Source organism: Phacochoerus africanus, chromosome 5, assembly GCF_016906955.1.
Source record: "Phacochoerus africanus isolate WHEZ1 chromosome 5, ROS_Pafr_v1, whole genome shotgun sequence".
Lineage (NCBI taxonomy): Eukaryota > Metazoa > Chordata > Mammalia > Artiodactyla > Suidae > Phacochoerus > Phacochoerus africanus.
Window position 1 is genome coordinate 84089103 of NC_062548.1, and position 242700 is coordinate 84331802.

At 39.8% G+C, this 242700-nt stretch overlaps 2 protein-coding genes and 1 pseudogene across 4 annotated transcripts; 2 read left to right on the forward strand and 1 right to left on the reverse strand.

Annotated features, from left to right (window-relative positions):
* Window positions 1-45489: 45489 nt before the first annotated feature.
* Window positions 45490-46994, forward strand: LOC125128467 (nucleoporin p54-like; annotated as a pseudogene).
* Window positions 46995-62421: 15427 nt separating this feature from the next.
* Window positions 62422-208430, reverse strand: COMMD1 (copper metabolism domain containing 1). Of its 2 annotated transcripts, XM_047781985.1 has the most exons (4): window positions 208217-208430; window positions 153262-153543; window positions 64673-64811; window positions 62422-62772 (listed from the first exon to the last, which is right to left on the reverse strand). In XM_047781985.1, exons 1-3 carry the CDS (start codon window positions 208391-208393, stop codon window positions 64704-64706), a joined length of 567 nt encoding a protein of 188 aa, XP_047637941.1. In that variant the 5' UTR covers window positions 208394-208430; the 3' UTR covers window positions 62422-62772; window positions 64673-64703. The 2 variants fall into 2 exon arrangements, with proteins under 2 accessions (XP_047637941.1, XP_047637940.1); XM_047781984.1 differs by lacking the exon at window positions 62422-62772 and having other exon boundaries at window positions 64597-64811.
* A 10600-nt stretch (window positions 208431-219030) lies between these two features.
* Window positions 219031-235844, forward strand: CCT4 (chaperonin containing TCP1 subunit 4). Of its 2 annotated transcripts, XM_047781986.1 has the most exons (14): window positions 219031-219324; window positions 223458-223510; window positions 224188-224277; window positions 226717-226825; window positions 227407-227549; window positions 228073-228194; window positions 228814-228946; window positions 230907-231046; window positions 232406-232502; window positions 232585-232695; window positions 232777-232907; window positions 233045-233279; window positions 234790-234903; window positions 235663-235844. In XM_047781986.1, the coding sequence occupies exons 1-14, from the start codon at window positions 219198-219200 to the stop codon at window positions 235675-235677; spliced, it is 1620 nt and encodes a 539-aa protein (XP_047637942.1). In that variant the 5' UTR covers window positions 219031-219197; the 3' UTR covers window positions 235678-235844. The 2 variants fall into 2 exon arrangements, with proteins under 2 accessions (XP_047637942.1, XP_047637943.1); XM_047781987.1 differs by lacking the exon at window positions 234790-234903.
* Window positions 235845-242700: the final 6856 nt, after the last annotated feature.

Sequence of the window (242700 nt, forward strand, 5' to 3'; positions counted from 1 at the left end):
TGTTACCCGATCTTTATGAAGCCACCCAGTACATGAGGAGAGGGGAGTCTTAGTTCTCTTTGTGGTGTCTTACAGAGGGTTTTCTTGAGGTTCCTGGCAAGTCTCAGGATGCCAAAAACGCAACATGCCTAGAAACTGGGCCTCGAACCCACACCACGGCCCGGATACCTAGGTGCAGCCTTAATGGCCGAGCTGTGATATACATCCCTCAGGCTGGATGGGGAATTGATGCCTACACCCCCCACACACCCAATGGGACTCTGGGCACCACTGACGCACCCTCCTATCCCAGTACCCCAGCGGTCTCGCCAGAGCACTGCATTTTAAGGTGAACCCAAGATGCGGCTGACACAACTTTGAGGGCCCCAGGTGAGCCCAGCGCAACCGGATGGAGAGGTTGCCCTGGTTTGAAAGGTCTAGCACAATCAGTTCTATCCCCCTTACGTACTGCCTGGAGGTAAGCCTCTGGCCAAGAGGCACACCTGACAGCATCGCCTCTTTTGGTTTTATCTCTCCAGGAAGAAAGCAATCCCCTCTAGATAATCAGACTAAGGAATTAAGAGCACCACACCCTTAATTATTTGCATTTTTCTGGCTTCTGAGGTGGAATTAGCTGAAAGAGAAAGAATTGCTAAAGTAGTAATTTCAGGCACCTTTGAGCTCAGCCTACTCAACCATGTGCCCTTACTCTTAACCAAGCTCAGATTGAAAGAGGGGCAGGTTGTTGCTGGAGGCAAGGAGCCACCTGGGTGTCATCCTCTAGAAACAGGAATTTTATTTATTTATTTATTTTTTTGGGGGGTCTTTTTTGCTATTTCTTGGGCCGCTCCTGCGGCATATGGAGGTTCCCAGGCTAGGGGTTGAATCGGAGTTGTAGCCGCCGGCCTACGCCAGAGCCACAGCAACGCGGGATCCGAGCTGCGTCTGCGACCCACACCACAGCTCACCGCAACGCCAGGTCGTGAACCCACTGAGCAAGGGCAGGGACCGAACCTGCAACCTTATGGTTCCTAGTCGGATTCGTTAACCACTGCGCCACGACGGGAACTCCAGGAATTCTATTTTTTTTTTTTTTTTCTTTTTAGGGCCACACCAGCAGCATATGGAAGTTCCCAGGGCTGGGATCAAATTGGAGTTGCAGCTGCTGGCCCACACCACAGCCACAGCAACACAGGATCCAAGCCGCTGTGGCTATGCCAGATTCTTAACCCCCTGAGCCAGGCCAGAGATAGAACCCGAGTCCTCATGGATACTAGTGGGGCTCATAATCCACTGAGCTAAAGTGGGAACTCCGAAATAGATATTCTGAGTCACTTCTGGGAAAGTTTTGATTTGCAGTCTTAAGTCCTTTTTGCTTTTATGTTGAGCACATGATTCTCCTAAAATTGCAACATAAAGTCAAAGAAACAGTCGGATTTTTGTATCTTCAAAGAAAAACTTCTGGAAGGATACAGACAGGCTGTTAACCACTATTATCCCAGATGTGGGATTGAGGGAGATGAATTTTATACCCTTATTGACTTTGAATTTTTTTTCCAGTTATATTAACTTCCATAATTTAGAAAACAAATAAAACATCTTCAAATAAATAAAAATATTAGAAATTGTTTAAGAACGCTACAGAAAGTATAAGCTAATAAATGAAGCCTATGTCTTTCCATGTCAAAATAATTAATCCTGAACCCCTGTTCCTTGGTTTAAATAAAAATATCTCTAGGCTGCTCTTCTGATCTTTAAACGCTGTGATGGGACAAGACTAACAACTGAAGATTTTTTTTTCCCCGCCATCAGATCAGGAAAAATCTGATTGTTTCTACACATATGTGTCTTCCTTTTAAATGCATTCCTAGTAGCCACAGACATACTTTCAGGGCCTGCCAGCCAACTGGTTTTTAGTAGAGGAGCTGCTACAATGTCAGCTGGCAACCAACAAGGAAATTAAGCTCTATCCTCTGCAGCTGCCAAAAACTGCCCAGGCCCTGAAATTAAAAAATAAAGGCATTCTCTCCATAGTGCCATTAATTAATGCAGCTGGGAGTGTATCTGTAACAGTTACACTGTGTCTTCGGGGGAATTACTCAATGCTAAATTCCACTATTTCACTCAGTTACTCAATGCTAAATGCCCACTCGGCTGTAGTTTTGCTCTTGGGTTGGGGCCTGGGCCCATCATCAGTAGGTAAAGATGTATTATTCATTTATTTAACAAAGATGTGTCGACCACCTCCTAGGTGCATAGCACAGGGCTCAGCACTAGCATGGTGAACACAGCCGACACACTTTTCCCTCTCGGAGCTCACAGTCTAGCTGGAGAGAGAGGAGCTTAACAATTAAATGCACTGTCAATTGTATAATGACAATTGTGATACTGGCCAAAGGGAGTGCAAGGAAGAGGGACCATTTGTCTGGGAGTCCAAGGAGAGGTGACATCTGAGTTGAACTCTGAAGGGTGAGTAGGATTTACTTAGGCAAAGAAGAGAGTGGAACAGAGTTCCTGGCTGGTTCCGGCTGCAAAGGGGGGTGAGGGTGAGGATGGCTTTGAAGAGGAGTTTGGAGAGCTAGGCAGAGACTAGATCATGCAGGGCCTACTATACCATTTTCACACCATCCCTCTGACTGCAATGTGATGAAGGAATAAGGGAGGGGGAGGAGCGGAGTGGAAGGACAGTCAGGAGGCTGTTGCTATAATATAAGTGAAAGGGCTGTTTGTTTAAGCAGTGGAGCAAATGGAAAGATGTAGATACTAACAAGACCTGGGGATTACTTAGCCAAGGAGGAATCAAGGAAAACACCCAGATCTCTGCTTCTTCAAACAGATGGATGGTGGTACCATTTTCTGAGTTGGGGGAACCTCAGGGGAGGGGGATTGAGAAAACCTCCTCAAGGTTCACATTTGGTCAGGGTGGGTTTGAGGTGCCTGTAGGATGTCCACGTGGAGATGTTATGTTGTGTAGGTGGTTGGCTGCAGGGTCTGGTGCTCTGTAGAGAGGCTGGGACTGAAGTAGCTGGTGTAGAGGTGGCAAGAAAGTCATGAGAGTGAGATGGCCTCTGAGGAGAGTATAGAGAAGAGGGACTATGACTGAGCTTTAGGAACCCTTATGTTAAGGCTAGACGGAGGCAAACGGGCAGAGAAGGTGGAGGAACAGCCAAAGAGGCAGGAAAAAAGTAGGAGATTGGGGAAGTGGTGTCTAGAGCCCCGGCAAAGAATGTGTCATAGGAGGCAGTAGCCAACAACACTCAAAGTGGCTGAGAGATGGGGAAATGAGGCCTGAATGCATCCACTGAATTGGGTGACCGTGGTGTCACTGGGAATTTTACAGAGCAGTGACTGTGGAGTGAGAGGGTGGGAGATAAACCGGAGTGGATTGAAAAGTGAGTGAGAGATGAAGAAAGGTACTGACTACCAGCAACTCTTGAAAGGTTTGACTGTGAAGGGTCAGAGAGAGAAATAGCTGGAGAAGAATGTTTTGCCAGTAGAGGGTTTATTTTAGTTTACATTTATTTTAGAGTGGAATAAATTGAATGTGTTTAAATGCAGATAAGGACAACTGTATAGAGAAGAGGAAGATGAAGGTACGGCAGAGAAAGGACAGTGGACAATGAAGGCTCCTGTGATCATGGGAGATAACGGAACCAGAGAGTGGGTGGAAAGCCTGACCTCATGCAGGAGGCCACCTTCTCTATTACAACAGGAGGAAGGAGGTTAGATGTTGATGAACCAGGCAGGTTTGGTATAGAACGTTCAATCCCCCCACCTGATGCCTTCGTCTTGCTCTGGGGAGGGGACTGGGAGAGGAACAAGGACAGATGAGAGTTAAAGAGAGTAGAGAAGATTTGACACAGTCATTGCAGAAGGGGGGAAGGTTGAGATGACCAGAGATATGGCAGGATAGCAAGACAGCATGGCAGCCCTCTTAGGGTTGGTGGCTTGAACTAGTAAGTGGCCCTTTGACCATCCTGTGTGATTGCCTCCAACAGAGCTCAGCTGTCTGCTCTGGTGCAGGCTCAGATGAAGGAATTGCTAGGGCAGAGGAGCAAATCCCTTAAGCAAGGAATTGAGAACCTTGGCAAAAGTGGGATGGACATGATGCAGTAACAGAGAGAAAGGACAGAAATCAGTGGTTGGAAGGGTCAAAGGGGCAGGGCTCAGTCATGCTGGAAGGAGAAGGGATTGAGTCAGAGATTTAGATGCTTAAGTTTGTGGCTCAGGAGGTAGAGAAGGTTAGGACCTTGACAAAGCCAAGATGTGATGGGGGAGTGAAGAGGAGAAAGTCACTGGAGAATATAAGATCAAAGGATTGAGAGGCAGGGTATTGGATGGATCATCTGTGTGGATAACGAAGCCATCTATGAGGATGTGGGCAAGAGTTGTGGTGTGAAGGTCATGGAGCCAGGAGCAAAGTCTTAAGAGATTGAGGAAGAAGGAGTGACCATGAGGTCAGAAGATGGGAACCAGCAGGAAGGAGAGAGCACTGTTGGATGACGGCAGGATAGAGGCACTTGAGGGAATGACAAGGAATACAGAAATGAGTGGCCCATTTGGTTTTGCCCCATTCCTCTCTATGAAGCCTGATCCAGGAACTCTGTGAGCCAGGGCCACATCCCCCTCACTTCCTTCTCCTCCCCAAGGTATCCAGCAGGAAAAAATGCATGTGGAGGCCTCCCTTCCTCCTCCCCCTCTTCTTCCACTGAATGAACCCCAAAGGGGCACTGGCCATACACAGGAATCCCAGGTTTATCTCACCTCTGCTACTCACCTTCTGTCTTCCTCAGACAGGCTGTTGACCTTTTCTGCCCCAGTTTCATTGCCTGTAAAATGGGGATACTAAAACACATGCTGCTCTCCTGGCAATTGTAAGGAATAGAGGAGCTAACTTAAGTAAAAACACTTTCTAAACTGTAAAGCGCTGTAGGAATGTGAGTGATTTCCCTTTTCACAAGCCCCTCACATACACCCACATTTCTCCCAGGAGCCCTCCCCAAAAGATGGTGAGTCCCTGCTCCAGAGGAAGCTGTAATCTTGCCCGGAGGCAGGACAAACACACCCAAGACAATTAGAGAGGAATGCACAGCTATGTCTGATTAAGTGTTAAATTGTAAGGTGCAGACAATAAGAGCTCTGAGCTCAGACAAGAGAACAATTAGCCAGAGTTGGGAAAGTCTGGAAGGCTTCCTGGAGAAGGTGGGGTGGAAGGTGCCCAGATCGCTCACTTATGCTGAATATTTGCAAATATGTCCCATTCTTTTATGGCTGCAAAGACTGTCAATCTGATAGTCTTTTGGTAGATCCATGGATCTACCAAAAGTTTCCAGGCTGAGATTTCTCTCTGGGTGCCCCTGCTTCTATAGTCACTCCTATAGCCCTGCCCCCTCTCACTCATAGGCCTGTGCTCCCCCAGGTACTTGGACAGCCTGAGCTACACAATGAAACCTACATGCTTTGCCCTGGGCCTCTCATGTCTGGGTCTCCCATGTCACCAATTCCTAGTGAAGGAGCAGAAGATGATCCAGCAAGTTTCCTGAGCCCTTTTTGGTGCCAGCATACATCTGGTATTTTGCACAGGCAGATTGCAGGCTTTTGAGCAAAAAGGATGCCCTTCCTTCTGCATCTGCCTCAAAGTACCTGGCCAGCCTAGGGCACCTGCACATCCACAGAATGAAAGCCCTGAGCCAGCTCCCACACCTGCCTCCTTTGCTCTTTACAATCTCTGCCTCATTGTCCAGGAGCACCCAACAACTTGCCATTCAGATACAAGCCCTATAGAGCGGGCTTCAAGAGCCCAAGACCTGCAACCCAGAGCTGGTTTCCACCTCCTTGGTTACATGGAAGCCGGTGCCTGCAGCCCTCTGGACCTTAGTCAGAATGAAGGCCTTCACCTTCCTGCTCAGCAACTAGCCCCTATAGCCTGGCTGGGGCCTCTATTCTGGACCTCCCTCCCTGGTTCACCACCGGCCTCCCCCATACCTCCACCAGCATGCCACAGAGCCAAGCGCACAAGGGTAGCATCAGAAGCAGAAATCCCCAAATCCCATATATACTGTGGATGAGGTTTTCTCCAAAAGGATAGCAGTGATATGCTAGTTTGTTAATCAGTTCCAAGTGGGGCCATGAACAACAGCAGACATCTGTCAATAGCTAAAATATTAATTTCTGATGGAAAGTGTGGAATTTTTAGAATTCTAGTCCAAATCCCTTGGAACCTTGGCCCCAAAAGTAGCTTTCTGGAGGCCAGATACCTGACACTAGAGATAATATCTTGAATGTTAGACAATTAAGTCACATGTTAAAAATTACCAGACTCCTGAAGCAGACCCTGTCTCCCAAGGTTACTTTGACTTTACAACAGCAGAAAAACACAAAACCTTATTATCAGCTGCAGATGCTAGAAACCAAGGTCATGATTCCCTGGGTATTTGTTTCATATCCCACTGAGCTCTCATGGGGGAAAAACTCAGAATTCCCAGGTGAGTAAAGTCCAGCTCATACATAACATTGCAGTGATGTATAAGGTCAGCAGTTTGAAGGGACATGAACAGTCATCTCTATTAGGGTCATCATGTTGTTTGCAGAATGGAACTCTTGTGAGAAATACAAAATCATATTTCCGGTTATTATCAAACTACAAAATTACATTCAAGAGGAGAGGCCCATAATTGCAGCATCAAGCATGAGACAGTGCCATTAATACGATTATCAGGGCGTAAGCCTATTAGAGAACTTAATGCCTCTTTGCTGGCATCATCCTTTGTAAAGCTTCCCCGGGTCTGGAAGCCATCTCAGTTGTAAACACAACTGTTACAAAACAGTGATTTCCAAGGGGCACAACAAAGCTCTGCTGGCCTTTACCAAAGGTCAAAGCTGCCTGGCTAAGAAGAATAGAGAACATTTCTGAAAAATGAAGATTCACCTGCCAACTCTAGTTCACCTGCCAACTCTTCCATAGAGAATGGAAGTACATCTGGCCTTGAGTCCTCTCCAGCCCATCAGCAATCCAGACATGGGTATGCTTGTCACCGGGAGGTATGCATGTGCCAACTTAGATGGACACAGGAGCCTAAGTTTTGGCTGCCGCTGGTGAAAAATCACGGTGTGGAAATCCACAAACCCAGGTTCAAATCCTACTCTCAGATCAAGCCCTGTGTGTCCTCATGAGAATGGTAATACTTACCTCTAAGAGTTCCCAGGAAGGGAAATTGAGGTCACCTATGACAAAGTGCCTGTAGACACCTGGTACTAAATAAATGTTCATGTCTCCCATGGCCTTAGAAGTGGGACCAAGTGCTCATCAGGATGAAGTACATGTGGTGTCTAGGCATAGATGCCTGGGAATTATCAGCCTTTGTCCTTGGAGTCCACAGGAGGAACTGCTACCTCTTCTCATTCCAAAGGGTTCAGACATCATCAATTATTGTCACCATGTAGAAAGGAAAGATCAATTCGTGGTCCCTGAGAGGAGCCACCTACTTGGTCTTCAGGAATCAGTGACAATGAAACTCACGTGGCAGACTGTCTCACAGTAAAACCACCAACAGGAGGGGCAGGGCCTCCTCCTTAAACAGTACAGAGAAATCCAAGGGCAGCAGACCCCATGGATAGTCTTCAAAGGGAAGCAGGATACATGTAACAATGTGGATGAATTCCAACACATGTGGAATGAAACAAATCACACACAAAAGAATACTTGAAGTCCAAGGAGATGTAAAAACTAATCTATGGTGATAGAAATCAAAACACTAGATGTCTTGGGGATAATGAGAGAATTAACTGGAAAGAGGCATGAGGGAACTTTCTGAGATAAAATGTTCCATCTGTGGATTGGAGTGATGATGATGATTACATGAGAGCATACCTTTGCCAAAAACTCGTCACCCTATACACTTTGGATTGGTGCATTTTATTGCTTGTAAGTTAGACCTCAACTAGCAGGAAAAAAAAAAAAAAAGGAAGCAGCAGTGTTTAGGGAGAGGGGAATACAGACAAGTGGGAGAAAGAAAGGGGCTCCCCACCCAGTCCCACTACTGTGCTGGGCAGTTTCTCCAGCAGCCAACTATGGGGCAGCTATGAACTGACTATCAGACCACACTACAGATAGGAGAGGATGCACTTTTCTAAAAATGAATATCCTATTCTGGGCCAAACATTACCCTTGTTCTTCTACAATTTGAAAGGCTTTCCATCACAATTTCCTTCTTTTCTCATCTAAAGCCATCCCAGGATATGGTTCTCTAAAATCAGCCTCCTTTAGAAGTCACTCTCAGAGTTCTAGTTGTGGAGTTCCAGTGGAAATGAATCCGAATAGGAACCATGAAGTTTCTCGAGTTCAATCCCTGGCCTCGCTCAGTGGGTTAAGGATCTGGTGTTGTCGTGAGCTGTGGTGTGGGTCACAGATGTGGCTTGGATCCCACGTGGCTGTGGCTGTGGTATAGGCCGGCAGCTGCAGCTCAATTCAACCCCTAGCCTGGGAATCTCCATGTGCCACAGGCGCAGCCCTAAAAAACAAAACAAAACAGAAAGAAGTCACTCTTCCTCCACCTTCAGCTGTGCATGCCCATTATTACGCATAAACTTTGTGCCCTTAATAACATAAGAAAAGGAATGAGAGTTTAATTGATCAACCAAAGTCAAATTAATGGTCATCATAAAAACAGTTTGGGTCATCAAGAAACTTTCAACAAGGAAGAATTCTTTTTTTTTTTTTTGTCTTTTTGCCTTTTCTAGGGCCGCTCCCTTGGCATATGGAGGTTCCCAGGCTAGGGGTCGAATCAGAGCTGTAGCTGCCAAGCCTACGCCAGAGCCACAGCAACATGGGATCTGAGCCACCTCTGCAACCTACACCACAGCTCACAGCAACGCAGGATCCTTAACCCACTGAGCAAGGCCAGGGATCAAGCCCACAACCTCATGGTTCCTGGTCGGATTCATTAACCACTGAGCCGTGACAGGAACGCCTCAGCAAGAAAGAATTCTGACAAACATTTCAAAAAGTAGAGGCCCCCAAAGGGCAGGAGAATGGAATGCGCGATTAGAACTGGAACAAAAACCAGATTGTAGATCCAACTCTATCATCAAGTATTTGTGTGACAAATCCCTTTGTGCTATCAAAGGGAATTTATCACCGATAACAACAAGATCATGGGCAAGGTTGCCCCTGCTTAGTTTGATTTCTCTGCTATTCTCTTGGCTCCTCCTTCTTCCCATTTTCTTCCTTTCCACAGGCATCTCACTCCAAGCCAACATCCACCAGAAAAGGGACTCTTCTTCCACTTGTCACTTTTGATGGTTCACGAAAACTGTCCTATGAGCTTCCTCTTTCCATTTCATTGGCTGAAATGTAGTCACATGGCCTTTCCTAAACCAATCACTGGCTAAGTGAATGGAACCACCCCAACTAGTTTAGGCAAATTATGGTTTACCCTTGAGTCCGCACACAAAGAAGGTATGGACCCCCAAACACAGTTAGTGCCACCACCCAGGGCAAAGGGGGTATTATAAGTAGAGTTTCCTTGGCCCTGCAAATAGGAAGTTTATCAGGCAGGCAATGCCCGGAAGGAAGTAAAATAAGCAGGAAAGGACAGAAGGAGAAATCAAGCTCTAATTAAATCATAATAAAAACCTTAGCTGATCTTTCAGAAAGCTCCAGTGCTGGGGTGGCTCAGAATTGTCCCAAACTGGGGTAAGAGGGCTGGGCCTTTTCACTCCTGCATCAACCATACATTAGATGTGGGATGCCCTTGGGAAGGGAATATTACTGTGGGCAAGGTGACTCTTTTCAGCAGATGAAAAATCTCAGAGAGGAACTCAGCTGACGATTTGCTGCCACCCCTCCCAGGAGATGGGGAAAGGAGTGCTTCAGTCTTGGAGGGGAGAGATGGATGGCTCAACATGTCATCCACTATAGGAGGGCTGTATGTTGCATGGGAAGTTCCTCAGGTCTCCTAGAAACCAACCAGGAGATCCCAGTCATGTTCAGAGAAAACATTCAGCTCTTACCAGGACCATCTCCAGGACCCAATTATCTCATTACTCTTCCACTTCCTTAGAAGAGGTGACAGAAGAGCTTCCAATGTCAGCTACCATTCTTGATCCCTTGCCCTGGAAATTCTGTATGCCACAGGCACAGCCAGAAAAGAGAAAAAAAAGGGGGAAAAAAGGACTGGGACAGCTGGGGAGATGGCTATGTACACTAAGTTTGGATGGGACCCAAGCCCTCAGACTTAAGGAGCGTGATGCCCACAAGAATGAAAATCCACAGGAATAGTCTTGAACAAGCCGGGAGCCTGCTAAGCCCTGGCATCTGTTGAACGTCCCAAATTACACACACTAAGCTGTTCAGTTCCACATTTCCATAGTGCCCTTCCTGCCAAGCTTCCTAGCATGGTCTACACAATGGGAAAATCAAAACGAGCAGCTAGACCAATTATGGATATGACAGGTCAAACAAATAAGCCTTTATCTAGGACTTGAGCAGACATGGTCAACAAGGGTCTAATCCAAAAATTGAGATTTGCACAAAGAAAGGCTTTATAAAACAAAAAGGAGGGGTGGGGTGGGAGTAGGGATGTTGGCATGAATTTTTTTCTCTCTCACTGAAAATTTTTTTTTTTTTGTCTTATCTAGGGCCACTTCCACGGCACATGGAGATTCCCAGTCTAGGGGTCTAATTGGAGCTGTAGCCACCAGCCTACGCCAAAGCCACAGCAACGCAGGATCCGAGCCATGTCTGCGACCTACACCACAGCTCACGGCAACACTGGATCCTTAACCCACTGAGCGAGGCCAGGATTGAACCTAAAACGTCATGGTTCCTAGTCGGATTTGTTGACCACTGCACCACAACGGGAACTCCTGAAAATATTAACATAACATCTTACCCCATCTCTCCAAGCCACCCTGTCCCCTCACCCTCAACCCCTAGCCTCTTGGACATTCTCTAGGTCTGTTACTAATCTGGCTGTAGGGCCAACCCACAGGAAAGCATTAAGCTAGGGTATGAAAATAGCTGTCATGGAAAAGACCTGGGAAATTTACTTTGTTAATTGTTACATATCTAGTTAAAGGCCCCCAAATTAAATGTTTCTGTACATACTCAGGAAGTATAGAGACTAGGTGTTACAGAAACCCCAAGCATTTCAGATAAGTGAGAAATTCTAGGTAGAGCGAGGGACTTGAATCTGATAATGCCACTATTTTAGTAGGCAGCCAGACATGGTAACTTATTTTATTATTATTACTGTTGATGAGAAAAACCATAAACTTCTGGTCACCCTCATTCCAGCAGGAGAGACCTCAAGTCTTGTGGATATTCATTGTTCTGAGGAAAGGAAAATGCAGAACAGTTTTCTTTATCCTTTTTCCCTTTCTGGATTAACAAAGGCCACCTCTCCTCATTTTGGTCCATATGCTTCCCTAAGATTCTGAAGTCCATAGAACTCTGGAAAATGAAATGTTTTTTCATAGTGGCACTAAAACTAACTTGGCAGCAAAATTCGACTGGAATGTATTGGTGGGGGGAGAGAGGGAGTTACTGTTCACTTATCCCATATTTCCTTATAAATATGTTAATGTGTTTGATCACAGATGCTTCTCCAGGCACATTAATATGTCTGAACAGAGATATATATTGAGGGAATGATCAGCATATAGATGATAACTGAAATCATGGGTATGCTGAAAGGTCCAGGGAATGAAAAGAGACTGAGAAGAGGGCAGAGGACCAAATTTAGTGAATGGGCCTGAGGGAGGATCAGGAAGCCAGGAAGTGAGAGAGGAAGTGTAAGCAGCTCTTTGTCCCCTCTCCTATTTGCTCACGTCTGTTTCCGTCAAACTTTAACAACTTAATTATAGATGTGAGACCACTAGGCAATATTTAACCTAACCCCTGTATTGCGTGCCCCATGCTTCACTAATTGAATAGCTTTTGCAAGTTCCTGATCATACAGTGCCTAACATGTAGATACTTTTCTGAAATAAGAAGTGGAAACGAAGAATAAGCAATTAATGGATGACTAGATCTTTTCTCCAGCTTCCCCTTCAATAATCATGTGAGCAAACTTTGTGAACAAGATAGCAGCTAAAGAAAGATCATGAGGAGTCAGCAAGTCTGCACAGTGAAAGATAACTGACCCTGCTCCCCCACCCCCAAATGATTAACTGTGACTAAGTTTCTCCTTTCCCCTTTAAAAACTTTCATGGCCGAGCAGAGTCTTCAGAGTTTGTTCTGGGACATGAGTCTGCCTTCTCCTCAGGTTGCCAGCCTCCTGAATAAAGCATCTTTCCTTTCGCAACCACTGCTTGTCTCTCAAGTATTGGCTTTCGAGTTACAAAACTAAGTTTGATAGCAGAAGGAAGAAAACAGGGTGTGGAGATGCAGCAGCCCAGGGAAGAGATGTTTCAGTGTAGTGGGTGGTTATCGGTGTTGGCTGCTCCATCAAGGCCAGTGGTGGCCCGAAAGGCAGCAAAGGGATTTGCAGCCTCAGACATCTCTTCTTCCAGGAGGCCAAAGAACACCACTCTTAAACCTATTTTCCTATTTTATCTTTTTAAGATTGCTGAACAATGCTTTGTTCTTTGTAGGTACCCAATAAAGACTTATTAATTAATCGACTGTGTCATTGAAAGCCATAGATCAGAGGGGCAAACCTGCTTTTGTGAGGTCTCATTTGGGATAAAAGGCTGAGAAGGCAGCAGAAAGCACACAGAGAAAGAGCATGAAGATGACTAAGAAGTGAGATGAGCTTGCTCACTGGCATGGAGAGTCGCTCCTTAACTCCCTGGAAGGGCAGTAGGGCTGGGTAACACAAAACAGTAAAATAGGTATATCTTTGAAATGAAAAGCGTAAGAACCATGGTAGAGAAAGTAGATTAATCAAAGAAACATTTATTCTTAAACTATGGGTCAGGAGAATTTATAGAAACTTAGAGATAACCAAATCAACTATTATGTCACAAATGATAAACACTCAGAGAGGCTGAGATATTCTCCTAAAGAAATAGCTAGTTACTGGCAAAGCCTGGACTCAAACTGAGGGCTCAGGCCCCAGTCCAGGCTATTTCTATTTTGGTGTGGTGACCTTTTTACAGATAATAGAGTTATAGCCTCTCTTACTTCTGGTGTCTGCCCCCCTTGTGGCTGAAGTCTGTATGGGGGCTTGCTGTAGGCTTCCTGATGGGAGGGGCTGATGCCTGCCCACTGGTAGGTGGGGCTGATTCCTACCCTTCCGGTGGGCGGGGCTTTGTCTCTGGATAAGATTTGAGGCGGCTGTGTGCCTGGGGGGGTCTTTAGGCAGCCTGTTTACTGATGGGCAGGGCTGTGATCCCACCCATATTGTTTGCCCTGGGGCTTCTCCGCGCTGATTGGTGGGCCCAGATTTTCTCCAATCGGCCACCTCCAGAGAAAGGCACGATGCTGAAAATTCCCGAGAGTTTTGCTTCCAATGCCCTTCCCCCAAAACAAGCCATATTCACCCCTGTTTTCCCAGGAGGTCCTCCAAGAACTGCAGTCAGGTTTGACCCAGATTCCTATGGAGACTCTGCTGGGACCCTGGGACCCAGTGCACCTGAAAGTCTGTGTGCACCTTTTAAGAATGGGGTCTACTTTTCCCCAGTCTGGTGGAGCTCCTGCACACAAGCCCCACTGGCCTTCAATGCCAGATGCTCCGGGGGCTCTTTCTCCCCGTGCCAGATCCCCACACACATGGGAGTTTGATGTGGGGCTCAGAGCTCTCACTCCTGTAGGTGAGTCTTTGTGTCAGAGTTACTTTCCAGTCTGTGGGGCTTCCCACCCGGTAGGTATGGGGTTGCTTATATCGCATAATTGCCCTTCCTACCTCTTGATGTGGCCTCCTCTTTGTCTTCTGGAGTAGGATATCTTTTTGAAAGTTTCCAGTCCATTTGGCTGAAGATTGCTCAGCATTTAGTTGTAAATTTTGTTGTTTTTAGGAGAGAAGTTGAGCTCCAGTCCTTCTATTCCGCCACCTTAAAATCTATCAGCTATCCAGGCTATTTCTAGAATAAATATAAGCTCTCACTACTGGGCCCCTCTCCCTAGTTCCTGCCCATCTCTCCATACTTTTATTAGTAAAATCTGGTTAAAATGAACATTTGGGCAGCTGGGGTCATCTGCGTGAAATCACAGGCACTAGGGCTAAAGCACTGTCAATGGGTGACCGTTTCCATGATGGATTCAAGGGTCAGAGATGGAGGGATTTACTCATCTGCCTCCTCTGGCAAGGAAGATGCAAGCATGGCTTCAGAAATTCACCCTGGGAAATACTTTTTTTTTTTTTTTTTAAATGTTTAGGGTCGGGGGGGGGGGGGGGGCGGGGATGTAGTCTCTCTCTTTCTTTTTTGTTTTCTTTTCCTTTCTTTCTTTCTTTCTTTTTTTTTTTTTTTTTTTTTTCTCTTTTGCTATTTAGGGCCGCACCAATGGCACATGGAAGTTCCCAGGCCAGGGGTTGAATCAGAGCTGCAGCTGCCGGCCTACACCAAAGCCACAGCCTCAGGATCCAGGACCCATCTACAATCTACAACACAGCTCACAGCAATGCCAGATCATTTAACCCACTGAGCAAAGCCAGGTATCTAACCCTCATACTCACAGATAATAGTCAGGCTTGTAACCTGCTGAGCCACAACAGGAACTCCTATTCTCTTTTCCAAATGGTATTAATTATTTTCATGATCAGAAAACATTCATTTAAAAAAATCTTTTTTTTTTTTTTTAATGAGTAAGTGGGCAGTTGGGGAGCAATTTAGGGTGAAATGGGCTTTTTGCCAGGACGAGCAGCAACCTCTTAGAATCAGGTTGTGCCAGATGAAAACCAGGCAGTGCTCAAGGGAAACCGACTCCACTTTCCCTCCCCTATTTTTTTTTTTTTTGTCTTTTTGCTATTTCTTGGGCCGCTCCCTCAGCATATGGAGGTTCCCAGGCTAGGGATCCAGTCGGAGCTGTAGCCACCGGCCTACGCCAGAGCCACAGCAATGCGGGATCCGAGCTGCGTCTGCAACCTACACCACAGCTCATGGCAACGCCGGATCGTTAACCCACTGAGCAAGGGCAGGGACGGAACCCGCAACCTCATGGTTCCTAGTCGGATTCCTTAACCACCGCGCCACGACGAGAACTCCTCCCTTCCCTCTTATTCTCCTTTGGTTTGGTCTGTAGGTGAACTCCTGTGCAAGCCAGCAGCTTGCACAGAGAAGACTGTGAATATATTTTCTTCACTTGATGAGATGGGAGACTGACTAAAGGAGTGAAAGGGAAAGGAAGTGGACACTGGAGAATGGGAGAAACTGTGACTCTGGGGGGAACTGTTTCAGTGAAATATTATGTGACGGTCTGTTATAAGCAAAACCAAGGAGTATGAAATATGATTCTTCCCCCTTAAAATGTGTGACTGTTTGCTGCTCTATCCTCCAACACCCACTATGGGTGCCTAATGGGCAAAAGGGGCTCAATCAACCCTCTCTGAATGAAAGAATCAGATGTCCATTCATGAAAAGATGCAGCACATCCTTTTAGGTGGAAAAAACCCTATACCCTTTTCCTTGACTTTTTTAGATCCATTAGTCCCATCTGGTACCCTCTGCTTCAAGATGTTAGGAAAACAAGCCTCAGGGTACTGAAGGGACAACATTTCCACTCTCTTTGAATTCAGCACTGCCTGGCTGGCCGTTGGTGGCTTTTTTTTCTTCTTGTTTTTTTGTCTTTTTCAGGTTGAACCCTTGGCATATTCCCAGGCTAGGGGTCAAATAGGAACTGTGGCCTCTGGCCTACGCCAGAGCCACAGCAATGCTAGATCCAAGCCACATCTATGACCTACACCAGAGCTCCTGGCAACACCAGATCCTTAACCCACTGAGCGAGGCCAGGAATCAAACCTGCGTCCTGAGGATTACTAGTCAGATTCGTTTCCTCTAAGCCATCACAGGAACTCCTGGCCATTATTTTTTAGCAGCTGCCCCTCAGAGTCCCAGGCATTGGACCCTAGCAGAGTCTGCTCCAAGACTGTCAAGTCCTCATGTCTAAGGTCAAACATGCCATTCTGACACTAAGGAGACCCCAGGCACAGTTTTTCCCATTTTAGTAGCAAGATCCAGGCCTGGCTGAGGTACTACTGTATCAGGGCACAAAAGCTATTCTTATTTTGCTTCCACAACTCACTTTTGGATGCCAGAAAAGGGAAGTTTCAACCTCCACACCTGAAACACAACATTTCAAAACAGCAGGAGAGTCCTTTGGAAACTTCTCAAGTTAAGTTATTAAAAACTTCCTCTGCCCCAAGGGTCAAGTCCTGCTATTCATGGATAACCCTCAAATTGCTGTCCAGCTTAGTGTCTGGATGAGCAATCTCCCAAGGGCTTGAGAATTTGGTCTGGAAAGCTGTGTCCTATAGAAAGTGCCAGCTGTTCCTGCAAAGGAAACAGTTATTCTTTGCCCCAGAGGTCCTAGGCCAAAAGTGTAGGAGAGCCCAAAGACATTGCTCTTAGCAGATTTTACCCCAATTTTTTAGCCAAAGAAATTGTACCCCTCAAATCCACCCAGGAAGAAAACATCTCCATGATACACAGTATTGGATCCCATGCTTCTCATCAGAAAGGCCAGTTTTGCTCCAGGAAGAATTGATGGTGTCAGTCTCTCTGTGCAAGGTCAAAAACTTATATCATTGCAAGGAAATAAAAGTGCCTCGCTAGCTCTCCTGATACTGTGAGAGACTTCTTGGAGCAAGGAACTGAGCCTAGCCCTGGCTTGGCCACACACAGCTGGGAGGCATTTCAGGAAACAGGGAGCCATTGTCCCCAACAGGATGCATGCTTTGCCAGTGTGTCTCTTCATCAGCTCAACACAGGTTGGCTTCTTTGCCTGTGGATCAACAAAGTCCTGCTTGACAAATGTCAAATGTCTTGGTGGGTTAAAAGATCCCCAAGAACGGATGTGGATGAGGGATCTAATTGTAGCTTAGGGTTATTTTGCCTGGTCTAATTCAGTAAATATCAACTGAGTGGCTGACTTAAAAGAAACCATGCCACGTGCTACTGGAAAACCAGTGTAAGACCCAGGTGCCTGAACTCTGACCACTAAAAGTTTATCATCTAGTAGTAGAGGGCCCTGAGCATGTCAGCTCTAGACTCTGCTGAACCCAATGTTTCCTATAGAGAGGGAGCCTTCCCCCACCCAGAGCCCCCTTCTGAGAGGGATTGCACCAAGCTGTTCTATGTCTAGGAATGGCCACTGACTGCTTCAGGACCAGGGGCCTAGCCCAAGGGCCATTTTCAATAGGGAGGCAGTGGCCTCAAGTGCACTGTCATGGAAAGATGGCAAAACCTGTGGGAGCTGGGTGTACGTGGAAGAGGCAGAGGGCATATGGATGGGTAGGAGCTGAGTCCTTAAAGACCACATCCTGGAGGAAAGCTCCTATGACCTGGCTTTACCACTGCTCCTGCCTTTCCTGAGGCCTGTTTTCCTTTTGCAGGGCTCCTCTGTAAATGCATCCTTTCAATATCCATGCCTTGGCATACACACCTACACATACACACCCCCATTACCACTGCTACTTGTGTTACAAGAATCTCTATTTCTGACCAACCAGAGAAGAGGAATAAGAGAAGTCATGTGATTAACATGGTAGGAGTTGGAGGGCTTGCGAGATCTTAAACCTTTCGTTGAGATGTGGTCGGAGGCTTGCCCAGGTCTGACATGGCCACAGGGATTACAAGCTCCGCGAGGAATGCCTCATTTGCTGCTGTATCTCCTAGCTGAGTGCCTGCACAAAGTTAGTGATCAGTAAGTACCAGCTAAATGAATGATTGAATAGATCAGGAGCCAGAGAAATTAACTGAAGTTTAGCATTGGCCGTCTCCCGTGTGTCACAGTCTCTCTCCCTGCTGCTCCATGCCCTGGAGGCTGACCTATAGCTACTACATTGAAAGGCTTCCTTATCCTTTGACTTCCAGTGGGATTCAGCCAAAAGGGGAACCCTAGCCAGAGATCAAAGCAGCAAGTGATACCAGGGTATCCATGCCCTCGTGAAGGCTGCATTCTTGTAAGGCGATTCCCTCCATGCCTCTGCTCTGCCTCCCAATTCTCTTGCCTCTCCAGGCCTTAGACATATGGTGACTCCCAACCCAAAGTTATTGGCCCAAGGGAACACCAATCTTTTATGGTTTTCCCACCAACCTGTGTAAACAACGCTTTAGTCAACACTCCTCAAAGCACACGATTTGAATGTAGCATCTGTTTCCTGCTGAGACCTCAATTGATAAAGTTTTCAAAAATCAAGTCTACGATTTTTGCTATCTGGTTTTCTCTGTGTTCTAGTACATTCTGCTCAGTTCTATCAGCACTCATTGCCTCACAAAGGCAAGCTGGCTGGGAGGATGTTTGCTCAGATTGACCCAGTATGACGTGAGGGTGGTGGGTGGCAGAAGGGAAACAAGAGAGTGTCCTTCCTCATCACTAGGAAATACATAGGGAGGGAGATACCTAACTTGGTACTTACCTTCCCAGCATGAGGTTGGGGTCCAACCTTCCATTCAGCAAGAAAATTTTTCTTCTCTGATAAAATTTGTTCCTTTGGCTAAAAAATGCTTTGTTTTGAGTTATGTTTTATTGTACAGCCACAAAATAATAATTAAAAAGGTTCTTTGGGTAAGAAGGTCATGGCCCTGCTCTAACTACGCATTTAATTTACCCAAATTAATGCAGAAGCAGAGCGGGGGTGGAATCTTCTATGTCACTTATGCCTTTTTATTATTGATAAGTTCTCAAAATCATATCAAGCTGTGCTCCTCTTTCAGCCTTTAGTGTGGGGTTAGGAAGAGTGGGTGGAAGCAGCAGAGATATTTTATTTTTATGACAATTTATCCTCTCTGAACATACTAACAGGAAAAAGTACATTTTTAATTTTCTAAAAAGGAGAGTAAAAGGGTCTCAAGTGATCTGAAGCTTTCTCCCACCTTAAAAAAAAAAAAAAATCCTCCTCACAGCTCTCTGGTGCATATTATTTTGTCTACTTGGGATCTACTTTTAAAGCAGGTTTACCTGCAAGCAGATTCAACAGCAATCTAAGATATAAATGATTGATTTCTTACCTAAGACTCAAATGGAAAAACACAGCATCTAAATTTACTTGTTCTGTTGGCTTTTTTTCCCCTCTCCCACAGCCCATTTAAAAAAGGATATACCAGTTTCTTTAGTTCTCAGTCTTTTGGCAGCAGCCATTTAAAAGAGAGAATCATGTGGTAATCATTAATTTTGCATGGGATCAACTCTAGCCTCAGCTTTCATTTGAGATGCAGTTACAAGAAAAACAGACTGTGTTAATTTCATCCCCGCTGGGGTTGCTTGGCAACAAGGCTTTGTTCCAGATCATCTCTTCTTCTTGGCCCAGAGTGATCTCTTTGGGGCGTCACTCATGCTAAGGCAATCGTCATCCTGTTGCTATCCCTTCTGAATGTGTCCCTGTGGTTCTGACGGCACAGGGGGTTAGTGGCTTTGCTCCAGTCACACTGGCTGGGGTCTGTAAAAGCCCTGAGCTTATCAACACAGAGAGTGAACTATGCTTGGGGAATTTGGGAATTAAACAATAGAGGTTAGAAAAGAAAGAGAGGGAAACATGAGCAATGTCTAAAGTGATGCTGGAGGACAGTGGGGCAGAGATGGCATCAATACTAATGGGATAAACACGGGTCCTTTTTAAATTAAAAAAAAAGCATTACTATGTTCTGATTTGAAAATATTTCTAAGGTGTAGTGTTAAATGGTAAACGTGCGATCCACAACAGTATGCATAGGATGCTAGCCTTTTTGGGGTGAGGAAGAAAAGAGGGGAAGGTATGAAAATGTTTTGTTTCTTTTTGCATAAAGAAAAATATGGGAGTTCCCATCGTGGCACAGTGGAAATGATTCCAATTAGGAACCATCAGGTTGCAGGTTCGATCCCTGGCCTCAATCAGTGGGTTAAGGATCCAGCATTGCCATGAGCTGTGTGTGGTGTAGGTAGCAGACGTGGCTTGGATCTGGCGTGGCTATGGCTGTGGTGTAGGCCAGCATCTCTAACTCCTATTGGACCCCTAGCCTGGGAATCTCCACATGCTGCAGGTGTGGCCCTAAAAAGCAGAGAAACAAGAAAAAGAAAAGAAAAATGTGGATAATTATCTATGAGTGTTTTTGAAAGGTAAGAGTGATGGGGTAGAAGGGCAGAGGTTAAAACAAGATTTTTCCACCTGTACACTTCTTTATATTGTTTTGCTTTATAAACTGAAAGAATGTGTTCCCTAGTCCAAAAATTTTTTAAAAATGAACATTAAAAAGTGTTAGCAACCCAATGCAAGTTGCTAACATTTGGGAAAATTAAGTGAAGGGTATGTAGTTCTTTTTACTATTTTGCAACTTTCTGGTGAGTCTGGAATTATTTCAAAACTAAAGAAACTTTTTAAATGTTTGCAACCCCAAGAAATTTTCTAGCCTTTCCTTCCTATTTAAATACCATTCTTGCTATCCTTTATAAAGGCAGTCAGTCGGCACATTTTGCACATTTTGAGTGACCTGGTAGGAGATGGGAACATCTTCGAGCATTCTGAGCTGCAGAGAAAAATCTCAGTAAGGAACACTAGGCTTGATCAGAGTGTGGTTCCAGCCCCGTCTCAAATGGCTTCAGCTGTGATCCCTCATGATCTGAGGCGAAATAAGTGTGCCTCCTTTGAGACTGGTCTTTCTGAGCATGGAACTCCCATGATGAAGGCATCACTCTTCAATTCATATAAGCCCTCAGTTTTGCCTTCATGATTTTCCCAGACATCCTTCAGGATTTTGTTTCATCTCTGGAGCCTCTTCTCATCTTCCAAGTTTTGGTACCTTTCTCCACTACACTCAGCTCCTTGAGGGCAGGTGCAATGACCGAGTCATCACCATACACAGCTCCCCTGGCATAGCATAAACGCCTACTTTTTTCTTGCATTTTTGTTTAAAATTAAAACTTGGAATAAGTACAGATTCACACGAAGTTGCAAAAGAATATACAAATATGCCAATATTTAAAAAGAAGAAAAATCTTAAGTCAATAACCTAACTTTTCACTTGAAGTAACTAGAAAAAAAAGACCAAACTAGATCCAAAGCAAGAGAAGGAAGGGAGGAAAAAGACTAGAAAGGAAATAAATGAAACAGAGACTAGAAAAACAATAGAGAAAATCAATAAAACGAAAAGTTTGTTCTTTGAAAAGATCAACAAAATTGAGGAACTTTTAGCTAGACAAAGATAAGAGAAGACTCAAGTGACTAAAATCAGGAATGAAAGAGAAAATATTACTACCAACCTTACAAAATTAAAAGGACTACATGGGAGTTCCTGTCATGGCTCAGTGGTTAACGAATCTGACTAGGAACCATGAGGTTGCGGGTTCAATCCCTGGCCTTGCTCAGTGGGTTAAGGATCTGGCGTTGCCGTGAGCTGTGGTGTGGGTTGCAGAGGCAGCTTGGATCTGGCGTTGCTGTGGCTCTGGCATAGGCCAGCAGCTACAGCTCCAATTAGAACCCAAGCCTGGGAACCTCCATATTGCCGCGGGTGCAGCCCTAAAAACACAAAAAGACAAAAAATTTAAAAATTTAAAAAATAAATGGACTATTAAGGGAAAACTATAAACAATTGTATGCCGACAAATCAGATAACATAGATGAAATAGACAAATTCCTGGAAAGACAAAAGCTACTGAAATTGAGTCAATAAGAAGGAGAAAATAAAAACCACAATACCACTTTACATGCACTTGAATGGCTATAATAAAAAAGATGGACAATAATGTGTTAGTGAAGATGTGGAGCAATTGGAACTTTCATACACCGATAATAGAAGTGTAAAATGGCACAGCATCTTTGAAAACTTTTCAGTCTTTCAAAAAGTTAAACACAGTTACCACAGGACCTCAAAATTCCACTTACAAGTATGTTCTCAAGAAAATTGAAAAAATATATTTAAAAAGCTTATATATATTTATAGCAACATTATTCATTGTAGTCAAAAAGTAGAAAAAATCTAGCTATGTGTAAATTCATGAATGAATAACCAAAATGTGGCATATCTATATAATGGAATATTATTCAACTACAGAAAAGAATACAGGCTACAAGATGAATGAATCTTGAAAACATGCTAGACGAAAGGAGCCAGACATAAAAGAACATACATTATATGATTTCACTTACATGAAATATCAAGAATAGGCAAATATACAGATATAGGAAGTAGATTAATAGTTTGTAGAGGATGGGGGAGGGGAGAATGGGGAGCAACTATGGGGTTTCTTTTATTAATTAATTATTGCTTTTTAGGGACACGCCCACAGCATATGGAATTTCCCAGGCTAGGAGTCGAATCAGAGCTAAGCCACAGCCATAGCAACACAGGATCTGAGCCATGTCTGCGGACTTCACCACAGCTCAAGGCAATGCCAGATACTTGACCCACTAAGTGAGGCCAGGGTTTGAACCCGCATCCTCACAGATACTAGTTGGGATCTTAACCCGCTGAGCCACAATAGGAACTCCTGGGGTTTCTTTTAGGGGAATGAAAATGTTCTGGAATTAATGCTGATAGTTGCATTACCATGAATATACTGAAACCCACTGAAAGCCTTAAAAGTGCTTTAAAGGATGAATTGTATGGCATTAAAAATTACATGTCAGTTTTTTTAGAAGAATGAATACAAGCAATAACTAGTGCCTTTTAAAATGATGAGAGGAATTCCCTGGTGGTACAGCTGTGGCTCAGGTCATTGTCTGGCATGGGTTTGATCCCTGGCCCGGAAACTTCCATATGCTGCAGGGTATGGCCAAAAAGAAAAAAAAAATGTAATAAGAGGTTCTACTACATTCCCTTTACTCATTTCCTCTTTACTCATTTACCCTAATGGTAGCATCTTGCATAATTATAGCACTATATCATAACCAGGAAGATGACTTTTGTACAATCCACAAAGTTTATTCCAACTTCACTGGCTTTACATGCACTTGTGTGTATGTATGCATGCATGTGTGCATGCATGTAGCACTATGCAATTTTGTCACATGTATATTTTGTATAACCACCACCACTGGTGGTTAAAACAGAATTGTTTTATCATCACTAGGATCCTTCCTGCTCCCTGTTGATACTCATGCCTTCTCTCTCTCTTCATCCCTAACCCCCCTAACAAACACTATTCTCCATCTCTATAATTTTATTTAAAATTTTTAATATTAATTGCTGTATGTTACATAAAATATTATATAAGTATACTATTTTGAGTTTTCGACTTAACATAATTTGAAATCTATCCAAGTTGTTGTATCAATAGTTCTTTCCTTTTATTTATTTTTAAATTTTTTACTAATGCAATTTTTATTCTGTCCATTAATAGCTAATATTTAAGAACATTTACAATAGTGATAGAACTTAATCTAAGAGAAGTTCAATTTACTTTTTTTTTTTTTTTGCCTTTTTAGGGCTGCACCCACAGCATATGGAGGTTCCCAGGCTAGGGGTCGAAGTGGAGCTGTAGCTGCCAGCTTATACTACACAGCCACAGCAATGCCAGATCTAAGCTCTGTCTATGACCTACACCACAGCTTACAGTAACGCTGGATCTTTAACCCACTGAGCAAGGCCAGGGATTTAACCCACGTCCTCATGGATACTAGTCCGATTCATTTCTGCTGAGCCACGACAGGAACTACTCAATTTACTTTTTTAACATCTCAAATACTGGGTATTAATAAGAGAGAGCGAATATAATTGTGGTCAAAATTATTATTTCAAAAACATAAGTAAATGCTTGGTGTTAGTATGTCTATATATAACTCAGTTTGGGGCACAGAGTTCTTAGGCTGTAAGAAAGAACAATTGGTTTACTTTACCACGAAGAATCTCTCTAAATGCTGGGATGACTTCTCTTGGTATTTCTTCTGTTTTGATTTTTAGTATAGTTATCTGCGACTGTGTGAACTCCAAATAAGAGTACACAGCTTGTTATTGTAACCACTTACCATAGAAATAGGAGATAGACAGATATTGCAATTGCCCAATATTTTGGGAGCCAAAAGTGTAAGTTGGAGGAATCTAGCCAAGATTCAGGAATAAAAGTCCACAGACCTAGAGTGTGAAGCCAAATTGGGATCTTAAGAACAAAGCCATAGATCACTCTTTCTGGCAATGGTGATGGTGAATTTTCTACCATTTTCCTGGTGGCTTTAGACAATCTTAAAACTGAGTCTTCTGCACAAGCACCGCTTGGGAAGTGGGTAGAGAGGAAAAATGGAAGGAAAGGTCAAGGGGCAATGGAGCCCTCAGCTCGAGTGCAGGTGCACTGGAACCCTCTCCATGGCGGCAGAGGAACTGTGCTCATTCCTTTTATTTCAGAATAAATCTTTAAGAATAGTTTTAGATTTACAGAATTATTGTGAAGGTAGTACAGAGTTCACATGTCCTCCACATCCTGTTTCCCCTATCACTAGCATTTCACATTAGTACATTTGTCACAATTAGTGGGACAATCTTGATACATTCTTATTAATTAAAGCTCCTATTTCAGATTTCCTCAGTTTTCCCCTAATGTCCTTTTTCTGCATCAGGCTCCCATCCAGGATACCATATTATATTCGCAGTTATATCTTCTTAGACTCCTCTTGGCTGTGATTGTTTCTTGGGCTTTTCTTGCTTATTGATGACCCTTAAGAGTTTTGAGGGGTCCTGGTCTAATATTTTGTAGAATATCTGCCAGTGGTGATTTTTTTTATAGTGAAACATATAAATTTATTCTCCAATCTATAGATACATGAACAATTTTCTTTGAGAATCAGTTGAATACTGCGTTGTCATTCTTGCATCTTCTATAATTTTCAGTTGCAATATCTTGAAAGTGGAGTGAGAACTTAAACATGATGAAGAAGAGCAGATTTAAGAACTACTTAAGAGGTCAAATTGGCAGACTAATCTGTTGATTAGATATACGAGGTTAAAGAATAAAACATGGAGAGTCCCAGGTTTCTGGTCAAAAGGGTTGACAAATTATGACCCTAGGGCCCAAACTGGGCAACCATCTATGTCAACTATGATTTGTCTCATATTTTCCTCCTGGTTAGACTAGGGTAATGTGTTTTGGGAAGACCACAGAGGTAAAGTGTCGTCCTCATCACATCATATCAGGGAACATACTAATAATATGACTTATCACTGCTGATGTTACTCTTGAGCACCTGGCTGAGATAGCGTTTGTGAGGTTTCTCTACCGTAAAGTTACTCCGTTTTTCTTTTTCCATATTTTGGAAGAAAGTCACCATGTATAACCCACATTTAGGGAGTGGAAAATTGTGTACTACTGTCTTAAGAGCAGAATAGCTACATCAATTATTTGCAATTCTTCTGCATGGGAGATATATCTAATTTCCCCAATTTATTTATTCAACCATTTATTTGTACCATTATGGAATCATGAATATTTTATACTTAGGGTTACAATACAATACTACTTTATTCACTTTGTTGCTCAAAGTGTTACAGCTTTGGCCATTAATAGCTCTATACCGTTGGCTCTGATATCCCTTTGACATATGAGCATTAATATGAGGGGGTTTGATTTTTGTTGAGTTCTTTTTTTTTTAAACTTTATAGAACTACACAATGTTCTAGGCTCAAATTGTAGCCTGTCTACCCTATTTCTACAATCAGCCTCTTCTACAAGGATCCCTGGTTCCTTTTGTTGGTGAATGGTATCATAAACCAAGATCTGGGCTCTAGGTGTGTTCATTGCTACTGGGGTGTCATTTCTTTTGGATCCTCTCAGTTGACTGAACAAATAAAAATAGATGTGTATACTAAGCCATATATGTGTGTGTGTAAATATATTTATGTACACATACACATCTATAAATATTTCTGTTTGTAACCATTTGTACCTATATTAAGCTAAATATGAGTTCATATTGAAATTTCCAACTCTAATCCATGAGGGCATGGATTATTCTATCTTCTTCCATGGCTTATCTATAACTTCCCACTCTAACAAACTTGCTCCCATCACCCATTATTCATTTACTTAATTCTTCAATTCCAGCATACATGTATAGTAGTTTAGAATTGCTAACCCACATCTCCATGGGAAACAGTACTTATACACAATTCCTTTTGTTTTGGTTTGGTTTTTTTGCTTTTTTTTTTTCTTTTTGGGCTGCCTCATGGTATATGGATTTCCTGGGCCAAGAAACACCCTTTTGATTTTAGACATGAAGATACCTCTTATTTCCAAAGTTACTTAGATCAGCATGTTATTTCCATTTTAGTGAGGTTGTTTCATATGTTTGGAATATCTTTGTAGTCTTTGGTCACATCCTGTATTTCATCATGGGATTTCTGACATCCTAAATTTTTTTTTTTAATTTGCTCAATCAAGATTTAATCTTTGTAATGCAAAGTTCTATGGCTTTGAAAAATGCTTAATGTTATATTCACCATTATAGTATCATATGTAACAGATTCACTGCCCTAAAAAAAAGTCTCACCTTTTCAAGCCTCCTCAATCCTGACTCCCTGCAGCCATTGATTTCTTTACCATCTCTATAGTTTTGCCTTTTCCAGTATGTCATATCCTAGCTGTGTCTTTGACCTACACTGCAGCTCATGGCAATGCCAAAACCTTAATCCACTGAGCGAGGCCAGGGATTGAACCTCATGGATACCAGTTGGGTTCATTATAGCTGAGCCACAATGGGAGCTCCTAATTCATCCATGTCTTGAACAGCTTGTTTCTTCTTATTGCTATATAACTTTCCACTGTATAGATGTTCCAGTTTGTTTAGTCATTTGCCTATGGAGAAACGGAGATTATGAATCAAGCTCTTATACACATTCACATGCAGGCTTTTATGTGGCCAGGTTGCGATATCAGTTTTCAAATCAGGAGCATGATTGCTGGATCATATGGTAACACTGTGTTTAGTTTTGTTAGAAACTACTCAGTTGTTTCTAAAGTGGCTCCACCTTTTTGGATTTCCAACAGCAATGAATGAGAGTTCTTGTTGTTTCTTGTCCTCTCAGCAGTTGGTATTTAGTTTGGGATTTTTTGTAAGCCATTCTCATAAGTATGGAGTGGTATCACTTTGTTGTAATTTGCAATTCCCTAATGAAATATGATACCGAGCATGTTTTCATATGCTTATTAACAATTTGTAGATCTTCTCTGGTGAGTTATCTGTTCAAATCTAACATCATGCTCAGCAATGAGAAACTGGTTGCATTCTGCCTATTCTTAGGAACAAGGCAATAATGTCCTCTCTTACTACCCTTATTCAACACTGTACTGGAATTCCTAGCTAGTGCATTAAGGCAAGAGAAGGAAATAAAATGTATATAGATTAGAAAGGAAGAAACACAATTCTATTCACATATGATGTGAAAATCCCAAAGAACTGACAAAAAAAAAAAAACCCAAAAAACCCTCCTGGGGGTTCCTGCTGTGGCACAGTGGGTTGAAAATCCAAATTCAGTGGCTTGGATGACTGCAGAGGCACAGGTTCAACCCCCAGCTGAGCAGGTTAAAGGATCCAGCATTGCCGCAGCTGTGACGTCTGGATTCAATGCCTGGCCTAGGAAATTAAAACAGCATAACAAAAAGCAAAAAAACAAAACAAAACAACCCCCCTACAACCCTCCTGGAACTAAAAAGTGAGTTAATCTCAGGATACAATGTTAATAACAGAAGTCAATTCCTTTCTTTATCTTTTTTCTTTTGCTTTTTAGGGTCGCACCCGTGGCATATGGAGGTTCCCAGGCTAGGGGTCGAATTGGAGCTACAACTGCAGGCCTACACCACAGACACAGCAATGCCAGATCCGAGCTGCGTCTGTGACCTACACCACAGCTCACGGCACTGCCGGATCCTTAACCCACTGAGTGAGGCCAGGGATGGAACCCGAAAGCTCATGGTTCCTACTTGGATTCATTTCTGCTGCACCATGACAGGAACTCCTCAGTTGCTTTCTTTTACAGCAGCAATGAACTATTGGAGTTTGATATTTCAAAATACAATTCCATTTACAATAGCACTCAATAATGAAATATTTAGGAATAAGGCAGGACTATTAGGAAACATTGATTCAAAGAAGATTTGAACAGAAATATTTCATCTTCATGGACTGAAGACTTAATATTGTTAAGATGTCAATTCTTCCCAACTTAATCTGTAGTTATTATAAAAATCAAAATCTCAGCAAGCTATTTTGTAGATAACGGCAAACAAATTCTAACGTTTATATGTAAAGGCAAAGGACCTATGGAGTTCCCTTCGTGGCTCAGTGGTTAACGAACCCAACTAGTAACCATGAGGTTGCAGGTTCGATCCCTGACCTCACTCAGTGGGTTAAGGATCCGGCATTGCCAGGAGGCTGTGGTATAGGTCACAGATGTGGCTCAGATCCTGCATTGCTGTAGATGTGACATAGGCTGGTGGCTACAACTCCGATTAGACTCCCTCCATATACCGTGGTGCGGCCCTAAAAATGACAGAGACAAAAAAAAAAAAAAAAGGGAGTTCCTGTTGTGGCGCAGTGGTTAACGAATCCGACTAGGAACCATGAGGTTGCGGGTTCGGTCCCTGCCCTTGCTCAGTGGGTTAACGATCCGGCGTTGCCGTGAGCTGTGGTGTAGGTTGCAGACGCGGCTCGGATCCCGAGCTGCTGTGGCTCTGGCGTAGGCCGGTGGCTACAGCTCCGATTCGACCCCTGGCCTGGGAACCTCCATATGCCGCGGGTGTGGCCCAAGAAATAGCAACAACAACAACGACAAAAAAAAAAAAAAAAAGGCAAAGGATAGTTAACAAAATACTGAAAAAAAAAGAACAAAGCAGCAAGACTCATACTGCCTAATTTTAAGATGCACTATGGTATGTCTTCAATAATCAAGACAATATAGTATTTAAGAAAGAAATAGAACTGTAGATCAATGAAAGAGAACACAGGATCCAAAAACAGACCCACGCAAATATAACCAACTGATCTTTGGCAAAGAGGCAGAGGTGACTCAATAGAAAAAGATAGTCTCATCAATAAACAGTTATTGAACAAATAGTAATGGAAGTTCACATTCAAAAAAATGAGCATAAACACAGACCTCACATCTTACATAAAAAGTAACTCAGAATGGATCACAGACAGAATTCCCATCATGGCTCAGTGGTTAACGAACCCGACTAGCGACCATGAGGTTGTGGGTTCCATCCCTGGCCTCCCTCATTGGGTAAAGTATCCGGCGTTGCAGAGGCGGCTTGGATCCCATGTTGCTATGGCTGTGGCATAGGCCAGTAGCTACAACTCCAATTCGACCCCTAGCCTGGGAATCTCCATATGCCACAGGTGCGGCCCTAAAAAAAGACAAAAAAAAAATTTTTTTTGAAAATGAACAAAAGATCTGAAGATCTCACCAAAAAGATCTATAAATGATGAATAAGCATAAGAAAAGATGCTCAACATTATTTGTCATTAGGGAATTGCAAGTTGCAACAATGTGATATCACTACATACCTATGAGAATGGCTTATAGAAAATCCAAACTAAATTCCAGCTGCTGGAAAGGACAGAACTTTTGCTGGTGCTCTTTATCAAACTGAGAAAGTTTCCTTTTATTCCCAGTTTGCTAAATTTTTTTTAATCACAAGTGGCTGCTGAAATTTTAAGTGTGGATTCATATGCAGTTGTAAGAAAGAATACAGAGAGATTCACATACTGTTTACTTAGTTTACCCCAATGCTAATAGCTCGCTGAACCATACTACATCCAGAATATTGGCATTAATATAATCCATCAATCTAATTTGGAATTCCTCTTTTATTTTATTTTTTCTTTCTTTTTAGGGCTGCACCCGTGGCATATGGAGGTTCCCAGGCTAGGGGGTTTAATCAGAGCCATAGCCACAGTAACAACAGACCCGAGTCAAATCTGTGACCTACACCACAGCTCACGACAACACCAGATCCTTAACCCACTGAGTGAGGCCAGGGATCGAACCCTCAACCTCATGGTACCTAGTCAGATTCATTTGTGCTACACCATAACAGGAACTCCTAGATTTCTTTAGTGTAATTTGTACTGGTGTATGTATGTGTTTATACAATTTAATCACATGATAAGGTTTGTATATTCACTTCCCCGGTTAAAATACAGAAAAATTACCTCTTGTTGCCTTTTGTAGTCACATCCATCTTCATCCTGCTCCTTCTCCTTATAACACTAATCCCAGGCAAACACTAATCTGTTTTCCATTTCTAAAATTTTGTTATTTTAATAATGTTCTATAGGAGTTCCCTGGTGGTTCAGTGGGTTAAGGATCTGGTGTCACTGCTGTGGCTCTGGTTACTGCTGTGGTGTGGGTTCAATCTCTGGTTCAGGAATTTTTGCGTGCCACAGATGTGGCCGAAAGGAAAAAAAAAAGGAATGTTCTATAAGTGGAATCAGACAGTGTGTATCTTTTTCGATGGGTTTTTATCAATAGTTCATTCCGGAGTTCCTGTCGAGGCTCAGCAGAAATGAATCTGACTAGTATCCATGAGGATGCAGGTTTGATCCCTGGCCTTGCTCAGTGGGTTAAGGATCCGCTGTTGACGTGAGCTGTGGTGTAGGTCGCAGATATGGCTTGGGTCTGGCATTGCTGTGGCTGTAGTGTAGGCCAGTGGCCACAGCTCCAATTAGACCCCTAGCCTGGGAACCTCCATGTGCCACAGGTGCAGCTGTAAAAAGACAAAACAAAACAAACAAACAAACAAATAATTCATTATTTTTTTGCTGTATAGAATTGTATGGGAGTTCCCATTGTGGCGTAGTGGTTAACGAACCCGACTAGGAACCATGAGGTTGTGGGTTCGGTCCCTGCCCTTACTCAGTGGGTTAATGATCCGGCGTTGCCGTGAGCTGTGGTGTATGTTGCAGACGCGGCTCGGATCCCACGTTGCTGTGGCTCTGGTGTAGGCCGGCGGCTACAGCTCCAATTAGACCCCTAGCCTGGGAACCTCCATATGCCGCGGGAGTGGCCCAAAGAAATAGCAAAAAGACAAAAAAAAAAAAGAATTGTATGGTATAGAAGTACCAAAGTTTGTTTGCCCATTCACCTGCTATTGAAGGACATCTGGGTTATTTCTGCTTTTTCGTCTGTTATTAATAAAACTACTATAAACATTCGTGAACAGGTTTTTATGTGAGCATAGGATTCTATTTTTAGTTTTATTTTTTATTTGTATTTTATTTTGCCTTTTAGGGCCACACCTGCAGCATTTGGAAGTTCCAAGGCTAGGGATCAAATCAGAGCTACAGCTTCCAGCCTACACTACAGCCACAGCAATGTGGGATCTGAGCCATGTCTGCTACCTACACCACAGTTCATGGCAACACCAGATCTTTAACCCACCGAGCGAGGCCAAGTATCAAGTCTGCATCCTCATAGATATTAGTTGGGTTCTTAACCTGCTGAGCCACGGTGGGAATTCCAGGATTTTATTACTCTAGGATAAATATCAAGGAAAGCAATTGCTGGGTCATATGGTAAGAGTGTGTGTGTGTGTGTGTGTGTGTGTGTGTGTGTGTAGGTTTGTAAAAAAATGACAAACAGTTTTCCAGGGTGGCTATACCATTTTACTTTCTTACTAGCACTGTATAAGTGATTCAGTTTTTCTGTGTCCCTTGCCAGCATCATGTGTTAGCCATTCTGACAGATGTATACATACTTTCTTTTAGAAAGACATAAACATCTTAAAACAATTGAGCCAGTACTAACCAGCCAATGTTTCCTGTATGCCTGGCTCCAAGTTAGGCTCTTTGAGCAGGGAGGAGACTCAGCTCCTGGGTATGAGGAACTGTAGAGGCAAGACCAGAGCATGAGAGGAAATCAGTTCCTCCAAGTTCATCCCTACGAGCCACCAGTAATGGGCTCACGGCAATTATGTGTGTTAGACGATAAACTCTGAGCCCCTAAAAGGAACCTGTGTCAGAGGAATCTCCATGGCTCTCAGAGAGGGGAAAAACAAACAAACAAACAAGTAAAAACCCCACAACTCTGTGGAAGGGTTAGGAAAAGAAATCACTGGATTCAGCAGAGGCTCAAAGATGGTGGTTCGAAACTCCAGGTAAAAGAAACAGCATTTACTCTCTGGATCTCCAAAAAGGGTTTCAGATTCTGTCTGTGTTTTGCAAAGAAATAGGACAAAGCTAACAAAGTCCCCACCAGTGAGAAAATGGGACTGACTCTCAACCTGAGGGAGCACCCTATCCCTTTCTGTTAAGGAAGATTCCCAGATTATTTATCCAAGTTCCAGTCGCTCATTTTCCTCAACTGCTGTCTGTTGTATCTAGCTTAGGGCATTAAGACAGTTGTGAATATGGATTAAACCATGTTATTGTACAATTATTGGATCTCAGTTATATCCAGAGTAGAGGGCCTTGATGTACCAAAAAACTTTGGCTTTAAAAAAAAATAACTCTTTAGGGAGTTCCCATCATGGCACAGGGGAAACGAATCCAACTAGGAACCACGAGGTTGCAGGTTTGATCTCTGGCCTTGCTCAGTGGGTTAAGGATCCAGCATTGCCATGAGCTGTGGTGTAGGTTGCAGACATGGCTCATATCACACGTTGCTATGGCTCTGGTGTAGGTTGGCAGCAAGAGCTCTGATTAGACCCCTAGCCTGGGAACCTCTGTATGCCACAGGTGCAGCCCTAAAAAAGACAAAAGATAAAAAAAAAAAAGCAAACTCTTTAAACAACAAAAGATCAGAAAGAGAAATTAGGGAAACGATCCCATTTACCATCACATCAAAAGGAATAAAATACTTAGGAATAAACCTACCTAAAGAGACAAAAGACTTGTACTCTGATAACTATAAGACACTAATGAAAGAAAGATGATACAAACAGATGGAAAGACATACCATGCTCTTGGATTGAAAGAATCAATATTATCAAAGTGACTATACTACCCAAGGCAATCTACAGATTCAATGCAATCCCTATCAAAGTACCAAGGACATTTTTCACAGAACTAGAACAAAATATTTTGAAGTTTTTTTGGAAGCACAAAAGACCCAGAATAGCCAAAGACATCCTGAAAAAGAAAAATGGAGCTGGAGGAATCAGGCTTCCCGACTTCAGACTATACTACAAAGCAACAGTCATCAAAACCGCATGGTACTGGCACAAAGACAGAAATATAGATCAGTGGAACAGGATAGAAAGTCCAGAATTAAACCCATGAACCTTCAGTCAACTAATCTATGACAAAGGAAGTAAGAATATACAATGGAGAAAAGACAGCCCCTTTAATAAGTGGTGCTGGGAAAACTGGATACCCCAAGTAAAAGAATGAAATAAGAACACTTCCTAACACCATACACAAAAATAAACTCAAAATGGATGAAAGACCTAAATATAAGACCAGATACTATAAAACTCTTAGGGGAAAACATAGGCCAAACACCCTCTGACATAAAGGACAGCAACATCTTCTCCGATTCACCTCCTAGAATAATGATGATAAAAACAAAAATAAACAAATGGGACTTAATTAAACTTAAAAGTTTCTGTACAGCAAAAGAAACCCTAAACAAAACGAAAAGAAGCCACAGAATGGGAGAAAATATTTGCAAATGAAGTGACTGACAGGGGATTAATCTCCAAAATTTATAAACACCTTCTGCAGCTCAATATCAAAACAAACAAACAACCCCATCAAAAAATAGGCAGAAGATCTAAACAGACAATTCCCCAAAGAAACATACAGATGGCCAAAGAATACATGAAAAGATGTTCAACATCACTAATTAAGAGAAATGCAAATCAAAACCACTATGAGGTATCACCTTACACTAGCCAGAATGGCCATCAACAAAAAGTCTACAAACAATAAATGCTGGAGAGGGTGTGGAGAAAAAGGAACTCTTTTACACTGTTGGTGGCAATGTAAACTGGTGCAACCAAGACATGGAAACAACTTAAATGCCCATCAACAGAGGAGTGGATAATGAAGATGTGGTACATATACACAATGGTATATTACTCGGCCATTAAAAGAAATAATGGCATTTTTAGCAACATGGATGGACCTAGAAATTACGCTAAGGGAAGTCAGTCAGACAGTGAGACACCAACATCAAATGCTAACACTTACATGTGGAATCTAAAAAAAAGGACACAATGAATTTCTTGGCAGAACAGATACTGACTCACAGACTTTGAAAAACTATGGCTTCCAAATGAGACAGTTTGGGAGATGGGGGGATGCACTGGGGGTTTGGGATGGAAATGCTATAAAATTTGGTTGTGGTGATCGTTGTACAACTTAAATGTAATAAAATTCATAGAGTAATAAAAAGTAGAAGAAAAAGAAAAAGAAAAAATAACTCTTTAGACAAAGGTCAGTTTTGTTTAGAATGATATAGAACACTGTGCTCAGGATCTCATGGAGGCATAATTCCATCCGAGGACTTTCTGTCCTTCCCGACATTCCTGTTTCCACTGCTACCCTTCCTGACCTTCACCCCAGGGGACATCTATTGTTCACACTGTGGTCTGATTTTTCAAAAAAGTATTTATTTAGATTCTACCCAATGCCAAAAAAGCTTTGAAGAAATTTTAAAATTAAAAATATTGTCTTATGTAAAACAAGTAACAAAAAAGAAAACAGAACTAAAATCACTTAAAAGGAGCAGAAAGATAGATGTGGACAAATTATTATTACTCATCCACAATGATTATATTTTGCCTTAAAGAATGCTCTTAGTTTGTAACACTCAAATGCAATAGTACTTTTAGAAAGCCATCACTTCATTTTTCCCATATGTCTTCAAAGTCTTAGGTTCACTTTATATGGCTGTATTTTCTATTTCACTATTTCGTTCTTCAATTACTGAGCTTTTAGTGGCTTATCCACTTAAATAAACACCTTAAGAAGGATTTTCCAGGCATCTAAGACTCCAGCTGATGGTTATTAACCCTTCTAGAAAACACAACAGATGGCCCCTCTGTTGCTCTCACAGACAAGCCTTATACTTCTTGAAAACTTTCTTTTTTCCCTTCTTTCTTTCTTTTTCTTTCTTTCCTCCCTCCCTCCCTTCTTTCTTTTTCTTTCTTTCTTTCTTTCCTTCTCTCTCTCTCTTTCTTTTTTCAGCCACAGCAATGCCAGATCCTTAACCCACAGAATGAGGCCAGGGATCAAACCTGCAACCTCGTGGTTCCTAGTCATATTTGTTTCTGCTACGCCACAAGGGGAACTCCTTGAAAACTTTCTAATGATAACTAGCAAAGATGTGATAAAGCCAGTTTCCCAGCAGAGTAAAATCAACTGATGAGTAACATGTATATTGCTGTTAAAATACACTGAGGCCAGAAGTCTAGTCTCTCGTCATACATTGCCTGAGAGAGACACTGTAGAGACTCAAAAATTTACTGAAAATATTGAGCACCCTCTCTGAGCAGGATACTCTTTTTCAGACATTCTGGGAATCTGCAGAAATATAGGATTCAGGGGTCCATGACCAGCACCCTTCCACACACCAACCCAAGGCCTGTCATGGCACACGTATGTATTGGTGGGAGAAAGCTTTGGTGTCCTATGCACAGGATTTTCGGAAGAGCCAAGATTCCCTCTGTGGTTCCCATCTTCTCTGGAGGCCATGGAAACCCTGCACAGGTCCACCATGTGGGAAGGGCATATCCACTGAAAAGCCTTGGTTACTTGAATGTAGACATATCCTAGCATGTACTCAACCCCACAACCTCACAACCTCTGGGAATGGCCACAGTGACACTATTTCATGAGGGAAACACAGTACCAAGAAGTCATGTGTGAAATAACTTCTTGGATCCTTTAAGCTCCATAGTTGTGGTTCATTAGAGCGTCATGACAAAGCTGCCTCAATCTGGGACCAGACCTCTGAAGCCACAGGCTTTACTGTCCCCTGGGTCTCTTAATGCTGCCACCTGACTTCCCAGCCACTGCCCTATCATCTTTTCCAAATACTTAAGTGCCCATTAGTTTATAATGCTGCTCAGATGCTGTAGCACTTTCTGGCTGGCTTCTGCCCTCTTTGGCAACAGGCAAATGTTTAGGGCAAGAGAATCAACTGAAAGACCAACTGATAAACTGTATGAGATACACACATTTCTTGCTCCAGATTTGTAATCTAAGACTAAAATCCCTACTCCATTTAACCAGACCATAATATTTCTCTTTTTGATAAACACATTGAGTACAACAGGTTTCTCAGTCTTTGCACTACTAGCATCTTGGTCCCTCCAGATAAGTTTTTGTTGAGAGTGCTGCCCTGTGCTGTGGGATGTTTAACAGCATCCCTGGCCTCTGTTCACTAGCTGCCAGCAGCAGCTGCCTCCAAGATGTCTCCAAACATTGCCAAATGACCCTGTTGTAAACCACTGGAGTAGAGTAAGCAACACAATCTGATACCCAGGCCTACAAAAAAAAAGCTAAACACATCAGCCCAAAGCCAATGGAATTTGACCTTAAAAATGGGCGAAATGTCAATAATTCGTGAATTTTGTAACTTTTTGTGACTTCCAATTTTTTTCCAAATAAAAAGTTTTTAAAAGTGTGAAAGACAGAAAAGAATTCATGGACTTGGAGAACAGACTTGTGGTTGTGAAGGGGGAAGGGGAAGGAGTGGGATGGACTCTGAGTCTGTGGTTGATAGTTGCAAACTATTGCATTTGGAGTGGATAAGCAATGAGATCCTGCTAGATATAGTCACTTGTGATGGAACATGATAGAGAATAATGTGAGGAAAAGAATATATATATATATATATATATGTATGTATGTATGTATGACTGGGTCACTTCACTGTACAGTAGAAATTGACAGAACACTGTAAACCAGCTATAATGGAAAAAAAAAGTCATTAAAAAAAAGTGTGACAGAGTCTCTTGGGATAGACCATAAAGGAAGATAATATATGAACTGGAATGTATATATATGTATGACAGTGTCACTTGGCTGTACAGTAGAAATTGGCACAACATTGTAAATCAACTATACTTTAATAAAAAATAAAAATTTTGAGAGTGTGAAAGAGATAGCTTGAAGGCAAGCTTTTTTTTTTTAGTTTTATTGAGATGTAATTCACATACCATACTATTTGTCCATTTAAAGGGTAAAAATCAAGGACTTCCCATTGTGGCTCAGTGGGAAATGAACCTGGCTAGTAATCAAGAGGATGCAGTTTCGATCCCTGGCCTCACTCAGTGGGTTAAGTATCTAGCATTGCCGTGAGCTGTGGTGCAGGTCGCAGACACGGCTTGGATCTGGTGTTGCTGTGGCTGTGGCGTAGGCCAGCAGCTACAGCTCTGATTCTACCCCTAGCCTGTGAACCTCCATGTGCTGAGGGTGCAGACTTAAAAAAAAAAAAAAGAAAAGAAAAAGGTAAAAGTCAACATTCTTTGGAGTTCCCTGGTGGCCTAATGGTTAAGGATCCAGTGTTGTCAATGCTGTGGCTTGGGTCACTATTGTGACCAAAAAAAAAAAAAAAGAAAGAAAGAAGTCAGTATTCTTTAGTAAGTTCACAGGTTTGAGAACTCATCACCACAGATTAATTTTAGAAATTTTCTTCTCCCCAAAAGAAATCCTATATTCATTAGCAGTCACGCACGTTGCCCCCAGGCAACCACTGATCTACTTTGTCTCTATAGATGTGCCTATTCTGGACACTTGATATTAATATAAATTACATTATAATTAAATTAAATTAAATTTTAAATCAATTAAGTTATATGTAAAAAGTGTAAATGTGAATGTAATATGTGGTCTTTTGTGATTGACTTCTCTCACTTAAGATGTTTTCAAGGACCATCCATGTTGTAGCATGTATCAGTCCTTCCTTTTTATTGCTGGAAAATAGCTTTTGGTAAATGTATATTTTCACTTCTCCTGGATATATACTTAGATTATAATTACTTGGTCAATGTTAACTCTGTATTTATGATTTTGAAGAAATGCCAAACTGTTTTTAAAGTGATTGCATCATTTTTACTCTCCCACTAGCAGAGTATAAGGGTTTTAATTTCTCTGCATCCTCCCAACGCTTGTTATTGTCTGGCTTTTGCTTAAAATCTATACTATCTCATTGTGGTTTTGATTTGCATTCCTCTAATGACTCATAAGGTTGAATATCTTTTCGTATACTTATTAGCCATCTGTACATCTCCTTTGGACAAATGTCTACTCAAATCTCTTCCAATTTTAAAAAATTAAGCTTATTTTGATGTAATTGTAAATTTATACATATCTATAAGAAATAATATAGAGAGGTCCAAAAAGCCTTTACTCAGTGTTCCCCATGTTGCATCTTGCAAAGCTGTAGAACAATATCACAATCAGGATATTGACATCGATGCAGTCAAGATACAGAATATTTCCATCACCGCTAAGATCCCTTATGTTACCCTTTTATAACTGCACCCAGTTCTCTCCTGCCCCCACCCTCCTTGTCCCTGGCAACCACTAATCTCCTCCTCATTTCTATAATTTTGTCATTTAGAGAATATTATAAAGTAATATGGTAATAACCTTTATGGTAATTTCACTCAGCATAACTCTCTGGAAATTCATCCAGGTTATGTCATGATCAATAGTTTCCTTTTATTGCAGAGGAATATTCCATCATATGGATGTACCAGTTTGTTTAACCATTCACCTGTTGAAGGACATTTGGATTGTTTCCAGTTTTAAGTTATTATAAATAAAGCTGCTATAAACACATGTGTACAGGTTTTGGGCTGAACATATGTCTTCATTTCTTTGGGATAAATGCCCAGGATTGCAACTGCTGGGTTGTATGGCAGTTGTATGTTTAGGTTTTTAAGAAACTGCCAAACTGATTTCCACAGGGGCTGTGCCATCAGCAACGTATGAGTGATCCAGTGCCTATGAGGGAAGGCTCCGTGGGGGAGGGAGACCTTGTCCTCCATGTTGTGCTTGCCTGCGATGGAGCTTTGGCAACTGGGGCTGTGGGACAGGGGTGAAAAAACTAGCAGCCTGTCCCTCCTGGGGTTAAATTGTCATCTCAGACTGGGAGATTCTGGGGAGAAGCCCCTGTCTTCTTGGCCATACTTGTGTGGCACATAATGCCTGGGGTAGAACTTCCAGAACATGAAGAGGGGAGAAGGGGTAAAGGAGCTTATCTATGTTTCAAATACCATAGCCTCTCCCTGGTCTTACTGAGATTTAGTATTTTCTTGAAAAAGTGCTTCTTCATTTGCATTATGCCCTTTGGACAATTCTCAGAGATGAATTTTCACCAAATCGTTGTTTGCTAGAGAGATCTGATGAGCTCCTTACTCTGCCATTCTGGAAGTCCCAACCCCTCAAGCTTGGTCCTTGATTTGTCCCAGAATCTGGTGGAGGGAAAAATCCCCCATCCTTCTCCCAAACTCTAAATTCCTCGAACAATGGATCATCCTAGATCCTCCCTGGCTGATGACACTGGAAATATTGTCTCCCTGCAGTCTCAGATACCTACTAAGCTGGCTGAAATGCACTGCCCAGACAACTTGGGGCTGGCCTACCTTAACAAGAAAAATGGAGCTTTCTTTTTTTTTCTTTTTGCTAAAGCAGACTGGATGTGTCTCCACACATTACATTAATGTAATGTAAAATGGATTCATGCTGGAAGACTGAAGCTAGCATATAAATTTCACACCCCAAATACTGCAAATTTCAGGAGCATAATGTCTTGATGCACTGAGTTGAGTGACTTATTAAGCTGGTCAAGGATAGAGGAATCAGAAGCTCAGGCCAAAGAAGTAAGGCAGGGACAAGGCTGCTTTTTTTTTTTTTTTTTTTTTTTAAGGGATAATATAGTAACATGGTTCACAGAGTGGTGTATAGATAGTAGGAAATGTCTGTCCCATTCCTGTCCCTCTGCCACCCAGTTCTCTTTTTTTCAGGCTGTCCATGAAATTAGTTTCTTATATATCCCTCCAAGGATATTCTATAAAGGCAACTAGAGGCATTTGTTTTATTTTTCTCAGAAGATCTGGGTTTGAAGCCCAGTTTTATCTCTCCAAAACAAGCTATGTAACCATGGATAAGTAACTTTACCTCTTTGAGCCTTGGATTCCTCACCTGAAAAATGGGAGTACTAGTAACTATGTCAAAAGCTTAGGGTAAGCATTAAGATTGGGGTTAATGGTGCTTTCTAAAAAGAAAAGTGCTATATCAACACCAGCTGTTGTTCTAATGGGAGCAACAACCATGTGCCAATAGTGAGGTGGAGACTGGCTGTACTTGGCAAGTGTTCTGAGATTAGGAGTTGGTGGTGCTAGGGAAGTACCTGAAGCTGATTAGGAGAGAGAGAAATGGGCCACAGGGAAATGTAATGTGGCTGAATTGGGCATAAAATAGGGTCTGAGTGGTTTGCAAGGAATGAACTTTGGAAAGTCAGTAACACACAAAATCTACCATATTACCCATATACTGAAGGCGGCCAGCAGGGTTCAAAGTTAGCTGTGGCCCTGATAAAGAGAAGCTATTCCTCCTAGGAAAAAACCCTACTTTTGGACTAGTGAGAATGCTGGGTTTAACCCAAAATAGACTTGGGCAGGTTAGAGTCTTCCAAAGACCAGCTAGAAGGACCTATTCCAAAGATCATCCAGAATATAATTTGTGACAAGGCTAATCCAGAACATCTGACACAGGCTCAGGCCAGGAATCAGAAGTTTAGGACCCAAATTGAGTTAAGCTTCCATTTGTTTTCCACGTTTTCCTTTTTGGCAGAATGAGTGCAGCAGTAGAGAAAGCAAGAAGGTCATGATAAGGAGTCGAAAAAATGTCATGGGTCTTTCTCTATCTGGGTTACCACCTTGGAAACATCCTGCAGGAAGTCTGTCTTAGGTTTTCATTGTCCCTTTAAGCCAGCTTCAAAGGCTCATAGAAGTGGTGGGGTGATGGAAATACCAATAGTCTCTGAGTAGGATATGATGGACGAGTCTCTACCCAGGAGAGATGAGAGAGGTGTGTACATCAGGAAGACAGCTGGGAAGCAGGTAGAGAGGAGGAAGCCAGTTCAGAGACTGGATTCCCATTGCTCATCTTGTTTTTGGAGGACTTCGACGTGCAATAAGATGAACAGTTACCTGCTATGCTGAAGGCTACCTCTCAGGCCACAGACTCTGCAGCTTCAGCAAGCCTCTCATCAGGCCTGACTAAGGCAGGGAGGCCTGGCAACTGCATGAGGTTCAGTAGTGACTTAGGGAGCAACCAAGCCAGACCTCAGTGACCAGTAGAATTGACTATCCCTCTGCTGCTTTTAACAAGAGCTGGGTGTCCATTTCTCAGCCAAAATCAACTCCAGTTGCTGAGGCTGAGGAGTCTACCACACCAGCCTCAGGGGCACTTCCCAGGATAGGTTCAAAACTCCCCATCATGAGCACTGGTATGTTCCAGAAGTACATTTCTCTCTCTTTCAGTCTCATTCTTGCTCTCTCCTGTTCTCTGAGATTGATTAAACAAGGAATTGAGGAAGCAACAGCTTTGAAAGGAACTGCATCTGTGGAGTCCTGAAGGGTGAAAAGAAGCCAGATTACAGAGTTTTTTAAAAAGGATTTTATCTTTTTTTCCCCACTTTAAAAATGTTTATTGAAGTATAGTTGTTTAAAAAGGACTTTATCAGGGAGAGGGAGGAGGCGGGTTGGATTGGGAACTTGGATTGCCTTTGGAATGGATAAGCAATGAGATCCTGCTGTGTAGCACTGGGAACTATGTCTAGTCACTTATGATGGAGCATAATAATGGGAGAAAAAAGAATCTATACATGTATGTGTAACTGGGTCACCATGCTGTACAGTAGAAAACTGACAGAACACTGTAAACCAGGTATAATGAAAAAAAATCATTATATATGTTAAAAAAGGACTTCATCTTTGTTACGGTTTGCCTTTTAATAATCATTTGCTTTTTTTTTTTTTAAAAAAAAGCTGTCTCTGCCTTCATTTTCTCCCACTTTTTATTATGAAATGTTTCATTTCTTCAGCAGCTTCCAAAAAAGAAGAAAAAAACCCAGAAAATTTTCAACCTCACAGAAAAGTTGTAAAACATGTACAATGACAACAAAAGAGCAACCCATAAAAATAAACTGGACTTCATCAAAATGAAAAGACCCTGTTAAGAAAATGAAAAGCCACAGTTTGAGAGAAAATATTTTAAAAACACATATCTGATAAAGGACTCGTATCCAGAATATATGTAAGGGTTTGCACAACAGCAAAAAAAATAACCTAATAAAAATGGGCAAAAGATTTGAACAGATACTTCACCAAAGAAGGTATACAAATGGAAAATAAGCGCATGAAAAGATGCTTATAAGTCATTAGGGAAAATAAAATTAAAGCCATAATGAAGTACCACTACATATGCATCAAAATGGCTGTAATCAAAGAAACTAACAATGTCAAGGGTTGATGAAAATGTGGAGGATTACATTACTGGTTGGACTGGAAAATGGAACCAACCACCATTTTGGAAAAGTTTGGCAAGTTTTTCATACAGTTAATCATAGAATTAACTATCCCACTCCTCAGTGTTTACCCAGGAGAAGTGAGAATTTGTGTTCACACAAAAATCCATATGCAGATGTCTATAGTGGCAGTATTTATTCATAATTACAGTGTTAAAATTAGTGTTATAATCATAATTATAGTGTGGTATAACTATAAATTATACTCATAGCATTTGTTCATAATTGCCTAACACTGTAAACAATCCAAATGTCCTTTGGCTGATAAATAGACAAACTGTGGTATATCCTTTTTTATTCTTATTTATTATTATTTTTTATCTTTTGTGTTTTTAGGGCCGCACCTGCGACATATGGAGGTTCCCAGGCTAGGGGTCGAATCAGGGCTGTTTCTGCCGGCCTACACCACAGCCACAGCAACACCAGATTCAAGCCGCTTCTATGACCTACACCACAGCTCATGGCAACGCTGGATCCTTAACCCATTGAGCAAGGCCAGGGATCAAACCCACAACTTCATAGTTCCTAGTTGGATTCGTTTCTTGCTGTGCCACAATGGGAACTCCAGTATATCCTTTTTTAAATCAGGTTGTTTGTTTTTCTGATATTGAGTTTTATGAGCTGTTATATATTTTGGATATTCATTCCTTGGCAGTAATATCATTTGCAAATATTTTCTCCCATTCAGCAGTTTTTCTTTTTTTTTGTCAATGGTTTCCTTTGCTTTGCAAAAGCTTTTATTTAACTAGGTTCCATTTGTTTACTTTTGCTTTTATTTCTTTTGCCTTAGGAGACAGATCCAAAAAATATTGCTAAGATTTATGTTAAAAACTGTTCAGCCTATGTTCTCTTCTAGGAATTTTATGGTTTCAGATATTATTTTTAGGTCTTTAATCCATTTTAATTTACTTTCGTATATGGTGAGGAAACTTTTTTTTTGCTTTTTAGGGCCACACCTGCGGTATATGGAGGGTCCCAGGCTAGGGGTCGAATTGGAGCTACAGCTGCGGCCTACGCCACAGCCACCGGCCTACACCACAGCCACAGCAACATCAGATCTGAGCCACATCTATGACCTACACCACAGCTCACAGCAATGCCAGATCCTTAACCCAGTGAGCAAGGCCAGGGATCAAACCTAAAACCTCATGGTTCCTAGGTGGATTCATTTCCACTGCGCCACAACAGGAACAACTCTAGGAAATGTTTTATTCTTTTACATGTAGCTGTCCAGTTTTCTAAGCACCACTTATTGAAGAAACCATCTTTTCTCTATTGTGTGTTCTTGCCTCCTCTGTTGTAGATTAATTGACCATAGGTAAATGGGTTTATTTCTGGGCTCTGTATTCTACTCCATCCACTATGTGTCTGTGTTTGTGTCAGTATTGTGCTGTTTTGATTACTGTAGCTTTGTAGTAGACTGAAGTCAGGGCACATGATACCTCCAGCTTTATTCTTTTTCTCAAGGTTGCTTTGGCAATTTGGGGTCTTTTGTGGTTCCATATAAAATTTAAGATTATTTGTTCTAGTACAGTGAAAAATGTCAGGAGCATTTTGATAGGGATGGCATTAAATCTGTAGATTGCTTTTGGTATTATGGATATTTCAACAATATTAATTCTTCTAACACAAGAGCATGGGATATCTTTCCATTTATTTGTATCATCTTCAATTTCCTTCACTGACATTTTATAGTTTTCAGAATATAAGGCTTTCACCAAATACAGAAACAACTCACACAACTCAATATAAAAGAAAAAAACAGGAGTTCCCGTCGTGGTGCAGTGGTTAACGAATCCGACTAGGAACCATGAGGTCGTGGGTTCGGTCCCTGCCCTTGTTCAGTGGGTTAAGGATCCGGCGTTGCCGTGAGCTGTGGTGTAGGTTGCAGACTCGGCTCAGATCCCAAGTTGCTGTGGCTCTGGAGTAGGCCGGTGGCTACAGCTCCGATTCAACCCCTAGCCTGGGAACCTCCATATGCCTCGGGAGTGGCCCAAGAAATAGCTAAAAAGACAAAACAAACAAACAAACAAACAAAACAAAAACAAAAACAAAACAACCAAACCAAAAAACCTGAAACAACCTGATTTAAAAATGGGCAGAAGACCTGAATAGATCTTCTTTTCCTAAGAAGATATACAGATGGCTAGCAGGTATGTGAAAAGATGTTCAACATCACTAATCACTAGAGAAATGCAGATCAAAACCACAATGAGATATCGCCTCACATATGCCAGAATGGCTATCATCAAAAAATATACAGGGAATTCCTGTCATGGCTCAGTGGAAACGAATCTGACTAGTATCCATGAGGACACAGATTTGATCCCTGGCCTTGCTGACTGGGTTAAGGATCCAGCATTGCCATGAGCTGTGGTGTAAGTCACAGACGTGGCTTGGATTGGTGTTGCTGTGGCTGTGGATAGGCCGGCAGTGACAGCTCTGATTTGACCCCTAGCTTGGGAACCTCCATGTGCCATGGATGCGGCTCTAAAAAGACAAAATTAAAAAAAAAATTTAAAGCATGCTTAAAAAAACCCTTACAAATAACAAATGTTGGTGAAGATGTAGAGAAAAGGGAATCCTTGTGTACACTGTTGGTAGGAAAGTAAATGGTGTAGCCACTATGGAAAACAGTATGAAGGTTTCGCCAAAAAAACTAAAAACAGAACTATGATGTGATCCAGCAACTTTACTCCTGGGTATATAATCAGAAAAATATGAAAACATTAATTCAAAAAGATACATGTGCCCCAATGTTCACAGCAGCACTATTTATAATAATCAAGATATAGAAGCAACCCAAGCATCCACCCACAGACGAATGGACAATGATGTGGACACATAATGGCCATATCTGCTTTACCTATACATATATTTTATTTTTGCCGAATCATTTGAAAATAAGTTGCAGAACGCACCTAGTGCCGAGGGAGCAGCACCTTGGTCCCCTGCTCCTGCGACATGGCCTTCAACTTTGGGGCTTCCTCAGGCACCTCAGGTGCCGCTGCAGCCACCACAGCCCTGTGGGTGGGTTTGGAGGATTTGGGACAACATCTTCAACAGCAGGTTCTGCATTCAGTTTTTCAGCTCCAGCTAACACTGGCACTACTGGACTCTTTGGTAGTACTCAGAACAGAGGTTTTGGACTTGGTACTGGTTGTGGCACGACAACTGGAACTGGTACTGGTTTGGGAACTAGACTTGGATTTGGAGGATTTAATACACGGCAGCAGCAGCAACTACAACAAACTACATTAGGTGGTCTCTTCAGTCAGCCTAGACAAGCTTCTACCCAGTCTAATCAACTGATAAATACTGCAAATGCTCTTTCTGCTCCAATACTACTGGGAGATGAGAGGGGTGCTATTTTGGTGAAATGGAATCAACTACAGGCCTTTTGGGGAACAGGAAAAGGATATTTCAACAATAACGTTCCACCAGTGGAATTCATACAAAAAAATCCTTTCTGCCGATTTAAGGCAGTAGGTTACAGTTGTATGCCCAATAATAAAGATGAAGATGGCCTAGTGGTTTTAGTTTTCAACAAAAAAGAAACTGATATTCAAAGCCAGCAACAGCAGTTAGTAGAATCATTGCATAAAATTTGGGGAGGAAACGGGACCCTTACTGTTAAGTGTAGAGGGTATCAAAACGTTACCAGATGATCAGACAGAAGTTGTCATTTATGTTGTTGAGTGTTCTCCAAATGGTACTTCAAGAAGAGTTCCAGCCACAACACTCTATGCTCATTTTGAACAAACCATTGTAAAAACACAATTGCATCATCTTGGTATAACCCTTTCTATGACTAGAAAGAACTTTCTCCTGCACAGATCAAACAGCTTTTACAGAATCCTCCTGCTGGAGTTGATCCTATTATCTGGGGACAAGCCAAGGTGGACAACCCTGGTTCTGAAAAGTTAATTCCTATACCAATGGTGGGTTTCAAAGAATTTCTTCAAAGACCGAAGGTCCAAGATCAGATGACTAACCAGCATCAAACCAGATTAGATATCATATCTGAAGATATTAGTGAATTACAGAAGAATCAAACTACAACTATAGCCAAAATTGTGCAATACAAGAGGAAACTCATGGACCTTTCCCACAGAACCTTCCAGGTCCTAATCGAACAGGAAAATCAGAGGAAGAGTGGATATACCATCCAAGCTGATGAAGAGCAGTTGTGAGTTCAGCTAGATACAATTCAGTGTGAACTAAATGGCCCCACTCAGTTTAAGGGCCAACTCAATGAACTGATGTCCCAAATCACAATGCAGAATCATTTTGGAGCAGTCAGATCTGAAGAAAGATATTACATAGATGCAGATCTGTTGTGAGAAATCAAGGAGCATTTAAAACAACAGGAAGGCCTTAGCTGATTAATTAGCATAATAAAAGATGACCTAGAAGATATCAAGTTGGTAGAACACGGATTGAATGAAACCCATGGTGTCTTCAATTAACAGAAGCAGTGTCTTCAATTAACAGTTCACAAACTTGTGTTTAAGGTTTGTGACATACATCTTCTTGTCATACACCAAGCTTTCCTTAAGAACGAAACTGACCATAAAGAGAGAAAAGGAAAAAAAAAAAATCCTCTCTCCTGGCTTGGTTTTTGAGAAGGCTACTGATAAATTATTATTCATCAAATCTGAAATGAGTCAACTGCTCTTCAGAGATAGCCTTTGAAAGATTTACATCTAAAAGCTGTAATTACTTTAAAAGAGAATATGTAATTACCAAAAATATGTACTTTGTACATTTTTACAATAGCATTGTTCTTCAAAATAATCAGCATTTAATGATTATTCTCCATTGAGCCTGTACTCTGCTTTCCATAGCAAGTAAATATGAAATATCAACTTTGCACATAACAACATAAACTGTATAATTACTTGGCTGTTGGAGATTTGTACTTCAGAATATAAATGTACATCAGTTTTTATATTTGTGAATTCATCTGTGGGAAGAGGAGCAAAGAAAAATCTAAGAGTATTTAGTGATTAATATGGTTTTCTTTTCATTCTATAAAGATTTGAAAATATATTTTTATATTATTTTATCTGGAATTTACAGAACACACCTAAGCAATTAGAATATAACAAAGTTACATTTTATCATTTTCCAACTTTTTAAAACCTTTTTATTTCTAAAAAAGATGAAAACTTATGAACAAATTTTTGATTATAATTACTTTTTATATAAAAAAAGAAAATAAGTTACAGACGTCATGACATTTCACCTTATTTTGTCATACATATAAGAACTTTTTTTTTTTACACATAAGATGTCTAAGAAAAGTAACAGCAACTCCAAGTATCCAACTTCCCCAACTGCAGTTAAAATGTCTTTTGTGGATTTCCCTTCGTGGCTCAGCAGAAGTGTATCTAACATCCATGAGGTTGCAGGTTCAATCCCTGGCCTCCCTCAGTGGGTTAAGGATTGGGTGTTGCTGTGAGCTGCAGTGTAGGTCGCAGACACAGCTCAGATCTGGCCTTGCTGTGGCTGCGGTGTGGGCTGTCAGCTGTAGAGTTCTGATTCGATTCCTAGCCTGCCTGGGAACCTCCATATGCCGCAGGTGGTGCAGCCCTAAAAAGGCAATAAAATAAAATAAGATATCTTTTGCAATTGCCTTTTTTCCAACCAGGATCCAATCAAGGATCATATAATGCATTTGGACATTATACCTATTTAATCTTTTAATCTAGAATAATCTATTCATGACATTTTAAAAAATCTAGACTAGTTGTCTTGCAGAATGTTTTATTTTTATTTTTATTTTTTTTACACCTGCACCTGCAGCATATGGAATTTCTCAGGCTAGTGGCTGAATTAGAGCTGCAGCTGCTGGCCACAGCCACAGCAACCCAGATCCCAGCTACTTCTGCAACCTATACCACAGCTCACGGCAATGCCAGATCTTTAACCCACTGAGCAAGGCAAGGGATCAAACCCTCATCCTCATAGACACTAGTCAGGTTCATAACCTGCTGAGCTACAACAGGAACTTCCAGAAATTTGTGTGTGTGTGTGTGTGTCTTTTTTGTCTTTTTGCCATTTCTTGGGCCGCTCCCATGGCACATGGAGGTTCCCAGGCTAGGGGTTGAATCGGAGCTGAAGCTGCTGGCCTATGCCACAGCCACAGCAAGGCGGGATCCGAGCCACGTCTGCAACCTACTTCACAGCTCATGGAAACACCGGATCCTTAACCCACTGAGCAAGGCCAGGGATCGAACCCGCAACCTCATGGTTCCTAGTTGGATTCGTTAACCACTGCGCCACGACGGGAACTCCCCCAGAATGTTTTAAAATTTCTGGATTCGTTTAATTACTTCCTCATGGTGTTACCAAATATTCTTCTCTTTATTTCTTGTAAAATAAAAGGTCTGAGGCTTGATTTGATTAAGGCTTAACTTTTGCTAAGAATAGTTCACAGGTGACAGAGACCTATTTTTCCATCAAGTTTGCCTCCCTGCAGACCTATTTTCCTACCTTCCTTTCTCATCCCATAGAGGGCTTGTATACTTGTGGCTTGTGGAGGACAAGTTTGTCCTAAATATCAATAAGACAGTTTGTCCTAAAGAAAATAAATGAAACAGCATCCTTTACCAGGCAATAAATATTTAGTAACTGCTACAGGGTGCTGGGTATATATAGCCATAAACAAATGCAAACATAATCCCACCTCCAAGGAGTTTATTGTCAAATACGTGAGACAGACATTCATGAAAAAAAAATCTAAAAATGACTTGTGATTAATGCTATGAAAGAAAAGCACAGGAGAATATGGTTCTGTGTAAAGGGGAAAGCCTCCATGGGGGTAGATCACTTGAGTTGAGAACTGAAGAATGGGCAGGTATCAAGCAGATCAAAGTCAGGGAGAAACAGGGCAGTGGGAGATGGATAATATAAGAGGTTCACCAGTTGGTGCGGCATCCAGGCACACCAGCAGGCAATTACAATCCTCTCCAGTGAAGCCATGAAGGGGGTCCATGTGCTTGACTTGGAGAGTCAGAAGCAGCTTCCCTGAGAGAGTGATGTCTGAGCTAAGGCCTGAAGGGTGAACAAGTCAGTGGAGATATATAGAAGATTGGGAAACAAACAGCTAACTAGTTAGTTGCTAGAATTAAATCTGTGTAGGAATTTAGGTTCAAGAAAACTGGAGTGTTCTTGCCAAAAATTTTAATCTGAGATAATCAAGATTCTAGGCATAACTTTGGTTTACAGGAAGTAAATTTTAAATCACAGGGCAATTTTAAATCACATCGCCTTAAATTAAAAAAATCCTAAACAGAGAAGCTCAGAGTTATAGTCAGACCAAACCGGTTAGTGATCTGTACTGTCTTCCAAAAGAACTGTGGAATCTTGGAAGAAAAGATGGCCCATTAAAGCCTTTTCTTCCATTTCATTTCCTTAAATACTCAGGTTAGGCTAGCACTCAAACCCATTCCCCGCTAGAATAAATAGCCCTGCTATTGTTGCTTCTAATATTAATTATGATAATTATTTTAAAATTACGTCTTCCTTAAGCCGCACAGCTAACAAGGAGCAGAGTCAGAATTCAGTCCAAAATTGCTGGCTCCTAAGTACCCATATTTAACCATCACACAACACTGCCCCTAGTAATGATACAGAAATCTACCAAGGTGAAGGTAAGAGAAAGGAGCTTTTTGTAATAAAAGTGAAAAGAAGGAACAGATACTCTTTTAGCACAATAAGGACACAGCAGCAGTGCCAGCAGGAGGTTAATTGGCTCAGTATGAATGGTCTAGTTATTTTTAGATGTTTGAACAGGAGGCCAGACCACAGTGGCCAGAAATTTCCATCCCCCACCCTCCTTCAGGAACAGAAAATGACTGTGCTTTTAAGAAATAAAAAGCTGTTGGGATCTTTGGGAGCAGGAATAGAGAAAAGGACTATGGGGAAGGGGAATATGAGAGGCAGCAGGAAGGAGAGGTTGGGGTAGGGAGGTCTGCTAATCAGAAGTTGGCCTATAAATGCCATGGCCACTAAGCCCCCTTACTCATGGTTGAACAGTTTATAGCGGCTGCTCAAACCTCTGTCACGCTGTGCACTCTAGGCTGCTTAGAATATGAAGCCTGAATTTAAAAATTCACTCACCACATTCCATGATTCTGTGTTTTCTTTAACAGCCAACTGGAAGATGTTTTGTTAGGAACTGTCTCATGATGGGATTCCATCAAGTTCTACTAAGGGCAGGCACTATGCTAAGGGCTTTAGATACATTCATTGCCTCAAATCCTCTCAACGACCTACCAGAAAGGGTCACGGAGACTTAGTTATACTCACCTAAGATCACAAAACTGCCAAGCCAGAGAATTTAAAAAATTTCCAGTCTATCTCAGCCTGATTATTTTGTAAGATACATAGTTTTGTAAAAATACAAAAGGAAGTTTAAAAAAGATACACAATACAGGCATATCCTGTTTTATTGCATTTTGCAGATACTGCTATTTCTACAGATTGAAGGTTTGTGGAAACCCTATGCTATCAGACAATGGTTAGCATTTTAAAATTAAGGTATGTACCTTGTTTTCTTAGACATAATGCTACTGCACACTTAGACTACAGTACAGTGTAAATATAATAATTTTATATGCTTTGGAAAACAAAAAAATATTGTGTGATTTGCTTTATTTTGGTATTTGTTTTATTGTGGTGATCTGGAGCCAAAGTATGTATCTCCCAGGTATGTCTGTACAAACTCAACCTCATTACAACAGACATTGCCGTAAATGTTTAACACTTACTATGAATGTCTGTACCAGTCTTGTCCCAGACTGGCATTAGGATAGAGTGGTACATCAGAATTATTTCACAATTTTCACCAAGTACGTGTACCTGCCCTCCACCCAGACTCTGATTCCACAGACTTGGCATGTTTAATAGATACGTTCCCCGCCCCCCCCCCGCCCCCGCCCAGGTTCTGATGTCCACCCCTGGTAAAGAACTATTCGATGCTCTAATGTATTACCAAAGCTTCCAGTTTAGTGCAAATTCAGACAATCAGGATCCTCTTTCACTAAAACGAGTACTGGGCAGGGTAGTGGGGATAGGAGGAAGGGCAAGACTTTCAGGGCACCCGGGCATTTCCACCTGGTACCATTTCAATATCTCTTTCTTTTTTTTTTCCTCTTTTTACGGTCGCACCTGTGGCACATGGAGGTTCCCAGGCTAGGGGTCTAATTGGAGCTGTAGCCGCTGGCCTACACCACAGCCACAGCCACAGCAATGTGGGATCCAAGCTGTGTCTTCGACCTACACCATAGTTCACGGCAATGCTGGATCCTTAACCCACCTGAGCAAGGCCAGGAATTGATCCTGCATCCTCATGGATACTAGTCAGATTCAGTTCTGCTGAGTCATGATGGGAACTCCTCAATATCTTTTCAACTGAAAACTTTTGATAGGTGGATCAAGTACGAAATCTCTCTGAGCAGCAAATTAGAAAGTCACAAGTGCCTTTTGCAGATAACCACTCCCATCTCAGATGACATCTATTATGTTGCTGCCAACACAGCCCTGGCCTAGTAAGAACAGGCCATTTCCTACATCCTGCATTTGAGGGATTCAGAGAACAGTCCACCCCAGAGAAAAAGTGTAGTTCTTCATTCATCCCAGAAATCCGCACACTGCTGGGGCAGCCAGGCATTTTCAGGGAGGAAGAACACACTCCAGTTTTTCAGATCAGGGCCATCAGCAAAAAGAAGAGGGATGAGGCCTCACAGAAAGTCTCACAAGAGACTGTAGTGTGACCAGGAAATGCCATGTGCAAGCCTTCTCTCAGGGAAAAAGTCCAGTGACCTAAGTGATCCCAACAGAAGTAAGGATAGGCAAGAATCTTGTGAAAAAAGGAAAAATAGCTTGACTGAGACAAAATATAATTTATCCATTTTTTCACAATGCTTACTTTTTATTAGTATTACTGGTATGCATGTGTGTGTTCAACTGACCCTACCACAATGGAACACAAGTACACACAGAGTTGGAGGTACACCATGGGTACTTTTCTCTCAGTCCCAGTCCTTGATGGATAGGTTCATGTAGCTGGTACTCAATAAAATTTGGAAATATTCCTCCAATTTTATTCTCTAAAATAGATTGAAAGCTCCTTGATGGACAATATAGTTTCACACTATATCAAGGTCTCCTAAAAATTTATAAGAAAAAGACAAATAACTAAAAACAAACAGGCAAAGAATATGGGCCACTTCACAGAAGAGGAAATTAGCAAAGATGTGAAAAGATGCTCAACCTCACTGATAACTGGAAAAATGCAAGGCAAAACGAGATATTGTTTTTGACTCATATTGGCAAAAGAGCATTATTATTAAGATATTTTTCCACACTACTTGTGAAAGTACAAGTTGGTTGGCTACTTCAGAGGCTATTTGCCAATATCTGGCTGCATCCTGAATTTGAGGAATTCAGGGAACTGTGCTGGAGCCAGTTCATACCAGCTTGCCAGAGCCAAATGTGATTATCTCCTCTTAACTCCAAGTTCGGTAATGCCACATTAGTAGTTTGAAATTGGCTATGGTGGGAGAACTCACATGATGGAAATAGAATAAATGCTACAAATCAGTCTCTAACCCCCCTTTTTGGGAGACTAGTTGTTAAACATTTATCATACCCTACAGTCTATTTGTCATTGTCTAGAATCTAAAAAGCAATTCCTGTTTTCAAAAATATATTTGCACATGTATACAGTGAGGCACATGCAAGGATGTTCACTGCAGTATTGTTTGCAATGGGGAAAAACTGGGAATAACCTGAAAACACATTGATAGGGATTTAAAAAAAACACACACACCAGGAGTCCCCGTTGTGGTTCAGCAGAAACGAATCTGACTAGTATCCACCAGGACACAGGTTTGATTCCTGGCCCTGTTCAGTGGGTTAAGGATCTGCAGTTGCTGTGAGCTGTGATGTAGGTCGCAGACTCGGCTCGGACCCTGCGTTGCTATGGCTATGGCTATGGCATAGGCCAGCAGCTACAGCTCCAATCAACCCCTAGACACAAGTGCAGCCCTAAAAAGAAAAGAAAACAAAACAAAACAAAAAACCACCAAACCATTATATCTATGGAATACTATACAGCAGTTGAAATTAATGAGATAAACTTTTGGGAGGAAAAAAACTTCTCTGCTAACTTAGGTCCATCTGAGGGAAGTAGGCTGCACATGAACTGATAATAGACAAATCAATAGGAGAAAAATATATTATGAATGGAGGACCAGCCCAAAGTACTCCCTGTGGTACTCCAGAACAGCTCCCAGAATAGCTAAGGATAAAGGATTATATATATCAGCTTAATGGAGAGGAGGGGCTTGGGGCTACAAAGGATGGTGAGATGTATTTACACAATTTTAGGGGGGATGCCCCAAGGTCAGGCTTCCTGATTTGAGCTATGAGGGTGACGGAGGTAGAGTGCTGGCAGCTGGCTCTAGTAGAGCTCTGTTTTGATCAATAAAGAAGTCCTAATGAGATTTCTTTCAGCATCTTCTGTAGCTTAGACTTTTCCACTTTGAAGCATTCTCTGTATGAGTCTGGTGGATTGTTGGTTTCTGCAGTACTAATTTAGAAAAGTCCCAAGACATGTTGTTGAGGGAAAAAGCAATTTTTAGGATAACACATACAGTGTGATTGCACTTATGTTACAGGAATACATAAAACAATACCATAAATATGGGCATATGTGCAGGTTGGAAAAGATTTTTTTAAAATAACAACAACATGGAAGGAGATCACTCAAAGTAACCACAGAGGTTTCTCGCTGGGGAAGAGAGGAAACCAGGATGGATGGTATTGGTCATAGGGGACTTTTTAGTTTTCGTTTGTCCTTTAAACGCTTTTCAAGGACAATATTTCCATGTATTACTTGTGTAAAGTTAAAACCAAACCAAAACAGCTTCTTGAAGACAGAAATGTCCATACACTTCCAAAAGGCCAAGGTCAGTGTTCTGAGCTCCTAGAATGGAAGGGCACCCTCTTACCGGTGAAATTTAATTCCTTTTCCAGTGGCCTGGGCCTTAGGTAGCACTACACTTCCTCAAAGGGCACTCTGAAAACTTTGTGGGATATCAGGCCTGATTAAGACCCTTAATAGTCCCTGAAAAACACTGAAAAGATTACGTCTCCTCCTTTCTCTGCATTTATGATTCAAATTAAAAGTACTATGAAAACAAAGAAATCTTACCAAGTCCTGATTTTTCCTATGACTATGGCAATACTTCTAACAGTTGAAAAAATATTAATCTCTCAAAAAACTTTGACTTTGCTGGAAGCATGTGCTTAATTCTTACTGATTGGGTGATCTATCACCTGGCAAAATAAGGGTGCGAAATGGAAAAATTCACCAGCAAGCTTCAGTCTTGTGTCAGGAACAGGTTAAGATAAAAGAATAGAAGAATTAAAATAAACAAATAAAAAGTTTTTGGAGTTCCCATCATGGCTGAGTGGTGACAAACCCGACTAGTATTCATGAGGAAGCAGGTTTGATCACTGGCCCCACTCAGTGGATTAAGGACTTGGTGTTGCTGTGATCTGTGCTGTAGGTCACAGATGTGGCTCCGAACCCAAGTTGCTGTGGCTGTGGTGTAGGCCGGCCGCTGTAGCTTTGATTCAACCCCTCACCTGAACTTCCATATCCTTTGAGTGCAGCCCTAAAAAGACCAAAATAAACAAATATTTGTTTAAAGCATGGAAGGAAAGGATAAGAGTTTAATCACTAGTTGTCTCCTCAAGTCTGCTCCTTAAAAAACCATGCACATAGTTAACTGGCTAAGCTTCTAGGTGCAAATCCAGGTGTGGGGTGTGATCTGCAAAGAATGGCCCTGCTGTTATGCGGCAACCACTTCTCTCCTGGGCTCACCCAGGGCAACAGGGACTAGCTAGTTGGGTCTTGCCCCTCTAGCAATGCTTCCCGGCCTGTTTGCCCACAGGGGCTGTGAGTTGATTCTCCCAGGGTCAGGTCCCCAGTGAGGAGGTTTCTCCAGCTCTTCAGGGAACTTCAGAATCAAATTCCCTTAGCTTTTTATTCAACTGTTCCCTATGTGTACAGGGAGAGGTAAGGAGACTGTTAAACTTTCACCTCATCCTTCCCTGTTTATTAAAATTATATACCTAAGCACTGATGAAGAGAAGGATCAGTTTTTTCCACCTGTCTTAGGTAGGGCACTGGATGGTTCTGATAACTTGCCCCCTAGATACTCCTGGACTCAGATTCTCTGGTTATTATTTACTTATTTATTCCGTGTGTGTGTGTGTGTGTGTGTGTGTGTGTGTGTGTGCTTTTTAGAGCCACACCTGTGTCATATGGAAGTTCCCAGGCTAGGGGTCCAATTGGAGCTACAGCTGCCGGCTTACGCCACGTCTGCAACCTACGCCACAGCCACAGCATCGCCGAATCCTTAACTCACTGAAACCAGGAATTGAACCCACATCCTCATGGTTACTAGTCAGGTTCATTACCACTGAGCCACAACAAGAACTCCTACTTATATATTCTTTACCTTCTTCCTGATACTGGGGGAAAAGACTTTTGTCCTAAAGACCAAAAAAAAAAAAAAGGCCATAAATAAATAAATAAATAAATTTCCTAAAGACCATAGCTGAAGTGGTGGTACACTACCCAGCAAATGGTTACATCTATGGTTTAATGGATCATACAGTAAGTGACTTAGGAAGTGATTTGCTTTCTTCCACCTCAGAGGAGATCTGGGGAAAGGCACCTCCTTGGCCTGTGGGGTCTAAAGCCAGGAGGACCTTCAGTGCCCAGAGGACTTGGCCCCTCACCTCTAGCCCCCATTATGGCCAGCCACTCCAAGTGAGGCTGGGACTCCAGGGAAGAGGGAAATGTTACCTGGCCCTCTGTCTTCCTGGGCCATTCTTTGGCTGCTATCAGTTGACAGCAAACACAAACCCTCTGAGCATAGTTCAGTTTCCTCAGAGTAACAACATTCACTCCCTTTAAGTCACAAGTGAACTCTGCTTTGAGGAAAAAAGCAGGCATGGATTTCCCTCTATTTTAATACCCTCATTTCTTCCTGCAAACAGCTTGAGGGGTGTGAACATGAATCTCGTGGGCTAACAAGGCAAAGTTTCATATTTACGTTCTCTCTTTCCCTTCCCTTTCCAGAATCTAGGCCCTGGGGATTCTTTATAGGGGGCAGGTAAGCGACCCTTTAAAGAACAGACTTCACCTCCCTTCCCAGCTGAGCCAGAATGGGCCCACAGCTCTGCCAGGGAAGCAACAAAAACTGCTTCTGGCCTCATCTCCCCAGGGAGGGAGCGCTCCTTGGGGTTTGTTTGGTGGCGCAGTCCCGTGTCTGCTAGCAGTCATAAGTTCTTTGACTCCAGCTATGTTTAGCTTTGTTTGATTGTCTTCCATGGGAACACAACAGCATTAGTCTCCCTTTTCTCAGCTCTCCATTTAGAACAACTCATCACCTAGAACCTGAGCCCCAGATGATGAGCCAGATAAGATCCAGCTCTGTAAACATCCATCAAGAGAAAAAGCAGGAGTTCCTGTCATGGCTCAGTGGTTAAGGAATCCGACTAGTACTCATGGGGACTTGGGTTTGATCCCTGGCCTTGCTCAGTGGGTTAAGGATCCGGTGTTGCCCTGAGCTGTGGTGTAGGTCGCAGCCTCGGCTTGGATCCTGTGTTGCTGTAGCTGTGGCTGTAGCATAGGCTGGCAGCTGTAGCTCCGCTTCGACCCCGAGCCTGGGAACCTCCATAATGCTGCAGGCATAGCCCTGAAAAGACAAAAGACAAAAGACAAAAAAAAAAAAAGAGAGAGAGAGAGAGAGAGAGAAAAAAAGCAGACCCCTTCCATGAAGAGGTGTGGCCTCACCCATTCCTAGTAACATGTTTCCTCTCCACCTCCAGATCCAAAGATAACACCCCTCTACCTTTCACAAGTTGATTTTAAAAGCTTTGGCTTAAAATCTCTCCTGACTCCAGCCTCCTCTGACCTTTCCCTTTGCTGAACTCTCATAGCAATTACATTTGCACCATTCAATTTAGCATTTAATTGGCTACCGACCTGTATTGCTTGTACACTGCTTCATGGTTAACTGGTTGTAGCTTCCCAAGGAGATGATTCCTAACAGTAGTAATAATGATAATAATAAGAGCAGCAGCAAACATTTACATGTGCTGACTTGGTGCAAATATACTCTAGGTACTTTTCACATGTTAAATTTATTTTATTCTCCCAATGCAACTGAAGAAGTATTATTATATTATCATCTCCTTTTAACAAATGAAAAAACTGAGGCCCAGAGATGTCAAATAAGTTGTCCAAGGTCACACAATTAGCAAATAAAAGAGCCCTGGATTTGACCTAGGTCAAAGAGCCCTGAGGTCTCTAAAAGATGTCTTTTAGACTTCTCCTAAATCTTACTTATCTTACAGTATCTAACTCTGTGAATTAGATTTATCATCCCTTTTTCAAAAAAAATCATCCCTATTTTCAGGTGAGAAAACTAAACTTGCCTGAGGTCACACAGCCAGAAACCTGCTCTGAGTCAAACCTAGATCTCTCTGACTTGCATGCTTTCATCTTCTTACCAAATGGAAACTATGGATTTGATTAACACCTAACTCAATCATCATATCTCTGATGCTCACTCATCTCACAGCACGATTGCGGAGACTTTCGCAGGCAGGGGGAGGGGGAAGGACACAAAGAGGATGAGATAAGGTGCCCATCCTTAGCAGTTCACAGCGTGGGGGAGACAGACGAGGAGGTGTACTAAATGCTGCAGGCACTGGGATGGCAGCTGCGACAGTTCAGCAGGCACAAGGGGATGAGGATGGATTACTGAGAGATTCTTGGTTGTCACACAGGGGAGTGAACTCAGACTTTTAATAAGATTTTAAATTCAAAGTTTTGTGACTAAAAAACATTTTGTGATAAACACTCTTGACCAAAATATTCAACCAAGAGCACCCTGAGTATTCTCATTCATTAGGTTTCCGCTATAAATAATAATCCTCTCTAAGACCACTTCAGATTGTTGTTATTTTCTGGTTGCCCCTGGCTCCATAAACCTTAAGGGGTTGGTAGAGGTGGTGAGATTGCCTTCTGGGAATTCGTGAAACTCCTGATACTGAATGAAAAATTCAGCGAATATGGAATATGTGCATGTCTTTTTTTTTTTTTTCCTGGTAAAGAGAGACCAACACTTTCATTGGATTCTTTACAACATAAGTGTCATCCAAAAGTTACAAACCACTAAAAACATGTTTTGAAGGTATACCCAAATGTGTAACTATATAACTATAGGTATGTGTGTGTGTTGTTGTGTATGTCTTACTTGTTTACTTTTATGTGCACAGAAAGTGTCTGGAAAGAAATATGCCAACCTGTTAACAGCAACTACTTCAGGAGAGAGATTTATTTTTTTTCCTAAAGCAGAAGGCAAGGAGGAATCACTTTTTGCTTGATACAATTCTGTACTGTTTTAAAAATTAATTTTTTGGGGGCTGCATCTGCAGCATACAGAAGTTCCTGAGCCAGGGATCGAACCTGGGCCGTAGCAGTCACAACACCAGATCCTTCTTAACCACTAGCCACCAAACAACTCCAATTTTAAATAATTTTTTTTTCTTTCTCATTTTAGGGCCGCACTTGCAGTATATGGAGGTTCCCAGGCTAGGGGTCTAATCAGAGCTACAGCTGCCAGCCTACACTACAGCCACAGCAATGCCAGATCCGAGTCCTGTCTGCAATCTACACCACAGCTCACAGTAATGCCAGATCCTTAACCCACTGAGCGAGGCCAGGGATCGAACCCGCAACCTCATGGTTCCTAGTTGGATTCATTTCTGCTGTGCCATGACAGGAACTCCCAATTTTAAATAATTTTTAATGAGCATATGTTACTTTTATAATTAAAAACGTAAAAAAAAAAATCTTATTTCTGTTCTACTGTACTGTGAGTAGACTATGTTGAGAAAACTCTAATAGTATGGAAGTGGTTGCTACATTGTCATAGTGAACTAATGGCCAAGAGTTATGCTGTATTTAGAAAGCTTGGGTCATGGTTGTACAGCAAGGCTAAGGATAATCTGCTCCCTGCTTGCGTACTGGGGACAGCCAGGGAGCCTCATGTGGCAGCACTCATCTTGACACCGTACTAGAGATGGCTGGCACTAGATGGACAGTGAGGCCAAGGTCATCAGAAAGAGATCAGGCACTACAGAGACAGGTTTCAAGTGACACTGGACCTCAAGGCAGGTTTCAAGTGACACTGGACCTCAAGCCCCCATGGTCATATCTCCACAGAAAAATCATCACCGTAGGAACCATCATCATCCAAACACAATGAGAAAGGGCAGAGTTATATTTTATAAGCACATTTTATTCTTCTGTTGAGTCTGGTAGATAAAACATAGAGATGGAAGACAGTACCTTAAGGTCACTTCCTGTTCATGGCCTTGTACAAGTCCCCTTGCCCTGACTTGCAGATATTTTCCCATTTTGCCAAGATGATAAAACAGCTTCTACCAAAAGCCTCCAAAACAGTCATTCTGCGAGCAGTGCCACATTTTAGCCATGGCTCTAAAAATAGCCAGAATAAGAATTATATAAAATTTCCAAATTTATGTTTATTTACTTAATATAAAAACCGTATAATAGCAGCATTAAGGATTGAAGCTATTTCCCTTTTTCAGGCTAAATTCTTTTACAACTAATAGTTTAATCCCTCATGCCACTTGTGCAATCAAATCCATATTCTCCCTCTTTCCATTTCTTCCCTGCCTGCATCCAGTGAATCAAAAGAACTTGAAACCCTACACCGAAAGGAAACAGAAAGCTAGCCAAGAGCAGGTAAAAGAGAAACATAAGGCCTAATTATAGTCCTTGGGGAATAAAAGATGTAAATATACAAGTATGTACAGCTTTAGTATTTTCTTTTGATACTATATGTCAGTTGGCATCATTTATCTGACAGGAAGCAGCCGATGTAGGTTCCTTTGCAACCAATGCTGCTGAGTTCTGTGTAAAGCTGTGATGCTCTGAGAGATGACTATGGCTGTCCTCAGATAAGGGAGAACTTTCTGCACTTACATAAAAATTGCTACTTTTCAAATTTTGAAATAAAAAACTATATACTTTGCAACTAGAGTTAAGTGCAAACTAATTATGTTCCTTAAGTTTTCCCTTCTGCTGGCTAAATCACTGTCTAAAATATTTGAAAACCTTGGCTGGAATGTTGGGTAGTTAAAAATTATAAGGTGGCAACTGTCCCATTAAAACCCATTCTTTTCAGCATCCTGTGCTTTTAGGAAAATATCCAGTCATCTTTGAGCTGACCCTAGAAGGCTTCCTTCTATATCTCTGACCCTTCACTGGTCTAGATAGTTATTGTGTGCTTCAGAAAACAATATTTTCTAATATCTGTTTAACATTTATTTTCCTTTAATGTCTTTCTTTTTTTTTTTTTTTTGTCTTTTTGCCATTTCTAGGGCTGCTCCCATGGCATATATAGGTTCCCAGGCTAGGGGTTGAATTGGAGCTATAGCTGCCAGCCTACACCACAGCCACAGCAACGCGGGATCTGAGCCGCGTCTGCAACCTACACCACAGCTCACGGCAACGCCAGATCCTTAACCCACTGAGCAAGGCCAGGGATCAAACCCGAAACCTCATGGTTCCTAATCAGATTCGTTAACCACTGAGCCATGATGGGAACTCCATTTTCCTTTAACTTCTGTCATATACTGTTTTCCAAATTTTCACTCAGGTCTAAAAAAAGAACTTCAGTGATTACTAGCTTGACAAAATGTCAGCTATTTAAGATTTCAGATACTCAATGTCATCCTTCGCTTTTCACTGCCTACTTGTGTCTGAGAAAGAATAAGTTAAACTGAATTTTAAAATGCTGTAATTCTTTTCGAATCATGATAAAAATAAGACTGGGGGAAGAGAGGTTACATAAAGTAAAGAGGAGGCTATAACAATGGAATTTAAGCATTCACTGATGCAGCTGATAGGAACCAGAGCTTCCAAGAAAAGGCAGTCCTGAGAATAAGGCCAAATAAATGCTTTTTATCAACATGAAACTATTAAGTCTGGACTTTCTTTCTGACTTTATTTTGAAAGTAGTGTTTGGCTTGTCTGTACTGTTTCTAAACAGACTGAAGTTACACTACTTACTGCTTAAGCAGGGACAATTTCCATAAGGAATTCAGGCTGAGGATTATTTTTATTTTGCCCCATATTTCCTGAACTCAAAATAAAGCGGTTTTTAACCTAGGATTATAGAGGTAGGAAGCTTGGAGATGTCTGCTTGGACCCATATGCCAGTTTTCTCCTTCCCTAGTCTTCTCTCCATGCGTGCACTATTCCCCAAGGACATGTCCTAGTATAAGTAAGTGCCCCTTGCAAAATTTACAAAAACAGGTTAGTCCCAGAAAATACAAAAACCAGATTAATGTCCAATTATGCAAGAAAGCAAGTGATTTATTCTCATACTTTCTTAGAGGTAATTCAAACTGATACTAACTTTTTGGAGAGGAATTTGTAATGTTTATCAGTCTTAAAACCTGTGCGTTATGTATATCAACCATATTTCAAAAAAAAAATCTGTGTGTTCCACTTCTAGGAATTTATTAAGGAAAGTCAACTCTTCTCCCAGTCCTAGCCTCTCTCTTTTATCTCTGTATATTAGGCTGATGGGTCATTTAACTCTTCTTCTTAGTGTGTTCTATATTTTCACAAAAAACTTTAATAAACATACGTTCCCTTGGTAATCAGAAATAAAAAATCACCAGTAAACATAAGACATACACAAACATACCCTGCCTAAAACAGCTTGCATTCACAAGTGTTTAGTGTCAAATGTGGGGACCACCTTCGGCAGCCAGTTTTGTTTTTTATTATTATTATAAGTCAGTATACATTAATAGTTTTCCCAATGACCTAGGATTTGGGGATATAATAAAAAAGCCCATGTCCACTTTCGTGGCTCTTACTTTCATAGGATGACCTAAATAGAGCTTCGAACCACGACAATGACGTCCTCTCAGACTGTTCCTTCAGGCTTCCACAGACTCTCACTGGGAATGTGACACGATACTAACAAGGTGGCTACAGTTCTTCCTTCCAGTGACACCTGGAATCCCATTATCTGGTGAGATATTCTTTTCCTCCATTTTATAGCAGGAGACATTATCTAAATTCTCCTGCATCACGTGACAGTAGCCCTGGGAACAGAAAGCAAGTTTTAATAGTTCTTTCACCAAACCACACACCTTTTCTGAATCTATTTACCATGCTGTTTCAAGATGTTTTCTGAAGGGTCCACAGGGGCTACATTTAAGACCTTCTGATCATTGTTTGGTAATGGATGGAATGGTTTTAATCAGGGAGGAAGCCAATATTTTCAGCTTGGGTTTTAGAAGAACTCCTAAAATGTTTCCAAACTGATTTAGGAGAAAATGCTTAACAGAAGAGGACTTATTCTTGCCCTAGAATAACTCATTAGAACTGACATATTCTATAATCATAGAACCAAGAGAACTACATTTTTGGGACACATTACATCCAAAAGGCAATTGAAGTTTCTAAATGTTATCAGCGTCAGATGACAAAACCTGTTCAACAAGGATCACAGCCTCAATATACGGGTTGACAGTTCCTCCTCTTAGAATATTATTTATTTATTTATTTATTTATTTTTGTCTTTTTGCCATTTCTTGGGCCACTCCTGAGGCATATGGAGGATCCCAGGCTAGGGGTCAAATTGGAGCTGTAGCCGCTGGCCTACACCAGAGCCACAGCAACACGGGATCCAAACCGTGTCTGCAACCTACACCACAGCTCATGGCAACGCCGGATCGTTAACCCACTGAGCGAGGCCAGGGACCCAACCTGCAACCTCATGGTTCCTAGTCAGATTCATTAACCACTGTGCCACAACGGGAACTCCAGGACCTAGTTTTTTGGGTTTTTTTTGTCTTTTGTCTTTTTGTCTGTTGTTGTTGTTGTTGCTGTTGCTATTTCTTGGGCCGCTCCCGCGGCATATGGAGGTTCCCAGGCTAGGGGTTGAATTGGAGCTGTAGCTGCCGGCCTACGCCAGAGCCGCAGCAACGCAGGATCCCAGCCGCGTCTGCAACCTGCACCACAGCTCACGGCAACGCCGGATCCTTAACCCACTGAGCAAGGGCAGGGACGGAACCCGCAACCTCATGGTTCCTAGTCGGATTCGTTAACCACTGCGCCACGACGGGAACTCCTCCAGGACCTAGTTTTTAACGCTAGTTTTATTGAAGAAAAATTTTTTTCTTTTGTCTTTTTAGGGCCACACCCACGGCATATGGAGGTTCCCAGGCTAGAGGATGGATACTAGTCGGATTTGTTAACCACTGAGCCATGATGGGAACTCCTGAAGAAGTTTTCTTGAAGAGATTTTATTTGATGACTCAGGTAAAATTTTCTGAGGTAAAAGACCTCAAATTACTTCAGAAGACATTTTCCCTTCCCATAATCCTAACTTGAGGTAAGTGAAGGGAGTCTCTTTATGGAGAGGCCAATTTAGTTCTAGGTTTCAGAAAACCAAGTTTCTCAGTAGCTCAGGTCAAACCAGACCTCCCAGATTTAGGCAGAACTAATACAAGTGCCTGAATCAGTTCCAGAAGCATCAGCATCTCATGTCTTACTAAGATCAGTAAATCTCATCTAGGTTAGGCAGGCTCCTCTAGGCCTCATCTTGAGGACACATTTGGTCAGCCTTGTATTTGCATGAGTAAAATGTTTTCTCCCCCTTTTCTAATTCTTACATAAATTCCTAAAATCCTACTCAGGAATAAGATATCATAGCAATGGTTTTTTGAAGATGATTCCACCGCAGTCCTACCGAATGTAAGTCTCTGGGGATAGGGTCCTGAAGGCCTTTTTTTTTTTTTTTTTTTTAATGCTTTTACAAGTGCCTCTGAATGCTGAAGTATAAGAACCTCCATAGTAGATCAAGTGTAAGAGTGAATGAAAGCGAGAGAGAAAGAAATCCCAATAAGCAGAGGCAGGCAAGATTTGAATTTGAGGATTTAATACTGTTGGGAGAACAAGATCAAAAAAAAAAAGTTCCCGGGGAGGGATCCTGAACACCTTTGCTTTACTTCAGCAACTCCATCTTCATCTAGGCTGGCTGCATCAGTATGCTGATACTTTCTTCTACCTCTGAGAGCTTCTTCAGAACTTGGTTGACCTTGACCTCATCAAATTCCAAACACAGAAATTCAGATTCCTAGAAAACATAAAAGGGTATTTTAGGAAAGACCCTCAAGAAAGCCAAGGCTCTGGATCTGGTGTGACACATCTACAAAGGCCCAGGGCCCCTATCCAGCAAGCCTGACTCCGGCCTCAATACCTAAATGATATTTTACCCAGAAAAGCAAATCCACACAATGTCTTAAATAAAACTACTTCTATGAGGTGTTTTATAAATGCTAAAGAGGTATACAAATGCCTGGTGTTCTCTTTAAGAGGTACTTCTTGTCTGCCATCACAGTTGATCCCAAAATAATTTTTTTATCTAAAAATTTTTTTATTTATATTTTCTTACACTTTTTTTTTTCTTTTTACAGCTGCACCTGAGGCATATGTAAGTTCCCAGGCTAGGGGTGGAATCAGAACTGCAGCTGCTGGCCTATGCCACAGCCACGGAAACACCAGATTTGAGCTGCAACTGCAACCTACACTGTAGCTTGTGGCAACACAGTATCCTTAACCAACTGAGGCCAGGGATCAAACCCATATATTCATGGAACTTGACAAAGTTATTAACCAGATAAGCCACAATAGGAACTCCATTTAAACTTCTTAAAAACATTTTATTCAAGTATAGTTGATTTACAATGTTATAATTTCTGCCATACAACTAAGTGATTCCGTTTTTTATACACACACACACACACACACACACACATCCATTCTTTTTCCGTTGGCCAGTCACTCCATATACCGCAGTGTGCATATGCCAGTCCCAAAACCCCAGTCCATCTCCCTCACCCTGTCCCCTCTGGTAACCATAAGTTTGTTTTCAAAGTCTGTAGGTCTGTTTCTGTTCTGCAAATAAGTTCATTCGTATCCTCTTTTTAAGAATCCACATATGTGATATATGTTTGTCTTTCACTGACATTTCATTTACTAGGATAATCTATAGGTCTATCCATGTTGCTGCAAATGGCATTGTTTCGTTTTTATGTCTGAGTAATATTCCATTATAAATATGTACCACATAATAATTTTTTAAGGTAAGTACTTAAATATCGCTGTTTTATAGATGCTGACCCTGGGGCACAGGGAGGTTAACCTATGTCACTAAATCAGAAAAAGGCAAAGTCAGATTATGAATTTCCAGCTCTGGCTAACTCCAAAGTCCATGCTATCTCCATGAGCACCCTGTAGTGTAACAATTGAAGGAGGATTTGGATCGGCTGTGTGTGTGTGTGTTTGCATGGGAATTGTGCTACCTTGGATTTAGCATTTACATCAGAAATTGTGACAATATGTAAAGAAGTTGCTTGGGAAATATCAACTAGATAACTGAAAGATAACCAGATCTTGAAACAGCCTTCAACATTTCTGAGGCCTTTCCACTTGCTGCAAGATTTCCCTCAAACACATTCCTTTCAATCACTGTTATACTCAGTCAATCAACCCCAGATTAGGAAGATTTCAAAGAAAAAGGCCTTTGAAATATGGTAACAGAAATTTCATGTATACTGGACAAATTCTAGGTCCACACTGTCTTGAGAGACAAGGGAGAATTATATGATTCTAAGAGCGAGATCAAGATCCTTAGGAACAATGAACATGTAATTCTACAAAAGTATGAATTCTTAGAGATTACAGAAGTGAACTACCTTGTTTTTTAGGTAATGAAATCAAGGCCCCAGGTATATTACATGACATGCCCACTGCCCCTCTGTTTGTTGATGGCAGAGCCACCAGACCAATGTTCTTTTCTCTGTATTTTCCTCTCTGAACACATGGCATTTCTCACCCCAATCCAAAGTGGCAGGTAAAGGAAGACCTTCAGAGGGAGGGAGGCACTCTGTCATCAGCTAGAAGAAACTTCAGGATTTGATTCTATAAAAGTACCTTTGCTGTTGGTGAGCTGCTGTGCTGAGTCTATACTGATGGCGCTGACCATCCTCCAGGAGAAATAAGTACAGAGGAAAGAAGGAGCCTCTCAGATGAGAGTCTTCCAAAGGGAGGAAAGGCAGCTTTCCTGGCATTTTCCTCAAACATGTATTTAAATAGGAAAGGGGTATTGTCTCATATGCAAACTTAAAACTGCCGGTTTTTATTTAGTTGAAAGCAAAAACCAATTTTTGAAAAAAGAAAGAAGCTCTTCGTGTTTCAGCTATAGGAAGGGTTATCTTCTTTCAGAAAGAAGAACAAATGTATGGAAAATTAGGCATTTCACTTGTCTAAATTAAGAATAGGTCTCAACAAATAACAAGTGCAGGAGGGGCTGTGGAGAAAAGAGAACCCTCCTGCACTGTTGGTGGGAATGTAAACTGGTACAGCCACTATGGAGAACAGTTTGGAGATACCTTAGAAATCTATACATAGAACTTCCATATGACCCCGCAATCCCACTCTTGGGCATCTATCCGGACAAAACTCTACTTAAAAGAGACACATGCACCTGCATATTCATTGAAGCACTATTCACAATAGCCAGGACATGGAAACAACCCAAATGTCCATCGACAGATGATTGGATTTGGAAGATGTGGTATATATACACAATGGAATACTACTCAGCCATAAAAAAGAATGACATAATGCCATTTGCAGCAACATGGATGGAACTAGAGAATCTCATACTGAGTGAAATAAGCCAGAAAGACAAAGACAAATACCAGATGATATCACTTATAACTGGAATCTAATATCCAGCACAAATGAACATCTCCTCAGAAAAGAAAATCATGGACTTGGAGAAGAGACTTGAGGCTGCCTGATGGGAGGGGGAGGGAGTGGGAGGGATCGGGAGCTTGGGCTTATCAGACACAACTTAGAATAGATTTACAAGGAGATCCTGCTGAATAGCATTGAGAACTTTGTCTAGATACTCATGTTGCAACAGAACAAAGGGTGGGGAAAAAAAAAGTAATTGTGGAGTTCCCGTCGTGGCGCAGTGGTTAACGAATCCAACTAGGAACCATGAGGTTGCGGGTTCCGTCCCTGCCCTTGCTCAGTGGGTTAACGATCCGGCGTTGCCGTGAGCTGTGGTGTAGGTTGCAGACGGGGCTCGGATCCCGAGTTGCTGTGGCTCTGGCGTAGGCTGGTGGCTGCAGCTCTGATTCGACACTTAGCCTGGGAACCTCCATATGCCGCGGGAGCGGCCCAAGAAATGGCAAAAAGACAAAAAAAAAATGTAATTGTAACGTATACATGTAAGGATAACTTGATCCCCTTGCTGTACAGTGGGAAAATAAGAAAAAAAAAAAAAAAGAATAGGTTTCAGATTTGAAAGTCTCTTGTTCTTCATTCAGTTTTATTGAGATCTTTACCCTCACTTGAAAACATTTAAAAATATTTGGCCTTTGAAACAATGGTCTAGAAACTAATAATTACCAGAGTCTAACATATATATTTAGGAAATTGGCAGAAAAGATGATGTAACCCATGTCTCACCTCCATGAGATAAAGTCATTTACAGTAATAAATCACCTGGTTTTCCAAGTATATGGGAAGAGATTATCAAGGACAATGTTCGTAGAGATACGAATACCTGAGAAAGTTTAATTAGTAGCCAGGATCTTTTCTGACTAAAAGTTATTAATTTGTAATAAGTTTCAGTATTCAAATTATTGTCAATTGAATCTCTAAGTATTAATGAAACAGTTTATTGTTAAGGGAAATCAAATATCAGAGAGAAAAAGCAGGCTAAACAGAGGCCAAAGTTAGACAAATATTTTCAATGCATTCCAACCTTCACCTCTCTCCTGGAAACAACGCACACTAACAGTCTTAAAAAGACACATATAACCACATATGACTCTTGAAGAAACAGTTTACCTGAAACTCTATTATCACAGCCTAGCTTCAAACTAGTTATGCTATCAAAATACTTTATCAGGAATTCAGGAACTTTTTTTGTTGGTCTTTTTGTCTTTTTAGGGCCGCATCCACGGCATATGGAACTTCCCATGCTAGGGGTCCAAACAGAGCTGTAGCTGCCAGCCTACACCACAGCTCACGGCAACGCCAGATCTTTAACCCACTGAGCGAGGCCAGGGATCAAACCTGCATCCTCATAGATGCTAGTCAGATTCATTTCCACTGAGCCATGACGGGAACTCCAGGAATTCAGGAATTTTTAAGCTGGGTCTTAACACCTGGAGCTTTGTTCAAAATTTGCATTTGGCTGGGGTACCCCACAGAAAGTACATCTAATGCACTTGAAAATATCTTTAGAAATGCAGGTGATGCTTTTCAAGGCAGAAGCAGAAAGTACAAGAACATTATGAAACACTTGATTTTTTTTCCTCAAAGTCATCCATCTTGATCTGGGCCTAACTGGTCATAATAGTGAGAGAAGACTAAATTCCTGTAAGTATCTGAGTCAAGAGTTAGAACGTACTTCTTAGTAGAATGTAAACACAGCATGGGGTAGAGCCAGAAAATGGTTACTAGGTAAATAAGCAGGCACATCATTAAAAATATATACTTTCTGGACTTCTTGCTATGGTGCAGTAGGTTAAAGATCTTGTGTTGCTGCTGTGGCACAGTTTGCAGCTGAAGCTCAGATTTGATCCCTTGTCTAAGAATTCCCATATGCTGTGAGTGAGACAGGGAAAAAAAAAAGTATGTACTTTGTGATCACATTGAGTATGGCAGTGTATTAAACTCAGGGGTTTAAGAACTATTCCAAAATAGAAAATAAAGCAAAGGCAAAATATTCAAACATTCTCTCCAAGTGCAAAAGTCAAAAAGTGATAAAATCTTAAGAAATCTTTGAGAGGCCAACTTCTCTGAAGACAACAACAAAAAAAAACCAAGCAAGCTTTTTTTTTTTTTTTTTTTGGTCTTTCTTTGGTCTTTTCAGGGCCGCACCCTCAGCATATGCAGTTTCCCAGGCTAGGGGTCTAATCAGCGCTATAGCCACCTGCCTATGCCAGTGCCACAGCAATGCCATATCCGAGCCATGTCTGCGACCTACACCACAGCTCACGGTAACGCTGGATCATTAACCCACTGAGCAAGGCCAGGGATCGAACCTGAAACCTTATGGTTCCGAGTTGTATTCATTTCTGCTGCTCCATGATGGGAACTCCCAAGCAAGCTTTTAATGACTTCTAGAGAAGGACATCTTACATATTTCTAAGGAACTCCTTTCCCATGTAACTACTCTAACATTCTTCAGGAAACTTACTTACCAAACCAAAATCTTCAATATTTTAGCTTAAATTCATTTCCCAATAGCGTCAGAAGAGTATAACTGTTTATTAGTTTGAAGGCTATTACTAAGCAAGTGTTTGGTTTCTTCATCAACACACTAAGTAACCTCTTTGAGTATAATGTTCATTTTAATGTCATCTTTATCCAGGCCCATAAGCACACCCTGAACAATTCTTTGGCAAAACAATATTATAGTGACAAAATGCCAAAAATAAAAAATAAAAAGGACTATGACTTATTACCTAAGTGGAACCATTTAGAATAATTGTTATATGAGACAAAATATAAATTTTTTGCTTTATTTATTTATTTTGGTTTTTAGGGCTGTACCTGTGGTATATGGAGGTTTCCAGGCTAGGGGTCCAATCGGAGCCACACCAGATCTGAGCCACATCTGTCACCTATACCACAGCTCACAACGCCAGATCCTTAACCCACTGATCAAGGCCAAGGATTTGAACCTGCAATCTCGTGGTTCCTAGTCAGATTTGTTTCCACGGTGCCACGATGGGAACTCCCTTTTTTTGCTTTTTAAGAGCCACACCTGCAACATATGGAAGTTCCCAGGCTAGGGGTTGAATCAGAGCTGCAGCTGCCATCCTACACCACAGCCACAGCTACGCAGGATCCAAACCACATATGCAAACTATACCATAGCTCACAGCAAGGTTGGATCTTTAACCCACTGAGTGAGGCCAGGGATTTGAACCTGCAGTCTCGTGGTTCCTAGTCAGACTCGTTTCCACTGCGCCACGATGGGAAATCCCTTTTTTTGCTTTTTAAGGGCCACAACTTATGGCGGAAGCATATGGAAGTTCCCAGGCTAGGGGTTGAATCAGAGCTGCAGCTGCCATCCTACACCACAGCCACAGCTACGCAGGATCCAAACCACATATGCGACCTACACCGTAGCTCACAGCAGGGTTGGATCCTTAACCCACTGAGCGAGGCCAGGGATTGCAACTGCATCCTCATGGATACTAGTTGGGTTCTTAACCCACTGAAACACAATGGGAACTCCCCAAATAGAAATCTTATAGCCTATCTACTATATTATTTCCCATGCAAAGTTTCCACAAAACTTTACCCCCAATTCACTGGTCATATTTAGCATGGTAGTACAACTTTGGCAAATTCTAACATGTTATGGTCTCTTTAAAAAATGCTAAAGTTGGGGGATGAAGGGTGAAATTGGGAAAGAGTGTCTGAGGATCCTGCTAAGCAATACTGACCTCAGAAGGCCACATATAGGTGGTCAGTTTTCATAATGCTCATTCCTCTAATTTTTCTTTTAGTTTCATTTATTGACACAAAGGGACTCTTGGCTAAACAGAAACTTTTAGCTATGAGGCCTGACCTTCTGTTTGGGCTGTCCTTTTCCTTAACTTAAACTAACCCTCTGAGCTGCAGCTCTGCCACTCTGTCTCTTCTGTGTTTGGCAACTGGAAAGAGAAAGAGAATATACAGCAAAGACCAACATTGTCAATGGCTTCTTCTTTTTTTTAATTTCTTAACTGAAGTATAGTTGATTTACAATGTGTTTGTTTCAGGTGTAGAGAAAAGTGATTCAGTTACACATATACACACAGTCTTTTTCAGATTATTTTCCCTTATAGGTTATTATATTGACTACAGTTCCCTGTGCTATACAGTAGGTCCTTGCTGGTTGTTTTATATATAGTAGTGTGTATATGTTAATCCCAAACTTATTTATTCTTCAGTCCTCAATCCCCTTTGGTAACCATAAGTTTGTTTTCTACATATGTGGGTCTGTTTCTATTTTGCATATAAGTTCATTTGGATCTTTTTTTTTAAAAGATTCCATATGTAAGCTATATCATATGATATTTGTCTCTCACTGTCTGATTTACTTCACTTAATCTGATATTCTCTAGGTCCATCCATGTTGCTGCAAATGGCATTATTTCATTCTTTTTTGGCAGTGGCTTCTTGAAGGTCAATTATATAATAAATAAGGTACCCAAGAGCTTCGAACACTGCCCACCAGATTAGTTCAAAATAACTCCATAAGTAAATCTGTGTTCACCACTCATTCCCATTCTTTCTGCACCTTTCTCAGAATTATATTGATACTGCTCCCTAACTCCTTCAGGAGACCTTGAAATAGCTTCTCTGTAGCAAAGCAGCTTGCAAATTACTTCATAAGGAACCATTTACCCAAAATTAAAATTTTATAGTTTCCTGAAAACTGTGCTGATTATTTTCCATGTGTCCTTTCATAGCCATTTGCCACCCTTCTCCACCTTGTTCCAAGTCCTCTAAGACCATGTCACTCCCTTGTTCTCTGGCTTACAGTTGGGTTCTAACAAGAGAAGAGAGAGGTCAGGGTATATTTTCCCCTACTCCCAACTCATTCTTCTCTGCCATTTCCAGTATTTTCTACATGAGGTTGTAATTTCTTTATTTCCTATTTTACTTTCTGGTCTCAATCACTATATCAGTATAAACATAAAGATGAGTTTTTTCAGATTGGGAAAGTACATAATCACCAAATACAAACTCCAAAGATGAGCAGAGTATGAATTTTTATCATGCCTAAGTTGGTAGGAAGGCTGCCCTCCAAGTGATAAATAACAGGATGAATTAGAACCAATATTTAATTTTCTATTATTATTTGAATTATATTTCTATTATTATTTGACCTTGCTCAGTGGGTTAAGGATTTGGCATTGCCATAAGCTGAGAAGATGTGGCTAAGATCTGGCATTATTGTGGCTATGGTGTAGGCCTGCAGTTGCAACTCTGATTCAACCCCTAGGCTGGGAACTTCCATATACCACGGGTGCAGCCCTAGTAAGAAAAAATAAAATAAAATAAAGTAAAATCTTGTATAATAGCAATTTGATATTAAAAAGGAAAAAAAAACAAGAGTAACAACAGCAGCAACAACTGTGGAAAATAACATTTCATTAAGAATTTGCATCAAAGGTCTTAGCTGGAAAAAATCTAGAGCCATGACTTAGAAGAAAACTGGTTATGCCTGTCCTGCCAATGCATGGTCAAAAGGAACACATATTTTGGCCTAGGCAATCTGACTTATTTCTCAAAGGGAGAAAATAGTTTTGATCTTGCAAGAATGAACGGTTCTTTCATTGGCTGAATTCTATACTGCTAAACCAAGACTGTCATTTTTCTTTTTCCCCTAAAGATTTCAAAGCAACCTCACCTATATCTGCTCCCTAACAGTGTATAGTGAAAGGTAAAGGTATCATCAATTTTCATTTTGCCACTAAAAGCAAAAGAAAACCAGACACTAGCCCCATGTATATGAAGCCCAGAATTTCCAGATCCTGATTCAACTTGTTGCCCACTAACACCCACATATGACTTTCAATTTGGAGACTCAAATCTAAAAGTTTTGAACAGAGGATAATGGGAACTAATTAGAAATGCCTGATTCTGTGCTGATTTATATAAGCCCCAAGAACTTAAGCATTTAGTATTTTAGAAACACAAAACAAAGGAAAATAAAATGGAGCCAAATTACATAAGCACTAGAAGCTCAATCAATTAGATTATTGGCTGATTTCTACAAAGCACTGCTCTACTTCATTTCACAACTTTTCATTTTCAGCAGGATTTAATACTTAGCTGTTAAGATTTTCGTATTTCGAAAAATTGTGGCTAAAAAATATTTGTGTAAAAAACTATTTTTAGGTGCTCTGGTTTGATCTTCAGGAAATCATACAGGATTTTTGGCTAAGTAGAACTAGTTCCCATGCAACAATGGACAAAGAACCAGAGGAACAATTGCTGCACAGCTGAAAAGGCAAATCATACTGAAGGAAGAAGAAATTTCACTTAAATCTGAGAGAAACCAAGTGATAAAACTCATCAGCACATAAGAAACGGAATGTTGCTAATTTTAAATCGAAGTTCAAATTGGGGCCCCTAATCATTCCCGAGGAGGTACATTCCAGAGCAAACTCATTTGCAAACAGCTTTGACAAACAAACTAAAATATATTTACATGAAAGAAAATAGAGAAGATTAAAAAAAAAAAAAACAAAACTTGGCCAGAGTAGCTTGTTTAGGCAACACCATCAGTTGGGCAGGAACAAAGTATGCAATGGCACTTGCTTCCTAAGGGGATCCTGAAAACCTACAGACTAAGACGGGGGGAACACCTGAATACATTCAATGAAAAGACAGGAGTGTGGCAATGAATGACAAACTCCTCGTCAGGGGAGGAAGACATAAGGGTACTAATCAAACCAACTGGGGTTGCTGATTTTCTGAAAGTAGAAAACAGTGCCATTGCTCAACCAATAGCACCCCCTACCTATTTCCAACTTTCTCAGTGTAGTTTCCTTTAAGTCATTCATGAAGCACAATTAAGCAGAAATAGACATAGTTAGAAAGCAGCATTTCTCTTGGCCCTTCTTTAGAGGAAGCAAAAAAGGCTATGTAAGGAGGGCAAAGGATGAAATGACTGAGGATAACAGGACTTTTGAATACAGAAACTGCTGATTTGGAGAGAAAAGTTTTGTTTTATTTTGTTTCATTTTTGTCTTTTTAGGGCTATGCCCTCAGCATGTGGAGGTTCCCAGGCTAGGGGTCAAATCAGAGCTGTAGCTGCTGGCCTACACCACAGCCACAGCAACATGGGATCTGAGCCACATCTGTGACCTACGCCACAGCTCATGGCAATACACCACTAAGCGAGGCCAGAGATCAAACCCTCGTCCTCATGGATACTAGTCAGGTTTCTTACCACTGAGCCACTTTGGGAAATCCAAGAAAAGGTTTTGGGTTTTTTTTGGGGGGGAGGTCAAGTTTGTAGAGAATGGGAATTAATTTTGCTGGGTTTCCAGTTAACTCCAAATATATTCTGAGGCACTGGAGGTTGGAACTTTCACTTTAACATGTGAATCTGCAGGGAACACAATTCAGTTCATAAGAATCCTCAGTGCTTGGAGGGTACTGTGTTATCAAGTATCCCCTAAGGATTTGTGATTGATGATGATAATGATGATCTCACACATGAGTCCAGGCTTGCTGTTCATACTGTGCAGAAAAGAATTTCGAACATTCCAGGTTCTTAACCTGGTGGCCACAGTGGGACCTCCTAGCTTATATAGTTTAGTGCAAACTTCTGGAGGTGACAGAGAGAGAGAAGATTGCATCTTTATTGCCCTAGGCTTGAATTCTGACATCACTTTGGTTGCTGGGGCCTTTGTTCACATAAAGTAACCTTCCTTCACATTAACATGGTGTTTTGCAGTTTAGAAAGCCTGTTCATATGCACAACCTACCTTATTTGATTCTTAGAATGGCACTATAACTAGGAAGAGACCAGGCCAGAAGTAAGGTACTTTGAACAACTGCAGAAGTGACAGACATTGTCCACCAGACCCCAAATCAGATCTTTTCAGTTATATTCAGCAGGAAGACTTCATTGGATAACGCAACAGATTCTATAGGCTTGGATATACTTCTGATCCAATTTATGCAGGAAAAGAAAGTAAGGCCTCATTTATCTAATATTGCTCACAGTTCTAGAAACCAGCATTAAACGTTCACTCCTTTGTAAATGACAGAATAGGTAGTCAGGTCCTAATTGCTGAAAAAAGATAATTTCTTACATTAATCACCATTCATTCAGCAGGCTTTGGAGGTAGTGGAGGGAACAGAAAAGTTTGAGGGGGATGCACTGAATCCTGGGGGAAAATGAAATGCCTAAAAAACGAAATGCTTCAATTAAAGAGAAGTCAGCCTGGAAGGCAGGCATAGGAGAGACTGTAGGGAGAGTGTGACAAATCTGAAAACATTAGCAAATTCAGGGGGATTCAAAAGTTACACTAATGATAATATATTAATAGCAATGGCTAACATTTGTCAAAAACATACAAAACGCCAGGCATAACACTGACTTCTTTACATGTATCATTTCACAGTGGTGAGGAGAATTTTATCCCATTTTACAGATGGGGAAAAACGAGCGATTTGTTTAAGGTTATGCAGGTAATAAGTTGCAGAGCCACTTTTAAACCCAGGTCTGTTTGGCTTCAAAGTCCAAGCACAATCACTTCACAATCCTGACTCACATTCATATATAATAACATAAACATCATTATTAACAGTCACTAAATACCCACATGTGAAAGTTATTCTGTGATTAAGTTAACTTTAACAAAGACTCAAAGTTGAATGCTAACAGCATGATAACCCAAAGTTAATATGCAGAGACACCTATTACAAGGTACTAAGTTCTTATTCTGAGGCAAGACACCTTTTATTCCCTCTGTGTGTGTGTGGCGGTTCTGCACGGGGCGGGGGCGGCGGGGAAGGCAGGGAGGATTCGGGTATATATATATATAGCTACTTGTCCCATCACCAGGAGCTGGAGTCAACATTTACTTTTGTTGTTCTACTGACTAATATGTGGACTCCTCCCAGATCACAGTCAGTAGAACCAAAATACCTGCTTAATCTTACGGTTCTTTCCATCTAAATTAGAAGGAATTCCCAATTCTGCCTTATTATCTCACCCAGATACACCAAATTATTCCTCTTGACAGAAATCACATCAGCATTGATAGGCACTTTCTTTTTTCTTTTCTTTTTCTTTTTTTTTTTTGCTGTATATGGCTGCACTTGCAGCATATGGAGGTTCCCAAGCTAGGGGTCTAATCAAGAGCTACAGCTGCAGGCCTACACCACAGCCACAGCAACGCCAGATCCGAGCTGCATCTGCAACCTATACCACAGCTCATGGCAACGCCGGATCCTTAACCCACTGAGCAAGGCCAGGGATCATACCTGCAACCTTATGGCTCCTGGTCGGATTTGTTAACCACTGAGCCACGAAAGGAACTCCTGATAGGCACTTTCAGAAGACAAAAAGATAAATATGATCACTTTGCATTATATACAAATATCAAATCACTGTGTTGTACATCTGAAACTGACATATGTCAGTTCTATCAGTTTTTTTTCGCAAAAGGAAAGAGAATGAAAAAGTATTGGAAAAAAGATAACTATGTTAAATTATGAGTTTAAACCTTTAACATCACTAATATTTGGTCCACATCTATTCTCTGGTCAAGCCCAGGATAAACAGGACTGCACAGAGTGAAGGAAAAGAATGCCCTCGATAACGCCCAAAACAGCATATTTCACTCATAAGTAATCAAGGCTTGACTGATACCCACCTAAAACAGAGAGAAAGTGCAGGCAGCATACATACTGTTACAAATAAAAACAAACAAACATAAATAATTAGTAAAAAATAAATAATGCTTACTCTACCTTGTAGTCTACTCTTCTGTTAAAAACACACATTTATCACTTTATCCAAGATTTTATCAATAAGCCAGAAATAGGAATTCCTATTGTGGCTCAATAGATTAAGAACCCAATGTTGATTACATCATAAAAACAATCCCTACAAATAAAAGTCCAGGACCAGATGGCTTCACAGGTGAATTCTAGCAAACATACAAAGAGGAACTGGTGCCCATCCTCCTTAAATTTTTTCAAGAAGTTGAAGAAGGAACACTCCCAAAGACATTCTATGATGCCACCATCACCCTAATTCCAAAACCAAAGATACCACCAAAAAAGAAAACTATCAGCCAATATCTTTGACAAATATAGATGCAAAAATTCTCAACAAAATTTTAGCCAACCGAATCCAACAACATATCAAAAAGATCGTACACCATGACCAGGTGGGATTCATCCCAGGTTCACAAGGATGGTTCAACATACGCAAATCAATCAACGTCATACACCACATTAACAAAAGAAAAGTCAAAAACCATATGATCATCTCGATAGATGTGCAGAAAAAGAATTTGACAAAGTCCAACACCCATTTATAATAAAAACTCTCACCAAAGTGGGTATAGAGGGAACATTCCTTAACATAAAGCCATTTATGACAAACCCACAGCAAATATAATACTCAGTGGAGAAAAGTTGAAAGCCTTCCCACTAAAATCTGGAACAAGACAGGGATGAGCACTCTCACCACTGCTATTCAACATAGTATTGGAAGTCCCAGCCACAGCAATCAGAAAAACAAAAGAAATAAAAGGCATCCAGGAGTTCCCATTATGGCTCGGTGGTTACCGAATCTGACTAGGAACCATGAGGTTGGAGGTTCTATCCCTGACCTTGATCAGTGGGTTAAGGATCTGGCGTTGCCATGAGCTGTGGTGTAGGTCACAGACGAGGCTTGGATCCCACGTTGCTGCGGCTGTGGTGTAGGTTGGCAGCTATAGCTCCCATTAGACCCCTAGCCTGGGAACCTCCATATGCCGCAGGTGTGGCCCTAAAAAATACAAAAACATAAATAAATACATAAATAAAATAAATAAAAGGCATTCAAATAGGAAGAGAAGAGATAAAACTGTCACTGTATGAAGATGACAGGATACTATACATAGAAAACCCTAAGGACCCAACCCAAAAACTACTTGAACTGATCAACAAATTTAGCAAAGTAGCAGGATGTAAGATTAACATTCAGAAATCAGTCACATTTCTTTATACTAACAATGAAATATTAGAAAAGGAATACAAAAATACAATATCTTTTAAAATTACACCCCAAAAAATCAAATACCTGGGAATAAACCTGACCAAGGAGGTGAAAGACTTATATGCTGAGAAATATAAAACATTAATCAAGGAAATTAAAGACGTAAAGAAATGGAAAGATATTCCATGTTCATGGATTGGAAAAATTAACATTGCAAAAATGGTCATACTACCAAAGCAATCTACAGATTCAATGCAATCCTTATCAAATTACCTGACATTTTTCACAGAACTAAAACTAAGAATCCAAAAATTTATATGAAACAACAAAAAACCTAGGATTGCCAGAGCAATCCTGAGAAACAAAAACCAAGCAGGAGGCATAACTCTTCCAGACTTCAAGAACTATTACAAAGCCACAGTCACCAAGACAGTGTGGTACTGGTACCCAAACAGACAGACCGACCAATGGAACAGAACAGAGAACCCAGAAATAAACCCTGATACCTATGGTCAATTAATCTTTGACAAAGGAGGCAAGAACATAAAATGGGAAAAAGACAGTCTTTTCAGCAAGAATTGCTGGGAAACCTGGACAGCTGCATGCAAAGCAATGAAACTAGAACACACCCTCACACCATGCACAAAAATAAACTCAAAATGGCTTAAAGACTTAAATATAAGACAAGACACCATCAAACTCCTGGAAGAAAACATAGGCAAAACATTCTCTGATATCAACCTTATGAATAGTTTCTCAGGTCAGTTTCCCAAAGCAGCAGAAATAAAAGCAAAAAAATAAACCAATGGGACCCCATCAAACTGACAAGCTTTTGCACAGCAAAAGAAACCAAAAGACAACCTACAGAATGGAAGAAAATAGTTTCAAATGATGCAACTGACAAGGGCTTAATCTCTAGAATATACAAGCAACATATATAACTCAACAGTAAAAACGCCAACAACCCAATGGAAAAATGGGCAAAGGACCTGAATAGACATTTCTCCAAGGAAGATATACAGATGGTCAATAAGCACATGAAAAAATGCTCAACATTCCTGATCTTTACAGAAATGCAGATCAAAACTACCATGTCAGGATGGCCATGATTAATAAGTCCACAAATAAGTGCTGGAGGGGTTATGGAGAAAAGGGAACCCCTCCTGCACTGCTGGTGGGAATGTAAGCTGGTACAGCCACTATGGAGAACAGTTTGGAGATACCTTAGAATTCTATACATAGAACTACCATATGATCCAGCAATCCTACTCTTGGACATATATCTGGACAAAACTTTTCCTTAAAAAAGACACATGCACCCACATGTTCATTGCAGCTCTATTCACAGTAGCCAAGAGCTTGAAACAACCCAAATGTCCATCGATATATGATTGGATTAGGAGGATGTGGTATATATACACAATGGAATACTACTCAGCCATAAAAAATGAAATAATGCCATTTGCAGCAACACGGGTGGAACTAGAGACTCTCATACCAAGTGAAATAAGTCAGAAAGAAAAAAAAATACTATATGATATCACTCATATCTGGTATTTAATATACAGCACAAATGAACCTTTCTACAGAAAAGAAAATCACAGACTTGGAGAATAGACTTGTGGTTGCCTGGGGGGAGGGGGAGAGAGTGGGAGGGATTGGGAGCTTGGGGTTAACGGATGAAAACTGTTGCTCTTGGAATGGATTTATAATGAGATCCTGCTGTGTAGCACTGAGAACTATGTCTAGATACTTACAACGCAGCACGACCATGGGAGAAAAAATTATGTATACATCTATGTATAATTGGGTCCCCATGCTGTACAGTGGGGAAAAAAAGTGTGTTGGGGGAAATGACAATAAAAAATAAATTAAAAAAATAAAATAAAAATAAAAAATAACCCCCCCCACACACAAAAAGGACCCAGTGTTGTCTCTGTGAGGATGTGAGTTCAATCCATGGCCTTGTTCAGTGGGTTAAGTATCTTAAGTATCCAGCATTGCTATAAATTGTGGCGTATGTCACAGATGCAGCTTGCATCCCTTGTTGCTGTGGCGTAGGCCTCAGTGGCAGCTCCAATTTGACCTCTAGCCCAGGAACTTCTATATGCCACAGGTGTGTCTGTGAAAAAAAAAAAAAAAAAAAGCCAGAAATATGAACTATGTAAGAGGGGTCAAAGAAATGGGAGAAAAATATATTACTGAAAACAACTAATTATTTTGAAGGAAAGAGAAGTATTCCCCCGAAGGCAGTATAAGAAAAACATCTTGACAGTATGACTTATGTTTCCTCTATCACGTAACAGTCTATGCTTATTTCCTCAATTTGGTTTGGCAAGTTCTTTGCCAATGGAGGAAGCATGAACAGAATATGGTCCTCATCTCCTGGCCTCAGCTGTGTTTTGAAGTTTCTGAAGAATTTCAGCCACATTTACAGAATATAAGGCATTTGAATTTTTTCATTACATCATTTCAAGTATACAAAAACTAGGACAAAAGTCTGACTCTCGTATACTCTTTCCCCAGAGTCACCATTTGTTAAATTCAATTATTTACACTTTTCCACAATGGCTTTGTCATTCTCTCTCTCTCACAAGCACTTGAGAATAAGTAGGGGATATCATGGCCCTTTTATCCCTAAAAATTTTAGTCTGTATTTCTCAAAGATAAGACATTTTCTTATAAAGTCATGGTTATACAATATTGATAAATGCTAGTATCTAACCCAGTCTATATTCAAATTTTATCATATACCTCAATAATGTCCTCTATAAAGTTTTTTTTTTTCCTGCTCCCAAGTCAAACTTACAATCACACACTGATTGCATTTAGATGTCATGCATCTCTAGTCTCCTTTAATCTAGAACAGTTTCTCAGTCAACTTGTCTTGTTTTGTTTTTTCTTTTCTTTTTTTTTCCTGGCTGCCTTATGGCACATGGAGTTCCTGGGCCAAGGATCAGATCAACCTATGCGGCAACTACAGCAATGCTGGATCTGGATCCTTAACCCACTGTGCCAGCTGGGGGATGGAACATGTGAGCCAGCGCTCTAGAGACGCCACCAATCCTGTTGTGCCACAGCAGGAATTCCTTTCTCCTTTCTCTTTCTTTTCTTTTCTTTCTTTTTTTTTTCATTTTCCTTTCTCTTTCTTTCTTCTTCTTTTTTTTTTTTTTTTTTTTTTTTTTTTCCCCCGCTTTCTAGGGCTGAACCCATGGCATATGGAAGTTCCCAGGGTTGGGGTAGAATTGGAGCTGTAGCTGCTGGCCTACACCACAGCCAAGGGATCCAAGTCACCTCCACAACCTACACCACAGCTCACAACAATGCTGGATCCTTAACTCACTGAGCAAGGCCAGGGATCGTACCTGCATCCTCATGGATACTAGTCAGGCTCCTTACCTCTGAGCCATGATGGAAACTTCCAGGAACTCCTTTCTTATGTTTCCTGATCCTAACATTTTTGAAAAATATAAGCTAGTTATTTCATAGAATGTCAATATGAGTTTGTCTCATGCTTCCTCATGACGAGATTCTATGCATAGTGAATGCCTATCTATTTGCTAGTTCCTATCGCCAATGATTAGTGAACATGGATTCTAAAGTTATACAAGCCTAAATTCAAACCTAAATTAAAACTCTACTACTTTCAAGTTATGTGGCTGGCTAAGTTTTAGTTTCCTAATCTGTAAAATGATGATTTTAACCATTTAATGGATAAGGAAATTGCTATGAAGATTTAACGAGATAATGCATCCAAAGCAACTTAACAGTTTGGGGTGGTGCAAGTCAACTGTATTTTACACTTCTCTGGTTTTATCACAGTATCTCATACCCAGTAAAAACTAAAGTAATACTGGTTGATTAAGCAGCATTGCTACTGACTATAGGCTAGAGCTGCCACGAATGTGAACTTGTTTAGGGGACTGCTAATGAATACCATGACTAAAAGCAGGGTCAGGAGCTCAGGTGCAAAGTCTATCCTTCCTATCACTCCTAAGGAAAAAGAGAATACCCAAATCAAGCAATTTTCTTAGTCAAATTGAGAGAGAATTTTAATATTCAACAATAACAAAAAAAAATCAGGAAGTCCACAATTAAGATGCCATTCCTACTTCATTTCCATAATTCCCTTGCCCATAGCCAGAGGGCAATCGAGCTTGTGTACAGAACATTTCCAATGTAAGATAATCGCATACCTTCTTTTACAAGACACCAATAAAATTATTCTATTTATGTTAAATACTCCTTTATGTCAGAGATTAAAACCAAACCAAACAAAAACAAAAACAAAAAAAGAGGACTATAGTAGTAGGATGTCCCTTTGTGGTGCAGCAGGTTAAGGATCCAGCATTGCAGCAACTGTGGTGCAGGTTCAATCCCTGGCCCAGAAACTTCTACATGCCATGGGTAAGGCAAAAAAAAAAGGGGGGGGGGAAGAAAGGAAGAAAAGGGATTATAGTAATTGAACCAATTCTTCAAAGTACAGAAATAAAAACTCACTTTTGAGATTTGAAATCTAATTTAATTAGTATTTTTCTATGTTACTAATTCAAATGTACATCATTTTCTACCCCCTACCCTCTGTCAATTAGAACTTCAAATGAAAGTCAAATGATCCCTAGAGGGAAAAGAAATAAAATAAAATGAAACAAACAAGAAAATGCCTGTGTCCCACATTTCAAACTATGAAAAGGGGCCTCCAGCAAAGCAAATGGAAAATTTTGTTCTTATCACTATGCCGAAATGAGGGTTTACATCTGTAGTCTGAAAAAACAAAAGAAAATTTTAATGCAAAGCCTTCACCTTCATCAATGAAGAGAAAAAAACACAAGAGTATGAACATTAAGATAGAACTTCCAATAATTCTGTCATTTATAAGACAGAGGCCCTAAGTCTGACTGCCTTCAAGAAATACTTAGAATATTATTATTATTATTATTATTATTGCTTTTTGTTAGGGCTGCAACCGTGGCATATGGAAGTTCCCAGGCTAGGGGTTGAATCAGAGCTGTAGGCACTGGCCTACACCACAGCAATGTTAGATCTGAGCTGCATCTGCAACCTACACTACAGCTCACGGCAACACAAGATCCTTAACCCATTGAGCAAGGCCAAGGATCGAACCTGCATCCTCATGGATCCTAGTCAGATTAGTGTCCGATGGGCCATGAAGGGAACTCCCAAGAAACACTTAGATTAAAATGAACTGTTTTAGGAGTTCCCTGGTGGCTCAGTGGGTTATGGATCTGGCATTGTCACTGCTGTGGTATGGGTTTGATCCCTGGCCCAGGGAACTTCTGCATGCTGCAGTCACAGCCAAAAAAAATGCACTGTTTTAGAAACTGTAATTCTCAACTGGCGGTTAAGTCTAAATATATGACAAGGATGATACTATACCCTAAAGGCCACTATTAGCCTCCGTTCTTTAGGATACAATGGCTCATAATTGGAAATTTAAAGAAGGTAATATATACTTCTGTGAACATCTTTAAATTCAGGGAGAAAAACTCTTCTCAGCTCACTCCACTGCATCATTCATTAAGATCTCTCACTTAATACTATGCTGAAAAGCTCAGTATACATTTTGAAGGTTAGGGTTAGAGAGGAGTATGTAAGGAGTATCCTGCCATTTTATATGTAGTTTCCCTCTCCCTCTATAGGAAGAAATGAGCCCTCTCCACCATTATACATGGATCCCAAAGAAATATTATGGAGAGAAAAACAATCAGTTTGAGAGTTAGACAATTTGGATTTAGATATGGCTCCACTACTAACAGCTGTGTGACCATGGGAAAGTCATTTGAGTTTTAGTTTCCAAATCTAGAAAATAGAAAAATAAATCCATCTTATAGGACTGTTATATAAAGACTAAATAAGATAGCACATGTGCAAGTACCCAGCACTGTTTTACATGAAACAGACTCTCAATAATTAGTCTCTCTTTCTTCCCTGTTACATACATCCTGTTCCCTGATACTTTAAAAGGATTTCTGCTGAATACTTGAACTACAGCTCTGTTTTCTTCAGAACAGGCACACCTGGCTCTTAATGGTGACAAAAAGTCATGTGAAAGACTCTTGGGGCCAGACATTGTCCGGGAGAGAAAAAAACATTCTCACACTGGGAATCAGCACCAACTGCTTCAGGCTATGACAAGCCCCAAATAGTAAATCAACTCCCACATGTTTTCACAGTGTTATTTAACATCCTATGAGCTTTGTGCTTTTCCAGCACACTTTTTTTCTCCCTGCGAGGATCACGACACTATTTGCCCTCTTTTCCCTTCTTAGTAGAGGTCTTTATTCAACAAGACCACCTAATGGATTCAAATATTAGGAATCAGAAAAGCCCAGCCCCAACCATGGATAAACTGGCAAAGACTAAACAGTAAGCTCTGCTTAACCTTTCAGAATCTGGATTTTTGTGCTTTCTGTTCTTGGAAATAGCAGACTTGCTGATGTACTAGTTTAGTTTAGTTTAGGTTTTTTTTGTCTTTTTAGGGCCTCACCCGAAGCATATGGAGGTTCCCAGGCTAGGGGTCAAATCAAAGTTGTGGCTGCTGGCCTACGCCACAGCCACAGCAATGCAGGATCCCAGCCACATCTACGACCTATACCACAGCTCACAGCAACACTGGATCCTTAACCCACTGAGCAAGGTGAGGGATTGAACCTGCGTCCTCATGGGTGCTATTCAGATAGGTTTCTGCTGAACCACGACGGGAACTCCCTGATGTACTAGTTTAAACGTGTCCATTTCCCTTGCCTACATTATCACAAAATTTTACCATGTAGAAGACTTCTTGCTGAAGTCCAAAATCTTACACTTTTGATTGTAAATCCCAACCTCTCCCACTTCATGGTATAGACAGAGCTTAGCAGAGTGGACACTTTTGAACTAAAGGGACTTGAACCTATTGATGGCTACAAAGGGTGAAAACAAGCTGCACTGAGAGAAAAGGTATACAGAGATAAACCTATTTGCACTTGACTCGGAGACTTTTATCCTATAAACATAACTGTTTCAAGTTCAAGCAGCTCTTGATCAATGTCCACATTCCTTCATAGGGCTGACCACCCATGTCAGATCTAAAGGAGAAAGTGGATGTCAGAAAAACAACCAGTATTTGATGTAGGGCAGCAGGTCTCCATGTAAGCCTCCTGAAACATCAAGTCAGTGAATTAGGCACGAGATATTTTTGACCATTTCATATCTGTGAGGTACAGCTCTAAACACTGAGGATTCAGTGGTAAACAAGATGGAGCCTCTGCCCTTGAGAACCTAACATTTTAATGGGGAAAAAAAGTAATAAATTAAAATAATTTAAGAGGTAATTTCACTAGATCATGTTATATCAATATTTTTGGTCTAGAGTAGACATGTAAAAAAAGACTTTTGATGTTCTGAGAAAACTGTTAGCCACCTTCCAGGTAGTTTATTCAAGGAGGTAAAGAAGAGTGAATAAATTACAAGAGGCTGACCGAGTTCTAAAATTCAGTTCTCACATTATTGTCTCCTTGCTATGGACTTAGCGTCATTGCCTCTCTCCTTTGATAACACATACAAAAGCAGGATGAGATCATTCATAGGAAGATAATGAAGACTCAGACAGTATAAAATTGCAGAGCACAAGACCAGAAACCTGAAGATCAAGGATCTACTTCCAGTTCTATCACTTAAATATTCATGTGAACTGAGGTAATTCAATTAAACTCCCAGAGTCTGACTTTCTTCATCTATTGTATTCTGCTTTGTAGGGGTTTTAGGAAGTTTAAATGAGGCAACATAATAAAAGAACTTATTTAAAACATTGGACAGGAGTTCCTCCTACGGTGCAGTGGGTTCAGAATCTGACTGCAGCAGCTTGGGTTGCTATGGAGGCAGCAAAGTGGGTTAAAGGCTGTGGCATAGGCTGCAGCTGCAGCTCAGATTCGATCCCTGGCCTGAGAACTTACATATGCTGTTGCTACCGCCATAAAGAAAAAAAAAAAATGGGAGTTCCCGTCGTGACGCAGCAGAAACAAATGGGAACCATGAGGTTGCAGGTTCAAGCCCTGGCCTCGATCAGTGGGTTAAGGATCCGACATTGCCGTGAGCTGTGGTGTAGGTCAAAGATGCGGCTCGGACCTGGCATTGCTGTGGCTCTGGCATAGGCCGGTGGCTACAGCTCTGATTAGACCCTTAGCCTGGGAACCTCCATATGCCGCAGGTGCGGCCCTAAAAGGACAAAAAGACAAAAAATGAAAGAAAGGAAAAAAAATGGACAAATACTATTATTGCCTAATCAAAATGTTTACAGGAAGGCAGATGAGGAAAGAGATAGTAACTACATTTAAGGCCAAAATGAAGCTCTACTCCTGTGTGTTAGCTGTTTTGAAATCTTTGTTTCCATTCTGTGGTTCCAAAGGGCTCACCCTTTGGAGGAAATGGATCTTAAAATGTGATGTCAAGTTTTAGACAGCCCTCTTAGTGATTACTCCCACTCTGAGAACATTATTTTCTAAAAGGTATTTCATCTGTTTAATCATGGGTAACTTATCCCATGACTAAATATCCTTATTTTATGAGTTATTCTCACTGATTATCATCAACTAGGAGGTAAGAAATAAATATCAATTCACCTTTCCTAGCTGTTAAGACAGAAAATAACAAGGACCTTGAAAATCTCTCTTTTCTCCATAGAAGACTATCCTTTCATTTTCCTTGGGTATATCCATAGCCACTGTCTTAAATTCAATTGCCCCTGGGAGAGCAGGCCAAGCAGAAAGTCAAAGCAGGGCTAGGGCAATATGTAGAGAGTGAGAAGTGGTGAATACAAATATCATTTAAAAGGATAACAATTCCTCAGCTCAAGCCTATTATTTGTAGGAAAGTGTTGAACAATCTTGGTTATTTCAAAAAATTCTAGAAACTACATCTTTGTGTGACACCCCTGAAATTTCATTTGCAAAATGCTCAGTCATCTGGGGTAATTATAAATTCATAGTGTATATTTCTTCTGCTAGTGAAAAGGTAGTCATTTATTGATGCTGATTTAAAATTTACTTTTTTTTTTTTTTTTTTGGTCCTTTTAGGGCCGTATCCACAGCATATGGAGGTTTCCAGGCTAGGGGCCTAATCTGAGCTATAGCTGCAGGCCTACACCACAGCCACAGCAAAGTGGGATCCGAGCCACGGCTGCAACCTACATTACAAGGCCGGATCCTTAACCCACTGAGCAAGACCAGGGATTGAACCCTCAACCTCATGGTTCCCAGTCGGATTCACTTTAGCTGCACCACGACGGGAACTCCAAAATTTGCATTATCTTGATTTGAGGAAGTAAATCCTAACCTGGGCCTTTCAAGCTAGAGATAGGGGAGAGGATATTTTAGGCCAGGCAAACATGTGCAAAGACACCAATGACACATTGTGGGAGGAAGGAGATGGACAGACATGCTTGGTTAAAGAAGAGAATTCCTTTAGAGAAGAAATGAGACGCAGATGGGAAAAAATTTGTGAAAGACCTTGAATTCTAGAGTAAAGAGTTAACATTTTAATAGCTAACCTTTAAAAGAAAAAGGCCATTATGGAGAGAAGGAATCATTGAATTTATCTTGCTATTCTTCCTATCTTTTTCAAAATAAGAGGATAAGGATAAATTCTGACCCATAAAACTCAGAGTTCTGAAAAATTCCCAAATGAATGACAGTTTAACCAAGCACAGTTTAAGTCAACTCCGTTGGCACTGTGGTGGTCAAGGCTTTCAGAGTAAAAATTAAATGATCTCTAAAGGGCTATTTCTTTCTGATCAATAAAAACAGTTAGTATTTAAAACTCAAAGAAATGGTTACTGGACAGTTTGGCACATTGTCAGGTTAATCATCAGACAGAACACTCATCAGATTGCCTGTCAGCTGGCAAGAAGCTAGATAGGGAAGACTGGACTCATAAAATTCTTCCACTAGGAGTACCAGCCCCAGAATGCACTGCCATTCATTTACATTCTGGAGAGACATGATTCCAACAGCTCATGTTTCAACCTCAGAGCCATTTCTATTTTTTTTTGTACAACAAATGATTATGATGCTCCCAGTTCAATTGATATTCTCAGTAAAGTTCCTGGAGACAAACGGCTAGAAGTTTTGAACTCTGTCAGCCTGTATGTCCTACAATTTCAAAGAAAAGAATACAGATAGAACACAAACAACTTTAAAATTTTAATCATTTAAAATAGTTTATTATGGACGATAGAAGAATGAATCAATCCATTTCTATCTACATTGTTGATTTCAGGAAACATGTACAAAGATAGCAACTTTTTCCTGAACTTTTACCACCTATGAAACAAAATTTTTCTTTCTAGTCACTTTCTAGGGGTAATATGAAGATGATTCAATTTGTGATACTGCTCAGTTGATCTGCTCAATGTAGTACAGAATTTCAGTAAAAGTTGAAAGCTATGACTACCATATGCAAGGTTATTAAGGTGTGAGTGTGTTTTATACAGAGTCTCCACCCACAAGCTACTGATAAAATGAAAGAAATATACACAATGAACTGCAATTCAAAACAAAATGTAAAGGATATAACAGAAAAAGGGTTAGTCCAGGAATTATGAATGTATACATAAGGTGGATATTGAGTCTGACTGGAAGAATTAAAGAAATTTGTGAAGTAAATGGCATGTGTATTAGGATTTCTACAGCAGAATTAGTGATATTTTGAAGTGGGGAGAACGGTAAACATACAAATAAATAGTGCAAAGATATCATAGTAAAATATTAGGACTTCAGGTGATGGAAGCCATTCAAGAAGAGTTGAATGGTCAGGAAGCACTGCGAAAGACAAGAGAAGTGAAAGATTAGCAACCAGGCAAAGAGGGCCTGATCCACCGCAGTGGCCATGGGAATAAAAGGATAGATGGGTACACAAAATGTTGTAGACACAGAGGACTAGATAACCAAATGGACTGGAGATGAGAGAGAGAACTGTAATGAAGAACACTAATATTTTCCAGTTGGGTTGTAAGTATGATGGTGATAACATTACCTGAAACAGGAAACAAGGGGGAGCACTATGTTTAAAGTAGGAATAACACGCACTCATGTGTAGAAATGTGTCTATTCAGAAGTTAACAATATTGGGAATTCCTGTCCTGGCTCAGTGGTAAGGAACCCAACAAGTATTCATGAGGACGTGGGTGTGATCCCTGGCCTTGTTCAGTGGATTAAGGATCTGGCATTGCTGTGGCTGTGGTGTAGCTCTGATTTGACTCCTAGCCTGGGAACTTCCATATGCTGCAGGAGCTGCCCTAAAATAAAGCAAAAAAAAAAAAAAAAGTCAACAATAGTAATAATCTGTACCTAAATAGGTTTTGGATGCTAGGTGTACTGTCTCTTCCTAGAGAACCTAAGAACAAAATGTTATTTACACTGAGGACATTTAGGTGATACAAAATAAATGATACTGTATCCACTGTTCTTTCTAAAGGCTTAAAAAAAATTTTTTTTTCTTTTTTGCTTTTAATGGCAGCACCTGTGGCATATGGAAGTTCCCAGGCAAGGGGTCCAATCAGAGCTACAGCTGCTGGCCTACACCACAGCCACAGTAATGCCAGAGCCTTAATCCACTGAGTGGGGGCCAGGGATGGAATCCATATCCTCATGGATGCGAGTTAGTTACTAGGTTCGTTACTGCTGAGCCACAATAGGAACTCCAGTCTTAAAATTTTTGATAAGCGGGACCATCCTTAACTATAAGCACCCAAAAGAAATGTTCATTTGAGTATGAAATGCACTAACCAGAACAGACTAAACTTTTCATTTCAGGATTTTATCTTTTGACTAGAAAAAATGTCAAACTACATTATAATAACCCTTATACTTCTGGAAATAATAAATGTAGACTTTTATCTAGAAAGATTAAGAAACAGCTTTTAAAATTAATCCCTACTTCTGCCTTTAATTCTATGTGGAGCAGCTCTCTAAGCTTTTAAAGACCACAAACTGCATCTGTAAATTAGAGTAAGAGTATTTGCCTGCCTACTTCACAGACCATTTGAGAATTATGAGATAATACTCTTGTAGCTCTCTGAACTACACTGATGAAAGGCATTAATAATCACTGATCAGTGGAATTATTCTGATGTCATTTTCCTACTTCATGTTTACCTAAAGTCTATGCTTGGAAGAGGCTATAAAAAACCAAAAAACAACAACAAAAAAAACAACTATAGATATAAGGCAATTACAACAATTATAGAGCGTATGTAGAATATTTAAAAGAATACCAAACACGTGTGTTTAAAATAATGGTTTTATCTAAAGAAAACCATTTAGAAAACAAGTGATAGATAGTGGCATATTTCCACCAAATTACAAAAAAGTTCAAGTGAGTCTTTCTGAGATGTCATAAAATCGATTATTTTAATAATGAATTAGGAAGTCATTGTGAAGCTACCTGCTCTCCTGACTTATGACAATGGAAGCTGTGTTTAGAGCTGATCCTATAGGATCTTTATAAAGAAAAACAAAATAGGGAGTTCCCATCGTGGCTCAGCGGTTAAAGAACATGACTACCATGATGAGGACGTGGGTTTGATTCCTGGCCTCGCTCAATGGGTTAAGGACCCAGCATTGCTGTGAGCTGTGGTGTAGGTTGATAGCTACAGCTCCTATTTGACCCTTAGCCTGGGAATTTCCAAATGCCACGGGTGTGGCCCTAAAAAGCAAAAAATAAAAAATAAATAAAAATCTTCATAAAGAAAAAAAGTCATGAACAAAATAAAAGAGCCTGGAGCTGCAATACATAACAGATTTAAATTTTCTATAATACAAAAAGCTTTTACAAGTTGATAAAGAAATCATAAGCAATCCAATAGAGAAGACAGGCACAGGATATGTACAGGCAGTTAGTAAGAGATTCGAGATGTCTAATAACATATGACAACAGACTCAACCTCGCTAGCAGACAAGGAAATACAGAGTAAAGCAACAATGGGGTATCACTTTTTTAAAATCCAGGTTAAGAAAAATTAAAGAACAATAATATTCAAAGGAGCAATCTTACAGAAGTGTGATTATTACAACCTTTTAAAAAGTGATTTAGCAGTAGCTATTAAAAGTTAAAATAAAACATAACCCTTGCAACAGATACTTTAGTTTTAGAATTCGTTTACATAAACAAAGCACCAGTATATAAGGACATGTATACATGGATATACGTAAGTATATTTTTTGCTAGACTACTTATAGAGACAGAAAACAGCATTTAAAAACAACAAAGTTGGAGTTCCTGCCGTGGCTCAGTGGTTAACGAATCCGACTAGGAACCATGAGGTTGCAAGTTCGATCCCTGGCCTTGCTCAGTGGGTTAAGGTTCCAGCATTGCTGTGAGCTGTGGTGTAGGTTGCAGACTCGGCTTGGATCCTGCGTTGCTGTGGCTGTGGTGTAGGCCAGCGGCTACAGCTCCGATTCGACCCCTAGCCTGGGAACCTCCATATGCTGCAGTAGCGGCCCAAGAAATGGCAAAAAGCCAAAAAAACTAAAAACTAAAAAATAAATAAAAACAACAAAGTGGAAACATCTTAAATGTCATTAATAAGAGAATACTTGACTAGAATGTGGAGTATTATGCAGCTATTTAAATAGGGATTTGGCCTCTATCTACTGACCTAGGAAGTTGTTGGTAAAGCAAATTGGCAGAGTAATATGTATAATATAACCCAATTTTCATAAAAACATCCAACTACTCCTCAAAACCACTTAAGTATGATTATTTTGTATTTACAAGGAAGACAATGTGAAGGAATACTACTTTTGGTAGAAATGGGGGCTATCATTAAAGTTTTACATATTTTTGTATTTTTCACTAGTTTTGTGAATTTTTTTGTTAATTTTTAAAAAGGTACCTGATAAACAAAATTTACCTAAGGGAGTTCTTTATCTCATTTAGTGACTGTTTAAAGAGGGTTGGGACCAGAAAGCATTCCTCTGCTGGAAGTCAATTACATACAACCTCTACTAATACTGTTGTCAGGCCCGGGCATGCAACTTCTCCCTTGACCACAATGCAACCCAAATATACATCTCAGGCACCAATTAACATATACCAAGTGCACAGGTTATTGACTTAATCAAAGCACAGTTATTTACAGCCAACTCTACCTGGCATTAGGGACAGAACAGCAAGTAAGGCAGACAATACTAGTCCTGGCATTCATTGGAAGATTATTCTTTATATGACAGGCATAGTATGAGGACAAATCACAGAGAATGCCAGCCATTTCTGAAACAAAAAAGCTGAGGTGCACAACTATTTACATTTCCCAGGAAGGGGAATCCTTTGGGGGTACTTACTTTAGACCATTTGGAAGGTCATATTCAGACAGTTACTACTTTTCAATGTTTCACATTCCATCATTCCCTCTTAAATTTTAAATGCTACACAAAAGTCCTATGTATCAATTCTTAGTGAATTTCCCGTACATTCAATTTTTTTTTCTACTGATATCTGACAAAGGCATAAGCAGACAGAATTTTGCTTTGGAAAGATCTCTTTTTAAATGAGGTCTCCATGAATATAGTGTGAAGAAAAAAATGGTTTCTGAGCCCCTACCATGTACATACTAGCCACTAGGAACATAAAAGTAGTTAAGACTAGGTCCTTGTCCTTTACAAAATTAGCAGTCTCCTAGAGGACACTGACACATAAACAGATTCTGTCCTTGAATACTATTTAACTCTCTGGATCCAGAGTGTTGTACAGTGCAGGTTTGATTGGTCTTTGTGCTTGGTTCCTGGGAGAGAGCATCTAAACCCTTGGGATTTCCCCAGTGATAGGAATGCCTTGTTATTTGTGGTAGGCCCTGATAGTAAACACCAAAGAGGTGAGTCACTGTGGGCCTCAAGATAGCTTATGCTAAAGAGACGATCTAGGAAGGGGACAGACCAAGCAGGAAAGACCAACTCAAGAGGGCTGACTATGAGCCATTTAACATCAGCCCAACCTCTGGTGAGGGTAGGGGGCTGGAGATTGAGTTCAATCATGTGACCAAGGATACAATCAATCATGGCTATGTAGTGTGACCCCAATAAAAAAAAAACCCTGGGAGTTCCCATCATGGCGCAGCGGAAACAAGTCCAACTAGGAACCATGAGGTTGTGGGTTTGAACCCTGGCCTTGCTCAGTGGGTTAAGGAGCCAGTGTTGCCATGAGCTGTGGTGTAGGCCAGCAGCTGTAGCTCTAATTGGACGCCTAGCTTGGGAACCTCCAAATGCCATGGGTACGGACCTAAAAAGCAAAAAAACCCCAAAAAACTGGACCCAGACGCTCAGCTGAAATTCCTGGTGATGAACATTTCAATGTGTGATGAGGGTGATGGATCCTGATTTCAAGAGGAGACGGCATGAAAGTTCTGTGTTTGGAACCCTCTTAGATCTTACCATGTATATCTCTTCATTTGACTTGTTCTGATTTGTATTCTTTTCCTTTTTCTTTTCGTTTTTTCTGCCATGCCAACAGCATGTGGAAGTTCCAGGGCCAGGAATCAAACCTGCACCACAGCAGTGACCCAAGCGATAGCAGTGACAATGCTGGATCCTTAACCCACTAGGCCACCAAGGAATTCTTGATTTGCATTCTTTGTAATTAAACTGTAATCATAAGTAAAGCACTTTCCTGAGTTCTATGAGTTGTTCTAGCTAATTATGTGATAACTGCAGGAACTTTCTACTTTATATATCTAGTTGGTCATAAATGTCGGTGTTCTGGGACCCCCAAACTTGCAAGCAGAGTCTGAAGTGAGGGCAGTCTGTCGGAGGACTGTGCCTTTAACTGTGAGATCTGCAGTCATTTTGTGTGGTTAATATCCAAATCAAATTTTTCACTATTACAAAAGCATATCCTTTAAATGTAAGAAGTAACACCATTAATACATTTTGATAGCTCTAAATTGTTGGTGTCAGAGAGAATTCTAATCTCAGGGATAAAGAGGAGCCTAGATTCAGTTATAACCTAAACTCAATAGCTTGTATTTTCAGCCACAAGTGATAATGTTAGCAAAGCAGGTACCAAATGCTATATTAAGAAGACAAAGTCAAATTGGAAATTACCCTTTCTTAAAGCAAAATAGAAAAACTGGCACTTATTCCCCCTTGAAAACTTGTCACAAGTCTGCCAGAAAGAAATACATCTCTTGAGAGTTTGCCTCTCAGGCCTTGGCAATAGGTATTATTTAATTTCATTCAAATTTAAATCTTTGCTCTTCCCAAAGAGATAAAATGGTCCTTTTCTCCACATCCGCACCAACATTTGTTATTTGTGCTCTTTTTTTGGCCTACCCAAGACATGTGGAAGTTCCTGGGCCAGGGACTGAACTCGCGTCACAGCAGAGACCCCAGCTCCAGCAGAGACCAAGTCCCAGCAGTGACAATGCCAGGTTCTTAACCCACTGAGCCACAGAAGAATTTCTTTTTGTGCTCTTTTTGATGATAGCCATTCTGACAGGTATGAGGTGACATTTCAGTGTGGTTTTGATTTGCATTTCCCTGATGATGAGCAATATTAAGCATCTTTTCATTTGCCTCTTGGCGCTCTGCGTTTTCTCTTCAGAAGAGTATCTATTCAGTTCTTCTGCCCATTTTTTAATCAGTTTGATTTGTTTTCTTTTAAGGTTGAGTCATATGAGCTTTTTATATATGTTGGATATTAATCCCTTAGCAGTCATATTATTAGCAAATATTTTCTCCCGTTCGATAGGTTGTCTTTTCTTTTTCTTTTTTTGCTTTTTAGGGCAGCATGCATGGCATATGGAAGTTCCCAGGCTAGGGGTCGAATCAGAGCTATAGCCACTGGCCTATGCCAGAGCCACAGCAACACCAGATCTGAGCTGCATCTGTGACCTACACCACAGCTCATGGCAACGCCAGATCCTTAACCCACTGAGTGAGGCCAGGGATTGAACCCGCATCCTCATGGTTCCCAGTCTGATTCATTAACCACTGAGCCATAACGGGAACTCCGAAAATATTTTATTCCCGTTGGGTGCCATTGATATTTTGACAGAGAATGCCATTGATATTTTGACAGAGATTGCACTGAATCTATAGTGCCTTGGGTAGTATGGTTGTTTTAACAATATTGATTCTTCCAATCCAAGAACATGGTATACCTTTCCATCTGTTTATGTCAACTTCAATTTCTTTTATCAGTATCTTATAGCTTTCAGAGTACAGGTTTTCTGCCTCTTTAGGTAGTTTATTTCCAGGTTTTTTTCCTTCTTTCTTTTAGGGCTGTACCCACAGCATATGGCAGTTCCTAGGCTGAGGGCAAAATGGAGCTACAGTTGCTGGCCTATACCACAGCCACAGCAATGCCAGATCCAAGCCTTGTCTATGGCCTATACCACAGCTCATGGCAACACTGGATCCTTTAACCCATTAAGTGGGGTCAGGGATCAAACCTGCATCCTCATGGCTACTAGTCAAGTTCATTTCCACTGAGCCACAATAGGAACTTCCTAGATATTTTATTTCATTATTATTATATTTTTGCCGTTTTTAGGGCCGTATCCACAGCATATGGAGGTTCCCAGGCTAGGGGTGGAATCAGAGCTACAGCTGCTGGCCTATGCCACAGCCATGCCAGATCTAAGCAGTGTCTGTGACCTACACCACAGCTCACAGCAACACCTGATCCTTAACCCACTGAGCAAGACCAGGGACCAAACCCGCAACCTCATGGTTCCTAGTCCAATTTGTTTCCACTGTGCCACAACGGGAACTCCTAGATATTTTACTGATTCATTTATTTTATTTTATTTTATTTGCTGTAGCTATGGCACGTGGAAATTCTGTGGCCAGGGAGAGAACCCATGCCATAGCAGTGACCCGAGCCACAGGAGTGACAACAGTGGATCCTTAACCTGCTGAGCCACCAGAGAACTCCTTGATTCATATATTTTAAATTTCTGGGAGTTCCTGTCATGGCGCAGCAGAATCGAATCTGACTAGGATCCATGAGGTTGCGAGTATCCCTGGCCTCACTCAGTAGGTTAAGGATCTGACATTGCTGTGGCTGTGGTGTAGACTGGCAGCTGTACCTCCAATTAGACCCCTATCCTGGGAAGCTCCATATGCTGCAGGTGTGGACCTAAAAAGAAAAATAATAGTAATAATAATAAATTTCTGATTCTACTAATAGTATTTCAAACTTCATCACCCACTTGCCTTGTAAAGATAGTATATATTTTTACAATGGCAAGGCTGACTGATACAATAAGGCTGACTGTGTCCCTCTGAATTATGTACTTGTATCCTTCCAGTGTAGAATAATTTTAATACTACTGTATGGGTTAAAGTAACTGGAGATTTGAGTTTCTGAGAACATGGTGGACAATCTCACTTAAAAGACATAAAATCTTCTTTAAAAGACTGAAATGTTGCATAAATATAATACATACCCTTTTAGATAAAGACAAACTCAGAAAATAACAGGGGGTGAAAAACAAAGAGGTACTGAAAAATCAGTGGATTTTAATAATCACCCAATACAGAAGACAAAGCCCTTAGGCCCATACAAAGCAAGGAGGGAAATGAGACTCATGGATAAAGTTGCAACCTTCAGAGTTCTTCCTCCTCAGCAGAATGGTGAATAAGCCAAAAAAAATCTTCTTTCCGTGAGAGGAGGGAAGAAAGAAAATGATATCTTAACCCCAAATTATAAAACACAAAGAAGAAAAAAAAAAACAAAAAACATTGCAATGGTTAATTTTATGCATCACCTTGACCAGGCTAAGGGATGCCCAGATAGATGGTAAAACATTATTTCTGGTTATATTTGTGAAGTTGTTTCCAGAAGATATTAGCATTTGAATGGGCAGACTGAGTAAAAAAGATCTGCCCTCAACAACAGTGGCAAAACATTGTCCAAGGCACTGAGGGTCCAACAGCACAGAAAGGAGGAGAATGGGAGAATTCTCAAATTAGGAGTAATACCATTGGTTCCTCTGGTTCTTGGGTCCTTGGACTTGGACTTTATTACTATACCACAAGCTTTCCTGATTCCCTAGCTTACAGATGGCATATCACGGGATTTCTAGGCCTCCATAACTATGTGACCCAACTCTTATAGTAACTTTCCCCTAAAATATATCTATATATTATCCTACTGGTTCTGTTGCTCTGGAGAACTTTGCTGTCAAATGTTCTACCACTGAGCTATATCCCAAATTCTGGAGAACTTTAAGACAGTTACCATGAATGAAAGCAAAAACAAACTGCAGAATTCAGACATTCAAGAACTTCATAAAATGGAATATAAGATACAGAATGAAGAACGATATATTTTAAATGACCAGGCAGACATGAAAAAGAGACAAAAAGAATTTCTAGGAATGAAAATTTAATCACTAAATTAAATTGCTCTAATTTAAAAGGACAATGCTAAACATGCGTACACTGATGTCAGAATTTACATAAAATAAATTATTAAGTTCATATATGCTTAGAAAACTCTACAAAGCATGCAGCCTAAATCCTTTACCCAAAAACATTTACAGTAATTAATATAACAACATTGCTTCAAGGAATATAATCCTGTGCTCTAGAATTTGATATTTTGGTTTTACTATAAGAAAACCTGTCTTGTTCATTCTTCAATCATTTGAGAAATACTTATTATCTCCTATGTACTAGGAAGATATAAATAAAATCAAGGAAGATTTCACATCTCCAAGTATGAAATGAGAGATGATACTTGGTTTATGTCTGTAAAAATAATTTGATTTTTATGTCAAGCTTCAAATAAGGCTAAATGACCAAAAAAACATGCCAAGATTGGAGTTCCCATCGTGGCGCAGTGGCTAACGAATCCGACTAGGAACCATGAGGTTGCGGGTTCGATCCCTGGCCTTGCTTAGTGGTTTGGGGATCCGGCGTTGCCGTGAGCTGTAGTGTAGGTTGCAGACGCAGCTCGGATCCCGAGTTGCTGTGGCTCTGGCATAGGCTGGCGGCTCCAGCTCCGATTCCACCCCTAGCCTGGGAACCTCCATATGCCGCAGGAGCGGCCCAAGAAAGGGCAAAAAGACAAAAAAAAAAACAAAAAACCAAGATTGTGGAGACTTTCATAACTAGATTTAGTAAAGAATGTGTGATTGGCAAGCAGAATACTTTTGCAGCTAATATACTGTGCGTCAATTTCTCATCTCTTAAATACTGTCTGTCTTTGTTCTACTAACTTCATAGATCGTGAGAATAACATAAAAAATAGATATAAATAGGAGTTCCTGTTGTGGATCAGTGGGTTAGGAACCCAACATAGCATCCATGAGGATGCAGGTTTCATCCCCGGCCTCATTCAGTGGGTTAAGGATCCGCAGTTGCTGTGAGCTGCGCTGTAGGTCACAGATGTGGATCAGATCTGGTATTACTGTGGCTGTGGTGTAGGCCAGCAACTGAAGCTCTGATTCAGTCCCTAGCCCAGGAACTTCCATGTGCCACAAGTGCAACCATAAAAGGAAAAAAAAAGATGTGAATAGGCTTTCAATATGCTATATAGATAAAAGGGATTGATCAATAAATATTTTAAAAGGAAAAGAAAAAAGTTTATTCAAGACATGGTTTGTCTTACATATTAGTCCATCTAAAATTATGTTTTAAAAGAAACTCTAAGAGGACATCGTCGGACAATTCTCCATAGGTCTCTCACATTTATGGATGTTTTCTGAGTTGAAGCATTCACCGTATTTGTTCCAGACTATCTTTTCAAAAATGTTGGGAGATAAGTCACCCTTCAGAGCAGAGGGCAGGTTTGTTTATTACATCTGATATAACAATGTCTCTACCCAGGCAGGGTTCAAGTTTCCTTTCTCATAACATACACAACTGCATGTGCAGGTGTCATCTGGCCCTCTTTGCATCACTCTGGTAGACTTGGGGGTTTGAGCAAATGGTGCAAATGTTGGTGCTCTGGTGGCAGCAATACCTACTACTACTGCTACCAGCAATACTACTACTACCACTACCAGGAGTAATAAAGTTCTTTCTTTTTGTCCCAGGAATCTGCCATTTGCCATAAAACTTGACAGACTAATTTGTTGGCTTGTAAGTAGGGTAAAATCTCAGACTCTCCAGTTGTTAAGAGACAAGAACCACACAATTCATCTTCAGTCGGCAATCGCTCTGAGTAAATTGAGGTTTTCAGTTCACTAACTCTGTAACAACCCAATGTTGTCACAGCATACAATTTATTCAAATGTGTGTACTCTTCTGCTCCAAAATGGTCTTCAGTGGCCTTCAAACTCAGTATTATGGACCTATCAGAGCTTTTCAGCAGGGCCAACCTCACATTCATTATTTCATTATGAATAGAAAATATTTAAGATTTAAATTCCTCACACTTGGCTTTCTTACACCCCCTTGAGGGATTTTTTTTTTTTTTTTGGTCTTTATAGGGCCATACCTGCAGCATATGGAGGTTCCCAAGCTAAGGGTCAAATCGGAGCTGTAGCTTCCAGCTTACACCACAGCCACAGCAATGTGGGACCCGACCACGTCTGCCACCTGCACCACAGCTCATGGCGACGCCAGATCCTTAACCCACTGAGCAAGGTCAGGGATCGAACCTGCATCCTCATGGATGCTAGTCGGGTTTGTTAGCTGCTGAGCCATGACGGGAACTCCAAGGGAAATTTTTAAGTAACGTAAGCTATAACTAATTTTAGTATTTGAAACAATCTTTTGAGTCCAGAGAATTTGAGTTGTAAGAATAGGAAAAATCCAACTATACCTAATTTCAAAAATAATTTTAAAAAAGTTGAAACAAAAAAAAAATAGGAAAAACCAGCACGATGAAAAGCAAAGTGTAAAGAATCATATAAACAGGAAAACTATCAGGTTTTAAAACATCTTAGTAGCTAGAGATTTTTCCTCATAAACATATGGCACCAGACACCAGATGTAGAAGAAATTTATACAAGTGCATGCTTGCTACTGGAAAAACAACTCAAAGTGCAGATCTCATTAGAATAGTTTATTATCCAGGGATGGTCCAGGTGTGATGTGTTTAACAGTTTCATCTTTACTCATTAACAGCTGGTTAAACAGATGTGCCTTTGTTACTTGTTGCTGTCTTGTAAATTGAGTACAGTTGGTAGGCAATGTATTATTTTACCACTTGGTGATGACACAATAGTATAAATAGCAGATGTATTATGAGCAGCACCCCACAAGGATAATATCTGAGGACCTTAACAAATCTCCTAAGTTCATAGGCTCTATAGGATCAGAAAAACCTAAAAACAAACTTCAGTATTTTTTCTGTTGACCATTGATGACACTCAAGAAATTTAAGTCTAAGAATTAAATTATACAGATATGAATTTTATTGATATTAATAGAGTGGACAAATATGTGTTTGGAAAGGTGAGACTGTAAGCAGCTAGCACACTGTTCTACTTTTTCCCTTGCTCAAGGAATAGTCTCCATTTTCCATTTTTTTAAATACTATTTTTTATTTTTCACTGAGCTATGTTACTTTCTATTCTCACAACTCAAATTCCATCAACTCAAAAAGATGTTTCAAATACAAATACAAGATTTACAAAACATACTCCTTAATACCAGAAGGAACAGGCAAAGCCAAATAAGGATAGTGATAAAATATAAATGAATGGGGACATTTGTTTCTTAAGTTTTTGAAGTCAATAAAAACTCATCTTAGAATAACAGAAAACTGGAGTTCCCGGCATCATGGTGCAGTGGAAACAAATCTGACCAGGAATCATGAGGTTGTGGGTTCGATCCCTGACTCTTCTCAGTGGGTTAAGCATTTGGCATTGTTGTGATTGTCATGTGCTGTGGAGTAGGTCGCAGACAAGGCTCAGATTCTGCGTTGCTGTGGCTCAGATTAGACCTAAACCTGGGAACCTCCATACGCCACAGGTGCAGCCCTAAAAGGCAAAATAAATAAATAAATAAATAAATAAATAAATAAATAAATAAATAAATAAAATAGAAAACTACCTGATCAAAGCAAGAGCTGGACTACAGGTCTCTTGACATTGCAACTAAGGGTTTTTTGTTTGTTTGTTTTGCTTTTTAGGGCTGCACTTGTGGCATATGGAGGTTCCCAGGTTAGGGGTCTAATCAGAACCACAGCAATGCAAGATCTGAGCCTTGTCTGCAACCTACATCACAGCTCACGACAATGTCAGATCCTTAATCCACCGAGTGAGGCCAGGGATTGAACCTATAGCTTCATGGGTCCTAGTCGGATTCATTTCCACTGCGCCACGATAGGAACTCATCACACTCAGGTTTTCCCTCTATATCATGCTGGCTTCTTATTTCCAACTCTTTTTATATTATTACAAACTGGAGGCGTTCCCTTGTAGTACAGTGGGTTAAGTATCTGACACTGTCACTCTGAGGGCCCAGAAAACTGCTGTGGCGTAGTTTTGATCCCTGGCCCAGGTACTTCCACATTGCTGTGGGTGTGGTGTAGGCCAGAGGCTGCAGCTCCAATTCAGCCCCTAGCCTGGGAACTTCATATGTTGTGGGTACGGCCCTAAAAGGGAAAAAAAAAAAAAAAAACCCTTAAACCTTCCCTAAACCAAACAGAAATTTCCACTTCCAATAATGGGGAGCAACTTGTATTTAACCTACCATCCCATGGATGAGAATTATGAAAACTGGACAAAACAAAAACAAAAAGTACCCAAAGGCAATGAAAAACAATAGCAGACAGAAATTGCTGGAGTCAATATGTAGGAATGGCACTGGCTGAGAAAGTTTGTTGCCCCCTCTGCCCTCTTTTAAAAATGTAAACAGCTTTTTACTGAGTACAAGCTCCACTGAGTGCTTGGTTGATAGCTAAAATTCAGAAATCTGCAGTCTTTCTGGCTTGGGAATACAAGAGGACAGAGTGTGAGGCTACCACATCAGAAATTGAGGAAAAGCCCTTAAATTAAAAAAAGAGAGAGAGAGCCACAGAGAAGAAACTCCATATTCTGCATATAAACTTTATTAGAATCTATGACTGACAAGTAAACTCTGCATGCATGGGACAGGTTCTAAGCAGCCCAGAGAAAGCTAAAAGATCTGAACAGAACTTTCAACTGCTACCCACGCAGTTCAGTATTGGGATCCAGCCAAATTAACTGCCTGAGAACATAAACAAACAAAAAAAAATCAACATTCCTCACCAGACCATAATAAAATCTGCAATGAATTATGCGTAATGTCCACTATATGATATGAAATTATTAAACATAAAGAAACAAGAAAATGTGACATACTCAAGCTTGAAACGACCCAGTTGCTGGAATTAGCAGATATAGCTACAATGACACCTATATTTAAAGATGTAAAGAAAAAAATGATTGAAATAAATACATATATAAGGAAATCTCAGCAAAAAAAAATAGAAACTATAAAATAACCAAAGTGAAATTCTAACACTAAAAAATTTATTACCTGATGTAAAAAATTCAATAAATGGGCAAAACAACAGATTGGAGATAACACAAGAATAATTGAACTTGAAGATAGATTGACAGGAATTATCCAGTTTGAAAAACAAAGGAAAAAAAGATGAAAAGGGAAAGGGAGAGGACAGAGCCTGAGGAACAGGAGGAACAATATTAAAAGATTCAAGATATGTATAACTGGACTTTCAGACAGAGAAAAAGATCATCAAAAAGAGAGACAGAGAAAAAATAATTAAAAAAAGAATACTTCAGTTTTTAAAAATAAAAATAAAATTAAGAATTAAACACTGTATTATTGGCACAGATATAAGAAAATAAATCCATGGAACTTAAATACAATAAAAATAATTTTAAAAAGAAACAAAGGAGTTCCCGTGGTGGCGCAGCAGAAATGAATAATCTGACTAGGAACCATGAGGTTGCGGGTTCAATCCCTGACCTTGCTCAGTGCGTTAAGGATCTGGCATTGCCCTGAGTTGTGGTGTAGATGGCAGATGCGGCTCGAATCTACCATTGCTGCAGCTGTGGTGTAGGCCGGCAGCTGTAGCTCTGATTAGACCCCTGGGAACCTCCATATGCCATGGGTGCGGCCCTAAACAAAAGCAAATAATAGTAATAATAATAATAATAAAGTTTTTAAAAAAGGAACAAAAAGCCATGGAATTGGTTAAAAAAAAAAAAAGGTAAGTATATAAGACCGTCTTTTTTTTTTTTTTTTCTTTTTAGGGCCGCACCCGCGGCATATGGAGGTTCCCAGGCCAGGGGCTCAAATAGGAGCTGTAGCCGCCAGCCTACATCCCAGTCACAGCAACATTGGATCCCAGCCTCGTCTGCAATCTACACCACAGCTTACGGCAACGCGGGATCCTTAACCCACGGAGTCATGCCAGGGATTGAACCCGCATCCTCATGGATGCTGGTCGGGTTCGTTAACGGCTGAGCCACGAGGAGAACTCCAAGACCATCTTTTATTCTCTTAATTTCTTAGAAATGCAAATGACTACTTAAGGCAAAAGTTGTAACACTGAGATATGGAGTTTTTCATACATGAAAATAAAAAGCTATAACAAATAGTATTTAAAAGATGCAACATAAACATAATTCTATAGTTTTAAATGTCTTGTATTTTACACAAAATGCTATAGTTTTAATTTTAACTATACTGTGAAAAGTTAAGGATGTATAATGCAATCTCCAATGTAACTTTATAAAGAGATGTAGCTAAAAAGCCAATTGAGAAAATACAATTCTAAAAAAAATTTGTTGAGTCAAAGAAGTCAGAAAAGATAAATAGGAATTTTTAAAAAAACAAACCAAAAAACAAAAAGACAAACCTCAGATGGAATAAACTGGGGAAGAAATAAAAGAGCAGACTAAATCCAATCATTTCAAGACTTATACTAAACATAAATGGACAAAGTACTTCAAAAGCAAGACTAAACTAAAGTTACCTACAATAGGTGCATTTCAAATATGAAGGCAGGTTTAAAGCAATGCTTTGAAAAAGATTTAAGGCTAGAGAGGGTATATTAGCAGATAAAATATAGACTCCAATACAGAGTATTACCAGAGATAAAGAGTGGCATTTCATAATGATAAAACGGACAATTTATCAGAAAGATATCATCGTAAATGTGTATTTGCCTGATATAGAGCTTCAACCTACAAGAAAATTTTAGAGAATTAAAGGGAGAAAAAAATTTTTTGGATCTCCAACTAGATTACAGATTTAACAACTTTCTCATGGTAACTGAAATAATGACTAGACAAGAAATCAGTATGAACAGAGATGATATGAATAGGCCTATTAACTAACTTAACTGACGTGTAAAATACTTCACTCAACAACGTCCATATACCATAGGTGCAACCATTAAAAAAAAAAAAAGGTGGATAGAGGGATGGAGAGATAGTGATAAAGCAAAAATGGCAAAATGCTAACAATTGTAGAATATACATAGTGGGTATTCAAGTGTTGCCGGTATAATTACTTCAACTTTTCTGTATATTTTAAATTTTTCATAGTAAAATATCATGGGGAAATTATTTTTTAAAAAATCAAGGTGATGGCCCAATGGAGACCTGCTGTATAGCACAGGGGACGTTCCCCAATAGTCTGTGATGGTCTATGTGGGAAAAGAATCTGAAAAAGAACAGATGTGTGTATACGTATAGCTGAATCTCTCTGTTATACAGAAGAAATTATCACAACATTGCATATCAACTATACTTCAATAAAGCTTTAAAAAATGAAAAAAAAATCAAGGTAGATGGGCAGACAAGAGCAGACACTTGAAAACTATGTAGTATATAGATTTTGATAGGTGTGCATTCTTCTACCCCATTCATGATACACAGAATCAGGTTTCTTAGAATTTGGGTAAAATGTCCACTAGTCCCACAAGTTCCTTTCTCTTGGCTCTCTCTCTTTTTTTGGTCTTTCTGTCTTTTCAGGGCTGCACCAGCGGTATATGTAAGTTCCCAGGCTAGGGACGCAATCAGAGCTGTAGCCGCCAGCCTACGCCAGGGCCAGAGCAACACGGGATCCATCTGAGCTGTGTCTGCAACCTACACCACAGCTAACGATCCTTAACCCACTGAGTGAGGCCAGGGATCAAACCTGAATCCTCACGGATGCCAGTCAGATTTGTTAAACTCTGAGCCACAAGAGTAACTCCTCATATTTTTTAAAAAGTTATAATGTGTTTTACTTTTTTCTCAAGTATAATAATTCTACATTGTCTTAGGAAAATTACTTAAATTATTTTAAATTCCTGCATACAAAAATGTTATTTAAAGTACCTTCAAATATCTGAAAAGTGCTCCATGAGTAGAAAATGTGCCTTTTGGCTTGTTAGAATTACTTCTAAAACATCTGCAATTTAATAAAGAACACTAAAATGCTTAGTTTTCCAGTCCTCATTTTAAACGCACAAATTTAAATATAACAAAAAATAGGACAACTATAATACCTCATTCACAAAAAGCTCTTTTCTCGGGGGTAAAGGGTATGACATCAATGTGATACCCATGGACATACCCATTGTTCCTCAGAATTTGGTCAAATGTGTTTTCAGATGTCCTGCTGGACTACATTATGGCCAAGCCAACCATTTCAGTTATCCCTGAAATCCATTTTCTGAGGTAAGTCAATCCCACAGGAATTCACTGGGCTCATCCAGACAAGCAAAACGAAGGCACAGGCCCTGTCTATTCTTTTTATTTTTTACAGTTTCAATCTTAGAACTCAGTTCAGTAGTCTCAAATGTGTATTTGGATCATTAATAGTTGAGAATATTTCATCCACTGGAAAAGCAAGGTGGAAGCATCTTCCATTTCCTTACATTATACAAAGTCCATTAATAAAAATTTGACACAAAAAGCAAGACAAAAAAACACAAAAAACAAACAAACAAAAACAACAACAAAAAAGCAAGACAAATCCCTTCCAAAATATAGGAACAGGAAGCTCCTGTATGGTGCAGTGGGCTAAAGATCCGGTGTTGCTGCAGCTGTAGCTTAGGTAGCAACTGCCCCCCACAGGTTTGATCCCTGGCCTAGAACTTCCACATGCTGTGGGTGCAGCCAAAAAAAATTATATATATGTGAAGAAATTATTTCTCAATAGCTTATCTTGGTCTTCATTTCCTTTCCAGAGGTCCCAACTTCTCATGGTTCCGTATTCTGTTGCTATGAGTAATATCCTGCCTTAAATGCCCTGCATTACTAGGAAGACTTTTAATGCTGTATCATTTTTTTCCCTGTAAGTGCTCCCACATTTATCTTCCTCTCATTATTTTGTGACTCATTTTTTTAATATTCTGAGCAGTCTGGAGCATATACCTTTCTAAGGAGGTGAGGCAGGCATCAGAATTATAAAAGATATTGAGAATGACACTTTCTTTTTTTTTTGGTCGTTTTGCCTTTTTTTTCTGGGGCCGCTCCCACAGCATATGGAGGTTCCCAGGCTAGGCGTCAAAGGCTACATACGCCACAGCCACAGCCATGCGGGATCTGAGCCGAGTCTGTGACCCACACCACAGCTCATGGCAACGCCGGATCCTTAACCCACTGAGCAAGGCCAGGCATCAAACCCACAACCGCATGGTTCTTGGTTGGATTCGTTAACCACTGCGTCACTACAGGAACTCTGAGAATGACACTTTTTAAAATCAATCCAGGTTTCATACATCTTTGAAGACTGGAAGGATCTTCCATAAAGATCTTTTCTTTGGGACAAATGACAAAGAAACTTCAGAGATTAGTAAGAGAATAAACTGTAATGATACATGGAAATTCAAAGAGAAGATCTGTGTGAATACACTAACACATAGCCGTTTTCCCCCTAATCTTAGTCTATTGTCACCAAAGTTATCAACAACATCCCAAAGACACTATACTAAAATTGGAATTAAACTGTGTTGAAATCTACTCAATGACAGTAGAGGAACCAGAAGTCACGGTGAGTGTGAGAGACTGCCATCTATACCTCAATATCCATTGTCCCTTCTTCCACAGTAGTAAAATGAACATGTAACCACTCCGAATAAAAAACAAGTCTTTCTCTTCCTTGCAGCTAAGTCTGTCCACATGACTTAGCTCTAATCAATGTGTAAGAACTGTTGTGGCAGCTTCAAGGAATCTTCCTTACAAGATAGGAGACACATAATCTTTGCTCCTTTCTTCTTTGACCCTTTCCTGCAACCTGTTATCTGAGATGTGGATATAATGGCCTCTTGGGACATGAGAAAGAGGATTATACCCAAGAAACAATGGAGTGATCTGATAGAAAAGTCTGGAACTCTGACGACTATGTGGAACAGAGCCTCTGGACTTTCACTTATAAAAGAGAAATAAAATCCTTTTTTATATCTTAATAGATATATTATAAATATCTATAATATAAATATTATAATTATATTTTTAGAGTCTTTGTTAACTTGGACATCTGTAACTGACAGCTGAACTTAATCCCAACTAAAACAATAAGAAAAACATGACAGTGAAGAGATTCCTTTTGATTGAGTTGGAGAGTCATCTCACTAAAGCAGACTGAAAGAGGATGATACAATCTTTGAGAAAGGAGATGAGGGACTTTTACTTACTATTCCTCCAATATATAATGAGGCAGGTCTGAAAGGTTGTTTGTATGGCATAAATAAGGGATTTTTTTTTTTTTTTTTTTTGCTTTTGAGGGTCACACCTGAGACACATGGAGTTTCCCAGGCTATGAGTCAAATCGGAGCTATAGCTGCAGACCTATGTCAGAGCCACAGCAGTGTGGGATCTGAGCTTCGCGTTACACCACAGCTCATGGCAATGACAGATCCTTAACCCACCGAGCGAGACCAGGGATTGAACCCACAACCTCATGATTCCTAGTCGGATTTGCTTCCACACGCCACAACAGGAACTCCAATAAGGGACTTTTAAAGAGTGAATTCAGGACTTCCCGTCATGGCTCAGTGGTTAGCGAACCTGACTAGCATCCATGAGGATGTGGGTTTGATCCCTGGCCTTGCTCAGTGGGTTAAGGATTTGGTGTTGCCATGAGCTGTGGTGTAGGTCGCAGATGTGCCTTAGTTCCAGCACTGCTGTGGCTCTGGCATAGGCCAGTGGCTTCAGCTCTGATTTGACTCCTAGCCTGGGAACCTCCATATCCCGCCAGAGCAGCCCTAAAAGACAAAAATAAATAAATAAATAAAGAGTGAATTCAGCTCAGTGGATTAGCCAAGTCTCTGGCATGTTCACAGAATGCTGATAGTTGCTATGAAGCCTAATCATGTTGATGACTTGACAGAGTACATGAGCTTACTGAACCATCAACATGCTTTACTGAACATATGGCTTTAAAAACCTTTGGACTATTTACAGTTTTGCTTTCAACCAGTTCTGGGAGGCCCAAATGGAACCAATTATGATATAACTATAGAATGCTTAAAAATCTGTTCCTAAGAGTCACACCTAAGATGATACGTAAAAGAATCACCCTCAATAGCTTAACAGGGTTAAACAACCAATGGGTATGTTATATAAATTACTCTCAGAAATTTGTCAATATAAAAAAAGGAGGAAGAGGCTTGAAAGATTTAAATGTAACAGAAGGCAAAGATCAAAGATGAGAAGAAAGTTTGTTGTGAATCAGATGAGCAATGATGATGCAATATGAAAAAATGGTAAACTTTTCAACATAGCACTAAAAGTTCTTACAACTCTATAAAATGACTATAATTAAAAAAAAAAAAAAACAACAAACTGATGCTTTCTACAAATTACGAGTTGAGATTTGAGAACTGTATATGGTTCACTGAAACTCCAGAGACCTTAGAAGGCTTAAAAGTTAAATGGACTTTTAAGATAATCAAAAAGTCCAAAGTACAAGCTAACTGCTGGTCAATCTAGAAGCCTTTAATGAGACACACTGAGCTTAAGGTGAGTAGGAGCAAAGGGTAATTTTCTTTTTGTTTATTTACATTTTTTGGCCACACCAGGGCATTCGGAAATTCCTGGGCCAGGGACTGAACCCATGCTAAGGCCATGACCTGAACTGCTGCAGTGACAACATCCGATCCTTAACCACTGCTCCATAAGGGTACTCCCAAAGGGTAATTTTCTTTAACAATCTGTAAATTTATTTACGTCTTCTCATTAGAGGGCAATAATATACGTAAAGATGGTTCCAGGTGGTATGACTCAGATCTTTCAACCAATTTTGTGAAAGAGAACACATTTAATAAAAAATGTGTATTTTGAGTTCTCCTGTGGTGCAGTAGGTTAAGGATGTGATGTTGTCACTGCAGCAGCTGAGGTCGCTTCTATGGCACGGGTTCAATCTCTGGCCCAGGAACTTCCACTTGCCACAGGCCTGGACCAAAAAACCCAAAAACATACTTCGAATTTTGAATTTTGATCTTTTCTTGGACCAGGCAGAGAGTCATAGCTTCCAGTCAGCCACATAATCACGAGGGTAAATAGTCAATACTTTTGCAACCATTCCGTACCCAGACAACATTCTGTTTTTCACTTTCAAAATGGTATTCAATAACATACTGAGATATTCAACACTTTATTATAAAATAGGTTTTGTCTTAGATGATTTTCCCAACTGTAGGTTAATGTAAGTATTCTGAGCATGTTTAAGATAGGCTAGGCTAAGCTATGATGTTGGGTAGGTTAGGTGCATTAAATGAATTTTCAACTTCGGATATTTTCAACTTAAAATGGGTTGTAAGTTATGGGGACATAACTCCATCCATCATAAGTCGAGGAACATCTGTAAATGGAAAATAAGACTCACAATCACAGATATTCAACTCACAGCTTTTCAGTACAGTGTATATCAATATACAATTGTTCTTTAATCCTACGTTTGTCACTGAACTTCCAATTATAAGGAAGTTAGTTCCTAAAGGGAAAAAATGTTCAATTTTATTTATTATTAGTTTTCTTTAGGGCTTCACCACAGCATATGGAGGAAATGTTTCCAGGCCAGGGGTCGAACCAGAGCTGTAGCTGCCAGCCTACACCACAGCCACAGCAAAGGGGGATCCAAGCCACATCTGCGACCTACACCACAGCCCAGGACGCTGGATCTGTAACCCACTGAGTGAGGCCAGGAATTGAACTTGCGTCCTCATGGATACTAGTAGGGTTTGTTAACTACTGAGCCTCCAGCAGTTAACGGGAACTCCAGAAATTTTTTTTTAAATAGCAATAGCATGTTCCTTGCCTAGGTCAAGTTCCGGAATATCAGTTGTGCATTCTCTAAGGAGAAACAAAATCAAATTTAAAGGAAGAGACTTTTCTCAGTTTTGTTTTTTCCAATGATGAGAAATATATTTTTAATGCCACATGACATAAGTCAGCTCACAAAATTAAGTCTTTACAGCAAGGCTTGTGATTCTTTGTCCCTCTCAGCAAGCCTTTTCCTAAGTGATAAATTCTTTCCTAAACTGAATTATTCAAAGCTGAACAATAAGATATCAGAAAGGACAAAGAAAGCGAGAAAAAAAAAGGGGGGAATTTTTTCTTCTTTTTTTCAACAAAAGAAGATACAGAATTATATAATGCATACATTGTGCTTAAGGATATTTTTTAAAGGTCTCAAGATAAAATGAAAGAAAATACACAAAATATTTTATTGGGATGGTAGAATTGGTACTTAGGATTTACCGCTTTTTCTGTTATTCAAGTTTTCTCCAACATTAGTTTTAACACTTTTATAATTAGAAAGTGAACATTAAAAATAAGTCAAAAGTTCCCATCATGGCGCAGTGGTTAACGAATCCGACCAGGAACCATGAGGTTGCGGGTTCAATCCCTGGCCTTGCTCAGTGGGTTAAGGATCCGGTGTTGCCATGAGCTGTGGTGTAGGTTGCAGACGCGGATTGGATCCCACATTGCTGTGGCTGTGGTGTAGGCCTTCGGCTACAGCTCGGATTAGACCCCTAGCCTGGGAATCTCCATATGCTGTGGGTATGGCCCTAGAAAAGGCAAAAAGACAAAAAAATGAAAAAAAAAGTCAAAAGTAAGAAAACCCTTTTTAAAATGAATCTTTTTTTTTTGGTTAAATACTTCAAGCATGCTTTTTTTGTGCTATGATCTAATGTTCTCAGGCCTTAACTCATATATACTGAGCCAACATCTTAATAAGATCTCTAGGTGCACATTAAAGCATTGTTTTAAAGTATTCATCTAGAAAAAAACACCAGTGTTGATTCCTTTCCTTCCTGTCATCTACAATGATCACGTTTTTGAATTTACCTACTAGATATAGATGTAGATAGATACAGATGTTAGATACAGTCATGTAATTCAGTAAATACTGACAATAATAGGCAATAATAGGAATATATATACTAATACACCACTACAATTTGGATAATTTTTTTAAAAGACAGCATAGTTCCAAATGTCAAATCCAAGCCACCATCCCCTACTACTTTATCAGCATCCATTGAAATGAACTAAAAGCAGATTGCACTTACATCAGAGTCTTTAAATAAAGTCTGAAACCCATTAATGAGGAAACACTAGAACCGTAGGGTGGCATGACAGTGCAGTATTGAAATGACTAAGTCCTGACTCTACCTTATTAAGGCAATTTTGTTCAGGTACTTTGAAATGTCCATCTGGGGCAGAGTTTATCAATCCTGGAACTACTGATAGTTTGTGTTGAATAATTCTTTGTCGTGGAGACTGTCCTGTGCACTGTAGGAGATTTAACAGCATCCTTGGCCTCTACGTACTAAATATCAGTAGCATCTCCCCAAGCTGAAACAATCAAAAAGGTTTCCTGATGTTGCCAAATGTCCTCTGAGGACAACCCTTCCCTGAAAGCCCCAATGAAAACTACTGATGTAGGAAGAGAACAACCAACAGAAAGGGGTCCCGTCTATATAGGTCAATGATCCTATTTGGGATTTTCCTCTTAAAGACACATCTAAGAGTATAACTGAGTTCAGAAATTACAGACACATCTGTGAAATGTTTTGAAAGCTCTATAGCAACACGGGTTAGGTCTGTTTTTCTCTGGCTATTGTATTCACAGCAGTTTCTGGCCCTTGGTAGTGTTTGACAATGTCTGTTCAATGTGCTAAAACATGTAGACACTCTACCTTTAGTGTTGGACAGTCAATAATAATTCAATTTTCAGGATAAACTATCATGATTTCTACTACGGGTATTATCATTTCTTAAATGTATTTATCTCACCCATTTTAACTAAAAAAAAAATCTACTATTTAAATTATATCTAAAAATTAATTATTAAGACCTATGATGTAGGAGTTCCCACTGTGGCACAACTCCATCAGTGGCTCCATCTCTGAGTGATGGGACACTGGTTCAATACTCAACCCAGCAGAGTGTGTTAAGGATCTGGCATACAATGTAGGCTGCAACTGCAGTGCAGATCTAATCCCTGGTCTGGGAACTCCATATGCTGTGGGTGGGGGGACCATAAAGAGAAAAAATAAATTTGCTACTTAAAAAAAAAAAAAAAGAACAAATTACACTCTTGGAAAATGGGGGGACAGCAAAGGGAAGTAGGAAATTAGCATAAGAAAGAAAGCAAACCTCTTCAGAAATCTGTGCTGAAGATCTAGCAGCTCAGGGTACTATATTTGAAGAAGACAGAAGAAATTTTAGGTGCTGTCACTTTTCTGTCCAGACTGCTCTCTCTTTGCTTGGCTTATTGTTTAGAACTCATCTAAGGCCTCACTCTCTAAGTGTTCTCCAAATACTCTAGACGAGTAGTTCTTGAACTTTTTTTTTTTTTTGGAGACACAGACTTGCTTTCAAAATCTAATGAAGTAAATGGCAATTATACAAGGGGGGGAAATCTGGTGAAAACTATGAACTCTCTTCCTAGAAAAAGGCACTTAACACACAAACTTTACTATATAACGTGGGGGAATTTGTGTATCTTCTGATGGACAGTGGTTTCTCTCAGTCCTGCATCACCATTAGTTTTTATCGTCCGTATTGTACAATGTAGCAATTCAAGTAAGTGGTGAAATAGTTTCTCACTAAATCAACTTAAATCACATAGCTTCTAGTCAGTCATCTGGGCAGCTGGTATGGTGATTCTGAGAATCTCATAAAATAGAATATGTGAGAAAAGTGCTTATGAAGTACTAAGGATACCTAGCCTTAAGTAAAATATTAATTTCTGTCTCCCCAACCACATTAAAAAGAACTTGGGAGTAGGGACTGTATTTTAACTCTCCTGAATACTTTTTGGTATACAGTAAAACTAAATGTTTCTTAGTATCTATCGTCTGGCCTGCTTCCAAAGTTGAGGGTGATGGTGGGAGTAACCACTCTAATCTGCATCCAGAGCTAACACACAGAGACCACTTTATTTGCTCCACAAGAACTTCATCCACCTAGTCCTATCTTTGTAAATCAGGAATTAGTTCACCTCTTCACATACTCCAGAGTACTGTAGCTACTACAGAAGGTAGCTACATTTGAAAAAATGAAGGCTTTGTAAATCATGAGCTGGAGAGAGAGAGGGGAAAAAAAAAGAAATTCATCAAGTTTCTTTTCTCAAAACTGGCATTTGCTAAATTTTTGAATCATGTTGTCAAGATTTATTGCAAAGAAAATGAACTGCTTGGAAGGTCAAGCCAATAGGTAATAGGTCTAAGCTCTTCTCTTAGCTTCTTCAATGATTGTTTCATAGAGAGTTCTACACTATTTAATTTTCAGGCAAAAAGTTATGGTATATGATGAGTACCATAATGGACAACAGCTCTGTTAAAAGACAAAAGGTTCTGTATAAACTGTACCTTCTTTTGGAGTCCAAACTCTTCATACACTATTTTCCCTTGACTTTGAAAGTTGCCTAGTATTTTTGTCCACAGTTCCTCAGATCACATCATCATAAACTTTATTGGTCAGAACTGCACATTATTAGTGCCTGTCATATCTCCTTATCCGCATCAAATTCTGTGTAGCACAAAATTAGCTACACATTTAGCACTTGCTAAAGGAGAGCTGGAATAAAGTTATGTGACTTATCCGGGACTCATCTTCTTTTTCTATAAAAATAATATTAATAATTCCAGTTCAAATATCTGTGTCACAGATCAAATTAACATGACTGTGGTAACAGAGAGCCTCTAAGAGTTTATAAATGGAAGAAAACAGATCATTCTTGTCATGGTCAAAAGCCCAGTTCCTTGGAGATCCTACATATACATGAGCAATAGCCAATTCTCACCAGACTGTTCCTTTGATAGGGAATGGGAGAAGGAATAGAACCCTGGTCCTAAAGTCCTATTCTGTTACTTCTTTTTGCTTTTCTTTGACACTGGCTGCTAGGCCACAATGCTTGGTTCACTCTTTGAGAAAAAGAATATAAAACAAGAAACAGAATAACTCCAGTTCTTTTAAATCTATTTTGTAAAAATGCCAAGACAAACAAGACACTTACAGAAAACCAGGAAAGGCACTACACAACACACACACATTTCTTTTTCTTTTCTGGCTGCCCCGTGGCATATGGAGTTCCCAGGTCAAGGATCAGATCCAAGCCGCAGTTGTGACCTATGCCACAGCTTCAGCAACACAGGATCCTTTAACTCACTGTGCCAGGCTGGGGATCAAACCTGCATCCCAGTGCTCCAGAGATGATGCTGCCAATCCCGTTGTGCAGCAGCAGCAACACCATAAAATATATTAAAGAGTTATTTTCACATTTCTAAATCCTGTGCCTTAATTTTCAACTTAAAATTGGTAGTTTTAGAAAATAAGGCCAACACAAAAATCAGTAAGAAGGATCAAAGTAGGATGAAAAAAAAAAAGCAAGAGATGAACTAGGAGGTAGATTAGAAGGTTATCAGAAATAGGATAAACACCTTTCCCTTCAAAATTATGCCTCCCGGAGCTCCTGTTGTGGTGCAGTGGAAACGAATCCCACTAAGAACTATGAGGTCACAGATTCAATCCCTGGCCTCACTCAGTGGGTTAAGGATCTGGCGTTGCTGTGAGCTGTGGTGTAGGTCACAGAGGCGGCTTGGATCCCAAGTTGCTGTGGCTGTGGCGTAGGCTGGTGGCTACAGCTACAAATGGACCCCTAGCTTGGGAACCTCCATATGCTGTGGACGTGGCCCTAAAAGACAAAAGAAAAAACAACAAAAATTATACCTCTCTTCAACCTAATGTTACAAAAACTAATTGGACAGAATGAAAGTCTGTTACATAAGACACAAATTCAAGTACATCTGCAAATTAAAATCTAGGCTTGGTGAATCACATTGAAGGAAAATAAACAAATGGATTACAATATTGATATATTTAATACAAATAAGAGGGAAGCTAAAACGCAAAAAGAACACCTGGAGGTTAGCTGCAGGAAAGCTATAAAAGCAGCAAAGAACAAAAGTACTTCTTAAGGATCATGGGTTTTTGGTGGCAAATATTTTGGTGGCCCCTTCCCCCAGAGAAACAAAGATATTCTAGAAATGATATAACAAATATTTCTAAATGCCACAGTTGCATGATACAGAGATATTATGAGCAATGACACTTATTACTTAAGGCATGGTTTAAAGGGTCATTCAAATAATTATTTTATTTCCTATCTTTCAGACTTTAACCACATACAAATGCACACTCAGTTACTATGGTAAAAACCTGTAAATCTGTAATCCTCTTTATAAATCAAAATAATGAGTGCTCAGACAAAAATTGTAAGCTGACACAAGTATTCAAGAAAAAAATTATATAGACACTAACCAGAAAGTAGAAGAAAAGTAAAATACACATAACCCCCCAAAGCCTAGCACAATAAACTTAGAAACAACTGGCTCAGTGTATCTGTGGTTATTAAAAAATAAGTTACCACCCACCTGGTAAAATTATATAGGACCTCTCTTAAAACAGTTAACTCCATATTCATCCTTAATGTTCTTCTCTCAATCTTCATTCATATAAGGTAGTTCAAAGATGTGAGAGGAGAACTATTAGTTTAGAGAAGTAAAATTCTCGGCAGAATAAGTTAGGCAAGTCCAGAATTATTAGCCTCCAGTGACATCTGACCATTCATTCATTCATTCCAAGTTTATATTTGATATCACTCTGCCTTACACTATCATAAGCACCTGTGCTTCAATAAGAATAGCATAATTCCTACTTTCACAGCCCTTAAAGTCTGGTGAGACAGACAGCAACTACAACTGAGACAGGCAATGTAAAAAGGGAAAAGTGCTTGGTGGCTCAGTGGGTTAAGGATCCAGTATTGTCACTGTTGTAGTGTAGGTGTGATCCCTCGCTCTGGAACTTCCACATGCTTTGGGCACAGCCAAAAAGAAAAAGAGAAAGGGAGGAGCTATGGAAGGGAGTGTAGTGGGGGGACCAACAGAGACAGAGAAGTCAAGGAAATAAATTTCCATAATCAAAGAACATTTAGAGAACTGGTTAGGTTAAGTTTCCCAGGGTAAGCACCTATGCTTCCTCCATACTATTCATAGGAAGAATACCACCTCTAGCCTGGGAATTTCATATGCCATGGGTGTGGTCCAAAAAGTAAAAGGTAGAATTAATTTAAATTAAAACAAACAAACAAACAAACAAAAAAAAAAAACAAGGGGAGTTCCAGTTGTGGCTCAGCTGGTTACAAACCAGACTAGTATCCATGAGGATGTGGGTTTGATTCCTGGCCTCGCTCAGTGCATTGAGGATCTGGCATTGTGTGAACTGTGGTGTACGTAGGTCACAGACACGGCTCAGATCCCACATTACTGTGGCTGCGGCGCAGACCGGCAGCTGTGGCTGCAATTTGACCCCTAGCCTTCCATATGCTGTAGGTGTGGCCATAAAAAGCAAAAAATAAATAAATAAAACAAAGAATTTCAGTTTCTCATAAACACCTTTGGGAGGTAAAACCATTAACTGGCCTGATATCTTCATCAAAGGTGGCACTATTACCTCAGTACCAGTATATAAAATACATAAAAAAGCTCAGTTATTACTCAATTTCTTTTATTAATAAAACAGGCAGAAGAAAATACAAATCTATGTATTTGGATGGATGTAATTTATCAAGCCAAGATAAGTAGAAGTATTTATCATTATGAACAAAACAGATCCAATTTTTTTTGGCCGCGTCTATGGCATGTGGAAGTTCCAGGGCCAGGGATCGAACCATGCCACAGCAGTGACCTAAGCCACTGCAGTCACTATGCTGGATCCTTAACTCACTGTGCCACAAGGGAACTCCTGGAGATCCAAAATTTTTGATCTAGAAAGTACAAGTGGATTCATTTAAAATAAATTAAAGCCACAAATGAATTAAGTTTCAGGCTGAAGCCCATCATGTAAGATGATGGCACCTCACCGACTAAATGTAATATTGCATCCCTATATTAGTCATGGATATCTGGAGAAGAGTGATGTTTCTGGTGGTGTGAACCTAAAAGATCCCCACAATCTTTTAGGAGTAGGGAGTACAGCAGTGTGAAGAGGAAAATGGTTATTAATGGTCAAGGAAAAATTCTGTACTAAAAACTTAACACAACAAAAAGCAAGTGGACAGAGGTGTATGAAAAGCTTCAGCAAGGTAAATCAATGCTGCTAATATATAATTCCAAAGAGTCCAACTTTAACTCTCTTCCCAAAATATTTTAATTTAGTCTTTCAGATTTTAACTTTTAGGTATATTGTATCTAATTGCACCATGAAAAATAAAAGTAAAGCAGGATTCACTTGACATAAATTTTTGAAAAGGGAAACTATACTATGAAAACAGAGAGAGAGATTTCATGAATGATTCTTCACTGAGACAGAGCATGGTTAGGGAAAGAGAATGAATTTAACAGCCAGGGAGAATTGTGCTCAACCCTTAACCCTTCTACTTGAGTTGTATGACCTTGAGTACACTGTTTAAAGTCACTAAAACTTTTTCCTCATTTATGTACCTTAAAATATCATCTTAAGAACTGGCATATAAGAGGCACTCGCTAAGGGGCTACTGTTATAATTTTTATGGAATTGCTGAATTTTTCCCTGGATGACTTTTGATCAATTAAACTACACGTTACTGTGCCAGAAAATACCTGACCAATTCAAAATTCCTTAATTCCTATGGAATTCTTGGTCCTAAGGGCTTTTTTGTTGGTGTTCAGTAGAAAGTCTGTGGATTTTTTTGGCTGTGCCTAGGACATGTGGAAGTTCCTAGGCCAGGGATTGAACCCATGCCACAGTGGTAACCAAAGCCACAGCAGCAGTGATAAGGGCAGATCCTTAATCTGCTGAGCCATCAGGGAACTCCAGAAAGTTTTAAATAAGGAAAAAGAACAGGTCTTTTTTTTTTTTTTTTTAATCAAATTTTTTTTTTTTGTCTTTTTGCCCTTTCTAGGGCCATACCCACAGTATATGGAGGTTCCCAGGCTAGGGGTCGAATCGGAGCAGCAGCCACCGGCCTACACCAGAGACACAACAACTCGGGATCCAAGCCATGTCTGCAACCTACAGCACAGCTCACGGCAACGCCGGATCCTTAACCCACTGAGCAAGGCCAGGGATCAAACCCCTAACCTCATGGTTCCCAGTCGGATTCGTTAACCACTGTGCCACGACGGGAACTCCAAGAACATGTCTTTTAAGATATTTTATTTTGTTAACTTCCAGAAGATAGGACATACTACCCTTTGGCATATCTCATATTTAACACTCTACAGGCAGATACATTCCTTTGACATATAGGACTGTACTTTTCTACATGTCCATAACAACTACCAGAAACTGGCCAGCTATGCTGAAAATTGTAATAAGGACTTGCAGTATAGTGTAGGGAACTCTACCCAATATTCTGTGATAATCTATATGAGAAAAGAATCTGAAAAACAATAGGTGTGTATATATGTATAACTGATTCACCTACTATAGAGCAGAAATTATCACATCATAAACCAACTATACTTCAATAAAACTTAAAAAAAATTGTAACCCAGACTATACAGCTCTGGTGGTATGATACAAGGAGCAAGTTAATTCCTCCAATATTTAATTTACATGCTGGGAGTTCCCGTCATGGCTCAGAGGAAACAAATCTGACTAGTATCCATGAGTCTGCAGGTTTGATCTCTGCCCTCGCTCAGTGGGTTAAGGATCCGGCGTTGCCATGAGCTGTAGTGTAGATGGCAGACGTGGCTCGGATCTGGGATTGCTGTGGCTGTGGTGTGGGCCGGCAGCTATAGTTCCAATTCGACCCCTAGCCTGGGAACCTCCATATGCCGCTGGTGCGGCCGTAAAAGACTACTTAAATAAATAAATAAATAAATAAATACCTAATAAGTAAATAAATAAAATAAATAAATAAATAAAGTGCACATGCTGTGCAGGAGCTAGAAAATCAGCCAGCACCACCTAACCCTACAATGCTATTCTCACTTCTCTCTGAATCAAGTCAGCCAATCAACTTCTTAAAGAGAAGCCATTCTAATACTTCATCAGGTGAAAGAGAAGAGCACAGGCTTGTTCTCTTTAAGGCTGGAACCCAATTACTGAGCCTTTTCTGAATAAGATGTATTCTTTATGTCTGTCACTTTGATCGCACAAAAAATAAATTTATAAGCTTGGGATGGTTTCCTAAAGGAAACATGAAGGTTGTTGTATTTTCCACTTCAAGGAAAGAAGAAAAGAAATGGCATCTAGCACAACTAAGCAAAATAACTTAATATCAGTTTCAGAAATGTGCTAACCCAATTTCAGGCACAATTTTCTGGCCCTTCAAAGACAGGAAACTAATGGAAGCATCCTGGACAGTAAACTTCATTATCTACTTATGTTCCTAGAGACAATGGATGAAAATTTAAAAAAATAAGCATATACACATATACATGCATTTGTGTGTATGTTTGTGTTAATAAAGTTATTATCTTCCATTAGAAATCGAGTTTTAAGGAAGGCTACCAATAAAACTTATTTTTTAAAAAAGAAGGAGAAATAACAATGCCCTAGATCACAGAAAATTAGGTGGGAAAAACCATAGCTATTATTATAATAATAGCTATCAAAAAAATTCAAAACCATTTTGGACTTCTCAGTTATTGGGAACTGCTGCTATTAATAACAATAATTTGCAGTTCCTATTGTGGCTCAGGGGATTAAGAAGCATGCAGGTTCGATCCCTGGCCTAAGTGGGTTAAGAATTTCGTGTTGCTTCAAGCTGTGGCGTAGATCACAGATGCAGTTCAGATCTGGCGCGGCTGTGGCTGTGGCGTAGGCCTGAAGCTGTAGCTCTGATTCATCTCCTGAATTGAAACCACTGTCTGAAAACAATGCAACATGATCAGGTAGAGAATTAGTTCTATTTTATACATGAAAAACTGAGACAGTGGTTAAGGAATTCGACTAGGAACCATGAGGTTGAGGGTTTGATTCCTGGCCTTGCTCAGTGGATTAAGGATGCGGCGTTGCTGTGAGCTATGGTATAGGTCGAAGATGCAGCTCGGATCCCGCGTTGCTGTGGCTCTGGTGTAGGCCAGAGGCTACAGCTCCCATTAGTCCCCTAGCCTGGGAACCTCCATATGCCGCACGGATGCAGCCCTAGAAAAGACAAAAACAAACAAACAAACAAACAAACAGAGAAAGATATATTAAGTGACTTGCCTAATACTACAAAAGTAGCTAATGGTATGGCCAAAACTGGTACCGTGGTTTCCTAAATCCTAGGTTTTTCTACTAATCTGGTAGTTTCAAAATTTAGCCCCAGGATCCTCTTTCAAAGTAACTATTTTATGGAACCCCATCAATTCAACAGATAAAATTGCAGCTGCTCTGACCGAGGTAGATATTTGAGCCAGAGCCCTGTACAGCTATGTTCTACCCTTCCTGTGCCATGATGGACTTCCATCAAATTTCCTATTTCTGACTCATTCCCTATGGGAAATCCATAAAATTAATCTAATCTAAATATGAACAAGACTAAGAACCAATTAAAAAACACTCCTCACAGCTACCATAGCCAAGATTTTTATAGTCACAAATATATAGGATGGAAATACAAGTAAAAGTTACATCTGATATGTAACATTTCAAGGATAATGGATACATAGAGTTTACTAATAACTAAACTACTCCCACAATATTGTGTGATACAACAAGAAGGGAGGAGGAGTATTTCATTCTTTGGCAATACTGTCACCTCATTTACAATTCTGACATAAAAACACTAGCTAAGCCATTTGTTTCCAAAGTTAAACACAGATACCTTTCTTCAAATAAAATTTAAATGAAATCTTAAATGGAAGTTATAAGCTATCCTAGTTAAACAGGGTGGAGTGAGGGCAGTGCCAAGAAGAGTCAGGCAAACCTCTCCAAAGCAGCTAAAGGCTCTAGGAATACTAATTTGGAAGAATAGCTGGCCAAAGTGAAGTATGATTTCAAGATTTCTGAGCAGTTTCTGAAATATAAATGGTAAACAGCATACACTGTTGATGGACTGATATCTGAAGCAGAAGCAGAGGCAACAATACTTGATTTTTAGGCATAAATAAATGTACTTGACTGCAAAGTATAGCATAAACTTCCTGTCCACACCTACCTAAGTAACCAATATATAATAACTCTGTATCCTTCTGCAAAAGGACTATTGCCGGAGCCATGCACAAGGCTCATAAAACAAGGAAGTATTATTTTTTAAAATACCAGCATAAACTTTCCTGAGTTTGAACAGTTATCAACTAGCAGGTCAAGTTTATTAATCCTAAATGCCAAATAGAGAGCAAACCCCAAACCTTTGAAAATAAACCTTAAATTTGGAAGAGAACTAGGATGGAGACGATTGACAGTATACACACCCACACACAAAAAAAACAAAAAACGAAAAACAATGTGACTGAATTTACGAAAAACATAAGGAAAGTCAGAGCTGATGTCAAAGTTTAAATCATATAAACGTTAATTAAAAACAACAACCACCCATGCATCAGCTCATTACATTAATAAACTAGCTGTTATTGAGAACTATGTCTAGATACTCACATTGCAACAGAACAAAGGGGGAAAAAAATGTATACGTGTAAGAACAACTTGATCCCCATGCTGTACAGCAGAAAATAAATAAATAAATAAATAAAATAAACTAGCTGTTGTACTAAAAAATATATCCTGAATTGTAACACACGATAATCTGAAGACTATGTAGTCTTCTGAAAAGGACAGCAGACTGGAACGTGACTTTGTTTTCTTCTTGCCTGCTCTACAGATTACCCATGTGAGCTAAAGCAAATAATTTTTCTCTCAGCACTTTTCATTTGTTAGCAAGGGATTCTGACAGCTATACCACTTACCTCACAATATTGTATAATTAACTGATAAAACAATATACATGATTTAAAGTACTAAGTACCAAGTACCATGTAACTTGTACACTATGAAATATATCCATTTAACCAATCACAGTAAACAGATGGTTTATCTTTGTTATTAACTAAACTTAAAAAGAATCTATCTAGGAGTTCCCGTCGTGGCGCAGTGGTTAACGAATCCGACTAGGAACGATGAAGTTGCGGGTTCGGTCCCTGCCCTTGCTCAGTGGGTTAACAATCCGGCGTTGCCGTGAGCTGTGGTGTAGGTTGCAGACGCGGCTGGGATCCTGCGTTGCTGTGGCTCTGGCGTAGGCCAGTGGCTACAGCTCCGATTCAACCCCTAGCCTGGGAACCTCCATATGCCGCGGGAGCGGCCCAAGAAATAGCAACACCACCACCACCACCAACAACAACAACAAAAAAGACAAAAGACAAAAAAAAAAAAAAAGAATCTATCTAAATTTACCATCGTTGACTCAAGAAGAAAAATCCCAGGAGTTCCCTTCTTGGCTCGGTGGCTAATGAACCTGACTAGGGCCCACGAGGATGTGGGTTGGATCCCTGGCCTCACTCAGTGGGTTGGGGATCTGGCATTGTTGTAAGATGTGGTGTAGGTCTCAGAGGCAGCTCAGATCCCCTGTTGCTGTGGCGTGGTGTAGGCCAGCAGCTGTAGCTCTGATTCAACTCCTAGGTTGGGAACTTCCATATGCCACAAGTGTGGCCCTGAAAAGCAAAAAAAAAAAAAAAAAAAAAAAAAAATTCCCTATACCTATATACTGGGAAACCATCTTATCTTAATATCTCTGGTTCTCTCTCAACATTACAGGTACAGAACTGAGAATCTTTACTGATCAGAGGTCAGTGTCAATAAAAACTTATTTCAATGGCCTAAGCAATTTTTCAGTTGAGATTTGAATTTTAACAGAACAAATCATGTATTAAAACAAGGCTGGAGAGACAGTTTGTGAAAAATTTTAGAGAAAGCACTAAATGAGAGGTACCATCTTTTTGAAAGAAAATATATCAGTGTACAAAATAATATGATTCACTTAAACATGTAGTAACCCCTACTCCACTCTGTCCAATGTCCTATGCTACAGAAGTTTGTGCTGTAGAGGTCTGGACCTACACGCACTTTAATACAAATTTTTATCTAAATACTGAAATCTTGTTCTAAACTTCCTGCTTGCTGGGAAAACTGAATTACACATGTGAAATAATGTCTCACATAGAATGGGCACTCAGTAACAGTTCCTGGCTGTTCCATCATCAAAAATGCTGAGGATAAAGCTGGTGATTTGGGCCTCATGTGCTAACTGTGTCAAGAATCACTTGTTTTTCTTATTTAGTATGTGACTAAACTGAAGATCTAACAGTCTAGCCTTCAAACACACAGGATGAGACCTTTTCTTTTTTTTCCCCACTCTTTCTCAAAAGTCAAAAACACTTCTGATGTTATGTACATTGAGAAAACTTACTAGTAACCCAGTAAACATATATGTGCTGACTGGCCATTATACTGCGACTGTAATGTATTTTATACTGTAACAACTTCCTGATCAAGGTGGGTAACATAAAACGATGAGCTGAACCCTGGTCATCTAGAAACATTAAGGAAACACTGAAGGAGAGTTTGTTAGCTATGAGTGAAAGGATAGACTAAAAGGTTATAGTGGAAAGAAGGGTAGAAAAGACATGAAAATTATATATATAGCAGCTATGACAGAACAAGCAAAAGCATCCAGTCTGAAGAGAGAGGAGAATGTACACAGAAGTACACAGAAGCTGAAAGTGACCAGGCAGAAAAGGGAGGTAAGGAGGGAAGAGAGAGAGAGACAGAGACAGAGAAAGGGAAAAAAAGTAGGATCAAAGAGAGGCTGAATCCTGGAATAATCCTAGGACTAACTAGGCTCAGTGCCCGTCCACATGCACCCTTACAATACATCTTCCTTTCTTTGATATAATTTGAGCATGACAGCTAATGGAAACCAAAAGGAACAAACTAAATCACAGTCTTCTACCTGATATTTCCACTTCAACAAGATGAATTTCTAAATTCATAATCTCTTTGGGTACATTTTCTGGTGGTTGGCTTTTTTTGCTTTTTAGGGCCGCACCCATGGCATATGGTGGTTCCCAGACTAGGGGTTGAATCCGACCTACAGCTGCTGGCCTACACCCTAGTCACAGAAATATGGGATCCTTAACCCACCGAGCAAGGCCAGGGATTGAACCCACAACCTCATGGTTCCTAGTCAGATTTGTTTCTGCTGTGCCACGACAGGAACTCCTGGATACATTTTCTAACTCCAGCTTTCATCATAAGTAGTCCATCACATCTTTTTATGGGTGTCCCTCCCATAATGTGGTATCTATTATATCCACTAACTGACCATCTGTGATTCAAATTTAACAACTAAATGTAGTAACTTAAGAGCAGGGCAATTCACATAATCAAATATTTGAATTCTTACTATGCAAGGCATTTCCTCTTTAAAAAAAAAAAAAAAAAAAAACTTTTGGAATTCCTGTCATGGCTCAGCAGTTAACGAACCCGACTAGTATCCATGAGGACACGGGTTTGATCTCTGGCTTTGCTCAGTGGGTTAAGGATCTGCCACTCCCATGAGCTGTGGTGTAGGTCACAGACACGGCTCAGAAGTGGCGTTGCTGTGGCTGTGGTGTAAGGTGGCAGCTACAGTTCTGACTTGACCCCCAAGCCTGGGAACCTCCATGTGCCATGGGTGCAGCCCTAAAAAGACACACACACACACACACACACACACACACACACACACACACACACACACACACAAAGGAAGAAGAACATAAAAGCAATAAATCCTTGTTGCTTATCTATCTTATGTATAGTAGTTTGTATCTGTTAATTCCCAAAAGGCATTTCTTTTTAAGAAGTAACTTTTTAAAAGGATATTTTTCTGTTTTTCCCTCCAAAGCTTTCCTTTTTTTTTTTTTTTTTTGTCTTTTTGCTATTTCTTTGGGCTGCTCCCACGGCATATGGAGGTTCCCAGGATAGGGGTTGAATCGGAGCTGTAGCCGCCGGCCTATGCCAGAGCCGCAGCAACGCAGGATCCCAGCCGTGTCTGCAACCTGCACCACAGCTCACGGCAACGCCGGATCGTTAACCCATTGAGCAAGGGCAGGAACCGAACCCGCAACCTCATGGTTCCTAGTCGGATTCATTAACCACTGCGCCACGACGGGAACTCCCCCTCCAAAGCTTTCTTAATTCAACATTTTCACTCCAAAAAACAATGCCACACTTGCCTTAGTTCAGTAACTGAGGAGAAGGTTCAGTAGACAACTTAAAGCATATCCCATCAGCAGAAGTCATCTAAGAACTATGGTTCCCTCACTCAACTCAGGTATAATACTCGTTACACCAGACAGTCTTGCTTCTAAAGAAAAAGGAAAGTAAATCATGTCCTATAATATTCATGCAATTTATCAACTTAAAGTTAACAAAAAATGCATATAATTAAATACAGAGAAGTCATAAATGATCCAGGAACCTAAAAATAAAATTTAAAGTAATATACTTTTATTTCTGCCCTGTTTCAAAGAAGAAACCAGCAGAAAAAGAGCAGCAAGGGGAAGTCTATATGAGTGTATTAGGTTCCACTAAGGTAAAGAATTATCAATTTCAAAGAACATACTTTGGGCTTTGAAAAAATAGATATATGGCTTTTAACTTCTGAGTCAGTGGTTTCCAGTGAGTCAAATTTGAAGTAATTCTTCCTTAGAACAATTCACAAAATTTGCATGTTCTGGGCAGCCTATAATCTGCCAATTATCACAAGCATAATCTGAATATTTTCTAAATGTTCAGTGTAAGATATATATCAGACAGTTCCTGTTTTCAAAAAAAAATAAAATTTAACTAGAAAAATAAGAAACTATATAGTAGAAGAACTTGGAAATTATAAAGGGACATGTAATTGTTAGACTGTGTTATACAAACTAAAGTGCCAGAAGACTATAAAGGAAAAGCTGACCATGTAATAAAAAAGGCCGTTTCACAGAAACAATAATCAACTAAGTATTGCTGCCAGTGTGATAGCAGATGTTCTCAAAAGCAAATTTAAAGGGAGGTAAAATAATTCAGCTTCTATTTATGTCAGACACAGAAAATCCAAATAAAGATCATGATACAAGATTAACATTCAGAAATCAGTTGCATTTCTGTACACTAACAATGAAATATTAGAAAAGGAATACAACACCTTTTAAAATCCACCCCCAAATATTAAATACCTGGGAATAAACCTGACCAAGGAGGTGAAAGACTTATATGCTGAGAACTATAAAACATTAATCAAGGAAATTAAAGAGGATGCAAAGAAATGGAAAGATATTCCATACTCCTGGGTTGGAAAAATTAATATCGTAAAAATGGCCATATTACCCAAAGCAATCTACAGGTTCAATGCAATCTTATCAAATTACCCATAACATTTTTCAGAGAACAAACAATACAAAAATTCTTATGGAACCATAAAAGACCCAGAACGGCCAAAGCAATCCTGAGGAAGAAAAACCAAGCAAGAGCCATAACTCTCCCAGACTTCAAGAACTATTACAAAGCCACAGTCATCAAGACAGTGTGGTACTGGTACCAAAACAGACATACAGACTAATAGAACAGAATAGAGAACCCAGAAATAAATCCAGACACCTACAGTCAATTAATCTTTGACAAAGGAGGCAAGAATATAAAATGGGGCAAAAGACAGTGTTTTCAGCAAGCGGTGCTGGGAAAACTGGACAGCTGCATGTAAATCAATGAAACTGGAACACACCCTCACATCATGCACAGAAATAAACTCAAAATGGCTTAAAGACTTAAATGTGACAAGACACCATCAAACTCCTAGAAAAGAACATAGACAAAACATACTCTGACATTAATCTTACAAATGTTTTCTCAGATCAGTCTCCCAAGGCAACAGAAATAAAAGCAAAAATAAACCAATGGGACCTCATCAAACTGAGAAGCTTTTTGCATAGCAAAGGAAACCATTAAAAAAAAAAAAAGACAACTTACAGAATGGGAGAAAATAGTTTAAAACAATGCAACTGACAAGGGATTAATTTCTAAAATATACAACTTATACAACTCAATAGCAAAAAAGCCAACAACCCAATGGAAAAATAGGTAAAAGACCTGAATAGACATTTCTCCAAAGAAGATATACAGATGGTCAATAGGCACATGAAAAAATGCTCAACATCACTGATTATTAGAGAAATGCAAATCAAAACTACCATGAGGTGCCACCTTACACCAGTCAGAATGGCCATCATTCATAAGTCCACAAATAACAAAGGCTGGAGAGGGTGTGGAGAAAAGGGAACCCTCTTACACCGTTGGTGGGAATGTAAATTGGTACCACCACTATGGAAAACAGTATGGAGATACCTTAGAAAACTAAATATAGAACTACCATATGACCCAGCAATCCCACTTGTGGGCATACATCTGGACAAAACTTTCCTTGAAAAAGACACATGCACCCATATGTTCATTATAGCACTATTCACAATAGCCAAGACATGGAAACAAACTAAATGTCCATTGATGGATGAATGGATTAAGAAGATGTGGTGTATATATATACAATGGAGTATTACTCTGCCATAAAAAGAACAAAATAATGCCATTTGCAGCAACATGGATGGAACTAGCGACTCTCATACTAAGTGAAGTCAGAAAGAGAAAGATAAATACCCTATGATATCACTCATACCTGGAATCTAATATATGGCACAAATGAATCTTTCCATAGAAAAGAAAATCATGGACTTAGAGAACAGACTTGGGGTTGCCAAGGAGGAGGGAGAGGGAGTGAGATGGATTGGGAATCTGGGATTAATAGATGCAAACTACTGCCTTTGGAATGGATTAGCAATGAGATGCTGCTGTACAGCACTGGGAACTATGGGGTCACTTGTGATGGAACATGATGGAGGATAATGTAAGATAAAGAATGCATATATATATGTGCCCGTGTGTGTGTGTGAGACTGGGTCACTTTACAGTATAGTAGAAAATTGACAGAACACTGTAAACCAGCTATAATGGAAAAAAAAAAAAAAAAGAATCATTAAAAAAAAAAAAAATAGGAGTTCCCTGTTGTGGCGCAGCAGAAACAAATCTGACTAGAAGCCATGAGGTTGTGGGTTCAATCCCTGGCCTCACTTGGTGGGTTAAGCAACTGGCGTTGCCATGAGATATGGTGTAGGTTGCAGATATGGCTCAGATCCCACATTGTGGCATAGGTTGGCAGCTGTAGTTCCAATTAGACCCCTAACCTGGGAACCTGCATATACTGTGCGTGCAGCCCTAAAAAGCCAAAATAAATAAATGAATAAATAAAAATCATCAGAATCCCACCATACAAGCCTTTTATTCATGATTCAATGAGAAATCAAATTCTAACTCTTCCTCAGAATGCAAAACCATTTTTATTTTATGTCACCAAAAATCACAAAGTTGAAGGTCTTCAAAAACAAAATTCAGTGCCAATGTGGCATCACTAAAATAAGTAATCAGAATTCAGTTTAATATAAATGACAATAGGTCCCCAGAGAAAAAGATGAGTCGACTGAAAGATGATACCCTGGCTCTTCAGTTTAATGTAAAATAGAAAACCAGATGTAAGTTAATCAATTTTTATTATCAACAACTCAGGGGTGAAGCACATTTAGGGACAAACAGTGTTTTTTGATTTGCATCCTACCAATGTGAATTATGCTTCTTAACATGCTATAAGTCAAGCCAATTATTGGAATGGAAAAATATCTATGGTCTTCAGTAACTGAGTTGAGCACTTAAAGAATCAAATATGAAACAGTATCTACTGAAATCATTTGAGTTTCAAGGTAAACTTGATTAAAAAAGAAAAAGTATTCATTAAATATGGTAGCATTTATTTATGACTATTATTATTTGTCTTATATAGATGCCTAGTTCACTAAAATCAGGGCTGACTGTTATAATTACTGTGATGATTTTCAAAGAGAAGTAAAGAAAGAAGCCTAAAAGTGAAGGCAACCCAACCTGAGCTGGGGTTGGCAGGTGCGGGGTCAGACTGAGGAAAGTTAGAGGAAAATAAAGGCAAAAAGGAGGCTGATAAATTAGTGAGGGATATGATGCTTTTATATTGAAGCAAGCAAGTTCTCATACTATAAAAGATGAAAAGGAGAAGACAGTTAAAAGGTCAAGAGACCAAGGTCAATCACTAAGAATATGAAAAGAGTAGTGAGGTAATAACCAACATGCTGGGAGATGAAGAACTGAGAAAATATCTCACAAAACTGCAAAGGTATACTTAGCCTTTATACACATTTTTATTAATCATTTGGCATTCTAATTAACGATAGTAACTATTAATCCCTTTGTTAATAACCGGTACTTAGGGTAACATTAAAATACGGAGAATCATCTGTATACATAAACTGTAAACCTATACTCAAAACCTAGGGACCATAAAATAAAAAGTTTTAAGAGGATACATAGTCACCTTGTGTATTGTAACCATGTATTTTTATCAAATTGTAAATTAAACTGGTACTTTCTAAAGCTCAAAAGAAATGGTAATACAATATACTTTGGATATTACCATAAAATATACTCAAACGATAAAGGTTAAAACTAAGGCTACTAAAACATCAGGAATTCTTTTTTTTTTGCTTTTTAGGGTCACACCCAAGGCATATGGAGGCTCCCAGGCTAGAGGTCGAATCGCAGCTACAGCTGCCGGCCTACACCAAAGCCACAGCAACTCGGGATCTGAGCCTGTCTGTGATCTACACCACAGCTCACAGCAATGTTGGCTCCTTAACCCACTAAGCAAGGCCAGGGATCGAACCTACAACCTCATGGTTCCTAGTCAGATTTGTTTCCACTGCACCACAACAGGAACTCCAAAAGAAAAAATTTTTTTTTCTACATCAGGAAATATTTTAAGTATATAGTACATTAAGAAAAGAGATAAAAAGTGATGCTAAGAAAAGGGAGGAAAAAAACCACCACCACATATGAAGAATTCTTGCCAAGAAACTGAACCTAAATCTGCTCAAGCCTCTTGATAGTGGTTCTCCACAGGGGGGCATTTTTGCCCCTGGGGCATTTGGCAATGTCTGGAGCCATTTTGGTTGTCCCACTGGGGAAGAAAGGGAGGTGTTGTTAGCATCCAGCAGCTAGAGACCAACAATGCGGCTGGACATCCTACAATCCACAGGGCAACCCCCAACAAAAAATTATCCAGCACAAAACAGCATTATTTGGAGTTGAGAAACCCTTCTCTAGATCTAACAGGATGTAGAGGGGTCACAGGAACAGGCTAAATTTAGAACTTCATGGGGATGCAATCAGCAAAATCTGAAACTTGGAAAACTCTACAGGACAAATGACATAATTTCTTAAGCTAATAAATTGTAAGAGAGAAAAACATGAGGGGATCTACAGAGTAAACTAAATTAAGTAAGAATCATATCAACCATAGGCAATGTGTGACCAGAACAAAGCACCCTCTTTTTTTTTTTTTTTTTGCCTTTTCTAGGGCCACTCCCGTGGCACATGGAGGTTTCCAGACTAGGGGTAGAATCGGAGCTATAGCTGCCGGCCTACGCCAGAGCCACAGCAACACCAGATCTGAGACGCATCTGCAACCTACACCACAGCTCACAGCAACGCTGGGTCCCTAACCCACTGAGCAAGGCCAGGGATCGAACCCACAACCTCATGGTTCCTAGTCAGATTCGTTAACCACTGCACTACGACGGTAACTCCACAAAGCAACTTTTTTAAAAAAGTTACACAGTTGGGGAAGTCTCAATATCAGACAGCTGATGATGTTAAGATACAACTGTTAGTTTTCTTCAGATGTGATAATAATAGTGTTTCGGTTATACAAGTAAAGAGAAAAAATTTTTACAGATCACATGACTTTTGAAATTTGCTTCAAAACAATCCAATTGAAGATTTTGATGAAAACTGAATAACTTCATTAGTCAGTTGAGAAAAAAACTCTCAACATAATGGTGTAATTAAAGCTACTGGATTCTCGAATTATAAAAGATACACATTTACAGTTTATGTAAAATACTGAAAGTTAATTTTTTAAGTAAACTTTTGCCTAATGATTACCAAACATTAAAACTTTAGTGTATCAAATTTCAGAGAAAGCAATCATCTATCTGTCTTCTCTCTGCAAATGACTTCCTTTCCTTTTCCACCAGAAAAATAAGGCCTCGTGGTACACCTCTGCAGGAGTGATCGCGCTGGAAACCTTGCCTCTGCAAAGATTCTTATATAAAACCACAACACGAGAGTTATTTGGGCAGCAGAACTCTCCCTGGTAACTATTAGTTCTTATTCTGTTCTTTCTGGCACTGTCACTGGGTCTCTAAAGTAAAGTATTCGAAAGTGAAGACTTTCCACTCCACTGTTTTCTTTAATGCCCAAAACAGGCTAACATGAACTATGAAAACTAGGAACTTAACTTAGTTGCTATTTCTACCCAGTTTTAAATTAAGGCCCAGGACTTCAGCATATTTCTGTTCTTTTTTGTCACAAAATTATGCTAAAAATTTTAATGTCTCCAAAATATGGAAAGCAATACCCATATTCCAACACAGTTCTAAAGGAGGTTTTCTGTTTTATCAGTAACTTTTATCTGACATGGCACACATGACAAAAACACTCCTACACACAGGTATGTTACTAAGAATAAAACAACCACTCTTAGTAGAATAATTACCTATGCTCTTGCCAGAAGAGAAACATAAGCTTGAAATGCAGAATGCCATACCTAGAGTCCACATAAACCAGAACTTATCTATGATATAATCAGACATATTAAGAAGCCACTAGACTACTACTCAGCCACAAAAAAGAAAATAATGCGATCTGCAACAACGTGGATGGAACTAGAGACTCTCATACTGAGTCAAGTCAGTCAGAAGGAGAAAGACAAATACCATATGACTTCACTTATATCTGGAATCTAATATATGACACAAATGAACCTTTCCACAGAAAAGAAATTCATGGACCTGGAGAACAGACTTGGGGTTGCCAAGGGGAAGGGGGAGGGAGTGGGATGGATTGGGAATTTGAGGTTAATAGATGCAAACTATTGCCTCTGGAATGGATAAGCAATGAGATCCTGCTGTATAGCCCTGGGAACTATGTCTAGTCACTTGTGATGGAGCATGATAATGTGAGAAAAAACAATGTATACATGTACGTGTAACTGGGTCACCTTGCTATAGAGTAGAAAACTGACAGAACACTGTAAACCAGCTATAATGGAAAAAATAAAAATCATTACAAATGGGAAAAAAAAAGGAACCACTAGACTACATTTTATTAAGGTTTAAGGATTTAAGGTTTTAGGCTAGTGACTTCTGAGAAAATTATGAATAATAATGGTACATGATATCATAACAGTACTAAGATAATGGTTTATCATTAAAGAAGTACAAAAAGGATTAGATAATACACAAAACAAAGTGTTACCAAAATAAGTAGCAAGAGAGAACTGGAAACCCCAAAAAAGAATTCTAACAAAATTAAAGGAATTATAGGTGACGGTGGTAGTAGATAGTCTGTCAAAGGAATGAATCTTTTACTTTCATCATTTAGTTATTTTTCAAATGTGACAGACACCATGATACATTTATATATATATTACATATCTTATATATATTCATATACATAATATACATTATATTTAACTTCAGAATAACCTTTAAAAGTATAAGTATTTAAGTATTTATTTGATATTATATTTAACCTTCAGAATAACCTTTAAGAGTGTAAGTATTTATTTTATGAATGATAGACCTGAGGATCATAATGGTTTATAGTTATGAGTTGGTCAACAAATATTAGAGATAGAAATTAAGTTAAGGAATGGAAGTATCCAGAATCTATCATCTTTCTCCTATACCTTTCATGACAATATCATCTCCCTAGAAAACACAGGAGCCTTGGCATCAAAGGGTGAAGTATACCCCCAAGAGAGACTAACCCTAGGTGGCTAAAAGTGAGGGAGAGCACTGGTCACACAGCAGAGAGTAGCTTGATGGATTGCCGAGTTATGACATGAGGTCTGACTGACCTTAAGCAAGCCTGTGTTTGAATTCCGATTCTATCTTTCATTGCTAAGGATAAGAATGGTACATTCCCACTAAGCTTTTCCGAACCTGTCAGAGAGCAAATGATATCTTTTTAAAAATTATTATTATTGGCTTAGCACACTTTTCTACTATCAACTAAAAAATGTCACTTGCCATCTGGTTCTACAAGAATGAAGTCACTAGCCACTGCAGTCATCAACCTTTAACATACTCTGAAGAGAATTCTGGGTGGAGATCAGGACTGACGCACTCTGTGCTATTGGGAAAACTGGCAGAACAAGCCTTCAGACAGGTAGATATTTTCAAGAGAAAATTTTATGAATTTTTTGTATCTTCCTTATACCAAGAAAAGCGCTGAAATCATTAATGGAGACATCTGCTCGTCGTAACTACAAGCAACCTTCTTGTACCTAGCAGATGTACCGAGATGTGTGCTCGTACCTCCCTTGATTGTAGCCCTAACCCCTTCACCAAAATCATATATACTGACCTCCCCTGCTACCTCTTCAGAGCAGCTCCTTAGAGTTGTCTCCCAGGCTATAGTCCTCAGGAAGTCCCCTAATAAAACTGAACTCACTCATGGTGTGTGTTTTTTTTCAGTTGACACTTGGTTGAGAGGAAAGAAATCATAGGTCAGAATGGTATTAGATTAGTTCAGGTAGAAAATTATATTTTAGTAAATATTCTGAATTTTCAAAATACCATGTTGATAAGGTAATTCACATTAATTATATTAGGTAACATCACATTACACACTTACGGAAGCCTATAACCAAAGAACATTCTTAAGAGACTAGACAGATAGGGAAAGGTCTTATTTAAATTTATACAGGCCCTGAAGAAGTAATAGCCTCTGAAATACTCATAGATAACTTTTAAAGTTCATCCCAACAGATTTAATACAAGATTCTTTCTTTTCTTTTTTTACTTTCTTTTTAGGGCCACACCTATGGTATATGAGATTCCCAGGCTAGGGGTTCGAATTGGAGGTGTAGCTGCTGGCCTACGCCACAGCCACAGCAATGCAGGATCTGAGCCACATCTGCGACCTATACCACAGCTCATGGCAACACCAGATCCTTAACCCAATAATCGAGACCAGGGATCGAACCTGCATCCTCATGGATGCTACTCAGATTTGTTTCTGTTGAGCCACAACAGGAACTCCCTTCATTCAATTTCTTAATTAACATTTTCCTTATTATTAACCTGATGCAGTACAGCATTTTCTTGGTCACAAGCCAAAAATGAATTACTCGAGCCTTTCAGCCTTTCGTATGATATTTCAAAATAAACAAAGAAACATTTTATTAAAATGATTAAGAATAAAAGCAATCAAACTTAGCTACTAACACTGACTTTGGAGACTGAAGACCCATGGTTTTAGCCTCATTCATCACCATTTCTCTTTGATTCCACGTTCGTAGAGAAGTTTACCTTTTATTAATGTGGCTAAGTCACTCTTAGATTTGATATTAAAAGAATGAGCAACAAAAGGAAAAAAAACAACTGGACTTCATAAACATTAAAAACTTTTGTGCATTAAAAGGACATTATCAAGCACATGAAAAGACATCATACAGAATGGGAGAATCATATATATGATAAGAGTTTAATATCAAGAATATATAAAGAACTCTTAAAATTCAACAACAAAGAGTTCCCCCTGAGGTGCAGCTGGTTAAGGATCTGGCTTTGCCACTGCTGTGGCTCAGATATGATCCCTGGCCTAGGAACTTCCATTTGCTGTGCCATATGCAAAAAAATAAATAAATAAAATAAATAAACAAAAAGTCAAACTTTGGTTTTTTTAAGTATGAATGACTTTAACACATAACATTCTTTTCTATAGGAGTCATTTCTCCACTCACACTTTATGGCCACTGAGGGCAAATTATGTAGAGATGCTTTTCAACTTTGCTTCTATGATGGTGTTTTCATCCTTCAGCTTAATACAAAGGCTAATGTCATAAATTTTATGATTTAAAAGGTGCTGAACTCATTGTACCATCTTGGCAACTTCCATGGAAATCTAAAATTATTCAAAAAAAGTTAATCTGGAATTCCCATTGTGGCTCAGTGGGTTAAGAATCCAACTAGAATCCATGAGGATGTGGGTTCAATCCCTGGTCCGGTTGCTATGAGCTGTAGTATAGATTGCATGTGTGGCTTGGATCCTGCGTTGCTGCAGCTGTGGCTCTGATTCAACCCCTAGCCCAGGAACTTCCATATGTTGCAGGTATGGCCTTTCTTAAAAAAAAAAAAAAAAAAAGAAAAAGAAAAGAAAGAAAAAAAAAAAAGAGTTCCCATCACGGCGCAGCAGAAATGAATCCAACTAGGAACCATGAGGTCTTGGGTTCGGTTCCTGGCCTCGCTCAGTGAGCTAGTGGGCTAAGGATCTGGTGTTGCTGTGAGCTGTGGTGTAGGCCAGCAGATGTAGATTTGACCCCTACCCTGGCAACCTCCATATGCCATGGGTGCGGCCCTAAAAAGAAAAAAAAGTTAATCTAAAGCCAAAAAAAAAAAAACCCACCACACCTATTTCAGAGACTTGATAAGAGAAATGAATGACTCAATGCATAAAATATGTTTAAACCAGTACCTGGAACATGGTAAGGTTATAATAAATAATAGCAGCTATAGTCATTCTCATATTAAACACTCAATAGATATTTGCTAAATGGATGAAAACTAAAACATACAATAATGAACCATCAAGAGCTGATTTCATTAATTCCATACCTATTATACTGTGCTCTCATTACTTCCCAGCAAAAATAAACTGGACACATATTTACTTTTTTTTAAAAAAAATTTATTATAGTTGACTTACAATGTTCTATCAATTTCTGCTGTATAGCAAAGTGACCCAGTTATAAATATATACACATTCTTTTTCTCACATTAACCTCCATCATGTTCCATCACAAGTGATTAGATATAATTCCCTATGCTATACAGCGGGATCACTTTTTTTAAAAACAGAAGTAATGGTGTACAAGTCAGAGACTAGGTTATACAAGGCACTTCCTGCTTGCTTTTTCTTTCTTGGATCACCCTGTGGGAGAAACCAGTTATTATAATGTTACTTAATGGCCAACAACTGGAAAGGAGCTCAGGCCTCTTCCAACAGCCATGAATGAGCCTGGAGGCAGATCCTCCAGCCCCCTTCAAGCCAGGATGGCTACAGCGTTGGCCAACATCTAGTGCACCTCACGAGGGACCCTGAATAGAATCACTTACCGGAGTTCCCGTCGTGGCGCAGTGGTTAACGAATCCGACTAGGAACCATGAGGTTGTGGGTTCGGTCCCTGCCCTTGCTCAGTGGGTTAAGGATCCGGCGTTGCCGTGAGCTGTGGTATAGGTTGCAGACGCAGCTCGGATCCCGTGTTGCTGTGGCTCTGGCGTAGGCCAGTGGCTACAGCTCCGATTTGACCCCTAGCCTGGGAACCTCCATATGCCGCGGGAGCAGCCCAAAGAAATAGCAAAAAGACAAAAAAAAAAAAAAAGAATCACTTACCTAAGTTGCTCCCAAATTCCTATCCCAACTCCTATGTGTGATAATAAAACGTTTGTTGTTTTTTAAGCCCCTAATTTTGTGGGTAATTTGTTATGCAGTAGCAGATAACTAACACATGAATTCTCTCCCTTAACAAGTCACTCAAAAATTTATCAAGCACCTACTTTAATATTTTGAGGCAATAGGGGATACAAATACTAATGATAAACTGTAGGCTTCTTGAAGGCATAAACAAGGTACTGTAGTGGACATATACTGGTTTTGTTTGTCCAGTATGCCTAATTCATTTAGGAAACTATTCTCTGTGGTATCAGATGTCATTCTACACTTTAGCTTACCCGTGGTTAAATAGCTGGGCAAATACTGCGAGTTAAATTACCCTAATTCCTGTAAACAGTGACTTCTCAATGGGGAGCCATGCGACCTAAGCAGGGAAAATAAGAATTTCAGCATTTAGTCTCTCTCTATATATGTATGTTAGGAAGAGAGAAATACCTCTTTCTACTGGTACTGCTAAACTGAAAAGAAGTCTGGGCTTGACAGTCATCATTTTACCTCTAGAGGGAGTAAGTCTGTTTACAGAATGACATGAACAGCGCCAGAGAGCCAAAAGATACCTGAAGCCAGAAACCATGTTTGAGCTTCCTAAGTATATAATCTGCTGACCTCCTTTTTTGTGTAATTAAGTTAGACACTAATACAGGTGCTTTGTTTTTCATTTTAAATACAAGTGTATGAAACGCTAAAGAAAGTTTCAAATATCCTGAGAATTCTGATTATCTGATCCAGTTAAGGTAACGAGGAAGGAATTCATGGCAGAGATAATCAGTACTATGAACTCTAAAGAAGAAAAAAGACTTAACCAAATGAAAATGGGAATGGACAAAGAACATTCTCTAAATAGCAACAGAAAAGGATATGCATGTACGGAAAATACAGTTCCACTTGGTTTGACTGTACAATATAAACAGGTGGTAGGGCATGAAAACCTTAAATTATATTCCTAGAAGACTAAGCTGTTTTCTTTACACTCAGAGAGTGTGTGAGGGGGAGTTCTCTATCACAGGATAACTGATCAAACTCATTTTGTGACCAATATTGTTTTGACACCACCACTCAATCAGCTATGTACTCATCAGCTTTATCAGCATAATTAAGTTCTTGCTTCTCTACTGTAACTACAGACTATTAAATGACTTAGTAAAATTCAGATATACTTCCTCTATTACTGAATTTCTCTAATTTGCTTAGGTTAATAACCCTGGCAATGGAAAGGACGTGGAACTTAACTGGCAGTTAATCTGGGCTGATTTCTAGTGACTACCACTCATTGTAATTGCCATCTGTATCCTGGGTGATACCACTGAGCTCTCTTTAATTATTGACAGCTATTTATAAAGTTCAGAAACATGATAAACCCGAAACTAGCTTCTAAGTTCAAAAGGTTCACTTTGTTTCCTCAATTGAGAAATCATTTTTTAAAAATCCATCCAAAAGCATTAAGAAAGGCCTTACACCACATACAAAAATTAATTCAAAATGGATCAAAAAGCTAAATATAAGAGCTAAAAGTATAAAACTCTTAGAAGAAAATGGAAAAAGTTTCATGACACTGAATTTGGTAATTGCTTCTTGGACATGACACTAAAAGCATGGGAAACAAAAGCAAAAATAGATAAACCGGATTGTATCAAAATTAAAATTTGTTGTGCATCAAAGAATATTATCTAGAGAGTGAAAACACAAACCACAGAATGCAAGAGAATATTTGTAAATTATCCTTTATCTGATAAAGGATATCCAGAATATATAAAGAACTCCTATAACTCGACAATAAAAACAATCATTTAAAAATGGGCAAAGGGGAGTTCCTGTTGTGGCTCAGCAGTTAACAAACCCAACTAGTATCCATAAGGATGAAGGTTCGATGTCTGGCCTCTCTCAGTGGGTTAAGGATCTGGCATTGCCAGAAGGTGCAGTGTAGGTCACAGACGTGGCTCGGATCCGGTGTTGCTGTGGCCATGGCATGGGTCTAATTCAACCCCTGGCCAGGAACTTCCATATGCCACAAATGCATCCCTAAAAAGCAAAAAAATAAAAATAAAAATGGGCGAAGGACCCAAACAGACACTTCTCTGAAAAAGATATACAAATTGTCAATAAGCACATGAAAAGATGCTCAACACCACTAATCATCAGGGAATGTAATTCAAAATCACAAGGAGATCCCACTTCATATACATTAGGATGACAATTAAAAAAAATAAGAAGAAAGGAAATAACAAGTGATAATGAGAATGTACAGAAATTAGAACCCTTATGGATTTCCCTTTTGACTCAGCAGTTTAAGGACCCAGTGTTGTCACTGCAGTGCTTGGGTTGCTGCTATGGTGAAGGTTTGATCCCTGGCCCAGGAACTTCCACATGCCATGGGAACGGGCAAAAAAAAAAAAAGAAATTAGAATCCTCATGCACTGCTGAGAATAGAAAATTGTTACAACCACTGTGGAAAACAGCTTAGCAGGTCCTCAAAAAAAACAAACAGAATTACCACACAATCTTGCAATTCTATTCCTAAGTATACACCCTAAGAAGGGATGCAAACAAGTATCTGTACACCGTGTCCATAGTAACATTATTCAGAAAAACCAAAAGATGGAAACAACTCAAATGTCTATCAACAGATTAATGGATAAATAAAATATGCAATATACATACAGTAGAATATCATTCAGCCTTAAAAAGGAATGAAATTCTGACACAAAGCTACAATATGGGTGAATCTTAAGACATTATGTGAAGCAAAATAAGCCAGACACAAAAGGGCAAACACCATATGATTCCACTTATATGAGGTACCTAGTAGAACAGGCACATTCAAAGACACACCCAGGGATTACCAGGGGCCAGAGAGAAATGAGAACGGGGAGTCTGATGGGTGCAGAGTTCCTATACGGGATGATGAAAAAGTGACAGAAATAGAGAATGGTGATGGTTACACAACATCATGAATGTAATTAATACTACTGAACTGTATATTTAAAAATGGTTAAATGGTAAATTTTGTTATGTATATTTTACACAATTTACTTTTACTTTTTACAATTTACTTTTTAAAGTGCTAAGGAGTTCCCGTCATGGCTTAGTAGTTAATGAACCTGACTGGTATACATGAAGATGAGGATTCGATCCCTGGCCTCGCTCAGTGGATTAAGGATCTGGTGTTGCTGTGAGCTGTGGTGTAGGTCACAGACAAACTTGGATCCCACATTGCCGTGGCTGAGGCATAGGCCAGCAGCTGCAGCTCTGATTCAACTCCTAGGTTGGGAACTTCCATATGCCTCAGGTATGGTCCTAAAAAGAAAAACAAACAAACAAAAAAAAAAACAACCTAAGAATGGGCTTGGTTTAGAGGCCTTCTACATTCATCTTGGCAGGAGAGCAGTGGCATGCATGGAATAAAGTCCTCAGCCCACCAACCGGTACACAATATTAGACCAACACAAGCAGTTTCAACACTGCTGGGCAGGATACACAGCTACCCTGTATTTAGCGCAAAGGACTTAACATCCAAAAATTGTTTCCAAGTTCTCTTAAGGCTTGGTTTCCTGGCTTCCTCTCCAGCACCCCATCTGTCCACAAGAACAGAACCAGAGAGCCTTAATGGCAACAATCTAAAGTCCAACACTAGGGGCTGCCTGCCAGCAGGCACTAATCTGAAGATAAGGACTTCAGCAGTGACAAAGCCCTGTTCCCACAGGGTCAATGAGTTTGCAAAGATAAACATTCATGCTGCTCTCTTCCTCTTTAAATCTTTATATCAGGCAGAGCCTCCTTGCCTTGCCACATGCATCTCTCACAAGCATCCATCTTAATAAATCTATTTCTTGTATATCAAAAAAATCTTATATATCAAAGCATTCTATACATACAGAAAAGGGCATGTCATAATAAACAACGACTTTCTTAAAGCCAACCAGGAAAAATTTAAGATCAATAATCTCAAATGCATCTCTTCATAAATTGGGAATTTAAAAATAAAATTACTTCAGCAAAAAGCATTTTCTTAACTGCTAACCAATAAATAATTTCTTTCATTTTTTCCCAAGTGGAAGGGCTAGTGACAGCTATCAAAAAACTCAAGTTGTAGAGTTCCCTTGTGGCCCAGCAGGTTAGGGGTCAGGCACTGTCAGTGTAGAAGCTGTGGTCGCTGCTGTGGTGCAGGTTCAATCCCTGGCCCAAAACGTCCACATACTGTGGGTGCGGCCAAAGATAAAGAAAAAACCTAAGTTGTATATTAGATGGTCAACTTAGCAATAAGACTGTTAAACAAAGACTAGGGTTACCAATTTATACTAACATATTCATTAAAAAAAAAGTTATCCCCTATTTACAGTTTCTTTGATTTTCTACATCCTTCCAACCCATATCAAAGTAACTCATCTACATTAAAACATTTCTTCTATGTGTTCACTTCTCTCCACCTTGACTGCTAACTCTATCTCCACCTTCCTAGCTAATATCTCACCTGGACCACTATAATAGCTCCCTATATATGTTCTGCTGGCTTCACATTTTTTTCCTTTTGGTGCTACACTGACTTTTATTAGTTATCCCTGGGCTTGACAAACTTTGAACTATGTTACAAGTAAATTTAAAAAAGGAAGGAGGAGTTTCCTAGTGGCTCAGCAGGTTAAGGATCTGGCGTTGTCACAGCAGTACCTCAGGTCTCTGATGTGGTATGAGTTTGATCCCTGGCTCTGGAACTTCCACATCCCACCAGGTGGCCAAAAAAAAAAAAAAAAAAAAGAAAGAAAAAAAGAGAAGGAAATTGTCATAATTGTGGAACATAGGTAGAAATGTGAGATGAAGCTTGTCAGAAATCCACATAACCCCATTTTGAAGTTGAGTACTTATTTTTGGCTCTGTTCATTCTGGATATCTAATTTTGCTAACAGAATGAAGGATGAAGTTTTTGGGGTTTTTTGGTTTTACCTCAAGACTCCATCTTACCTAACTATTATCACACAGAGATTTGGAAGCAAAAGAGAATAGCTTTTAATGTGCAAAAACCCAGTTCCAACCTTAGTGATTTTTTTTCTGGGATCTCAGTATCATGGCTTCACTATTGACTACATTATAATCCATCCTTCACATGTGAATGAATCAGTGATCCTATGAGGACATAAATCACATTACATCAGTCCCTTGTTTGAAGCCCTCCAATCATTTCCTATTATACCTAGAATAAAAATCCAGATTTCTTACCAACGCCAACTTCTTACCTTGGCTGTTCCCTCTGCATGTACTTTGTGCTCTCAGATCAGCCTGCCTCCTTAGAGAAGCCTTCCCTCTCTCAAACAAAAGTGAAGGTAGGATCGGAAATTTCTTAAAGATTTTCAAGTGAGCCTGATACACAGTGATGCTGAGAACCACTGATGTAAATGAGTCTTGATTTTGCTTACACCAATTTTTCTGTCAATTTACTTCTCGGTATTTCTTACTGTCTATAGTTTGAGAAACTGGAAGACCATGTAGGAAGTTGTTTTTTAAAAAATGGCAATCATAAGGAACTTGTACTAAACCAGTGCCAAAAGTCACACCTATGTGCTAAATGCAAGGGTTATATTCATAAATTCTAGAGAAGTCATACTACCTATTTCAACTTTGTGGTTGTTCTTATTTCAGGACACTCAATTCTGAATCAGAGTTGAAGTCAGAGAAATCAAATGCAAACATTACCTCCTCAGAACTGCCTTCTTCAACTTCCTGGGTAAAGAGCCATTTCCTAGAGAAGACAGCCTTAGCCTCTTCAGACTTTGATATTCTTTCTAACAAATTACTACTATTTTTCATTTATCATCAGCTCCTTAGGATAAGAACTTATTCATGGGAGTTCCTGTTGTGGCTCAACAGAAACAAATCTGACTAGTATCCATGAGGATGCAGCTTCAATCCCTGGCCTCGCTCAGTGGGTCAGAATCCGGTGTTGCCATGAGCTGTGGTGTAGGTCGCAGATGTGGCTCAGATCCCGCATTGCTGTGTTTGTGGTGAAGGCCAGCAGCTGTAGCTCCAATTCAATACCTATCCTGGGAACTTCTATATGCTGTGGGTCCGGCCCTAAAAAGCCAAAAAAAAAAAGGAAACTTGTCCATATTGTTCACTGATATATTCTCAACACTTACACGGTGCCTGATACATGGTAGATGCTTAGTAAAATAGTGAATTATATGATCATTTATTCATTGGACAAATATTTACTAACCATCGTTAGTAAATATTTACTAACCATCTAGCTACATCCTAGATTTCTGAGGATAGAACAGTGAACCAAACAGTAATCCTTGCCCCTTACATGCTAATGTGAAACACAGACAAGATTAATAAGTATGATAAAATATATAGTATGTTAGGTAATAAGTGACAAGGAGAAAAAATAAAGTGGAAAAACTAATCTATGGTGATGAAAGGTAGATCAGTGATTGTCTAGGATTTGTGAAGAGAGAAAGATGGACTGTACAGGGGCAGAAGGAGACTTTTCAGGGATGATGAACACGCTCTGTCTTATGACTGCTGTGATGGTTTCACAAGAGTATAGACCAGCCAAGATTAACTGGACACTTGAAATGGATATAGTTTGTTGTATGGAAATTATAGCTTAATAAAAGTTTTTTAAAAAAATAAAGCAGAAAATGGAGGATGAAACTTTTAGAGAGGTGGTCTTGTGGAGAAGGGGAATTAAAAAAAAAAAAAAAAGACATCAGGAAAGCAAAAAGACTAACTCTGCAGACATCTAAATCCAGAGAGAGGGAACGGCAAATGCACAGACACTAAAGAGGGAGCATGCTTAGTGCATTCTAAGAATCAGCAAGGAGGCCACTGGGTCTAACTAGACTAGACTAAGCAAAGGAAAGCGTTATTAATCTGATTGTTATGGGAAGCCCCTAGAGCGAGACATGAGCCATGAATACATGAACCGACAGGATTTAACAGAGTCTGTTGATTCACTGCTGTGTGTTGAGAATAGGCTAAAGAGCAGATTCAGAGAGGTCAGTTAGAAGGATGCTGTTATACTCTAGGAGAAAAGTGATGGTCATCTGAACAGGGAGTAGTGAAAAATAATCAAATTAAACCCAGCAAGATTTGATGATGGACTAGATGTGGGCATGGAAAAAAAAAAAAAAGATATGAACTGAGAAAATGGAGATACCACTGACAGAGATGATAAAATGCAAGAGGAACCAATTTGGGAGGCATAGGAGGAACTTAAGTCTAGAGCATATTTAATTTTTTGATACTTTTTTCACATTTAAGCAGAGTTCTCAAGTATGTTACAAATACACACCCAGAATTTAAGAGAGAAGTCCAGTTTGGATATATAAACTTGGGAGTTCTTAGGCTACAGATGGTATTTAAACCCATGAAACTAAGTGAGATCACCTACAAAGTGTGCTATAGTTGAGGAAGAGGACCAAAGACCAGCAACGCCCCAACATTGTGAAGGTGGGGAAATGAGAAAGAACAGTAAAAAAAGATCTAAAAAAGAAGAAAATAATAACTAGAAAGTTAGGAGGAAAATTAGGCAAATGTGGTGTCCTAGAAGACAAGTATTTCTCAGAAAAAATAATTCAAGTATGTCAAATGTTGCTCACAGGTCAAGTCTCAAAAGGTGATTATCATTTAGGACCAAAATAAATGCAAAAAAATTAAAAATTTAAAAACCGCAAAAACATTACATAAAATTTTTTTTGGGGAAAAAAAAAACTGGAGTTCTCTTGTGGCACAGCAGGTTAAGGATCTGGTATTGTCACTGCAGCAGCCGATGTTGTGCTGTGGCGTGGGTTTGATCCTGGCCTGCAAACATCCATATGCCACACGTGCAGCCAAAAATAAATAGATAAAAATTAAAAATTAAAAAGCAAAGAAAACCAAGTACTATATTAATAGTAGAGCAGTCTAATGTTTAATACATGAAAAATATTAAATACCATTTATTATTACACAATTCTTATTAAAACATACCCCAAAATGTCTACTTTTAACTGGTAAATTATCAACTACTGAAAAATTCTGATTTTAATTGTTTCAAAACTATATGACACTTTATTTTTTTAATAATGATTTTTATTTTTTCCATTATAGCTGATTTACAGTGTTCTGTCAATTTTCTGCTACACAGCAAGGTGACCCAATCACACATACATGTATACATTCTTTTTTCTCACATTATCATGCTCCAGACATTGTTCCCAGGGCTATACAGCAGGATCCCACTGCTTATCCATTGCAAAGGCTAAAGTTTGCATCTATTAACCCCAAATTCTCAGTCCCTCCTACTCCCTCCCCCTCCCTCTTGGCAACCGCAAGTCTGTTCTCCATGTCCATGATTTTCTTTTCTATGGAAAGGTTCATTTGTGCTCTATATTAGATTCCAGATATAAGTGAGATCATATGGTATTTATCTTTCTCTTTCTGACTTACTTCACTTAGTATGAGACACTTTAAACTTATATTTTTACCCACTAGCTATTACCTATTCTGTTATGTAACTATTCATTCTAATTAGCGGTGTTAACAAAAGATTTTAGCATCTTTTTTTGGTAAAAATTTCCTTCTATTGTAAATAGCTAATTCAGAGTTAATCAGAATTTAAATATTAGATTTTGGATTTCCGTTATTGTTTTTTAGCAAAACTGAACACAACAAAAATCACAATGGCTTTTGAGGGTGATCAAATTTTTTATTCTTTTAATTTTCTGTGTTTTTATAGACTTTAGGTACTATCCTTCTACAAATAATACCTTGGAAATGTAAGTTTAGGACCACAACTTTAGAAAATGAACTACTGGGAGTTCCCTTTGTGGCTCAGTGGTTAATGAACCCAACTAGGATCCATGAGGATTCGGATTCAATCCCTGACCTTGCTCAGTGGGTTATGGATCCAGCGTTGCCGTGAGTTGTGGTGTAGGTTGCAGATTCAGCTCGGATCCTGCACTGCCATGGCTGTGGTGTAGGCCGGCAGCTGTAGCTCTGATTTGACCCCTAGCCTGGGAACTTCCATATGCCACGGGTGCGGTCCTAAAAAGCAAAAAAAAAAGATAAGAAAAGAAAACGAACTACAGTGAAACACATCTTAGAGCTACAAAAAATTAAAGTTTAAATAAACTCATGTTTGAAAACTGACAAAAAATATAAAATGGAAAATTTCTTAAAAAAAAATAGTACCCTAAACTGAGTTAAGCAATCTTGAACTGTTAAATTTCAATTCCTACTGATAAATGGTGGTTTGTTTATTAGATTAGTTTGACTAACTTTTCTGGAGGCTTTCCTTTATTTCATTGTTGACAATGAAAATCCAACCTTAAATACAAGATTTATCAGAAATAGGCCAAGCATTACAGCTTGTATAACCAAATAAGATTATCTAAGCTCCCACCCATAGCTATTTGGAGGAGTAAAGCAACATGATCTCAAAATGGTGACTGATTGGGAGTTCCCATCTTGGCGCAGTGGAAATGAATCCGACTAGGAACCATGAGGTTGTGGGTTCAAACCCTGGCCTCTCTCAGTGGGTTAAGGATCTGGCGTTGCCGTGAGCTATGGTTGCGGTCCACGGCTCAGATCTGGTGTTGCTGTGGCTCTGGCGTAGGCCAGCAGCAACAGCTCGGATTGGATCCCTAGCCTGGGAATCTCCATGTGCCACAGTTCGGCTTTAAAAGGACAAAAGACAACAACAACAAAAAAAGGTGACTGCTAATAAAATAAAATGGCACTTTATTTACTCTCTATATCCCATCCTTACAAATTTCCCCATATAATGATACACACACATATATATACGTATGTAAGAGAAAGGGAATGACAGAAAGAGAAAATGTGTCTGTGCATGTGTTTGTTTGTTTTTTTCCTTTTTACTGTTGTGCCCACAGCATATAGAAGTTCCTAGACTAAGGTTTAATTAGAGCAGCGCTGCAGGCCTACGCCATGGCAACGCTGGATCCAAGCTGCATCTGATAACCTACACCACAGCTTGCAGCAACACTGGATCCTTAACCCACTGAGTGAGGTCAGGAATCAAACCTGCATCCTCACAGACACTCAGTCAGTTCTTAACCTACTGAGTCACAACATGAACTCCCAGAATGTGTGTTTTAAACTTTGCTTCTTCTCCTGTGACACAAAGCAGGGAACTGTAGTGGCACTGTTCCGGCTTATAAACCTCTAATAGTACATGAGAGAGCTCAGCATAAATTGATTATTAATCATATGCTTTAGCTGGTTCTTACTCCTTACTAGAATTACACAAGATCAGTGTACTTCGTTTTAGAAGGAACTGTGCAAATTAAAAATAAGTGACTACTTTGAGATTAGACAAATATTTATCAATATTTTAGACAAATGTTGGTGTTTTAATCCAGAGTCTAAACTGCCTTGATCCTGTAAGTTAGAGTGTGTCAATCATTGCATATACTCTCTTCATATGTGATACTCTCTTATCTAATTGCTTTAAAATTATGGAATTGAGCGTATGATGAGTTGTTCAGGAAAAAATCAGATCAGTAAAGGCAGACTCATTCTTCTTCCTATGTCAGCTGAAAACACACCTCAAAGCTAGGAGAGTGGGAGTTCCTATCGTGGTGCAGCAGAAACGAATCCGACTAGGTACCATGAGGTTGTGGGTTAGATCCCTGGCCTCGCTCAGTGGGTTAAAGATCCGGTGTTGCCGTGAGCTGTGGTGTAGGCTGGCAGCTGTAGCTCCAATTAGACCCCTAACCTGGGAACCTCCATATGCCACAAATGCGGTCCTTAAAAAGCAAACAAACAAAAAAACTAAGTTTTAGTGTACCAAGCACTCTTCTAGTTTTTTTGTTTGTTTGTTTGCTTTTTTTGTTCTAATCTAGAAAAGGCAGTAACATTAGCCATTTTTTTTTTAAAAGAAAGAAACAGAGCTTAATATTTTAGGAAGAAAGGAGAAATAATTTATTACTAAATAAATGGTTCAGCACAAAAGCTATGCTAAATCTTTCCTCACAAAACATCTTATTGGTGTTGAAAAATAAGAAGTCACAAAAGAAAAACCAACATATCTTTATAAAATGCCAAAATTCAGTCTCAAAAAAAAGAAATAGGAGTTCCCGTCGTGGCGCAGTGGTTAACGAATCTGACTAGGAACCATGAGGTTGCGGGTTCGGTCCCTGCCCTTGCTCAGTGGGTTAACGATCCGGCGTTGCCCTGAGCTGTGGTGTAGGTTGCAGACGCGGCTTGGATCCAGCGTTGCTGTGGCTCTGGCGTAGGCTGGTGGCTACAGCTCCGATTCAACCCCTAGCCTGGGAACCTCCATATGCCGCGGGAGCGGCCCAAGAAATAGCAACAACAACAACAACAACAACAACAACAAAAAGACAAAAAAAAAAGAAATAACCATATATGAGACTCCAATAAACATATAAATTATCCTCCCCAAAGTTATAGTTTTAAAAAAGGAAATATTTTATGAGAATTTCCATTTAAGTTCCAGAAAGGAAAACACAATAATGGTGTTGATAAAGTAAGCAAAGAAATAAAACTTCCCTAAAGATATATGCCAGATTCCAACGGTCAAGGTTTTCATATTTGATTTGTGATCAAATATGAAAGGGTCTCAATTATATAAGTAAAACACTGATGTTCTTCCCTTTCAACATGAAATAGAAACCTAAAAGTTTTTTGTGTACTTTTACAACTGAATTCATGTTTTATGATGCAAAAATTTTATTTCTGTTGAAGAAAAACATTCACTACAAGAAAAGTAATTAGGGAGTTCCCGTCATGGATCAGCAGTTAATGAACCCTACCAGCATCCATGAGGACACAGGTTCAATTCCTGGCCTCCCTCAGAGGGTTAAGGATCCGGCATTGCCGTGAGCTGTGGTGTGGGTCGCAGATGCAGCTTGGATCCCAAGTTGCTGTGGCTGTGGTAGGCTGGCAGCTGTAGCTCTGATTGAACCCATATGCTGCAGGTGCGGCCCCCCCCCCCCCCCCCCGCACCTCCAAAAAAAGCCAAAAAAAAAAAAAAGAAAGGTAATTAGGTCACTAGTGTATAGTCATTTTCTCTAGCTCTGCATATTTCCATAAATGTATACTGTCTTAGTTACTTCTCTATTACTTTGGCTGCCTTATATCCCAAAGGCATTACATATTGTGGTTAAGAAAAATAAAAGTTAATGCATGCACTTGGCTGCCAATTATCAAATGCACTTTTTAGACCAAAGAAAGAAGTAATGCAGACAAACTGAGCAGGAGAGAGAAATTTAAATAGGGAGGGGAAAACAAAAAAAACCTCATCACCACATCAAGTGCCTGAATATATAGTCCCCAAGCACTTCACAAATTATGGCCAGTAGAAGTAATATACCAACATATACTGAATTTTCATTGTAAAAAATTTGATACTAAGCTCCTTTAACATTTCAAATCAGAGTATTATTTGACTACCTTTAACACGGTGGACCACAACTCTGGATGAATACTGAAATCACCAGGTTTTTTAAAGAGTACTGATCTCCAGATCCCATCCCAACAGATTCTAATTTAATTGGTCTGAGGTATGTCCTGAGCATGAAAAATTTTAAAGCTCCCCAAGTGATTTTTATGTGCAGCCATGACTGAAAACTACTGATTTAAAATGGCATAAATCAAAAACATTAACTTCGTTGCTTGGGGTATATGAATACACACATGGGCACACACAAGTTCAAAAACTTGGTCATTCTTACAAGCAACCTCCTAGGATCATTAATTCTCTCACAAGCTCATCCAATGTCAGTAATGTGAAAATAACTTTGACTTTGTTGCCTATATGTGTTCTAAAAACTGGTAATGTGATTTAGAACAGTATTTCATAAATAACATTCACCAAGAATCTGACAGAGAGGTCTCACAAAAACATTTCCTATAGGATTTGGGTTACATAGTTTACTGCCAGACTAAGTCTTGTTATACTTCTTTCTTTATAACTTTTCTTGATTTGAGAATGTATTTGCATTCAAAGGATTTTATGGATTGAAGTGCATTTTTAATCATTTTCACAGTGACCATTTTCTTTACAACTTTGAAGTATAAGTAATACACAACAAACCACATATCTAAAGTATACAATTTCTTAAGTTTTGACATAACATACACAGCCATGAAACTGCTGCCTTAATGAAAAACATTTTTATCACACTTAAAACATTTTCATGTACCTCTCTGTAATCTAATCTATCCCTTCCTCTACTCTTATCCCCAGGCATCTGCTTTCTGTCACTATAGATTATTTTGCATTTTATAAGATTTTATAAGAGTAAAGTCATACATTACGCTAAAGAAGCTTTTATCTGGCTTATTTCATTCAGCAAATGATTCTGAGATTCAACCGTTCTGTTGTATCAAAAGTTCTTTCCTTCTTATTGCTGACAGTCATATCATCGCTCTTGTTTAACACACTGTATAAGCAAAATGTTTTCTTGGCACAGATTATCGTGAGAAGCAAAAAAGGCTCTTAAATGTTGGAGTCAATGGTTTTTGGGAAAAATAAGTCTGGTGATCTCCTTTAGTTCCCACTTTATCATTTCTCAGCTGTGTCTGAAGCAAGTCACTTATCTGTCTCATTTATCTTGCCTAGAAAATGGGGATTTACACCTCGCCTATGTAATTCACCTTAGATGAGTGCTTAGATGACTGCTAAGATCTACTGATTCAACGGGGATAGACAAACCTTCTAGAAAGATAGCAATGCTCATTTGTTTACACATTGTCAGTGGCTGCTTTTGAGCTGTACCAACAACTTATGACAGAAACTGCATAACTGATAGTTTGATAAACCTAAAATATCTGTCCTATTAAAAGAAAGTTTACCAACTTGTTATAAGTAATCATGAAATGTTCCTGAAGCTAGCCAAAAAATCATGGGTAGTGATGTTTAGATTTACTTACTGGATTGACAAAAACCATTCTACTGTTTTAAAAAAATTTTTTAGCTATCAAAATTAAAGAAAAACTATAGGAACTTAAAAATAGATTTGAAAATCCCTGTGTCAGTACCCAATAAATTCAGTTACTAAAATTAAAAGGCACATTATAAACCCCAGTCAAGAAATATTTGTAAAATATCAAGTTGAAGAAATACTATAATAGCTTTCTAGGAAAGTCTTAAAGTAGATATTCATGTTTTCATATTCCTCCCCAAATGCTAATAAATATTTGAAGACAAAATGAAATAATCACTAATGCCAGAATAAAAAAAAATGAATAGCTTATAAAACTGGCTGATGAAACTTAGATATCCAAGTATACTTTCAGCACCATTCTAATTTGTTAGATTTTTGGTCTAGGAACAATAGGAGGAAGGTCATATAACACAATGGACTTCAGGAACAGACAAAGCAAAGTCAATAAAGGCAATTAGCACTACTTTAAAATAACTGAATAAAAGGTCCTCGAAATACATTTTGAAAAAGAATAATTTTTTTTTTTTGGCTTTATGCTATTTCTTTGGGCCGCTCCTGTGGCTTATGGAGATTCCCAGGCTAGGGGTCGAATCGGAGCTGTAGCCACCGGCCTACGCCAGAGCCACAGCAACGAAGAATAATTTTTTAAAAGGAATTATCTTTTAAATCATTACTGAACTACAAATACTGAAAAAAATTCTAAGAAACTCAAGAAAGGAATATGTGAGAGAATCTGACAGCTTAAAAAAATGCTCTCATCGGTAGAGGAAAATATATAAATTTCTACTATAGGATATAATAGAAGCACTTATTTGATTATTTATCTGAAAATAAATCTGGTTAGCTAATTCAGTGATCTGGGTTTTCTCTTCCTAATTACATGTTGCTGCTTTTTTTTTCCCAGAAGATATATACCAGGTCATTAAAAGCCTGATCTGGAAGTCATCTGGAGTATAAACTGAATTACTTCAAGAAAAACCTTGTAGATGTGTGATATAAAGATATTGGAAACTGCAAGGAAAACAGTAATGTTTTGTAAATAATCAAGATCAATTAAAATTTATTTGTAGGCTCAAGGACAGAAATCGTACACTTAGGGTCTTTAGGAACAATACAAACTATAGTTAAAATATACTTCCTGCTATACTTAAAGGCCTATAAAGATGGGTTTTGTGAAATAGTTTTGTTGTGTGTTGCTTAAGCTGAATTCCTAATCTTTATTTAGCATTTTTATCATTGCCTTGGAGATTCTGACCAAATGCCAAGAATTCTGAGATCTGACCAAAACAGAACAGTGACCAACTTCTGTGCAATCACCTTATTAACCCATTTTGTTCTTCTGAGATAGATGCCAAAAGCTAGTTTTCAGACTCTATCCATAATTGGGAATGTCCAAATTTTCAGATGATTCTATCTCTGAAAAGGGATTTTTAAGAAACAGTCTTGGAGTTCCCAATTGTGGCTCAGTGGTAACGAATCCAACTAGTATCCATGAGGATGTGGGTTCAATCCCTGGCCCTGCTCAGTGGGTTAAGGATTCAGCATTGCTGTGAGCTGTAGTGTAGTCGCAGATGTGGCTCAGATCTAGAGTGGCTATGGCTGTGGTGTAGGTTGGCAGCTGCAGCTCCAATTTGACCCCTAGCCTGAGAAGTTCCATATGCCATAGGTGTGGCCCTTAAAAAAAAAAAAAAAAAAAGTCTTTCCCTATTTTTATTCTCTCTGCAAACAAAGACTGTTACATAAATTCATTCTGAATGTATGGCTAATATGCAACGGAAAATATAGTTTACAAAGAGAAACTGACTGAGGTTGAACTTACCTGCCCACTTTTTCCTATTTCCAGCTCCATTATGGCAACAGGAGTGTGTATTTGAGCTGAGTGCCTTGACTGAGATTTGCCATCAACTCTCCAGCTCAAGCCCCGAAGCCCACTGTCCCAGCGGCTCTGGTTCATGAGGCTTTCTCTGATTTTTGTCTTATGGTTCTTCCAAAATTTGGAAATAACAGCAGCTTGGTCAGATGTGATCCCACCTTGCTTTTTGGTTTGAGCAGTCAAGAATGCCTCCAGCTGGTTGAAATCCATGTCTGCAGATGCAATAGACTATAATGACAGGAAAAGTAATAAATTTGAATTTAGTAAATAAATTCTTAACTACAGATCACATTTTGAATGATTCTTAGTCACTGAATAAGCTTTCAAAAGTGTCATCAAAAGACAGTAATGAGAATAAGGCTCTTCATAAGTACAAAAATATTCCCTTTCACAGTACTGAATATCAGAAAAGCTACCGTTAAAAATTCCATGTCACTCAAATTCTCTATCAGTAAGGAAAATCTATAAATATCCAGTTCAAAGATGGGAAAATAATAAAATAATAAAGTAAAAATGTAAAAATAGAATAATAAAACAAGAGAATAAAATAATTTCATAGTGCCTTATGGCTAGGATTGGTTCGATTTGTTTTTTTTCTTTTTAGGGCTGTAGCTGAGGGATATGTAAGTTCCCAGGCTAGAGGTCAAATCAGAGCTGCAACTGCCAGCCTAAGCCATAGCCACAGCAACGCCAGATCCGACCTACGTTTACAACCTACACTACAGCTCACAGCAAAGCCGGATCCTTAACCCACTGAGCAAGGCCAGGGATCAAACCTGTGTCCTTATGGATACTAGTAAGGTTCATTACCACTGAGCCATGATGGGAACTCCTAAATTTTTTAAATAAATGCATTATTTTAGTTTTGTAGCCAATCTTCAACCAAATAGTTCATATTCAATAATACTACTATGAAACTACACTACTTTATGCTTTTCCATAAGCTTTCAAACCTTAATTGCTGCTGCTATTGTGTGAAGAGTAAGCAACTAAACTGAGGTGGGAAATCAGAGGCCTGGGGCAATGAAGCCTTGAATAGGACAGTGACAGTTAATGATTTGGTCTCAGAACAAGCTTTCCCCTGCCTGGCCATGGGGGTTGGTATGAGCTGCAAACCAAAATATCATAGTACCTCCTTTCTTTGGGAACAATGATTGATCCAAATGAACCTCCCAATTTAGAGCAGAAGGAGAAACTGTCTTGCCTCTTGGGTCATGGTACTAGAAGAACATAGAAGAACATGATGCTGGGGGGCGGGGGTGTGGGGGGGAGTTGCAGGCAGCCATCTTTGATCTTTTGGCAAAGGCCTGATTGCAGTAAAATAAAATGAAGTCAAGCAGAGATGAGAATAGGTTCTAATGGAGTGATATCCCTGTTCTGTAATCCCAAGGCCCTGGTTCCTGCAGACCTTCCTTCAATTGAGTATGTTATCTTAGCATCCTTTCCACCTGTAGGTACCAAAAAATCCCATTTACTATTCAGGACAGTTTAAGCTATATTTCTATCCTTAAACTAGGTAGCAAGAGTCCTACCTAGACTTGAGCAGTAGCAGTGAGAAGAGAGGAATGTAAAAGTAGACAATGAACAGGTAGAGTATAGGCAGAATAAGTGGAACTAGAGCTGAAAGATAAACCTGCTGTCTTTCATTCCTCCACCAATTAATATAAAAATTGTACAAGAAATATGACAATATAGTCATTTCATATTACAATTCAACAAACATTTAGCAAACATCTACCTATTTCCCAGGTATGAGAATCCAAAATCTCTGGCAACGCCATGCAACAGAAACATTAATTTGTATAACATGCTATAACTAAATAAAATTATTTCTACCGGCACTTTGCTTCACAAGATCACATCATAACACAGGTTATGTGTATCATTTTTTCCCTCAAAGCGTGTGAAGAAATCACATTCTGACTTAATTTCACTTATAACAGAAATAATTTTGGTTGGGTTCAAGTCAATAATATCTTGAACTGGGGTCAATTAATCCAAGTTTAGATTAATTAGAAATTAAATGAGGCACTGATGTTGGTTCCAGTTCAAAGTCATCATTCAATTCAGGAAATATTTGAATAGTTACCAAGGAAAAGACACTGTTTAAGGCATGCCACCTCATCTACACGTAACCTCAGTTGGCAGCCTACTACTTACTTATCCTTGATTCTTTCCTCTCCTCCACAACTCAAATTAGTAGTTCTCAACACTTGCTGCACAAGGGACTCATAACATACATTTTAAAAACATCATAGCCAAGGACTTCCCATCGTGGCTCAGCGGAAACGAAACTGACTAGAGGACGCAGGTTCAACCCCTAGCCTGGGAACCTCCATATGCCACAGATGCAGCCCTGAAAATACAAAAAAAAAAAAAAAAAAGAGTTCCCATCATGGTGCAGCGGAAGCAAATCTGACTAGGAAGGATGAGGTTGCGGGTTCAATCCCTGGCCCTCGCTCAGTGGGTTAAGGATCAGGCATTTGCCATGAGCTGTGGTGTAGGTTGCAGACGCAGCTTGGATCTAGCATTGCAGTGGCTCTGGGGTAGGCCGGTGGCAACAGCTCCCATTAAACCCTGGGAACCTCCATATGCCAGAGGTGTGGCCCTCAGAAGATTAAAAAAAAAAAAAAAAAAAAGAGCCAAGAACCAAGAAATTCTGATTTCTAAAAATTATGGAGCGGGGCCCAGGCATCAACATTGTTTAAAAGGTTCTCAAATGTTAATGGGCAATAAAGGTTAAGAACTAATACTTAAAATATTTTAATCACCAAGTTCTACTGATTTTTATATCTGAAATAATTCTCTAATAACATGTCCCTTCTGCACTATCCTCACTACCTGAACTAGTCGTGTACGCTTCAAGTCTGTCTTCTAAAATACCACCAAAGTGATCTATCTAAAATATCAATAGGATCCTGTCAGTTCCCTGTTGAAAGCTATCCAAGAGCTGGCTATTAACTCCTGTAGTAGTTTAGTGGTCAGGATGTTGTGAAACATTCTACTGTAAGTTACAAGCAATGTTACTACTAGCAGTAAAAGTATTGAAGTTTATAAAGATTGATTTTTATATGTTTAAACCAGAGGGTTTTCAAGTTTATCTTTATAGGAACAATTTCCTCTCTCATTTTAATTCTGTATCCTTGAATGGAAGGGAGAAAAAAGAAAATTACAAACACAAGAATTCTGCATAGGAACATATGTATCACTTTCCTTTAAGTTTATCACAGAGGAATACAAAATTGAAAACTGATAAACTAGGATAGTGGTTCTCAACAATGTAGTACTGCTCCTCCAAGGCACCTGAAAAATGTTGGGGCTATGTTTGCTCTCACAGTGACTACAGTGCTGCTGGCACTTAGTCAGCAGGAGCTAGGGATAATGGGCATCCTCCACCGCTCAAGAAAACAGAGTTGGCAAATTTTCTGTAAAGGTGTTATCATCTCTGTAACACAGTCTTCTTTTTATTTTTCCAACTCTTTAAAAATATAAAACCATCTTCACTTCATAGGCTATATAAAAATTGAGAGTGTGGGAGCGCCCGTCGTGGTGCAGTGGTTAAGGAATCCGACTAGGAACCATGACGTTGCGGGTTCGGTCCCTGCCCTTGCTCAGTGGGTTGATGATCCGGTGTTGCCGTGAGCTGTGGTGCAGGTTGCAGACACGGCTCAGATCCCGCGTTGCTGTGGCTCTGACGTAGGCCAGTGGCTACAGCTCCGATTTGATCCCTAGCCTGGGAACCTCCATATGCCGCGGGAGCGGCCCAAGAAATAGCAAAAAGACAAAAAAAAAAAAAATTGAGAGTGTGTCCTGTAGGGTGTCATTTGCCAGTCCCTGCTCAAGAACATCCTACAAACTGACATGTGTCCCACGTGACTTGGTAATGTTCCATCCAACATTTTGTGGAAAAACCTATTTACAATTACTTGGGCCTAGAAATTAATGTTTTTACATTAAAAAGTGTATTTAATAAGCTCTAAATTTTCCAGAAATTCAACTAATACAGCTTGTACTTTGATTCGGTCAGAACTTTACAAATAGGTTGTTGGGCAATTTAGAAAATCTCATTACCAGTGGTAATGCCATTAAAAATATATGAACTGCCAAAACAACACTTCTATATATGTCTGCATTCACAGTTTGGTGTAAGTGTCTGATTAATTCATTATATGTTCTAATTCAATGATGCTTCAACATTTACATGTTTAAATATGTATTTTAAATTACTTTATTATTTTATGTTCTTTACAACTTTCCTTTATATTACATTTATGTTATCATATTGATTGTTAGAAATTATGCATGTTAACTTTATTATACGTGAAATATAATTATATGTGCATTTCATTTGAGGATAATAAAAGAACTATTAGAAAATAATTACTATAAAAAAGGAGACATTGGATCTGACAAGTTTGAGAATCACTGAGGAACAAGTCTAAACCCAACACAACAGGCCCTTCAAGATCTTTTAGTACCTCCTATTTTATCTTACTTCTTGCCTCCCACACTTGCTCCTCAAAAAACACTAACCTGTTTATGATGGCTCTATAGCAATCCTTACATGCTGCTTGTATGTGCCTTTGTTCATACTGTTCTAACTACCTAAAATGACCTGTGCAGGTTAGTAATGTTCTAAAATACACAAAAAAGAAAGAAATAATAAAGACTAGAGCAAAATAAATGAGAGACTAAAAAACAAAACAAAAAAAGATCAATGAAACTAAAAGCTGGTTCTTTGAAAAGATACACAAAATTGACAAACCTTTAGTCAGACTCATTAAGAAAAAAAGAGAGTTCTTATATGAATAAATAAGTGAAAAAGGAGAAGTTACAATCAATATAACAGAAATACAAAGGATCATAAGAGATTACTACAATAATATGCCAATCATTTTTAACAACCCAGAAGACATAGATAAATTCCGAGAAACATACAACTTCTCAAGACTAAGTCAGGAAAAAATACAAAATATGTTCAGACCAATTACCAGTAATGAAATCGAACCAGTTTAAAAAAAAAAAAAAAAAAACTTCTAGTAATCAAAAGTCTAGGACCAGATGACTTCACAGCTGAATTCTACTAAACATTTAAAGAAGAGTTAATGCCTTTCCTCAAACTACTCCAAAAAAAATGAAGAAGGAACTCTTCTGGACTCATTCTATGTGGCCAGTATCACCCTGATATCAAAACCAAAGACACTACAAAAGAAAAAAAAGAAAGAAAGAAAGAAAATTACAGGCCAATTTCACTGATAAACACAGACGCAAAAATTCTCAACAAAATATTAGCAAATTGAATTCAATGACACATGAAAAGGATCACATACCATAATCAAGTGGAATTTATCCCAGGGATGCAAGGATAGTTCAAATCCAAAAATCCATTAATGTGATACACCACATTAACAACTAGAGAATAAAAATCCTATAATCACCTCATAGATGCAGAAATAGCTTTTCATGAAATTCAACATCTGGGAGTTCTCATTGTGGCTCAGTGGTTAATGAATCCAACTAGGAACCATGAGTTGTAGGTTCGGTCCCTGGCCTTGCTCAGTGGGTTAAGGATCCAGCGTTGCCATGAGCTGTGGTGTAGGTTGCAGACGTGGCTGGGATCCTGCATTGCTGTGGCTCTGGCGTAGGCTGGCAACCACAGCTCTGATTAGACCCCTAGCCTGGGAACCTCCATATGCCACGGGAGCGGCCTAGAAAAGGCAAAAAGACAAAAAAAAAAAAATTCAACATCCATTTATGATTTAAAAAAAACTCTTGAAAAGTGAGTAGAGAGGGTACATATCTCAGCATAATCAAGGCCATATGTAAAACCTACAACCAACATCATACTCAACAGTGAAAATCTGAAAGCATTTCTTCTAAGATCAAGAACAAGAAAAGCATGCCCACTCTCACCACTGTTATTCAACACAGTGCTGGAAGTCCTAAGCATAGAAATCAAAGAAGAAAAAGAAATAAAAGGAATCCAAAGTGGAAGGGAAGAAGTAAAACTATCACTGTTTGCAGATAACATAATAGTATATATAGAAAATCCTAAAGATAGCACCAAAAAACTATTAGAACTAATAAATGAAGTCAATAAAGTTGCAGGATACAAAAATAACATTTAGAAATCTTTTTCATTTCTTTCTTTTCTTTTTTTTTTTTTTTGCTTTTTAGGGCCGTAACTTCGGCACATGGAAGTTCCCAGGTTAGGGGTTGAATCAGAGCTGTAGCCACCAGCCTACGCCACAGCCATGTAGGACCCAAGCCGCATCTGTGACCTACACCATAGCTCACAGCAATGCCAGATCCTAACCCACTGAGCAAAGCCAGGGATCAAACCCACATCATCATGGACACCAGTCAGTGCCACGACGGGAATTCCCAATCTTTTGCATTTCTATAAACTAACAGAAGTATCGGAAGATTAATTTTTAAAATACCATTTACAAAAGAATAAAATACCTAGGAATAAATCTAAGGAGGTAAAAAAAACTACACTCAGAAAACTATAAGACACTAGTGAAAGAAACCAAAGATAATACAAATGGAAAGATATAATGTGCTCAGGAACTAGAAGAATTAATATTGCTAAAATGACCATATTACCCAAGGCAATCTACAAATGCAATGCAATCCCTATCAAAATACCATTGGAATTTTCACAGAACTAGAACAAATAATTCTAAAATTTGTTCTAAAAGGCCACCTACTAAATGGGAGAAGATATTTTCAAACAATAAGTAGTTAATATCCAAAATATACAAAGAATTCATACAATTCAACATCAAAAAAACAAAAACAAAAACAAAACAAAAAAAACCCAATTTAAAAATGGGCAGGAGGTTCTTATGTGGCAGAGCAGGTTAAGGATCCAGCATTGGCATAGCTGGTGGGAAGGCTGCAACTGCAGCACGGATTGGATCTCTGGCCCTAGAACTTTCACATGCCATGGGTGCAGTCATAGATAAATAAATAAATAAATATTAAATGGGCAGAAGATCTGAATCGACATTTTTCCAAAGAAGACATGCAGATGGCCAACAGACACATGAAAAAATGCTCAAAATCACTAATCATCAAGGAAATACAAACCAAAACCATAACAAGATAACACCTCATAGCTGTCAGAATGGCTATTATCAAAAAGACAACAAATAACAAACACTGGCAAGGAAGTGGAGAAAAGGGAACGCTCATCACCACTGGTGGGAATATAAAATAGTGCAGCCACTATGGAAAACAGTATGAAGATTCTCAAAAAATTAAAAATATAACTATAAGAATCATTAATCTCTCCAGTTTTACTCCATATCAAAAGGGGAAAGCAAGCTTGCTAGTTTAAAAAAATTAAATTAATGTGAAAACTCTTGCTTCTCATGACCAAGAAGAAAAAACACTGGGTAATGAATTTAATGACTCAAAAGTATTATTTCTTCAGCCTACACCACAGCTCACAGCAATGCCGGATCCTTACCCCACTGAGAGTGGCCAGGGATTGAACCTGCATCCTCATGGATACTAGTCAGATTTGTTTCTGCTAAGCCACAATGGGACCTCCACTTGCAGTTCTTTAAAATGAACTACAAAGTATTGTCAAAGATAAATAATAAACTTCTAGGGTAAATATCTTATTGACTCAAATATAAGATGACCTTGAATTTAGGTAATTCTGTTTTTCCAAGAAAGAAACAAAGTTTAAGTGTTAAGAAGTATTCTTTATCCTGGTCAGTATTGTTAATAACTCATAGAAAAATTTACTTTTAAAAAATAAGCAGGGAGGAGTTTCCGACATGGCTCAGTGGTTAATGAATCCAACTAGGAACCATGAGGTTGCGGGTTCAATCCCTGGCCTTGCTCAGTGGGTTAAGGATCCGGCGTTGCCATGAGCTGTGGTGTAGGTTGCAGACGCGGGTCGGATCCCGCGTTGCTGTGGCTCTGGCGTAGGCCAGTGGCTACAGCTCGGATTCGACCCCTGGCCTGGGAACCTCCATATGCCGCGGGAGCGGCCCAAGAAATAGCAACAACAACAACAACAACAACAACAACAACAAGACAAAAAAAAATTGAACTTTACATTTTCATGTATTTTTGGTGAGACACTAAAAATTCTAAAAAGAGAACACACGCACATACACTACAAAACTGGCCCTCAACAGACATCCTTTAAGAAGCACCAGTGTTGAGGGGTCTACTGTTTTTGTAATCCAGGTCAGCAGCATTTAAAGTAAAAACACTCAACTAATAGCTAATTGGCTCCATTTCCACTATAATAAAAGTCCTGGCTACATTTAAACAGAGGGGGAAAGGGATGCCAGGAAGAAAATAAGGTGCTGGCTATGGACAAATTGCAAAGATTAAAGTCAAAGCTAAAAATAAGAAAGAGAAAAGTGCTATTACTCTTCACTGGGGAGAAAGGGACATATTTCAAATTGAAAGGAAATTTTATAAATCATTGTTGCATACGCCTGGCCCTTCTTACAGGAAAAAGAAAACAAAACTGTAATAATTTGAATTTCTCAACTTACACAATTCAGCGATTAAAAATTACCAATAGAGGGAAACTTCAGCAAAAAGAGCTATGGAGTGGATAGGATAATTTATTCCTCACACATTTGTGTAATTAGTCCTGTTTTTTGCCATCTCTGATAAAATAATAAAATCTCTGTTTATCTGATGTCTCCAACCTGGGAAATTACTGGAGCCTTTGTACACAAAATCCAACCATGTTTCATTTGGCACTGGTAAACACAGAAGTGCAATAAAATCATATTTCAAAGGCAAATTCATATTTCCTATTACTAGAGTTAATACACAACTGACTAGTGTGTCTGTTGGATATTACTGACATATTCTGCATGCTAATTTAACAAATTTACACATTAAAAATGAAACTGGAGTTCCCGTCGTGGCGCAGTGGTTAACAAATCTGACTAGGAACCATGAGGTTTCGGGTTCGGTCCCTGCCCTTGCTCAGTGGGTTAACGATCCGGCGTTTCGGTGAGCTGTGGTGTAGGTTGCAGACTTGGCTCGGATCCTGCGTTGCTGTGGCTCTGGCGTAGGCCGGTGGCTACAGCTCCGATTCAACCCCTAGCCTGGGAACCTCCATATGCCGCGGGAGCGGCCCAAGAAATAGCAGCAACAACAACAACAACAACAACAACAAAAAAAGACAAAAAATAAATAAAATAAAATAAAATGAGGTACTAGGGAGGTCATTTGACTGGCGAAGAAAAAAAAAATGAAACTAATTTGGTTTCATAAGGTAAAAATTTGACCAATGACAAACTCAACTAGAGTACCTCTGGATACATTCCAAAGTTCAATAACTTGTACAACTACTATGTCACTGTGCCGGGAACTTTCCAGTTTCCTGGCTGCTCTAACGTCCAATTAAGGGCAGACAATTAAACAGTTAACCAAAGCCAAAATCTGATGATAGAGAGCTATGTAGGAGTAAGAAAAAAAATTTAAGTACACACTGTAATAGAATGAGTGATAAATCTGGTTAAATATACTCATGTCATGTAATACAAAACCCATGAAAAATAAGATCAAACATCCACAATTTCAAAACAGCCTCAAGCAATTGGCAAGTCTTTGATATACAACAACTGGTCACTGAGATAACATAATTTTTTTTTTAACAGCCTCATCTGTAGCAAATGGAATTCCCTAGGCTAGGGGTAGAATCTGAGCTGCAGTTGTGGCCTACACCACAACCACAGCAACATTGGACTGAAGCTCAATCTGTGACCTGTGTCACAGCTTGCAGCAATACCAGATCCTTAACCCACTGAGCAAGGTCAGGGATGGAACCTGCATCCTCCCAGAGACAACACTGGTTCCTTAACCCGCTGAGCCACAATGGGAACTCCTCACACAAATTTTAATTATGTGTCCTAGGAGGTGTGCTTGGCTAGTAAGTAAACCTACCCAACTTCCCAGCATTTTCAGGCAGCTTTATGGAACTTCTTTCCTTAAGGAAATCAAACCTTGATGCGTCAATAAAGGTAAATACTTATTTACCCTTTAGTATGTCTGAAAATTCTTTAAAAGATTTTTTTTTTTTTTGCTATTTCTTGGGCCGCTCCCACGGCATATGGAGGTTCCCAGGCTAGAGGTCTAATCGGAGCCATACCCGCCAGCCTCTACCACAGCCACAGCAACACAGGATCTGAGCCGCGTCTGCGACCTACACCACAGCTCACGGCAACGCCGGATCGTTAACCCACTGAGCAAGGGCGGGGACCAAACCCACAACCTTATGGTTCCTAGTAGGATTCGTTAACCACTGCGACACTACGGGAACTCCAAAAGATTTTTTTTTTTTAAAGGAAAAACAATAACAAAACACTGAGGAAAAAAGACAATGGAGTCTCCATGTGAGAAAGGGAGCTGAACTTTGAGGCTCCAACTCCTACCCTTGAGATTATTATTTTGCACTTAAAGATAATACAACTCCTTGCAGCAGCCATTTTTTCACATTTAGTAACTATTCTGGCAGATTTTTTTTTTCTTTTTCTTTCTTTCTTTTTTGTCTTTTTGCCATTTCTAGGGCTGCTCCCACGGCATATGGAGGTTCCCAGGCTAGGGGTCTAATCGGAGCTGTAGCTGCCAGCCTATACCACAGCCAGAGCAACACCAGATCTGAGCCACATCTGCGACCTACATCATAGCTCACGGCAGCACCAGATCCTTAATCCACTGAGTGAGGCCAGGGATGGAACCCGAAACCTCGTGGTTCCTAGTCGGATTCGTTTCTGCTGCGCCATGACGGGAACTCCTTAAATTGTTTTATGTCACAGAAATAACTAAGTTTTCTTATTTTTTTGTAATGATTTTTATTTTTTCCATTATAGCTGGTTTACAGTGTTGTCAACTTTCTACTCTACAGTAAGGTGACCCAGTTATACATACATGTATATATTCTTTTTTCTCACATTATCATGCTCCATCATAAGTGACTAAATATAGTTCCCAGTGCTATACAGCAGGATATCATTGCTTATCCATTCCAAAGGCAGTAGTTTGCATCTATTACTAAGTTTTCTTATTAAACTTGCATCAGATCTTTAAGTATGGCCATTTTTAAAAGTATTTTGTCATTTTTTTAGACACTTATCACTTAACTTTGATGTATTGGCAAAAGTATTTCACCTTCAGGAGTTCCCGTTGTGGCACAGCAGAAACAAATCTGGCTAGGAACCATGAGGTTGTGGGTTTGATCCCTGGCCTTGTTCAGCGAGTTAAGGATCAGCGTTGCCATAAGCTGTTGTGTAGGTAGCAGAAGTGGCTCGGATCTGGCATGTTGTGGCAGGTATAGCTCTGATTAGACCCCTGGTCTGGGAACCTCCATATGCTGCAGGTGCAGCCCTAAAAAGCAAAAAAAAAAAAAAAGAAAAGAAAAGAAAGAAAAAAAAGTATTTCATTTTCAGAAAAATTCACAGAAAGGGCTGACAAGTACTCTAGAATACAAGTTCTAACTTTAAAATCAATACCGCTGAAATAGATAAGAATTTCCAGAACTCTAACGGAAAAACTAGATTCAAGCAGAATAAGAATTCATAATATGTGATTTAATAAACTGATGAGAACGACTGAAATTTCTTATGACTTTCTATTTGAAACATTGCCGGTTCTACAATGTTTTGAGTTAAACAAACAGGTGTTTGGAAGAAATTAAATAATTTTATCTTAAAGTAAATATCAAATAGTTCCCTGACCTTGCAAAATATATTTGAACTCACCACCAGACTTCACTTGCAGTAATCTATACATTTGGGTGAATTTCTCTATTCTTTTTTTTGCTTTTTAGGGCTGCACCCATGGCATGTGTAAGTTCCCAGGCTAGGGGTCAAACTGGCAACCTACACCACAGCTCACAGCAATGCCGGAACTCCTGAAGTAAAAATTTTGAAAGCCATCTTTCCCCATCCATTATGAAATAAAATTTTCAGATGCAAATTTTTACTTGGGGAAAAATATAGAAATGCATCTTCCTTCAACTAAAAATTATGCATCTTCTTTTAAATAAAAATTACAAGGAATTAATTTTTAGGTGCTAATTTTTAAAGTTCCTGAAAAATTATTCTACCTATTATATGTGGTCTTAAAACTGAGTTATCTGATATAGATCAGTGGAACAAAATTGAGAGTTCAAATATAAACGCTTATATTGTCAGTCTCCCAAGGCAACAGAAATAAGAGCAAAAATAAACCAATGGGACCTAATCAAACTGAAAAGCTTTTGCACAGCAAAGGAAACCAAAAGAAAACAAAAAGACAACTTACAGAATGGGAGAAAACGGTTTCAAATGATGCAACAGACGAGGGCTTAATCTCTAAAATACACAAACAACTTATACAACCCAACAGCAAAAAAGCCAATCACCCAATGGAAAAATGGGCAAAAGACCTGAATAGACTGTTCTCCAACGAAGATATACAGATGGCCAACAAGCACATGAAAAAATGCTCAACAGGGGAGTTCCCGTCGTGGCGCAGTGGTTAACGAATCTGACTGGGAACTATGAGGTTGCAGGTTCGATCCCTGCCCTTGCTCAGTTGGTTGGGGATCCGGCATTGCTGTGAGCTGTGGTGTAGGTCACAGACACGGCTCGGATCCTGCATTGCTGTGGCTCTGGTGTAGGCCAGTGGCTACAGCTCTGATTAGACCCCTAGCCTGGGAACCTCCATATGCTGCAGGAACGGCCCTAGAAAAGACCAAAAAAAAAATGCTCAACAACACTGATTATAAGACAAATGCAAATCAAAACTACCATGAGATACCACCTCACACCAGTCAGAATGGCCATCATTAATAAGTCCACAAATAACAAGTGATGGAGGGGTTGTGGAGAAAAGGGAACCCCTCCTGCACTGCTGGTGGGAATGTAAGCTGGTACCGCCACTATGGAGAACAGTTTGGAGATACCTTAGAAATCTATACATAGAACTACAATATGACCCCACAATCCCAACTCTTGGGCATATATCCAGACAGAAGTTTCCTTGAAAAAGACACATGCACCCGCATGTTCACTGCAGCACTATTCACAGTAGCCAAGACATGGAAACAACACAAATGTCCATCAACAGATGATTGGATTAGGAAGATGTGGTGTATCTACTTAATGGAATACTACTCAGCCATAAAAAAGAACGACATAATGCCATTTACAGCAACATGGATGGAACTAGAGACTTTCATACTGAGTGAAATAAGTCAGAGAGACAAATACTATATGATATCACTTATAGCTGGAATCTAATACACAGCACAAATGAACGTTTCCACAGAAAGGAAAATCATGGACTTGGAGAATAGACTTGTGGCTGCCCAGGGGGAGAGGGAGGGAGTGGGAAGGATCAGGAGCGTGGGGTTATCGGATGCAAACTGTTGCCCTTGGAATGGATTTATAATGAGATCCTGCTGTGTAGCATTGAGAATTATGTCTAGATACTTATATTGCAACAGAACAAAGGGAGGAAAAAAAATGTATACACGTAAGTGTAACTTGGTCCCCATGCTGTACAGTGGAAAAAACAAATAAAAAATTTAAAAATTTAAAAAAACGGAAAAAGAAAATTTCTTTCAGTCACATTCCCTTATATGGAATCCAGAACATTAAAATAAGTATATGTCTAAAAATAAATAAATAAATAAATAAAACTGTTATATTTATGGTCAGCTGATTTTCAACAAAGATGAAAAGGCAATCAAATGCTTTTCAATAAATGAGGCTGGTATAATTGTGTACCCATATGCATAAAGTTTAATTTAGACTGTGTACCTCAACTTTTCATTATCACATCCCTAAGGAATCTCTCTAGACATTTTCAACCTAATTATGCCTTCCTCTCAAAAAATACAAATATCACAAATATCCTGTGTATCTTTTTCTGTACTGCAGATCTGTCTCTACTTTATACATTAAAACAGTAAGTTTTTTCATTCTTCAAGAACCAATTCTCTCCTCCACTGAGAATGCATGAGAATATTAACTCACAAATACACAAAAATTAACTCAAAATGGAACATATACAAAAATGTAAAACCTAAAACTATAAAATTTCTTGAAAAAAAAAACAGAAGAGAACATCTTTGAGAATTTTGGTTATGAAACAGCTCTTAAATACAATACCAAAAGTACAACCTTTAAAGCAACAAATTCATAAGCTGGTCTTTATCAAAATCAAATACTTTCACAGTTCAAAAGACAATTAAATGACAAGCCACAGATAGGGAGAAAATATTTGCCAGTCATATTTCTTTTTTTTTTTTTGTCTTTTCTAGGGCCGCTCCCGCGGCATATGGAGGTTCCCAGGCTAGGGGTTGAATCGGAGCTGTAGCCACTAGCCTACGCCAGAGCCACAGCAACTCAGGATCCGAGCCGCGTCTGCAACCTACACCACAGCTCACCGAAACGCCGGATCGTTAACCCACTGAGCAAGGGCAGGGACCGAACCCGCAACCTCATGGTTCCTAGTCGGATTCGTTAACCACTGCGCCACGACGGGAACTCCTGCCAGTAATATTTCTGATAATAAACTTGTATCAAGAATGTTTTTAAAAGTTCTCATAACTCATTGATAACACAAAATGACTATTTTTAAATGGGCCAAAGATTTAAATAGACATGTCACTTCTCTATCTTTTGGGGGAATGTCTCTTGGATCCACATCTAAGCCCTAAAAAGATTTATGGTTTAACGCACATTTTGAATGAGTATATTCTCTGAAGCTAGGTTAATCACAGGCTTCTTTTTTGTAAGGTACACCCCTGGGTGGAAGTTCTTCCTGGCATTGGTTTCAAGGTTTTCTTAGGCTGTAAGTTCCTGGATTTTTATTTCAAGGGCTCTCTGTTCTCCCTACTTGATCCTGCTCCTATCATGGAACTTAGTTACCTGAAATCCTCCTTCTCAAACCCCTGCTGACTGTATGTTTGGTCACTAGAGCTCTAACTCTATCTGCCTTCTCTCTTGCTGGCATGACTGTAGTTTAGAACTTCCAAGGCTTCTTTGGAAAGAGTTAAGACTTCCCAAGCTGGTTCTTCTAAGACCTTCCCCATTGCACTCAGGCCCCTCAACTCTCTAGAGTCACTGGAACTTCAGACCCCTGCCCACTCCCTCTAAGGACTCAGGGATCCCACAAAAGCAACCACTCAGCTAAAAAGTTTAACTGGGAACAAAATGTAGTCCACATTCCCCAGAAGATTATACATCAAAACAAGAGAAAATCTTAAAAGTCTCCCCCACAAAGATAGATAAAAGCTGTAGCCCTTATATTGAGTAGGTAACGACTTGTTCCAGAAATACAACTCAGTAAAAATAAAGTGAGACAAAGATGAGAATTGACTCGTATATAAATCAGTGGATTCTGTATTACTGTATTTATGCCTGACTCATAGATAAAATTTTAAAATAAAAGTCACAAAGCTTTTTACTTGTCCGTATGTATGTGTGTTAAATACATGTAATATTTTCCTACCTCCAGATGGTATTACTAAATAAACAAAACAGCTCTACTCTAATTGGCTTGGGAAAAAATTAAGTGCTTATATAAACCAAATAGCCCTAAAACTCTCAGAAATATAGGAATTAACCAAAATTTTTTCAAGTTCATATGATTTAAAAATAACATGATTTGATAAATAACACAACTGTAATATTTTTGGTTTAATAAAACAGTAATGTCCTCAGAGTTGTTAGCATTAAGGATAATAGACATACATTTTATTCTACTTAGGTTTGCTAGTCAGATAAGCTAATAACAAATTGACTAGATGTTTAAGATTATAAAACTTACAAGTTTGATTTTAATTAAATCAAATAATTATTTCAACAATAATTGTATTTTAAAATACGACTGTTTGGAAGTAATTTCCTAAATATTTTTGGTAACTTGAAGCCTAAAGTTATATTGTATCAAATAATAGATATTTATTTTCTATCTGGATCATTCTAAATAAGATAAAACACTGAAACATTAATTACTGAACAGAAATATTTTTGGCTTCTTACCCTTACAGAAAAACTAAAAATATTTAGGTCTGTTAATAAACATGTTCTTTTTGTCACACTGAAAGGTGCACTATAAAGAAGTATACATGTAGAGAAGTTTTGAGATACTATATTCATAAAATGTGCTTATCTGCTACAAAATGCTAGAACATGACAGGCAATTCTGCTGTCCACCTAGTTTTCTCTATAAAATAAAGATTACTATTGGTTAAAATTATCATCAATTTCATATGTAAATGAAACTACCAGAAACAAATAAGGATCAAGGGAAACATCCCTTTATGAAACATATAAAAAGGATGTAAGATATGTTTTTGCTAAGGAGAGAAAAATGAGTAATTTTGTCCTAAAGTAATTGTCTGGATGTCATTTGAAGATTGTTACAGAGAAAGAGAAAAGTGAAAGGACAAAAACCTGAAGTGATATAGAAAGTTGTTGTAAAGGGTCTGTGGGGAAAACAAAAGCAAAAACTAGAGTGAGAGAAATTTATCTCATGTGGTCAAGTTAGTTAAGATTGAATGGATTTACTGTAAGATTTTTAAATGAGCATTAATATCAATAGTATACACATGCAAACTAGAACTGGTTTTTTTCTCCCTTTAAAGGACAAAGTTTATTAGACTACTGGTCTGCTATTAAGAGATTGTAATAGATTTTTCTTTACCTTTTAAGTAATCCACCTAAGGAAATAAAAATTCTGTGTCTAGTGGAATAATTTCTGGTGCTTTATCATCTCTTTATTTAAGAAAACTGTGTCTTCTTTTTTAAAAAACTGATCAGTGATCTATTTAATCAAGTGTTCAAATCTTTTGACATTTTGACAACTTTTGATGTTTTGCCTTTCCCAAATGAAATCCTAAATAAAATCTTGGTCTTGAACTTTGAGATTTTCCAGAAAGCACAGGGAAAACTCTAAAGGATTTGTTCTTTCACCTTTTAGAGAGATGTTTGAGATAATTAAGTTAACTTACTATGTTAAACTCCATGGGAAACACTGTCAAAAAACAAATGATGCTTAGAGCTCTCTTGTGCTGCAGTAGGTTAAGGACCTGGCATTGTCACTGCAGTGGCTTGGGCTGCTGCTGCAGTGCAGGTTTGACTCTTGGCCTGGGAACTACCACAGGTACAGCCAAAAAAAAAAAAAAAGCCATGTTTAACCTTCCCTAGATTATGTTTGTATGGGTAAATGTTATTAACACAAGAACTTTAGAAATTATAGAAATTCGTTAGTGTCCCTGAAGTCTTTGATGTTCTGATATGTTATTAGTCATAATCCCAGTTATTTTCTTGAACTGTGTTATATCACAGAAACAACCAATTTTCTCATCAGTTGCATTATTTTTATAATAAACTCTCATCAGATCTTTAATCATGGCCAGTTTTAGTCTTTTGTCAATCCCAAATAGTTATTGTTTTATTTGGATGCTTTCTTGCAAGCTCTTGCAATCAGCTACAAACCAAAATGCTTCATCTTCAACAAAGGAACTGTTTCAGAGACCCATAGAAAGAACTGTAACAAGCAATCTGAGATACAAGCTTCTAATGGCTTCGCTTACATAACTTTGAGATCACAACACTGGACTAAGCAAAGATTCCAGAACTCTAGTGAAAAAGCTGACAGGTTCATAAAATTGATAACACAAGATCAAGCAGAATAAGAATTAACTACATGGGACCAAATCAACTGATGAAGAATAATTATAATTTTTACAGTTTTTATTTGTTTGGAGCATTGCTGGTTCTTCAATGTTCTATTTTCCGGAGATGACATACCCCTTTCTCTTTTCTCTTAAACTATCTATAACTCACAACAACTTAGTAGCTTAAACCTTTGTAAACAAAAATAAAACTTGAATCTTTTTCTCCCTGCCTGATCCATCGAGATTTTGGAAACTCCTATTGCATATCCTTATTTTCATGGCGATATAGTTATTTTCCTAAGTATAATAAGAATTTGTTCTCTTTCTATCAGGACACAATAGAAAGCATTGGTTATATTATCAAGGCTTGGACTGAAATGCCACATTTGAGAGTAATTTGCATAGAATTAAATATGACCAAAGAGTTTTAAGGAACTGCAGTTGACTTAAAGAGCCAATGCTTACAAAGCCCTCTCGGAAAAACCAGCTGGGAACCTAACTTTCAGGTTACCAGCCTTACAGGTGACTAAGGAAGGTCACTGGTGGCAAGCTCACAGAACTTTTAAGATATTTAAAAGTTGGGAGGGCCCACTGTGGCTCAGAGGGTTATGAACCTGACTAATATACATGAGGATGTGGGTACAATCCCTGGCCTCCCTCAGTGGGTTAAGGATCTGGCATTGCCATGAGCTGTGGTGTAGGTCTCAGTGCAGCTCGGATCCTGCCTTACTGTAGCTGTGGCATAGGCTGGCACCTGCAGCTCTGATTCAGCGCCTAGCCTGGGAACTTCCATTTGCCACAGGTGCAACCCTGAAAAGAAAAAAAGAAGAGAGGAATTCACCCAAATGTATAGATTACTGCAGGTAAAGTCTGGTAGTGAGTTCCTAGCTTAGCTTTCTGGCCTAAGAGAATTTTAAGTCCAATGTGAGATCCTTTATAAAAGTCCCAGCAAAACAGGTCAGTTATCATCTTGTTGCCTTTATGTAAATAATTAGGCCTAATTTAATGAGACTAGATTTATTTTATAAGCAACAGTAATCTTACTTTGATATCATTAATCAAAACAGGGATGATATATAGAGAAATTTTATGACTGCAGAGAGAAACTATAACCCACTTTAGTCGATCATAAGAATTCTAGTTTTATTCATTGTCTTTGAGCTATTTCTTCACCTCCATGTACACTGGATCCTGCCATCTTGTTCCTATCTTTTCTCTCACTCTCCTGACTTGACATCACTAACACCGAAACCTGACAGCCCAGATTCTTACTGAGGATTGAGGTTGTCTTATCCCAAAGCCCTGCAAGCTGAAGCTGGATGACTTGCTGTAAACGTAAAATAACTTATTATTTCAAGTTTGGGTCACTCAGGAAGTTCACCAAATACTCTTCCATGCTCTGCCCTGGGAAATAACCAGCACAAGTTTCACTCCACCATCTAAAGATACTTTGGGCCCAACATCTAGAAATCTTCTGGACTGGCTGCCCTCTGGACTCAGAAAATGTTTATACGTTTAGAGTCTACTCCAACCATTAAAAATCCAGACAAAGAAAAATCTTTTTGTTTCCTTATTCTAATCTATCTTCTTCTTCTTCTTCTTTTTTTTTTTTTTTTGTCTTTTTGCCATTTCTAGGGCCTCTCCCACGGCATATGGAGATTCCCAGGCTAGGGGTCAAATCGGAGCTATAGCCACCAGCCTACGCCAGAGCCACAGCAACACGGGATCCGAGCCGCGTCTGCAACCTACACCACAGCTCACAGCAACGCCGGATCCTTAACCCACTGAGCAAGGCCAGGGATTGAACCGCAACCTCATGGTTCCTAGTCGGATTCATTAACCACTAAGCCACGACGGGAACTCCTAATCTATGTTCTTCTTGCATTTTTTTGTTTTTGGTAAAACTTCTAGGAAACTTTCAGATGAAGGAAATGTAGGGAGACACACTCAGATCCTCAGAGTTGATGTAAAGATTCAATTAAAGTGAACACATTTGAGTTAGGATACCGAAAGAAATCTTATCTAAATTTTCCTTATCTGACTAAAGTGGAACCTCCAGAAAACATAGCTGCCTCTAAAACCCCTCCAAAGAAGTTTCCTGAGAATTTAGCTGTCATGAAGACAGATGATCCATTTCTTAGTATAAAAAAGCCCAATGGAACCTTCCATACCTTCCTACTGACGCCCTAAACTTGACCACCACCACCTTTGTTAAGTTTGGTATATAAACCTTTTATTTCTGACTACTGAGCATGCCTTCATGTATATCATGCAAGCCTAAATAAACTTTGTCTAAAATCCTCTTAATCTGTCTGTCACATAATCTCCAGGCACCAACTACCACCCAATTTAGAAAAGTTTTCCTTTCAACAACATCAAGCAATGAAATGGGAAAGATATTCTTTCTTTGCTTTTTTTTTTTTAATCTTTTTTGGCCACCCTGTGGCATATCGAGTTCCCGGGCCAGGGATCAGATCCAAGCTGCAGTTGTGACCTAAGCCACAGCTGCAGCAATGCCAGATCCTTAACCCACTGTGTCAGGCCAAGGATCAAACCTGTGTCCTAGCACTTCTAAGATGCCACTGATTCCATTGCACCACAGCAGGAACTCCAGGACAGATATTCTTAATACGATCTAGTCAATACAAATAACCTCAACACTCTGAAGACAATGAACACTCTAAAGAGTAATGTTTGACTCTAATGGGTTCTCACTAATTCATAAAGCCTAACTGACAAATCACTGAATACCATACTACCCTAGCCCTTTGTCATCCATTTTGTTTGTTCTCAATTTCATATTCTTGGCCTTCTCCCTTAAATGAAAATTTCAATCTATAACATGAACTTACAAAGCCTTTTTTTTTTTTTTTTGCTTTTTAGGGTTGCACCTGCAGCATATAGAAGTTCCTGGGCTAGAGGTCGAATTGGAGCTACAGCTGCCAGCCTACACTGCAGCTCACAGCAATGCCGGACGGATACCTGATCCACTGAGCAAGGCCACAGATTGAACCCCATCCTCAAGGATACTAGTCAGATTTATTTCTGCTATGTCAAGAAAGGAACTACCTATAAAGCCTTTTAAAAGAGAAAAATAGATTTTATTTACGATCTTATTCCTTCATGTTGATAGTCTAGAAGGGTACCAAGCCTAAAGCAAAACTCACTTAGGGTGTGGTATAGGCCTGATTCTCTCTTTATAAAGCAGGGATCTCCATGGTCCCTCCAGGGCAGCTTTCCCAAGTGTTCCTCCTAAGGGATAGGCCTACTAATGGCTAAAACTTATTTTTCATTTTCTACTTCCATCCACTGCTACATACACAAATCCACAAACACACATCTCAAATTCATTTTGTTTTAAATGTAGTTGATGATGCTTAAACAAGACAAGTATTTTAGCACTATACCAAAAAAGAAAAAAAATCGCTGGTTCCCTTGTTTTTCTTCGCTTCTTAGACTTAGTGCAAACCTCTGCGTTGACAATGGAGAACCAAGAACTAAAAACAGGGAGCAGAGAACATAAAGCCAATAAATCTTTTATTTGTCTATCTCAGTTGTGCTCTGTGCATGGAATATAGTGCATGTTTTACATTGAAGGGTCTGTGAAACATGGAAGGTATCTGACACTCTTTGCAATTCAGATAACTGAAATAACAGCAAGGTAATGCCAGGAATGAGAACATTATTTTGTAGAAATCCACTTATGGCCTTCATATATTTTATCCAAAGAATTTTGGAGGTATAGACATTCCTATCATAGAAGAATTAAGGATGGCAGCAGGGGAGTTCCCATGGTGGTGCAGTGGAAATGAATCCAACTAGGAACCATGAAGTTATGGGTTCGATTCCTGATCTTGCTCAGTGGGTTAAGGATCTGGGGTTGCCATAAGCTGTGGTGTAGGTCACAGACATGGCTCGGATCTGGCGTTGCTCTGGCTGTAGCACAGGCCAGCAGATCAGCTCCAATTAGACCCCTAGCTTGGGAACCTCCATATGCTGCAAGTGTCGTCCTAAAAAGCAAAAAAAAAAAAGAAGATGACAGGAGAGAAAGAAGAAAAGATTTGTAGCCAATCTGAAAAAAGAAGACAAGAACTCCAAAGTTGGCGGGGTTTTAATTCCCATCAATGTCAAATTCCCAAAGTTAAATACTAAGAGAAAAACCCAGGTTTAGTCTCTGCAAGGTTGCCTGGAGTTTCTATACATATATAATGGATAAAAGAAGACTAAATCATAAAGAAATGGAAAAAGAGATGCTTTCTGTTAAAGGGGCAATTTGCTTTATTTATAATTTACTAAACTTTAATTTGAAAATAACGACGTGATCAAACATAATTGTTCACACTGAAATCTATGGCTTTATTCCAGGAAAATGAAGTGGGTTAAAGGATCCAGTGTTGCCATGGCTGTGGTGTGGGTCAAGCTGCAGCTTGGATTCAATCCCCAACCTGGGAACTCCCATATGCCATACATGGGGCCATGTAAAAATAAAATAAAATTTAAAAAGAGGAATATCTAACACAACAAAGACCCCAAAGCTATGAATATTTTACTATCACATTACAAATTAAAATGTTTAGTTATTCATGTATGAAGTGCTTGAGTACTCCTGTTGTTCAAGCCACTGAGCTTGATGAAAAAGACCGTGGGGTCTTTCAAGGGTCTTAGAGGGACACAATTGGGATAGAACTCCTGCAGTTCAGCAACATCTTCAAATGTCAAGTTCCTTTGGCACATATCTTCTCAATATTGTAATTCCCCAGACTGCCTTTCCTAATTTAAGCTAACAATGCTTTTCATCAATCATTCTGGAATTTATCGAGTTGTTGATCAAGTCTCCTATACCCTTAGTATACATCAAACTCAGTTCTAATCCAAAGAACCCTAAAGACACACACACACCCTCAACTCCCTGTGATCCAATTCAAGCAACCATCCATTAGATAACTTAAGATTCCAGGTAACAACTCTTAGAAAGAAATATCTTGAATGATGGATACAAATATTTTGGTCAATGAACAAGTGAGCTCAACCATAAGGTGACCCCAAAGAAAAAAAAAAAAAAAGGCTTCTGGGTTATCCAGCTATCTCTTAGATCTACTTAGGTCATTCTCTGAGAGACTGACCAGTTCTTTTGTTTGTTTTGTTTTTGTCTTTTTTAGAGCCATACCTACGGCATATGGAAGTTCCCAGGCCAGGGGTCAAATAAGAGCTGTAGCTGCTGGCCTACACGACAGGCATAGCAATGCCAGATCTGAGCCATGTCTGCAACCTACATCGAACCTCATGGCAACGCCAGACCCTTAACACACTGAGCGAGGCCAGGGATGGAACCCACATCCTCTTGGATACTAGTTGGATTCATTACCACTGAACTACAATGGAACTCCGAGACTGACCTGACCAGTTTGGTTTTTTGTTTTGTTTTGTTTGTTTTTGGTCTTTTTTGCCATTTCTTGGGCCTCTCCCATGGCATATGGAGGTTCCCAGGCTAGGGATCGAATCAGAGCCTACACCAGAGCAATAGCGACATGGGATCCGAGCCGCATGTGCAACCTACACCACAGCTCACAGCAATGCCAGATCCTTAACCCACTGAGCAAGGCCAGGGATCGAACCCACAACCTCATGGTTCCTAGTTGGATTCGTTAACCACTGCACCATGACGGGAACTCCTGACCTGACCAGTTTTGAATGCCAAAACAAAAGAGAGTATCAATGATGAATTCTCTTAACTCTCCATATTCCGCCATGCAAAGCGGACTGTCCTGGGAGTTGGTCCTAGAATTTTAATAATATGCAATTGTGATTATATAGATGAGGTGGCATCCCTGAAAAAGCCAATACACAACAAATTCCCTTTCTAAAATGGAAAAAATTAATTAGCTCTTTAGGATACTGAAAAAATATATTAAAAATCCCCAGCAACATATGACTTAGCTTCTGACAAAACTGTTATCTTTGTGTCTAAAAGTGTATTCCACTACAGATAGACATGGCTCTCAAGGATAAATAACTGGAACCTAATTTTATAATGAGGAAAGTCTTACTTGTACATTATTTATGCAAATGTTTAGTTTAATATAAAAAATACTAACTCTACAACTGGTCTCTTAGCTGTTGAGGACCCTTGTAAAATATTCTGTATTCAGAGGATTTAAATACAGATTCCCGAATTAAATGACTTTCCTAAAGGAGTAAAGAGAATTAACATTTTACCACATAGTAGGATTTTAATATAATTATTAACTATATGCTAAGCACTATTTAGGAGTTTTACATATATTATCACACACACACACATATATATAACTAATTCTGGCTGAATTAATAATTATTTTTCTTATTCTGCATGAAGAAACTCAAGTGCAGAAAGATTAAGCAACTCACGCAAATTTACCCAATTAGTAAACTGTAATACTGAGATTTTTTTTTTTTGTCTTTTTGCTATTTCTTTGGGCCGCTCCCGCGACATATGGAGGTTCCCAGGCTAGGGGTCTAATCGGAGCTGTAGCCACTGGCCTACGCCAGAGCCACAGCAACGCGGGATCCGAGGCTCGTCTGCAACCTACACCACAGCTCACGGCAACGCCGGATCATTAACCCACTGAGCAAGGGCAGGGACCGAACCCGCAACCTCATGGTTTCTAGTCTGATTCGTTAACCACTGCGCCACGACGGGAACTCCAATACCGAGATTTTTAACTAAGGTCTTTCTGGCTCCCAAGTCCTATAATTTCCACAGCCAATAAACTGTCTCCCCAAATGCAAAAAATTAATAGAACGGTCCAAATCTCATGTTCAGTAACCAACAGAATGATTTCTTAAGTAGAAAGTTGTGAGTTGCTGACATTTCTTTGTACCTATTGTTTCCCAAATATCCCAGGAATTTTACAGTTCCATGCTGTGATTCAAGATGCTTCCTCTGGTTGTGATATCCCCTACATCCCTCATCTTTTCTCCAACTCCTTCAGAACACTAGCGGTTTCCTCCTCTTTATCTACACAGTACCATTTTTATATCTGCTATTAAGATTAAGGAGTCAAAATAACCTATGTTCAGTACTAAATTTCCACTTCCCGAAGTAAGATCTTGGGCAAGTTATTTATCTACTCTAAGCCTCCATTTTGTCATTTCTCATATGAAGTAAGAATATCTCCCCCTCTAGATTGTAGTGAGGATTAAATGAGGAACTAGGGAAAAAATAACTTACGTATCCTCTATATAGCACACTTTTCCAGACTATCAGATTCTAGTCCAGGCAAATGCCTCTGAGCTATTTAGCAACTCTTCATAAGTGGGTAGACTACTGATAGATAAGTAAATTATGTCCTGTCACGTAGTATTTAATTGACATCCTTCCTCCTTTGTAGGGGAGTAGGGAAAAATTCAGTTGTTTTTTTTTTTTGTCTTTTTTGTTGTTGTTGCTATTTCTTGGGCTGCTCCCGCGACATATGGAGGTTCCCAGGCTAGGGGTCTAATCGGAGCTGTAGCCACTAGCCTACGCCAGAGCCACAGCAACGCGGGATCCGAGCCGCGTCTGCAACCTACACCACAGTTCACGGCAACGCCGGATCGTTAACCCACTGAGCAAGGGCAGGGACCGAACCCGCAACCTCATGGTTTCTAGTCGGATTCGTTAACCACTGCGCCACGACGGGAACTCCAGAAAAATTCAGTTTTTATCTAGTCTTAATTTACAATTCATACCATTCCTTTATACCATATAAATTTGTGGTTTTTATTTTTCCTTTGAACAGGTTATATCTGCCTAGTTGCTTCACATAATGTAAGGAAAACTAATTTTTTAACATATATTCATTTTTCTGTCTGTAGTAGAGTAGCAATTTGATTTTTTGAAAAATTACATTCTAACAGTACTAGCATATTACCACAATGACTCTCAATCTTGATCTTTTCTAAACTCCATACTGCTTAAGCCCACGAAAATCTTCACTTGAATGTCTCAATAAATTGTTTTCTTTTTGTTTGTTTTTTGGTGACACATGGAAGTTCCCAAACCAGGGATCAAATCCGAGCCTAGGCCACAGCTGCTGAAATGCCGGATAGTTAATCCATTGGGCTGGACTGGGGATCATTCTCACACCGCTAGAGAGACAACATCTGATTCTTAACCCACTGTGCCACAGCAGGAACTCCTGGCTTTCTTTACTTAGAAAACATGTTCCTCAGAGTAAGTAGTCAATCTCTAAGATGATCCTGTCTCTCCTGACTTTTTAAAGAGTGTAGGTCAGCTGTTTTGCAGGATTATTCATTAGAGTAGGTTTATATGTCTTGGGGGCAGAAACATTATATAAGAGGTAGTGATGTCAATTTGTCTACTGAAGATTCTGAATTTGACCATTTAAGGTGATATCCATTCTTGGCTCTCAATGCTTTTGTTAGTAGGCTATCTCATCCACCAAAGCTACCTAGAATCTATTTCTTCACCTCTAACTATATTTATTTCAAATCTTTTCTAGTCTCTCCAGACCAAATCCTCCTTCCTACCCTGCAATCTCTGCAGGGAATTTATACCTTACTTCATTACTAAAATCCAAAAGCAGCTCTCCCAACCTCATTTCTACTTCCAAGTTTCCTTCCAGACAAATGCCATGTGTAGTCTATCATCAGATCCTGGTTTGAATAAACCAGCAATAAAAGGCACTTCTAGGGGCAATTAGGGGAACACTGAATACTAAGGAATATTGTTAATCGTGTTAGTGATAGAATCATATTGTGTTACGTAGTTCAGAGATTCACACTAAACTTAAAGTGAAACATCATGGCGTATACCTTAAAATACTCCAGAAAAAAAAAAGTAAAAAAAATAGAAAAAATAGCAATAGATAAATTAAGTGAAGGGCTTACTATTCTCTACTTTTCTTACATTTAAACATTTTCATAACTCAAAGTTTTGTTCCTACCTTTAAAAAAAATGAAGCAGGAGTTTCCCTTGTAGCTCAGTAGAAACAAATCCAACTAGTAACCAAAAAGTAACCCACTGAGCAAGGGCAGGGACCGAACCCGCAACCTCATGGTTCCTAGTCGGATTCATTAACCACTGCGCCACGACGGGAACTCCGCACTTTAGGTATTTTAAGCATCATTAATGTTTTAAATATACAAAGTCATTAAAATCCATGGTAGCCCACAATGGATTTCTTAACAAATTGCCTTATTTCTGGAATACAATCAAACATACAGAAAAAAATGACCAAGTTTAAGAAAAGATTTTATAAATGTGTACCTAACATAAATAAATGTCACAAAGCCTTAACAAATGACCTGGATTATAACTAAAATCAACTCGAATATTAAATGTTTAAAACACATCCTAAAAGGCAAACTATTAGAGCTTTCCATTATCACAGACATAATTCTTGATGAAAACAAAAGACAGGCTAACAAGGTCTTTTGGTCTTTTTGTCTTTTTAGGGCCACACCCACAGCATATGTTAGTTCCCAGGCTAGGGGTCAAATCAGAGTTGTAGCCGCTAGCCTACACCACAGTCACAGCAACGCAGGATCTGAGCCTAGTCTACAACCTACACCATAGCTCACGGCAATGCCGGATCCTTAACACACTGAGCAAGGCCAGGGATTGAACCCACGTCCGCATGGATCCTAGTCGGGTTCATTAACCACTAAGCCACGATGGGAACTCTCTAACAAGTCATTTTTTAAAGCTCCCTTCTAGCTCTATATATGCATATATGATTTATGATCCTAGTTGTAGCCAGTATAAAATATATTAAAGCAACATAAACATTTAGATACTTAAGAATATTTGGCACTTAAAATTAGATTCTATTCTCAGTAAATACATTGTCTATCATGAAAGATATTTAGTAACACTTTCATACACTCAAGCAGCCCCTAGAATTTTCAGATCAAAAAGTAATAGCAGGAGTTCTCTGATGGCCTAGTGGGTTAAGGCTCCTGCGTTCTCATCTCTGTGGCTCTGGTTGCTGCTATGTGGCACAGGTTCGAATCCTGGCCCAGGAACTTCCACATGCTGCCCGTGTGGCAGAAAAAAAAAAAAAAAGAGAGAGAACCCTGAAATAAAAATTACAACTCTCATTTTTTAAAAAAGCAACAGCAATGTACTTATTAGACTGGACAAAATCCACAACAATGACACATCCAATGCTGGCAGGGATATGAAGCAAGGGAAAATGTCATTTTTGGTGTGAATGCAAAATAACACAGCCTCTTTAGAAGACAGTTTGACCGTTTCTTACAAAACCAAACATACTCTTAACCATACAATCCAGCAATTACACTCCTTGGTATTTACTCAAATGAGTTGAAAACTTATGTTCAGGGAGTTCCGATCATGGCTCAATGGTAACAAACCCGACTAGCTAGTATCCATGAGGACTCGGGTTCAATCCCTGGCCTCATTCAGTGGGTCAAGGATCCAGTGTTGTCCTGAGCTGCAGTGTAGGTTGCAGACCCAGCTCAGATCTGGCACTGCTGTGGCTGTGGTGTAGGCCGGCAGCTGCAGCTCCGATTCAACCCCTAGCCTGGTAACTTCCATATGTCATGGGTGTGGCCCTAAGAAAAATTAATTAATTAATTAAATAGAAAACTTATGTCCACACAGAAAATTGTACATGGGTATTCATAGCAGCTTTGCTTATAATCCCCAAAACCTGGAGGCAACCAAGATGTCCTTCAGCAGCTGAATACATAAACTGTGGCATGTCCAGACAATGGAATATTATTCAGTACTAAAAAGAAATGAGCTGTCAAGCCAGGAAAGACATGGATGAAACTTAAGTGCATATTACTAAGTGAAAAAAGCCAATCTGAAAAGGCTATATATTCTGCGATTAAAATTATAAAACTTTCTAGAAAAGGCAAAACCATGGAAACAAAAACAAAAAACAAAAAAACAGTGGCTGCCAAGGAGAAAGGGGAGAGAGAGATGATCAGGTGAGCTCTAATGTAAACTACAGTCTCTGGGTGATAATGATGGCCAGTGCAGGCTCATCTACTATAACAACAAATGTACCATTCTGGAAAGGATGTGGAGAATGGAGGAGGCTGTGTCTGTGCGGAAGCAGAAAGGATATGAGAGCTCTTGGTACTTTCCACAATAAACTCAAAACTGTTCTTTTTTTTTTTTTTTTTTTTGGTCTTTTCAGGGCTGCACCTGCAGCAGATGGAGATTCCCAGGCTAGGGATCGAATCTGAAGTGTAGCCACTGGCCTATGCCACAGCCACAGCAACGTCAGATCCTACGTCTGCAACCTACACCACAGCTCACAGCAATGCTGTAACCGTAACCCACTGATTGAGGCCAGAGATCAAACCTGTGTCTCATGGATGCTAGTCAGATTCACTTCCGCTGAGCCACGAAGGGAACTCCCAATAAACTCAAAACTGTTCTAAAAAATTAAGTCTATTTACATTGTTTAAAAAAGTAACAGTAATGTGTTTCAGTAATTTCTGTTACCATGAAAAAATTAAATAAATGTTTTCATATCAGGAGACACACATGGTCAAAAGAAAAATTTTAGTCTTGTTTTGTTCTTTAAGGGAAGCAGGAGACAGAGTTGTTTCCCTGGAGTAGACACTATTACCTACTACTTTAGCAAAGTCAAAAGATAGGAACAAGCCAGTACCATAGCTTAAATACATGTCCAGTTCCTGTTCTGTTTAATGCTTACTCTCCCTGTGTATAAAAACTTGGATTTGGTAGATTTCAGAATGAGAACATCCACAAGTTTTGACTGTATGAATCTAAAAATGTCAAACTGGTTAGCTAAAATATTCTGATGGCTATTAATCTCTCAAGAAGCAGTTTATATACAAGCTAAACAGTAAGCATAAGGATTAATTTCCTCTTCAAATACAAATAATGATTTGTGTGTCCCCCGACCCAATTTATAGCTTGAAGCCCTAACCTCCAATGTGATAATTTGGAGATGGGGCCTTTGGGAGGCAATTAAGGTTAAATGAGGTCACGAGGGTGGGGCCCTCATAATGGAATTAGTGTCTTTTATAAGACACCAGAGAGTTTATCCTCTCTTTCCCAGTACGCATGCACAAAGAGGAGGCTACATGAGCACACAATGAGATGGCAGGTGTCTGGAAGTCAAGAGAAGACCAGAATGAATACTTCCTTGATAGCACCTTGATCTTAGACTTCCCAGGCTCCAGAACTGTAAGAAATAAATTTCTGTTGGTTAAGCCTCCCAGTTTATGGTATTCTGTTATGGCAGTCAAAGCAGACTAAGACATGGTAGAAACTAAAAGCAATTCTAATGGTTTGCCCCAATTAGAGCCTGATCCAAACCAATGACTCAGGCCTATGACTTCGAGATTTATATCCTTTATTTTTATAAGTGAATTTACTATCAATGAATACAAATTCATAATAAGATAAAAATAAAAGCAAAAAGTAGTATTTTCAGAATCAAAATTCTGTATTTTATACTACAGAAAAATCAACTTTATAATGCAGGACCCATCTCCCATTTTGTGGATCATACTGGTCACTTTGCTACCTTCTGCTACACTCAGGTGGCCATTTTGTTGTTTACTGAAAGTCTGAGCTAAGTAGCAAAAGAATGTTGTGACATTCAAACAGATTACTTTTCATCCTTCTAAACAACTTAAATGATGAAAATGAAGCCTTGGAGTTCCCATCGTGGCACAGCAGAAATGAATGCGACTAGGAGCCATGAGGTTGCAGGTTTAATCCTTGGCCTCACTCAGTGGGTTAAGGATCCAGCATTGCCTTGAGCTGTGATGCAGGTTGCAGAAGCGGCTCAGACCTAGTGTTGCTGTGGCTGTGGTGTACACCTGCAGCTGTAGCCCTGATTAGACCCCTAGCCTGGGAACTTCCATATGCTGCGGGTGTGGCCCTAAAAAACAAATAAACAAAAACAAAAAATAAAACAAAACAAAAAAACAAAAGAAAGAAAGAAAGAAAATGAAGCCTTATCAAGACAAGTTTGGTGGGTCAGGCGTTTTAAACCAGTAATATGAAATACACTTGTATTTCATATTCCCCCCAATGCTTAGGGTACTTTGCACACAGTTTAATGAACATAGGAATGAATGAAAGACTGCATACTTGCTTCATCACCTGATTAAAATGAACCCTCCAATTCTGCACTATCTGTCATTCAATTTACCCACCTCGTCAGAAGAAAATTAATGACTATGCCTAGCATGATGGAGTATTAAAAGGGTTTACATTTAATAATGAAAATTTCTTGACAACTATTCTATAAAAAGTGGTATTTTCTGTTTTCAAATCCACAAACCAAGCCAGATTTCAAATCTTAATATTCTGAATGCTTGAAAGAACAGTCTAGTATCTACTTTAGTATCTACTTTTCTGTTTTCCTCCAGACGTTTACCCCCATCTTAACCTTTTCCTTCATAGGTAACATACAATCTTTGGCCAGATGCTTTTAAAGGATCTTTTAAATTAATTATAATTAATAATATCTCTGGAATTACTCCACATTTGTTTATTTCAATCAAATTCAAGTTGCAAAAATAGCAAAAGGGGAAAAATTTAAACTTCACAAACTTTTACAAGATAATAAAATAGCAACAATAGGAGGGAAATAGAACTTTAACAAGCAGACTAGGAGTTCCAGTAGTGGCACAGCAGAAATGAATCCAACTAGGAACCATGAGGTTTCAGATTCGATCCCTGGCCTCGCTCAGTGGGTTAAGGATCCAGCGTTGCCGTGAGCTGTGGTGTAGGTCACAGACGCCCTCGGATCCCACGTTGCTGTGGCTGTAGTATAGGCCAGCAGCTGTAGCTCTGATTCGACCCCTAGCCTGGGAACCTCCATGTGCCGTGGGAAGCGGCCCTAGAAAAGGCAAAAAGACAAAAAGACAAAAAAAAAATTATCCAACCAAATAAAAACAAGTGGGATTCATCCCCAAGTTCAGAAGTGTGGTTCAACATAAGCATATAATGTTGGTGTATGTTAATCAATGTTATACACCACATTAACAAAAGAAAAGTCAAAAACCACATGATCATCTCAGTAGCTGCAGAAAAAGCATTTGACAAAATCCAACATCCATTCATGATAAGAACTCTTATCAATGTGGGTATAGAGGGAATATACCTTAACATAATAATAGCCACTTATGACAAACCCACAGCCAACATAATACTTAACAGAGAAAAGCTGAAAGTCTTCCTGCTCAAATCTGGAAGAAGACAAGGATGCCCACTCTCACTACTTTTACTCAACACAATATTAAAGTCCTAGACATAGCAATTAAAAAAACAAAATGAAAAGTATCCAAATTGGAAGAGAGGAGGTAAAACTGTCACTCTATGCAGATGACCTGATAAAATATATAGAAAACCTTAAGGACTCCACACTAAAACTACTTGAACTGATCAAAAAATTCAACAAAGTGGCAGGATACATGATTAACATTCAGGGAGTTCCCATCGTGGCTCAGTGGTTAACAAATCTGACTAGGAACCATGAGGTTGTGGGTTTGATCCCCGGCCTTGCTCAGTGGGTTAAGGATCCAGCATTGCCGTGAGCTGTGGTGTAGGTCGCAGACGTGGCTCGGATCCCAAGTTGCTGTGGCTGTGGCATAGGCTGGCGGCTACAGCTCCAATTAGACCCCCTAGCCTAGGAACCTCCATATACCACGAGAGTGGCCCAAGAAATGGCAAAAAGACCCCCCCCCCCCAAAAAAAAGATTAACATTCAGAAATCAACAGCATTTCTGTATACTAACAAAGAAATATTAGAAAAGGAATACAATACCTTTTAAAATCCACCCCCAAATATTAAATACCTGGGAATAAACCTGACCAAAGAGGTGAAAGACTTATATGCTGAGAACTATAAAACATTAATCAAGGAAATTAAAGAGGATGCAAAGAAATGGAAAGATATTCCATGCTTCTGGATTGGAAGAATTAATATTAAAATGGTCATACTACTCAAAGCAATCTACAGGTATAATACAATCTTATCAAATTACCCACGATTTTTTTTTTTTTTTTTAGCTTTTTGGCTTTTAGGGCTGTACCCGCAACACATGGAGGTTCCCAGCCTAGGGGTCCAGGCCTATGCCAGAGCCACAGCAACATGGGATCCGAGTCATGTCTGCAACCTACACCACAGCTCACAGCAACACCAGATCCTTAACCCACTGAGCAAGGCCGGGGATCAAACCCTCAACCTCATGGTTCCTAGTTGGATTTGTTAACCACTGAGCCACAATGGGAACTCCCTACCCATGACATTTTTCACAGAACTAGAACAAACAATCCAAAAATTTATATGGAACCATAAAAGACCCAGAACTGACAAAGCAATCCTGAGGCAAAAAAAACAAGTCTGGGCATAACTCTCCCAGACTTCAGACAATAACACAAAGCTACAGTAATTAAGACAGTGTGGTACTGGTACAAAAACAGACATACAAACCAATGGAAGAGAATAGAGAACCCAGGAATAAACCCAGACACCTATGGCCAATTAATCTTCAACAAGGGAGGCAAGAATACAAAATGGGAAAAAGTCTCTTCAGCAAGGGGTGCTGGGAAAATTAATGAAACTAGAACACACCCTCAACCATGCACAAAAGTAAACTCAACATGGATTAAAGGCAGAGCCTCTTTGCCTGCCCACCTGCATCTCTCACAAGTGTCCTATCTTAATAAATCTATTTTTGCCTATCACTTTGTGTCTCACTGAATTCCTTCTGCTTGGAGGCACAAAGAACCTGAACTTCAGTAGGTCCAGACACCAGAAAGAAGACCACCAGACCACTGAACACCAGCTCTGAAAACAATGCAAGCTTGCCTCTGCCCTGATCCCTATCTGTGGCCCTATTTTTCACTCCCCAAACTACAAAACCACCTCCCAATCTCTCCTAAGCGGGGGCACAGTCTCTGAGGCATTAGCCTGCTGTGACCTTTCTTTGCCTGGCAAAGCACTAAAGCTGTTTTTTTCTTCTTCACCCCAAAAAATAAATAAATAAAATTAAATTTAAAATTTTTAAAATGGCTTAAAGACAAGACACCATAAAATTCCTAGATGAGAACATAAGCAAAACATTGCCTCACATCAACTACACAAATATTATCTTAGGTCAATCTCCCAAAGCAAAAGAAATAAAAACAAAAATAAACCAATGGGACCTAAATCAAACTTATGAGCTTTTGCACAGCAAAGAAAACCATCAAAAAACCCCAAAAGACAGGAGTTTCCATTATGGCTCAGCAGAAATAAATCTGACTAGCATCCATGAGGACGCAGGTTCAATTCCTGGCCTCACTCAGTGGGTTAAGGATCCCATATTGCCGTGAGCTATGGTATAGGTCACAGACATGGCTCAGGTCTGGCGTTGCTATGTCTGTGGCATAGGCCAGCAGCTACAGCTCCAATTTCACCTCTAGCCTGGGAACCTCCATATGCCACAGGTGCAGCCCTAAAAAAAGAAAAAAAAAATTTTTAAAGATGTGTACAACATTGTAAATTAACTATACCTCCATTTTTTAAAAAAGGGGATATGATACATACACACACACACACACACACACACACACCCCTACATACAATGAAATACTACCCAGACCTAAAAAAGAGTGAAATTTTGCCATATGCAGCAACATGGTAGAGGGCATTATGCTAAATGATATAAGTCAGAGAGCCAAAGACAAGTACTATGAGATATCACTTACATGCGGAATCTAAAAAAATATGACAAACCAGTGAATAAATCACAGATATAGAGAAAAGACTAGGGGTTACCAGTTGGGGGCGGGGCAATATAGGGGTAGTGGGGAAAAGGGGGGATATTATAGGATTATATAAAATCATATGTGAAACTTCTGAAAACTGTAAAGCACTATAGGATTTAAAGAATCATTCAATCAAAAAAATACACACATACACAACAGGTAGGTAAAGAAAGATAAAACAAACTCATCAATAATCTCTCCCCCCACAAAATAAGGCTGAGTTGGTTTAATTCTCCGAAAAAATGACCAATAGGATATATTTACATTAAACTTCAGTATTTCTATAAATGACTAAACTCAAGAATTTAATATATTTTAAATGATTGCCAATGTTTGTCTCAAGTATTATAATTAAATATAGAAAATATATTTCTGGAGTTCCCGTCGTGGCGCAGTGGTTAACGGTTAACGAATCCGACTAGGAACCATGAGGTTGCGGGTTCGGTCCCTGCCCTTGCTCAGTGGGTTAACGATCCGGCGTTGCCGTGAGCTGTGGTGTAGGTTGCAGACGCGGCTCGGATCCCGCATTGCTGTGGCTCTGGCGTAGGCTGGTGGCTACAGCTCTGATTCGACCCCTAGCCTGGGAACCTCCATATGCCGCGGGAACGGCCCAAGAAATAGCAACAACGACAAAGACAAAAAAAAAAAAAAGAAAAGAAAATATATTTCTGAGTAAACCCAGGGTTTTCCTTTTAGGTTTATGATTCCCTCTACTCCTCAGATAATCAAACAGTGATTTGGATCTGTTGTTAAGCGGCTAGGCTATATGCCACAAGGAGAGCACCCAATGTTCAGGAAGTTTCCAAATTACACTCTTTTGCAGTAGAAGCTCACCGTTACCAACTAGCTTTCATTCTGCCAAGTTACTTTTCCCCAATAACTTACTCATCTTCTATGTTCTTCCAGTTTGGAAGAGACTTCTGTCTCTGTCAGCAAAGAGGAAAAAAAAAAATCTATGATGAAGTACTATGAAAATTTCTTCCTATTAAACACTCCAAGCAACACATTAGCCTTTAACTTAATGGAGAAAGAATTCAGCCTTTCCTAAAAGAACATTTTTGTGGCCAGCTCAGGGATGGAAGTGTGGGAAAGTCTCCAGAAGCAATTACAAAGTAAAGAAATACCCGTTCTTTTTTCTCTTGATAGACCATAAAGGCTTTTCTAGGGAAAGAGCACATGATTAGTGTATTATCCAACTCAAGTACCTAAATTAACATTTATGTTTTAAAAAAAATACTGTTCAAGAAACAGAATTGCTTAGAGGTCATCTTCTATTATAACCAGAGCTCCACTACCAGCTGAAGTTCATAGGTCTACAACAGGAGATAAAGTCCTGACCCTATGGAAATATGACTTAATAATAAAGGAAAAATAAGAACAAGAGAAAAGATAAATACTGCATTAGCTGTATTAGTTCATAAGACCTTTAAAGAACTATCGGATAAACTAAAAAAATGTATGATGAGATATAAAAACTAAAGAGCAAAATATATAAATGTATTTAATTACTTGCAGCTTCAAAGAGCAGCTTCAATCATGAAGGAGTTCAAAAGAAACCCAAGTTCAGGGCACAGGTTCCTACCTCCAACTTATTTGTCAGGACAAAACACTGCCCAATGAAACCATACAAAAAATTATAAAATCAATCTATATGTAAGCTGATCAAAAGTGGTTCTCATACAACCTTATTATAATTACCATTCAGCCCTTAAAAGGAAGAAAAATGGCAATATACAACAACACAGATGAATCCTAAGGACATTAAGTGAAATAAGCTAGCCAAAGACAAATATTGCACGACTCCACTTACATGAGACAACTAAATAGTCAAATTCATAGAATCAAAGAGTGGAAAGGTGAAGCTAGAGGGTAATGGGCATTTACTAATTATAGTTACTAACCGGAGTTCCCGTCGTGGCGCAGTGGTTAACGAATCCGACTAGGAACCATGAGGTTGCGGGTTCAGTCCCTGCACTTGCTCAGTGGGTTAACGATCCGGCGTTGCCGTGAGCTGTGGTGTAGGTTGCAGACGAGGCTCGGATCCCGAGTTGCTGTGGCTCTGGTGTAGACCGGTGGCTACAGCTCCAATTGGACCCCTGGGCTGGGAACCTCCATATGCCGCGGGAGTGGCCAAGAGATAGCAAAAAGACAAAAAAAAAAAAGATGTTATAGTTACTAATCAACAGGCATAAAGTTTGGGTTAAACAAGATGAATAAGCTCTAACTATGTACTACATATAACATTATACCTATAATTAGCAATATTATACTATATACTCAAAATTTTCTGGGGTTCTCTTATGGCAAAAGTAAGTTAAAGATCTGGAGATGTTACTGCAGAGGCTGGGGTCACTGCTATGGCATGGGTTTTGGTCTGGGAGCTTTTACACGCTGCAGGCACAGCCAAAAATAAAAGAAAGTAAAGTTCTAAATATATAGTGTTCTCTAATCAATAGAAGAAACATAATGAGAAAAAAAGTTTACATTTTTAAGGATAAAATGTAGTATCCTCTACTTATAATAAGGCAAAAACTGGAAACTTCTCAAATCCCCACCAAGAGTAGAGTGGGCAGGCATACTGTGATATATTCAACACTGGTGTATCCAGCAGGAATTGGCAAATTTTCCTGTAAATTTGAGTAAATATTTTAGGCTTTGCCAACCACCCCATCTCTGTTGTAACTATTTAACTCCACCCTTGTAGAGCAAAAGTAACCATACATTTTGTTATGGACACTGAAATTTAAATTTCATATAACTTTCATGTGTCACAAATATTTTTTTTTTCTTATGGCTACACCCACAACATGTGGAAGTTTCCGGGCCAGAGACTGAATCTGAGCTGGCAGCTGCAACCCTACACCACAGCTGTGGCAATGCTGGATCTTTAACCCACTGCACTGGGCTAGGGCTCAAACCTGTATCTCTGCAGTGACCCAAGCCACTGTAGCCAGATTTTTTTTTTTTTTTTTGTCTTTTTGCTATTTCTTTGGGCCGCTCCTGCGGCATATGGAGGTTCCCAGGCTAGGGGTCGAATCGGAGCTGTAGCCACTGGCCTACGCCAGCGCCACAGCAACACAGGATCCGAGCCGCATCTGCAACCTACACCACAGCTCACGGCAACGCCGGATCGTTAACCCACTGAGCAAGGGCAGGGATCGAACCCACAACCTCATGGTTCCTAGTCGGATTCTTAATCCACTGCACCACAGCAGGTACTCCCAATATGGCTTTTTTAAAAAAGGAATTAAGGATGGAGCATGGTAGAGGATAATGTGAGAAAAAGAATGTTTATATATGTATATGTGACTGGGTCACTTTGCTGTACAGGAGAAAACTGACAGAACACTGTAAACCAACTATAATGGAAAAAATAAAAGTCATTAATTTAAAAAAAAAAGGCATTAGGGAGTTCCCTTGTGACGCAAAGGGTTAAGAATCCAGTATTGTCACTGCAGCAGCCTGGGTTGCTGCTGTGGTGCGAGTTCAATCCCTAGACCAGGAACTTCCACATGGCCAAAAAAAAAAAAAAAACTTTAAAAGACAGAGTCAAAGATATAGATGTTTTATTACGACAAAACAAAACCCTGGCTTTTCATATTTCTGTGGTTTAAAAGGATTACCAAATAAGGATGTATTCCAGCAGAACACATCATTTATACCTTTCTTATGGCATTTATCATATAGTACAGGACTCTTTATAACATGGGCTATGACATTCATTTTGTGTACAGAGCAGGGTATAGCATATTAGGGGCTCAGTAAATACAGTTGTGCCTTGGTGTCCACAGAGACAGCAAAATCAAGAACGGTCAAATCTTTTATATGAAATGGCATAGTACAGTTGTCCCTCTGTATCCTTGAATTTGTAGAAACCAGCTGTAAGCAGGACTGACTATATTTGATAGGTAAATCAAAGATAGAAATTTTCTTTAAAATATTCCTTCCTAGGAACTCTTCAACCTAAGTCAAGTTTTCAGACCTAGAATAGTTGCTTTGAGAAAAGGAGAACCAAAAATCAATCTTCAATTAATACAGATTAAGAAAGAAAGAAAAAGCTTACAAAACACCTTATTACAGGTCATTTAAGCCGATTAAAATATTCCACAAATTCTAGCTGGCAATCTGTATTTGCTGCTTTATCATGTATATGTCCAGTAACATAAAATAGTAACATTGTTTGCCAATCCCTCAGAGGAGTAGAAATATATCTCATGAGTTATCATCTAAACTCCCAAAAGTAACGAATAGGGATGGGGGTTAAGAAGTACAAACTATTATTTCTAAAATAAACAAGCTACAGGAGTTCCCATCGTGGCGCAGCGGTTAATGAATATGACTAGGAACCATGAGGTTTCGGGTTCGATCCCTGGCCTTGCTCAGTGGGTTAGGGATCCGGCGTTGCTGTGAGCTGTGGTGTAGGTTACAGACGTGGCTCGGATTCCTAGTTGCTGTGGCTCTGGCGTAGGCCGGCAGCCACAGCTCCGATTAGACCCCTAGCCTGGGAACCTCCATATGCCGCAGGAACGGCCCAAGAAATGGCAAAAAGACCAAAAAAAAAAAAAAAAGCTTATATTTTTAAAATTTCTCAAAAATGAGCAAAATGTAGTTACAAAAATGATCAAAATATAGTAATACAAAAACTGGAGGGCTATAGCAAAAGGAATCTGTTTAGAGCTTTAAATTTTCCAGAACATATTTCTAAATTCAAAATATCAAACTGAATATTTAGACTTCTTTTTGGATAAGAAATTCTTATTGTTGAGTAGCCAACTTTATTTTCTGAACTAGAACAACTCAAGAGCAAGAACTTTTTAAACATTACAACTTGCTTCTAGCACATTTTATCAGTCTATTAGCAAGGCAATATTATACTGCCACCTAAAGTGGAAAAAAAGAATTACTGCTTATAGTTAAGACAGGAGATAAAGGAATTCTAAAAGTATGACAGAAAAAGTTAAATGTTTTCAGTCTCTCCTATTCATGTCTCCTGATCTAAACATTTTAAGACCAGATAGTTTACATTCATTTTTATACTAAAGTTAACTTACTACTTTTTTTTTTGTCTTTTCTAAGGCTGCACCCACGGCATATGGAGGTTCCCAGGGTCAGGGTCGAATCGGAGTTGTGGCCGCCGGCCTACACCACAGCCACAGCAACGCCAGATCATGGCAGCACCAGATCCTTAACCCACTGATCGAGGACAGGGTTCGAACCCACAACCTCATGGTTCCTAGTCAGATTCGTTAACCACTGAGCCACGACGGGAACTTCCAATTTCCTGTTACTTAATATTTGCTGTACAAAATGTATACAAATGATGTCTGTTCTTAAATTGACTCAAGTATCAAAAAGAAACTTTTATGCACTTTTCTTCATTTGTAAAGAGAGGTGAATAGATTTTAAAATATCTTACACAGTGAAATCTTTCTACAATATATGAGAAATCCAAAATCCACTTGCAGAAACAAGAAAGTTCCAAAGAATTCTGGGAGTTCCCACTGTGGCACAGTGAGGAAACAATCCAGCATTGTCTCTGAGGCAAGTCCAGGTTTGATCCCCAGACCAATGCAGTAGTTTAAGGATCTGGTGCAGCTGCAGCTGTGGCATAGGTCACTACTGCAGCTTGGATTTAGCCCCTGGCCTGGGAACTTCATCACTAATGGGCAATAAATTCAAGTCATTTTGTAAACCTGGTACCAAATTCACTTTTATGCCTTCTTTTACTATAAATACTTTCCACAAAGTTTTCCAGGTTATTGGAAACTAGAATCAAATTGTGCTTTTAGGAGCTCCCACGGAGGCGCACTGGGACGGGAGGCATCTTGGGAAAGGCTGGGACATGAGTTCATGCCCCAGCTCAGCACAGTGAGTTAGGGACCCAGTGTTACTGCAGCTGAGGCTCCAATGTGGTCCCTGACCTGGGAGCTCCATATGCTGCGGGGTGGCCAAAAATGAAAAAAAAAAAAATTGTGCTTTTGAAATAATATACATAGGAGTTCCCATTGTGGCTCAGTGGTTAAGAACCCGATTCTATCTTTTTGAGGACATAGATTTGATCCCTGGCCTCGCTCAATGAGTTAAGGATCCAGTGTTGCAGCTGCAGCTCTGATTTGACCCCTAGCTCAGGAACTTCCACATGCTGCAGGTGCAGCTGTTAAAAAAAAAATTAAAATTAAATAAATATATACAAATAATAAAATACACACACCAAAGTATGCAAAATATTAAACTACTGGAATATTTAAAAGATTAAATGGAGTATCCTTCCATAGGAATTTAACCTCTTCTATTTATACCAGATTATATTACTATATTACTTGTTTTTGAATCTGGTATAAATAGAAGAGGTTAAATCAAAAACCTCTGCTAAAAGCTCTCACCAGTGCTGAGTACAAAGTTTCTAAATTCCTAATACTGAACAAGAGTATTTAAAAAAAAAATTAGAGTTAAATTTTTTTTTTTTTTGCTTTTTGTCTCTTCTAGGGCTGCTTTCACGACATATGGAGATTCCCAGGCTAGGGGTCTAATCGGAGCTGTAGCCAACAGCCTACACCAGAGCCACAGCAATGCGGGATCTGAGCCACATCTGTGACTTACACCACAGCTCACGGCAACACCGGATCCTTAACCCACTGAGTGAGGCCAGGGATGGACCCCGAAACCTCATGGTTCCTAGTCGGATTTGTTAACCACTGCGCCACGATGGGAACTCCAAGAGTTAAATTTTTTAAACACAAAATGCAGAAAATTATGTACACTCTCCCAGTGTGTTTTAAAAAGGAAGAAGAGAGGGCACAGTCTTTAAGGGCAGTCTTTAGCCTGCTGTGGCCTCCTTTACCTGTCAAAGCAATAAAGCTATTTTTTTCTCCTTCAAAAAAAAAAAGAGAGAAGAAACTGTTGGTGATAGAGCTAAGGACATGCTTCCCCAAATGATGGCACCTTGGCAAACTAAATATCTTAGATAAAGAAATTTGAGAAAAGAAAGGGCAGGAAGGTCACTCTGATCTCCCCCCCAACCCTTCCCCCCAAAACAAGTCATAAACCATCATATAAGAGGTGCCCTCCCTATATCCAGAGGAACAGAGCATCCATTCTTATATTCAAAAGCAAAGGAATGCCAAGAAGAACCCTACATACAGGGCTTACTAAATTTCCCTCTGTTTACTATAATTACTTCATACTTCTAACCTATGATAATCCTTTATGAACTGTCCACTTTTTATCGAACCTGGGAAAAAATACTCAGGTCTGTTTCTTTGTGTCTTCCTTTCCTTATGAAGGCTCCTGCGTCACACAAAAGTACAAATTTGTACACTTCTCTCCTGTTAATTTGTCTTTGTCAGTTTATATTTCAGACTTACAGACAGAAACCATATGCTATCACATATGCAGAATCTTAAAAATGGTACAAACGAACCTATTTACAAAACAGAGAGATACTCACAGACTTCAAAAACAAACTTAGGTTATCAAAGGGGACAGGTGGGGGAGGAATGGATTGGGGGTTTGGAATTCACATATGCACACTACTGTATATGGAATGGGTGGTCAATGGGGACCTGCTATAAAGCACAGGGAACTCTACCCAATAATCTGTAATAAACTAAAAGGGAAAAGAATCTGGGAAAAATGGATATGTGCATATGTATAACAAAACCACTTTGTTGTACAGCAGAATTTATCACATCGTAAATCTACTATAAGTCAATGAAACTTTTAAAAATTTCAGACTTGGCCAGAAACCCCAAGAGAGTCAAGGACCCTCTTCCTCTCCTATATTGGCATATTGTCCATGTCAAAAGAAAACTCCTGGAAATTAAAAATATGATCTAGTGAAAAATTCAACTAAAAGACTAGGAGTTCCCATGTGGCTTAGTGGGTCAAGAACCCAACACAGTCTCCTTGAGGATGTGAGTTCGATCTCCGGCCTTGCTCAGTGGGTTAAAGATCCAGCGTTGCTGCAAGCTGCAGCATAGGTAATATATGCGGCTCAGATCCAGTGTTGCTGTGGCTGTGGTGCAGGCTCGCAGCTGCAACCCTGATTCAACCCCTAAGCCTGGGAACTTCCATACACTACAGGTGTAGCCCTAAAGAGAAAAAACACAAAGTCTAGAGATCAGGTTGAGGAAATCTACCAAACAGTAGAAGAAAAAACAAAGAAAGAGAAAATAGAGAAAATCAAATTTGAGGATTCAGTCTAGAAGGTCTAACATTCAAAAAATCAGTGCTAGAAAAAAGAGAAAAAAAAGAGATAAAAAAATAAAGTAGTAATACAATTTTCCCAGAACTAAAGGTCACAAGTCTCCAGACTGAAAGGACACAGAGTGGCCCAAATAACAAAATGAAAGAAAATCATACATCAATGACATTCAAGGAAATAAAGGATTAAGAGAAACCCCTAAAAACTTCCAGAGATAGAAGACAGGTGACAGTTAATGAAACAATGCATTCAAATTGTGGCTCAACCTAGAAATACCTTCTCAGCCAAACTAGCAATTAAGTGTGAGACCAGATAAATACATCTTTTATGACTTAAAAAGAAAAAACTACCTCTCCTACAATCTTCCTTAAGGAGCTACTTGAGAACTGCTTCCAGATCTGAGAAGAGGCAGTTAAGCAGCCCCCCATGAGAAGATGATGCTACCACAGTGCACACCTTGGTCTAGTCAAGAGATGCTTTGACAGTTAAAATGGTCCCAAAGATAGTCAAGAAACTTAAAATGAGGAATTCCCACTATGTTGCAGCAGAAACGAATCTGACTAGGGACCTTGAGGTTTCGGGTTCGATCCCTGGCCCTGCTCACTGGGTTGGGGATCAGGCGTTGCCATGAGCTTCGGTGTAGGTTGCAGACGTGGCTCAGATCTGGTGTTGCTGTGGCTGTGGTGTAGGCTGGCAGCTGTAGTTCCGATTCAACCCCTAGCCTGGGAACCTCCAAATGCCATGGGTGTGGCCCTAGAAAAGACAAACAGACAGAAAGAAAGAAAAAGACAGAAAGACAGAAAGACAGAAAGACAGAAAGACAGAAAGACAGAAAGACAGAAAGACAGAAAGAAAGAAAGAAAGAAAGAAAGAAAGAAAGAAAGAAAGAAAGAAAGAAAGAGAAAGAAACTTAAAATGAGGTCCCAGAGCAGCCAAATCCTCATCCAGGAAAGACATTACATGACTTTAGTCAGCCATATTCATGAAAAGCCTCTACCTTGAGACCAGAGGCAGACAACTAGGGGAAATTATTTTCTTTTTAGACCACTATATCTAAAAGGTAGGACTTCCCCTACCCTTTTTTATTCTTTGTTTATGCTGTAGAGTGGGCTAGGAACTTCTCTAAACTGCCTCTAATTTAGCTAAGTTGGTATATTCAGTGACTGCCTTTTTAAAATACCTTTAACCATTAGCTTACTGTCTATATTCTCCAGTAATTATATGATCTACAGGGCAGAGACTATAGCTGTGATGTTTACTGCTATATCCCAACCACAGAGCATGGTAATATAATATGGTTGCTTAGGGAAGCTGGGTGGTGCCCACACTGGGTGCCCCCTCCTATTTCACAGAGGCCGCTGAATCCTGTCAAATCTAAATTTGTTGAAATCTCTTGTTGGCCAATGACCAACTCTTTCCAAGCTGAGTTTCCTTCAGTGTTATACAGGCCTAGCTATCTATACACTGTTTTTCATTTTAAGTTTTAGGAGTCAGGTGAAAGAAATATGAGATCTTCAATTAGTACTTCTAACAGAATTTCAAGTCTTTTTTAGTTTATTTTTTATTAAAATATAGTTGATTTTCAATGTCATGCTCAATTATTTAATACATGATACTTAATGAAGATGGAGTTAATGTCCAGCATGGATTTACTGCCAAGCACTTTTTTTAAATGATTTTTATTTTTTCCATTATAGTCAGTTTACAGTGCTCTGTCAATTTTCTACTGTACAGCAAAGTGACCTAGTCACACACACACACACATATATATATAATATACATTCTTTTTCTTTTATTATCCTCCATCATGTTCCAACAAGTGACCAGACATGGAATTCTCATTGTGGCGCAGTAGAAACGAATCCAACTAGGAATCATGAGGTTTCGGGTTTGGTCCCAAGCCTCGATCAGTGGGTTAAGGATCCAGCGTTGCCGTGAGCTGTGGTGTAGGTCGAAGACTCGGCTTGGATCCCACGTTGCTCTGGCTGTGGCTCAGATTTGATCCCTAGCCTGGGAACCTCCATATTCCGTGAGTGCGGCCCTAAAAAGACAAAAAAAAAAAAAAGTGACCATAGTTCCCTGTGCTATACAGCAGGATTTCATTGCTTATCCACTCCAAATGCAATAATTTGCACTTATTAACCCCAAGCTCCCAGTCCATCTCATTCCCTCCCCCTCCCACTTGGCAACCATAAGTCTGTTCTCCAAGTCCATGCATTTCTTTTCTGTAGAAAGGTTCATTTGTGTTGTAAATTAGATTCCAGATGTAAGTGATATCATATGGTATTTGTCTGACTTAATTTCACTTAGCATGAGAGTCTCTAGTTTCATCCATGTTGCTGCAAATGGCATTATTTTGTTCTTTTTTATGGCTGAGTAGTACCAAGCAATTCTTAAGATTCTGGAGATATAAAAAGGACAACTAAGATATTTTGAAAATTCTACTACATTGGAGGAACACAATAAACCTTTCAGTTGGTGACCTTTCCTTTCCTTTCCTGGAAATTGCTTGCCCACTCTAATTTTGAAGGAGCACATTAAACACAATGGTGAAAATATCAATTTAAAATAACTACTCTCCATTAAAAATATATTTGTGCTTAATAAATACTTGTGGCATGAATAAATCCACAAAAATATTAATACTGCTCATGTAAACAGATGATATGTGTTTCACACATCTCAAATTTCTATATTTTCTTTAGTAAAGTTAAATAATATTTACAACAAAAATTAATAAGGGAAAGCATACAGGTAGGTAGCTGAATGTTTGCAAAATTAAACAATTAAATTAAATCCAGCATCCTTCACATGACATACCCCAACTATGAGATATACAAAAACCCTATTACCACAGGTCTTTCCTTTACAGTCAATCCAGTTCTCAAAAAAGTTACAAATTTTCATAGCTTCAAGAAGAGACAGAACCAGGTATTTAAAATACAAACATTTCTTAGTCTTTTACTACTTTAATATGCTACTGATGCCATTTTTTTATATAAATTTAAACCAGTTTTCATATGTTGACAGTGAAAATTTGATTCTCAAGGTCACAAAATTAAACTTTATTTTCTTCTATATTACATTAATAAATAAAGTTTTACATCATCTGAACATGAAAAAAATTCCAAATTCAGGGAGTTCCTGTTGCGGCGCAGCGGAAACGAATCCGACTAGGAACCATAATGTTGCGGATTCGATCTCTGGCCTCACTCAGTGGGTTAAGGATTGGGCGTTGCCGTGAGCGATGGTGTAAGTCGAAGACGCAGCTCGGATCTGGCATTGCTGTGGCTGTGGCACAGGCCAGCAGCTACAGCTCCGATTGGACCCCTAGCCTGGGAACCTCCATATGCTGCGGGTGCAGCCCTATAAAGACAAAAAAAAAATCCAAATTCAAATTATAACTATCTCGCAGTTCCCTTTGTGGCTCAGTTGTTAACAAACCCGACTAGCAACCATGAGGATGTAGGTTCAATCCCTGGCCTCGCTCGGTGGGTTAAGGATCCAGCATCGCTGTGAGCTTTGGTGTAGGTAGAAGACACGGCTCGGGTCACGTGTTGCTGTGGTTGTGGTGTAGGCTGGCAGCTACAGTTTCAATTCCCAATTTGACCCCTAGCCTGAGAACCTCTATATGCTGTGGGTGTAGCCCTATAAAGACAAAAGACAAAAAAAAATAAAATATAATTATAACTATCTCTCACCAAGAACGAACACTTAATACTACAGAACTACTAAGGCTTATTTTTTATCCACCAGATCTCATGAACCTAAAGAATCAATTAGTGAAATTCCTCAAGAAGACATAAGCGCAAATAATCCCTATTTCCGGAGTTCCCGTTGTGGCGCAGTGGTTAACGAACCCGACTAGGAACCATGAGGTTGCGGGTTCGATCCCTGCCCTTGTTCAGTGGGTTAATGATCCGGCGTTGCCGTGAGCTGTGGTGTAGGTTGCAGACGCGGCTCGGATCCCACGTTGCTGTGGCTCTGGCATAGGCCGGTAGCTACAGCTCCGATTCGACCCCTAGCCTGGGAACCTCCATATGCCGCGGGTGCAGCCCAAGAAAATAGCAACAACAACAACAACAACAAAGACAAAAAAAAAAATCCCTATTTCCTAAATATTCTTATTTCAGATTTGCATCAAGTAATCAACTTAGAAATATAACTTGGGAGTTCCTGCTGCTGTGTAGTGGGTTAAGGATCTGGTGTTGGCTCTGCCGCAGCTTGGATCACTACTGAGGCACAGGTTCGGTTCCCAGCCCAGCACAGTGGGTTAAGGATCTGGCATTGTCACAGCTGTGGCATAGGCTGCAGCTGTGGCGTAGGTTGCAGCTGCAGCTCAGATTCAGCCCTTGGCCTAGGAACATCCATATGTGGCACATGCGGCAGGGGGGGAAATATATATATATATATATAAATAAAACATATACAATATTGTTCCCAAATATTAACCATTATGAATTTAAGAACAGATTCTGAGATGGGGGGCAAGCAAAACTTATTTGTAAAGGTTCAGACGGAAAATATCTTTGGCTTTGAAGGCCACAAGATCTGTTTCAACCACTCATAGTGGTGAAAGCTACTATAGATAAAATGTAAGTAAGTGAACATGCGGCCATGTTCCAATGAAAATTTATTTATAAAAATGGGCTGCAGGCTAGGTTTGCCCCAGGGGCCATAGCTTGCTGATCCCTGATTAGGAGTATTATACCTTCCAGCTCTCCCCACGCAGAAATAGTGTAGGTTTTCCCACTGTGTATATCTTTTTAATGGCAATCTCCACATTTAAGCAGTATCCACTCGTTCACATATTCTACAGATTTTTACTGTATGTATACCACACTCCAGAAACAGTTTCAGGTATTAATGATACAGAACAAAAGTAATAATAATAAAGTCCTGACCTCTTAAATGCTTACATTCCAATAGGAGAATCAACATATAAACAATCCAGTAAGCACATAATTTCAGTTAGTGCTAAGTATGAAGAAAAGTAAATCAGGGTAATAGAGTGGTGGAGGAAGAGTTAGCTTCTTTGTATAAGCCAGGGGAGACCTCACAGGAAATCACTTTAAAGCAGAGAATGGGAGTTTCCATCGTGGCACAGTAGTTAACAAATCCGACTAGGAACCATGAGGTTGCGGGTTCGATCCCTGCCCTTGCTCAGTGGGTCGAGGATCTGGTGTTGCCGTGAGCTGTGGTGTAGGTCGCAGACGCAGCTAGGATCCCACATTGCTGTGGCTCTGGCGTAGGCTGGCGGCTACAGCTCCAATTAGACCCCTAGCCTGGGAATCTCCATATGCCATGGGTGTGGCCCTAGAAAAGGCAAAATGCCAAAAAAAAAAAAAAAGGTCAGACCATTTACAATTAACTCAAAAAGTTTTTTAAATAAGTAAAATATATAAAACCCAAAGAAGAAAAAATAGATTAATAAAAGTGAAACAGGATCTAAACATTTTTAAATTTCAAATTATCAAGAAAAGAGTATAAAATAAATAAGCAATAAGGATATAATGTACAGCACAGGGAAATATAGCCATTATTTTGTAATAACTTTTTTTTGGGGGGGGGGAACACCTGCAGCATATGGAATTCCTGGGCTAGGGATCTAATCTGAGCCATAGCTGCAACCTATGCCACAGCTACCGTAATATCAGGTTCTTAACCCACTATGTCAGGCTGGGCATCAAACCTGTACCATCTCAGAGACAATGCTGGATCCTTAACCCACTGCACCATGGCAGGAGGTCGTGTACTAACTCTAAATGGAGAATAATCTATAAAAACAATCGCTATGCTATATATCTGAAACTAATATACTATAAATAAACTATAATTCAATTTTTTAAAATTACGGAGGAAACAAGAAATTAAAAAATTAATTTTAATTGACAACTGAATATTGGATTATATCCACAACAAAAGAAAATTCAACACACTCTTCATTAAAAATTTTAACGATATTTCACTAAGTAAATACATCACCACCAACAGAGGGCAGTAGTGAATACGGAATATAATTGAACAAGTGCAACTTCCTAGTAAAGATCTTTCTCTAGAATTCTAGTAAATAGAACTAAGGTTGACAGAAGGAACAAGAAACACAGAGCATGCAATCTGTAAGAAGTTGAAATTATAAATGTGAGCAAACAAAATTAGATTAAAATAGTAGAGTATTTGTAAAGGATGTCATTTCCCTAACTAAATACACCACTATCAACTGATTTCACTGCTTCCTGGAAGCTACTAAAAAATAAAACTTGCCCTAAGGGAATAGTCAGCTTCAAGTATCTACAAGCAAATGAAAGAAAGGTTTGCCCTTTTGTGATCAACAGGCAAAGCTACAAAGATCAATGTACCAGCCAAGTAGTGTAGAAAAGCTCTAGTTCAAGTGGAAAACAGGGACCAGTATGTATGTGAGCAATCAATACACTACACCTGGGCACACACTGTAATGGCCGAAGGAAAGAAAGGCTGCACTTCAGGAAGCATCTAAATTTGAAACCTATCTTGGGAATAAATGAATGCAGGCAGCTGGAAGTAAGGAGCCTCATAACGTGAACCCACAGTCTATTTCCTGCTGGGAGTTACACATCCCTCCCTTCCCTTCCTCTTACACCTATTGTTCCTATTCATTTTCACTCTCTACAGAACTTGATGACCTATAGATGACTGAAAGGTATGGCAACCAAGTGAGAATTGAAGTACCACTCCATTTTTATCCTCAGTTTTTTTTCCCTCTGCTTAGACTCCTGCATTTTTTTCTTTAGTATTTTTCCTCACTGCTTTTCTTCTAGACTGCCTGCTGAATTTAAGATTGTTGAGACTCCACAGACAAAAGAAAGAACTGTTTTGGAGTTCATGCTGTGGCATGGCAGGTTCAAGATCCTGTATTGCTGCAGCTGGGGTGTAGGTCGCAGCTCCAGCTGGGATTCAATCCCTGGTCTGGGAACTTCCATGTGCCACAGATGCAGCTGAAAAAGGAGGAAAAAAAGAAAAAAAACAAAACAGGAAAGAAGGAAGGAAGGAAGAAAGAGAGAAAGAAAAGAAGAAAGAAAGAGAAAGAAAGAACTGTTTTGACCCTGCTGTCATCAATATGTAAAAAGGTTTACCCTGCCCACTCCACACTCATTAGTACGGCTACTATCAAAAACTCGAGCAGAAAATAACAAAAAAGAAACCGGAACTTTTGTGCAGTGTTGGTGGGAATGTATAATGACACAGCTGCTGTTGAATACAGGATGGCAGTTTCACAAAAAATTAAAAATAGAACTACCATATTAATTCCACTCTGGGGTTTATACTCAAAGGAATTGAAAGGAGAGTCTCAAAGAGGTTTTGTACGCCGATGTTCGTAACATTATTCACAGCAGTTAAAACAAGGAAGCAACCTAAGTGCCCAAAGATGAGTGGAGAAGCAAAATGTAGTATATACACACAATGGACTATTATTCCCTTAAAAAAGAAGGAATTTTTGACACATACCACAACATGGATGAACCTTGAAGACATTACACTCAATGAAATAACCCAATCACAAAAAAGACAAATGGTGTATAATTCCACTTAGATGAGATACTTAGTTAAAATCACAGAGACAGAAAGTAAAATAGTAGTTGCCAGGACCTAGGGGGGTGGGGTTATGAGGAGTTATTGTTTAATGGGTATAGTTCCAGTTTTACAAGGTGAAGAGTTATAGATACAGATGGATGTGATCGATGCACAACATTATGAATATATGTAATACCAACGAACCGTATACTTTAAAATGGTTAGGATGATAAATCTTATGTTTTGTGTATTTTACCAAAAAATTTATTTATTTATTTATTTTTAATTGTTATTTCCCCAATACAATTTTTTTTCTACTGTACAGCATGGTAACCCAGTTACACATGCATGTACGCATTCTATTTTCTCAGATTATCATGCTCCATCATAAGTGACTAGACAAGTTCCCAATGCTACACAGCAGGATCTCATTGCTTATCCATTCCAAAGGCAATAGTTTGCATCTATTAACCCCAAGCTCCCAATCCATGCTGCTCCTTCCCCCACCAAAATTTTTTAAATTGAAGGGAAAAAGTATACTCTGCCAAAAAAGCAGGAATAAAGGTTAGTAGGAATAAAGGATTAAAAAGATGGAGTTCCCGTTGTGGCGCAGTGGTTAACGAATCCGACTAGGAACCATGAGGTTGCGGGTTCGGTCCCTGCCCTTGCTCAGTGGGTTAACGATCCGGCGTTGCCGTGAGCTGTGGTGTAGGTTGCAGACGCGGCTCGGACCCCGAGCTGCTGTGGCTCTGGCGTAGGCCGGTGGCTACAGCTCCGATTCGACCCCTAGCCTGGGAACCTCCATATGCCGCAGGTGCGGCCCAAGAAATAGCAACAACAACAAAAAAGACAAAAAATAAATAAATAAATAAATAAATAAATAAAAAGTTGTTTCACTTTTTCTTGCCACCTCCACTAATACTCCATATTAGGTACAGCCGTGCAATGGTCAAATTGGACCATTCACCATTTCCTGAAACTACTCTATATTCTCCTGCCCTACCTTTGCTATTTTCTTAGCCTAAATGCTCTATGTGGCTGGCCCTCACTTCAATCTAAAATATCTCTATACTTTCTTCAAGAGTAACAAAAATGGCATCTCCAAAAAATTTGCCAGAAAGAACTAATACCTCTTTTCTGTCCACAGCAGTCCACTCAGATCTCTATTTCCAAATACTATAGCATCTTTGCATCATACTCATTTGTATATGTTCTCTTTCATCGAAGATGGACATTCTATCTCTGCTCAAAGCCTTTTTGTTTAAAAATCATGTTTGCTTTTTATGTTTCTATAAAAATCAGAGTTGTTTTATCCTTCACTGCTGTTTATAAGGTAAATGAAGACTGGAATCAGACATTATCTTGAGCCTAGAGTTTCAGCCCTAAGTCAAATAATCAAAGGCTTCCTCTCTTGGTACCTCAGAGAATCAGCTGTGCAGAGGCTGTGCCTCCAGGCACAGTCAACTCTTCTGTTCTACTCCCAATACCAAGAAAGCCATGTTACTCAAAAACCACTCAGAGTTCCTCTTGTGGCACAACAGGATCAGCAGTGTCTCTGCAACACCATAACACAGGTTTGATCCCTGTGGCACAGTGGGTTAGACTCCAGCATTGCTGAAGCTGCAGTATAGGTCACAACTGTGGCTCAGATCTGATCCCTGATCACTGACCCCGGAAACTCCATATACCTCGGGGCGGCCAAAAAAGAAAAAAAAAACACTCAGAAAACTAAAGTATTCCAGCCTCAGGCAGAGGACTGAGAAGCACTGAGAGCAAGACTTAGATATTTTTCAGCAACGGATTTTAAAGAAAATAAGAAAGAGAATTTCCAGACAATCTCTTCTCTCAGTTCACAGCAATTTTTATCTCATACTAAAACTAAAGAGTCAACAGAGTTCCTGTCGTGGCTCAGTGGTTAACGAATCCGACTAGGAACCATGAGGTTTCGGGTTCAATCCCTGGCCTTGCTCAGTGGGTTAAGGATCCTGTGTTGCCGTGAGCTGTGGTGTAGGTTGCAGACTCGGCTCGGACCCTGAGTTTCTGTGGCTCTGGTGTAGGCCAGTGGCTACAGCTCTGATTAGACCCCTAGCCTGGGAACCTCTCCATATGCCGAGGGAAATGGCCCTAGAAAAGACAAAAAGACAAAAAAATTAAAAAATAAAAATAAAGAGTCAAAATACGGGCCACTTAGAGAGAAGTAGCCCCCAATATTTAGAGATCCTAAGACAGTGCCTACGCAAGTGCTGTTCTTACTTTTGGGACCGTAGTCCCTCATCTTCATCCCCCATAGGCCTAGGAAATATTTTGGAAACCCAGGTAAAGATGTCAAATTCTCTAGAAAACCTTTTCTGATCACTTGAAGTGTAAGATAGAAAGACAAAAGTGTAGTGATAGAAACAGAAGATATTCACTAGTGACTTAAGACATCAAAGTTACTTAGAATGTCTAGAATCACATAAAAGATATTTCTCCTTACATTCCAATGAGACAATCCATTTACTTTCTGTGAAATACTTGCTTATTTCCTATAAGTAAATAGGAAAATCCTATAAGTAAAAGCAGTTTTAAAAGAAGAAATCTGGAGTTCTCATCGTGGCTCAGCAGAAAGGAATCCTTGACTAGGAACCATGAGGTTACAGGTTTGATCCCTGGTTTCACTCAGTGGGTTAAAGATCTGGTGTTGCAAGAGCTGTGGTGTAGGTCACAGACACGGCTTGGATCTGGCTTGCTGTGGCTATGGCTCAGGCCACCAACTGTAGCTCTAATTAGACCCCTAGCCTGGGAACCTCCATATGCCTCGGGTGCGGCCCTAAAAAAAAGAAATCTAACTGCCTTTTTAAGATATCAGAGCAGTTCTGATACACACAAGTGCAAAAGGTTAACGGATGAAGTTTCACGTTGACTTGAATGAAAGTTTGACTTAGGCTAAACACTTAAGATTCCCTGAGTCTGTTTTTTAATCTTTAAAATGGGTGTCTACCACATAAGGTTTTTGCAAGGAAAAAAGTAAACATAAAATGACTAATAAAGATCCTAGTACACTCGAGGCCCACAAAAATAATTTTAACACATTATCTCTTGAGGACACTTCATTACCAGATTCGCTCCTGTGACTAGTTCTTAGTCTAAACCATCGTCCAATACAGTAGCCGTTAGTGACAAGTGACTATTGAGCACTTGAAACGTGACTAGTCCAAATTGATATGCGCTTTAAGTGTAAAATACATACCACGTTTCAAAGACTTAGTGAAAAAATAATATAAAATATCTTATGAATGCTTTATGTATTGATTACATGTGAAAAAGTAATACTTTGGATATTAAGATTAAATAAAATATTAAAACTAATTTCATCTTTTTCTCTCTCCTTTTTTTTTGTCTTTTGTGCTTTTTTTTTTTTAAGGCAGTTCCCAGGCCAGGGGAAGAACTGGAGCTGTAGCTGCCGCCCTACACCACAGCCACAGCAATGCGGGATCCAAGACGAATCTGCAACCTACACCACGGCTCACAGCAACGCCGAATCCTTAACCCACTGAGCAAGGCCAGAGACTGAACCCAAGTCTTCATGGATACTAGTCAGGTTCGTTAACCACTGAGCCACAATGGGAACTCTTCTTCTTCTTTAACGTGGCTACTAGAAAATGTAAAAGTCTGTGTTTGGCTCTTGTAACAGAACTAGTGCCCTGTGGGTCTCCTAGCACACAAGTCTTTCTGTGTCCTCCATTTCTGGTTTTTAGGGAATAAGCCTCAGCCTCCAAGATCTTCCCTGAGTTCCAAAGAGCAGCTGCTAATCAGGGAAGGGAGGTGGATGTAGAGACCAGGGAGGAGCAGCAAAGCCTTGGGGCAGGGTCCTGGTTCCATCTCAAGGAATATACATAACAATATCTTTGAGCCTGTCTGTACAATTAAAATCTCCAACAAATGGAAGAACTTCTTGATGAAGCTTTCTTCATTCCAGTTAAGAAGGCGGCCCACCAGAACCAGTCCTGAGGCCACAAAACACCAGCTTTGAGAAGCAATGCAAGCTTGCCTCTTGCCAGATCCTTATCTACAGCCCTAATTCCACTCCCCAAACTATAAAACCACCTTATAAACGCTTGGGGGGGGGGGGCCTTTTGCCTGGCAAAGCAATAAAACAATCTTTTTCTCCTTTACCCAAAACTCTGTCTCTGCGTTTCAATTCAGCACCAACAGACAGAAGTCAAATTTCTGCAACACACTCATTACACTTCTGTTGGACAGGCTGAGCTACGCTTTGACTTCATGCTGGTGACGTGCTCCCTTAACCAACCAGTGGACTGCAGTTTAGGGGATCACCCAACTAATCCATCTCTTGTCCCGGTATACATTTGCTCGCTTGTTTAACACTCAAACACTTCCATGACCCGGTAAAACTGATGGCCTGATCGCTCTTAATGTTAAAAAGTATGCAGTGCACAGATCTACCGAGACAACTCAAAATCGTTCGTGACCTACACGACGGAGATAACTGTATGGAGAAAAAAACCCGAGTCCTTTCCCCGGCTGTCAGTCGGCACTGGTGGGGGAAGCCCTCATTAAGTGAGAGGAGACGACAGGGCGAGTGCCTGGGATCTGAAGGAGCGTAAAGTGCAACACAAGCAGTAGCGGTGTGAGGAGGGAAGCCTTTCAGCTTCCGGGGGGACGAGTCTGAGGGCGCGGGGACAAGGCAGGACTCCGTGGCGGAGGCTGCAGGGAGGAACGGTACCTTAAGGATCCCCCTCATCTTCGCCAGAAAGGGGCGGAACTCCTCAGGTGGCATCTCTGGATAGAGCTGGCTCCGCAGCAGCTCCTCTGTGATGCCTGGGTGCCCGTGGAAAGCTTCCTGGGCCAGGCCGCTCAGCAGCCCGCTCAGGGGTTTGGAGCCCTCCAGCTCGCCGGCCATGGTTAGCGGAGGCCCCGCCCCCTAACAGCTAAACGCAGCCCACTCCACCCCACACACACACACACATACACACGGCGGCCGAGATGGGCCTAAACAGATGGGCAAAAACGCGCAAGGAAAGCGGCGGTGGAGTTCCAGCAGGGGGCGGTGCTGGCAGCTCCCAGCTTTACAAAACCCAAGCCTTGGGTTGGCACGACGGAGCTTTCAGATCTACTTGGTTCCGCTTGGCTCACTTTGTTTCCTCTGATTTCCATCATCACTCCAGAAATTATTCACAGGAAAGACCATTTGATGGAGATCACCTGAGAAGGAGTAGTATTGACTGCAGGGGCAGTTTTAATTTTTGAATGGCTGTTTCTGAATCAGGCTTGACTAATCCAATAACTGTAGGATCCATCACACAAATCTGATCTCTCCCTAATACCTACCTGGGCACCTTTTGTCCAAGAAAATTTAACTATACCCTAAATTTAACATGTTTGCTTGTGTTGCTAATTGCCTTTTTGCATACATATGCCTTGTCTTCCCAGCTAGAGCAGTGACTCTGAACCAATGCTCCTTTCCATAACAGATATTTTGTTAATACTTTCTTTACTATCCTTAAATGAAGTGCATGGATAACATAACTTCTTACTCGTGTAATTAAAAAAAAATCAATATATTATTCACTAGTAAAAGAATGAGTTTCTGATACAGGCTACCTCATAGATGAGCTTTAAAAGCTTGCTAAGTAAAAAACAAACGCAAAAAGCCAGATATTGTATAATGATCCCATTTATATGAAATGTCCAGAATAGGCAAAACCATAAAGATAGAAAGTAGGTTGGTTTTCTGGGGTGTTTTGTTTTGTTTTGTTTCCTTTTTAGGGCGCACCCTCTGCATATGGAGATTCCCAGGCTAGGGGTCCAATTGGATCTACAGCTGCCAGCCTACATACACCACAGCCACAGCAACATCAGATCCAAGCCGCATCTTCGACCTACACCACAGCTCAGGGCAACACAGGATTCTTAACCCACTGAGTGAGGCCAGAGATCAAACCCACAACCTCATGGTTCCTAATCAGATTCGTTTCCACTGTGCCAAAACGGAACTCCAAAAGTAGATTTTTTAAAAGAATCATTGGCTTGCCTTTAATTATATTTAACCCTTATGCTTTTACAAGGCAAAGGTGTAGAGGAATAATTAAAAAAAAAAAAACTTTCACCAATCAAATTTTGGGTTTTTTGTTTTTGTTTTTTGTCTTTTTAGGTCCGAACCTGCAGCATATGGAGGTTCCCAGCATAGGGGTCTAATCGGAGCTGTTGCTGCCAGCCTATGCCACAGCCACAGCAACACGGGATCTGAGCCGCGTTTGCGACCTACAACAGAGCTCATGGCAACACCAGATCCTTAACCCACTGAGCAAGGCCAGGGATTGAACCCAAAACCTCATGGTTCCTAGTTGGATTCGTTTCAGCTTCACCACAGCAAGAACTTCCCAACAGTCAAATTTTGAAAACGAACTTTTATATGCCAAGGGTGCAGCCACAAAAAATAAATAATAAAAAGGTAGCAGTTTATAACATTATGCATTTCAATATGTAAATGTTCGATTTCAGGCTCAGACAATAATAAACAAGTAGGTCAAGTAGATTTATCACGTACATGAATGTTCCCTGCATGGCAAGATGTCTTATATCCCCAGTGCTTGTCCAGCCTGGGCCATTCCTCCCCCTCCATTACTATCACAACTGAAATACCCCTTTCAAAGTAATGCCACCCCGTTGAGAATAACTGATCTAGACTACTTTAATATTTATCCAGCATTTTCCTTGTCCACCTTCAACAGAGGTTTCTGTCACTTCAGCGATTTCTAAGAGCTCTTTATACATTAGTAGTACAAATGTTTGTAACTTAAATTGCAATATTTTCCTCAGGTTAATATAGTTTAATCTATCAACCTACCTAGAGAAAATCTGGAAAGTTATTCACCAACATGGTTACAGAGTGGTATACTTCTGAGTAATTGTGGATCTTTTATTTGCTTCTTTCTGCTTATCTGATTTTTCTGATTTCCTACAATGTACATGTAATACTGTTGTATTATAAAAAGTTATTCAGTGAAGAAGTTCCCATCATGGCTCAGAAGTTAATGAACCCGACCAGCATCCATGAGAACTCAGGTTCCGTCCCTGGCCTCGATCAATGGGTTAAGGCTCTGGCGTGGCTGTGAACTGTGGTATAGGTCGCAGAACATGGCTCAGATCCCTCGTTGCTGTGGTTGTGGCATAGGCTGCCAGGGCTGCAGCTCCGATTGGACCCCTAGCCTGGGAACCTCCATATGCCACGGGTGCAGCCCTAAAAAGACCCCCAAAAAAAGCTATTCAATGAAAAGATAAAGTGCCCATTGGTTTAAGAAGATGTGGGGTGTCTGAGTATGTGTGTGTGTGTGTGTGTGTGTGTGTGTGTGTGCACTTTCTCTCTGCTAGATTAGACACTGCCTGATTCATCAACCATTGAATAAAGCCAGTAAAATCTTTAAAACTTACTCAGTTGAATTTTGTCTCTTAACACAAGGACTGTCTGAAGCTAAAAGTTCCACCTGAGCCTTGGCTCAAGGGAAACTACATGCACCTAACTAGTAAACAGGTTTCCTTTTCACTGTGGCCAAATGGGTTCCCATTCTAAATTCCAGTAAGCAACTAGTTGCTTCCCCTATTAAGCTACTCATTTTATGACTCACAGGCTGTTTGGTCCCAGGCCAGAAATATTTGTTTTCATAAAGTTTTCCATCTCTTAAAATGTTAAAATTTAAAATGTGAACAAGCGTTCCTGTCGTGGCTCAGTGGTTAACGAATCTGAGTAGGAACCATGAGGTTGCAGGTTCGATCCCTGGCCTTGCTCGGTGGGTTAAGGATCCTGCGTTGCTGTGAGCTGTGGTGTAGGTTGCACATGTGGCTCGGATCCCGAGTTGCCGTGGCTCTGGTGTAGGCTGGTGGCTACAGGTCCGACTGGACTCCTAGCCTGGGAACCTCCATATGCCATGGGAGCAGCCCAAGAAATGGCAAAAAGACCAAATAAATAAATAAATAAATAGATAATAAAATGTGAACAAAATAATGTGCAATTAAAAGAGCCCCAAAGCTTTGCAATAAACTCACCCTGCTCCCTGTCTCTCCAACTTTTCCAGTTCTGCTTTAATCACCATTCACTCTCCACTCAACCAGCCGTTCAACCAATATTAGCTGAGAGTTTGTGTCAATCGTTCTGCTAGGCTCAGGGGAATACAGAATGAATAAGACACTCTGCTCTAAAATCTTACTTTCTGGTAAGGGAAAATAATATATAAGTGAGGGGTAGCAGAATATGCCACCCCAAAATATACCAGTTTAGTATAAGGATTATTTTGAGCTGAAGGCAACAGAGAAGAAGCAGATACAAGGAAAGCTCATGGCCTTCCTCCTATTCACCTAAAAGCAGGACATACATTTTCAAAGGTGTCCCTCCTACCCTGTCTACCAGGAAGGACAAAAATTAGTACAGAGGACAACTTTAGACCCTTATCAATGGAGAAGGCACTGACTTAAATCTGTATTACAAACTTTACTCTTGTTTACCACGCTTTCCCAGTCATCTCGCCATAACTCAGCCTCCAGACGCCTTTCCTTTGTTTTATCTTTGGCTGAAGATGGTATAGAAACTGGATTCCAAGCCACTGCTTTGAGTTATTCATTTTCCCCTTGGTATCGAACATGTATACATGAGGTATATAAGTTAAAAATCTCTGTTTTTCGCATTAATATGTCTTTACAGGGGTCCCAGCCAGAACAGAAGGGAGAGGGAAAACAAACTCCTCTATGTAAACAAATTAAAATGCTGCAGCAACATGGATGGGACTAGAGACTCTCAAACTAAGTGAAGTAAGTCAGAAAGAGAAAGACAAATACCATATGATATCACTTATATCTGGAATCTAATATAGGACACAAATGAACCTTTCCACAGAAAAGAAAATCATGGACCTGCAGAACAGACTTGGGGTTGCCAAGGGGCAGGGGGAGGGAGTGGGATGGATTGGCAATTTGGGGTTAATAGATGCAAACTATTGCCTTTGGAATGGATAAGCAATGAGATCCTGCTGTATAGCCCTGGGAACTATGTCTAGTCACTTATGATGGCGCATGATAATGTGAGAAAAAAGAATGTATACACGTATGTGTAACTGGGTCACCTTGCTGTACAGCAGAAAATTGGCAGAACACTGTGAACAAGCTATAATGGAAAAAATAAAAATAAAATGTAATGAATTAAAGATTATTACTACCTAGTACCTATAAGTACCTATCAGAATTGGTGGTGAAAGAAAGAAAACAATTATTAACTTGGTCTGAATATGTCAAAGAGGGGCTTCATGGTGAATAGCCCGGTATGTTGCGGGTGAAATAACATGTCCCTATATATGGAAACACAAAACAGACTTGTACTGAGGTACACTAGGAACCCCATAGTGTAAAGATGGGATTCAGGATACTACCCCAAAATGTGGCACCTTGGCGTATTGATTATCGGTAGGAACTTGAGAAATGACAGGTGCAGGAAGGATTCTCTGACCTCCCCCTTCTCCCTTGAAGCAGGTCATAAGACCCTCCTTATACCTAGAGCATTCTTACTTCCAAAGATGGAGGGATCAGGCCTTACTAAGTTTTCCTAGTTTACTACCCTTAGCTCATATCCTTTTGTCCCATCATATTTTCCCACAACTTTCTAGTCTTCATCAAATCATAAAATCACTCAGGTTTAACCACTTCCTCAAGTCTTCACTTCCTTATCAAGGTTCTTATGTCACAAAACATACTAAATAAACTTGTACACTTTCCTCTTTTTTAATCTGTCTTGTATTGCAGAGCCCCAGCCAAGAACATAGAAGAGTAGAAGAAAAAAGATATTTTTTCCTCCCCTACAATACCAAGATGGAACCAAGAGTCTAGAGTAATAAACCTAGATTAGATAAGGTCATAGACATGGGGAGTTTACATGTAATGTAGCTTTATTTATTTATTTATTTATTTTGGCTGCACTTGCAGCATATGAAAATTCCAAGGCCAGGGATTGAATCAGAGCCACAGCAGTGACCCAAGCTGCTTCAGTGACAATGCTGGATCCTTAACCTGCTTTACAAGAGAACTCCTGTAATACTGATACCTAACCATTGAGAAGTTACTGAAGGGTTTTAAGCAGAGCAGTAAACAAGATCATATTTGAGTTCTTAAGATTCTCTTTGTGGTAGCAGTGTGGCAATGAACTGAAGGAGCAGGAGAGGCCAAAGGCTAGACTATCACAGTAATCAAATAGATGATGACGTGGATCTGATCTAAGGCAGTTCCACCTAGGATGGAGAACATGAGATGTGTTTTTTACATAAAGGAGATAAGTTAGCAGACTTTGGATGAGAGAAGAGAGGGAAGAGGGAAAGGAGTGACTCCCTGGGTTTCTGGTTTAGATGACTGAGTAGATGATGGTTCAGAGCATACAGGAGCTCATTTATTTGTGAGCTACCTATCCCTGTATCTTGTATGTTATTTTATCCTTCAACGAACTGTGTTAATCAAAATAAGCTCTCATAGAAAGCATTTGGAATAAAACTGCCACAGAACAAAACTCTCATTCTGCATTTTAAAACAGTTTAATTCCAATTCAGGCTCAAAGATTTTAAATACAACTGACTTTGGAAAGATGGAAAATACATGCAGAAATCTAGTCTTGTTTTCCTTTTGAGTATCCAAACTTTTTTTTTTTTTTTTGTCTTTTTGCTATTTCTTGGGCCGCTCCTGCAGCACATGGAGGTTCCCAGGCCAGGGGTCCAATCGGAGCTGTAGCCACCGGCCTACGCCAGAGCCACAGCAACGCGGGATCCGAGCCACGTCTGCAACCTACACCACAGCTCACGGCAACGCCGGATCGTTAACCCACTGAGCAAGGGCAGGGACCGAACCCGCAACCTCATGGTTCCTAGTCGGATTCGTTAACCACTGCGCCACGACGGGAACTCCCAAACTTTTTTTTTTTTCCCACTCCCATGGCACGTGGGTAGAGGGAGTTCTCAGGCCAGGGATTGAAACAGCACCATGGCAGTGACCCAAGGCACTGCAGTGACAGCACTGGATACTTAAACCTACAATGCCACAAATGAATTCCTCAAACATTTATTTCCCAGGCTAGGGGTGGAATTGGAACCACAGCTGCCAGCCTACACCATAGCCACAGCAACGAGGGATCCAAGCCGCATCTGTGACCTACACCACAGCTCATGGCAACAGTGGATCCCCTACTCACTGAGCGAGGCCAGGGATGGAATCCACATCCTTGTGGATACTACTCAGATTCATTTCTGCTGCACCACAATGGCAACTCCCATTAAAAAAACAAACAAACAAAAAAACACACTCTCTTACAGAAAATATCACATACAAATTAAAAACAATAGTATAATGAGCTCCCATTTCCCCATCAAAAAAACAAACAAAAAACACTCTCTTACAGAAAATATCACATACAAATTAAAAACAATAGTATAATGAGCTCCCATTTCCCCATCACCAACTCCAACACATAGGAACACATTGCCTATCTTCTTTCCTCTCTACTCCCACCCACTTCACCCTTCTTTTTTAATTTGGAAAATCCCAGATAGCATAACAGTTTATCTGTAAATATTTCATTATGCTTCTCTAAAAAGATAAAGGCTCAAAAAACCCCCATAATGCATTATTCCATATTCCACATTAAAAAAAAAAACTTTCTTAATAATCAATCATTGAATATCAATCAGTATTCAAATTTTAAATTGTCTTACAAACTTCATATTTTTTAACTGTCTGAATATTTAAGTAGATGATTAGCCAGCCAAATGCAACTACATAGAGGTTTCTCTTCCATCTCATTGTTTTTATTTTCTTCCAATTTATTTGTAGGTCATTTGTCGTAATGAGTTTCCCACGATTTAGATTTTACAAATTATATCCTCATGGAATCATTTTTTAAAAAATACATTCTTCTGGGTATGTCCTACAAATCTGTAAGTAGGTAGTTAGATCTAGGAACTTGATTAGATTTAGGTTCAGCTTGTTTCATGTTCCATCATGAACTATCTAGTGTCTGGATTTTTTTTTTTTTTTTTTTTTTTTTTTGCTTTTCAGGGCCACACCCGTGGCATATGGAAGTTCTCAGGTTAAGGGTCAAATCAGAGGTGCAGCTGCCGGCCTACGCCACAGCCACAGCAATGCGGGATCTGAGCTGAGTCTGCCATCTATACCACAGCTCATGGCAGCACGGGATCCTTAACCCACTGAGCAAGGCCAGGGATCAAACTAGCATCCTAATGTATACTAGTCAGATTCATTTCCATTGTGCCACAACGGGCAATCCTGCTGCCTCTCTTTTTGTGTTGTGTCCCACTACATGCTGGACTTCCAAAACAGTCATCCATTTTGCCTACAAATCACAACTTTTATGGCTCTAGACAGTACCATAAGAATTAAATATTAGTTCATTTCTGTTTTTAGATAGAAAATCTGGGAGTTCCCGTCGTGGCGCAGTGGTTAACGAATCTGACTAGGAACCATGAGGTTGCAGGTTCGATCCCTGCCCTTGCTCAGTGGGTTAAGGATCCGGCGTTGCCATGAGCTGTGGTGTAGGTCGCAGACGCGGCTCAGATCCTGCATTGCTGTGGCTCTGGCGTAGGCTGGCAGCTACAGCTCCGATTCAACCCCTAGCCTGGGAACCTCCATGTGCCGTGGGAGCAGCCCAAGAAATGCAAAAAAAAAAAAAAAAGGAAATCTGGTTTCTTGATACTTATAATAGATCACAAAACTTCTAAGATTGTTAGCACTCCTTTTTGGTCTTTCTCTCATTTTCAGACAAAGATTTTATAATTGGGAGAGTTAGAAAGTAAAAAAAACATGAACTGGAGTTCCCGTCATGGCTCAGTGGTTAACGAATCCGACTAAGAACCATGAGGTTGCAGGTTCTATCCCTGGCCTTTCTCAGTGGGTTAAGGATCCAGCGTTGCCCGTGAGCTGTGGTGTAGGTCACAGACACAGCTTGGATCCGGCATTGCTGCGGCTATAGCACAGGCCAGCAGCTGTAGCTCCTATTCAATCCCTAGCCTGGGAAATTCCATATGCCGAGGGTACGGCCCTAAAAAGTGAACTAGAAACCTTTCAGAGCAAATTAGAAAAATCAAAATGTATTTAAGGAAAACAGGCTTCATGTTAACATTGTGAGCTGTAGTTCCCATTGTGGCACATTGGGTTAAGGTCCGGTGTTGCTGCAGCTGCGTCTCATATTCAACCCCGGGATCCAGGAATTTCCATATGCCACGGGTGTGACTGAAAAAAAACAAAAATTGCAAGCTATATTAAAAAAGAATGATCCTGGAGTTCCTGCTGTGGTGCAGCAGGTTAAGGATCCAACGGTATCTCTCTCTGCTCCTGCTTGGGTCACTGCTGAGGGTAGGGTTTGATTCTTGGCCCAGCACAGTAGGTTAAGGATCTGGCATTGCCACAGCTATGGCATAGGTCACAGCTGTAGCTAGGATTTGATCCCTTGGCCTGGGAACTTCCATATGCCGAGGGTGTGGTCAAATATATACACATGTACCATACAACTCAATGTCAAAAAAACAAAGAACCTAATGAAAGAAAAACGAGTAGAAGACCTGAATAGACTCTTCCAAAGAAAACGTACAAATTGCCAATAAGCACATGAAAATTGCTTTTTTTTTTGCTTTTTAGGGCCACACCATGGCATGTGGAGGTTCCCAGGCTAGGGGTCTAATCAGAGCTACAACTGCCAGCCTATGCCACAGCTCATAGCAACGCAAGATCCTTAACCCACTGAGTAAGGCCAGGGATCAAACCTCCAACTCACAGTTCCTAGTCAAATTGTTTCTGCTGTGCCAGAACAGGAACTCTGAAAATTGCTCAACATTGTTAATCACCAGAGAAATGCAAATCAAAGCCACAAAGAGCTGTTAGAATGGCTAGCATCAAAGGTAACATAAAAAATATTGGCAGAAATGGTGGTGGTGGTGGCATGTAAACTGGTACAGCCACTGTGGAAAACAGCACTAGAGGGTTCTCAAAAAAGTAAAAATAGAACCAACATATGACACAGCAATTCTACTCCTGGTGGTAAATCTGAAGAAAATGAAAACACTAATTCCAAATGATACATGCATCCCAACGTTTGTAGCAGCATTATTTACAATAATCAAGATATGGAAGCAACCTAAATGCCAGTTAACAGACCAATGGATAAAGAAGATCTGGTATATGTGCACAATGGAATACTATTCAGCCATAAGAAATGAAGTTCTGCTATATTTGCAACAATATGGATGGACCTAGAGGATATGATGTTAAATGAAATAGAGAAAGATAAACAGTACACATTACCACTTACATGTGGAATGAAAAAAATAAAACAAGTGAATGAATATAACAAAATAGATTCACAGACACAGAGAAAAAACAACTAGTGGTTACCTCTCGGGAGCAGCAAAATAACGGCAGGGGATTAAGAGGTACAAGCTGGCATGTGTAAAATAAATTACCCAAAGGATATATTGCATAGCATAGGGATTACGGCCACTATTTTATGATAACTTTATTTATTTATTTTTGCCTTTTTAGGGCAGCACCCGAGGCATATGGAGGTTCCCAGGCTAGGGGTCAAAATACAGCTGTAGGCGCAGGCCTGTGCCACAGCCATAGCAAAACCAGACCCTAGTCTGCGAACTACACTACAGCTCGCTGCAAAGACAGATCCTTAACCCGCTGAGCTAGGCCAAAGCCGCAACCTCATGGCTACTAGTTGGTTTCCACTGCAACACAACGGGGAATTCCGTATTCCTCATAATAACTATTTTTTTTTTTTTTTGGTCTTCTCAGGGCCACACCCGCGGCATATGGAGGTTCCCAGACTAGGCGTCCAATCCCATACTGGCCTACACCACAACCACAGCGGGATCGGAGCCGCGTCTGCGACCTACACCACAGCTCACCGCAACGCCGAATCCTTAACCCACTGAGCGAGGCCAAGGATCAAAACCGCCACCTCATGGTTCCTACTCGGACTCGTTTTCGCTGCTCCATGACGGTAACTCCCTCATAATAACTTTAAATAAAATTTTGAATCACTATGTTGTACACCTGAGACTAATACAATATTGTAAATCAACTATACCATAATCTAAAAAAGAAAAGAAAAACTGCCACTTCTGCCAAACCTTTCTTCCGACTCTCTTTCAAAATTAGTAAAAACTGAATAAAATACAGGTCTATTTCTACAAACACCCGCTCAGCCACACCCACTAAGGCGTGACCCAGGCTACAACTGCGCGCCATCGTTGGGCCCAGCCTGAACTAACGGAAGGGACCTCACCGCCGAGGAGGAGGGGGGAGTGGGCAGAAGTGGGTGTCCAAACACCTGCCTTTAAAATCGGAGGTGGTACTCTCTGCCTCCTGGGAGGCCACCCACCGGGCCCCTAGCTCCCGGCCTCCGAGCCAACAGATCCCCCCTCCCCCTACTTCCGAGCTCCGCGGCGCGGTCCCTCGCACCCGGCGCACAACGGGCAGCCTGTTACGTCACGCCGGCGCCGCGCCGCCAGGCAGGCTCCCTCCCCCATCTGCTCCTCTGCCCGGCGCCGCTTTCTGGAAGCTTCTTAACGGCGGTGGGTGCTTTCCGTTAGTGCGCGGCTGGCCACCTAGAATCTTCATCCATCCGTCCGTCTCGATCGTATTCAGACCCAACAGAGATTGCCATGCCTGAGAACGTGGCCCCCCGGAGCGGGCCGCCCGCCGGGGCTGCCGGCGGCCGCGGGAAGAGCGCCTATCAGGACCGCGATAAGCCGGCCCAGATCCGCTTCAGCAACATCTCCGCGGCCAAAGGTACAGCCTCCCGGCCTGAGCCGCGGCCTTCCCATGCGCTCTCACCCGGGTGTTGGGTGGGCATGGGGTTTTCTGTTTCTTCAAATGATTCCCTCTGGTCCTCCCATAGCATAAGTTCAGTGCAGAGAATCTTCTCCGTTCTCAACCCATAATTCCCGATTCCGAGTATGGAGGCTTTTCCAGTTTGTCCCTGCTGCATCCTAGACGTCCATAGTCGTCCAGGGCTGTGCTTCATCATATTTCACAAAGCGGCCGAGGCAGCGGTCCACTGGTAGAATGTTGTTTACACAGTACTTTTTATGTTTTCTTTTCTCTATTAAAGTGCTATTTAAATGAGCTTTTCTGCCCAGCCATTGACCGAGTTTGGGTAAACTTTCCGTGCCTTAAATTGGGGCGTGGCGGTCCCATTGTACTGGGTTCTGGGGAACCAACTGACCCGTCTTGTTAGAGAATAATTGTGAGGCTGCGTTGTGCTTTGCAGGTGCAGCAGGCAGGTGGAGAAGAGCTTGGTCCATAGTGGAATTCAAGAAGCCTTTTTTCCATTCAGCTACGTTATTTCGTGGCTTTGTGACCTTTAATCTCTAAGGTTGCCCTATCTATACAATAAGGGAGAAAAAAGATTTTAAGAGGTGTGAGGATTAAGAGAAGCTGGGTTGAGATAGAAAAGAGTGGAAGGAAAAAATGAAAGCAGAGGCTTAGAGTTCTTGACCATTATGTGCATTGAGTACAGTGGGTATTTTATTCGGGTTAGAGAGTAAGATGCCTGAAGAAATGAGAGGTGAAGAATTACCCTGTGGCTCAGCGGAAACGAATCCGACTAGGAACCATGAGGTTGTGGATTTGATCCCTCGCCTCCTTCAGTGGGTTAAGGATCTTGCCTTGCTGTGAGCTGTATAGGTCGCTGATGCAGCTCGGATCCTACGTTGCTGTGGCATAGGCTGGCATCTGTGGCTGCAATTGGACCCCTAGACTGGGAACTTCCATATGCTGCGGGTGCAGCCATAAAAAGCAAAAAAGAAAAAAAAAACGAGAGGTGAGATTTGAAAGGTAAAGTGAGGACAAAGGTTGAAGGGGCCTGATGTCCTGGAAAGGGTTTAGTGTAATTCCAGCAGCTACAGATTGTTCTTCAATATGAGGTGACAGCTAACTTGGAGGGTCGCTGTGAGGATTACATAAGAAGGTATGTAAAGAGCCAGATATGTGAAGTACAGCCTTACATATATTTGAGGTTATCTGACCCCGTGAGTGGGGGTGTGATGATGATTCTAAAAGAAACAGTTGCACTGGGGGTGGGGGTAGTGGAAAAGGAGGATAGGTTTTCATTTGGGCCTGCATGAGTTGGATAGTTAAGACTGACCAGGAGTTCCCGTCTTGGCTCAGTGGTTAATGAATCTGACTAGGAACCATGAGGTTGCAGGTTTGATCGCTGGCCTTAGTGGGTTAAATGGCGTTGCTGTGAGCTGTGGTGTAGGTCGAAGATGCAACTTAGATCCCCAGTGGCTGGGGCTGTGGCGTAAGCCAGCAGCTGCAGTTCTGATTCAACCCCCAGCTGGGAACTTATATATGCTTCGGGAGCGGCCCTAGAAAAGGCAAAAGACGAAAAGTTTAAAAAAAAAAAAAAGACTGACCAGATGGGTATATTTAGGAATCATTTGGAAGTTGAGATGATTAACTGGAAATAAAAGTTGGTAGGTAGTTATGTAGAGATCATAGTTAAAGCTTAGATTTATTATATTAGAAACAATATGTTAGATAAATTCTGGGACCCTCTAGGGGTCAAAAACTATATAATATGATAGGTTTTCAACAAACAGGGAAGATATGAGATGTTACTTTGTCACCTTGGAAACATCATATACAAGAATTGAAACAGGACACGGGAGACATGCAGAAAGGAAGCAAAGGCCACCTAAACTACCTATAAGCCTGACTTACCTCGCAGCACAAAGGGGCGCGATTAGTCCAAGTCAGGCACAGGCCTACAAACTGGTTGAGAAAACCTGCTGACAGATGCTTTTGGCGGGGGGTGGGGGGTGGTCTTTTTAGGGCCCCACCCGCAGCATGTGGAGGTTCCCAGGCTAGGGGTCTAATTGGAGCTACAGCTGCTGGCCACAGCCACAGCCACAGCCACAGCAATGCCAGATCCAAACCATGACTTTGACCTATACCGCAGGTCACAGCAACACTAGATCCTTAACCCACTGAGCAAGGCCAGGGATCAAACCCTCAACCCCATGGTTCCTAGTTGGATTTGTTTCCGCTGCGCCATGATGATGCATTTTTAATATAATTCATGGAACCAGTGTTTTCTAATTTCAGTAATAACCAAAAAGGTAGTAATAAGTAGCACTGATTGATGATATCAAAACCACACAGAGAAGTAGTGGTGGTAGTAGTTCCAATACTCTTTAGCAGGAGTCATTTAACAGATAATACTGTGTGGGACACAGCATGTTAAACCTTAGACATTTTCAGAGAAATAATTTGTCAAAAACATTTTTCTTTTCTTTTTTTTTAGGGCCGCACCTGCAGCATGTGGAGCATCCCTGGCTAGGGGTCGAGCTACAGCTGCTGGCCTACACCACAGCAATATCAGATCTGAGCCACGTCTGCAACCTACACCACAGCTCACAGCAATGCCAGATCCTTAACCCACTGAGCAAGGCCAGGGATCGAACCTGAAACCTTCATGATTCCTAGTTGGATTCGTTTCCACTGTACCACAATGGGAACTTCAAATATTGTTATTGTTTACACAGTGTAGGGGAAGCATGCTAGTTGTGGAGTGTACAGAAATAAATAGGGCACTATCTTTGCCCTGTGTATATGAGGTGAGAAAGAGGAAGGTTTAATCATGTGTCCTGGACTTGTCAAAGAAAAGAGGATCAAATATTGTTCATCAGTTCCACTTTCTCTGAGGAAATAAGTGGTTTAATAAAATAGGAACATGGACAGATAATAAGATTAGATAACTTTGGAGTGGTAGACTGTATGTCCAGAGATTTGGGGCCGGGGGGATTGTGTGGTTTTTGTTTGATTTGGTTTGGAAGTCAAAGGTGTCAAGTTTTGTTGTGTTTTGTTTTTGTTTTTGGTCTGTTTGCCATTTCTTGGGTTGCTGCCGAGGCATGTGGAGGTTCCCAGGCTAGGGGTCGAATCGGAGCTGTAGCCGCCAGCCTACGCCAGAGCCACAGCAAGCAGAGCCACAGCAACGCAGGATCCGAGCTGCGTGTGGGACCTACACCAGAGCTCATCCCAACGTGGGATCCTTAACCCACTGAGCAAGGGCAGGGATCGAACCCGAAACTTCATGGTTCCTCGTCGGATTCATTAACCACTGAGCCATGACGGGAACTCCCACAGGTGTTTTGTTTTTGCCTGTGGGCCATCCGTATACCAGCTTCACATTAGTGAACAAAAGCCTTTGTCCTCAGAAATTACATCATAGTTGGTAAACAAGTAAGTGTAAACAAGTAAGTGAGTTGTATAGTGTGCTAGGAGGTCTAGCTTATGTTATATTGCTCCTTGTTTTAAGGAATGGAGAAAATAATGTCTTTAATCACTGCATAACTAGATTATACCATTTTGATGTTTAAAGGAAGATTAGATGAATCTTCAAAAATTTTTTTTTTGTCTTTTTGCTATTTCTTGGGCCGCTCCCGCAGCATATGGAGGTTCCCAGGCTAGGGGTCGAATCGGAGCTGTAGCCACCGGCCTATGCCAGAGCCACAGCAACGTGGGATCCGAGCCGCGTCTGCAACCTACACCACAGCTCACAGCAATGCTGGATCTTTAACCCACTGAGCAAGGGCAGGGACCGAACCCGCAACCTCATGGTTCCTAGTCGGATTTGTTAACCACTGCACCACGTCGGGAACTCCGAATCTTCAAAATTTATGCTGCCATATGCAGATTATGAGTGCCGTTTAAGTGATTTTAGCAACAAAAGATGATGTGACATACAGTTAAAAGAATAAAATAATGGGTCTCCAGTAGATTATTATTAGTTTATTTTCTTTAGAGGACACAAGTAAATTGTGTGCCATATTCAAATAAGGGCAAAATGATTATTTGAGAGTAGAAATGGTTTTCTATTTAAATAAAGAGTCTTAATTTCTTTTTTTCTTCTTTTTCAGCTGTTGCTGATGCTATTAGAACTAGCCTTGGGCCAAAAGGAATGGATAAAATGGTAAAAAGCTGAATCATTATTATTACTTATTGAGTGCTAGTGTTCATACTGCAGGGTCTCTATAGAAGGTTAAGATGTGTTGTTTAAAGTGTTACAAAGGCTTTGAGAGTTCAGAAACAGGTCGATTGGGATGAATGGAACCTAACTATAATTCATAAGTTGTTGTGACAGTGGGTCCTTTTTTTTTTTTTTGTCTTTTTGTCTTTCTGGGGCAGCACCTGCGGCATACGGAGCTTCCCAGGCTAGGGCTCTAATCTGAGCTGTAGCCGCCGGCCTACGCCAGAGCCGCAGCAACGCCAGATCCAAGCCAAGTCTGCGACCTGCACCACAGCTCATGGCAACGCCAGACCCTTAACGCACTGAGCGAGGCCGGGGATCGAACCCGCAACCTCATGGTTCCTAGTCAGATTCGTTTCCACTGTGCCACGAAGGGAACTCCTCAACTCTTTTAAGTAGGAAAAAAACCTCAGCTAGTTCACTTATAAAGTTGGACTATTACTGCATATTCTTAAGTCATTCTAAGGTAAAAGAAAACAATTTGAAACAAAGCACTATGCAAACACAAATTGACATTATTCAAGAAGTATTAAAATCAAAGCTTTTAGGGTCTCATGTTAATATTGGATAAAGAAAGCAGTATTTGAATTATAACTTTCTACAAAAACCAAACTTTGCAGATTCAGGATGGAAAAGGCGATGTGACCATTACAAATGATGGTGCCACCATTCTGAAACAAATGCAAGTGTTACATCCAGCAGCAAGAATGGTAAGTAAAAATTTTAGGTGAGGTCTTTTGGGTTGTTTTGTTGTTGTTGTTTGTTTTGTTTAAAATTCTTTGGCTGAGCCTGTGGCATGAGGAAGATCTCAGGCCACGGATTGAACCCATACCTCAGCAGTGACAATGCTGGATCCTTAACCTCCTGAGCCACCTGGGAACTCTAGTGAGGTTTTTTTATTTTTTCCGTTATAGCTGGTTTACAGTGTTCTGTCAGTTTTCTACTCTATAGCAAACTGACCCAGTCCCACATACATGTATACATTTTTTTCTCACGTTATTATGCTCCATCATAAGTAACTAGATATAGTTCCCAATGCTATACAGTAGGATCTAGTGAATTTTTTTTTTTTAGTGTACTGTTTGATATGTAGTAAACAGTTAAATTTGTTTTATCGCATGATATTGTTTAAACACAATGGAAATTTTATCCTTTTTTATGCCAAACATGCATGTTTTGGGGATACATTATGCTTAGTATTATGTTCTTAGTTGCAAGTGACAAAACATGAATGTCTTGTCTGCAGCAATGTGCCACACATGGAGGAGGAAGAGATAAAAAAGCAAAATTGTGCAGGTTATTAGCTTAGTGATTGTTAGCTGGAAGAGAGTAAAATTATTGTATACAAAATAAATTTTGTGTTTAAACTTTAAGTTTATCTAAACTGTTAAATAAAATTTAAATTTATTTTTGGAATTCCAGTCATGGCTCATCAGTTAAAGAACCCAACTAGCATCCATGAGGTCACAGGTTCGATTCCTGGCCTCGCTCAGTGGATTAAGGATCCGGCATTGCTCTGGCTCTGGCATAGGCCAGCAGCTCCAGCTCCAGTTGGACCCCTGTCCTGGGAACCTCCATATGCCATGAAAGCTGCCCTAAAGAGACAAAAAGATCAAAAAAAAATGAAGAAAATAAGTTTATTTTCAAAAAATTGGGGTGTTTTTGTAGGTTTTTTTTGTTTGTTTGTTTGCTTTTTAGGGCCGCACAGTGGCATATGGAAGTTCCCAGGCTAGGAGTTGAATCTGAGCTATAGCTGCCAGCCTACACCACAGCAAAGCAGGATCCTAGCTGCATCTGTGACCTACATAGCTCACGACAATGCCAGATCCTTAACCCACTGAGCAAGGCCAGGGATGGAACCTGCATCCTCATGGCTACTATTTGGTTTCATTACTGCTGAGCCATGACAGGAAATCCTAAAAACAGGTTTTAATTCAACTGTGGATCATAATGATGATTCCAATGTCAAGAGAGAAGTCACTGTAGCAGCAAAAAATATTCTTTAGAAATTCCTCTTAAGGAGTTTCCATTGTGGCTCATCGGTAATAAACCCAACTAGTGTCCTAGTGAGCTGTGGTGTAGGTCAGAGACACAACTCCCATTCAACCCCTAGCCTGGGAACTACTTTTTTTTTTTTTCAAGATAAATTTATTTTATTTAACCCACTGAGCGAGTCCAGGGATCAAACACGCAACCTCATGGTTCCTAGTCAGATTCGTTAACCACTGAGCCACGACAGGAACTCTAGAACTTCTGTATGCTCCGGGTGTGGCCCTAAAAAGACACGAAAAGAAAAAAAATAAATTTATGTTAAAGTCCCTTTTGGAGTTTTCCACATGGCTCAGCGGAAATGACTAGGTCGTTGAGGATATGGATTCAAACCCTGGCAGTCAGGGATCTGGTCTTGCTGTGAGCTTTGGTGTAGGTCACAGACCTGTTGCTGTAGTTGTAGCTTAGTTTCAGCCCCTAGCTTGGGAATTTCCATTTGCTGTGGGTGAGGCCCTAAAAAGCAAAAAAAAAAAAAAACTTAATTTGCATAATGCAGGGTCAGTTTAGATAAGCTTGGGAAAGGATTCCAAACTGACAGTCTCCTCTGAATGTTGCATTTCATAACTTCTGAGTCTGCAAGTTATCCATTGTCCTTTTGAGTAGCTAGCTCAAGGAAAAAATTTACAAACTATAGTCTGGAATGGAAATCATAATAGAGCTACTTAGAGAAAAAATATAAGAATTATGTGTGTCACAAATATATAGGTCAGTTTTATTGTCGTTTTTTTGTCTCTTTAGGGCCGCACCCTTGGCATTGGAGGTTCCCAGTCTAGGGGCTTAGGTATGGCCTAAGTCACAGCCACAGTGACTCCAGATCCTAGCTGAGTCTGTGCCCTATACCATAGCTCACAACACTGGATCCTTAACCCACTGAATGAGACTAGGAATCAAACCTGCACCTTCTAGTCGGATTCATTTCTGCTGAGTCATGATGGGAACTCTAATAGGTCAGTTTTAAATGAAACCAAGGCGGACAGCAAACCAAAAGTCAAGTATATTGAATCTTACAGTGTTGATAATAAAGTTTTATATGTGAAACTGATGTGAAGGTCATTGAAGTTATGTTTCTGATTGAGCAACCTGATGTTCTGTTCACTTAGCTGGTGGAGCTGTCGAAGGCTCAGGATATAGAAGCAGGAGATGGCACCACTTCGGTGGTCATCATTGCTGGCTCTCTCTTAGATTCCTGTACGAAGCTTCTTCAGAAAGGTAGATAAGAAGACTTAGAACATGCTTTATATTACTGAATAAAGGCAAGAAGTTACTAAGTAATATCCGATTTAAAATTTAATTTGGAACAGCTAATTTTTAATCAGAAATTTTTAGATTAAATTTCACCGTATTATGTGAGTTAGAAAATGTTTTCTTTTTCTAGGTTTCCTTTTGAATGGAATTTGATAAAATTTAGGGTATAGATGAGAACTGTGATTTGGGATATAATATGGGTTCTTGATTTGGTAAATAATTTTTAGACCTAGTAGTGGCTTTCTGGTCAATTATTCTACTTACGTAGATTTGTAGAGTTTTGAAAAGTATGAAATTGGTTTTAGTCTCAAATATCACATGAGTATGTAACTAATCTATACCAAATTAAATGGAAGTAAATTATTAGGACTATTTGTGATTAAGGTTATTAAAGCCATTATGTTTATAATTGAAGCCTAAATTATAGTTTTAAATAATTGAGAATTTGACTGCTTTGAAATGTTAATGAATAGAGAAATTTTAAGTCATGTCAAATATGAAATTTGTCTGTTACAATTAAATAAGTGGTCCTTCATAAATGGCAGGGATTCATCCAACCATCATTTCTGAGTCATTCCAGAAGGCTCTGGAAAAGGGTATTGAAATCTTGACTGACATGTCTCGACCTGTGGAACTTAGTGACAGAGATACCTTGTTGAATAGTGCCACCACGTCGTTGAACTCAAAGGTGAGACCAGCACTGAAAGATCATTGTAAAATTATAATTTAAGGTTCATTAAGAACTACATACAAGTCTTATGCTGTGGTTATTGATGCTGGACAGTTTATAAATGTTATTTCTCAAGAGTGACCATGTTACTAAACTAATTTTCTATAGGATTATGAGTAATCTGGTTAGTCCTGAGTACTGTATTATAAGAGAGAAATGCAAGTTTTCTTTGTTCTTTTTTTTTCTGGCCATGGCATGCAGGAATTCCCCAGCCAGAGATCTGACATGAGCCACAGCAGTGACAACACCAAATTCTTAACCATTCCCTGCCCCCAGGGAATTGAGAGCATATATTTTTAATTTTGTATCCTGGTTTCAACAAACCTGAATAGAAAAGACAGTTTATATAGAATGTTTTCTCATATGCTCTCCTGCCTGCCCCCCAAAAGTGATTGAGATTACTTCTCGAATATTTTTATCATTATAAAGTAATAGGGCTTTTTCTGTTGTGACACTGATTCTGTTTTTTTAATAATTCTAGGTTGTCTCTCAATATTCAAGTCTCCTTTCTCCAATGAGTGTAAATGCAGTGATGAAAGTGATTGACCCAGCCACAGCTACTAGTGTAGATCTTAGAGATATTAAAATAGTTAAGAAACTTGGGTAAGTATCTCTAATTACAGCTTTAATTAATAGAAATTGATTTCGAAAGTAACATTGGTTGTTGGCAAAAATAAGTTAAATGGAAACCACCTAGAAAGTCACAAAAGTTTGGTTTTTGTTTTCATGGCAATTTGTATTAATGTGGGAATCTCAAGAATTTATTTACATTCCTAATGATGGCAGGGCAGTGTGGTTCAGGAATGGGCACTAGAAATGTGAATGAGACTAAAGCACATTTTAATCACTGATAATTAAATTACTGATGATGGAGTTCCTGTCGTGGCGCAGTGGTTAACGAATCCGACTAGGAACCATGAGGTTGCGGGTTCGGTCCCTGCCCTTGCTCAGTGGGTTAACGATCCGGCGTTGCCGTGAGCTGTGGTGTAGATTGCAGATGCGGCTGGGATCCCGCGTTGCTGTGGCTCTGGCGTAGGCCTGTGGCTGCAGCTCCGATTGGATCGCTAGCCTGGGAACCTCCATATGCCGCAGGAGCGGCCCAAAGAAATAGCAAAAAGAGAAAAAAAAAATAATAATAAATTACTGATGATTTTTAAGGTGTTCTACTAAACTTGCAGATTTCCTCCCTCTTAATTATCTCATTTCCTTCTTTTTTTTTAAGTGGGACAATCGATGACTGTGAGTTGGTAGAAGGTCTGGTTCTTACTCAGAAAGTGGCAAATTCTGGCATAACCAGAGTTGAAAAGGCTAAGATTGGGCTTATTCAGTTCTGCTTATCTGCTCCTAAAACAGATGTAAGTAAAACTAAATGAAATGGTTGCTTGTGTGTTTGGCTAATACTGAAAACTTGCTCATTATTATAAAAATAGAAAACGCTGATACTAGTGATAAAAAGCATGGCTCTAAAAAGAATTAGTAAAGTTGAGACAAAAGTAGAAAATATTGGATGCCATATATGATAAATGTATAACCTAAATTGACTGTTTATTGAAATTGAACATCAGCTTTACACAAGAAGACAGCTTAAGTGGGGTTATTTTTTTGTTTATTTGGTTGGTTTTATTTGTTTGTATGTTTTTATTTGCCCCAACCATGGCATATGGAAGTTCCCAGGCCAGGTATCAAACCCATGCCACAGCAGTGACAACACTGGATCCTTAACCTGCTGAGCCACAAGGGACTTCTGATGGGGTTATTTGTTGTTGTTGTCGGGGTTTTGTTTTGTTTTGTTTTTTGTGGGTTTTTTTTTTTTTGTCCTTTTAGGGCCACACATGCGGCATATGGAGATTCCCAGGCTAGGGATCTAATCAGAGCTGTAGCCTCCAGCCTACACCACAGCCACAGCAATACCAGATTCGAGCCGTGTTAGATTCATTTCCGCTGCATCATGACGGGAACTTCTGATGGGGATATCTTTTAAAGTGCCGTTCCTGGAGTTCTTGTTGGGGCTCAGCAGTAAGGTACCCGACTAGAAGCCATGAGGTTTCGGGTTCCATCCATGGCCTCGCTCAGTGGATTAAGGATCCAGCATTGCCGGGAGCCATGTAGATCACAGACACGGTTCGGATCCCGAGTTGCTGTGGCTGGCAGCTGTAGCTCAGATTTGACCCCTAGCCTGGGAACTTTCATATGCCATGGGTGTGGCCCTCAAAAGACCAAAAAAAACCCAAAATACCATTCCCAAAAGGTGTGGTTGATTTTTGTCACCTCACTCAGATTTTTTCTCGTTAAACATATTGGCATACAGGTTTTCTGTTGTCATTTGTTAACCAAATTTTAACCCTTATAAAAACTGATGTTGTTTTGTAGGTCTTTAATATAAACAGTATTTGTCCTTGGTACTTTGTTTCAGCGTGTCAATTTTTTTTTTTTTTTTGGTCTTTTGAGGGTTGCACCCTTGGCATACGGAGGTTCCCCGGCTAGGAGTCGAACTGGAGCTGTAGCTGCTGGCCTACACCACAGCCATAGCAATTCGGAATCCAAGCCGCATCTTCGACCTGCACCACAGCTCACTGCAACGCCAGATCCCTAACCCACTGAGCAAGGCCAGGGATTGAACTTGTGTCCTCATGTATACTCGTCAGATTTGTTTCCTTTGAGCCGTGATAGGAACTCCCCATCAAATTTTTTTTTTTTTTTTAACAAGCTATGGCTTGTGTAAAAAGGATGCGATTGAAATAATTTTAGCAATAAATAAATTTGTATGAAAAGAATTGACATGAAATTGATCATCTTTTTTTTGTTTGTTTGTTTTTGCTTTTTAGGGCTGAACCCAGCATATGTAAGTTCCCAGGCTAGGGGTTGAAGCAGAGCTATAGCTGCCGGCCTATGCCACAGCCACAGCAACATGGGATCTGAGCTATGCCTACAACCTGCACCACAGCTTACAGCAATGCTGGATCCTTAACCCACTGAGTGGGCCAGGGATCAAACCTGCATCGTCATGGATACTAGTTGGATTTGTTCCCACTGAGCCACTACAGGAACTCCTGGATAATCATTTTCATGTTTTATGATTATCAAAAAATGTGCTTATAAAAAATAAAAAGACAGCAAAGTGTGTAGATGAAGGTAAAAAACCTGAATTGTTTGCTGTATATTTACTTTTTTAGACTCTGTGTGTGTCTAAATAGTTTCTTGTTTGGTATGGTTTTGGTCGAATTTATACTTTACATAATATGTTTTCATCGAAAGTCTCATTTTTTTGCTTAAAAACTTTTAAAATGCAAATTATTAATGTATTTTCCCAAACAGATGGACAATCAGATAGTAGTTTCTGACTATGTCCAGATGGATCGAGTGCTACGAGAGGAGAGAGCCTATATTCTGAATTTAGTGAAACAAATTAAAAAAACAGGTTGTAATGTTCTTCTCATACAGAAGTCTATTCTAAGGTATGGGGCTATTTATTTTGTTCACTTCTTAATGATAATTGATGTTGGATCCCTTCTAGCAATTTTTTTTTTAATGGCCGCACACGCAGCACATGGAAGTTTCCAGGCTAGGTAGAATTGGAGCTGCAGCCAAGGCCTGTGCCACAGCTACAGCAACACTGGGTCTGAGTCACATCTGTGACCTACAGTGCAGCCCCAGATCCTTAACCCACTAAGTGAGGCCAGGGATTGAACCTGCATCCTCCCGGACACTGTCTTTAACCTGCTGAGCCACAGTGGAAACTCCCCTTTTAGCAATTTTTTAAAGAAACATTGGAGGTGGGTAAAGTACTTGAAATCTGAAATGCATCTTCATTATTAGGGCATTATTGTATTTTGACTAATGATCTAAAGTGAGTTCTTTTCCCGCTGTGATAATTTAAATGTGGGATATATTATTTTTCTGGCCCAACACTCTTAATATCAAGAAAAGGCTAACTTTAGGGAGTTGCCTCTGTGGCACAGCATGTTAAGGATTCGGTGGTGTCTCTGGTGGCATGGGTTCAGTCCCTGCCTTGGGAACCTCCCTGTGCCACAGGTGCAGCCAAAATAGTCTAACTTAAGTCTAAAATTAAAATTTTAGAGGCTTTTATTTAAAGGTCCATTTCAATAGTTTTCCTTGAAATTTTAGAATTTCTTTTGGTGGGAATGCTGGAATCCGTGGAGTAAAAGAATTCTCCCAAGTTTAAACTGATCCCTTTTATTGTTGATTTTCAGTGTGTTCTTCTAATGAGTGGGCACATTCTCAGGTATCTTAATACATTATAACAGAAAGTACTGTGGATGCTCTTGATACAGAAACCTTAGTAAAGAGTTGAATTCCTTCTAATCCCAAGTTATGTAATAGCGAGTAACCTTGAGTAAATTGTTCTCAAAACTCGGTTCGCTTATCTGTAAAACAAGGATAGTACTATCCACCCTTACAATATCATAGTGTTGTCAGGAGGATCACTACAGATAATTTGTATAAAAGTGTGAATTTGTAGAGTCTTAAGTTAATCATACTTAATTCTAAATTCATGAGGTATCAAGAGTTAATTACCAAAGATATACTCATTTACTATTAAGAAAAACATTGACATGATTGTCTGTTTTACTGTCTTTTATAGTGTCATTGGGATACATTTTAAATATTATCCTTTAAAAATCTTAGTCAAGAATTTTGAGTTAATTTGTTAAAATAAAGCATCTTTTTTCACAAATAATTTGTTAAATACTTGACCATTTAAACAAAGTAAAACTGTGAAAACCTAAAAAAGGAGTTGAACAGCAACTTTTTTTTAATCTACTATCGACATTATCACTGATTTTGTATTTTAGAGATGCTCTTAGTGATCTTGCATTACATTTCCTGAACAAAATGAAGATTATGGTGGTTAAGGATATTGAAAGAGAAGACATTGAATTCATTTGTAAGGTAAAACATTTTTAATGTAATAATGTGTGAAGATGTTCACTATTAAGATGTCTCAATTTGTGGATTTGACTATTTTCCCCAGACTATTGGAACCAAACCAGTTGCTCATATTGACCAGTTCACTGCTGACATGCTGGGATCAGCTGAGTTGGCTGAGGAGGTCAACTTAAATGGTTCTGGCAAGATGCTTAAGGTAACAATATTATAGCTAAACTTTTGTTTGGGTTTTTGTTTATTTTAATCTTTCAAATACCTAAGAGTTTGTTTACTAAAGATTACAGGCTGTGCAAGCCCTGGAAAAACAGTTACAATTGTTGTTCGTGGGTCTAACAAATTGGTGATTGAAGAAGCTGAGCGTTCTATTCATGATGCCTTGTGTGTTATTCGCTGTTTGGTGAAGAAGAGGTAATATTAAATTACTAAGTAACATCTTGAACATAAAAATTTAATGTATTTTGATTATTGAAGTATAAATACTAAATTATTTGAAAAATCACATTCTGTTGGATAAGTTAAACTAAAAATGTATTTGTGAATTTCAGAGCTCTTATTGCAGGAGGCGGTGCTCCAGAAATAGAGTTGGCCCTACGGTTAACTGAATACTCACGAACATTGAGTGGTATGGAATCCTACTGCGTTCGTGCTTTTGCTGATGCCATGGAGGTCATTCCATCTACACTAGCTGAAAATGCTGGTCTGAATCCCATTTCTACAGTAACAGAACTAAGAAACCGGCATGCCCAAGGTGAAAAAACTACAGGCATCAATGTCCGAAAGGTAGTAATTTAATCTTAAATTCCTGTAGAAAATGTTGATTACAGTATTAAAAGTTTCATAATTGTCTGTTGAATGAAAGGCTTTGTAATTAAAACTAGAGTAACCTTGGATTTAAATATAAGACCTTCAGGTTAATGTATGCTATGAAGAATGAAGATGCCCTAGTGAGAAGTATTATTTGTTCATTAACTGCCATTTAATGATTGTGCAAATTTAGCAAGTTACTTAGTATGTGCTTCAGTTTCCTCATTTGTGAAAGCAGGGGGTATTAATAATTCCCACATAGGCCTGTGAGGATTAAATAGCTTACTAATTAGAAAGTTTTACAAAGATGCCTGGTGTGTAGTAAACAGTAAGTATTAATTATTGGTGCTGTGATGAGCAGGAGTCTAGTGTAGTTGTATAAGGTAAACACATAGAACAGTAATACTCTCCCCTTGGGTATTAATGTTTTATTAGTGTCTCCTTTTATTGAGTCAGATAATGTGTAACGGAAATTAACAATCCAAAATATTTTTTGAATAGTTGGAGTACTCCAAAGGAAGGCATTACTTAATTAGGGAAAGTTTTATGAAGCTGCAGCCTTGGTTGGTAGATGAGAAAATTTCAGATGGGAAAGCAGTGGTTTACTAGTAAGGGGGACCACTAAGTTAACGTGTTTTGTCTAGAGCAGAGGTTATATGTTGGCTTAAAGGTTGGAAAGAGCAGATTAAAGCTAGAAGGAGGAGTCCCTGTTTTAAAGAGGGAATGTTGGAGACAGGATTGCCTATTATGACTATCAGCAGTCATGCTGGGATAAAGGTGACTAGGATAGTGGCAATCATTTAAAAGTGGCAAATGAGGGCAAATGAGGATTCAGCCTTGTCACTGTAGTAGCTTGGATTGCTGCTGTGGTACAGGTTTGATCCCTGGCCTAGGAACTTCCGCATGCCACACATGTGGCCAAAAAATAAAAGTGGGAAATGAGGGAGATATAAAAGGCAGGTTAGACTAGACTTTGCCAAATTCAAAATTAGGAGTCAGAAGTGATAAATCTTATAACTTTTAAAAATTAAAGTATAGTTGATTTACAGTGTTGTGTTGGTTTCAACTATAGAGCAAGAAAAAAAAATTCTTTTTTTTTTTTTTTCTTTTTGGCCATACCTCCCAGCATATGGAAGTTCCTGGGCTAGGGATCAAATCCACACCACAGCAACAACCCAAACCGCTACAGTGACACCACCAGATTCCTAACCTGATGTGCCACTTGAGAATCCCCAGGATATTTTTAAATAAATACACTTAACAAGGAATTGTTTAGGAGTCAAGATTAGAGTAATCCAGCATTAATTCAGTTTTTCCAGATTTTAATTGAACTACAGTTGTGTAAAGAAGAGCTTAGTAGAGAGTATCTTACCTTTGAATAGACTGAAAGAAACTTAAGTTTGAAAGGCCTTGAGGCATACTGGTAACTGTGTAGTTGGTAAAGGTATCATTATAAATACTAAAAGCAATGTGTACTGGTTTGCAGGGTGGTATTTCCAACATATTGGAGGAAATGGTTGTCCAGCCTCTGTTGGTTTCAGTCAGTGCGCTAACTCTAGCAACTGAAACTGTCCGGAGCATTCTGAAAATTGATGATGTGGTACGTATATATAGGTTGTGAATTTTTCTGCAAGGTCAAAATAAGCTGCCCTTTTTTTTTTCTTTTTTTGGCTCTTTACGGCCATACCCACAGCATGTGGAGGTTCCCAGGGTAGGGGTCAAATGGGAACTATAGCTGCCGGCCTACATCACAGCCATAGCAACATAGGATCCAAGCCGAGTCTGTGACCTACACCACAGCTCGCAGCAATGCCAGATCCTTGACCCACTGGGTGAGACCAGGGATCAAACCTGCAACCTCATGTTTCCTAGTTGGATTCATTTCCTCTTTACCATGACGGGAACTCCAAAAATAAGCATATTTTTGCAGAGTTGGGATGGGGGCAGTAACTGCTTGTTTGCTGGTCATCAGGGCTAAAAAGTTCATACTTAAGTGTTTGCTTGCCTATAAAAATAGGGAGATTTGGGAGCTCCCATTGTGGCTCATCAAGTTATGAACCTGACTAGTATCCACGATGCATGTGGATTTGATCCCTCGCTCTGCTAAGTGGGTTAAGGAACTGGCGTTGCTGTGAGGTGTAGTTTAGGTCGCAGAAGCAGCTCACATGTGGATTGCTCTAGCTGTGGTGTAGGCCAGCAGCTGCAGCTTGGATTCGACCCCCTAGCCTGGGAACTTCCATATGCTGCAGGTGTGGCCCTAAGAAGAAAGAAATAGAGATTTGGATAATTGCCTTAAACATCTTCCATTCTTAAAATTATGTCACTACGGGTTTTGAAACTTAGGTTTCTCTCTTTTCAGGTAAATACTCGGTAATCTGTCTGACTGGCCAGTGCATCTGGAGTAGAAGAGCATCTTGGCATTCCTTGTCGTTTGGAAGATTGTTTCTTTGATGGATTTCTGGGCCTGGTCTTCCAGTTGGCATTTACTTTGAAATTGTATTGACACAACTTGATGAAAATATTAAATACTTGGTTTCAAAAGGCAGATTAATTTATTGCCGTCCACCCTGCTTTATCCCCTCTCCCCACAATATTCGTATTATTTCTGATGCTCTTGAAAAACCTATGTAAGAAGGGGGGGGAAAGAGTTCACACTTACCTGCCATCTTAAGGGCTTAATCCTGGGTACTTTTTTCAGTTTGTGTATGTTTTTTAATGGAAGTCAATCGCCCAACCCTGAGAACTCCCCATTTACAGGTATATGTGCTGTTAGAAAATAGAACAGAAAAAGTGAATGATGAGAAGTTCGTCATCCTGATCCTTTTCTTTGAGAACAACCATTGTTAATTGGAATCTCTTCAAAAAATAAAAATGCATGCATATATGTAGCAGATTTTAATTGTACAAAGAGTACTCCTAACTAGTAAGTCTTTTTTCAGTGGTTTATGAAACATCTTTATTGCATCTACACTGATCAATAAGCATTGTCTCGCACCAGGAGTAGTGTAAAATCTAACTTAAGTCTGTCCTTGCCTTAGCCACCTTTCAGTCAGTTCTGCACACACTGTAGTTAGTCATCTTTTTAAATTTGTCAGACACTCCTCTTTATGACAGCTTTCATGGCTTCTGATTGCCTTTGGATAAAAGCCAGACCTTTAAGGTGAACTGTAACTTGGACCTACAAAATCTGGTTATCACACTCACCATCTTTCATGTGTTATTTCACATGTGTTAGAAAAGAAGCTGGGAAGTTCCTTTGCCTTTGGAAGAACTGTAGCAAATCAGCCTGCAGCTCCTTTGTGTCTGCAACAAGTAGTTAATTAAAATGATTAATTCGGCGGAATTCCCGTTGTGGCGCAGTGGAAATGAACCTGACTGGGAACCATGAGGTTGTGGGTTCGATCCCTGGCCTCCCTCAGTGGGTTAGGTATCTGTGAGCTGTGGTGTAGGTTGCAGACAGGGCTTGGATCTGGTGTTGCTGTGGCTCTGGCATAGGCTGGCAGCAACAGCTCCAATTAGACCCCTAGCCCGGGAAACTACATGCGGCATGAGTGTGGCCCTAAAAAGACAAAATGATTGATTTGGTAGCGGTAGGAGTTCTTGTGACTCAGTGGTAATGAACCTTACTAGTATCCATGAGGACTCAGGTTTGATTCCTGGCCTTGCTCAGTGGGTTAAGGATCCAGCATTGCCAGGAGCTTTAGTGTAGTTTGCAGATGTAGCTTGCATCCTCTGTGGCTGTGGCTTAGGCTTGCAGCCACAGCTCACAATCGACCCCTAGCCTGGGAACTTCGATATGCTGCAGGTGTGGTCGTAAAAAGACAAAATTGGTAACTCTGGGTAGTCGAATTTAATAATTCAGTAATTGCTTCTCATTTTAATGGAAATCAGAAGCTTACTGTAAAATCAGTTGCCATAAAACAATTGAATGATAGTATATTCTAAAAACTTAAGGAGTTCCCGTCATGGTGCAGTGGTTAACGAATCCAACTAGGAACCATGAGGTTGAGGGTTCAATCCCTGCCCTTACTCAGTGGGTTAATGATCCGGCATTGCCATGAGCTGTGGTGTAGGTAGCAGACGCGGCTCGGATCCTGCGTTGCTGTGGCTCTGGCATAGGCCAGTTGGCTACAGCTCCGATTTGACCCCTAGCCTGGGAACCTCCATATGCCATGGGAGCAGCCCAAGAAATGGCAAAAAAACAAAAACAAATAAATAAATGAAAAACTTAAGTCAAAATACCTCTCTAGGGAAACAAATCTGACTAGGAACCATGAAGTTGCGGGAACACATGAGGTTGCGGGCTCGATCCCTGGCCTCGCTCAGTGGGTTGAGGATCATTCTGTGAACTGTAGGACCTCGCAGATGTGGCTTGGATCTGGCGTTGCTGTGGCTGTAGTGTAAGCTGGCAGCTGCAGCTCTGATTAGACCCCTAGCCTGGGAACCTCCGTATGCTGTGGGTGTGGTCATAAAAAGCAAAAATAAACTTTTTTAACCCAAATGATTTACACTAGAACTTTTTTTTTTTTTTTTTTGGTCACACAGGTAGCATGTGGAACTTACTGGGTCAGGGATTGAACCTGTTCCACAGCATCAACCACACTGGATCCTTAACCCACTGAGTGAGGCCAGGGATCAAAACCTCATCATCATGGATACTAGCTGGGATCGTTACTGCTGAGCCATGATAGAACTCAAAAAAGTGTACTTTAATAGGAAGGATGAGTCTTAGACAGATTTTGCATATTTTTTCTTCTTAAGTACTATTTATCCCTCTTGGCTTTTCATTATGAAAAAAATTAAATATAAACTTCAGTGACATATACCTTAAAATTATGATATGCAAAATTGTGCAATAGAAACCACAGGATTTATAGGTGACATATGGTTGGGGCACAAAAATGCAGCAGTACCACAAATAAAAGGAACTTGACAGTTTTACACATGGTGAATGATTTAAGAACTACATAGTATATTAAGTATATCACTACCTTAAAAAACACCTGAAGTTGTAGATGTGGGTGTTGGAAATTAGAGCTAATGTTGCAAAGTAGTAGAAGGATGGTTATCTGAAACCTGGCAAAGTTATAACACCAGATGTGATGAGTGTGACTCTGATTTTTCTCTCTTTTGAGTTACGTGTGTGAGTTTTGTGTTATTGGGCAGTTGGATTCAGATGGGTGCATTTTTCTGTGTTTGCCTTTTCCTTTTGAGGAAGTCACATGAGCAAATGTGAAATGGGCATTTTGCTCAAATTGTTCACTTGCTGCTTTAAGATTCTTCGTATTTTGACAGTCTTAAGTGTGGGTCCCTTATAGATTTTCTTGAGTTTCTTAGAGGTACAGATTATAATTTTTTAATTTATTTTTTATTTTTTGGCCACACCGGAGGATTGCAGAAATTCCTTGGCCTAATTTAGAATCTGAGCCACAGCAGTAGCAAGGCTGAATCCTTAACCAGTAGGCCACCAGGGAACTCCCAGATTAGTATTTTTGCTGTCAGTTTTGTTGAATTGAAATAGGAATCAAAGTTCACAAAGACTGAAATGCCTAGAAGTTGTGGGACAAAGTACTAGAAAAGAGCTAGTTCCCAGAAATGTGTAGAGGTGTTGTCTTGAGTCTGGCTGAGTACTTATTGCTGAGTCTTTGGGCCAGAATTCCAGAGTCCACAGAACAACCAATGAAAGGCAGTGGACTGAAGTTTTCAGTGGCATAGGAATAGTTTAAATTCTCATTGGCTAGACTGGAGAAACCTTGTGATACACAGGGAATCAGTAGCTCCTTTGGGAGAGTACTGCCTCCATAGCAAGGCTAAATAAGCTCTAAAGATTGCTCTGGGCTCATTATAACGAGGATTTTTTTGAGGGATCAAACCAACCCCATGCAGCCTATTTGTGATTTGTGTATCTGAACAAAGCTTAAAACACTTAAAGGATAATACATTGATATAAAATTCACAATGTCTGATACTCAATCAGAAATCAATAGCAATGTGAATGGATAAAGAATCCATCACACACAATGAAATAGTCATTTAAAAATAATGAAATTATGCCATTTGCAGCCACATGGATGGATTTGGAGGGCATTACACTAAGTGAAATAAAACATAATATTTATATGTAGAATCCAAAAAATACAGCAAACTAGTGAATATAACAAGAAATGGATGAGACAAACCAGTGGTTCCCAGTGGGGAGGAGCAATATAGGGGTAGGAGTAAGAGGTACAAATTAGCTATAAAATGAGCTACAGTGATATATTGTACAACATGGGAAATATAGCCAATATTTTATAGTAAGTGTAAATGTCGTGTAACCTCTAACAATTGTGAATCAAAATATGAAAGTTTATCAGTCATGCAAGTAAATGCACAGTAGACAGTAACTCAAGGCCATATGGAGAAATAAATATCTCAATAAAGGTAAATACATGGGCAACATAAAAGGTAGTGTTGGAGTTCCCATTGTAGCTCAGCTGATCAAGAACCCAATTAGTATCCATTAAGATACAGGTTTGATCCCTGGCATCACTCAGTGGGTCAAGGGTTCGGTATTGCTGCAAGCTGCAGATGCGGCTCCCATCCCATATTGCTGGGCTCTGGCTGTGGTGTAGGTGGGCAGCTGCAGCTCCAATTCGACCCCTATCCTGGGAACTTCCATATGGCACAGGTGCAGCCTTAAAAACACACACAAAAAGGAAGTGTTATTGTGACAACAGTTTCTAATTACTTTTTAATCTCCTATATGATTTAAGAGATTTATTTATTTATTTATTTATTTATTTTTATTTATTTATTTTTTTTGCCACACCATGGCATGCAGAAGTTTCCAGGCCAGGAATCAAACCTGCACTACAGCAGTGACCCAAACCACAATGGTGACAAGACTGGATCCTTAACCACTAGACCACTGGGGAACTTCAAACTGATATATTTAAAGAAAAAAATTATTAGTCTAAAAACTAATATATTGTAACTTATTTGTAACTTGGAATCTTTTCTATATAATTTCAGACTAAAGCACTTAAGAGAGTTACTAGTTTTTTGGGGGGCACACAGTATATAAAGATGTGATTTTGTGACCTCAAACAAAAGGCGGTATAGACAAAGCTATAAAGGAATAGTTTTGTATGCTATTGAAGTTAAGCTGCTATAAATTCAGATTAGAGTGCTATAACTTTAGGATATTAAATGTTATCACCATTGTAACCACACACACACACACACACACACAAAGAATATAGAAAAGACAAGGGTATGAGAAAGGAATTTAAACAATTCACTACAAAAAATTAAACACAAAAGATAGTAACTCATGAAATGAGTTATAACCTAAGGCATACAGAAAAGAAGTAGGAAAATGGCAGAATTAAGTTCTTCCTAATCAGTCATTACTTTAAGTAGATTAAACTTCCATCAAAACATAGTGATTGGCATAATGGATATAAACACATGATCCAACTATATGCTGTCTGTAAAAGGCTCACTTTAGATACAAAGACAAATAGATTGAAAGTGAAGTGAAGGAAAAAATATATTCTATGCACATAGTAACCAAAAGAAAGCAGGAGTTTCTACTAATAATAGTTAAAATAGAATTTAAATGCAAAGAATTCACAAGAAACAAAGGACATTAAGTAGGCAGAATAATTAGAAATGTTTATGCACTCAATAACAGAACATTAAAATATTGTGAAGCAAAATCATAAAATAAGTAAATCAACTATAATGGAAAAAATAAAAATCATAAATATTAAAAAAAATTGTGAGGCAGAAATCAATAGTGCAAGTAAAAGGACAGTAGACAGTAACTTAAAACTGTAAGGAGGAGCTCCCATCATGGCTTAGAGGTAATGAACCCCACTGGTAGTCATGAGGACACGGGTTCAATCCCTGACCTCACTCAATGGGTTAAAGGATCCAGCGTTGCCATTAGGTCGCAGACGCGGCTCGGATCCGGTTGTTGTAGTTGTGTGATGTGGGCCGCAGCGGCAGCTCCGATTTGACCCCTAGCCTGGGAACTTTCATATGCCACAGGTGTGGCCCTAAAAAAAAAAGGAAAAAAGCAGAACACCTGAATAGACACTCTTCCAAAGACATATAGTTGGCTGTCAGGCACATAAGATGCTCAATATTGCCAATCCTCAGAGATACACAAATCAAAACCACAATGAGGTATCATCACCTCACATCTGTCAGAATGGCTAGCATCAAAATGAACACAAATAACAAATATTGGCAAGGATGTGGAGAAAAGGGAATTCTTGTATACTGTTAGTAGGAATGTAAATTGGTGCAGCCACTGTGGAAAACAGCATGTAGGTTCCTCAATAAACTAAAAATAGAAACTACCATAAGATTCAGCAATTCAACTCCTGGGTATATATCTAAAGAAAAGGAAAACACTAACTTGAAAAGTTACATGCACCCCAAAGTTCACAATAACATCATTTACAATAGCCAAGATATAGAAGCAACATAAGTGTCCGTCAATAGATGAATAGATGAAGAGATTTGGTTTATGTACACAATGGAATACTATTCAGCCATAAAGAGTAACGGAATTATGCCATTTGCAACAACATGGATGGACCTGGATAGTATTATGCTTAGTGAAAGGACAGTATTATGCTTAGTGAAAGGACAGTATTATGCTTAGTGAAATAAGTTAGACAGAGGAAGATAATACTGTATGTTGAACTTACGTGTGGAATCTAAAACAACAAAAGAATGAATATAACAAAAAAAAGCAGACTCAGATATAGAGAACAAATTAGTGGTTACCAGTCGGGAGGTAAGGAGAGGTGGAGGTGGAGGAGTAGGAAATACAAACTACTGGACCTAAGATAGAGTCAAGGATGGATGCATGTAATGCCCTCTAAGTCTATCCATGTTGCTACAAATAGCAAAGTTTTGTTCTTATGGCTGACTAGTATTCCATTGTATTCTCAGTACTTTTTGTCTTTTGTGTGCTGCACCCACAGCATATGGAGATTCCCAGGCTAGGAGTCTAACCAGAGCTGTTGCTGCCAGCCTATGCCAGAGCCACAGCAACACCAGATCCGAGTCACTTCTGCAACCTACACCACAGCTCACGGCAACGCCAGATCCTTAACCCACTGAGCCAGGCCAGGGATCAAACCCAAAACCTCATGGTTCCCAGTCAGATTGTTTCTGCTGTGCCACGAGGGGAACTCCTCAGTACTTTTTAATTTTGTCATTTTACCCATAATTCTCCCTAGAGAAACAGAAACACAACTTTTTCTTGTAAGGCTTGCCTGCTGGGTGCTGGAGAATGATGAATATCTGGCAGGGGAGTTTCTGTACATGATGTCTAGGGCCTTTTTCCGAAGGAGATAACCCACCAGTTTTTCAAGGGAGCTGGATGTCCCCTTGG

Bases quoted from the DNA above. Each gene is read 5' to 3' on its own strand.
- COMMD1 (XM_047781985.1), bottom strand. From the start codon at position 208,393: ATGGCCGGCGAGCTGGAGGGCTCCAAACCCCTGAGCGGGCTGCTGAGC. The intron at 153,544-208,216 runs GTACCGTTCCTC...CTGTCATTATAG, and splicing joins AGATGAGGGGGATCCTTAAG to TCTATTGCATCTGCAGACAT. The intron at 64,812-153,261 runs GTAAGTTCAACC...TATGTTTTCTAG, and splicing joins AAATAGGAAAAAGTGGGCAG to GAATCTGAATTTCTGTGTTT.
- CCT4 (XM_047781986.1), top strand. From the start codon at position 219,198: ATGCCTGAGAACGTGGCCCCCCGGAGCGGGCCGCCCGCCGGGGCTGCC. The intron at 227,550-228,072 runs GTGAGACCAGCA...TAATAATTCTAG, and splicing joins CCACGTCGTTGAACTCAAAG to GTTGTCTCTCAATATTCAAG. The intron at 228,947-230,906 runs GTAAGTAAAACT...TTTCCCAAACAG, and splicing joins TATCTGCTCCTAAAACAGAT to ATGGACAATCAGATAGTAGT.